Here is a 288,358-nt window from a genome sequence, read left to right on the forward strand (position 1 = left end):
ATATATACATATATATATTTGTATATATATATCCTTCTATATCCACATCAGGCAAAGGATATTTATTTATTTCCTTACCACAAAAGAAATGCTCAAAAGACTTGAGCACATATCAACAACTACTTCAAAGAACAAATACTTAAAACATGAAACAATTAGCTTTCACCTGTTATATTCTCCTGGAGTGTAAAGACAAGTTAAAAGCTTCAGAATAGTTATTTGACTTTCATTTCTGACCTGTGCTGTCTGTGCAACATAAATTTGTCTCCTAGAATGTCAGGGCCTGGTTCATTTTTATTTTAGTTCTTCCTGCTGCAGCATTCTCCTGGCTTCTGAAGTGTGGTTGTGGAAACTACTCCGTGATCAACTGTATCCCAACCACTTTACTCACAAGCTTATTAACAAGTCTAGAAATGTATATTTCTTAGAATTTCTACCTAATGACAAAACTCAAGGAAAGAAACAAAAAAACAGAAGAGGCAGCTAAGGTCTTCAGACTTAGGCAACTACTTGTTCTCATTGCCTTGTATATTCAGTTGGAATTGTTGCTGGGGCATTGGGAGAGACAGAAATCTTCTTTCCCTTTCACTGAAAGTCCTAGGGAAATTGGTTTTATGTCCCAACTAAAGAAAGAGACAGAGAAACAGAGACAGAGAGACAGATATGGGGATGAGGAGAGGGGACAAGGAGAAAATTGTTTCTTCAGTTCTTCTTATAACCTACTGGGTGAATGACTCTCCTTGGTTCAGTTGTCAATCATCTATATCTGGGTCCCCAGTCATAGGATCAAGGAACAAATGAGGGTTCAAATGTCCTTTAATAAGAGTGTGCTGCAAAACAACTGGTAGTTGTAGTTATAATTTAGTTTGGTTCAGATTAGAGAAGAAATGACCAGGAGTCACAAATTATGAAAGTTAAGTTTAATGAATGGATAAAATCATAAGTCTCAGCAAGGTCAAAAGTCTCCATGAAATTTTAAGTCTCAATAAGTTTATTCTATAAAATAACAAATCATAATAAAATCATAAGTCTCAGTGAAGTTATCTTGATCAGTCATCTCAATAAATCAGTCATCTCAAAAAAATCACAAGTCACAATAAGGTTCTCAATAAGACAATTACAAGTCCCTGTAAGACCACAAAACACAATAAAATCATCTTACCACAATCAGTCATCAACTGCACAAGAAAACTATCTTGCCACAATAAGTCATCATCTGTGAGGGATCAGCAACATCTGGGTCACATGGTTGGAGAATCCCAGGAACAGCCCTCTAGAGTCTTTCAAGGACACAAAAAGATCCTGGGCTATGCATCCAGACCACAGGGAGACTCCAAAGAACAGTCCCTGGCCTTCCAGCTTAAATCAGCCTCCAAATAAAGAAGGTTCTGTGCCAGGTCATGTGATCTGCTTGGGTAGGAGGTGTTTTCAGCACCCCAGGAATTGAACATTTGGATTATACCTCAAGAGAATGTTTATACTTTGGGAGAATGGTCAATTTTTCCCAAACCTAATTATTCCCCAATCTGCTTGTGTACTAGGGCTCCAGCTTATCTTGTCAGTTTGAGGTTAAATAATGGACAACTTTTATTGAAGACAATATGATATTTTATATTCTCAATACAGAGAGTCAGAGCATGTGGCTCACCCAAAGGGACCAAAGCATATGTTTTGTCCTATAACCCATGTTATAAAACTATAGAAAGATATTTCTCCTATTCTCATTATTTGTAGGAGGCTAGATACAATTTTTCCTAATAATGCCATAGGAAATTTTGTTCTTTATTTTTGCCTATTTTTGGACACCCATCTCCATGCAAAATACATATTCTTACTTAGATAGGTCCACTTATTCTCTGATGGTAGCTAGAAAAGCAGCATGCTGGAAGCACCACATATTCTGTATCTATGGCGAAGTCTATTTTTATTGCATCATGACCTTGGGGATACAGAAACTGGTAGATTTTAATGAAACAAGAGAAGTCTAAGAGAACACATACAGGCTTCTAGTTAACTTCTCTCCTTCCTTGGAAGTTTTCATAGTTGAAGATTGGTATGGGTTGTATTATTTGTCTACTTCTTGTACTTGATTTTAGAACAGGTTCAATTTCTGTCTTATAGTTAGAAAGATCTCTTTACAGTACTAAGTGCAATTTATAGTCGTGAAAAAAAATGCGCTAAAGCATAATTAATTAGAGAAATACAAATTAAAGCAACTATGAGGTAACACCTCACATTTATCAGATTGGCTGAGATGATAAAGAAGGAAAATGACAATGTTGGAGGGGATATAGGGAAACTGGGACACAAATGCATTGTTAGTAGAGTTGTGAACAGATCCAGCTATTCTGGAGAGCTGAAGCTATGCCCAACGGGCCATAAAGCTAGGTAATTATTAAGTGTCTGAGACCAGATTTGAACCCAGGTACTTCTGACTCCAGGGCTGGTGCTTTATCCACTGTACCACCTAGCCGCCCCTGGGTTATTTCTTGAAAAATGAAGTCTAGGCTCTTTTCTTGGTCATGACTTTCAGGTAGCCAAATAATTTTAAAATTATCTCCCTTGGGAATTTTTTGCAAAAATGCTAGAATGGTTTGCCATTTACTTATTCAGTTCATCTTACAGATGAGAATTGAAGGCAAAGAGGTATGAGTAACTTTCCCAGGGACACTCAGCTAGGACTTATTGGAGACCAGATTTGAACTCATGAAGATGAGTGTTCCTAGTTTCTAAGCACACTTACCTGTTTGCCTGCCAGGTTTGGAGATCTGACTTTTTGACTTGACTTTCAGCATGGGATGAGGACTTTCTTGATCTTCACACAGTATACTCAAGTCAATTTAGTTTGTAATTACTTTGTATATGCCTACATATGTACATGTCTTATTGCTATATAGAATAAAAGTTCCATAAAATTGAGGAATCTTTTACTTTATCTTATGGATACTAAATAAAAGTTTACTCATTGACTCAAAAAAGTTATCTCTTGGGGAGGGGGCAGTTAAGTGGTACAGTGGATAGAACACCGACCCTGGAGTCAGGAGGACCTGAGTTCGAATCTTTTCTCAGATACCCAATAATTACCTATCTGTGTGACCTTGGGTAAGTCACTTAACCCCCACTGCCTTGCAAAAAAAATTATCTCTCTTGGATCTGTTTTCCAGTTCAGTTGTTTTTCCAATGATTATATTTCACATTTTCTTCTAGTTTTTCATTCTTTGGTTTTGTTTTATTGTTTCTTGATTTCTTGTAAAGTCATCTGTTTCCTTTAGCTCCATTCTACATTTGGAGTTCTCTTCTTTTCTTTCTTTCTTTTTTTTACTTTTAGAAAGATTATATTTATTTTGAATTTTCCAATTTTCCCCCAATCTTTCCCTCCCCCCAACCCCCACAGAAGGCAGTCTGTTAATCTTTACATTGTTTCCATGATATACATTGATCTAAGTTGAATGTGATGAGAGAGAAATAATATCTGTAATGAAGAAAAATAAAGTATAAGAGCTAGCAAAATTATATAATAAGATAACGTTTTTTAAAAATTAAAGGTAATAGTCTTTGGTCTTTGTTCAAACTCCACAGTTCTTTCTCTGGATACAGATGGTATTCTCCATTGCAGATAACCCCAAATTGTCTCTGATTGTTACACTGATGGATGGAATGAGCAGGATTTATTTTCTTCAGAAAGCTTTTTTATCTTCTTTTCCAATTGGCCAATTCTGCTGCTTTTTAAGGCATTCTTCCCCTCATCTGTCTTTTGGACTGCTTTTTCCATTTGACCTAAACTGGTTTTTAACATGCCATTTTCTTCATATTTTTTTCATATCTCCTCCCTGCTGTTGACTTGGTTTTCATGATTTTTCTTGTATTGATCTTATTTCTCTTCTCAATTTTTTTCTACCTCTCTTTCCTGCTTTTCAAAGTCTTTTTTTGAGCTCTTCCATATTCTGAGACCATTACCTAGTTTTCTTGGAGGTTTTGGACCTAGAAGTTTTGACTTTGTCATCTTCTGAGTTATATTTTGATCCTCCATGGGACCAAAGTAATTTTCTATGGTCAGAGTCTTCATTTTCTGTTGTTTGCTCATTTCCTCAGTCTTATGACTAATTTACCACACTTTTAAAGCTTTGAGGGATTTTGGGACCCCCATCAGCGATTTTAATTTCTCCAAGGTCTTATGAGAGGCTCTGACCACTCTCTCATCTGTGTTCTGGTCTGTGTCTCTGCAGGTTCCTGCAACTATCCTGAGGCAGGTGTTATCCTGGGCTCTGCACTCGCTCTGCACTCCTACTGACCCTCCAAGCCATCCTCAGGAACTCTGGGCCAAGAGGTCTGGAAACTGCTCTCTCTTCCACAGACCCAGGTTCCCTCGGGACCCAGGCACCCTGGGCTGTTCCTGGAAGGCTGGAGCTGGTTTGCTTCACCCACAGGTATTGCTGTAGTCCATATTTTGCTACAGCTTTTTCTAATACCTGGTCCAGGTGGAATAGAGCTTTTCTGCAGATCTACCAAGCCATTTTGGACTGAAATTGTTTCATTCAGTCTTTCTGTGAATTCTGCCCCTTTAAAATTTGGTTAGAGTCATAATTTTATGGCTTCTGGAAGAAGAGTTTCTAGGATTCCCTATCTTCATGCCATCTTGACTCTGCCTCCTAGCAGTGCTTTTTGTAATGACAAAGAATTGAAAAATTGAGGGGATATCCATCAACTGGGGAATGGTTCACTATGTTTTGGTATATGAATGTAATGGAGTACAATTGTTCTGTAAGAAAGAATGAGAAGTAAAATTTTAGAGCAGCATGGAAAGACTTGCATGAACTGATGATGACTGAAGTGAGCAGAATCAAGAGATTAGCAATCCAGAGATCAAGGACAATCCTGAGAGACCTGCTATGGACAATGCCATCCATATATAGAGGGGAACAAAACCTATATGAAATTGTTCACTGTCATAGAGAGGGTGGTAGAAAAATTTTACTTTTGCATGCAATTGGGGTGGCTAGGTGGCACAATGGATAGAGCACTGGCCCTGGAGTCAGGAGTACCTGAGTTCAAATCTGGCCTCAGACACTTAATAATTACCTAGCTGTGTGGCCTTGGGCAAGCTACTTAACCCCATTTGCCTTGCAAAAATCTAAAAAAAATCCTATGAACCTTTGCATGTAATTGGAAAAATAAAATGAAATTTCAATTAAGTAGAAAAAAATAAAGTACTAATTGCATCTAGCTAATTTTTAAAAGGGGATATATAAAATGTACAGCTGATCCACTTTCTATAGCTTTTGCTCCAGGGGACAATTCAATTTTCCAGTCCTCTATCCCATTCCTTATTTATGGAGCCTCTAGGTTCCTCTTTTATTATTGTCTGTTACCAGGTAAGACTATGTACAGAAAGTTCTTGTGCTCTTCTATGTACAGTTGGCATGTAGGTATTAGTTTTTAAAGTATAACTGTCTACCCTGTGATGGAACATGTCATCCATATCCAGAGAAGGAACTATGGAGTCTGAATGCAGATCAAAGTATACTATTTTCAATTTTTAAAATGTGTTTTATGTTTAATGCTTTCCCCCCCTCATTTTCCCCCTTTTGTTCTGATTCTTCTTTTACAATATGATTATGGAAACATATAATAAACATAGTTGTATATGTATAACTCATATCAGATTATTCACTATCAAGAGGAGCAGAGAGGAAGAAAAATGTAAAGCTCAAAACCTTACAGAAAAATGAATGTTGAAATTTTTCTTTGCATATAGTTGGAAATTAAATATTAGATATAAAATAAAATTTAAATTTTATTAGAATGTGTACCAAAATCAAACAAGTATAAGCAATCTCAATAAAAACCAAAAGAATCATTTCCTTTCATCAAAGAGCAATATAAATATTAAAAAACCAAATAATATTACTTTTTAACTGATTTCTTTGTCTACATGACCTTTTAATGAACTGCTATATATTTTCTATGCAATTTAAAAAGTTATTTAAAAATTTCAAGAATTATTTAAGAAGAGCTATTTGGTACCATTCAGATCCAGAGAAAGGATTATGGAGTCAGAATGCAATCCAAAGCATATTATTTCCACTTTTAAAATTTGTTTTTGTTTTTTATTTCTCATGGACTTTCCCCTATTGGTTCTGATTCTTCTTTTATAACATGACAAATATGGAAATATGTTTAACATGATTGTACATATGTAACCTATATCAGATTTCTTGCTTCCATAGGAAGAGACAGGGGAGGGAATGGGGGGAAATATTTGGAATTCAAAATCTTACAAAACATGAATATTGAAAACTATTCTTATATGTAATTAGAAAAAATAAAATGCAAAAAATGAATAACAAAAAGTATAGCTGTCTATAATATGTCTATAATTTTGAATATCCTCTAATAAAACCTATTCTGATATTTCCTTGAGGAGTAACCTTGGGTCATTGAAGGCTATACCAAGCACAAGTTCTGACAGATTCTCTGGGATGTAATTATTTTTTAATTGCAGAATCAACAACAGATTAAATGCTTCTTCATTTTTTTAGTTTTTTTGCAAGGCAATGGGGTTAAGTGACTTGCCCAAGGTCACACAGCTAGGTAATTATTAAGTGTCTGAGGTCAAATTTGAACTCAGGTCCTCCTGACTCCAGGGCCAATGCTCTAGCCACTGCACCACCTAGCTACCCTTCAGATTAAATGCTTCTTGCCTGGTTAAATTCATCTATAGGTTGAGAGCTAGAAGGGACCTTAGAGGCCATTTATTCTAATCCTAACATTAGGATAGGAAATTAAGTCTGAGAAGGGTGAAGTGATTTACTTAGGGTTATCTAGGTTGCAGAACTGGAACTGTAATATAGTTCCTCTGATTCCAAATCATTATTCTTTTCCATGGTACCTCATTTGGGATAAAGGCAGATGGTTTTTGTGTATATGTGTGTTCTGTTGTCAGAGAATCAGTTACCATAATTATAATTAAAAATTGAAGAAATTTGACATATTGAAACAAGTAATTTTGTTTCTCTTAATTAAAAAAGTAATTTATTTGTTTTATCTTATCAAAGTGTTATAAAGAACAATACTTATCTTCATTAATTTTGGGTAGTATTTCTACAGTGGTAGACAGAAAAATGACCCCCAGATTCTGTCTTCAGATAGTTTGTGGCCTGAATTTTAGAGCAACTGCAATAGCTTAAGGCAAAGGTCAGTTCAGGTTGAGAGCTCAGTATTCATCTCTAGTTAAACCTTTGTGGCCTCAATTCTTTCGAGATGAATGTGCATCTGAAAGACCATGGATTGACCACCAGGGGCAGGAGAGAGAAAAGACACCATATTTTAGTTTTATCCCTGTGTCTCTAAACCAGCATCCTGAAATAACTCAGAAAAACAAATAAACAAACAAAAAACAAAGACCTCTGAAAACAAAGGTGGGAAATATGTAATCTTGGTATATATGGCATTCCTTTGGGGGTGTGGGGAATAGAGGTGGGAGTTGTCATTTGCCTAGGTGCAGGATTGCTTGCAAAGAGAGAAAAAGATAAATTTATTGATCTCTGCCATTCCTCTCTATATTCCATGTCTATGATGTGAACAAACTTTATCAACCTGAAAGGAGGGAAACTTTTCAGAAATTCAGTAGAGGGAGCTAAGTACCTTCTTAAGCTTAAGTTTCTTGCTGATGCTGTTCTTGCTGTGTGTGTGTGTGTGTGTGTGTGTGTGTGTGTGTGTGTGTGTGTGTGTCTGTGTGTGTGTCTATGTGTCTGTGTCTGTGTGTCTCTGTGTGTGTCTCTGTGTGTGTGTTTGTGTGTGTGTGTGTGTGTGTGTGTGTGACATTTTTAGCTGAAAATAACATTCAGTGCACTGCCACTTCACTTTCTGGGAGCAATCAATAAATATAAATAAAAGTAACTGGTTAATGAATAGAACTTCCTCAAATTGCAAGGAGATACAGGGTCCCTGAATATCCCACCCAAACCAGGAGAGAGCTCAGTTACCTTAGTGTCCTGAGAATTTGCCTAGGTGGATCTGGAGACATCAGATTTCTTCCTGGACTCAAAGTCAATATTTTCCGCATCTTTCCATTCTACATTCTGATAAAATCTCTTCCCCTTTTTCTTAGAGCCCTTACTCAGGCCAGGCTTCCTTCCCTTTCCTCTGACAATAGTGGTGGATATGATAATACAGAGTAATTTCCAATTCCCATCATTTGGAAATATACTAGAAAGAGCTCCATCTCCTCCCCCACTAGTTCCCAGGGTCAAACCCCAAGCTCATTCAGAGGCATCCACACCTGAAACTGTTCAATACCTTGTAAGCTTCTTAAGGGCAGCAGGTATTAAATGGGATTGCATATTCTTCCACTGATATGCCCTTCACACTCGACCCTGCCTCGTGTTAATGCTCAGCTGGAAGAAGAAGGGAATGAGAATGGGAGAATTCACTACCAGTCTTCTCCAGCCTCGTTTCTACTCTATGAAGGTGGGAGTCCAGAGAGTTTCCATAACTGAGAAGTTTCCACCAATGGTCCATATTTTCAACTTGGATATCATGGTTTGAAGGTAAATTTGGCAATTTGATAGTATTGGCTCATCTCAAGTTTTGCATAATACAGGTTAAGCCTAAAGTAGAAAGGGAACTGCTATAGCAACCTTTATAATTTTCTTAATGAGATTCAAATCTGGGCTTGCTATAAAGTATAGGTGTAACATTAACAAAAAGACCTGTTAGGTTGCAAGTATCTTTCAAAGGATGATTATATGCAAGAGAATTGAGTAAATTAAAATCATACATTGTCTTGTCTTCTATTGGTTTCTTTTAGCTTTAAAAATTACTTTCATTTCTTTAGAAATAGAAAGAGTGTTGGACTAAAGGTAAGGGAACCTAGGTTCTTGGTTCTGATACTAGCTAGTTGTTTGACCTTGTATGAGTCACTTACTGCTGACATCCACAAAATGAGGGGGTTTGACGTTATGATCCCTAAGGTCATTTCCAACTTTAAATCCTATGATCTTATTGTCCATTTGTCATACTTTTACTTTTATTTTCAGTATTATTATTATTATTATTATTGTTATTAAATGGCCTGACTAGACATGTCTTCTGACATGGTAGGCATAATGGCCAGGTGCTATGGGGAAGCAGACATGTAATCAAGATGATATTTGGTTTCTCATGGCTCAAGTAATATAGCCTCAGTTTTGAATGTTTTATTTAGGTCAGGAAGTGCCCAAAACTTCTTCTTTAACTGAAGTCACCTTTATCAAAGGGCAAGAGAATAGGATTGAAATGGACAAATGGATTGGAGAGGTAATGTGGTGAAGAACTGAGTGTTGGATTTGGAATTGGAAGGCTGGGCTTGAATTTCCATTCCTATTATATACAACCTGAATAGGCAAATCATCTCTCCTGGCCTCAATTTCCATCTCTATAAAATAAGGAAGTTGGATTAGATGAATCCCAGAATCTCAAAATATGAGTGTGGTGAGGGACCTCACTGATCTTCTATTCCAACCTAAATCTTAAAGGAATTCCTATTATAATAAAACTGACAAACCTGAATATCTCCAAGGAAGGGGAACTCATTACTTTTTGAGGCAACCATTCCATTTTTGGACAACCTTAAATGAGCTTTAAGCTCCCTGCCAAATCTATGATCTTAATTGCAAAATCATACTATACTTATCTGGTTAAAATTTTATAATTTTCTAATGGCATAATTAGAGATTTAATATGAATTCTCTTTTTGAAAAATGTTCACAATAGTGTATTTTTCAGTCATTTGGTTGTATCTGACTCTTTGTGATGCCAATGTTTATTTTTTTGGTCAAGATATTGGAGTGATTTGTCATTCTTTCTCCAGTTCATTTTACAGATAAGGAAACCAAGGCAAGCAGGGTTGTGTAACTTGTTCAGAGTCACATAGCTAGTATGTATCGGAGGTCAGATTTAAACTCTAGAAAAATGAGTCTTTTGGTCTCCAGACCTGGAACTCAAGAAGAGCAACTGTTTCCTATTCAAACTCATTGTTGGTTAAATATCTTAGAAAGGTGCTATGAGTTTTAGGTTTAGAGTTAAAGGTCCTGGGTTCAGATTTTGGATCTGCTATTAGTTACCTGTGTGCCTGTTGGTCATTCAAAAGTCTCTGTACCTAAATTTGTTCATCTATAAAATAAGCAAACTGGCCTAGCTGACTTCTAAAGTTTATTCCAGCTACAAATCTACCAAATTCTAAGTTTCAAAGTCAAACCTCTTCATTACTATTGCACTTCAACTTGAAGAACCCCTCAAGCAATTGCTTAGAAAATGTTTATTACCTCTCAATTGTTTCTTTACAGTGATTATTTCTAGAATGGCAAATAGAAACATTCAACTTTCTTAGTCCTGACCTTCCTTTTTTGTTTTCTATCTCAGAATTCCCCTTTTCTACTTCATTCCCACTATTAGTAAATCCCTTCACTATATCTAAGGGGAATATCATCAATGGAATATTGTCAGAGTTGCTGAGCAGACCAGTGCCTTATCCTTCAAGCCTGGTAGAGAAAATGATTGATTAGTGGAGATGGGGAGCAAATAAAAAAAGGCAGAATAGGGATGGAAGGGCACTGAATTTGAGAATAAGGAGGCCAGGGTTTGAGTCTAGGTTCTGTCATTCAGTAGTTATGTGACCTTGGAAAAGTCACTAAATTCTCTGGGGATTACCTTCTCTGGGGATGGCCTTTTCACCTATAAATGAGGGGTTGGACAAATGATATCTGAGGTTCCTTCTGGTTCTAATAATCTTTTGATTGCCCTTCTCAGAACAGTCTGACTCTCTCTCAGAGGTCAACTGGTGGTATCCGTATTATTGGAAGTTATTTTATTGCTGCTCTTCCCATAGTCTTCCCACAGAAAAGATGAACAAGGCAGGTTACTTCTTCCTTTCACTGTCCCATTGCATAAAACTCTTCCTCATTTCAGGGGACTTGTCCTTAAAGACTGTGACATAAATCTTAAGAGTCTCTGAGGCTGGGATTCTCACTTGCATATAATTAGGGTTCCATATACTTTCTTAGAGAAAAATATCTTATTTTTCAGGTTTGCAAACACTTCCTGAGTTTCATGACTTTTGCTAATGACCTCCCAGAATCCTGGAGTCAACTCTGTTTTCCAGTGACTGGACTGAGAATCCTTCTCTAAGAACTATTGGTCACAATGGGGAAGCTGATTCAATTTTGGGGACAAAAGAAACGGTTAGGCCGACATAAGAGGCTTCAGTGGAATAGAGTCTTCTTCCTTTTGGGCATGATAATCATTGGCTCTACTTACCAGTTTTTGAGGAGCCACTCGGCCCTGCCTACTTTATGGACAGCTATGTATTCCCAGCACCCTGTGAAGATGTCCAGTAGGGACCTTCCTAGCAGTGAAACAGTAACATCAATCGGTGACCATCAGAAATTCAGTCTAGAAATGAGAGCAAAGATGCTGGATTCCCAAGTTACAGAAGGCAGAGAAAAGTCAACACCCTCGGCAACTGTGACAAAGAAAAACCTAAATACACCCAGGAGACTAGTGAATAACTCTACCCCAGTGACTCCAGCAACACCTAGGAGAAAGAAGAAAAATTATACCTTAACAACAGGCAAGCAAATGGTGAAGAACTACACTCCAGCCACATTCAGCAGAAATGTCCCGAATTCTACCTCATCTACACCTAAAGGAATGGAGAACTACATGATTATCCCCAAGACAAAAGTGAAGAATAATGACACAATGACAACTAGGAAAACAGTGGAAAAGAAGCTTCTGGCTACCTCCAAAAGGACAGTGGAAAATACCCCAAGGACCCCCAAAGGAATAGTTGAGAACACCTCAACTATTCTAAAAAGAATAATAGAGAACACTGTCTCACCTCCTCCAACAAAAGTAGTAGAAACAACTTCAACTACTCCTAAAAGAATAAAGGAGGATACACCAGCTACCCCCAAAAGAGTGGTGGAGAAGAACACTCCAACTACCTCCAAAAAACTACTGGAGACCACCCCAACTTCCCCTATGAGAGCAGTGGAGAAGAACATCCAAACTCCCTCCAAGAAATTAGAGGAAAAGAAGTCAAATACCACTAAGAGAAGAGAAATGGAAAATGCCCCGACTGTTCACCAAACAATGATGAAGACAAGCACTATGACACCTAGCACAACAGAGGAAAAGAATACTTCTGGATTGGGTATTCTGACTATGCCAACCAGAGCTAGGGGACTGACATCAAGAACTTCCTCAACCAGGATAATGATGAAGAGAACCTTTACAACCACTCTCAGGGAAGGAGTATATAATACAACTTCATCTGCTATGAGCATTGTTGTCCCCACCACCCAGATCCAGTCTTGTGTATTTGCAAAACCTGTCCCAACAGTTCCTGCCAGCCTCTCCCCTTCAATGAACACAACCCCTTTTCTTAATGAAGCTACTCATAGCTCCCCTACAGTTCCTGACCTGTTACACCTTCATCCCAAGGCAGAATACCCTCCAGATCTGTTCAGTGTGGAGGAGCGGAGGCAGGGTTGGGTAGTCCTACATGTCTTTGGAATGATGTATGTATTTGTGGCCTTGGCTATTGTGTGTGATGAATACTTTGTTCCAGCCTTGGGAGTCATTACTGATAAGCTACAGATCTCCGAGGATGTGGCTGGAGCCACCTTCATGGCAGCTGGGGGCTCTGCTCCTGAACTTTTCACCTCACTCATTGGTGTTTTCATCTCCCATAGCAATGTGGGCATTGGCACGATTGTGGGCTCTGCTGTGTTCAATATCCTCTTTGTCATTGGCACTTGTGCCCTATTCTCCAGAGAAATCCTCAACCTCACCTGGTGGCCCCTGTTCCGAGATGTCTCCTTCTATATCTTTGACTTGATGCTGCTTATCCTCTTCTTTTTGGATAGCCTGATCACCTGGTGGGAGAGCTTAATGCTCCTCATGGCCTATGCTTTCTATGTCTTTACCATGAAGCAGAACCAACAACTTGAGGTCTGGGTCAAAGAACAGCTCAACAGGAGGACTGTGGCCAAGATTATGATTGAGGCAGGCCTCAGAAAGGTAAGAGCAGAATCCACAAAAGGTAGGGTGAGAGAGAACATTGTAAAAAGGTTGATTCCTCCTTTTTGATGGCAGAAGAGGAGAATTTGGAAACTGAAAGGGGAGGGATTCTCCAGGTTTGTGAAGAAATCTCACCAACTGTGGGAATCAGGATAGAAAAAAAAGGTTTGGTTAAACACTGCATCTGAAACAAACTCCAATTTGTAAGTATCCCAGTAAGAAAGTGGGAGAGGGAGTGTGAAGTTGAGGGAATGGGGTTTCCTAGGGAAGAAATTTTTTTTTATCTGAGCCTCAGAATACACAGGGAGTGATATGAAGTACTTGAATAGGAAAACATATGGGGATTTTATTATGATACTCAATATCTTGCTTGATGAGTATGCTGATTTGCATTAGTCAAATTCCAAACAACATAGACTTATCTGTTAGCTTTTCTTAGATACCAAGGGAGTTAGATGGGGGAATAAAGAATTTAGCCATTTGAGCCTATTGATCAGTCTATGATATGATCCAGTAGGAAGTCTTCCAATTTTAGCAACTCTCCTTAGGTATCTCGTTTCTGACATGCTATATCATGATGAATCTTTCCAACACTAGGTTAGTGTGAGGTGAGGGGAAGTAGTTATTAAAATGGGAGATTGGGACTTTATTAAGCTGACCATAAAATAAGTAAAGAGTGAAGTCCAATAACCAAATAGGCATCATTTTATGGAAAAGAGCAAGAGCATTCTGAACAACTTCTTAGTTTACAAATTGTCATTAGACTATTGTTTGAAGAAAGAGAAGAAGGAAGAGGGCAAGTCATCTTCTTCACAATTAAGAGTGAGGAGGAATGGCAGGGAGAGAAGTCTCCTGTTGAATATGATTCAAATCCTGCCTGTCACTTACAAGCTCCCTAGCTTTGAACAAGTCACTTAATCTACAGGGACCTCAGTTTCCTCACCTATAAAATGAAGGAGAATAAGCTAGATGACTTCTAAGTTACCTTCCAGTTATAAATTTGTGATTGAGTACCTAATATGATCTAAGATATTAATTCTTGTCCTTCCCTTTGAGATTTTATGATCTACATAGACTAAAACAAAAGATAACACATAGAAGTTTGGAGTATTAGTATCTATCTTTCTCTGGAAGGGGTCCCCAGGGATCATTACTTCATGTTATTTGCTCTCATTCCTTTTTTTAAATTTTTTTATTAGATATTATTTGAGTTTTACAACCCCCCCCATCTTACTTTCCTCCCCCGCCATGGAAAGCAATCTGTCAGTCTTTACTTTGTTTCCATGTTGTACATTGATCCAAATTGAGTGATGAGAGAGAAATCATATCCTTAAGGAAGAGACAAGAAGTCTAAGAGGTAACAAGATCAGAAAATAAGATATCTGTATTTTTTCCTAAATTATAGGGAATAGTCCTTGAATTTTGTTCAAACTCCACAGCTCTTTATCTGGATACACATGGCATTCTCCTTTGCAGACAGCCCAAAATTGTTTCCAATTGTTGCACTGATGGAATGAGCAAGTACTTCAAGGTTGAACATCACCCCTATGTTGCTGTTAGGGTGTGCAGTGTTTTTCTGGTTCTGCTCATCTCACTCAGCATCAATTCATGCAAATCCCTCCAGGCTTCCCTGAAATCCCGTCCCTACTGGTTTCTAATAGAACAATAGTGTTCCATGACATACATATACCACAGTTTGCTAAGCCATTCCCCAATTGAAGGACATTTACTGGATTTCAAATTCTTTACCACCACAAACAGGGCTGCTATAAATATTTTTGTACAAGTGATGTTTTTCCCCTTTTTCATCATCTCTTCGGGGTATAGACCCAGTAGTGGTATTGCTGGATCAAAGGGCATGCACATTTTTTTTGCCCTTTGGGTGTGGTCCCAAATAGCTCTCCAGAAAGGTTGGATGAGTTCACAGCTCCACCAACAGTGTAATAGTGTCCCAGATTTCCCACAACCCTTCCAACAATGATCATTATCCTTTCTGGTCATATTGGCCAATCTGAGAGGTGTGAGGTAGTACCTCAGAGAAGCTTTAATTTGCATTTCTCTAATAATTAATGATTTGGAGCAGTTTTTCATATGGCTATGGATTGCTTTGATCTCCTCATCTGTAAATTGCCTTTGCATATCCTTTGACCATTTGTCAATTGGGGAATGGCTTTTTGTTTTAAAAACATGACTCAGTTCTCTGTATATTTTAGAAATGAGTCCTTTGTCAGAATCATTAGTTGTAAAGATTGTTTCCCAATTTACTACATTTCTTTTGATCTTGGTTACAGTGGTTTTAAATGTGCAAAAGCTTTTTAATTTAATGTAATCAAAATCATCTAGTTGGCTTTTGGTGATGTTCTCCATCTCTTCCTTAGTCATAAACTGCTCCCCTTTCCATAGATCTGACAGGTAAACTAGTCCTTGATCTTCTAATTTGCTTATAGTATCGTTTTTTTTATGTCTAAATCCTGTAACCATTTGGATCTTATCTTGTTAAAGGGTGTTAGGTGTTGGTCTAATCTAAGTTTCTTCCATACTAACTTCCAATTATCCCAGCAGTTTTTATCAAAGAAGGAGTTTTTATCCCAATAGCTGGACTCTTTGGGTTTATCAAACAGCAGATTACTATAATCGTCTCCTGCTTTTGCACCTAGTCTATTCCACTGGTCCACCACTCTATTTCTTAGCCAGTACCGAACAGTTTTGATGACTGATGCTTTATAATATAATTTTAGATCAGGTAGGGCTAAGCCACCTTCTTTTATTTGTTCTCATTTCAACCTTAAAGAGACAGAAGAAGCTGTGGATTGAGTGGGGGAAAATTGTGATTTCTTTATATCAAGAAATTTATTGGGAAAATAAATTTAAAACTGTAGAAATGGACTCAGAGGATTATAAGCAAAAACTTATTTGTATTCTGTTTCTGGAAGATGTGAGCCAAGATGAAGAAAGGCTCACAGCCCACTCATCTCAGGTTTCTAGAGATGGATCTGATACTTTCTCTGAAGTAGCTTTGGTGCTGCACCCAACACAGTCTTGGCAAAATCATGCAGGAGATACTGCCTCTATCATTTCTATAGTGTGGAAGGACACTGGTCTGAAAGAACTGAGTTCTAGTCTCACATTTGCTATCTCTGGGTCAAAGTTTCATCATCTGTAAAATAAGGGGCCTTTCCAAAGCCATTTCCAGATCTAACATTGTATTCTAAATAAGTAATAGAATCAAAATTTCACTAAAGAAGTATCAAGTACTAAAGAAACAAATTGTTTTAAACTACGCAAGTTGCTGTGCAACAGGCTAATGTGCTTATTATCAATGTCTTCTTTGTTTACTAAGGGTTACCAAGATGGAGCTCTGTAAGAATCAAAGGATGCTAGAGCTAGCAGGGGGTCTAGGGACTACCTAGGCTCAAAACTTCTTACAGAATAAGGAAATTTAGTCCAGGGAAGTTAAGTGTGCCTCAAGTTCGCCCCCAGAGAATTGGTAGAAGAGCTGGGACTAGAGGAAGTCTCTTGATTCCCATTACAGTGGTCTTTCTATGATAGCAAATAATTGCTGTCAGTGTGTTGTTAGCAGTTAAGCATTACATTCTGTATTTTATGGAAATGAAACTTCCTTTTTTCTTTTTTCTAATTCTTTAATTAGGAATATTCATTAATTCAGACTAGGGTTAACTCTTAGATCACTCCAACATAGAATCAGCTGTCAGATTTTCAAAACCTTTTTATTTCTAAATAGGTGGATTTTGTCTGTTTAGCTACCATAGATTTTCCCCTCCATTTTCACCAAAAAGTAGAGGAATTATCTGTTTTAGACATCCTTGAAACCTGAATTTTAGTGACCAAGACCTCCTCTGATTTGACTAGTGTAACTATTCACCCAGACTTTTTCAGCTAGTCCAAGGGTGGATTATTTTCTTCTGAATTCATAAAAAGGTTTTGAGGACTTCCTATTTTATCTTAGGTAAACCATGTTTGTAGTGTACAGTCATGGTTTAAAAGAATCTAATGCAAAACTCTAACTCTCACTCCAATAAATTATTTAACTTCCACCATTAAAAATGAACAAATTATTTTTCCAGAATATCCTTTTATCATGGAAGGGTACAAATTTTATTATTGGACTATACTCTTTACTTGGTGCCTTGGTAGATATCTAATGGAACAGCTTCTCTTTCCTCTATCATAAGATGATGGAGAGGAGGACTAAAGGAGAAGGTGACTGACTTTTCTCACTTATTTTAATTAACATTGACTTTAAAAATGAGTAACTAGGAAGAGATTTGAGAGATGGTAGGGAAGGAGGAGAAGACAGCAAGGTCAGGAATAGAGAAACACAGGGAGGAAGATTAGTCTAGGAGTGAAGTTTACAATGGAGAATCCTTGAGAATTTGAAGCATTAGAAAGTCAATTCTAGGTGGCTCTGGAGTTAGGAGGACCTGAGTTCAAATCCAGTCTCCAACACTTGACTAGCTGTGTGATCCTGGGCAAGTCATTTAATCCTAAAAGTTAATGCTAGACTAGGTTCCTTAGAAAGGGCTTTTCTTGAAAGAAAATAAGGATTAGGGGACAAGAGGAAGAATCATGTAATCACCCTGCTTCAATACAAAGAGTATAATGTTAGAAAGGATTTTAGACTTCATATAGTTCCCCTCACTTTTTACAATTGAGAAACCTGATGTCCCATGAATATTTGCACAAAGTTATAGTAGGAAGTGCCAGAGAAAAACCATTGAGCTCCATTGCCTTTTCATCTACCTTTGGGATAGGAGAGAAAGAAACTGGACTCAAGAATACATTGATAGGAAACAGGAGTTAGGGAATGATAAACAAGTGATTCTCATCATTTATAGCCTCCCATCCCATCCCCCACAATGGAAAACAAATGGCTTCTTAAGCATGATTGATAGTTCCACTGAAACAAAAAGGTATGGGAGAGAGGAGTCAGTGTCTTAGTATTTCATTTTTGAGCAAAGAAGTGTCAGTCAATCTCTATTGGGTATAAATGATATACTCTTGGATTTCCTTACTTAGTTTTTGCCAATATTTGGTCAGAGGATAGAAAAGGGTTGCTGAGGTGGCCATGGTAGAGAAAGAAGAGGATGACTGGATGGTCAAGTGTTTCTGTATAAAACTATCCTCTTGTGGATATGTTCCTTTCTAAATGCGTAAGTCAGACCCATCAAAATGTTGATGATGAACTATCCACTGAGATCTCAGTATGCTTCAGATGGGGGTTTTAGGGCTATAATTCTGAGTTATTTTATGTAATGTTTAATTGATGGAACACTGGGCCAAGAGAGACCTCCATGAGATTTGAGTTCTAGCCTCAGTTTTGCTGCCAACAAGTTGAGTAGTTTTATTCAATCACTCAACAAAAACCAATTAAGTACTTACTTTTTGCAGGGTACTCTGTTTTGAACTGGAGGAGATTCTAAGATAATGCTTCAGTTTTTTTTTTTAAATTGAAAATTAATCCAACTCTGGGGGTTAGAAAGACAAGGATGAAAACAAGAGCATGTATAACAAAAGACCAGGTCAGATTTGTGTTGAATTTTTAAAGTTGACTTTAAAAAACTTATTTATTTGAGGTAATGGGGTTAAATGACTTGTCCAAGGTCACACAGCTAAGCAATTATTAAGTGTCTGAGATCACATTTGAACTCAGGTCCTCCTGATTTCAGGGTTGGTGCTCTATCTACTGTGCTACCTAGCTTCCCCAAGACCTTTTTTTAAAGAGCTAATAGTCTCAATTTGAGACAGAATCAAGAGGCCATAGAGGAATAAAGATTCAGGTTGAAGAATTCAATACCAGTCTGGCTCAATCTATCTTTCCAAAGTCTTTTGTAACAGCTTTATAACTGCACATTTATTCCCATCAAGCACAGTGAATCTATTATTGTTACTAGACCTTTGTTCCCAAAGAAGACAATGACATCAGGGAGGTGATACAATGACAAGCATTTGAATTAGATTTAAGTGAGGAGGTGATGTGAAAAGTCACCAGCCTCACTCTTTCCTCTGGAGCCATCTGTGTCCAGTGTACAGATATGTATTAGGATGACTAAAAATGGCTCTCAAACCTATTCAGGGGTATTTTTGAGATACAATCAGGCCTGACTGTTAGGAGCTTACCATATGATTGAGGGTCAATAGTTTTACACATGAAATAATAATGCAGCATCTACCACATGGCAGTATAAGATAAATGCCAATCTGCTAATATTTGTCCGGCATCACATGGCTAGTAAATGTCTGAGGCCAGAGTTGAACTTAGGAAGATGAGTCTTCCTGACTCCAGGCCCAGCACCCTATCCACTGTGCCCACTACCTGTCCCAGGGCAGATGGGAGAAGAAGGGAAGGGAAGGTGAAAGGAAAGGAGGGAGAGTCTACTTTACTATACTATACTATACTATACTATACTATACTATACTATACTATACTATACTATACTATACTATACTATACTATACTCCTTCCAAACTGAACTACTTTTATTGTGAGAATTAAATTTTGGATGATAAAAATCTAGATGAAAGTTCAAAATGCTCAGAACAAGTATTTTGAATTATTATTAATGGGAACAAAAAGTACAATAAAAGAACAATTCACTTAGTAGAAACTACTTTTGAAACTATGTAAACTCTAAGAAGACAGCATTGAAGAGTCAGAAAAGCAGAGTGAATAACAAAGTGACTATCTTAGGCAAAATATTGCTTATTATGTCCATCTGAAGTCAGGAATCATGTGTTCAAAAGTTTTATAGAATGGTCCTACATAATTGTCCATATTTGGGCAGACTCTACTAGATTGGAGATACTTCACCTCCCATCCTCACCTCTGACCCTGAATGAGCTAATAAATTCACTGGTATGCCATGGACTGAAGAAAGCTAGGAAACAATGCTCCGGAAACTCAACTTCAGCTGTTACCCAATTTCCTCAGTTTAGTTACTTTTATGCTGTTTCAACAGAATCTTATTTTAAGACTCCATCAGAAGACAAGGGGGACAAGTCAAGAAACCCCAGGCTAAATATATAGAGTGAACGAGAAACCATTCCATTCAATGTCATGCAGGTGGAAGAGGGAGTATAATGATGATTATAGATAGATTAAAGATATATGATGATTAATTGAGGCACAAACTGGGGCCAACAAGAGAGATCCTTTGACATGCCAATACTGTAGTTAATAGAAGTTGCATTATTTATTTATCAAAAAAATTTCCAAATACTTATTACAATAATGAAAGATATGAAAACATTTTTAAAAGTTCAAACATTCTACAAATATCAGATATTATTGTTAATATTATTATTATCATCATCATTATTTTTTAGGTTTTTTGCAAGGCAATGGGGTTAAGTGGCTTGCCCAAGGCAGGGTACTCTGTTGGATTTGAACTCAGGTACTCCTGACTTCAGGGTTGGTGCTCTATCTACTGCACCACCTAGCTGCCCATCATCATTATTATTAATTCCATCTAATAGGTATCACATAATAATACATGTTACATGAAAAATACAATGAACCTATTAGATGGTATTTTTGATATATGATAATCCCTGATTTCCACAAACTAACAATATGATTAGAAAGCAAAAGTTACCTACATGAAAAATGAAATAACAATATCAGCAGTTATCACAAAGTAGTATAGGATGAATACCAATTGAAGGACACAGTACTTCAGGAAGGTGGGAGTTCTTCCAACTATGTTTCTCACAAGAAAGCTTTGAGTTGGAGATAGGTGCTAGGATTTGGGTAGGTATGACTATGGTATGGTATGACAAAAGACTCAGAGATGAGAAAAAACCATGGTATTCTGAAGATAATGCACTAGAACTGTACAGGTCTAAAGAGCAATATTGGGAAATGAGTAGGATGGTGAGGGGATAAAAGAAAAAAAAGAAACTTTTTTTTTAATTATAAAGATTTTATTTTGAGTTTTAGTTTTTCCCCTAATCTTATTTCCCTCCCCCCCCCAAGAAAGCAATTTGCCACTCTTTACATTGTTTCCATGGTATATATTAATCCAAATTGAATGCAATAAGAAAGAAATCATATCCTTAAGGAAGAAACATAAAGTATAAGAGGTAGCAAGATCAGACAATAAGATTTCAGTTAAAAAAGAAACTTAATCAAAGTTTATTAAATATTTAAAAGGAGTAACAAGTTGTACACTATAGATTTGCAGTTTCATTTGCAATCATCTTTTTATTACATTATTGAAATGCTTTTTATGTTTCAAAAATTGAAAATAAAATAAACAATTTTTTAAAAAAGAAAATAAGTCAATTGGCCCAAATAATGGAAGGGCTTAAATATCAATCTAAGGGAGTTAGATAATTTCTAAAATTGGATTAACTCCTGGATATAGATGAGACATACTTCCAACAGTCAGATAAATAGCATGGCATTGGGTGGTTTTCACTGAACATCCAGAATGCAAGTGGGTATGGTGGCCTGGGGGGCTGTTATTGGTATGACACTCCTGTGACTCCTATCCTTGTTTGTAGACAGGCAATGGGGACATCGCTGTGGATGATCTGGAAGATAGCAATAAACTGAAGGTGGGTGCTATCTGGGATCTAAAATGGTGTGGGAAGCCCAGGGTGGGGGAAGCAGGTACTTTTTTGGGGGGAAGATGAATCTCTTTGGCTTAATAGTTGGGATCCAAGGAGTTAAGAGATCTTCATTCTAGTTCCAGCCCTGAGTTAGACTAGCTGTGTGACTTTGGACAAAAAGGATATATATATATATATATATATATATATATATATATATATATATATATACACACATATATATATGTATATATATATAATATTTATACATTGCTTAAGAATATATATATTTAATATTTATACATTGCTTAAGTTTTTCAAAGCTCTTGATTTACAATATTTCATTTGATCCACACAATAGACCTGCAAAGTAGGTGCTGTTAGCTTCATATCCATTTTATAGAAGAGGAAACTGAGGCTTTGAGAAGTCACTTGATTTGAATAACCATAGTTTCAGAGAGCATCCTGACTTCTAAAGACCCAGGGCTCTTTCTATGACCTTTTGTTGCCTCATGTGGGCAAGTCATTAACATCCTCTCTCAGCTTCGGTTTCTTCTTCCATAAAATGAGGAGGTTGGATTATATGATCTCTGAGGTCCCTTCCAGCTATTACAATATGAGTTAATAGTTTAAAGTGATAGGAAGCATGAAAAGAAGAGACCCATGAGGTCCAAATTAAAAGAAAATACACTTATAATGGAGGTAAGAAGTGTACTCCTGGATGGGTATACAGGATCTCTGAAAACTATCACTGCACTTTAAGATGTCTGAACATCAATTTGTCCTAGGGTTCTCTTTGGAATTTGGGGGTGGGTTATAGGGGGAAAAACTGAATATGGCATCACAGAGATTTTCCAAGAGAGATCCTATAGACTGTACCCATTGATACAGAGTCATCATTTCCTCTTCTCGCTCTCCTTCTCCTTCCCCCAAATCCAGAGACAATCCCCCAACCCCTGCCTCAATGATATATTAACAGCTTGGGTGATCCATACTATAGCTAATAGAGAGCCTCAAATGAAGAATGCTGTATGTTTGTGAGTGTGTTGTATTTGTGTGCTGGCACACTCATGTTATATGCATGTACATGCATATATGTTTATTGCTATGGATGGATATGGTTATGTGAGTGCATCCAACATTGGTGCCTGTGTCTGAGTGTATCTGCAAACACTGAATGATGCGAGTTGCCAAGTCACCTGGAAGATCTTGCAGAGTTACTCTGGTCACCAAAGCAGCCACAGGACAGGAGGGAGTTATGGGATGGGTTTGTGGTTCAGGTGATAATCCAGTCTAGGAACTCAGACCAGAATCCTCCATGATGTCTCCTGATCTGAAGCGGACATAATTCAGACTGAGGCCGCTGTGGTGTCTCCCCTTGCTCAGCTCCCGTCCAGTCTGACCCGAGGAAGCAGTACAGCCTCGCTACACAACAGCACCATTCGCAGCACCATCTACCAGCTGATGCTGCATACCCTGGACCCCCTAGGGGAAGGTAAGTGAAGTTTCTAAAAACCTGCTGGAGGCTGAACCACACAATACTCCTACAACCTCAGAGGCAAGAGACAGAGATGAAAGGAGATGGGGACAGACACAGTGATGGAGGAAGGCAGTGACGAAAGCAGAGGCAAAGGCTCAGAAGAGACAACAGACAGAAGCAGGGAAAGAATATGGACAAAGAGAAAATCAGAGGGCATATAGGGACAGAGACTGAGACCAAATCAGAAGCACAGAGGAATAGAGAGGGGGATGCTTGAGGAGATGAACACAGAGGCACAGTACTGTGCCAAGGACTTGTTGACTGAATGATTTGTCAAATCCCCAGGGATCACAACATCCATAGCCAGTCAAGCCAAAGCACCCAAAGGGCTTAGCTTCTGATAATGTCTGTATTTGCCTCACATTCTTGGGAAGATGGATTGTGACCCAGTTTTCCTGTTTCCCACAAAGGGAAGGAGGTGAAAGTGATAGAATTCTGTTTAATTTTGTATGCCCACCCTAGACCCAGGGCTGATTTGCCCTCTCAAGGGAATGGAAACTGAACTGACCTGGAATGTCAGTGGTTTAGGTCAGACGAGTTCTTTATTATACCAGAGGGGTCTGCACAAAGATCAAACAACCACCTTTGGGGAACATGAAAGTCATGCCCTGAGAAGGGGACTGGACCAGATGACCATGTTTCTTCTAATGCTAGGAATCTATGATTCTATGATTCATAATTTGAGAAATGCATACAGGTTATAGCAGTCAGTCAGAAGTTCTTATTAAAGTGTTAGAATTGTACTAAGTCCTGGGAATACAAAGAAAGGCAAAAACCAATTTGTGTCCTCAAAGGTATTACAGTTTTATGGGGGTGAGGGACAGAGTACAACAACATATGAATCACTAGGCATTGGATGGAAGGCAATCTGACAGGAAGGTATTAGCATCTAGTAGGGAAGGGTGAACTGGAAAAGCCTTCTGTGAAGGGGAGTATCTAAGCTGAGTCTTGAAGGGTAGCAGGTAAATTGAGGTAGAAGTGAGGGGGCAGGGATTCCAGGCATGGAGGACAATTTTGGAGATGGAAGGTGAAAAGTCCTAAGGAACTGCAAGTAGAGCAATGTAGTTGGATCATGGCATGCCAGAAAGGGAAAAGAAGGCTGGCTAGGATTGTAAAAAACTCAACCTGACAAACTGTGGGCTTTTTGTTTGATGCAGAAAGATGATAAAGACTGCAAATTTTTAAAGTCTATATAAGCATTAGGTTCTATTATTATTAATTATTAACAGAGAATCACTGGAACTCAATGACTAGGGAGATCATATCATTTCAGAAAAATTATCTTGGTGGTTGAATGGAGCTTTGATCAGAGTAGAGAGAGATGCTAGGAGACCTGTGGGAGGTTCTAGCAGTAGTTTAGATGAGACGTGATGAGGTACTGTACTAGTATAGCTGTGTGGATTAAGAAAAGGAAATTATATGGTACATGTGAAGGTAAAAATGACAAGACTGGATAATAGAGTGGATATGTAGACAAATGAGAATGAGGAGTCAAGGGTGAAACTGAAGTTGAGAACCTGGGTGAATGCGTGTATAGCGATGTTCTTGAAAGTGATAAAAGTGGGGGAGGTTTGGGAAAAAGAAAATGATTTCTGTTTTGGACATATTGAACTTGCAAGGCCCATAAGATGTCCAAGATGTCTTAAAGGTAGGCCAAGAAGACAGGGTGGGATAGATAGATCACTAAATCATCTATTTAGAGATAATAATTGAGCCATCGGACATAATTAGGTGAGCAAATGAGTCAGTATAGATCAAAAAGAGAGGGAAACTCACCATTAGAGGACATGAGTTATGTAAAGAGCCAGCAAAAACTTTAGAAAGATAGAAGAACCAAAGAAAGAGAGAAAAATGGGGATGAGTGAGTGAGTGAGTGAGAGAGAGAGAGAGAGAGAGAGAGAGAGAGAGAAAGATGAGGATAGAGCAGAGAGAAGATCATACAGAAAAACAAGGTATTAAACAGTCAAACATTAAAGAAAAATCGAGAATTAGGTCAGAGAAAAACTCAATGACTTGTCAATTAGGTAACTTTGGAGAGTTTAGTTTGGGTTGAAAGCTGAGACTGCAAGGAGTTTAGAAAAGAGTGAGGGCATAGAAAATGGAGGCATTGAGATGGCTTTCTCAAATTGTTTAGTTTGGGCTATGGAACAGCAGAGAAAATCTAGCAGGGATGGACAGATCAAGTGAGAATTTTAAAAATGGAAGAAACATATGTATGTTTGTAAGAAATAGAAAAGAAAGTAGTAGATAGGAAAATATTGAAGATAAGAGAAAGAGGGGTGAAGATACTAGAGAAATCAGGGGATAATACAGAAAGAAAGGGCCACTTCTTTATCTGAGATGTGTGGGAATGTAGGACGAGATAGTGGAGGGAGATGTATGAGTGAGGTGCGATAAGGCATTGGGACAAAAGGGGAGTCCCAGTTAACAGATTCAATTTTTTCAGTGGAGTATGGAGCAGTACTTCACTATTCATCTTCAAGCCAGTAATGACTACAGATCTGTAGAGGGAAAGGGATTTTTCGGTCCAACAGGAACCCTCCAACCCTTCCCATGATCACAATTACACCTTTGTTCAAAATCACACTGGATACTTTCTAAACATGTACCAAAGGCCTTCTGATTACAGCAGCAAAAATAGGAAGACCTTTATCAGATTAGAAAATTAAAGGCATTCTTTGAACAAAACAAGACATTCATTTCCCTCTTAATTCTGTTAGTTAAGAGAGAAACTGTTATTTTGCATCCTCACTTTATAAATTAAAAAACTTAATAACCTAGGTTAAATACCTAGAGTCAAAAATCATATCTGATTCCATAGAAATGGGACTAGAACCTTGTCACCCAAGGTCTCACTCCAAAGAGGTCCACCTACAGTAATAAGAACAATAATAGCAGCCAACTATCTGTCACACACTATATTGAGTTTTACAAATACAACTTACAACAACTCAGGGCAGGGGGAGGTTCCCCTTCAACTCATAGAGTTCTAGAACCCACTCCATAAGGTTGTAATATCTCCTTTCTTTTCTTTAAATGGTTTTTGGTTGGTTGGAAGTTCTACCAAGAAATCTGTTTCAGTTATATATTCCATCTTTGCTATATGCTTCACTCCTAATTCAGAGGCAAGGAAGGAGCATCCTGCTCAGAGATGGGGTGGGATGGGAGTGGGAAAGGAAAACTATTTTTTTTTAGTTGAATTAAGCCCTTTATTTAATGCTACAAAAAATATTTAGTCAAACAGACCAAAACCCATGTCATCATCAGACTCCTCGGATTCTTCTTTTTTTGCTTCTTCTTTCTTCTTCTCCTCAGCTGGGGCAGCTGCACTAGCAGGAGCAGCACCTCCGGCAAGGGCAGCACCTCCAGCTGCTGGGGCAGGTCCACCTACTCCTACATTGCAGATGAGATTTCCAATACTGACATTAGACAGAGCCTTTGCAAATAATCCAGGCCAGAATGGTTCAACATTCACACCTGCTGCTTTAATGAGGGCGTTAATTTTATCTTCCGTGACCGTAACTTTGTCGTCGTGAAGGATGAGGGCGGAGTAGATGCAGGCGAGCTCGGAGATGGCCATTTCAGGGGATGGAGGAGACTTGTTTGTAGTGGTGCTAGCTGCCGGCTGAAGTGGAGTCACCTCAACACGGCCTTAGCTTCCGAAGAAGAACCGAACACCTTACAGACAACTGAGGAGAGGGGAGGAAAACTATTTTTGAAAGTGTCCTAACATTCTAAAAGTCAGAAGAAGAAAACCTCTTCTGAGTTTTAAGCAAAAAAGCTTTAATTAAGTTTGTCTTAAGTCCTGTATTAGACCCTGGAGATACAAAGCTGAAAAAAAGTTCCTGCCCTCAGTTTCCCAGTAAGCAAAATCGATCTTCCTTGGCTCCTGAGGTCGGAAGGATATTGTTACAAATCATTTTAAAGGGGGAAACAATAGCCAAGAATAAGTAGTTAGTTTGTGAGGTAGGATGAGGGAAGAAGGAATGGTTTCTGAGGTTTTGATCAGTGCAGAGAGAACAGGAGATGCTTAGAATTTGAGCAAAGTGAAAAGAGCTAGAATGTAATTTCTCTGACTATGATTCTTCAGGTCTAACTGAATTTAGAAGTTTTGGGGGGAGGTAGGGGTGTAGGGGTAGCTGTAATATCTTCTTCAAAGTAGCTATATATATATGTATATATATATATGTATATATATATGTATATATATATACATATATATATATATATATATCTATATCTATATCTATATCTATATCAGGGAAACGTTACAAGGATGACTGGCCTAGCACGCATGGCCTTCACAAGGCGATAGACAGCTCAGGAAAGAAGAGAAGTCCAGGAAATTCACTTTCTCGAGCTCTCTGCAAACAAACTAGCTTGGATTTATGGCCAGGCCTGATTGCCAAGTACCATCAATGCAGTCCCAGTCGACACCCGAATTGAAACTCCCCAGTGAAGTGTTCCAAGTGGAAAACAAAGAAATCGATTGCGGTTGTCGCCTCTCAATGACTGGCGAGAGGAGGCTCACTGTCCATTAGAGAGAATTTTTATAAGCTTTTTAGAATGCTTTTTATAAACACATTTTTCCACTGGGTGTCATCTTGGTGGAGTGCCAACCAGATATTTACTTTCCTTTTTTTTTTGTTGTTTTTGTTTTCAACATTCATCCATATGAATAGGTATATTTTTAAGATACAAAATTTCCTTCCACTCCTCCCCTTTTTATCCCCCTCCCCTTAGCAGGGAACAGTCACATTAATATTGTAAATGCACATTTGTGTTAAACATATTTACAGATTAGTAATTTTCGGTATGAGGAATTAAGATTAAGGGAAAGAAATACACAAGAGATTTTTTTATAAAAAAAAGTTAATGTAGTGTTCATCAGACTGAAGGTTTTTTGTTTGGTTTGGGGGGGTTTTGCTGGGTTTTTTTTGTTGTTGTTTGTTTTTCTTCTTCTGGATGGGGATAGTATTGCCCAAAACCGATCTAAAAGGGTTGCCCTAGTTCTCTGAACTGCTGAGAGGAGATGCATTCATCAAGGTATCATCTCACAATGTTGTTGTTAATGTGTAAATGTTCTCTTGGTTCTGTTCCTTTTGCTCAGCATCAGATTCTGTTATTCATTCCATGCTTCTCTAGAATCCAAACATTTATGGTTCCTTATAGAACAATAGTCATATACCATAACTTGTTCCAACCATTCCCCAATTGATGGGCATCCCCTTAATTTCCAATTCTTTGCCATTACAAAAAGAGCTACTATGAATATTTTGGAACATGTGGAGCTTTTCCCATTTTTTATGATTTCTTCTGGATATAGACTTAGAATTTGAATTACTGGGTCAAAGGATATATGAACAGTTTTATTGTTCTTTGGGCATAGCTCCATATTGCTCTCCACAATGGTTGGATCAGTTTACAACTCCACCAGCAATGCATTAATGTCCCAATTCTCCCATAACCTCTCCAACATTGATCATTGTCGTTTTTTTATCATCTTAGCCAATCTGATGACTGTGAGGTGATGCCTCATAGTTGTTTTAATTTACATTTCTCTAATCTAAAATGATTTGGAGCATTTTTATATGATTATATTTAGCTTTAATTTTTTCATTCTTTATTATGAATTCATTATGAATGTGTATTCATATTCTTTGACATTTATCAATTGGGAATGGCTTGTAACCTAAATTTGATGTAATTCTCTATATATTTTAAAAATGAAATCCTTATCAGAACTCCTAGTTGTGAATATTGTTTCTCTGCTTTCTGCTTTTCTTCTAATTTTGGCAGCATTGATTTTATTAGTACAAAACATTTTTAATTTAATATAGTCAAAATCATTCACTTTGCAGTTTATAATGTACTCTATTTCTTTTTTGGTCATAAATTTGTCCCTTTTCCATAGATCTGATAGACTGAGTATTTCTTGGTCTATTAATTTATCTATGGTATCACCCTTTATGTCTAAATTCTGTACCTACTTTGACCTTATTTTAGTATAGGATGTGAGATGTGGGTTTATGCCTAGTTTTTGTCATACTATTTCCAGTTTTCCCAACAATTTTTGTCTAATAATGAGTTCTTATCCCAGAAACTAATGTCTTTGGGTTTGTCAAACAGTAGATTACTGTAATCATTTACTACTGTTTGTTTTGATTCTATCCTAATCCACTGACCTATTACTTTATTTCTTAACCAGTACCAGGCAGTATTGATGACTGCCATTTTATAGTATAGTTTTATATCTGATAGAGCTAGGCCACCGTCCTTTACAATTTTTTTTCATCAGTTCCCTTGCTATTCTTGACCCTTTGTTGCTCCAGATGAATTTTGTTATTATTTTTTCTAGTTCAGTAAAATAATTATTTGGTAGTTTGATTGATATGGCACTGAAAAAGTAATTTAATTTGGATAGAACTGTCATTTTTATTATATTAGTTCTACCTAACCATGAACAATTGACATTTTTCCAATTATTTAGATCTTACTTTATTTGAGTAGAAAGTACTTTGTAATTGTGTTCATACAGTTTCTGGGTTTGTCTTGGAAAGTTAGAGTCCCAGGTATTTAATGTTGTCTACAGTTATTTTAAATGAAATTTTTCTATTTCTTACTTTTGGGATTTCTTGTTTATATAGAAATGTTGATGATTTATGTAGGTTTATTTTATATCTTGCTGCTTTGCTGAATTTGTTGTTTCTCAGGTTCTCTAAGTACACCATTATATCATCTGAAAAGAGTGAAAGATTTGCTTCCTCACTGTCCATTCTGATTCCTTCAATTTCTTTTTCTTCTCTTATTGCTAACGTTTCTAATACTAGGTTGAATAGCAATGGTAATAATGGGCATCCTTGTTTCACCCTGATCTTATTGGAAATGCTCTGACTTTATCCCCATTACATATAATATTTATTGATGGTTTTAGATAGATACTACTTATTATTTTAAGGAAAATCCATTTATTCCTAAACTTTCTAGTGTTTTTAATGGGAAGATTGTATTTTAATCAAAGGCTTTTTTCAGCATTTATTGCTATATTCATATGATTTCTGTTGGTTTTGGTATTGATATGTTCAATTATGTTGAGTGTTTTCTTATACCTACCTGGTATAAATCCTACCTGATCATGGTATATTATCCTAGTAATAACTTGCTGTAATCTCATTGCTAAAACTTTATTAAGATTTTTACATCAATGTTCATTAGGGAGATTGGTCTATAATTTTCTTTGAGTGGTTTGGTTCTTGCTGGTTTAGGTTTCAGCACCATATTGGTGTCATAAAAAGAATTTGGCAGAATTCCTATTTCTAAAAATAGGTTATGTATAATAGGAATTAATTGTTCCTTAAATGTTTGGTAGAATTCACTTGTAAATCCATCTGAACCTGGAAACTTTTTCTTAGGGAGTTTATGGATGGTTTCTTCAATTTTTTTTTTTCTGAAATGGGGTTAAGTATTTTATTATCTTTTCTGTAAATGTTTTTATTTATTTAGCTATTTCATTCAGGCATACAGTTGGGCAAAGTAGCTCCAAATTATCTCTTTAATTTCCTCCTCATTGGTGGTTAGTTCACCACTTTCATTTTTGAGACTGGTAATTTAGTTATCTTCTTTCTTTTTTTAAAAATTAGATTAACCGGGGCAGCTAGGTGGCGCAGTGGATAGAGCACTGGCCCTGGAGTCAGGAGTACCTGAGTTCAAATTTGACCTCAGACACTTAATAATTACCTAGCTGTGTGGCCTTGGGCGAGCTACTTAACCCCATTGCCTTGGAAAAAAAATTTTTAAAAAATAAAAAAATAAAATCAGATTAACCAAAGGTTTATCTTATTCACTCTTTCATAAAACCAACTCTTAGTCTTATTTATTAGATCAATAGTTTTCTTGCTTTTAATTTTATTAATCTCTCCCTTGATTTTTCAGAATTTCTAATTTGGTAATTAATTGGAGATTTTTAATTTGTTCTTTATCTAACTTTTTTAGTTGCTACCCAATTCATTAATCCCCCCCCCTTTCTCTATTTTACTTATATAAGCATTTAGAGATATAAAATTTCCCCTCAAAACTAACTTGGCTACACCCCATAAATTTTGGTATGATGTCTCATTTTAATCATTTTCTTGGATATAATTATTGATTATTTCTGTGGTTTGCTGTTTGATCCCCTCCTTATTTAAAATTATTTAGTTTCCAATTAGCTTTTGATTTATCTTTCCATGACCCTTTATAACATGTAATATTTTTTTGCGTCATGGTCTGAGAAGAATTCATTTATTATTTCTGCCATTCTATATTTTAGTATAAGGCTTTTATGCCCTAGGGCATGGTCAGTTTTGGTATAGGTGCCATATACTTCAGAGAGAAAGGTGTATTCTTTTCTATCCCCACTAAGTTTTCTCCCAGATGTTTACTTTCTTCTGGGGCCTCTCCGCAACTGTAGTCTAATGTCTGTAGCTAGAAGTTGGGGACCCTTGGGAAAGGAGATATTTAAGTCTTTTTGAGCTTGGAAGACCTGAAAAATCTCTTATTTGGGGTGCTGTGGATAGAAGGATAAACTTAAAGTTACTAGGATTTGAGTTCAAATCCCACCCCTGACCCAAACTGCTTGTGTGACCTTAAGTAAGTCACTTAACATCTCCAGGTCTCAGTTTCTACATCTATAAAATAAGAGGGTTGAACAAAATAACCCCTAAGGTCCTTTCCAGCTCTCCATTCCCATTGTACCTCCTTCCTCATCCATCAATCACAATCTTTTATTATTTATCAGCTAGTATGCCAGAGATAAGACTATAATTGTAGAAATGAAATATTTCTATGGGAAGTAATTACAGATTAATGGATTAAAGGGATTTTATTTTTTTGGACTGGATCTATCACTTCCACCAGTGTAAGGAGTACCCTGTGAAATTCTATTTTATGGCCATATTCTTAGAGAGGGCTCAGAACCCTAAAAGCTTAATTGACTTGTCCAAATCATATAAGCAGCATATATCAGAGGAAGCACTTAAACCTATATCAGCTGGATTCCAGGGTCTAGTGGGTCTTTTTGTTGAAAGGCAATGGGGTTAAGTGACTTGCCCAAGGTCACATATCTAGGTAATTATTAAGTGTCTAAGGTCAAATTTGAACTCAGGTCCTCTTGACTCTAGGGCCCCTGGTTCTATCTAGTATACCACCTAAATGCCCTCAATCAGTGGGTCTTAATCAGGATTCTATGAATTTCTAAAATTTTAACAATCATATCTCAATATAATTGGTTTTCTTTGTAAGTTTGTGTATCTTAATTTATGCATTTAGAAACCTTGTTCTAAGAAGGTGTCCAAAGATTTCATTACCTTCATGGCCTACCAAAGTGGGCCAGGACACAAAAAAGGTTAAGAAAATCACTGGATTTTTACCATGATGCTTTCCAGGAGAGATGTACAAAATAAATATTAATAAAAGAGGTAACAGGAAAGGCTGCTTGAAAGAAAAAGCTCTTGGGATTAGCCTGGAAGAGAGACTGAGGTTCCAAGAGAGAGACCTGAGAAGTGAGAGCACTTAAGGGTTGGAGGACAGCTTGAGCAAAGGCAAAGAAGTAGGAAATGAGATTCAGTAAGTGGGGAATATACCAAAGAAGCCAGTAAGACTGGGTCATTGAACCTCAGATTGGAACATATGAGGAAGAATAGTGTGTAACTAACCAACTGAAGACAGATCAGGAAGTTTTAATGCCAAATTGAGGAGATTACATTTTATCTTACAGGCAATGGGGCATCGCCAAAGATAGATGGGTGAACAAAGAAGTAACCTGTCAGACCTGTGCTTTTGGGAAGATCAGTTTGTCAGCTATGGAGAGCAATGGTGTCAAACTCAAATAGAAATGGGGGCCACCACTTCATACATAAAAATTCTTGTAGGGCCACATATTCACTTAGAAAACCATATATTAACATTATCTATGTTCTATTGTGTTTTTATTTATTTTATCAAATATTTTCTAATTACATTTTAATCTGATTCAGACTTGAAGTGCTGCAGGCCTGTGGGCTGGTATTTGATGGCTGTGATGTAGAAATGGGTTTAAGAGGGGAAAGAGACTGGATAAGCAAGACTTAGGAGACTATTATAATTGTCCGGGAGAGTGATGAGGGCTTGGATTTAGGTGGTTGTGGCATGAGAAGGGAGAGATGTAGTAGAGTCAATAAGACTTGGTATAGATTAGATACAGAGGGAGAGGAAACTGATGAATCAAGGATGATGCCTATGTCAAAAACTTGAGTGTTAGAAAATGGTGTTGTCTCCAAGAGAAATAAGAAAGTTAGGAGATGCAGATTTAGAAAGATCAAGAACTCTGTTTTGGGCAGTAAGTGAAGCTGCCCATGGCACATCCAGGCAGAGCTATCAAACAGGCAATTGTAGATAAGGAACCTGACCCAGGGTAAACAATCAGGATTGAGAATGTAGATTTTGGAATCATTTTATAGAACTGATAGGTGGGAACTGATGAGATCAGTAAGATAAAGAGAACAGAGAAGACTTAAGACAGATAGTATATCCAGGTTCAGCAGGATAGGAACCTACAAAGGAGACTGAAAACATTTAATCTGATAGATAAAAAGAGAACCAGGACAGAGTAATGTCATAAAAACCCAGGCAGGGGAAAGATGATGTCCAGAAGGGGTGTACATTAATTGGTACCAAATACTGCAGAGAGTCAGGAAAAAAGAGAAGTGAGAAAAAGGTCATTTGATTTTGCAATAAAGAAATCATTCCTGATCTTCAAGAAAACCATTTCAATTGAGTGATGGGAGTAGAAGCCAGACTGAAAAAGGTTGAGAAGTGAATGGAGTTGAGAAAGTGGAGGCTAGAAGTTTCTTGGTAAAAAAGAAGTGAGAAACAGGACTATACTTTGAGGAGATGGAAGGGCCAAGCGAAGTTTTATTTTTTAAATAATATTATTTTTAGTAATGGAGGTACCTTAGTGGCTGGGAGAAATAGTGTTCAGCCTGCAGAATTCAGATCCAGTCTGAGACACTTACTAAAAGTGTGATCCTGAGCAAAGCACTTAACTTTTGTTTGCCTTCTTTGTCAAGAAAATCCTACATGGATCTTGAAGAGTCACACATTACTGAATGACTGAAAAACAAAAATTTTAATTAATTTTGAAATTCTGATTAGATAGGGACATATGAGTCCTGGGCTTTTTGTTTTTTTTAAATTTTATTTAAGGCAATGGGGCTAAGTGACTTGTCCAAGGTCACACAGCTAGGCAATTATTAAGTGTCTGAGGTTGGATTTGATCTCAGGTCCTCCTTACTCCAAGGCCAGGGCTCTATCCACTATACACCATCTAGCTGCTCCTCTGGGTTATTAAAAAACACATTGTACTATGGAAAATAAATTGGTTTAAGAAATTAATTGTAATAATTCTTGATTTGATATAGGTCAAAGAAGCAGTAATATTCCTTTTTCAACCAAAAAGGAGTTTGTGAAGAGGTACATATATATTATATATATATATATATATATATATATATATATATATATATATATATATATATATATAAAATGTGGGTTGCTATTCTAATAACTTAGTTTGAGATGCCTTTCTGTTCTCCTAGCTCATAACCCCTCCTTTTGCCTTCATTGAGTGAAGAGTTTTTAAGTATCAGGGATCTGAATTCAATTGTAGGTAGCAAGGAAAGAGCCCATAGTTAAAGGAGAGAATAAAAATTAGGGGAAAAGAAAAGATAATAGAAAGAAACAAATTCCTACAGGAGAAAGGAGTGAGTTCAAGGGCCCAAAGTATTTTTTGCCATACAGGTAGAGTATCTGAACTCCAAACTTTGTAAATGTCAAAGGAAACTGAGCCTCTCAAGTGCTTCCTCAAAGCCTTCTTCTGTCCCTCCCCATTTCCTCAAGGATTTCATTCCCCACTCTACCATCAGAATTTGGGAAAGATACTTAGCATTCTCTCCAAGCAGCTCGGGGGGCTTTCAATCACCTTTCCCCAAGGAACGCCTGATTGATTGATTGCTTGATTTTGTGTGAAATAACTCAGAGGTAGGGGATATAGCATCATGACAATGCTGGGCAGTAGAAGGAGAACTAGATTTCAGAGTCAGAACCAGAAGCCTGCACTCTGTCATGGTGTGTATGACCTTGGTCAAGTTCCTCCTTTACTTCCAATTTTAGTTTTCTCATTTGTAAAATGAAAAGAGACAGAGCAATGGATGCCTTATAGCTCTAAGTCCATGATCATGGGGCAGTGGGATATTGCTTTGGGGGTCTTGTGGATTTCCCCTGAATTGCTCCTGACTTGGGCACCAGATTTCTTCTATTTGATTTAATCTCCATTAATACAGAATTTCATGATTAGATGAGGCTAAAAATGCTAATGAATAAGCTTCTGGAGATGACGAGGTTTTTAAATTTTAGCCAGGCTGTCCTTAAATACTCAGACAACAAACAAAAGGTCATAGTGGTCCTGCATGAGTCATCCCTTCAGTGTAGTATAGTAGGTGGAGTGCCACACATGGCACCCAGACACATCCTAACTGTGCAACCATAGACAAGTCAATTAACCTCTCTGCTTTCTCATTCGTAAAATAGGGTAATGTATATAGTACATATTTTAAACCTTAAAGTCCTCCCTGAATGCCAGTTATTATTTCTATTTTTTTTTGCTTGAACTTGTGCTCTTCTGGCATAGTCTTAAATTCTAGACTATGGTGAGGTCTTGGCTTTAATGATTCATATTTAACATTTGAGATCTCTAAAAAAGAGAAAATGACATAATCAAAATATTTTTGAAAGCAGCTAAAGGCTATGGCACCAATTCTCCCTAGAAAGTCTCCAAGAAAAAAAGCTATATGGGTGGTGAGAAATCCTAGTGTTAGCTTCATTTAAAAAGATCAATTCTCAGTTTTTAAATCCAGAGACAAAGGTATTTGTATATTGGAGAGACAAGGGGGTGAGGAGGGAGATCTGGATTCAGAATCTTGGTCTTTTCATGGGATTCCTGGCAAGTCCATGGCAAATAAAGGCCCTCTGGGATTCTAAGCCAGAAGCATCTAGGGAGATGAAACCCTTGCATAGCCTCACTGGCTAGGGTCACTGACAGGGTCTAGTGAAGAGCTTATTTATCTTAACTGGATTATAGGATCTGCAGGCCAGGAAGAGGTCAGAAGGGATTGAGACTAAGGAGGTGAATCCTCTGGGCTGAGAAAAGGGACTTGTTGAGAAGCGACATCGAATTGACAGAAAGAAGTGAGGTGGAGGCCTCGAAGGGGATTACAACTTAGAAGAGTTAGAGACCCGGTGTTTCGGTGGAGACAGTTCTGAATCTGCCTATAGTGAGGAAGGGGGACACTGGAGGAGGAGAGACAAAGGAGTCTTTGTCCCTTGAAGTCTTACATTATTGCAAAATCTAGAGTTCTGATGTGATTCCTGCCGCCTCTACCCCTTCTTGGATTTTACCTATTAAGAGGAGTTTCTTCATCTGCTTTAGTTCAGAAAAGTTCAATTCAAGAAGATTAGGGAAAACATCTTCCAGATGACTAGATTTTCTTACTACTCCAAATTTTATGAATGAGTAGCAGCCATGATTAGAAGCACTAACCCATAAATATAGCATGTGGAAAGAAGACAAGCAAATCTCTGAATTGTACTCTAAAGCAAGTACAAGCTATCGGCACTCTAAGATCAGTGAAAAAATTCTGAGGTCTCTCCCCTATCCAAAGTTACATTTACCATACTGCTGCCAAAGGAACTTTCCTTTAAGTGCAGATATACCCATGTGGCTCTCCTATTCAAAGAATTCCGTTTTTTGTTGGTTACCATTAATAAAATATAAACTCTTCTGTTTAGTTTTTAAAGTCCTTCATATTATAGCCCTAAATCAATTTTTTTCAACCTCATTGTACATTATTTCCCCTTTCATACTCTGTGATCTAGACAGACTAACCTCTCTGTTCCTCTGTACCAACTCTCATCTCTGTACCTTTGCACTGACTATTCCTCTTGTCTGAAAAGCACTTGTTTCTCACCTCCCTCTTATATAGTCCCTCTCTTTCTTAGAGTCAGATAAAGCATTTTTAAAAGTTAATTTTTATTTTTCCATTAAATATTTCCCAATCACTAATAAATCCCAAGAAAAATAATTTTTTTTAGGTTGTTTTGTTTGCAAGACAATGGGGTTAAGTGGCTTACCCAAGGTCACACAGCTAGGTAATTATTAAGTGTCTGAGGTGGAATTTGAACTCAGGTACTCCTGACTCCAGGGCCGGTGCTCTATTCACTGTGCCACCTAGCTGCTCCTAAAAATAATTTTTAACAATCATTTAAGAAACTTTGAATTTCAAATTCTCTCTCTTCCTTCTGTCCTTCCCCCCTTCTTGAGAACACAAGCAATTTGCTATTATAGTGGTCATCATATTATATGGTCATCAAAACAGATTTCCCTATTAGCCGTGTTACAAAAGAAAACACAAAGGAAAACAAAAATAAAGTATACTTCAGACTGCATTCAGGGTTTATCAGGTCTCTCTCTCTGCAGATAGGTAACATTTTTCATCATTAGTCCTTTGAAATTGTCTTGGATCACTGTCTTGATCAGAGTAGCTAAATCTTTCACAGTTGATCATTCGTATAATATTACTTTTACTGCGTACAATGTTGTTCTGCTCATTTCAATTTGTATGAGTTCACTTGAGGTGAAGCACTACCTTTTGCAGAAATACTTTCTTGACACTTGCAACTTCTATTGAGTATCTTCCTAAATCTTGTGTTTAACTACTTTGCATTTAATAACTTTATATTTATACTATATATTCTTATACATATACTTGATTATTCTTTGTATTTGTGTACCTAGCACCCAACAGTGGTTGATTCATTAATAGCCCTTAATAAATGCTTTTTGTTTGACTAAATTTATTCTTCTGAAAACTGTTTCTTCTTATCCTTTAATCTATTACCTAATGGTGAATGTCACCTGTTCCTATATATTTGCATTGATTTCCAATATATCTTTACAACCAGATATTAATCAAAGACAATTGCTAAAAATTCTCCCCCGCTAAACTACTTCTCTTCTAATTCTAATTACATCAATTTTCTTTATGCAAGATAATTCAGAATTTTATGTAATCAAAATTGTCCAATTTATCTTCTATGATCAGTTTTATCATGTGTTTAGTTAAGAATCCTCTTTCTACTGATAATGGTATAACAGTACCTTCTGTCCTCTATTTTTTGATATGCTATGACATTTTTGATATGAAATTTTTGATATGATATGATAATTTATATTTAGATTATGTATCTTTTTAACACTTATTGTGGTGTGCTTTCCATTTTTCACTAGATTCCTTTCTTAAGATTACCTAACTTTCTGTAAGGTCTTCTATAATTTGAACTCTTGTGTACAAGTTTCATTTCTCTACTAAACTGTACAAACTCTTTAAGAATGGGAACTCTGCCTAGCATGCACACAAGAGGGGTTTAATAAATGTTTGTGGTAGAATTAGAATCACATAAGGAGCAGCCAGAGGAAAGGCAAAGAGGTAGGAGGCTACATGATGTATGTGGGAGACTAAGAGAAAACTAATTTGGGGAGCTTAGAATCTGTGGGGAGCTCGGAGAGGGGATAACATAAGATGAATCTGGAAAGGAGGTATGGTGGTAGATTGTTAAAAATATTAAACAATTGATTTTGTCATTTATGCAGGAGGCAATAGGGGATTGTTGAGGACTTTTGAGCAGAGGAATGAAATGACAAGATCTATGTCTAAGAAAGATTTTTCTGACTGTACAGCATTGCTTTGAAAAGGAGAAAGATTGAAGATAAGTTATGACTGCTGAAATAGTTGGTAATAGGTAAATAATTACAGTTTGTAGCATTTTAATGGCAGTGGGAATAGAGTGGATAGATGGGGATGGATGTTTTGAAGGTAGAATTGATAGGATTTGGTAGTTCCTTGGATAATTTAAAAGAGGAAGATGGAGAAGTCAAAGAGGACTTATTTATGAACATGGGAGACCAGATCAATGATGATATCTAGAGATATAGTGAAATTATGAGAAGTAACAGGTTTAAGTGGATAGAAAATAAAGTAAAGTAAACATATTGCATTTAAGGTGTTGGTAGGACATTCAGGTGGACACATCCTATGGGAAATTGGAAATTTGGGTCAAGAAAAAAAATACATACATATATATATGTATATATATATATATATATATATACATATATATATATATATAAAGAAGTAAACAAGAAGACAGAGAGCCTGGGAAGCAGACAAAGAAGACATGGTTTGAGAAGTAGGAGAGAGCCAAGAGAATCTCTCTGAAGCTGAGAGGAGAGTATCTACAAGGAAGGAGTAGTCAGCAGCAGAAACAACAAGGAGGATGAATACTGAAAAAATACATTTGATTTGGTATTTGGGCCTACATTGATGATCTTTGAAAGAATATGCACATGAGAATCTTAGGTTTGGTTTAGGGAGGAGGCCAATGGGGGTTGAAAAGGGAACAAGGAGGGAAGAAATGGCATTATTGGGGATTCAATCTTCTTTTTAAAGAAATTTGTCAGTGAAGAAGAGAAAATTGGTTATCAGGCTCAAATGATCATTTCTATGTTTTTTACCTCAGGCTTTCTTTGCTGACTGGATCAGGCTATTTGGTTCCCTTTTCCCTAGGAAGTGCTATTCCAGAATCTAATCACTTCAGTTCTGCAAAATCAGAAATATGTAATACATAAGTCTTCTCTGACAATTGGTGGAATTGACCATTTTCTTCCATTGCTTTAAACCTTTTTTTTTTTAACAAGGTTAAGGGAGTTGGAGTAGGGGGTAGTGGTCAGGAAGATTTTTTTTCTGGGACTTTTTACCTATGCTATCCTTGACTGGAAACAGGTTGAAACTACTATAAATAAGGCAGACTGAAGTATGTGGTTTATTAACTCTTCTCTAGGTTGGGGAGATCCAAGAAGGATGATGATTGGTCAGTTCATTTTTTATGGTTTCACTTTCCACATAAGATAGAATCCCCAAGGGAAGCCCTGAAACCTCTAGGCAGTAACTCAGAGACTGCTCTGGGGTGGCCCAAACTCTCCCCATTCTTTCATCTGCTCTGCATCATGCAAACCTGTGTCCTTTCACATTTTATCCTTTAAAGTGGAAGAACCTACAGAGCCCGATGAACTCCCACCAGTCAAAGTTTCTCCAGCCTCTGTTGTGCACGCTGCCAAAGATCATGATGAACCAACCCCTGATGGGAAGGTATGGTTGGGCCCAGACTTAGTTGGGCTAAGGAAGTATAGTTGGACTAGGAAGTATGCCCATAATCATAGAATTTTCAAGCTGGAAGGGATCTTAGAGATGATCAAAGTTCAATGCTCTCATTTTTCAAGTGAGGGAATTTAAGTCCTAGAGGGTTGGTTAAATGATCTGTCCAATAATTATTGAAGAGGTAGGATGCTATTAAGAGATCCCACCTTGAAGCCAGGAAGATGAGAAGGCTCACTTCTGACTCATTCTGGCTGTGTGATCCTGGACAAGTCACTTACCTCTCTCTGTTCTAGGAAATTCTCTAAGACCCTAATTTGCAAAGAAGGTGCCTCTTTGGTAGAGGAGGTTTCCTCATCTTGGGGGTTGGGGGGTCTATATATCAATGACATCACTGATCTGATGCCATTCCTATCTCACAACTAAGAAGGGTAAGAATAATTAGGTTCAATGCTCATGCCATTCTGGAAGGTTGCTTCAATCACTTATGTGATATCATTTGAAGGAATGAAGGCTTCCCTGGACCAACTCTCACCCAATGATGCCTACAATCCTTCTAGGGATTCATTCCTTTGAAAGAAATATTACCGAAGATCAGGAATTCTTTTTTTTTTTTTAGTTTTTTTTTTTTTTTGCAAGGCAAATGGGGTTAAGTGGCTTGCCCAAGGCCACACAGCTAGGTAATTAAGTGTCTGAGACCGGATTTGAACCCAGGTACTCCTGACTCCAAGGCCGGTGCTTTATCCACTACGTCACCTAGCCGTCCCTATCAGGAATTCTTAATCTAAGCTCTAAAACCTTGGTTTAAAAAATTAAGTCTATCTCAATATATATTTATTTTGTAAACCTATGCATTTTATTTTATGCATTGAAAAACATTATTTTGAGAAAGGGGTCTATAGGTTTCACCAGTCTGTCAAAGGGGTCCTTGAGGTACAGAGGGTCCTCCTACCCCCCCAATCCCAAACTGTTTAGAACCTTTGCTATACATTCCCTTTTAAAATTACTTTTACCAGGGGAGAATTAAAATATTAATCCTTAATATTTTAGAGTGAATGAATTGGTTAGATTCTCTCTTCAGGGACAGGACGAACCTGAAGCAATGGGGAAATGCTGAATTCATAGAGAGGGATTTGGAGGAAGAATATCTGGAGATGACATCTTCACCATCTTTGCATGTTGACTCTGTGTATAGAGGCAGAATTACACACTTGTTGCTGGTGGTTATAAACATCAGCCATATGTAATGGATTCAAGGAATCTTAGAGTAGAAAGGAATATTTACAAGGATCAAAGCCCAACCTCTTCATTTTAGAGTTGGCAGAGGGAGAGAAAGGAATATCCTTCTTACTCTATTTTCCTGTTGCTATATGTTGAGACTATAGGAATTAGAATTTGGAAGTTGAAGAGGATGCTTGTAGAAGGTGAAGAATGTATGTGGGCATTGAGGAGGCTGGGAAGGTATTGAGATCAGAATTGACCCAAGGTAATAATGCCATCAGGGAAAGTGTAGTGGGTTTAGCAGGGATAAGATTTGAACCTAGATACCAGATCCCTGACTCCAGATAATGTTTTCTTTGCTTTTTTTTTGTTTTTTTAGATTTTTCAAGGCAATGGGGTTAGGTGGCTTGCCCAAGGCCACACAGCTAGGTAATTATTAAGTGTCTGAGACCGGATTTGAACCCAGGTACTCCTGACTCCAGGGCCGGTGCTTTATCCACTGCACCACCTAGCCACCCCTGATAATGGTTTTTTTTTTTTACCACTGTACTGAAACCTCCCTTGGTGATTCCTCTGGAGACATTTTGTCTTTACATGGAACTGCGAGGATTGTGTTGCTTTATCTTGTCTTCCAAACAGGAAGGAGGACTGTGCTCACTGGTTTGGAGTCATTTTATAGGTTCACACCATTTTTCCTTCCATCCTTAAGTCTCTCCCCTTTCACTGAAGTCTGGCCCCAATAAGTGTTTCATCTTAGTAGGTGATCCTGGGTTTTGAGGGATAAGGAATCAAGTTTAGATTGGTCCTATCAAATTGGAAAAATTTCCAAGCATGGATCCACATCATCCTATTGTTCCCTAAGATCCAGTAGAGCTCTGAAAAGCTCATCATATTTTTTTTTTCACAATAGTTTCTAAAGATCATCTGCTGATCTGATGAGGAATTTTTGATCTACCACTGGTCAAGAGAACACCCATACCCACATCCCCAAAGTCATGGAATCTTGAAGCATTGCTGAAAAGACACAGCATATTGTCCTGCTGCCCTACAGCTCTGTTCTACTACTTCATGCTCCACCTTGACAATACCTTCAGCATATCCTGGGATCTTTCTTAGCTTAACCAGATCAAAGTAATTCCCTTGGTTAAATAGAACAATCATTGTGGGAAAATACCTCAAAAAAAAAAGGAAAGAATTAGTCAACACAGTTAAATTCAGCTTTCTACCTATATGTTTTCACCTCTTGAGGAGTCCTGAGACTGGATATTGGTACTTTGATCACCATTGCCTAGATGAGGAAAAGTTGAAATTTTAAATAATTTTACTAAGAAAAATAAAACAAAAAAGAAAAACAGATTCAATGAAATTATATATGAAGAAATCTTTTCTATGGCTTAGTAACAGATTGAGTGGCTTGCTGGCACAATTATGGGGCACCTAGTCTTTGTTCCCTTTCTATGCTCTCTACCCTGCCTCTCATTAAAGAAAGCAATTACCTATGTAGCTACCCTATTGAATCAACTTTTAAGCTTTCTACAATCAGTGGATTTCTCTGTACTGATGTTTCTGTCTCCACAACCATGTCTTGATATTGGGAACCTTTACATTACTCACTCAGCCATCACCATAATTCAAGTACTCAGCACCTCTTATCTGGATGATTGCAATAGCCTCCCAATAGGTTCCCTCAGTCTCCATTCCCTTCTCTTTCCAATCCATTCTCCATACAACTCCCAGAGTAATCTACCTAATGTACAGTTCTCATTCCATCATCAATCTACTTAAATGCTTTCAAAAGTACCTTATTACTTCTAGGATAAAACATCTGTCATCCTCAAATTGGCATTTAAAGCCTTCGATTTTCTGAGTCCAGAATCCCTCTCCATCTTCAACTCACATTATTTCCCTTCTTAGCCTCTACAATTCTGTGATTTCCAGTTCTCAAGCTCAGCATCCCATCTCCTGCCACCTTTGATTTGTTGAAGTCATCCCCCATGCCTGGAATGCACTCCTCTCATATCTCCCTCTCAAATTTCTTATCTCCCTTCAAATCTCAACTATCAAGGTCTTCTTTGAGAACAAAAGAGGGGGAGGTGGCTAGGTGGCACACTGGCCCTAGAGTCAGGAGTACCTGAGTTCAAATTTGACTTCAGACACTTAATAATTACCTAGCTGTGTGACCTTGGGCAAGTCACTTAACCCCATTGCCTTGCCAAAAAAGAAAATATTTATGAGAACAAAGGACAAACAACAACAATTAGGCAACACAGTGGATAGAACATCAGCTATAGTATCAGAAGACGAGTTCAAATCCAGCATCAGATACTTAACTAGTTTTAGGACCACTGGGAAAGTCTCTTAACCTTGTTTGTCTCGGTTTCCTTAAAAGAGTTGGAGAAGGAAATGGCAAACTAATTCAGTATTTTAGGCAAGAAAATCCCAAATGCAGTTAAAAAGAGTCAGACACTACTGAAAATGACTGGGGAAAAAACTCCCCAAAGTCTTCCTTGATCCTTCTCAGTCATTGGGGATCTCTTCTTTCTCAAATGATCTGGAATTTAGTTATGTGGGCACATATATATTTTTCCTCTCTTCAATAACTTGAGAGTAAGGGATGTTTTTTGTTTTGTTTCTTTTGATATTTGAGTTACTTCCCAGGATCTAGTACCTTGCATATAATGAATGCTTAGTAAATGTTTGTTGAATTGATTGACCCTCAAGATTTCTTCTTTGAGTTTCAAGTTTTCTTAATCTGGTCTCTTCCATTTCTTTTGAAGGAATTTCTTGTCTTGACACCTCAAAGTACTATTATTATTTCTTTGGGTCTTAGTCCATTTTTCAGCAACATTCAACTAGCTTTTAAAAAAACCATTTAGGGGCAGCTAGGCGGTGCAGTAGATAGAGCACTGGCCCAGTAGTCAGGAGGACCTGAGTTCAAATCCGGCCTCAGACACTTAATAATTGCCTGGCTGTGTGACCTTGGGCAAGTCACTTACCCCATTGCCAAAAAATAAAAAAACACATTTAGTTGCTATGCTTTGATTTTTATATTACCTAAATTTTGCCATTTTATTCTTCCATTTCATCCCTTATAACAAAGAATTTAAGAACAAAAATAAATAGTTCAGCAAAACACACCAAAAGAAGGAAGAGAAGTACATTCTCATTATCTGTTCTTTAAAGACAAGCTTGGTCATTGCAATTTCTCAGTATTAATTTTTGACTTTGATTGTTCTATTCACATTGTTATAGTCATTGCGTATATTATTTTCCTAGTTACTCACTTCAATTAGCAGCAGTTCATATAAATCTACCCAAATTTTGCATGTACCATTTCTTTTTTTTTTTTGCAAGGCAATGGGGTTAAGTGGCTTGCCCAAGGCCACACAGCCAGGCAATTATTAAGTGTCTGAGGCCGGATTTGAACTCAGGTACTCCTGACTCCAGGGCCAGTGTTCTATCCACTGCACCGCCTAGCTGCCCCCTACATCCACCATTTCTTATAGTACAATAATATCTCATTATTCTCATATACTACATTAGGTTTAGACATTCCCCAGTTTGATGGACTTTGTTTTTAATGGTTTCCCAATTCAGAAAAGTCATCAGCAAACTCCTAGATGGATTATGCACTTATTATGAAGCTATAATTCCAGGCTAACATTCCACCTTGATAGTGGTCATGTAGTCTCAGGGGCAGATGCTTTCATTTCTGGAGCCTAACTGCATCACAGCAGCTTTTTCTTGTTATCAAAAGTAGATTGTCTTTTCTTCTTCAGAGCTCCTACCTTCATTGGAAGAGCCAAGAGCCTAAGGGGTGCCTCTACTCCTCAGCTCATTTGCAGAGTTGGCATCTAATTCCCACTGAAAAAGAAAAAGATCTCTTTCTCTCAAACTTAGTGGTTGGTGTAGACATACAACTTTCACTTTCCTTCCCATTTATTTAATGGCCCCTCTACTTACCTCTGTTAATATTTTAATATTTAGTGTCCCTTTTAAATACATGTGATCACATCTATTGTTTAATACCAGCACATCAGTCTTAGACTGAGCCACCAGGTGATGGGACCACTCTACTCCACCACAGCAAGATATCTATGCTCAAAATGATGCTTTTAGTATACATTTAGTTTCCAGTAAATTTTTGTTGCTTAAGTATACACCTAGTATGAGATTTAAAAAAATGAGACATGTTAGAATCAAAGAATGTCAGAGCTGGAGGAACCTTAGAGATCATTTAACCCAAACCTTTTATGTAACTTATGAAGAAACAGAAGATGACATGCAGGAAAATACATGGAAAAGAAATCAGGTTGTTTCTGATATTCGGGCTTTAAAATGGCAAGTGAAGTTCCATAAGGCCAGGATCAGTTTGGTAGTTTGAATGTGTTGATTAAGGTCTCTAGCCAATGTCTATGTTGGTTTTGATTTGCAGGAGGGCTCATCTGCTGGATCAGATGACAAAGATGAAGATGAAGGTCAAGGTGAAACCAAAGGTGAAGATGAACCCAAAAGTCAGGACAAAGATGAATCTCAAGGTGAAGGTGAAGGTGAAGGTGAAGGTGAAGGTGAAGGTGAAGGTGATGTTGAGGATGAAACCAGAGTTTTAGATGAAGTTGAAAACCAAGAAGTAGAAAATGGTAAAATTGAAGAAGAAACCAAAGGTGAAGAGGAAACAAACAATTCAGATAAAGATGAAACTCAAGGCAAAGATGAAGGTGAAACCCAAGGGGCCAATGATAATGAAGTTGAAGGGCAAGGTGAAACTCAAGATACAGAAAAAGGTGATGAGAAAGATGAAGAAGACCATGGAGAGGAAGGTTCACAAGAAGGCACAGAAAGAGATGAAGAAGGTGGAGAAGGTGAAAAAGAAAATACGGGGGGAGGGGTAGAGGAAGATGCTGAGGAAGGTGAAGGAGATGGAGAAGGTAGAGAAGATGGGAAAGAAAGCATAAAGGAAGGTGAAGAAAGTGGAGAAGGTGAAGAAGAAGAAGAAGGTGATGATGATAGTGAAGATGAGGATGAGGAAGAAGATGAAGGTGAAGAGGAAGAGGAAGAAGAAAATGAGGAGCCTCTGTCACTAGAATGGCCTGAAACAAGGAGTAAACAGGCCATTTATCTCTTCCTTTTACCCATTGTTTTCCCTCTATGGTTGACAGTTCCAGATGTCAGAAAACCGGTAAGATATCCCTTACTTAAGTGTACTCCTTTCCTTTTGGAAAGTATTATGGAAGTTTTCAGGAATTAAAGACTTCTGATGGGCAGAGAGTAGATGCATCCACTCATGTCTGGACAGAGTATTTCAAATTCTTAAGATGAAATGAAGGTAGAATTCAAAATTTATTGAAATTCAGATTCAGCTTTGGAGGCCCCACCACACAGGGAAAAACATCCCAACTCTTTTAAACAAAAGTCTAGCTGATAATGACTTTATTATGCTTTAGGAAGGAGTTAGGAGATATGGAATGTTGTTCTGGCTCCCAGAATGATAAGATTTGAAAAGCTTTTTCTTTGTTTTCTAATTTGTAAAATGGAAAAAAAATGCCGTTTGTCTCCTTCTAATTCATAGTTACTGAGAGGATAAAATGGGATCATACAGTGATTTGAAAGTGCTTAGAAAATCATAACAATACTATTTTTAGTTATACTAGTAAATACTAGGGCAGCTAGATGGCACAGTGGCTAGAGCACCAGCCCTGGAGTCAGGAGGAAGCTAAGTTCAAATTCAGCCTCCAATACCTAGTAATTGCCTAGCTGTGTGACTTTGGGCAAATCATTTAACCACATTGCCTCAAATAATTAAAAAAATTTAAAAAAACAATAGTAAATATTACTTATAGTTCCAGGTAATGTTGTGGTACAATGAAAAAAGTCCAGGAGTAAAGAAAACCTGAATTCCAGTTTTACTACTGCCACTAGTTATTGTTCTGTGACTTTGGACAAGACACAACTTTTCTGTTTCCTTATGGTTCAAGTGGGGAAAATAATCTTTTCCCTCTTTAACTTATAGAAATATTGTGAAGATCAAAAGAAATAATGTATGTTAATATATTTAAAAGTATCAAGTCTATTATACATTTGGTAATTATTATTGTAACTACCAGATCTTTAAACAAATAACACTTTCAGGGTATATTGCTATCAACGGTCAGAGGTCATGCATATTTTGCAACTTTTGGAGCAATATCTAAAGATTTCACAAATTTCTAGTTCTACTAGCAAATTTATGGAATATATGTTCTTCTACAATCCTACTAAAATGGAGTTTAGTTCCTTTTGACTATATTTACCAGCATGAAATTTTATCTCAAAATTGTTTTAATTTGATTGACTTTGATTATTAGTGAGTCGTATTTTTATATCCTTTGGCTATTTATTCCTTGTGGACTGGGAATTACCACTGTTTCCTTTTAGCAGAATTTTATGCATTTTATCATTTTTTTGTCTTTTATATTTACTCTATTTTTCTTTTAATGCTATTTTTTGTTGTATAGTATTTCTTCTTTTTACATAGTCAAGAACATATACTATCCCCAATAATTCTTTTCATTTGTTGAATTGAAAAAAATCATCTCTCCTTCATAACTGAGAGAAAATTTAGTCTACTTTCATCTTTTTTAAAAGTTTTTAATGTTTAAGTCAGACATGCAAATATAATTCAGTGGGATATATGGTATTAGATTTAGGTATTAATCTTAGAGATATTTTGAGAGAGAATTATTCAAATGGGGGATCAGTAGTGCAGAAAATTTTCTGAAGCTTCCTATGGGATTTGAAAGAATAACTTCTTGGAACCTTATTGAAATAGAGCTTTTTGTCATCTTCTAGATGCTCCAGATTCCCAGGAAGAAATAATATCTTAGTGAAAGTCCAGTTAGACTGTTTCAAACTACTTTGTGGACCCAAAGAGTAGTCATCAGTAGCTCAGTGTTAGATTAGAGGAAAGTCTTCATTGAAGTAATCTATATATCTCTAATTTGCACTATTTAAACATTTTTAACAATAACTTGGCTAAAGGAGTAGATGACATGATCCCTAAATTTGAATATGATAAATTAGAATAGTAACTACAAATTAGGTCCATCTAAGAAGATGAAATTTAATAACAATAAATGACAACTCTTACATTTGGGTTAAAAAACACCTTCAGTTTTATTGGACTATGAGCTCACTATGAGCTCAATAGTAAAATATGGCAACCAAAAGAATGTATGTAATTTTAGCCTCTATTTAGAGAAGCCTGGTATTCTAAATTTGAGAGATGATTGCTTCTGGTTCTGCCTCAGTCGGTTCATAACTGAAGTATTACATTTAGCTTGTGGCCATTGTGATTTAGGGAGGCAGTTGGAGGTTGTTTAGAGGTGGATGACCAAGATGATGAAAGCCTTGAGAACATGCCATGTGAAGCCTGCTTTAAAAGACTGAGCATGCTTATCTGGAGAAGTGAGGACTTAGGGGAGAAATGATAGCTGTCCTCAAGGAAGGGCTGTCATGGTACATATATTAGAGTTGTTCTGCTTAGCCCCAGAGGACCAAATTAGAAGCAAGTGGTAGTAGCCGCAAAGAGGAATACATACATATATATATATATATAAATATATATATATATATATATATATATATATATATATAAATAAATTCAATGTAAGGAAACTTTTTTTTAAAAGATTTTATTTATTTTGAGTTTTACAATTTTCCTTTAATCTTACTTCCCTCCCCCACCCCCCACAGAAGGCAATTTGCCAGTCTTCACATTGTTTCCATGGTATACATTGATCCAAATTGAATGTGATGAGAGAGAAATCATATCCTTAAGGAACATAAAGTATAAGAGATAGCAAGATCAGACAAGAATATATCAGTTTTTTCCTAAATTAAAGGTAATAGTCCTCGGTCTTTGTTCAAACTCCACAGTTGTTTCCTCTGGATACAGATGGTATTCTCCATTGCAGAGAGCAGCAAACTGTCCCTGATTGTTGCACTGATGGAATGAGCAAGTCCATCAAAGTTGATCATTGCCCCCATGTTGCTGTTAGGATGTACAGTGTTTTTCTGGTTCTGCCCATCTCACTCAGCAACAAACACTTTATTTTTTTTTTTAAATATTTTTATTAGGGACGGCTAGGTGGTGCAGTGGATAGAACACCAGCCCTGGAGTCAGGAGTACCTGAGTTCAAATGTGACCTCAGACACTTAATAATGTGTGGCCTTGAGCAAGTCACTTAACCCCATTGCCTTGCCAAAAGAAAAAAAAACTAAAAAGTTTTTTTAATTTCATTAAATATTTCCTAATTACATTAGAAAATTCATTACATTAATTTTTTTTAACAATCATTTTTAAAAATGTTGAGTTCCGGGGCTGCTAGGTGGCACAGTGGATAGAGCACTGGCCCTGGAGTCAGGAGTACCTTAGTTCAAATGTGACCTCAGGCACTTAATAATTACCTAGCTGTGTGGTCTTGGGCCACTTAACCCCATTGCCTTGCAAAAAAAAAAAAACAACTAAAAAAAAGTTGAGTTCCAATATGTGAGGTTATGCAAAACATGTTTCTATATTAAGCACATGGAAAAAGAAAACACAAAACAAAACAATAAAAATAAAGAAAGTTTAAAAGGCATGCTTCAATTTGCATTCAGAATTCATCAGGTCTCTCTTAGGAAGTGGCTAGCATTTTTCACCATGGATCCTGTGGAATTGATTTGGATCACTGACTTGATCAGGGTCCCTAAGTCTTTCACAATTGTTCATTGTTACAATATTACTGTTAAAATGTACATGAGTTCATATGTCTTCTTAGGTTTTTCTGAAATCATCCTGCTCGTTATAGAAATTGCTTCTAACAATTAGAATTGTTCAAAAATGCAGCTGACTGTTTTAGGAGGAAGTAGATTCATTCTTGCTACAGGTCGTCTGGTTGGTTGGTTCTTGTCCTTCTTTATTGAAGAAGACCAAAATGATATCACTATATTTGAGACAATTTATAATGTGTCTGACTGTGACTGATCAGACCAATATAAACTTGGAATGCTCCACTGCAGGTCAGGCACATATAATCTATGTGAACACTTGGGGTCAATATTCTAAACTTATATATCTCATGTTTCCTTTGAGATGCTTTCATTCTGCCTTTCTCATAGAGTGCAGCCCCCTCACTGATGAGGGCATGCCATGCTGGGCGGTCCTGTGCCAGTGTCTCCCAAGCTGTACAATCAATTCTAAAGTTCTTCAATGAGACCTTCAGGGTCTCAGTATTGCTTCTTCTGACCCCCTTGTAAGCACTTGCCCCATGTGAGTTTTCCATAAAATAGTTTTTTTTTTTTTTTTTTTTTTTTGGTAAGCATGTCTGGCATTCTAACAACATGTCCAGCCCATTGTAGTTGTACAGGTCTTCTAACTGAAAGCTGGAGCCTCCTATTTACATTCTCAGTCTCTTAAAACAGTCCTTATAATATGGCATGTTCTCAAGTGAGTTACTTTGTCCACATCTCTCTCTTATAAAGGAAGAGACAACAGGGCTTAGTTTGGAAATGACTGAGGACCACAAGTTTCCATACCAACATGTTTCTAAAGGCAGACCTCCATTCCTCTGAGAAAACTGTGGGATTGAGAAATGGGAATCTTTTCCAAAGTGAATGTAAGACTAGATTGAGCAAGCTCAGTTGAAGCTTCTTTCTTTCTCCCCCTTGGCAACTGCCTAGTGTTCATCCAAATCAATTGTCTCTTCCATGATGATTTGTAGGCTGGCCCCACCAAGAAGATCAGATCAGGAGGTGAGTCCAGTGTGTCCTCTTTGACTCTGAACCTCAAGCAGTTGAACTGGTCAATCCAAAGACCCAAGGCTGCAGCTCTGAATACTGACTGGGTGCATTGGTTTTAGTGGGGAGTGTCAGCATGATAGAGTATGGCAAAACTCATTTCATCAAGCTAATGAGATTTGTTACAGAAAATAATTGTAATAGAAATATTGTGCCATTTGTCTACTCCTACATGAAGCTTTTATGAAGATTAGCTATTTTGGCACTAGAAATTTTTTTTTAACAAGTATCACCTTGCAGGCAGACCCATATCACAGACCCAGTCAAGCTCATGGTCTCTGAGTTAGTAATAATAATGCTACCTTTTCCATCTTTGCCTTTCTTCCTGCCCCCTATTAAGTTAGGAAAATAATTATAGAGATCTGTCAACCATCATAGATAACTTAGCTTGTCTTGGTTATGGAGATTTATCCCACTGGCCCCCAAAGAATCATAAGCTCATAGATTTAGAGGTAAAAGAAACCTCAAAGGTCATCTAGTCATATCCCCTTATTTTACAGGTCCTGACCCTAGATCACACTTGTGAAGGAGCTTTAAAAACAGGATTTAAGAGAGAACATGCTAGATTGGAGTGAGGACCTGAGAGCAAATCCTGGCTCTGCCATTAACTACCTTTGTGACTTAAAAGATTTCCTCATCTTTAAGATGACAGATTGATCTGAATGACCTCTGAAGTCAGCTTCACATTTTTGGTCTTATAATCAGTTATTCTCACAGTTCTAGTATATAACAAAATAATTGTTATAATTTTAGGAAAATGTTGAGAGCAATGTGTAGATATAGTGGTACTGTTGTTAAATAAGAATTTAGATAGACTGATTTGTGCTTTGGAAAACTCATGGAAAGAAGACATTTTCATTGGTAGGAAATATCATCATGTATGACAGGGTTCACATCTCTCTCCCTTGTCTGTGAATAGGGAGTTCTTTGGAATTAGGCATTTCTTTAACACCAGTGAGTTACTTAAGGATTCTGACAAGAAACAGATTGACTGGAAAACCTTGAAAAACATTTAGAAGTGAGTTTGGATGGGTCAGTTTTGATTTTGAAGAAATGACTATTAAGGGATTTGTAGAAGCAAAGGATGAGAAAACAATTATAACTCTACTTTTGCATCAGGTTGCTGTTGAACAATGACAAAACCCAAGTTAGGTCTTAGCTTTTCTGTGGGATGGTGATGATTTTTTTAAGTGGCTTTGTGACAGTTTGCTGTGACATTTCCAAGGACAGAAGATGCAATGACCCCATTATTGTTTTATTCTCCTTATCTCCCATTATAATTTTTTTTAAGGTTTTTTTTTGCAAGGCAAACGGGGTTAAGTGGCTTGCCCAAGGCCACACAGCTAGGTAATTATTAACTGTCTGAGACTGGATTTGAACCCAGGTACTCCTGACTCCAAGGCAGGTGCTTTATATACTACACCACCTAGCCGCCCCTTCTATGCCACCTAGCCACCCCATCTCCCATTATCCTTATGGTTAATGGAAAAATAAGGCTTTTTGGCTTACGTGGCTTAAAAATTTGCTTTATACAGTGGACATTTGCTATTTATTTTACTTTCTTGGGAAGTTTTAGAATGACTTGCATGGTTTAAGCATATTGTATTATTCTGTACTCCCAGAGTTCTCTCTCTAACTTCCCAAAGAATCTACAGGGAAAATAATACATGTAGAAGATGAAGAATATTGTAAAGTTTCAAAGAAGACTTTTGATTCCTAGGTGTTTTGAAATTTAAGGAAAGCTCAAGATTCTTATCAAAGTGAAAATTCAGAAGGAATAATTTCTTTGCTATGATCATGAAGAATTTTAAATGTTTATAGAATTTTATATTTTGTTCAATTAAATTAGAGACATTAATGTGTGTGTGGTTAGGTTATAAGCATTTCAGAACACCAACGAAAGGTTTTTAGGAGAAAAATTGCCTTAAAAGTTTCCTTGTTCTTTTTTCTTTTAAAATTAAAAAAATCAATTTGTGATAGCTTTTGAGCATTCATTGAATATCAGTTTGTGATCTTCCTTTTAAAAATGATAGATTTGTCATGCCATACTATTCTAGGGGATAGTCTTAGAGAAGCTTCCTATTGCAATGTCTGTCCTTGGGTGTTGGCATGGCATAGGTGATAAGAATTTGAGAATCCAGAGAACAAATACAATAGATCTTTCCTTAATAGTTTCAGCTGGGGCTTTTTCAAAACAACACTGAATCTATAACATGAGACATAATTTTATGGGCTATAAAATCAATCATACATTTTTTTTCTGTAATACTGAAGAATTATTTTTTTCTACTTTTATAAATCACTTTTATAATTTTTTTTTAGTTTTTGTTGATTTTTTGTTTTCATTTTTGTTTAAAACTATCACTTGATTATGCTTTTAGATGCTATTTGATTTTAAGTCTCTAGGCTTCACAAGTTTGGTAATAAAAAAAATTAACTTAAAAAAAGCAATCACGAGGCAGCTAGGTGGCGCAATAGATAGAGCACCAGCCCTGGAGTCAGTAGTACCTGAGTTCAAATCCAACCTCAGACACTTAATAATTATCTAGCTGTGTGGCCTTGGGCAAGCAACTTAACCCCCTTGCAAAAACCTAAAAAAAAAAAAAAAGAAGAAGAAAAAAGCAATCACTGTCATTCACTGGGAATATTATAGAAGGTATTCTCAGTCAGGTAAGGTTGGGATCAGATGGTCTAAAGGGTCCTTTCCAGATAAGATTCTGATTCATCTATCATTTGAGTTCTACTAAAAAATACTCCCTTCCTTACCTATCAAGTAACTTTTGGCACAAATTCATGTAACTTTTGATCCAAATGGTTTTAGTCTTCCTACCAAGACTCCAAGACCATTATCTTGTGAAATTGTTTCACTTATTTTCTAAAAAACTTTCCAACAGGACTCTAAGAAGTTCTTTGTGATCACATTTCTGGGCTCCATCTTGTGGATAGCCATGTTCTCATACCTCATGGTATGGTGGGCTCACCAGGTTAGTAAATGGAATCCCTAGTAACATTTTTTTACTGTTCAAACTTTTCTTGTATGTGGTTTTAAGGCCCCAGATGAATTTTCTAAATTCTCATTATTTTCTCGGATGACTTGAAAATAAAATTATCTCCACTGATATCATACTTTCCAGATGAGACAAATGATTTTCTTACCTGGGACATACACAGACTTTTGAGGGAGTGACCCTTTTAGCTAAGTGGTACAGTGGTTATGGTTAAAGCATTGGGCCTGGAGTCAGGAAGACTCATCTGTCTGAGTTCAAATATGGTCTCAGACACTAATTGTGTGACCCTGGGAAAATCACTTAACACTGCCCCAGTTTCCTCATTTATAAATTGAGCTGGAGAAGGAAATGGCAAGTGTCTTTGCCAAGAAAACCCCAAATAGGACCATGAAGAGTCAGATATGACTTGAAAAGACTGAACAGGGTCCTTTCACAGTAGTGTAATAGAGTGGGAAGAACACTGGTTATGTTAGAGGCCCTGGGTTCAAATCCAAGTTATGATGCTTGGTTCATTTGTGTCTTTAGGTAAGTCACTTAATTTACCTAGGCTTGGAGTAGGTGTCCCCTTAAGGTCCCTTCTGAATTTACATCTATGACCCTAAACAGAATAACTTCCTGGTTATTGTGCTGCCTTGATGCTGACCTGTTTGCTATCAGTGGAGATGTAGAGACATTAGGTACAGGTATGATAGCATGAAGAGATCAATCTCAAGAGAAAAGGAGACTTATCTACTGTAATGAACAGACTCCTTCTCTCTCTCTCTCTCTCTCTCTCTCTCTCTCTCTCTCTCTCTCTCTCTCTCTCTGTGATCTGATTGGCAATAAATCATCATTATTTTCTCCCCTGCCTACCTCTATCTCTTACAAATGCTGAGGAAATGAGCTAGAATGCTCTTCTATGTTAGGCTGTAAGGTCCATGAAGGTGTGGATCTTATATTATTTATCTTCAGATCCCCTTAATACGTAGGAAATATCTAAATGTCAATGATAAATGCTTTAAAGATGCTCATCTTTCTTGAGCAAGCTGTAGTTACAGTTTATTTTCAATACTTACTACTCCTTCTTCACTAGGTTGGTGAAACAATTGGGATTTCTGAAGAGATTATGGGTTTGACAATCCTAGCAGCAGGTACTTCAATTCCTGACCTCATTACTAGTGTTATCGTTGCTAGGAAAGGCCTAGGAGACATGGCTGTGTCCAGCTCAGTGGGCAGCAACATATTTGACATCACTGTGGGGTAAGTAGAAATCTTATTTTTCAAATTAGATTGACAGAATAAAAAAAATCTATTTTGATTCTGGCAAATAGGAGTCAGTCCTCTTATTTTCTGCTTTGTTCATTTGGAAAAAAGGAATTTGCATTATTGTATTATACAAGGTAATAAAATAACCTTTACTTTCTTTTGAACACACTAGATTGAAGAACTAAAATGTTGCTTGAAGTAGAATTGATTAGAATTTACAGATGGATTGAAAAGTGAAGTCCATTAAATTCCATTACTGAATATGGTCAAACACTCAGCTCATTGATTCCTGGGTTCAGTGAAGAGCCCTTAATGCAATTTACTAATTCTCCTCTGTATTTGAATTACAGCCAGTTGCAAGGCACCACATTGCATTTCTAGTGAATAATCAGCATTTTCATATCATATGACCATTTCTACAGAGCTACATACCGTTCCCCCTTTTTTATGAAATATAAAGAACAGGGGCAGCATATCATCTGAATTAGCCACATTTGATAGTCTTTGAATAATTGAAGGCTGCCAACAAGTTCTATAAAATGAGAGGAATAAAAGAGGGGGTAAGATCATTGGGTGCCAAAAAATATTTTACTCTGGCTTTCTTTAGAAGGAAATGAAATTCTTACATCAGGTAATTTGATTTGTTTTTGAAATGCCTGTGTGATATAAGGGCAACAGTACTGAACTTAAGGGACAGAATGTGGGTTCAAGACCTGGCTCCCTGTGACCCTGGGAAGTTCTACTTTCTCATATGCCTCAGTTTTCTTCATTTGTAAAAGAGAAAGGTATTGCAATAGAAACACACTAGAAAATGTCTTGTCCCATTCATGTTCCTGGAACATCATCCCATGTAACTCATCCATAAGCCTTTTTTCCCCTTCTTGTCTTTCAGCTTACCAGTTCCTTGGTTTCTCTTCTCTGTCTTCAATGAATTACAGCCTGTTGCCGTGAGCAGCAATGGCTTGTTCTGTGCAATTGTTTTGCTCTTCCTCATGCTCCTGTTTGTGATCTCTTCAATTGCATCTTGTAAATGGAGGATGAACAAAATCCTAGGGTTTACCATGTTTCTCCTTTATTTCATATTCTTGATTGTCAGTGTAATGTTAGAAGATCGAATCATATCCTGTCCCATCTCTATCTGAATTAGTCTTGAGGCTGCTGCCATTGAATGAAGAATAAATGAATATGACATTCCTCTGTGGATCACTGTATTTCCCAAAGGATGAACTCCACCTGTGGGGCTATTACTTTAGAAAGTATTTGGGAGTTTTGACAGTAAGCAATGGCAAGTACTGAAGGTCTGATGGTGACTTGGTTTCATGCTTGGTTGATGGAATATCCTTCCCAGAGGAGCTCAACCCAGACATCAGTGCACAAAGGTTATGCAGGAGTAACCGAAATTAGAGACTTATTATTGAAATGAGGAGCAAGTGAAAGGGGCTATTGAAGATAGCCCTGGTCACATCTGAGGAAACCCTGGAGGCTTGTAATTTCACAGATCTTCTTTAGGCTCTAAACCAGATTGCTCAAGTCAGTAGGCATGGTTTCCATTATCTCCCGCCTTGAGCAAATATCGTGTCCTGCTTTTTTCCTCTCACTGCTTTTTCTTGAGGTGCCCATCAAGTTTATAGTCAAATTATTTTGTGAATTTAGGTAGGGATCATTAGTAGGAAGAAGTATGATGAGAAGCAAACATTGTTCAACAGCATCAATTCATCTTAAATGAGATTGACTTTGAACATTTGAACAGTCTTATTCTAAACAATGAGGATGTGTGAGGTAAAGTTCCTAATATATATCAATAATTTCTAGCTTAGGATAAAAGTTTAAGTTCCTAAGAATATGAGCACTTTAAAAAAGAGAGGAAGAAGTATGACAAATGAAAAGTTATGATTTTTTTCTCATATTAGGGATATGATGGTAGTGAGGCAGATATTGGAGAGGAAGAAAACAAAGATGATGACTTTAAAAGCAAATGTAACAGAATTTATGTATCCAAATGAGTGATATTCTCTCTGAAGTAGTTCATTGGGAAGCAATACATTTATTCTGATTGTTGCCATTTGCAGAAAACAATTCCGGGACTTTTCTTTTGGTATCACCTAGATCCAAGCCTCAACACATCTTTTGAATTTTTTCAGTAGTCACAAATCTTTGTCCTTTGGGGATGGATTTGATTTTTGGAAACAATCAATGGAATCACTTCAGGCAAACTATGAACATAATCAAAAACATTCGAAGTGTGACTATAAGAAATTTTTGATTTGTAAAGTGGTTCTGAAAGGACTCAATAGAAGTCTCTCAAAGTGCTTTGAATAAAGGCAGCATTCTTAGAATAAATATATAGCATATAACCTCACAAGGTCATTATTTTGATAAAGATGGCATTTATTTGGATATATTAAATTCTGATATGACTTGTAAAATGCCATTCTTATGGTTTTATGGTTTTACATTCTGAAAAATGAAAATATTTTCTCAAAAGGTCTGGAAATGATGTTACAAAGGACTACATAGAGATTCTTAGTTTAAACTTCTTCTGTGGAATTTGTTGATATGCTTATATATTACATTTTACTACTTGCTGCTATTACTAGCCCCAAACTATTGATGGGGTGCTTAGGAAAGGCACAGCCCTTTTAAGTAGTGTCACTATTATGATCACAGTTGAAGACAAAAGCAGCCGACAGTGACTCGTTTACAATTATATGGTAAATGAAAATATAAGAAAGGAAAGCCCTGGATTCCCCAAATGCTCCAGACCCAGAGGGAGGAATCCACAAGAAAGACTACAATTAAGGACTCATTCTTCCAATAGTCTCAGTCGAACCCCATCCACCCAGATCCCAGAGCTTTCCTTCCCAATAGTGCAACTTGAGGATCTCTGTCTTTGACTTTGGTTTTGATCAATTTAAGGTCTTACCATTCATTTTGAGCCAGATGATCCTTTATGTGCCAGCTTTCAATAAAAATGTGAGCTCTTTGAGAGCTTTTGTTTTTCTGTGTCCCGGGTGCTTAGCAATATTGGCACAAAATAAATATCAAACAAATTTTCTCATTCCATTGAAGGACACCAGAAATGTGCTTTGAAACAAATGTAAAATGAGGCTACTTAAAACATCCAGATGGTTTGATATAATGAGGCAATAATTTTTCTCTGTCTTCTAGGATCTGTAGGTTATATAATCACCTCCACCAAGGATTCTACTATGCAATTTTTTTAAAAAGTCAAGGAACTGTAAATCTGAATCTAATCATTTCACTAAATACCATATGTCCTCATCTCTAAGTTCATCAGTAGACATAATAGAAAATCATTAAAACTATGTAATTATGCTCACAATGTAATTTCTGCAATATTAGTTGGTATCTGAATATTGAAGGAGTTGAAAATCTAAGCAATTCATTTTACCTTGAAAGCTCTGACAGGAGAACCTGGAGGAGGGGCTGGAAGGAGGGAGTTTGTCCCACCTCAGCTTTTCAACTCAATCTTTATCTTTAGGACATGATTGTTCATAGCTCTCTCACAACTAATCCCTGACTGGTCAATGGACTTTCTTATTTTTCATGCAAGAATCAGAAAATCCCTCAAGGATGTAATGATAGATTATGAAGCATTCTGCAATTAGAAAGTGCCGTATCTTTTTGTTAAGTGATTAAAACCAAATTTTTCATGTGGCTTCCTTTGGCCAGATGATTGGCTTTCTTAGAACTTCTCTTTGTTACCTTAGAAAAGAGATGACCAGTTCTGGTCAGTCTCATACTCCATGCCACAGAAAAAAAGCAAAATGGGATAGACGTTGTGTAGTTAATAAAATTAAAGACTTCTTAAAATCCTATTAAAATATACACAATTTTAAATTGAGCAGTGACTTCAGTGTCAAAACATATTACTCAATTAGGAAGATCATCTTTGTTAACTGAAAAACTGATGGAAGATAAATGAATAAATTATAAGTGAGAAGAAAGCAATAAAATACTGTTTTCTGTTTGCTACATTACAGCACATTAGAAGTGTTTACCTATACGACTTTAAAAATCCTACAAAAATGTACAAAACTGTCTTGTAGTCCCCTGTGAGGAAAATTAAGTGGTGATATTCAGTTATTTTCATAAAATGAACAAAAGTTACACTTTTAAAACTGATTGTAAAAAAATTACTAGTAATATTCTAAGCATCAAATGACTTGGCTTTTAATGCTTACTAATGCTCTTAATGTTCAGTGTAGAGAGGATTCTTAACGCTATGGAAAAAGAATGAAATTTCAGAAAGATGTTTGATGTTTGTCCTTTGTTCTAGAAGACCAGTATATCAAAGAGATGATTCCATGACATGCATGTGAACTGGATTTGAAGAGGAGATGCAGTGCTAAGTCACCAGCCTCAGCTTTTCCTCCTGAGCCGTCTGGATCTAGTAGCCAGATATGCATTAGGATGAATGGAGATGGCCCTGGATGGGAGGCAATCAGGGTTAAGTGACTTGCCCAAGGTTACACATCTAGTTAAGTGTCAATTGTCTGAGGCTAGGCTTGAACTCAGGTCTTCCTGAATCTAGGGCTGGCGCTCTATCCACTGCATCACCTAGATGTTTGAAATAGAAAAGAATAACTATACTGATCTTTTAGCTAAATCTTTTTTTATTTTACATTGTAAAACTGAACAGAATTTCCATTTTTCCAGAGACAAGAGAAAAATGTTTATCATGAACATTGATCAGATATAGTTAAATGAATTACCAAACAAAACAACAAACTTCCTGATGTTCTTTTTGGTAAATAAATTTTCAGTATTACATATTTACAAATCTACAACCACTCATTAAAAAGTGCAGTTTTTTGGAGGTAACACAGTACCATTTAAAAATCCCAAAAGGTAATAACAAGAAATGTTAATCTAACAAACCAAGATGTGCCATTTGGTAAAGATTTGATATGCAAAAGCGATCCATTTCTTTCTCAGGGATAAATTCCTGGCCAGTATCAATATGACATTGGGAATTTTAAGGAATAATTCAAATTAGAGATTTTTTAACTATTGCATTTAGAAATTACTTAGATGGTGATGAGTTCAGGGATAATTTTTGCTTACTTATATTCATCCCACCTATGGTTGTACTTTATTGGTCTTTGTTCTGACCTGTAATGGACTGAACTTTTAGACTATTCAAGACATTGCAGGTATATAGGAAAAATGAACTTCAAGCTAAAAAATATACTTGCTTTATTGCATTAAATAGTTTTGTTACAGTTGTTGAAAAGCACATGGTAGCATTTTTAACATCAAGCAGAGATTTGGAAATATTTATTGGTTCAAACTACAGGAATGACTCTGTGATGTGATCTTCATAGAATTTCTATTCAATACTTACAACAGGATTAACCCAGGAACATATTTGCTTTGTGAGCAAAGGAGGTGGGTATTACAGAATAATCAGAGGACATCATGTGTTGAGGATGCTTAAGGTTACTATTGAAGGGCAACTGCTAAATATGAGAAAAGAAGTATGGGAACTGAAGGCTAGACATGTGTGTAAATAGGAATGGACAGAATCTACTTTGACCTCCAGTACAAATGTCATTGAATCATTCCAGAGAAGCTTCTTTCCCTTCCTGTCTTGAGATAAATTAACTGGATAGAAGCACCCAAGTAAATATTGATGTAAAAATAAAAAATAAAGCTTCATATGTATTGTCTAGTGCATAGACAAAAAAGTATTTCCTTAAATGGGTCACAGGACTACAGGACACTTTATAAATACATTGGTAATCTTTGTAAAAGAAAGAATGGAGCACTTTTTCATTATTCTTGGAATTCATAGTGATTATCAAAACTCTTTGGAAAGAAATATTATTAGTTACATGATACAGGATACTGACTTTTCAGGGATCATTTTTTAGACTGCAACTAAAGAAATAAGAAAATAAAGGGATTTACACAATTCTGCAGTTGAGAAAGTAAAGGAAGACAATTGAAATATGACATGATACTCAAAAATCACTAACAAACATTACTGGATGAGTAATTTTCAGAACATAATGGAAGAAGCATTTACCTTACATCAGCAAGTAGTATGGTTTTATATCTAATTTCAACAATTTCAAAGTCTAAACCAAACTGAGCATCCTAAAATGAGATAGCCAAATGGGATAGGAACTTCAACTATTCATATCTGTCTATATTATTACATAGAGCAAGCACAGTACCCATGACTAAAAGGGTGCTTTCCTCACTGTTATGACTTAATTTCCCATCACTCTATCTGGAAAAGGTAAAACTTCGGAAAATATTTTTTAAAAACTGACTCAACTATTAGACAATAAAATAATTTAAACAATCACTTTCCAAATGAGTCTGGACTGTAAGAATAGGACATTTAGATTTATATAAGAATGTAAAATACATTAGTAGCCAAGAAAAAAAGTAAATAACCATGAAAAAGGTTTTTTACAAGGGAAAAAAAACAGTATTTAAGTACCTCATTACAAAAGTGATGGGGTAAATTAATTACTGATGCTCAATCCCACAGTCATCCAATATATTATCTTCTAAGAAGCTTACTGATAAAAAATTTTCAAATTTATTAGTGAATTAGAGAATTACAATACCAAGTATGAAAAGCTTACAATTAGTTGAGAATAGAAAATGTGGTGGTGAAAAAAGAAGCAGGCAGAATATCACATTATTGAAGTAAACTAATATCAGCATAAGCCTGAGTTAGGAGTATTGATATATTTCATGCTGATCATTTCCTCAAGTGGAAAATTGTAAAATCTTTTAAGATAGTATCATTCACTGGTGGCTCAACTTAACAAAGAAGCCCACTTGTCTTTTAAGTGATTTAGGGAGTAAATGATGGGACTTTTAATTATATTGCAGTGAAGGTATGTCTTGTTGTCTTCTATAAATTGCTTCACACACACACACACACACAAAACATACACACACACACACACACACACACACACACACACACACATACACACACAGTTTGGGATCATTTCCTTGGTCTATCTCAGCACATCATCTGGATAATTTTCCTTTGTTAATGATAATACATGCATACAAATCCAAACAATAAAACCGTTAAAGTAACTAATGATAACAAGCGATACTTTTTTCCCCTTGGAAGAAATATCCTGAAAACCCTCAATAGAGCAGTACAACTAAGTGTTTAAAACAAAACATAACAAAAAACCAAATCAATTTTTGGTATCTCCAAATACTTAACACTAATGCTCGAAACATTCAGCTCATTTGTCTAGTTTTCATAATTTGTAGATCTTGATGATTTATTTCAAGTTACCTTATTAAATATGGGAAATCTATTCTGTAGTGATGAATATTTTGCTCCATATAAAATAAACATTGAATATAATTCTAAATGGAGTACCCTGACTGTGTTCCCTAAAAATGACCATGTAGCACAGCTGATATATCCAATCTCATACATTAAAATTGGAATATATCTGCTATACTTGTCATCTTCCATATTAAAATTAAAATTAGAATAAAACTTTTGGAGTAGTGTTAACCTACTTGGAATGCACACCATTTTCTATGTCAATAAAATTTATGTTTAATTTTGCAACTTTTCCTCCCAACATACTGTATATAAGTGCAATTAGCAACAACAACAAAAAAGTGCTGGATTCTTCACTGTACGCTGAGCCTGAGTTTAAAAGATTCAGGAGAATTAGATTTGGGACTTATACTACTCTCAAGATTGTTAGTGTGCCAATCTTGGTGGTGTATAGGGCATATCACTCTGACATTTACACATACACATACAAACTTATGGCTTCCCAATGTGCAAATGCAAACTGAACCCAATACAACACTGGGGTTAGTGTTGGCATTTTTGGATCAATTGTGTGTCCTTTCCGCCTTCCTACACTCCTTTCTTCCAATTGAAAATAGGTTGGACTATTTGTTCCAAATAGCAGCAGACTTAAGAAGGAAGAGCATGAAATTGCTCATTTAAAGTTTAAATTCATTTTAAGTTTGCTATAGTAATTTTAAAAAATTAAAAAAATATCAACTTACTATAAACAATTTAAAACATGTATAATACAACTTTGTATTCTTTGTAACATCTGAATAATCTATGTAAACAGCAGATCCTTTGATTTTGTTATTTATTAGTATTCATATATAATTTTTATCACTGTTTTCCAAGAGACTGTCTTTTAACTTTTAATTATGGTTTTTCCCCATCATGAAACTCTTTATAGAGGGAAACAACAAAAGGACCAGGAAGTAAAGCAGCATTTAGCCCACTTGTTACTACTCTTTAACTAAAACATTTGTAGTTTATTAGGGTTTTCTGACTCTGCTGCAAATGCATTTTCAAAAAAAAAAATGAAGATAGAAATTTTCTTAGAGACTTAAGTGGTAATTTTTACACAGACTGTACAAAACAGTGCGTATCTATGCATACACACATATTTATGTAAATATATACACATAAATTTATTTTAAAGATAAGGTTCGCCAAATATTTTTCGACATTCCATCACTCCGGTGCTGGGTGGCCTATCACAGTTGTGCGTACTCTTGACTTGATTAGGTGTGAGACGATCATATGCCATCTTGTATTCTCTGTCAAATGCATCTGTAAATAGAAATTTGCATTTAAAGGGTATGTAGGATCAATAACTATGTACTAAATTATTTTAGAAACACAAAATCAAAAATTTGGAAAGATTATCTAGAGGTAATTTTATTCATCTTCTAAACTTAAACTATCCCAAAGTCCACTGTTTGTAACATATTCCAATGTCTTGCAACCCTTAGAATTACACAGTTCTTTCCAAATTAAAATTTACTGAAAACTAACTGGGCAATCTTTTGTAATATCCTAAAACTAGACATTAACCAACTCTAATTTAGCTTCTCTAAAGGTTAATCAAAATTTTATTGCATACTTTGAAAGACTTAAGAACTTTGATCAATACAATGACCAGCTATAATTCTAGATGATTCAGGATAAAACATGCTACCCATTGCTTGACAGAGAGATAAGAGGGTTCTGATCAAGATATATTTTTCTAGACATGGCTAACTGGGAATTTTTTTTGCTTGAATTTGCAAATTTGTGAGAAGGGTTTTTGCTTTTATTTCTTTTTCAACGAAGGGGAAGAGAAAAGAGAAGCTGGATTTTCATTAATTAAATTATAAAAATTCTATTTGCTTTCTAGACCCCTGAATTTTCTAACAATGGAGTTGGAGTTAGAGGCCTATATATTTGAATATCTCCTGAGTAAAGATAGAGGGGTCATTTTGAGGACCACATCCTCTTCTTCAGTTTACATATCCTCCTGTTAATATCAGGTTGGTGTTTTTCCTCTGAAAAAAGGTACTAGGGGCTGATTCATGTTAGATTTGTGATTAACTATAAATTCTAGTCCTCAGATGGCACACAGGAAGGAAAAACAGTTTCCTTCTTCCTTTTTCTATTTGACAATATTTTTTTCTCCTACACCATGTCCCACCCTTGGCCTGGTGTAGCAATGTGCAGATGTTAGGGTTTCATTATTCATAGTACATTAACGAAATTATTGACTAGTATTATCAAATATCACTCAAAATGGCCTGTCAGGTCAATATGGAACTTTTGATATTCTTTTGACATGATCCTTTTAACTAAGGAGGTGATCATATAATAGGAGCACATTCTATGCTATATTTTTTTAATTTATCAGACCAAATCAAGATGGTCCAATCAGTTAAAGCTACCTTTCCTTATAGAATTACAGACTAAAAGGAACCTTAGAGGTCATCCAGGCTAATCCCAATAACAGAAGAAGAAAATAAGGTTCAGGGGAAGGAGAAGGTTTTAGTTTCAATTGGAATCATATCAGTAACTATAACAGGGGTTATCAAATGTGCCACACCCCCAGCCTTAGAAGGTTTTCTGACCATTCACAGTAATTTAAATGGGATGGTCCCAAATCATTTTTCTCTCTAGGTAACAATGACCATTTTTTGCATTTTTTTTCCTGAGGTTTGGAAGAGGCAAATTTAAAGAAGAAAAACATGAGCCAACTAAGCAAGAAAAGTATGAGGACACATGAAAAATATATTTAAAATATGTAATTTAAAATAACCAGTATTTTCATCAAAAATTCTTATTTATCTTTCTTATCTTAAAGGGTTAAATCTTTGGAGAAATATGTTCTGATATGAAAGTTTACATTTATTGTTTGTTTTTAAGTTACTGCATGAAACGGGATGATACTTATTCTTTTTCTTGATAATAACTTGCATTAAAAATCATAGTGCTAAATAAGTACAAAATATTATTAGAATGAATTATACCTATGTCAATGTTGTCTCTTCCTAGTGCCACAAGTGAGAGGAATAATATTTCTCTATATAAACTCCTGAAATAAAAATAGGAGGGGGTTAGAGAAAGGAAAGTGTTAGGTTTCAAATATTAGAGGAAAATATGTATATACTAAAAATAGACAAAACCAGTTTTGACAGTGAATTGCTAGGCAAAGAATTAATAATTTGTTTTGAGGAACCTCATGCTCATTTTTAAATGTTAGATTACTTAAAAGAATGGTTCTTACCGTTGTCGTTTAAGATGAGGCCATTTGTTCAGTATCTCTAAAATCTGACTCATTGGTCCATAGACGTCATTCATTTTAATGCTTTTTACCATGCTTTTTAACAGTTCTTGGTTAAATGAGTTATCGCCTTTTTGCAATAAATGGACCATTGGGTATTTTTGGGCTATAAAAGAACCAAGATAACAAAAAAAAAGAGTTCATTGTCTAGAAAAAAGAAAAAATAATTAAGCAGCAGTTACTGGCTTTTTTTTTCAGATGAACACTTTAAAAAATTTTTAAATTAAAAAAAGCACCAATAAAACAAATTAAGAACAATGATAGGACAAAGAAAGAAATGGTGATAAAAATATGGTAGCAAAAAAGGAAAAGACAAGTATGTCTAATGGGTAACATTTGGGCTTAAAATATAAGTTTTATACAAGTAATAACAAATATTTTGCCCCTCAGAGTACTCCTTAAAAATCTGAGGTGGCAGTCTAAGACTGAAAACTAGTAAATGGGAAGAAAAGGAATCAGGATGAAGCAATCTACTGAAAGCTAAAATATTTTCTGACATGCTCATGCATGTTTATGCATGTACTACCCTACCCCCCTTAAAGAAATCCACACATTAACAACATCAAGCATAGCACTCACTCTCAAATAAAAGAGTACGATTTTGACCTGAAAGACAAAAAGTTGCATTAAAAAATATCATTTGTATGACTATGCTACTTGAAGAAAGTAATTAATTATATATCAACAAAGATTTCTTCTTAGAAAGGCACTTACTTTGTGCATTCCAGAGGATGTATAAGGGTTGTCCTGGATCCTGGTGTAATTTCATGTTGTCCCATAACATCTGAATTAAAACATATTTACTGTCTTCTGACATACAATGACGGGGAATCTAAATAGCAAAAAAAGAGTAAGATAGTATGAGGAGTTTCTTATAAATTATTTCAGACACAAACTGGCAGTCAGAATAAACATGACATAACATATATGTGTTATATAAAAAAATTACATAGTCCCCCCTCACAAACTCCCCCCCCTTCTTGGAACTGGTGGGAGTGGAGTGGGAAGGGGAGAAGAGGTGAGGCTGGAGGAGGGGGGGAGGGAAGGAGGGAGGCAAGCACGCAGGAAAAAGCAATAGGTGGTTTCATGGCTAGTGTGTTTCCTTCTTTTCTCCTGTCTCCAATATTGCGGCCCAGAAAACCCCATGGCAATATGGTAAGGAGGCAGTTAGGTGGCTCAATGGATGAACTGCTGGGTCTGGAGTCAGAAAGACCTGTCTGTAGACATTCAACTACCTAGGTGACCCTGGGCAAGTCACTTAACCTGTTTGCCTAATCCACTGGAAAAGGAAATGGCAAACCACTCCAGTATCTGCCAAGAAAACTTTATATGAAGTGGGTTAGAGTTCACTACTGAACAACAAAAAAGAAATCTTAATGATGCTAAACTCTCTCAAAGTAAATATATCAACATTAAAAATTAAAATACTTTCCACATTAAGGCATAGTACAGGTGGTAAAAATGTTGAAAAGTTAAAATATTAAAAATATTTAAAGCTTGGCAGTTAGTAGTAGTGAAAAATGTGGTTCCTGGTCCTAGTTCTGTCACTAACTAACTGCAAATTGAGGCAAGTCACTCATGGCTCTGAAAATTAGGGGAAGGAGGTATCTGTGATTCTATGATTTAATTAAAACTTTTCCTAACAGTATCTACAATATAGTCATCTCATTTAAAATGCTCATGTTACTTTTATAACATATGTTTCATTTCATTAGATAAGAAGTGGTCCAATATGCCAAAAATGTACTTGTGGGACCTCTGAAGAGGGGGCTGTCATGGGTGCTTAATGAGTTCTGAAGAGGTGGTAATTGCACTAGACCACTTATGGCTCCAATGGATCATTATTTTATTGATGTGAATGCTCTCTTGAATGATAAAGATGGTAGCCTATCTGGTGAGATTCCTGTCTATGCTGTCCCTTCAGAACCCCAAGAAGGTCTAGGTACTAGACTGCTTTCCTTGATCCCATCCAAGGGAAGCCTAGCAGAGGACTTGGGATGTCATCCCTCGTCTTCATCATATTACCATGTTATCTAATTTTCACATCTGATATCTCCCTGATGACAGAATTCACTCCTGTTCTGAGGATAATGATGTACTATTCTACAACATAGGGCATTCAGGATGTTTCTATTCAGGTTATTCAATGTGTCTACTGGTGGCAAAGTGGATAAGAGTGCTGGGCCTGGAGTCAGGAAAACCTGAGTTCAAATCCAGCTTCAGACACTTCCTAGTTGTGTGACTGTGGGTTTGTCACTTCACCTTGTTTACTGAAATGGTAAACTCTATATCTTTGCCAAGAAAACCCTAAGTGGGCTCGTGAAGAGTTGGTCATGATTGAATGACAATGTGGCAATTAAGAACATTAAAATATCTCATTGGTACTGTTGCCAGAACCATAGTATTTGAGAGTTGGAAGGGACCCCTATGGTCATCTAGTCTAATCCATACTCAAAAGGAATTTCTATTTCAAAAGAATCCTTCTTACCTTTCCCCTCAAAGTCATCATTGAGCTTCTACTTAGACTTTTAGTAACCTCAGCCACCAACTGTGGAGGCAACTCCTTCAACCTCTGGGCAATTATAATTTTGCTTTTTGTCTTGACACCAAAATTTCAAATTTCCTTGTCACTTTCATCCATCATTTCTGATTCTGCCCTCCAGGCCACACAGAACAAATCTAGTCCCTCTTCCACATCACAGCCTTCCAAATATATGAAAATGGCAACCATGTATACTCTGTATCTTCTTTTCTCTACTTCTTCACCATCTGGGGTGCCCTTTCCTGGACACTTTCTACCTCAGCAATGTTCTTCTTAAAAGGGTGTCCAGAACTGAACAAAACTGACTAGAGGACATTATGATGAAGACAGAGCACAGAAAGACTCTCCTCTCTTTATATATGACAGCTATACCTCTTACTGAAGCCCAAGGTCAGATGTGGGACAACATCACAAGACTGACTTATGAGGAGTTGCCAATCCACTCTAACCCCTAGGTTTTTTTCAGACAAACTATTGTCTCAAAAAGAAAAGGAAGACAAAAACTATGCCTTCCCCTCCTGTGCCCAGGAAGTTACTTTTTTGTTGCTGTTCCTAAATATAAGACTTCACATTTATTCCTACTTTATTTCATCTTATATTCAGTACAATGCTCCAAGCTGTCAAGATCTTTATAGATCCTGATCATGTTATTCAATGTGTTAGCTATTGCTCTTATTTTAAGAGTCATCTGCAAAATGGATGAACATGTTATGTTTTTATCCATGTCACTGACAAAAGTTATAGCAAATGGAAGGGAAGAAATATAATTAGGAATACATTTTTTAAAAGTTCTATAAATATGACTGTTAAGGTCCTAGAATAAATGAAATATAATGAAAACCAATTTTTTTTAGAATTGAGAATAGGCAAATAATTTTTGAGGCAAAAGAACAATATTTTAATACCATATTTGGTACAGACTTTTCTCTCATACCTTAGAATACTTATTACAATGCTCAGAAGACAAAATCAATCCAGGTAAATTACTGGGTAAGTCCAGACGTCTAAAATACCACACTAGATTCCAAAATACAATTGGGTGATGGTCTACAAAATCTGCCACCGTTATTGCATTATCGCCTTCATTTTCCAACAAACTTTCAAGCTCTTTCCATACCACTAATGGACTCAGATATGGAACAGTAATAGGATCTGGACTTGGAAGGTCCCATTCTAATCCCAGTGAATCCTGTTGCAAAACAACAAAACAGGTATACAAGTATAAAATATTTGAGTGGAATTATACTTTTTAAACAACTGTTATGATATATCACTTAAGTAGAATAGTAATAATTTCCTTATAACATTATTATGGAAGCTAAAATGCTTTACTAGTAATAAGGTTATTTAAATTAAAGCTATCAAGACTACATAGCAAAAGGGAACTAAAATTAAAGCTAAAGGACCACTGTGCAAATTAAAAATACCAATGGGCATACCGCTGCTCCTTGCAAAGATGCTGGGAGGCTGCCTGTAGAAACAATGTGGCTCATCTTTTGTCCTCTTGTTTCTTCCTTGTCTAAGGGGCCAAAGGTACTGATGCTCCTGGCCACTGGAAATATTGGGCATTTTGATGTGCTCAAATTTTGTCTCCTTCCTTCAGGGATCTGAATACTTCGGGCACATGAATTTTCTTGCTCTTTAGATTTTCTGGGGGGGAGGGGAAGAAGAATTGGCAATACTTAATACACATCCAATTTATACAGAGGAATATAATACAATGTACATTTCTATAGTGGTCATGATGGTTTCTCTTCTCCAGGACAAAACTTACTAATAAGTCAATCAATCCTCATGTGCCATTCTCAAGGCCTCTCACCTCTCCCTTCAAATGAATTTTGTTGTTATTTTGCCTAATTCTATAAAGTATCCTCTCTGCAGTTTTATTAGTATAACCCCAATATGTAAACTAATTTTGGTATCCTCATTTTGAGTACATTAGGGAATTCCAACCATGAGCAATGAATATCCCACTAATAATTTAAGTCATATTTAAGTTTATAAAAGAGTATTTTGCAAATATATTTTTATAAGCCTTGAATGAATCTTGATAGATTGACTCAGATTCTTTAGCATTTTGGAATTGTTACAAATAGAATCTCTTTCCTATTCCTTTTTGAAGACTGTTTTTACTATATAGAACCAAATGTTGATTTTTGTTAATTTACTCTGTATTTAGTTATTTACTGATGCTATTGTCTTGATTATTTTTTTTTTCCTTGGGTTCTCTAAGAAAGCCATCTTTCTTTCTTTTTTTTTTCCTTTTGTAAGGCAATGGGGTTAAGTGACTTGCCCAAAGTCACACAGCTAGGAAATTATTAAGTACCTGGGGTCACATCTAAACTCAGGTCTTCCTGACTCCAGGACTAGTGCTCTATCTATTGTACCACCTAGCTGCCCATGAAAGCCATTTTTCACTAGCAAATAGAGATAGTTTTGTCTCTTGTCTTTAACTTCTTTCTCTTATTACTAGTGTGCAAGCATTTCTATCATTTGGTGAAACAGTACTGGGGAAAGAGGACATCTCTGGTTTGTCCTTGTATACTGACAATGTTTCTCCATTGCAAATTGTGCTTTTAATTTTAGCTAATACTTTTTTTCTAATTTCCTTTCTATTGCTGGTACTTTGTAGAGTTTTTAACATAGTGAATATTAGTACCTTGTCAAAAGAATTTTATATTTATTAATACAATCATGTGATTTAGGATACTTTGCTAATATGGCTATTTATATGAATTGTTCTCTCAATGAAGTACCGTACTTGCATCTATTTTGGTTAAGTTGAATACTTTTTTTCATTTAATCATAGTTTTTTAATTAGGATTTTATGCAAAGATTTTGAAATCTACATTCTTTAATGATAAAGGTCTATATAATCCTTTCTTTGCTTTAACCTTTTCTAACTTTTAGGAATCCTTTTTTTCATATACTCCATTATTATCTATATTTTGGATCTGGAAATTCAACAACATAAAAAAACTGTAGCATATCTAGCCTATATCTCCTCATCTTTTCCATTTCTAGGGTAAATTATAGTTTTCACATTCTCTTGATTTACCAAACAGTTCTATCAAAACAAGAAATAAGGTTCATCTGGCATTACTTCTTTTTTGTTTTCAATTAATTTTTTTTTTTTTTTACTGATGTCCTGACATAACATCATTCATTGTTAGGGGGAAAAACCTCCTACCTCCTCAAGAATAAATTATTTCTTGTCTCAAAGGAAATTAATTAAACAGGAAACCCTGATAAAGGGACATCTGACAAGATATATCACATTCTGGCTTCTGCATGATGTGGAATAAATTGTGCCCATAGCCACCAAAAAAAAAATATACCACATTCTGCAGTGCTAGTCCTCTTATCCTCTGGCCTGAGGGAGGTTTCATTTTCTGATCTTCTGGACAGTCAGGGTTTTCCCAAATGCTCAGAATTCAGTTTCCTTTTGAGTTTCTTTTCTTTTTTTAAAAAAATATTTATTTATTTAAGGCAATGGGGTTAAGTGACTTGCCCAAGGCCACACAGCTAGGCAATTATTAAGTGTTTGAAGCTGGATTTGAACTCAGATACTCCTGACTCCAGGGCTGGTGCTCTATCCACTGCATTACCTAGCTGCCACCCTTGAATTTCTTTTTCATACTTGTCTTTTTGGTTCTGCTTATTGCATTTTGTATCTATTTATGTAAATCTTTCCACTGTTTCTCTAGATTCCTTCCCCTGCCTTTTCCAAAACGATGATCATCCCACCCCTTCTATATAATATTAAAGAACTGTAGACAAATGCTGCACTAGTAATATTTTGTATCTAATGTATATGCCTAGTATTGAGGTCATTGGGTCAAAGGGTACCAATAGCATGATCACTTTTGCACAAATTTAAAATGAGAGTCACAATGAATGGATCAATTCAAAAGTTCATTTAACTACGCATTAGTGTGCTTGCCTTCCCATTGTCCCTCCATCATAGACTGGTTTTCTGTTTTTTTGTTTTTCATTTTTGACAATTTTCAGAGTGAAATAAAACCCCAGAGTTTCTACTTGACATAGGTTAGAATTCCTGTCCACCTCTGCATATCCTTTTCCTTTGTTTTCACTTGCAAATCCTTCTTCTATATTTTAAAGGGGCACTGCCTCCTCCTTAAGAGTGAGGAGAGCTCTTTAGCATACTCCTAAGAAAGGCTGACCTTCACTGAGTCCAGGGAGTAAATACCTGGATATGTCCAGGGCATCTCCTAAACTCTGTCTGGTGACCACAGAAATTGTTTTTCATTATTATCTGCAAGGGAGCTCCTCCGTCACTAGTAGTTAATGTGGGTGGCTCATGGTGCCAGTTTCCAGAATGAGCTGCTGTGACAAACTGTCTGGTGAACTGAGCTAATGACGTTGGTGAGAGGCTTTCTTTGGCAGTTCCCACCTCATCTTAATTTTTCTATGTGTATTTTTGTCTTCTCTAAGGACAAATTTTTCCCTTTAGGATAAGTAAAAATAAAATATGCAAATTTTTACTAATATCTTGCAATGATAAAGTAAAAAATAATCTGAAGCTTCAAGTTTCCTATGAACTTTGCCTTGCAAAAAATAGAAAACCATGTTTACAAACTTTATTATCCATTTTGGTGACATTTCAATATATTGAAAAGTTTATGTGATCATGAAGTAACATTTGGTCTACTGATTCATTTTAAAGCTCTTTTAAACAACTGAAGGGAGGTGAAAATTTTTCATAACTTCAGAACAGTTAAACTCCTTTCTCAAATTGTCAACTATTTAATAGTCTATTTGTTTAAGAACCTAAGACTGCACTGTAAAAGATCAGCAAATAAGATTAAAACTGAAAATATATGTATACCTAAACATGTGGAAATATATGACACCATGTAACCATAATTACCTATTTGCATTAAAATTCACTTGAGCAGAAATAGCAACTCCTGAGGCTGATGAAGAAATATATGACTTCCTTGCTTGATTTGAACATGATGATGGAAATTGCATATTCTCAGTTGAGGGACTGGACTTTAAAAAGTACCTACAATGTAAATAACAGATGTTTAGGACTTTTTAAAGAAAATGTATACAAATACGTCTCTTTAAATAACAATAATGTTAATATTACAGATAGCATTTATGTAGTACCAGGCACTGTACTTATTGCTTTAAAAAATTATCTCATTGGACCTTCATGACACATCTGTGAGGTAGGTGCTTTAATTATCTCCAGTTTACAGTTGAGGAAACTAAGGCAAACAGTTTAAAAGATTTGCCCAGAGTCAAACAGTTAGTGAATATAAAGAAAAAGAAGGGTTTTTACCTGCCAGGTCTTCGTAAATCTCTTATTTCAATATTTAGAAATGGTAAGAAAAGATTTCCACAAAAAGGGCATGTAGTATTGAGATTTGAATCATCTGCTGTCCAACCAGCCATGATTTCTTCATCATGTACAAGACAGTCACAAGTTCGACATCTTGAACAGCTTGATATGAGAACCTGTAAGAGAAAACAAAACACTTAAATTTTAGTAATTTATGTATTTTTCGTGGTCAAGTTTCAAACTATTCCTTAAGAGTTATCTATACAAACTGAATTAAAACAAAACCTAATTCAAGAAATAAATGTATCATTAGACTAACATTCAGATTCATCTAAGAGTGGTAGGAAGAATACTTCTGGACTCAGAAGACCTAGTTCTACCATCTATGATCTTCATGGCCTTAGGAAAACTACTGGGTCTCTCTGGACCTTGACGGTTTCATCTGTAATATAAGAACTTTAATTACAGTACTTCAAAGGTTTGTTCTAAGGATGAAATGGAAATATATGGAAAGTGCTTTAAACATCTTATCAAATAAGATAAGTTATTATTATTATTATTATTATTCATAATGATGTTTCAAAGAGAAAGGAAAATTAGTTCACCATCCCATAAATTTCATAAATGATTTCCCTGGGAGTATGGAGTTGATCTGAAAATTGTAAATTTGAAAATGAATTCAAATTCATTAATCTGAAAGCCAAGGCAAGGAATCAGAAAAAAAGATTTTGAATTGGACATTCATACTGATATTTTTATTATAAAATAATATTATATATTGTCTAGAGGTTAATAGTTACTTCAGTTTAGATACAATTGTATAATTTACTGTAATCTTAATAAAAAAGTTACTATCTTAGTGATTTCATTATTACAAATGTTCCATATCCCTAAAATATAAGACATTTGGAATAAGTAAAAAACAAAGCTTGCTATAGTTATTTACTAATATGTACTTTATTCTTTCATTTATTATGAATTTAACTTTAGTATCAAAACCAATTGAACATATTTAAAACTACTTAATTTTAAAATAGAATTTGAACACACTTTTTTCTTTTTTTCAAGGCAATAGGGTTAAATGGCTTGCCCAAGGCCACACAGATAGGTAATGATTAAGTGTCTGAGTCCAGATTTGAACTCGGGTACTCCTGACTCCAGGGCTGGTGCTCTACCCACTGGGCCACCTAACTGCCCCTTGAACATACTTTTAACCAAAACTACTTATTAGTTATTCCCTCTGTACTGCTTTCCAACATTTTGTGATTCATTCATTTGTGCATATATTTTTCTGTTTATATGGTCAAAGATAAAGAATCATTCTTTTAATCTTACTTTTGTAAATTTGCCTTATTGCATATTTTTCTGTTTCTTTATATTTTTATTTACCATTCTTAACTAAATTTTAATATTCCACTATTTTGATGTATATCACAGTTTGTTTAGATATCCTTCTTTTAGACACTTAGTTGGTCTACTTCTTTTCTATTACAAATGATGGAGGCATTAATATTTTACATAGATTAAAATAATGCTCCTATATATATATATATATATATATATATTTATAATAGTGGGACAATTGGGTTTAGGGTACATATATTGTTCAGAAAGATATTATCCTATAGGGAGACATTTAGGTTGTTTCCAGTTTTTTGCTACTATATAATTTGAGAGGAATTTAGACCCATGACTTCCTAGGTATAGAGAATTCATGATGAGCAAATTTCCTCTGAAGGATAATGCAGATGGGCAATTGCTCTGCCCTTCCTAGGCTGACAGAGATGACCAGGGTGCTGCAAGATGCTTTATCCAGGGACATGTGGTCACTCAATACACAAGTGGAACTTGAAGCCATGGCCTTTCTGACTAAAAGGCTGACTTGCTATCTACTATACCATGTTTCTTCTCATTTTATATACAATGGAGCTCTTAATATTTTTGCATAATTTTTAATTCTCTTGGAGTATATCCCAAATAGTGGGAGTATGTGGTCAAAAGTTATGATTAAAAATAAACAACAGTCTGGAAAAGCAGCTTGCTTTCCAGAAAGATTGTATGAATTTGTAGTCTCAGCAGCAATATATGTAGATATTCTTTCCCCAATGGCCTGTGACAATATCTTTTGTTGTTACTGCTTATTTATTTATTTTTGGCATTTTGACAGATGTAAGGTGGCACTTCATCATTATTCCAATTTTCATTCCCTTGAATGAACTTTCTTTTCAGGTGATTATTTTCAATTTTCTTATCTTCTTTTTTATTCATATTCTTTGGCCATTTATCTTGTAGAACCCACAGGGTACCCTTAAATATTGGTATGAATACCATGTAAATTTTTGATGTCAATTTTTTCTCCTGATATAAAGACCATAAATATTTTCCTTTAATGTGTTATTTTTCTTTATATCTTGGTTATGGCATTAATAATAAAAATAGTTAATATTTATATAATGTTTTAAGGTTTGCAAAGCACTTTCATCTTCACAACAAATCTAGGAGGTAGGTGCTCTCATTATCTGTATTTGACAGGAATGAAGAAACCAAGGCAGACTGAGATGAAGTGATTTGCCTAGAGTCACACAGGTATCAAGTGTCTGACATCACATTTGAATTCAGGTCTTTCTGTCTCTAGATCTAGTATGCTATCTATACCACCTATCTCGTGGTGTTTTTCGTTATGTAGAATTTTGTGCAATTTAATCCATCCAACTTTTTAAAAATAATTTCTTTAACAGACAAAAATTTAACCCCTTTCCAAAAATAAGAAAACTTACTTTTTTTCTTATAACCTTTTAGTGCTTTAAAAAAAAATACTTGGTTCCTTGATAAAACTGGTATTGTTAGATTGTGGGTAGAAATTCATTTGTTACGATATTGCCATCCAATTTTTGCAAAGCAATGAGGTTAAGTGACTTGCCCAAGATTGCACAGTTAAGTAAGTATTAAGTGTCTGAGGCCAGATTTGAATTCAGGTCAGCTGACTCCAAGATCAGTGCTCTATCCACTTCACCACCTATCTGTCCTGCCATCCAATTTTTATAGGCAATGTTCTGCAGTAGAATGTAGGTTGAATTTAGAGGTCAGAGGAGGAATCCAGCTTCAATCCCTGACTCTAACATTTACTGTCTGTGTGACAACTGGTAAGTTATTTAGTTTCTCCTGTTCTTAGTTTCTTCATCTGTAAAATAGGCATTTACTTTATAGGTTTCTGTAATGTTACTTTGGGAAACTAATGAAGTGTTTGTAAAGTATTTTGTAAATCTTAAAGTACTATGTAATTTGCAATTATAAGTATCAACACCCTATATTAAATAATAAATCTTTTGTCTAGTTTTAATTTCATAGGTTTAACAATAATAATTATATATTTAAACCTATTCCTAAATTCTTTGGGTTGTCATTGATCTTTATTTCTAATTTTAACTCAATATCACATAATTTTAACAGCTTAGTAACAGTTTAAAATCAGAGGACAAGTTTCCCAACTTCAACATTTTCCTTTCAAACTCTCCCATAATATTCTTGCCCTTTAAATTTCATATACATTCAGGAAAGATTTTATTCAGATCTATTAAAAAACTCACTGATATTTTGATTCTGTAAATTTGAATTTGAATCTGCAAATTAATTTTGGGAGCACTGACATTTATATTAGATTCGTAATGCCGCATCTAGAAACACCATTTGCACTTCCAGTCATTCAGTTCTTCTTGTATTTTGCTCTCTCCTCTGTCATTTCAGCTTCACATTTATAAAGATATTCTTTTGAAAGAATCCTTACCTCCATAGCATAGTTCTGGAAGAGATTTGTACTACTTGTGCTGCAAGAAGAAGCCAATTCTGATTTTCCAGGTAAAACCAACTTTGACAGGGGCCCTGTTCATTGTTAAAAAACAGCAAACAACAGCTTTCAAATTTGAACATAATTATAGTAGATTTAAAAATAACTAAATGCAGTGCATTTTCACAAATGAAATGACAATTTTAGATGTCAGAAATAGTAATTCAAGGAAGGATTCTATGTGTGGATTCTATATGTAGAATAGTAGGATTCTTTATGTAGAAACCTTCAAGGCATAAAATACCCCTAGAACAAAAAAATGCTGAAAATGTGTTTTTAATATGTACATTTTAGTTACCAGGGAAAACAAACTGAAGTTTGATTGATCCAGGTAAATATTAGGTTCACTTACTCAAAAAACATTTCCTGAGAATCTATTGTATAATTAAGAGGCTTTCTAGTTATATGCTGTATATTATAGGTTAAGAGACCTTATAGTTATATGTAGTATAACATAAGTTCCTTAAGGGCAGGGAGTTTTTTTGATATTGTTTTGTCTTTTCACTTCCAGTACCTAGTATTTTGCCATGCATATAGTAGACAATGAATACTTGCTGAATTGGTTTCAATTAATAGTCTGAGGGAATCAAAACTATTGTGCGATCTCTCTCTCTCAATTCACTGCTTTTGCACTAGCTGTTCCTTATGAATAGACTGCTCTCCTTCCTTATTTCTGCTTCTTAGAATCTCTGGTTTTCTTCAAGTCTTTGTACAATGGTCACTGTCTACAGTGGTTCCCCAACCTACTAGTGTTTCCTTCTCCAAGGTCACCTTGTGTTTGCTTTGTGTCTCATTTATAATTACAGATCTAAGTGTTGTCTCCTGTAATAGAGTACAAGGTTCTTTTGAGCAGGGAATACTTTTACTTTTGTCTTTGTATTCTCAGTACTTGGAAGGGTTATAAGCACATAATGATGTTTAATAGATGATGATTGATAGATAAATGAAAAAAAAACGAGTTCAGCTTAAAGATTTTTGAAGTACTAAACACATTAAAATAAAAAAAATAATGAAAGTTGTTTTGTAACTATATCTGACTACAGGCCAAAGGAGTTCAATTTTCCAGTTCACATATATTACTACAGGGTTTAGATATGTATTTAAGGGTCAAGGTAAGGAAGGAAGAAAAACCCTAAGAGAGAAATCTTCATTTTTTTTTTTTTAGGTTTTTGCAAGGCAAATGGGGTTAAGTGGCTTGCCCAATGCCACACAGCTAGGTAATTATTAAGTGTTTGAGACTAGATTTGAACCCAGGTACTCTGACTCCAGGGTCAGTGCTTTATCCATTGCGCCACCTAGCCGCCCCAAGAGAGAAATCTTCAGGAAGTTTATGTAATGGTACAAGAATTAGACCAGAACTTGAAAGATTTAGCTTTTTTAGTTCTGTCAGTCATTCTGCAACACCTGAACAATTTTATTGTTTATTTCAGTCTTCCAATCTGCAAATTAGAAGTATTCATATGCTCCTTCTCTAATTAAAAACTAATTTCTCATTTTGTTTGTGCTCCTTTGTGTTCTTGGGCAAGTAATAGGGTCCTTTGTTGGAACTCAATTTTCCCACCTGTTAAATGGAGGGGCAAGTTAAATGATCTCTAAGAATCTTTCTAAAGGTGAACACTGAGAAGGTGAGCCAGGTAAAAATACAATATTCATGGAAGCATTCTATCATTAGAGTGAGGAATTATTAAGAAAAGAAATCATTAAATTCATAAAAGGGGCAAGAAATGAAATGAATATGCTTATTAACACAGTAATAGAATTGTTAAGACAAACCCTCGCAAGAAGCAGTACTTTCCAGACTTGATCTACTAAGTCCGATTCCCTTTGTCTCTGAAGTGATGTTATTTTCTTGAGGGGAAGGCATTCCTTCAAACTCATTGCAAATATCTTCATCTGTTAGAGAAGTAGATTCAGAATCTAGGGCTCCAACTGAAGAAAGACTAGTTCGGTCTGAACTCTGATCCTAACAAGATAATTAAATTGTTTATTTCTTTTACCTGTAGAGAGTTCACTATTGTAAAGTCAAACAACTAATTTAATATGCCCTTTTACTAACATGTTTAGGTCTATGGACATGTTCAACAGGAGAAAAGATGATTTAACAAAACAATAAGAAATGTATCTTTGATAGTTCAGGGGAAAACACAAGCCTCAAGTCTTGTCTTTTGAGATATATGTCCATCACAAAATGCATTCAGAACTTATAAATTATCCCAATAATAAACCTGAGATCATAAAAAATGATTTTTCTCACTTCTAATGATTTTATTTCATATTAATACCAGTCAAGAAGAAAATAATTACTTCAAATGAACATTTAAAGCTATTTTCTTAGTGACTTTGAGGAAACAATTATGTACTTATTTAAAATGTTTTTGTTTCATTTCATTATATGTTAATATGCTCTGGAAAAAAGTCAGATGGGCAAAAAGAATAAAATAGAGTCCCTAGTTTATGAAAGTTCCTATGTCTATGAGACACAGTCAGAGAATCTTTAGTATTTGATTAAAATTAATACTTTCATTAGCTCTGAGCTTTAAATGGTAGTTAGTGTAAAAGAAAAATCTTCTCTTTTTTTAAGAGGCAATATGGTGTTATGGAGGGAAAGTTGGTTTAAGAAACTAGATGCAAGTTCCACTGACTGTGTGACCTTCGATAAGTCCTTCAATGAGGCAGCTGTGCAGAGGTGCTGATCTGCGTAAGCTTACGTAATTAATACACCTGGGAACTCCCTGTATTAATTATCAAAATGCAGTACCTAGCCTTTTCTTGATTAGAAAGGCATTGCTGTGGGGTTTTATGCTGACCTATGCAGTGTCGTAAGATTTCTTTCCTGTTTCCACTATAGAAAGATTAGGACACTGGACATTGGAAAGTCAAATCAGATCTTTGTCCAGAAAAGTCTGATAGGACAAGTGCCAGGCATGCAGTTAGCATAGTGAGAAAATGAAACAGTAAAGAAAAAGGTATAATGAAGGTCTTTGGAATCCAAGCTACCCTTAAGTTCTGAAGCTCAAGTACTGGAGCCAGACTGAGAGTATAAATTGTGTAGAAATTGCTTTCATTTAAGAAAAGTTCAGTGTGAGTTGAACAGTTTTCTCTACTTAGATGTGGGAGTGATAGAACCAATGTCAAGTGAAGCACTGATCAATACTACTTAAAAACTTTTGAAAAGGCACATCTGATTATACAGGGATATAAATTTCTTCAGAATCTACTCTAAAGTATATGTTTATTATTTATAATTAGTAACTTGTTTATAATGAATGAATCATTATTATTGCAAACATTTTTCTAATATTAAAAAGTACAACTGATTAGGAAGGTATGTGTTCATGTTACCTACAGGAAGCTGAGCTGAGTTAGAAAGCCTTAAGAAGGTACTGTCATTGAGCTATTAGAAATCCCCAAATTGCAAGCAGAGAACATCAAAGGTTTCTGAAGGATTAGTTTTATAAAGCTAAGAGAGGGCTGAACTGCCTACCCATTTGTTAAGGTTAAAGGCTATTTGCCTTTATTTTCACTCTTGGCCAAAAAACACAATTTGAAAGTGTGAGTCTACCAAGCAAATGAGGGTACCCTCTTCCCTTCATTAGAAAAGGAAAAGTAAGAAGAAAAAAATGGCAATGGCAGTATCTATAATGCAACAAGAGTAACAATTTCTGCAATGTTGAAACTGCTGATACTGTGTTCTACTTTTTCATGTGAATAATATATGCCAGCTTTCTCCTCCTTGTTATATTATACATCAACAGGTGTAGCCAGAAAAAAAAAATTTGAAGACTGAGGATCAATAAATAATTTTCCCATGATAGACCCTAATGAAGACTTACTTTTAAGTTAGTAAGTTGTCTTTCTCAGTGAGATTACAGAAAGAAATCTAATTGATAAAATTTCTCCCCTTTAGTGACCTAAATCTTGTTTGTTCTTTTTCCTCTGACATAAACAATCTAAGGGTTTTTTTTCAGTTTCCTTTTTAGTTTTATTTCTTTCATTTTTTTCAGTTTTCTTTGAACTTTTATTATAAACTATTCCAGCAGTCATGTATTTTAAAATTTTCTACTGAGGGAGTGGAAATGACCAGGAAGCCTTACCTTGGAGGGTGTAGTATACATTGTGAATCTCGTATACCATTTGCTTGCCTTCTCTGCAACACCTTTTCCAGCAGAGAACATACTACTCTTTAAAACATCCAATTTAGGTGTTATTAATGTATCCAAATTAAATGAAGGTGATGAAACAAGAGTTAATGTACCAGTCATATCCTGAGATTGTTCCCTAAGAGGACAGGTTGGTGAGAAAGTTGGAGAAGACCAAAGTCTATCTCTGGGTTTGTCTTCATTTTTTATATAATAACTTTTAGATTTGGTAAGTCGCATTGGCCTGGGAGAAATGGGAGGAAGGCTGGACCTTCTACATGGTTTGACTACCGTTGGACTTTTTTTATTTGCTGTTTTGTCCTCATAAGCCCGTTGTAAATCAATGCTCGGTGTACGGCTAGTCAAAGGACTGCTCATATTATTCATGTACATCACAATTTCCTCAGCTAAATCTCTTTTTGCTGACGGTGTGGAAATGCTTTTGTTTTCATCATTATCCTCATCCTCCACCACCTCTTTCTGCTGCTGCTCAGTTTCAGCAGCTAAAAGTGAAAGTGGATCAAACCCAGCTGCAACATCAGTTTTCTCAACAGGTTTTATTGAGAAGCTGCTGTTCATTCTTTCAATCCTTTTGGGGTTTTGTGTAGAGGTGGTCCTTGCTCTTGATGTATCCACTTCATTGTCTAAATCTTCTAAATCAAAAATCACAGGAGAGTCAATTTTATCTGCCAAACAGTTAGTACCATCAAAAGGTGTGTCATCGTCACTAGATTCTTTTTCCAGACTGTCTCTTTTTGATCTCAAAGATGGATTTCCAATATCAAGGGTTTTTGGCCTTGGGTTTTTCTGTATAACATTTGAAAGAATTTTTGCATCAGCTCTTAATTTTTCAACCATTTCTCCAGGGTTTTCTTCCTGGTTAATCCTATTGATCATAAGTCCCATCAATACACCTCCACTAAGATTATGATTTCTGTTTTCCCACGTCATCTGTTGTTGCAAAGCTGGCTCTACATCACTTTTGTGCCTTTTCCTAAAACTTCTTTCAATATTTTCTGTTTCATTTGTTTCTTCAAAAGAAGATATTAATAGCAGCTCAGATGTGTCTTCTGAAAAGCAGGAAAGGTAATTTAGTTATGAAGAATGTAACATGAGAAAATGAATTGCTTTCAATACCCTCTCTGCAGATTAAATCAAACCAACAAATAAGTAAAACTTTTATGTCTTACTATTTTCCAGATGCTGTGCTATGTATTGGAAGATTAAACTTTAATACTTATTTTTGCTATATAACAAGAAAATCCCATATTTTTATAATATTTTATTTATTTTGAGTTTTACAATTTTCCCCCTAATCTTACTTTCCTCCCTGCACCCCCCACAGAAGGCAATTTGTCAATCTTTACATTGTTTCTATAATCCCATAATATTTTTAAACCAATTTTGCTAACTGATTATATGGCAAAGATTACATTTCATTACTTTGGAAAACAGAAAATACTTCACTAAGAAAACAATTAAGAATAAAACAACACACCTTTAGAAATTAGCATTAAAACAAAAGAAATAGTTATACTTTTTAAAACAAAAGAATTCCTTTAAAGACATTAATCATGAAAGCAAATTCAGTTCAATAAACTCAGGTTTCCACTATGTTTGAGGTATTCTGCTTGGTGCTGGGATTGAAAACACAAAACTGACCCAGTGCCTGGTCTTGTGGAGTTTGTAGTTGACTTCTGAGAAATGACAAGCATTCGAATAAATGGAAATTATATTTGAAGTAAGATAAAATATTGAGAGTGTTAACAGCAGGGTAGGGGATAATCAGGGACATTCTTGCAATAGTGGTGACATGTGAATTTTTTTTTGAGGGAAGTTGGTGATTCTACCAATTGTGTGGAGAAGTACATTCCAAATAGAGGAGGCAGAAGGAATAACCTGCATGCATTGTTTAGAATATGAAGGAGAATAATACAAAATAAGAATAAAAAGGGAAGTCATGGAGAATTTATAATACACATTAAAAATTTTACATTTTATCCTTGAGACAATAGGGAGCCAATTAAGATTTCTGAATTGGGGAAATAAGGTCAAATCAGTTGCCAATTCTACTTTGTTCTTACTTCATCCACATCATCTTGGTTCAGGCTCTCTTTAACTCTCACCAAGATTACAGCAAGTCTCCTAATTAGTCTCTCTATGTCAAGTTTGTCACCATTTCAATCTATCCTCCACTCTTCTACCAGAGACATTTTTTAAAGCATCTATCTGATTATTTTACTCATTCGACTCCAGCGACTTCCTATTGCCTCTAGGGTGAAATATATCCTCCTCTCTTTAGCTTTTGAATCCCTCTACAATTTAGTTTCCCACCTAATTGCATACTGCTCTCCCCTTGCTCTTCAACACAGACCAATAATCTCTTTCTCATCTCCATGCCTTCACCCTGAATTTCCTCATACCCGGTCACTTCTTCCGTACCTTCATCTCAGAATTCCTTTTTTCCTTTAAGACACAGCTTAGGTACTATCTTTTACATGAAGCTTTTCCAGATCCCTCCGACCAGTAGAACCTGTCAGTACTACTTTGTACTTAGCTAATTTTTGTGGATATTTTTACATGTGTATGTTTGTATGCACAATATATGTATCTATATATATGTGTCTGTATTTCTTAACTTTATTATTTCTTACTAAATAATATTTGTTTGTCCCTATTCAGAAATTTATTATTTCTTAACTAAATTTATATTTAGATGAACTAGAATTTAAGCTCACTGTGAGTAGAGGCTTCCATTCTTTCTATCTGTATCTCTAATGCCTGGCACAAAAATAGGTATTTAATGAATAATTGTTGATTGATTTAGGGATTGATCTGAATTTTGGGCATATCAGCTTGACAGCTGAGTGGCAGATAGATTGAAGAGAAGATAGACTATTTGGATGGCTATTGCAATATTCCCAGTGTAAAGTGATAAAAGTTTGAATTAGGGTAGACACTGTGTGAAGTGAGAGAAGCAAATGGATATGAGAAATATGGTCAAGGTAAAATGGATAATGCTTAGCAAATGATAGACTATGAGAAGGAAAGAAAAGAAGAAACTAAAGAACTTTCAGTTATCATGGTGCTGTGAACTGAAGATGAATGAGATTAGTTACCAGGTAATATCAAGAAAACATTATGTACATGCAAAAATTCACAAGGTTGAAAAATTGGTCTTTGCTACTGAAAACCAATCAGCTTATAATAAAATAAATGAAAAAAATTAAGAGAGTAAAAATTACAAGTAGGAATCCAATAACATGAATGATCTGAAAGACTTAAGAGTCTCATCACCTCAATGACCAACCAAAATTCCAGAAGACTCATGATGAAACTGGTTATTCACCTCTAGAGATAGAGAAGTGATGGACTCAGAGTACAGATTGAAGTTTATGTTTTGTTATTGTTGTTTGGACATAGTTAATATGGGAATTTGGTTTATGTGACTATACATAATTGAAATACGTTTTGTTTTTCTTGATTTCTTAATGTTTAGTGGGAGGGAAAGGTAGAAGGGAGAGAAATCAAATCTGAAATGAAAATAAAACTGAATAAAAGAAAAAAAATTGAAAAAAGAATATAGAAAGGGAAATTTTTCTTTACATGGGTGGTCTTTATCTCAATAAAAATCTAAAACCTGAAGGAAAAAAAGGACAAGAAACAAGGGTAAAAAGAGATACTCCTTTTGAAGAAAGGTCTTGACCAGATTTGAACCTACCACAGATGATACAATCAGGACCTTGATTAGAACATAAGAACCTGCTGCAAGGGTATACCTTAGTTGAAAGAAACATGACAGAAAGGGGGCAGTGAATATGGAGAAGTATATATTAAGAAGATACATTTATGTAAGAAAATTCAAGAACAAGATGGGAGGGGAGAAGTAAGGTGAAGGAAAAACTGAAGCAGAAACAAAAGCAATATTGTCATGAGACTAGGAGTTGGGGAAACTGTTCACTTCCCAAATCTCTCTCTCATTTCAAAATTCCCTGTCTTTTATCAATTTATTGATAATAACACAATCCTTGTGCCCAACTAAGGTTTTTACTTTTTTCCCAAGACTTCATAATCTTGAACAAGTTCTGATAGGGTCATTTTTCTTTAATGAATCAAAAGAAGTGGATATTGTCAACATTTTGGGGCAATTCTTTGAGGTTGTCACTGATGTTGATAGGAATCAGGAAAAAATTTCTCATAGGAGACAGCATCTGAGATGTGCCTCAGAGGATTTAAAGAAGAAATTAGGTAAGAGCAAAAAGGAGAACTGAGTTTAGAGAACAGAATTCAACAACTGTCTGAAACACAAGGGGTGAAAGAGAGTAATGTGAAATAAGTCTGGAAAGGTAGACTGGAATCAGATGATGAAGGACTTTGAAAGTAAAGAATCTAAATTTTTTCTTAGAGATCCAAGGGAAAAACTGAAAATTTTTGAACTAGAGAATAAAGTGGTCAGATGTCTGCTTCTGACAACTTCTTAGAGGATGGACAGGAAAGGGGAGATATTGGAAGCAAAGAGACCAATTAGGAGGGTATTTTAATAGCCTGAGCAAGAGATGACCTGACCACATCAGTGGAATGAAAGGCATGAATGGAAGAGATACTGTAAAGGTAAAAAAATCAACACAATTTGGTAAGTAATTGAATTTGAGGCAATGAAATAAAGAACTAATGATAACTCAGAGGTTATAAATGGGGATGACTATATGGATAATGATCCCTTCAAAAGAAAAGAGATATTTAGGGAAGGGGAGATTCAAGGGTTGGAAAGGACTTGATGACTTCTCAGTGAAGTAAATTCATGAAGCCAATGCAAAACTTTAATAATGTTAAATAATATAATATTCCCCTAATACTAATAAAATAACCCTATATAGTACCTCTGAGCAGAAGATATCCAATAGTTTTTCAGAAAAAAGATACACAAAATTAGAGCTAGTCTTTATATGATGAAACTTCAATTAAGACAGTTCCCAAATATATAAACATATATATATGTATATGCTTGTGTATAAATAGAAGCAAAACTGAGCTGATTCAAGAAATAAAGATGCATAATCACATTATTCCATCAAAAAAAAACCTTCTGTGTCTACTAAACCCATAAATGATCCGCAGAACAAGGATAGGGATTTGTGGGCTATATTTTGTCAGACTTAATTAACTAACTTCATTAAGTAATTAACTTAATGTCAAACTTCACACTTAATTCACCCCTAAAAAGGTACTAGATTTATTGAATTTCAAGTCTGGCCTGCAGTTGTCTTGGCAACAGCAGACCAATATGGTCACTGGTCAGGGATTCCCCACCCTTGCTGTAGAAGGACTATAGAATCATTAATTTAGGGCCCCATGAGACAGCAAAGGACTAGGACAACCCTCTCCTTTATCGATGAGGTCATGGAGATACAGAGGTTAAGTGATTTGTTTGAAATCACACAGCCAGTTAGAAATGAATTTAGGTTTTTTTCTATTAACCATGCCATGCTGACTCTCTAGGAATCTGAGGTTGGGAGTCAGCAGACTCAGGTTCTACAATCTGACCTTGAGTAGCTCACTAAACTCCTTAATTCAAGTTTCTCCATCTATTAAAAGGTAATAATGCAGGCTTCTTCTGATTATATTATGATATTGCTGTGAGCCTATAATAAAGTTTCAAGGTCCCTAAATGCTACTGATACTAGTATACTCTAAATTGACTCCAATCACAAGCATCCTTATGGCTCAGTGGATAGAAGATCAGCTCTGGAGTCAGGAAGGCCTGAGTTCAAATCCGGCCTCAGACACTTAATAATTACCTAGCTGTGTGGCCTTGGGCAGGTCACTTAACCCCACTGTCTTGCAACCCCCCCCCCCAAAAAAAAAGAAATAATAGGTAGTTTTTAAGAATTGGCCTGCCTAAATAATTAAGTATCTTGTTGCCAACCTGGTGATAATAGGCCTCACTGAACCTGGCTAGGTTGATTTTTGGAAGACATATAAAAACTTTGCTAGGATTACACTTGAAGGTTTTTTTTTTTTTTAATCATGGTGGAACATTAAAGTATAAAATGAGATTATATTGTGTAAAAGCATTTTAAAAAAGTAAAAAGCATCAGATCTTATTACTGTATCTCAACTATAAGATATAGGTTATTGCTGCTGGATGGGTAGACTGAATTTAGGTACAAAACTGAAGATGTGCATTTTTCTAACCAATGAAATTATGCAACTATGCTTAATTTTTAATACAAGATTCAGCTTACTAATTTTTAGAGCTCTCAATGTTTCATCTTAAAAGTAGCAACTAAGTCAATCTTTGGTAGAATTTGGGTGTATAACTGACTAATTAAACAAGAGTTGGTTTGTAATATAGTACAGAGCACAAGTTACTTGGCCATGATGTCAAACATCACATGTAGACATTGATGATGACATCAGTATCATCATCACTAGCATTTATATAGCACTTGCTATGTACCAAGCATTGTGCTAAGCATTTTATAAATATTATTTAATTTAATCATTTAATAAAAAGACCAAAGACCTGTGTCCTCTTCTACTGGGGCTAGCCACGAGAGCATAGTCCCTACAGCCACTATGCTCCAGAGCAGGCCATGCTAAGGCTCTGGGCTGAGGTTCTCAGAGTTGTGCCTTTGGCTTCATGGGCACCACCAACCAAGCACCAATTTTCTGCTACTGAGGATGAGGCTTGGACCTTTGTCTGAAATACTGCAAGCCCTGATCCTTCAACAGAAAAAGAAATGTGACACACAGGACCTCAGAGTGAAGTCAAATAAGAGACCCTGTGAATCATCAGCTGAAGAAGAATCTTGCAAAAAACTTGAAAAATGAAATTCTGACTTAGAACCTTTACTTAGCAAAGAAACATTTTCTTTTATGGGAGATGCATCTGTAGTTTACCCAGACAACTGCTGCTCCAGTAAATGGGAAGAGGAAAGCACAAGCAGGCATTGGTGTTTAATGAGGACCAGGCCATGAAAGACTTCCTGGGCAACAGACAAACCAAAGAACAGAAATACATGCTGCCTGTAAAGCAACTGAATGAGCCAAGAATCAAAACAGTAGTATATAATATGTTTACTATAAAGGAGTTAAAGACTGGAAGAAAAATGGTGGGAAAAAAGTACAGGAAAAGATGTCATTAATGAAGACTTTTGTAAGCTTCATAAACTTATTCAAGGCATAGATATTAAATGGGTGCATAATCCTGGTCATTCAGGGTTTCCAAGCATGGAAGCCACTGATAAATTACAAGAGAAGTAACTAAAATATTCCAAGAATCAACTTAGTATAATTTTTAAAATCTAATTAAAGAGCAAACCAAGGGAAAAAAAGACCATAAAACTGAACCTAATTTTAAATACTGACATTTTGGGTTAATGATAATTTTATATTCTGACATTTTGGGTTAATGATAATTTTATATTCTAGACAGAAATTTGGTTTATCATGCAAGGAACAAGAATGTAATATATAACTTACCTGTGCTTCCACCTGATACTTCATCTGCATGGCTAATCCTACCACTTGGGCGAACTATACTAGATGTAGGCTTTATACTGCCTGTATTTTGATAATTGAGCTTAGGAAGGCAATCAGCACTTCCTTTTGCACTCTCACTCTCAGACACTGTAAAGAGAAAAAAAATTCATTTAAAAAATTTTTGGCATTAAAAACAAGAAAAATGATACCTGAGGAACTATAAAGGTGGTTTATTCTTGTTGTTGTTAAATCTTGCTACTAAATCTCTGTTAATCCTTAAGAAAACTGCTTAATTGTTTCACCATTTCTAGACCTGAAATAATTATTCCACTTTCTCCAGACTTTTAGGAGAAAAGTATGGGTTAATTTACATCATTACATATAATTTACATATATGAAATATAGGACATTTGGCATCTGGGATTCTTATAAGGATACAAGGAAAAACTTGTTAACCAATATTTGCATTACATTATATCCTTTTAAGGAATTTTTCCCCCTCTGTGTGAGCAGCTTGTCTTTTTCTTTCTTCATGGGCCAAAATCCATTTTAAAACATTCTGTAACAAAAAAGTTTTCTATCCCCAGTTGAAGGCTTGGCTATTTCAGAAAATGTTCAATACTACATAATGATATTATATTGGGGTCTCTCAGGGTTCAATTATTTATTTATTTCAGGTTTTTGCAAGGCAAATTGGGTTAAGTGGCTTGCCCAAGGCCACACAGCTAGGTAATTATTAAGTGTCTGAGACCAGATTTGAACCCACGGACTCCTGACTCCAAGGCTTTTGCTTTATCCACTAAGCCACCTAACCGCCCCATCTCAGGGTCCAATTACCAGTATGTGACCACTAACTGCATATTCATGTGGTAAACAGTTTGGTCCTGCCTATGAGGAATCATTATTCAGATTCAGGAAAGCAAGGGTGGAAATAAAACAAAAATTTATTAAAGAAGTTATGACATGGGGCGGGCTAGGTGGCACAGTGGACAGAGCACCGGCCCTGGAGTCAGGAGTACCTGAGTTCAAATCCGGCCTCAGATACTTAATATATTATCTAGCTGTGTGGCCTTGGGCAAGCCACTTAACCCCATTGCCTTGCAAAAAAACCCCCTAAAAAATAAAAAAAAGAAGTTATAACACATAAGAAAATGGTAGGTAAAGAAAGACAGAGACAAAAGAACAGTAAAGCTGAGCTTGACTGGGCCAACAAGTCAAAGAATACTGGCCACCTTAAGCAGAGTTTAACCCAGGTTTTTATGTCTTTGCCCCTCATTCATAGGGGAAAAGGTGGCCTCCCTTCCCATTCTTATCCAACTGGAATTAGGTAGAGGGTAAAGCCTAAGGAGATCAGGATACAAATTTTATATTAAACAATGAAGCAATGGATAGTTGATCTACATTTCAAGAGTAGGGAGATCTAGGAGACCTCTACCCAATTCAACAAGATTTAACAGCCCTTTAAGATTACAGATTTAGTTTCTGCTACATTCATAGTTCTCTATATCTTTTCCATGGTAGTCAATTTACATCTCAAGAGTAGGTGGTAGTCAATTTATATCTCCATCCAATTTCTGCATTCATAATTCTCTATATCTTTTCTCTGCACCAAGGATACACAATAACTTGGGAAGGGATAAGAATAAAATAAGCACACTTTATACCAGAGGTCACATTTCTTTTTCAATGAACATAAAATTACCAGAAGGCACAATATAATTTGCACACCTGCAAATTGGTCTAACTGCATAAACTAGATAATTTTACATGTTGATATTAAAACACCTACAGGAACTACAGTCACTCTCTTTCTTGTCCTCTTTTTCTTCCTGTAAATCTTGAATAGATGTATCACCTCTTCTAACTTCATCTTTAGATAATGAATTATATCCGAGATCTGACTGACCCCCTGGAAAGAGAAATATTTTAAAAGTTAAGAATAATAATTATTTTATATTTTATGAAATCCTTCAAATTGTCAAGTAAAATTATCAATAACATGGAACTTTAATATATTTTAAAATAACTGATTATTAAATTTAAACAAAAACAAAAGCAATTAAGCTTACGTTTTTAACAAAAAAGTCCATATTCAACTATCTATAATTTATCAGTTATTATCTCTTAGTACATCCTTCACTGTCTTTACTTGTTCAATGGCCCCCATATTTGCATATATATATATATATATATATATATATATATATATATATATATATACACACCCACACCTACATTATGTAGCTTATAGTGCTTAGGTTGACTTGCATACAAATTTTGTGATATATTAAATCACTGTACAACCAACATCTTTTTTATTCCTACTAAGGGGAAGGAGTTGAGTGCTTTTTCTTCTTTCATCAACCCCCATCCTTAACAGAATGAAGCCCAATGTGGCAAAATAGAGAAGTCTGCAGATAATACACAAAGTAGAAAATCCCCTTAAAGATAACTAAAAGCTAACAATATATTAGCATAAATATAACATCCAAAACATAAGGAAAATGATTTTGGATTGGTTTTGTGTAACTAATGAGGTGTTGTGTAACTAATTAAGGTTTCAACTAAAAACAAAACAAAACAAAAATCACCAAACCATATATTTAAAAAAAATAATTATATTGGAGTAATACATTGAAATTAAATGCTAGAACATTATCCTATCATAGAATTTATCATTTTAGGTGACTTATTTTCTCATATTGGCATTCTGTTATAATGAAAATATTACTCTAATTCATAAAGTGTTTTTAAAATCTTTAAAACATTAACTGGACCCTTCTCTTTTAAATGATATACTTTTAATTACATTAAAAAATGTGTAACCTAGATTATTCAAGTGCTCACTGAATTATTCAAGAAATAAAACTTGCCAAGAAAAAGGTAAAAAAACATGGATATATTTCATCATAATTTGCCTATAACATAGTTCCTCCTGAAATGAACATTGAAAGAAACAAACAAAGCAAATGTTCTCTGGTGCAAGTAAAGCAGCTTTTAAATTTTGTTTTTTAATAAATTTTGGACCTTTCAATTCATAATTACTGTCTGTTATGGATGGGCTACCATTATGCTATTTCTAAATGTTATATCTTATTTTTAAAAAATTAATATGAAAAGAACAAGTTGATGTACTAAATCATTTACTAGATGCATCCTATCAGTCAACACTACTTAGAGAATATCTTTGTATAAATTTCTTATATTAATAAAGTTAATATAAAGGAGTTCTTCAGTGCTAAGATGCTATAAAATTTTAACCCTATAATTTTTCTAGTAATTAAGATTTTTTTTAAAAGAATGAGCTCAAAGAAGATTATGCCCAAGGGATCTATGTGCTTCTGGAACTAATTATATTTTAATGTACTTAAATGTTTAAATAAGCTGCTTTAGAAGCTCTTCAATCTTTTATCTATTAAAATAATGAATAGAAAAAAAATCAATCAGCTAATGAACTTTGGAATTTAGGTGATGTCAAATAATAAGAGTTTAAAACATATTTTACTAGAACAATATTTGTTTTACAAATCATCTACTTAATATCATATCAAATTAAAAGAGAACATTCAAAACAGGAATACAACAGTCTCTCAAATCCTGTTTAAAATATATGCCGTAATACGTATATACATATACACACACAAACCTGTACTAGATCTATCATCAGTAGAATCTACTTTGATTAACTCAGTGTTGAAGGGTGCCTGCTCCACAGTGTTTGTGTCATTACAACTATCCATGCTGCCATGACTAACAGCATCCAGGTCACTGCCATCTGCTTAAGAACACAATATGATAGCATTTTACCACTCAAGGAGATATACCCCAAAATACCCATTAGCCAGTTGATTTTTATTTGCTTTTGGTGGCAGTCTACTGACTGTTGTATGAAAGAATCTGAAATTTTTTATCCATTCAGCATAAAACAAACACATAAGTTACAAATTTGTCTAAATTAAGTAATCCAAGATTGAAATGTAAACAATGTCAAAAATCAATTAATTACTTATTTTTTTAAGAGGTAGAATATTATATACTAAGATTTTGTATGAGACATCCCAAACCTATCAAAATATTCAGTATTTTGACTTTAAATCATTTGTTAGAATTCAAAATTACAACAAGTCATTTCATGGAAAAAAAAATCTTAAACCACTTTATTTACCTGAGAGAGGAGCATGTGATAATTGAGCATTTTTCCTTAAAGCTTTTTTGAATTGTGCTATTCCTAAAACAACATTTCTTATTTTGGTCCATAGAAAATAACCACTTCGACTGCTTGAAGGCCAGGTACTTTCCAAAACAGCCTATTAATTAAATACAATATAATGATTATCAATTATAATAGCCACACTAGATACACATCGTCCTCCTATTTCCCTTCCTCCGTTCCTTTGCATCTTTCTTTTTCAAAATCCCAAACTAGAAAATGAGGCGATGCTATTTATTTTAAAAGTGCATTTTCAATTAAAATAAGTACTTTAAGAAATCCTTGCAGTTTTATCACTAGCACTTAAATTTAAGCATTATCATTATCAAACATATCATTCTTCCACCACTACAGCAAACCAAGCTAATTACCTTATTATAGTAACCATAAGTAATGGCATTGGGGTGAATACCAGCTTTTTTCATTTCAAAAAGTACTCGTACTGCGAGAACAGGCTGACCATACTGGCCACACAGCTGCATAAGAACCCGATAGCAGACCTGAAACAGTTATGTTGAAAGGTACACAAAATTAGAGGCCTATGTGTAGAATTTTAGAAGGAAGTAATGGATTTTATGAGATTTACCTCATCAGGAGGATCAATTTTTTTAGAATGCATTTTTCGAAGTACATCATATGCTGTTTTCAGAGCTCTGACTTTTGAATGGCACACTTTCACATATGCTGGGAGGCAAATAAACCACAGTCCATAACAGTGACGTAACAGGCATCTGGACCACATCTGAGGGATGGAGGAATACCTCTTTGCTATTTTATGGGCTGACTTTATTTCCTAGGAAACCACAAGTTTTCATTAATGACTATATGTATATGTGTGTGTGTGTGTGTGTATGTGTGTGTGTGTATTTGTTTAAATATCCTTATTCACATGATCAATGTCATAATCATAAATTACAGGTCAAATCCTGTTACAACAAATCCTACTATAATAAAATCTCTGAATAATTAAAACATGTTAAAATAATAATGAATGTATGTACATATATTTCAAACTATATGTTATAATAAAATTATAGTATAATAAAGTAATTGGGTGATCTTTTAGAATGATCTCTAATGGATATGACACTGTTAGGAGTGACAGATTAGACGGTGCAAAAGAAGTAAATTGATGACAATAAAAAATAAAAACTTTTCAAATTACCTGTTTAGTTCTTCTAAACATTGCTGAAGGGCTATTAGGACTATTATTTTTTGAGGCCAGTTTATTATTTTGTGTTTGCAGAAATCCCTCTGGCCTCTCAAATAAATCTATCTTCAGGACAGGAAATCCATTGTAGCTGTTACAAGATAGGGGGAAAAATTCTCTTGTTAAAACTCTTATGTGTGGTCTACTTTGAGCAATATTTAACCCCAATACCCACAAAATAAACCACTAAAAAAACAACCAATACCAAAAAACCCCAAAACATATATGCAGAAGAATATGCTGCCTACAGATTATTATTTATGTGACTACACTCACTGATTAACTCAGAACTGATTTTTGACTTGTATTTAATCAGAGGCAATGGGACATAGTAGACAAGAAGCTAATCTTTAAGTCAGAAAGACTGGGGTTCAAATCCCACATCAGACATAAACAAAACTCCAAGGCAATTAGAGTCTGCCTCAGGCAATGCCCTAGGATCTTTCTATTAAGCCATATTGAAGAAAGCTAAGCATGAAAGCCTCAATTATTCACAAAACAACAGGGAAGCAGAACACTGGGAGAACAAACACTTGGGAAGGAGAAATTAAAAAAAAACATTCTTCACACTGTAGAACACCTTGGCTTCCTTTACAATTTTATCTGATACGTCCCATTTAAAATCTTAGTAAAAATTTTAAATTAGTAAGATTTTTCCCTAAAGTAATTTGTAACCACTGTTAAATACTTAAGGCACAATTCACTTAGCTAAAGAAATATTGGTAAAGAACTAATAGGAAATAGACAAAGAGTAAAGGATTTCAACCAAGTTGTGTACTAATAAAGTATTTAAATCTGATACTCTTTAATTCTGTTCTTTTTTTTAGATTTTTCAAGGCAATGGGGTTAAAGTGGCTTGCCCAAGGCCACACGGCTAGGTAATTATTAAGTGTCTGAGGTCAGATTTGAACCCAGGTACTCCTGACTCCATCCAACCTGCTCTATCCATTGCACCACCTAGCCTCCCCTTAATTCTATATTTCTAATAAAAAATTGGCCTTTTAACTTTTAACTAATAGTTATAAATTTGACTGTGTAAAAATGTCAGTCTGCAGCATACATCTTAAATATTGACTTGGCCTGTGTCAATACTACTTTGAAAGTTCAGTGATAGCACCAATAAATTCCTTAACCTGGATCAACAAACCACAAGATAACAGACATCTTGGATGAGGATAGAGGAAATCCTGTTGTTATTTGTAAACATTTACTCTCCAGCCCAAGTGGTATTCTTGTCAATAGGAATTTGAAGCAAGTATTATAAGATATGAGAGGATCATATTATAAAATCATGTCATCTATATGAAATCTCATTGGTTACCAGACTAAGTTTTAATGATTCTGAGGTCCTTTTTGTATAAAATGCCCCCAAATTTTGTATTGCTGTTGGTGTTTGTAAGGATGTGATTAACAAATGAGTTTTGGTAAAATCTAGAGAATAAAAACTTCATTTATAAAACTAACTTTGTTATTTTATTTTTAACCTAAGAAAATTGCGGTTAATGAAAAGAAAGGTACAAAATGTTCTGATGGTATTAGTATAAAGCAATAAGAGTAATTTTCTTATATTACTGATTAAATAGAAGTCCTCTACCCCTGATGTGAATCATTTTGTTTGTCTTTCTATTACCAACAGTTTGTGCAGATCCTGCACTAAATAAATGTAAGATAAATAAATGTGAGTTGAGTTCTGAATACCTTATAGAGCTAAATCTCTTTATGTTGTAGTCACACTCTGTATGTGCTTATATGCTTCCATGCATTTGTGTATGTACACACACATGAATCTCTATGTAAGTTACCTTCTCTCTGCATATGGACAGGGAAGAATTGATCTCCATTAGCAAGCATGCATCCACTAGTATCTACTATTTGCACAAAACATTTCAGACTTAAGTAAACCACTACCAACAAGAAAAAGGGAAAGACAGATGGACAACTTAACAGGTTACTTCAATAGGTCAAAGATGTTGTGATTTCATTAATGTGGAAACTGTCCACACCATCAAACTGTGCCTCCTCTCTAAGCCTTAATGTAAGTTCTGATCAAAAAAATACTGTCTTGTGACCAACTTGGTAATAAGCTTCTCTGAACTTCACTAGGCTGGTCCTTAAATGACATATGGACAATCTGTTGCTGGCCCTCTTTTTGGACTCCTTAAGGTTGTGGTGAGGGTGACAAGAGATAGTATTTGTAAAGACCTCAACCTGGCCCCTGTTATTATTGTTGGTATTTAGATGATTAGAGTGGCACTATTTCCTTCTCTAATGGATTAGGCAAACATAGGTTAAGTGATCTGCCCAAAGTCTCATAGCTAGTGTCATAGGTCAGATTTGAATTTAGGTGTTCCTCACTCTAGACCCAGAGCTCTGCCCACTGAGCCTAGCTGGCACAGAGTAGATATTTATTTTTCCCCCTTCCTTTCCAGCTTGGTAGCCAGAGCTGACATATCAAAGTTATATTAATATCATACCAGCAACACAAACACAGAGTAGCAGCAGAATCAGATATAACAATAGAAAAAATAAATGACCAAGGTATATTACTTCAAATGAAGAAATCAGAGAATAAAGTTATACTGTTAAATAATACAAAGAACTAGCACTTCTCCACCTACAGAACTGACCTGGAAATCACATCTCAAAAGAAGTAGACCACCCCTAGTTCTGAATTTCCAGGGTCCATACAACCTTATCTTCATCCTGGTCATTTTCCAACCTGCTAATATGCACATACCACAAGGGGAAATCAAAGTGATTTTCCTATGGCTGCACTCATCACCTGTATGTCTTTGTAGAAAAATAGACAAAAGACACTTGCCCCTAGGCACTGTCCCTCCTATTACTTTCTGATTTTTTATTTGTATTCCCTGAATGAAGAAGTGTTTTGCACATAGCATGTACTTAATAAATTCTTCTCATGACTTCATTCAATAGTAGAATAAATGTTCAAGTAGGAAATGAGAGGCATTTTTATGAAGACTCATAATATTATGGAAATGTTTCAACTATCTTTGAAAACTGGAAAAAGAACAATAGGAGGGGGATAGCTAGGTGGTGCAGTGGATAAAGCATGGGCCCAGTAGTCAGGAGGATCTGAGTTCAAATTCAGCTTCAGATATTTAATAATTACATAGCTGTGTGATCTTGGGCAAGTTGCTTAACTCTATTGCTTTGCGAAAAAAAAAAACCAAACAACAGTGGTAGAAATCATAACACTTATAGAGAAATGAAGGTGAATTAAAAGTAGCTAGATAGCCCAGTGTATACAGCTCTAGGACTGAGTCAAGAGGAAGAATCTAAATCCAGTCCTAGATGCTCATTAGCCGGGGGACCCTTCATAAGTCATTTAACCTCAGTTTTCTCATCTGCAAGAATAAAATGAGCTAATATTTATAAAGTGCTTACCACAGGGCCTGGTGCACAGTAAGCCCTATATAAATGCTTGTTCCTTTCTCTTTCCCCTAGACTGGGGATAAGTAAGTCTCTGACTTTTGCAGGTTTTGATGAATACTTCTGTTTTTCCATTTTTTCTCCGCCTAAATAAGGAAATTATTCTATATTCTGCTACCTGGCTTTCAAACAGATTTTATAACAATTAAAGGGAAGATCTTTCCCCCAAAAAGCTCTTTTCAATAGAAAAAAAATATGTAAGACTAATTGAGATAAAAATATAGTGAAATATTTTTGAGCTCTTAAAAAAAGAAAAATATGATGTAAACCTGAAATGGTATTATAAATGGAGAATAAAGGAAAACTAGTAATAGCTGATGACCAGAAAGTTATAACATTTTCTTTCTTTAAAAAGTTTATTATTTTCAGCATATTTTTCTTTAAAATTTTAAAATTACTTTTTCTTTTTAAAATTAAATGCCATATCTTTCTCCCTCCAACTCTTCTTTACCCATTGTGAATACTATGTGTATACACTGTTTATTCACAGTAGATGTGGACTATTGTAGATATGAACTATTGCAAAGCATATTTCCATATCAGGTTATCACAAAACAAAATTTAGAAAAATAAAACAAGAAAATTATGCTTCATTTTGCATTCAAAAGCTTATCAGTTTTCTCTTTGGAGGTGGATAGCATTTTTTTTCATCATGAGTTGTTTGGAACTGTCTTGGATCACTGCACTGATCAGAATAGACAAGTCTTTCATAGTTGATCACAATAACAATGCTCCTGTTACTGTGCTCAATGAGCTCCTCATTCTTCTCATTTTACTCTGCATCAATTCATATATGTCTTGCCACATTTTCCTGAAACCACCCTCTCTCATTATTTTTTACAGCACAATAGTACTCCATCACAACTAATAACACAACTTGTTCAGCCAGGCCCTAAGTGATGAGTATTCCCTCAATTTACAATTCTTTGCTACTACAAATAGAATTGCTTTAAATATTTCTGTACATATAAATTCTTTTCCTTTGATTCTTTTTTGCTGGTACGGTCCTAATAGCAGTATTGCTAGATAAAAGGGGATGTACAGTTTTATAGTCCAATGTGCACAGTTATATGTATCTTCCTATATAGAAATGTAAACAGTTTAACTATAGAGTCCTTTATGATTATGCTTTCATGTTTGTTGCTCGAGTCATGTGTTTGAGTGCCAAATTTTCTTTTCAGTTCTGGTGTTTTCATTAGGAATGTTTTAAAGTGCTATATTTCATTGAATACCTATTTTTTTCCCTTAAAAAATTATAGCTGGGTAGGTGATTCTTGCTTGTAATCCTAATTCCTTTGCTTTCCAGAATATCAAATTCCAAGCCCTCTGATTCTTTAAGGTAAAAATTGCTAAATCTTGTATTATCCTCAAAAAAAAAAAAATCTTGTGTCATCCTGCCTGAATCCATATTTGATTGTTTCTTTCTGACTGCTTCCAATATTTACTTCTTGACCTGGGAGTTCTGGAATTTGGCTACATAATATTCCTGTGAGTTTTCATTTTGGAATTTTTATCAGAAGGTGATTGATGAATCTTGTCAATTTTTATTTTATCCTCTGTATCTATAATATTAGGGCAGTTTTCCTTGCTAATTTCTTGAAATATGATTTTTAGGTTCTCTTTTTGATCTTGACTTTCAGGTACTTCAATAATTATTAAAATTATCTCTCTTGATCTATTTACTCTCCAGGTCAATTGTTTTTCCAATGAGACATTTAATATTTGTGTCTATTTTTTTCCCCATATTTTGTCTTTCTTTTATTGTTTCTTGAAGTCTCATGGACTTATTAGCCCTTGCTCAATTCTAATTTTTAGAATTATTTTCTTCAGTAAATTTTGGATCATCTTTTACCATTTGGTTAATTCTGCTTTTTTAAGTGGTTCTTCAGTGAAGTTTTGTTTCTTTTACCATTATGCTAATTTTTTTAAAGCTGTTATTTTCTTCAGTATTTTACACATTTTTAAAACCAATCTTTTAATTCACTTTTCATCATTTTCTTGTATCACTGTCATTTCTGTTTCCAATTTCCTCTACCACATTTTTTTTCTTTAACACTTCCAGGAATCCTTGCTATTCTTAAGTCCAATAAGCATTTTTGGGGCTTTGCTTGAAGCTGTTTTCACAATGTTGTCTTCTTCTAAGTTTATGTCTTAGTCTTCCTTGCCACTACAGTAGATATTTGTGGTAAAGCTCTTTTTTGTTATTATTGTTTGATTGTTTCCCCAGCCTATTTCTTTACTTTGAATTTTATATTAAAGTTAGGCTCTGTTCACCTTGGGGTGGGAAAGCACCGTTTCAAGTTTTGGGGGTTTTTTGGACTTTGATTTCAGAGCTAATTAAGGGGATCTGCAAGGTGCTTCCAAGGTTTTGTTATTCTGGGAAATATGTGATCACTGCTCTCCTAGTCTTTAACTAGGAAGGGCCCTTACTTTCCTGCAGCTACAAATGCTAGAACTCCTCTTGGCCCTGGAACTGTGACTAACCAACTGTGACACAACTGCTCCCTTGTGCCTGATCATTAATGCTCCTCTCTACACTTGAATTCCAACCAGAATTGCCTGTGGACTATCAAGTTGTCAATCGATGTCAGCTACACCTAAACTATTATGTATACAAAGAGTATTTTTATAATCTTTTTTTTTTTTGAGAGGGGGAGGCAATTGGAGTTAAGCTACTTGCCCAGGGTCACACAAGTAGTAAGTGTCTAAGAATGGATTTGACCTCAGGTCCTCCTATCACAGAGTTGATTTTTTAACCACTGCACCACCAAGCTGCACACCCTGTAATCTCTAATCAGTTATCCTATCCTCTACCCTTACTGTCTCTGGGCTGAGAGCTCATAAAGTTGTGGCCTCCTCCAAGATCCACTGTTGGTAGTCTTGCCGTGTTCTAGATCTGCACCTATGCCAGTTTACAGACTTTCCTGTGGACCTCCCAAATTGTCTTAATCTGAAAAAGAAGTGTCCCTCTGAATTTTTTTTTTTGGCTCTGCCACTCCAAAATTTGGTTTGAGTGTTATTCTAAAGTTTTTTGGATGGGAATATCAGGAGAGTTCAACTGGGTCTTGGCCTGAATTGTACCATTAAAATCTATTACTATTTTTAAAAAATTTCTAAACCAATTAATCAATCAAAAAAAATTTTTCACTTTAAGTTAACTGGGTACTAGAAACTTAGGAATGCATCTAAAGCATTTAGTGAACTTACCAGGGTCAAATTTATCAGCAGAGCTTTTAATTAAAGAAAATTATGGTGTGAAAATTAAAGATATAGAATCAAGCCTACAATCAACATAAAATACTATAAAATCTTTCTGAACACCACAAAATGGATTAATCTTTTAAAAATAACCTTTAGTGAAATAAACAAAAATTTTTAACATGTTCCTGAAATATAATAGAAATATAAATTTTTGTCTTAGAATTCCGTCAACATTTGATTGTATAACTAATTATATGATGAAAGATTTCCCCAAATTTGTGGGTATTATACTAAAAAACCCACAAAATTGTTTGGTTAAGGGTTTAATTTGTTTAATGATTTGCTATAAATTTGCCTACTACTGTAAGTATTAAGATTTATAATTTTTTAGCATTTAAAAATACCATAGTATAAAGGATCAATGATTTTAGAACTCTAATACCATTTAAAGATCAATTCCCATTCCTTTCCATTTTACTTATGTAAATTAGGGAATACAGATAATCATACTGCTCTTTTGAACTCATACATCTTACTTATTGAATACCTGTATTGTAAAGGGTGTTCTTCACCAGTGGGTAGATGTGGGATCTCAGGTGGGGTTACAAAAACAGTATGTTCACTTTTGAAGGATTCATCCAGTTCTATAAGTCGCATTTCGCCATTTTTGTCCATATCTACCTAAAGAAGTTTAAAAAAGAAATATATACCAAAAACATATTTTTCTTGAAGGCAAAGGGTTATAAATATCCTAAAAGGTATCAGGGAGGTGTTTGCTAGACACAATGAGCTGAGGTATATTACTAAAAGCAATTTAAATGCTAGAAGTAGCCTAAAGATATTACCTAGGATGTTTATGATCAGAGGAGTGAGAAATCATGTAAGAGAGAATGAGTGGACAGAAGTCCTGAGGTAATTAGTGCCTCTGAAATTGAGCAAAGTCATTGCAGTACATTGGGAAGCTCCTCAAAAGAGGGCCTATGTGAAAATGAACAAGAAATACTGAATGACTGTATCCTAATGTTCCTTCAAAGCTTAGTTTAGATACGACCTCTTTGAGGGCAGGGGTTATGCTGCCTTTGTGTTTCCAAGATCTAGGACAATGACTTATACACATAAGGAGCCAATATAAGTTTTCTGAATTGAAATGAGTTATCTCCTTGTCTACTTGGTTCCAGAACCAAGATTAAGGGAATTCCCGGACCACAGACCAAAGTCAAAGGCAATCAAACCATTGTTGACCGACTGATTACTTTTCCCTTGAGATAGGTCTAACTCTTGACAACACTTTCTCTTCCAAAACAACATGCTATAATTACTAAGATTTTATACTGTAGGTTTAGGTTCTGCATAATTTTTAAACAAGTACTTGTTTTTCAGATTCTCAACATACCTAATAAAAGTTTGATAACTTATTTCAAAATTACAAAAATAAACATAAACTCTTTCCAAGGCATTTCTGAACATTTCTGTCTTCTGCAAAGTATATCTATCTCTGTCAGAGAAAAAAAGAAAAAATTCCAATGCTCATATCAAGATAAAATTAAAATACTTTTCAAAATCATTTTTTGTGTTTTCATATTTTCCATAAGATTTACATCTGCCTTGAAAATACTATTTGGAAATCTTATGGTACTTAAAAGATAGAAATAAGTATTAAAATTATATTTATATACATAGTAAGAGAAATATTTTTTAAAAAGAGTCCTAAATGAAACTTTATAAAAGTTCTCCAATGAAAATATATGGCTGTGCATTCTTGAAATATTATAATCTATAAAGAATTAAAATTGTAAGTCACCGAAAGGGTGATGAAGGGAGACATGGTGGACAAAAGGTGTTTCAGCATATTACCAGAGGAACTGTATGCAAGAAGTAGCATAAAAATTGTCAAAAAAAGGAAGCATGAATGAAAAAGAAAAAAAGTTGGTTAGGTGGTAGGGAAAAAAGGGCTTGATAACTACTATACTCCATGGATACCCTCACAATGTTAAAAACCTAGAATACTGGGTAGAATCCTTTGACATTCCTCAAAGGGCTGTCACCTTCAAGTATCACAAGATAACAAGGTAATGTTTATGGATTTGACTCTGTTGTACCCTGTTTAAGTTCAGATCTCACCAATAAGTACTAAAGAATCGCTCCTCCTTAATATTTCCAAGGTCCTGCTGTTTTATTGGTCTATGTATGCTCTTGACTGGCATTGACATTAGTTCCTCTAAAACTTAGTAGACTACCTTTAAGAGTTGAAAATTTTACTTTGTGGCAGGTGATTAGCTTCCTTGTCTGTCCCTTCCCCAACAAATCCATTTAAAATTGGTCATTTTCTTTTTATAAAATCAAGAGGCAGTATGAAAAGAGAAAGATTTCCAACTAGAGTCTAGGTATATCACAAAGATCTAGTACTTATTGTTGACAGAGAAAGAAAAAAGAAGAAGGGGAATAACAATGAGATAAGAATTTTGTCCCTTAAATTTCTTTTTAACTCAGCTGACTCAATTGATGAACTACGTTTCTCCCCAAATACCTAAAAATTACAAGATTTAGAATAGGAATGGACATTAGGGATCAACTTGTCCACTCCTCCCATCACATACAGACACACAGACACACAGACACACAGACACACAGACACACACACACACACACACACACACACACACACACACACAGAAACAATGAGGAAATGGAAGTTGAAAAAGATAGTCTTATCAAAGGTTACAGAAATAACAAGCAGTGTCACCTGGGGCCTCTGATTCCCAAATCAGCACAATCAGTTACTTTTTAAAAAGTTTAAAATTATTCAGGACCAATGATAATAAAATACACACATTTCTTAACTCTACTTTATTTGTACCCTACATCCCAATCTCTTCAAGGTACTACTTAAAGCACTGAATACAGAATCCAACACGCAAAGTTAAAACACCTACAGAAACAACACAGTATTATATTTTTATCCTTTTGAGAACACAAATTCTACTTAACTCTAAGCACCAAATTATTTTGTCTTGAAATTACATAGAAGACTATAGAAAGAATAATTACTGAAATATATTCTGGTTTATTGTGGCACGTATGACAGTGAAAAAAATGCCATTTTTAAACAATATAAACAAAACTATTTAGATTTGTAATTAATAAAAAACTTTCTATAACTTGATGAGCTATAATTCTTTTGAAGGAGAGTTATTGAAAAGCTTAAGCATAATTTTGGTTCATATTACATAAGTAATCTTTCTTTTCAGTCTAGAATTAAAATTGTAATTTAAGCCATATTTTAATTTTAAAACTATACAACTAGCAGCATATTTCAAAGAAGAAATTTTTTTGGAGATTTCTGAGGCCTGACAGTCATTAAGCAATCACTCCAATAATCTTCTGCATTAATTTTTGTTGAGTGAACAGCAGGTAACCAACTTTCAGGAAATCCTAGTCAACTAATACACTAATTACATAGTACATTAATGTCCCAGATCAAAATTTCTCAGGTTCTTAGTAAGATGACAAGCCTTGTGTTACCTACAATATTAATTAGAATCATTTTTTAGCCACATGATATCACAATATGGATGAATAATACATCTATTGTTAAGTAGAAACTTAGTATTTGTAACCAAGATATTCACAATGGGCCAAAAACATAATGGGACTATAGACGATTTCTACATATAATATACATGTAGAACTATACATGTAATAGTAAATAGTTTATCTTAGTGCTGCTGCGGCCGCCACCACCACTACAACCCTTACCCCTATCAAGAATGCTATTACTAAGAATTAGAAAAGTCTGTTTTCTCACAAGTTAAAAATGTATATTACAACAACTTTGATAATTACTTTTCTTCTTTGTGAGCTGGTTAGATATAGTCAGAAGAAAATGCTGTTTCAATTAGATTATAGCCATAAACCCAATAATCTGTGTCATGAGTATAATATGCCATGTTTCACAAAAGAGAATAAGGTGAAACTGTATGTAGTTGGTAATATTTAAATCAATTTAAAGTTCATATTCCAATGATAACAGGAATATCATTTCTATATAACCAGAATATATTTGTTTCTATAATAAAGATTCACAGAAAAACACGGTGGTTAGGTTTCTAGGTCAGCAACCAAAATCATTTAACCTATAACATAATACTATTTCAATGATATACTGACTTTGGGAAAACTCACTGAGCTACAACTAGAGATAGTAGAAACATATCTCTCTTATTTGACAATATTTGGGAGGAGAGATATACCTGGGAAATAGTTACTGGAGTTTTTTAAATACCTGCACAAGAGGTGAGACTTCTCTACAATTCTATGGGTAAAAGAAGGTACCTTTCCAGGAATCATACTATATCTAGGTATATCATAGGTAAGTTCAGTGTTCATGAGACTGGAACTGTCTGAAGTAAGACAAATTATTATGCAAAATGAGCTTCAATGTATACTATAGTCTTATATTTGTAGTACAAGATGCTTAAAAAAAAGTACAGGACAGGATGTTTTCAAAAGTATTAGTGCAGTTTAAAGCTAATGAAACCTAAAATTGTACCAAAGCTTTTGATACATTCTGTATTTGCACTTTATGTTTCCAATTCTAACTCTAGAAACATAAACCATTAAAAAATAAAACAAGACTAAAAAAGTTCCCTTTCCTTTCTCCACTATAACACCAATTATAGTTAGTTATAATGAATACCTTGTTTGTGGAAATGAATCTTTAAGGTGATCTTTATAAATGTCTCAGATATATATTGCAATATGTAGGATCAAGTCTACAGAAACACCATTTCTGTAGAAAAAAATCCTTTTATAGTTATACCACAAAATGCATCAAAATATTACAATAATGCTTCATTTCACAGTTATGGAACTAGACCTATAGGCCAAATTTCCAATTTGTCTTACAACTTAATAGAATCAAAAATTTTGTTAAGGGCTTTGGGTATGCATTTCACTACTTCAGTAATCTTTGAATATTAATAAAGCAGCTAAATTCTAAAAAGTATAATCCAACATTACTATTTTTTTTTAGGTTTTTGCAAGGCAAATGGAGTTAAGTGGCTTGCCCAAGGCCACACAGCTAGGTAATTATTAAGTGTCTGAGACCGGATTTGAACCCAGGTACTCCTGACTCCAGGGCCTGTGCTTTATCCACTATGCCACCTAGCCGCCCCAACATTATTTTTTAAGACAATGAATTACCCTTTTATAGATGGGACTTGTTGATTTGGTAAAATAATACAATAGGTGTTCGCTATCTTAAAAGGAATTTCAAATTTAGCATTATCCAAAGCCCTAAGATTACCAATTGTAAAAGAAAGAATAATGGGCAGGGAGTCAGGAACTACCATTATTAGCTTTGCAACCTTGGGTAAACCATTTTTAACACCCTAGGTCTCAGTTTCTTCTTTTGCAAAATGAGGAGTTTGAACTAGACTTCCTAATTCTAACCTATGATGCTTAGAAATTTAAGAAATTTTCAGCTAGAATACAAAACAGAATATATTTCATTACTCAACAAGGAAAGTAAGAGTTGGCATTATAACTTTGTTATTCTTTGCAAATGAAAAGAAAAAAAGGGAAAAGAATAGAAATCTGTGGAAATCTATCAAACACTGCTAGCACACTATCTACTATAACATGCCATGAGGTCATTTACTATTTGAACTATTACTGAGGAAAAGGTTTCAAATCAATTTATTAGTAGACTTTCTTAAAAGAACAATTATTATCATGGAAAGTCAATGACAACATTTGTTTAAAATCATCTTCATTGAAACTTCTTTTCCATAAGCCCAATGATACCTATATTGACCCCACAGAATGACTAATTTATTTCAAACAAAGCAAAGCACAAAACCAAAACCCCAAACCATCTAGTAAATGAAATTCTGGCTGGTTTGTTTACTCATGAAGTTTATAACCCAAAATAAAGCTCCTCTGTAGATGAAAGTTGCCATAATAGTATTACTTACTTTGTCTACACAATCATCAAAAAATGCCAGACTTGCATCTTTGTCACTGACAAAAGAACATTCCTCAATGAATCGAATAAACATTTGTGTTTTGGTCATCATGTTATAGAATTTTTGATGGGAACGATCCCGGCTTTTTAAGAATCCTATTAAGCAAGCACAAAAATTATCAGAATGTAGCACATATAATTCTAATTTGTAAGTATATAAACAATTAAATGTGAAGATACAGAGAACTTATTCCTATAAATTTCTCAAATTATTTTATTTGATTCCTTTATGTTGTTTTTAAAAAGAGAAGTACTATTCCTCTTTAAAATTCATTTTTCACATATATATTTTTAGAGGGAGCAGACAGAAGTCAGTAGATGGTGGAAAGAGAGGGGGCCAAGTCTTCATATCAAGAAGACCTTTGTTCTAGTCTTGCTCCTGTAATGTACTAGCTGTATAAACTTAGAAAAGTAACTAAGTCTCTCAGTATACTCAGGAAACTCTAACAACATAATTTGAAGATAAGTTGTAATAAGTATGGAGGGAGTTTCCACACAGAATGTTCGCTTTGCCAAGGAAATTATAGCTCTATCCAAAAACAGTCTAAATTTTAAAGCAAGCGACTTCTATATTTTTCACAAATTTTCTTTTAAGTACTAAGCACACACAATTATGTACTATTAAGGCTCATTTACTATTTAAACTAATTCTTTTGCTTGTTTTTACCAATTTATGTGCAATCAAACATCTGAGGAAGTTAAATATTAATCTTAAAAAAATGAATTAAATATAGAATGGTTAAAAGTATACACTGAGGGGCAGCTAGGTGGCACAGTGGATAGAGCACTGATCCTGGAGTCAGGAGGACCTGAGTTCAAATCCAACCTCAGACACTTAATAATTTACCTAGCTGTGTGACCTTGGGCACTTAACCCCATTGCCTTGCAAAAACAAAAAACAAAAAGTATACACTGAAAAAGTGAATCATTCATATAACTCACTTGCTAAAGAGCCAAAACTGTAAGATAGTAAAATGGAATCACTCACCTTGTAGCTCAAAAAGGGAACTTGCATCTGTGGCTGTCTCAGATGGGGCTTGTGTTATTGGTCTTAAGTATGTCCTGTAACCTTTTAATATAGAGGCCATGAAACATAAAAATGCCTCCTGGATTTCCATATCAATTAAATGCAATCTCTTTCCTGAGTTAAAATCATAGTCATTCATTGCTAGATCCATTAATTCATCTTCTCTGGGTCTCTGTTGTACTGTGAAAAAATAAAGTACTGGTGTTTTCCTCATGACAGCAAATATTTTTCAGAAAAACAAATAGCAGATAACAGTTCAAAGAGAGTTTCAATTGGCTGAAGAGTCAGTATTATATGTCTAAACCATGAAATTTTTAAGGTGTAATTTTTTTCATTTTTTTATCTCCTAATGAGTATATTTTTACTAATGCTATATGATGAAAATGGCATTTGTTTATCTAAATAACCTTCAGCAATTTTTTCTAGTTTGCTATCTCTGATGATTCTGAAGAACAAGTTCTTGTCTCCTACTATATAATTTATTGACTGCCATACATATTAGACTTTGTATGAATCACAGTATTCTTTTAAAGTTTTTAAAGTAGGCTATCACTGAAAGACTAAGGGACTCAAACAAAACCAAAAAACTCCAAACCAGTTTAATCCCCTTATCACCATCTTTAGAACACTTCCAGGATATATTCTTATTCCTTTTTATAGAAACCTACCATGTACTAAATTAATTTCCATTCTGATTAATGTAATTACACTTTTGGCAAATATCTATTTTCTAAACATTTGAAACTTTGTAGTGCAGCTGTAAGATTCACAGAATTACAAGCATATGGTATAACTCCTACACTTTATACTGCAACTATAATTTCCTAACCTAACTTTAAAATAAAATTTCTCAGATCTCCAAAATTTGTTTTTTAACTATTATTTCTCTACCTCACTATTTTACTCATAAGCAAAGTCTAGAAAGATTAACTCCTGGTTTTTTCCCACAGCCTTTTAGTAAAAGAAAAATAAGGAAGATAATTTTAAAAGATTCCTTCTTGTTTTATCATTCAATAATCCTTTTCAATATAGCAAGAGTGTGAGCAAAAACATTCAATTTATTTCTTGCTTCATTCCATAGCCTAAATTTTGCCTTAGTGACCAAATGCAAAATTAGGGGAAAAGGTTCATTAAAAGGCAAGGTAAGCAAAGTATTTCATATCAACCTCAAGAGATAAAAGAGAAAAGAAAGGGTAACAAATCCATCCCCTCTCTCTTAAATTATCTACTTACATTTTGCTAGCTGCTGGTGCAAATTGTTCAATGTGTTCATCAGATTTTTGCATGGTTTCTTTGGAAGTATTTTCCAGGCTATATTCTTCTTGTCTCCAGTTCTGAGATTTAAAAGTAATAATAATATATTTACTAGGTGGAATTATTTTTATAAAGTAACACTCATGTATGTGTGAAAAATGAAAAAGAGAAAGCACATGATGGCAACAAATAAAATACAAAGTATACAAGTTTTTGGAGGCTAAAGGAAAATATAGAAAATATAAAATCACTATAGTGATGATTTTAGGTATCTGTTATTTTAAAACTAAGTTACTGAACATCAGGGTCTTTATTTTATACACATCTATATTCTAGGATCTTGTATATAATTCCATGACCACAATAAATTTTCAATAGATATTTGTTATTATGCTTTTACTACCAGGCAATAAATAGATACTAATATCTTCAAATTAGTTAAACTGGATGCCTTTTAAAATACTGTAACTCCATTAAAGTGAATTTTATTCATAGAAATAATAAAATGACCTTATTAAAAGTTATTTTTTCCATAAAGTTGCTTAACATAGTATAAACATTATAACTGTTTTAAATATACTTTATATCCTAGCAATTTAAGTCATCAAAATTGTTAGACTCTATGGGTGTGAGGGAAATGATTTACACATGACTGAAAGGTGAAGTTTAAAAAAACAGCCAAGTCAGGTAGTAACACATTGTGATGAGATGAGAAAAACTCTAGGAAAAGATGAGAAAAACTGCTATTGGTAAAGCATTCCCTCAAAAGCCCCCAGGGACTCAATTCCCAGGGCAATAAATAGATCTAGAAAACTGCCTGTTTGTTGTTATCATTTGCTAGGAAATTAGCAATAAAAGTTAATAATCAGAGCAACAAAGAGTAGAGGATCTTTGTTCCTACAAGTAAGGGGAAGAAGAATATTCCATAAACCTACAAGAGCAGTGCCTTTGGCTTAAGTTTTTGTCCCTATTAAAACACATTAACACAATGTGTTTCATGTGTAAATTGTTCTCTCTTATAAGAAGAGAATGGCGAAAGGGGTAAAGAAATATCTCTTCCCTCTCCAATTAACAGGGAGAATTCAAAGGTTCTGAAAGAATGGAAAGAGGGCCTTATAAAGAAAACTGAAAAGAAAATTGAAGGGACAGAAGAATCATAACCTGTACCAGTATTTTAGGGGATGGCAAAGAGAAGAAGGTGGGGGGGGGACCACTGAATTCCTGAACCAATATTTGGATTAAATACAGCTTCTTCCTATAAAGCAAATCCTTTTTGCCTTTCAAGGAAAGATGACGTGGATATTATAGGTGTCATCAGAAAGAACATTCCATAATCATCAAAGGACAAAGTAATGAAGAGGCTCCATGCAAAGCTGATACAAAGACACAATATCTTCCTAGAGAATGCTCAGGCTGAGACCAAAAGTCTCATGAGTCTTGTCCAACTTGTCTAGTTGTCTAAATTCTTCATTTTACAGAGAAGCAAATGGGCTTTGAAAGGAGAAGAGACTTGCTCAAAATTGCCAAAGGGTGACATGTCAGAACAAGTCTTTTTGACTCTAAATCCAGCCTTCTTTCCACACTTGCTGTTTTTTTGTTTTTTTTTTTTGTGCTTCACCAGCTATTGCCAGAAGGAAACTGAAATGATTACTAGTTACAAAAGTCCTGGACAAGGAAAACTGAAATTCTCAGGATTATAGGTAGTGTGTTCCCATCACTTCCAGTGAAATAATCTGGTGATTAAAAGATCTCCAGAATAAATAAAAAACAAATTTTGGGGAGCAGTTAGGTGGCTCAGTGGATAAAGCACTAGCCAGGGAGTCAGGAGGACCCGAGTTCAAATCTTACCTCAGACATACTTACTTAAAATACTTGTTTAGTTACCTTGGGCAAGTCACTTACCACCCCCCACCCCTCTCGCCTTGCCAAAAAAAAAAAAAACAAATTTAGGCAGCAAACAGTTAATTAAGAAGATGGGTGAATAAAGAATTTGGATTTATATATGATATTTTTAAATTTGGGAATAGATTAGGGATGAAATACATTTTTGTGAGGGGTGGTAAAAATAAACTTGACTAGAATGTTGGTTATGTATTATTTCCTCAGTAGAATGTAAGCTCCTTAAAGGCATTTATTTATGTCTATAGTCTCAGTGCAGAGTAATGCTTTGTATATATTGTGAACTCACTGAATTAAAGATCTCATCAACAGCCACAGATTCAATTATGCATCTGACATGTAAGTCTATATGAACTGTAACTGAATTCCATTGGTTAATCACCATCTGTTCTCTCAAATCTCAAATTTAACATGTCAAAAATGGAACTCATTTTTTCCTCTAGGATCCTATCCCTCCTCCAAATTTCCCTGGAAAGGGAATATCAGTTGACTCTCTCATGATTTTACTTACCATCTTTGTGACTTTCCAAAGCAAAATATTTTTAGTTGTCTTTGAGAAGTTCAAGTCACAAGATCCTGGGAGACTATATTCCTTAGTGCCAAAAGAATTAACTGATGTGATTTCAGAACCACTGTAAGTAATCTGAAAAATCACAGGGAGTTGGAAAGGTACCACAAAATTGGAAAACAAGAAATGTGATCCCAAATTTAATAAAAGGGAAGAAAGTGGAATGTTTAAATTACAGGCCTGTGGGTATGACCACAAAAACTGACAAAATTCTCAAACATGCTGTTAAAGAAAAATTTGTGAGCTCTTAAAAAAGAGAAGTAGAGATGCTAAGAGTCAGCATCAATAAAAGCAAATTATGACAGATTAACTTCCTTTTTTTATTAGAGTTACTAGACTATTAGATCAAAGGAATGTCACAATCATAGCTTATCTGATGAAGTTTCTCATGACATCCCTGTGGGTGGAAAGATGTGGGTCAGATGATATCCCAGATGAATTTAGAAATATTTAAATGACTAGACACTGATAGCAGTGATTAATGAACTGAATTAGCTCAAAGACAGGTCTCTAGAGAAGAGATCCAAGTGAGCCACCCCTGCTTCTTTACTGGTTAATATTTTCTTATTAATAACTTGGATGATGTACTTATTAAATTTGTAGATGACACAAAGATTGAGATGGAATGGAGATAGTTCTAGGCAAGAAAAGGTGAAATGTTACCACCTCTCAGAACCCAAGGTGGTTATAGGGGTAGAGTCTAAATTTCTAGTGAAAAGAGAGTGGAGATAATGGCTAGAATACAAGTGAGAAGGTTTGGAAATCCTGGTTAGGAAGTGAAGTAGAAGACTAGTTCTGGGCAAGATAAAGAAGAGAAAGCATGGATATCAGAGAGTCACAGTGGTTTTGATTATTGCCCTTGATGTTCTAGATTAGGAGTTATTAAACCTATTTTGTGCCACTGACCTTCCAAAAAAAGCTTTTAAGTGCATTTAATAAAATCAAAAGAAAGCAAATGAAACTAATTATTTTGAAATAATTGTCAAAATCCTGATGATGATGAAGAAGATGATGCAATTAAATTAACCCTTGATTAAAAACTGTTGTTCTAGACTTTTTTTTCTTTCAAATCAAGGGTGGAGAATCCTTTTTCTGTGAAGGGACATTTGGATATTTATAACATCATACGCCTGCTTTATTTGGTCAAATATTTAATTAATTCAGCCCTAGATTTGTTGAATTTCTTATGCTACTTGCAGTTGCTGTGTCAGTGCCAGACCAAATGACTTGCAGGTCAGATTTCCCTGTCTCTATTTTAAATTAATTTTGTTATTATTTTGTCTAGCTCTGTAAGTATTGTCTTGGTAGTATGATTAACATACTAAAGATGTGAATTAAGATAGTATAATTTTAATTATATTGTAATGGTCCAAGTATGAGTAATATACCTTCAATTATTTAAGTTATTTCTTTAAAGCTTATTCTCTAATTATTTATATATTTTTATTTGTATGGACATACATATATATGTGTGTGTGTGTGTGTGTCTGTGTTTTGAGTGTTCCCTAGATTAAATCTCAGACAGTTTATGCATTTTGTTGTTTTTTGAATGAGATTTCCCTTTCTATTATCTCTTCTGAGATACTATTATTGCTTTACAGGATGTGATGTTGATTCAGATACTTCACGGAAGCTATTAATTGCCTAAGGTTCTTCACTAATTCTCTGGAATTTTCTGAGTAAAACATTTTGTCATCAGCAAATAGGGATTGTTTTATCTCTTCTTTGGCAGTATTTATAGTTTTAACTTTTTTCTATTGTCTTATCACTAATACCAAGCACTTCTAGAATGGCATAAAAATAACACTGAAGAAAAGGAATGTCCTTTTTTTTTGGTCTTTATTAGATAACTACTAGAGTTTTCAACTGCAAGTAATGTTAGCTTAAGGCTTAGATATATACTTTTAACCTTTTTTAAAAGATCCCTCACTTTATAAAGTTTTTCATTTTTGTTTTGCTTCTTTTTTTTGTTTTCTAGCTTAAATAAATGTACTTTGTTAAAATTCTTTTCTGTGTTTATTGGTGTAATATGCAGTATGAGGTTATCTTCATTTTTTTTTTTTAGGTTTTTGCAAGGCAAATGGGGTTAAGTGGCTTGTGCCAGGTCACACAGCTGGGTAATTAAGTGTCTGAGGGTGGATTTGAACTCAGGTCCTCCTGACTCCAGGGCAGGCACTCTATTCACTGTACCACCTAGCTATCCCAGGTATCTTCATTTTTAATGACTAATTGCATTGTTTTTTTTATGTTGAGCTATCTTTGAATCTCTGATATAAATCCAGTTTGGTCACAGTATTTTTTGTATGTACTGTTACAGATTTTTTAAATTGGATTTTATTTTAAAATTTTTAAACAATGTTAATGATAATGGTTTAGAGTTTTCTTTGCTGGCTTACTAGATCTTGGGACATTTATCTCATAAACTGAATTTCATGGCATCTTTTCATTCCAAATTTTTGAGAATAATTCCTATAATATATTAGGTATTAGTGGCTCTTTAAATCCATGAAAGAAATTAATTGTAAATCCATATGGACCAGGATTTTTTCTTTTGATATTTTTTATAGCTATTTCCATTTCATTAACTGAGATTGCACCACTTAGGAACTCTCTTTCATATTGTGTTCATATTTGAGAATCTTACATTTTTTGTAGTTAATCTGCCATTTTAAAAAAATCAGTTTTGTTAGCATACAGTTCTGTATGGTAGCTTCTGATACTTCTTTTGTCCTCTGCTGTGATTTCACCTTGTTTATTTTGGTAATTTGATTTTTCTCTTCTTTTTTATTCAAGTTAGCTAAAGATAATCAATTTTGGTTGTTTTTTTTAAAGAACCAGCATTTAGTTGTATCGATTCCATAATCTTATTGTTATCCATTTCATCTATTTCTTCTCTAATTTTCTAGATTTCCTCTTCTTTTAATACTGTGACTTTTAAAAACTGCATATTTGATTCAATAAGACTCTCCCCCCCCCATTTTGTTACTGTATGCTTTCAGAGAAATAATTCTTCTTTACAGAATGGTTTTAGTTGAAACCTAGAAATTATGTATATTATCTCACTGTTGTCATAATCTTTCACATTATTATTGTTTCTCTCCTTTGACTCCCTCATTATTCTAAACATCATCATTAACTTTCCATTTAGGTTTGCATATTCTGATTTTTTTTTCACTAATCACTATTTTTTATTGTGGTATGATAGTAAAAGGATATGTTTTTATTTATCCTTTTACCTTTTCTTTTGCATTTATTTAGCATTTTCCTGTACTTTCACACATGATTTACTTTTATAAAGGTACTCTATGAGTAAGAAATATGTAGGTAATTAATGTTTAAATATGTAATATTCCTACTCAATAAATGCTGTTGAGGCTTTAAGTTTTTAAATTATTCAAGTTTGCTCAGTTCAATATTTTCCGTTCTGTTTACCATTATATTAGATTTTTCTATCTCTGAGAGAACACTATGGTGAAATCACCTTGATCCAACTGAAAAAAAAACAGTTTGGCAATCAGAAGTCTTAAGTTATAGTTGTAGCAGTTATTAACTAGACAGATAGCCCTGGATATGTCATTTAACCCCCTCACTACTAAAATAAGGTCATTGAAACTAGATGATCTCTTTCCCTACCTAGGACTCCATGAAATATGAAAAAACTTTGAAATAAAAATATAAGAATTATTCTTTTAAAATATGTCCTTCTGGAACAATTCCAGTTCTATTTCCAATTTTCCAGATTATTTTATGTATTTTTTCCTCAAAGATAACTCCCCAAAATTCCAACTCTAGCACTTAGTAAATGGGTAATAATAAACACTTATTAACTTCTTGACTGATTTCCTTTAGATGATTCCTCATAGAGTGGAGGTGATCTAGGATGCAGAAGTATGTGTCAATAGATTACTAGCTGTAATGCAGGATTTAAAAAGAGTCAAAGAGCCAAGGGATAAATATGAGGTTTGGGGATCAAATACTTAAAGATGATAGTTGAATCTATTAAAATTATGATAAACAGAATGTGGAGAGAAGAGGTATGAAGCCCTGGAGTACATCTGCTCACAGGGGATTGAATATGGATGATACTCTTGCAAAAGAGATAAAGAAGGATTGGTCAATCAATCAACAAACATTTATTAAGCTCCTTCTATGTGTTGAGAAGCATGAGCACATCAGAGCAATGTATGACCCATCAGGATGATGTCTTGGGAACTTTCCTCTCACCACAGGGGTTGGGAGTAGAGACTATATTCCATTTGCTTCTAAAGGACCTGCTGTGAAAATCTTATTATAATATTATAATAACATTAGCAAAGTAGCAATGATCGCTACTTCAAGAGGACTTTCCCTTGACAGAGGAAATATTTTCAAATAATCTAAGAAAATGATTTTTATTGAAAAGTAAGCCCTGGAGTCAGGAGATATCAAAGATGCAGCTAAATGAGCAGTATTAAGGGAGAGTGTTGCCTAACTTCTGCTCTCACTCCAATAAGTGAAGAAAAGTTTTCTATTCTTTTAGTTATCCTTGTAAAATAAAAGGTTAAGTCTACTCATAATAAGCCTCTTCTGGAAGAAACAAAAGAATGTTAAAATTGAAAGATAAAAGAGTGAGTAGGAAGGAGAATTACATGGGCAACATTTTTACTTTAAATTTCTTCTCAAAATGTATGAGGGAAAATATATAAAGCAGATAAAGTGTCTAAATACTGTCAACTAAGCAATGATCAAAATATCTTACGAGAAGTAATAAAAGTTAGGATTAAATATAAATATTCATTCCTTTTTGCTTCTGGGAAGTCTTTGAATCAATATTTAACCAAAATATATTTCCATGCTTAAATTTATTTTCTGTTTTCTTAGTTATTCCATGGAGCCAAAGTTTTATGATATTAAGGTTAAATTATTAGTATCAGATTTTTTTTTCTTTTAAGATACCAAAGTCTTAGGGGCATCTAGGTAGCACAGTGGATAGAGCACCAGCCCTGGAGACAGGAGGAGCTGAGTTCAAATCTGTCCTTAAACACTTACCCAGCTGTGTGACTTTCAGCAAATCACTTAACCCTATCACTTGCAAAAAACCAAAAAACAAACAATCGTGATCAAAATTTAAACAAAAGAGTTCTTTAAGAGCAAAAAAAATCTAGAAAATTATAAAGTGATATGAAACTCAATAGCATTAGGAAAAATAATATTCTCACACAGAGGAAACACACACTGTCACTTTCTTTGTAAGAAACTAAATTGTTAAACTGGATGCAAAGGTAAGTTCTAGGTTGTACTTATGAGTTCACCAATAAATTATTTGCTTTGAGTGGAAATTTTTACTTTATTTATCTTAATTCTAACTTTTCTTCTTCCAATTTTCAAAAAATGGATACGGTTAAAATATATTTCTTTATTGAAGAGTTGAAGCAGGGAAAGCCCATTTTCTTTTAAGTAAAGAACTCTCCAGTGTTAGGAATTCAATCTATTGAATATGTAGAAATGTAGATAAAATAGATAATAACATCTTAAAACAGGTAGAAAATGCATCTTAAAGAAACAGAGTTAATGTTAATGAAATAAATACTTACACCTTACAAAGTCAGATTCAGAAGAATTCACTAAAATATACTTACTGAGAAATGGTGTTGGTATCTAGGTCAACACAACTAACATCTGGTGGTGGATCATAGAGATCAAAATATCTTGAATCAATCCCGACTATGAATGGACATGGTGCACTCAAAACATCTGCTAAAGCCAATGGGCAAAGAGGAACATATGGGCATGGCCAATGGAAAGGAAATATCATCTTTGGATAAATAACAAACAAAAGAAAATTTAGCTGTTTACATAAAAACAAATTACAAAAACATAAAACAATATATTTTAAACATACATTTCATTTCCAACATTTGATAAAGGATGACACTTATAACCAGAGCTAACATCTGTTACAATCTTACTTGAATGTCTCAATATAGTACTCCCAAGCAGGAAAGACTTTAAATATGAGTATGGTGTTAGACCTGGTCTCTTCTTGTAATCCAACTTCTAAGTTAGTAAAATCAAAGAGGAGCCTCCTCAGGAGGATGACACCAGGGGATGATTTTTTTTCAGCCACTGAAATCCATGATAATAGCTTATTAAAATATGGATGGATTTTGATCCACATAGTGGAATAAGGACCCACACAGGTAAAAAACTTTCTGAGTCATCTTAGTATAAAACCAATACATTAAAACTTTAAAAAAATAAAACACTAATCAAATTAATTCATTAACTGAATTAAAACAATAAAATTTAAAAAATTATAAACATTCTCCCTGAATTTTCATAGAATGTAAGGGACTTTGGGAGTGAACTGGTTCAGCTTTGCACAAGAATTTCTTCATCTCTAACATCAACAAGTGGCACCAATGGAAAACTTTCAATGAGGTAGAACTTGGTAAACTTCCTTGAAAACTTCCACTGAGCAAGAACTATGAACCTTCTCCAGGAGCTCATTTCAATTTGCAAAAGTTTCCTTATATTTAGCTTAAATTATTTTTTTGTACTTTCTGCTCGATGCTCCTAATTATATCATTTGGAGGAATTTATCCCACATTTTTTCTTACATATAGCTTTTGCATGTTATCATTCTCTTTTCTTTAAATATTTTATTAGTTTTCCAATTATATACAATAGCAGTTTCTACCTATCATTTTTTGTAAGGTTTTGAATTTTGCAATTTTCCCCCCCATCCTCTCTTCCCTCTTCCCATCCCCCCCACAGAAAGCAGTCTGATAATCTTTACATTGTTTCCATGCTATACATTGCTCAAAATTGAATGTGTTGAGAGAGAAATCATATTGGGGCAGCTAGGTGGTGCAGTGGATAGAGTAGTCAGGAGTGCCGAAGTTCAAATCCGGCCTCAGACACTTAATAATTACCTAGCTGTGTGGCCTTGGGGCAAGTCACTTAATCCCACTACCTTAAAATAAAAAAAGGAGAGAAATCATATCCCTGAGGAGAAAATAAAATATTAGAGATAGCAAAATTATGTTGTATAAAAGAAACTTTTAAAAAAATTGAAGTTAATGGACTTTGGTCTTTGTTTAAATTCCACAGTTCTTTCTCTGGATACAGGTGGTATTCTCTATCACAAGTCCTCTAAAATTGTCCCCGATTATTGCATTGATGGAATGAGCAATTCCATTAAGGTTAATCATCACCCCTATGTTGCCTAGGGTGCGCAATGTTCTTCTGGTTCTGCTCATCTCATTCAACATCAGTTCATGCAAATCCTTCCAGGTTTCTCTGAATTCCCATGCCTCTTGGTCTCTAATAGAACAATAGTGTTCTATCACATACATATACCATAATTTATTCAGTCATTCCCCAATTGATGGGCATTTACTCAATTTCTAATTCTTTGCTACCACAAACAGGGCTGCTATGAATATTTTTGTACCAGTGATGTTTGTACACTTTTTCATGATCTCTTCAGGGTATATACCCAGTAGGATCACTCTCTTTTAATAGAATGTATGCTATTTGAGGGTGTAGACCACATTTTTTCATTTTTCTTGTAAGCCTAGTATATATAGAACTTAGCATATGCTTGTTGACTGATTTGAATTTTCCACATGACAGCCCATTCAATGTTCAAGCAATTATCTTGTTCCCTCCTAAGCCCTCTCTTGTCCACGCTAAATAACTGTAATTCTTTCCATCAATCCTAATAATGCATGGTTTTTAGACCCTTTATGATTCTAATCATATTCCTCTGGATCCATTCAATCTTTAAACATTCTGTAATGTAAATAGAATGGAACACAATGGTCCAGAAATAATTATACCAGGGCACATTTGTCTCTATGGATGGCATGCAACCTAGAAGAACAGAAAACTTTTTGACTGCTATATCACATCATTTGACCTTCTTGAGTAAGCAGTGCATCTAGACCCCAAGCTCTTTTCCATTGCTATGTAGCTAGTTCAGGAGAAATAAACTCCCAAATAACTTCAAGTTAAAACATTAAAAGAGTTTAAAATTACCTAAATAGTCATAGTTCTTTTAACCAAAAAAACCAATAAGAAATTAATACTTACAGATACTAAGGCTTCTGTCACACTAGTAAGGACAGAAGGTCGTAGGGAATGGATGAGAATTTTATGTTCTGTTACTGCAAACACAAGCAGTGTTATGGCATTTTCAGGGCCCAGGTTTTGTAGGAGAGTTGAAAACTTGCCTCCACTGTTAACAAAAATATAAACAAGAACCATAAAAAAATTTTAGAAGAAAAAGATCCATAAAATTTGTCTGAAAGATCAGATATGAAAAAATCAGTTGTTTCAATCTGGGCTTCTAATTCTCACAGACTTAAACTTAATGAAGTCATACTAATTTCTTCTATTATGCTTTTAAATTCACAACGAAAACAAATCAGTGGCTTCAAAATCATTAATCTCTTCTGTATTGTTTTTAACTATAGGACAGAGTTGTCCATCTGCTTAATTCATATTAAAATATATTAGCTTTGAAGATCTTGATTAGATAAAGGATCTTGATTTAAAAAGCAAAAAGCACTTTAGTTGGAAGGCAGAGACAGGGCACACGCACATAGGCACACACACACACACACACACACACACACACACACACACATCCCAATTTCAATTTTAATCAAGATATGTATTTCATTTAAAACAAATCTATAAATGAAAATTTGTATTTACCAAAAGATAACTTAGGTGTGATAAATTCTTTTACAAAATCAATTGCTAATTTATTCTTTTGACATCAAGCTCCTCTTCAATTTAAACATGATTTTGAAGCATACATTTATGGCATAAAATGTACACATGCATGGCAATGCAACTGCTAAATTGTTTTCTTATTTTTAAATATGTGTAAAATATTTTACATTTGTAAGATGCTGATTTATACTAGAATGTTTTATTTTGAAAATATTTTTAGTTAATAGTAGCTTCTATCTTAAAATGTGAATGAGGGGCAGCTAGGTGGCATAATGGATAGAGCACTGACCCTGGTGTCAGGAGTATCTCAGTTCAAATCTGGCCTCAGACACTTAATAATTACCTAGCTGTGTGGCCTTGGGCAAATCACTTAACTCCATTGCCTTGCCCCCCCCCACCAAAAATGTGAATGAAATAAGAGCTACAGAGCGAGAGAATAGATATAAAGTAGATACTGTTGAAACCATTTGCAATTTTTAGAAAACTAAGATTAAAAAAAACCCAAGTAACTCTCCTCCCTCAGGGATATATTAGATAGTAGTTTAATTACATCGTGACGACAACTCTATGACTAGAAAATTATGCTGCTCATGATTAATGTGGAAATGTGTTTAACATGACTGTACATGTACAACCAATATCAGATTGCTTTCTAACTAAAAGAAGGGGGAGGAGAAGGAGGGAAGAAGAAAAATGTGGAACTCAGAATCTTATAAAAATGAGTGCTGAAAACTATCTTCACATTTAAGTGCAAAAAACAAAATATTATTGAAAGGGAAAAAAAAGAAAATTATGCTGCTATTAAGATTTCAAGATGCTATACATGACAGGAAAACATTTCATCATTTTTCTTAATTTGTAAACTGATAAAGTATGTTGTCTTGCAGTATTAGAATTGTAATTATTTTTTCTTCTTTCAAATGATATTTAGAATATTTAATATTATGGGAGAAGTGAAAACAAAGCAATATATTTTCCTTAATGTACATATATTTGAACATATGAAGCAAAAAACATTTTAAACTAAAAATACTTCATAATAGACAAATATTCAGTGTTTTCATTATAGTCCTTTTACATAATTTCAAACCTATTAAAGATTAATCCTGGGGCAGTTACATGGCACAGTGGATAGACACTGGTCCTAGAGTCAGGAGTACCTGAGTTCAAATATGACCTCAGACACTTAATAATTGCCTAGCTGTGTGATCTTGGGCACTTAACCCCAATGCCTTAAATAAATAAAATTTTAAAAATACATTAAAAAAGATTAGTCCTAAGGGATTTATATTCAATAAAAATTATAGCAAAATATTTTCATTATTTGAAACTGTAATTTATTCTAGTAGAAAAACAATTGTAAAAAAGATACCTCATTAGATAATAATCATTTAAAATTTCTCTCTCTCTCTCTCTCTCTCTCTCTCTCTCTCTCTCTCTCTCTCTCTCTCGACAATGGGGCTAAGTGACTTGCCCAAAGTCATACTTAGTGAATATCAAGTATCTGGGGCCAGATTTGAACTCCAGTACTCCTAATTCCAGAACTGGTGCTCTATCCAATGCACCACATAGCTGTCCCTAAAATTTCACAAAAAAATTTAAATAAAGTTATACTTACAGGAAAATATAGCTTTACTTACCTCAAAGGAAGAGGTGAGGATACAGGTTGGCTAAGAATAAGATTATCATGTGGTGATAACTGGAAGAGATTAAGAACAACAATATTTTAAATGAATCTTTCATTAATGGCAAAGATGTTATAAGAAATACTTAAATCATTCCAAACTCAAAAACTGATTTTAAAAAATCACATTATAGAGCAAGCATATATAAAATTAATGATGATGCCATTCAAAACTCCGTTCTCCCATTTATCATTATCATAACTAACTGAACAAAGGTTTTGAGGAAAGTATTTTAATCTTCACTTTTTTTCTATCATCCTGTACTCTCTCTCCTTTGTAATCATTTTTCTTTTGCTCCCTAACAATCTTCTTAAATATTATTATAATGAATATTTTATAACATCAAACATAAATTAAGTGATATAATACCTGATTTCCTTTCTAATCTCTTTGTTATCATGATCTAATCTTATAATCAAAACTGAGTTTTAGTTAATTTAGAAGTACAAAAAAGTAATTTGGGCAATTTCAAGCAACATTAGAAATTTAGGCATTTAGTAGTATCCAAACCTCAATCTGAAATTTATTATTCAAAATTTTATAAAACAGAAAAAAATTCACACCAATATCATAAAAATCAAGAAAGGATTACCTGAACTAAAATTCGTGGCCTCTGAGGAGATGGAAATGGAACTTTGTGCATAAAGTGTGAAATATGCCTACAAGAAATAATAGAAAAATGTCAGCCTAAGAAAAAAATTAAGTCTGAAGCATTTTACACTATAAAACACAGAATAATGTCATATGTAAATTTTGTACAGGTTAGTCAAATGTCCTTGTACACCTGTTACATCACATAATATGGCATTACCAAAATCCTTGTTCCATTTTTAATTCTAGTAACACCAAGAGATAAAAATTATTTTTCAGCATATTAACAATAATCTACATAGAATAATTATTTAGAAAAGACCTCAGTTATCTTTGTATTTCTTCCTAGCATCTATTAGAATACATGTAGGAATTTGATAAATATTTAAATCAAGAAATTCTAGGTCAGCATCCTACTGCAAATACTATCTTTCTGACCCTGGGAAAGCCATTTCACTCTTTTTGGTCTCAGTTTCCTTACCTGAAAAGTGAGAAGTGAGATTCAGTGATCTCCAAGCTCCCCTTGGTGAACAAAAGGATTAAGGGTCAGACATACTGCAGTCATCACAGAGGCAGAGAGGTTTGTCATTCACCTCACTTTTGTGAAGCTCAAACAGTGAGTGTATCAGGATGCAGCACACTTTAATTCAAAGTGTCTATTCTCAGACAGGAATCATATATCAAGGAACAAGTTCACCATTTCTCTATTAAAATTCAATCAAACATTTGGGAGTATGACTGAGTAAAAGGGATTTTCCTAAAGAATAAGCAGCTAGTTCAAGCTACAATGCTCAGAGCATTGGGTTTGCAGTCAGAAAGATCTGAGTTCAAATCTGTTCTTTGTAGTTGGGTGACCCTGGGCAGGTCACTCAAACTCTGCTTATCTCAGTTTCCTCCTTCTGTAAAATGGGAATAACAATAGTACCCACTTTCAGGGTTGTGTGAGAATTAAATGAGGTCATCATAGTAAAGCACTTTAATGTAGAGTTTGGTACTAGTAAATAGTAAATAAATGTTTGTTGTGGCTATTCCCTGTACAAATCATATTACTCCAAGATCCTCTATTTAAAAACATACCCAGGCAGGGTCACTGTATCAAATGTTCTTCCTCAGCTCTCTCAAACCTCAGCATCCTGCAAAATTGCATGACCTCCTTCCTCCACAACCTCCCCCCATAGCCCTGCCTGTACACAGTGGTACAGGAACCTCCTTGCTTCCTTCAGGTCCCTCCCTCACTTTTCCTTTCATGTACGATCTCCTCATTAAATTCTGAGCTCCACAAGGGAAAGGACTGTGAAATCTGGCTAACTTGCAAACATAAAAACAGCATGCTAAGTCTAACAAAGAGTTAAAATTGGAACCAAAAATAAAATGAGCAAATTTTAAAGCCCTATATAAATGCTAGCTATTATTATGAATTGGGTTAGGTGCTATGGGGGTATATAAATGTGACTAAGACACTATACTAATTGTCTAGTTGCTTGGGAAAGACAAGTACTCTTGTAATTATACTTCAAAAGTCTATAATTTTGTCTATATGAATACGCTTACCAGAGATACATTTCACCTTTTCTCTATTAAAAATGATCCTGGAAAATGGATATAGATGGCAAATGCATTATCCAGTGATCAACCTGGTGGCAAGCCTGTTCCAACTCCTCCCAGACAATGAAGCCTTGCTGAGAGCACACTCAAGAGTCCCCGTGTCTTAAAAGAGCATGCCCCTCCCAGTGGCAGAACCAATAATGAAGCATCGCATAAAATTGTTAGAATCTACTATTACAATACAAAAAGGGAAACATGAGCCACTGGGCCCTCACTGACTTATGTTATTTGGATGAACTGTTGGGAAAAAATGAAGAAGGGAGACAAAGTGGGGCAAGGCAAAATTGGCAAGAGCAGCTATTGTCAACTCCCACATGACAAGTGGGTTACTGTATAATGACACTGGATCATTCTGGATCCTGCTTCAAATACAATTCATGATAGCCTTGGTGACTGGTGGGAAAATAGCACAATAGACAAATACAGAACAAAAAAATGTAGATTAGTTGTTTGAGATCCTTATGCAAAAAATGTTGGAAGCCAGTCTGAAGTGGCAAGAAGAGCAATGGCCTATGGAGTCAGAATATCTGACCCATAATTCATACCTGTCTCTACCACTTAGCAGCTATGTGTCTTGGTCTGCTTCTCTGTAAAGTGGGGTCAATAATAATGAGGTTTAAATAACAACCTCAAAAGCTTGTTGTGAGAAAAGCACAGACTATATTTAATTTCATCAAATGTAAATTTCACCCAATTCCTTTATTTTTTTTGTGTTATATCTAAAGGCAGAAAGAAAAATTCAAATACAGGTTTAATGTATATTATGTATCACAGGTTCACACAAACAGATTCAGAGCTAGAATGAATCTTAAAGGTTACCTAGTAAAAAAATCAGATTTTTACAAAGAAGGAAATTGAGGCACAGAGATTAATGACTTACGCACATCATTTAGATTTAATGTGACATATGACATCTAAATCCTGGTCCTGACTATGAATCCTTTGATTTTGCCATGGGGTCATGGTACATGCAAAAAATTACAATGTGTTTTAGCTCAGGATATTAAAAAAATCATTGATTATAGAAAAATAAATGGGAAAACATAAATGTTTCATTTTGGAAATAATGAGAAAAGAAATAATCCTGCTACAAAAATAAAACTTAGCAAGGATTCTTGAAATTCTTGTTTAGACCAGACTGTGATTTTATTGATCTAGGGAATTGCAGATGAAGAAACTCCTCTGATTGTTGACTCTACATTTGCTTTTAGAGCCTGCCTAGAGCAGGGATTCATACAGGAGCTCTGAACCAGGATGTTCCAGTGGTGGCTTTGAATCAGGGCTTCATCATGCTGAGTTCACCTCTATCTACTTTCTGTACTACACTGCCTCTCACCTGGAAATGATCCCTTGATATAATCTTCTCCAAACAGATAAGTCTACTATTCAAATTGAAGTATTTAGGTGATAAGACAATAAAATAACTGAGTTACATATTAAGGAATATGTCACACAAGGGACCTATTTGCCACATGAAATTTGGCTAACTTGCAAACACAAAAACTGCATGTTAAATCTAACAAAAGTTAAAATCAGAAACAAAACAATTTACAACTTACTTCTCAATTGGAAGAACATGAGGTCCAGAGATGGAATAACGATACAGAAAAGTTAGAAACTTCTTGAAAGCATCGAAGAAAGGCCAGTGAGAAAGAAGGCAGATACATTTATTAGTGTGAACTGTCTTGGAGCTATCAGATTTCCCCTCCATAGAAGATGTTAATCCCAAATGAAATCTTTGTTTTTCTGTGAGATTCTCCTCAGGATATGATTCATAAAACTGAATAGCAGCACCATAGACCTGCAAAATAGTTAATGTTGGTAATGTTGGTAACATGTTTTCATATTACTTAATGCAAATTAAATATGAAAATAGTCTGGAAATATTAAACCTCTTCCCCTCTTCCCCTTCAATTGAAAATAAAATACTTCTCCAGACTCCTTAGAAAAGTTATATTGTATTTGTTTCCTAAAAGAGTGAAAATTATCCTACCAAAATTTTCACATCATAGGAAGGGAAGTGGAAACAGTAAAATAAAGCTCGAGATTCTGCCAATATTTCTGTGACAATTTATAAGCTATTTTTGAGGAAGCAAATCAATGAAGGATGTGACTTGTATTAGTTGTAGTCTTACTGGAATAACTGTAAAAACTTTTAGCATACTGGTAGAGAAGAACTTAGCAAAACATAGTAAAATGATTTCTTTGCTCTATCTAGAAATGTCTCAGTTGCTTTCTTCACATTTTTTTAGTTCAAACTTGTGATTTCATTGATATAGAGAACTTCCACACAGAAACTCTAACCACACAAATGAGCAATTCACCTACAATTTAATAAACTTAGAGAACTGCTTGGAACACTCAGAATTTATCTTGAATTGCCTTTGATTACACACCTAGTATATGCCACAAGACAAGATCTGAATACAGTTATTCCAGGCTTCTATGCTTACCTTCTAACTATTTAACATTGTTCATTACTATAATGATAACCTATCAATCACAAGTTAATAAAAATAAAATAGGATGATCCATAATAACCTAAATTGCAACATTTGCTTGTTTTGTAAATGTGTTCTGCTAAAGAAGACAACCCAAAGACTTGCACATCCATACAAAATTCATAGTTATAATTTGTTCAATGGCTTAGTACCTTTTCAGCAGAAGCTCCAGTTAACACAAATGTAGAAAATACAGGAAGGGGGTATTTGCTGTTTGATGGCCAACATTCAATAGTTGCTCCCATTGGTAAACAAAAGAGGGGAACCGATTCTGGTAATGGAAAAGATTCATAGTCTTCTTCTGGATATCTACATATTAAACCTAAAAAATAAAAGTTTCAACAGTCATCAAAAACTACCAAACTCATCTCCTTTCTAACTGTTTATAGATGATCAAATATTTAAATGCTTAGATGTTAAGAAGCCAAAGCACTTTAATAATAAAATTCACCCTATGATGCCTTAACAGAATTTTATAAAGTTGAACTCTTATAAAGCCCTACAATTCTTAATATTAATAAGATGCTTATTATTTATCATGTATTATATGAAAAAGATATGGCTCTTTGGTTTGGAGCATATATGTGTCCCTATCTTGGTCTCAGTGTATACTTCTATCTTTAACATATAATTATATTTTCAATTTGGCTAAAAGTTTGTCTTTCACAGTTCATTAGCACCTCCCTTCTAAGGTAATACAGGTCCATGAACAAACATTCATATCATAAAGCAGATAAAGAAAATGTTTTCACAAAAACAGAAGGAAAAAACACTATTACAATTTCGAAAGTAGATTAAAAAATCCATATATTACATATTCTAACATTATATTTAATGAAGGAGTTCAGATGATATAATTTCATGACAGGGTAGATTGGATCATTAGCCTCTAATTTCCTTGGAAAAATTTTATGAAAAAGACATTAAAAGAGAAATTTGAAGAAATTTTTAATAGCCTGGGCAGGAAGTAAAAAGATAAGAAAGCATAAGATTCTTCATACATACACAAACATACAACAGAGTTTAAAATACATTAAGTACAAGAATACAAAAGTACACAGGAGAAAGTATGTAGAGCTGAAGATAGGAAATCAGACTAAGGGCATGACAAGTAGATCAGTCGAACAGAACAGAGAAAGAGGCAGGAAAATTCAGAAAGGTTAATCTGAGCTGGTCAATGAAAAAGTCTCAAAGCTGAAGATAAGAAGCTTAGGTTTAATGATGAAGGTGATAGAAACTGTTCTAGGGTTTTAAAATAGGAGTAACAAGGTAACAACCAGCCAGTCAGAAAGAAGACTTTTGGGAGTTGCTATGGAATCAGAGAAGCCCAGAGGAAATTTTCTAGACCAGAGAAAGGAAAAAATAGGTGCCTCTAAAGAAGATCTTGAAAGGCACAGCAGTAAATCTTGGAGATGGATTAAATGCTATCTTGTCTCTAGTAACCAGGAAAGCAGCTTAAAAAGATTTCTTTCCTTTCTTTAAATAAAGTAGGTTTAAAAAGATTTTCTTTCTTATTTAAATTAAAATTATTTTAAGATTTTAAAAATAAATTTTTATTTTAAACCTCAGCAACATCCCCTTAGTTCTTCCCCTACTGTTGCACCCTGTCTTCAAACAAAGAAAAACATTTAAACAAAATCAATCAGTAAATAGTGATAGTGTTCTGACAGCCTATGGCTTTTTGACAATCACAGTTTCTGCACTGGAAAGGATAAAGGTATTTCAAATATCATTTCTTTAAGACTAAAGTTAGTCATGACAATTAATTGGATTTTGACTGCTTTCTTAGACCTATTTTCATTTACCTTACTTTACTTTCACTTACTTTATCTTATGCTGTTCACTTCACACTTACATCACTTTCTAACCCCCTTATCCCTTATTTTACTAAATGGAAGCTCCATAAGGGCAAGGTTCTGTCTCACTTTCTTATTTATCTTCCCAGCACCTGACACACAGGAAATTTTTAATAAATATCTGTTGATCGATCAGTTCATAAGTCTCTCATTTTCATAAATTATTGACATAATATTTTTGAAGAAGGTTTTTTCAAAAGAAAAGCATTTAAGCCTGCTGAGATTCCAATGAAAATAGAATATGGTTTCAATATGTCTCAATTATATAAAAAAGGCCCTTACAAAGTCTTCTTCTCCAGGGGGTCTGTATTGAGGGATAGAGGTAATCCTGATTCTGAATGTCTAAGATAGTAAGATACAACCTGAAAATTTGAAAACTTTAGAATATAAACCTATCAACAAACTGGTTTTCAGTCCTATGTGGTCCCTTTTCATCACCATACAGAAAGTGGTAAGTGGAAGAAAGAAAGATAGAGGAGGTTAAGAATCACAGTGTTTAAAAGTCATAATATTAATTCAACAGTTCACACTGGTCACTGAATAAAGTTATGAATCAATCAATTATTGGAAGAATCCCTTATGTTGTCAGCATAGAAGCAGAAGGCCTGAAGGATGACTTCTGTCTGCAGAAGTGAATAGAAAGCTGATGGAGTTGATGCTCTCCTAAGCATCATTTCATGGAATGCTTGATCATCTTGCTTTGCAGTGTTAATGCTGAAAACCAGCAAAATAGATCAGCAAGAAGATATTCTGGTTAATGTGTTAATATTCATTATAGGGAAAAGACTAGCAAGGATATAGGACAAAGAAGACTGAATTTAGAATCAAAAGCCTGGATTCAAATCTGAGAATAAAATCTAGTGACCCTGACCAATTTGCTTTTCTCTTCTGGGTTTTGATTTCCTTATTTGTAAAATTAGAAGACTAGACTCACTTAGGGTCACTTCTACCTCAAAAAAATTTCACCTCATATTAAAAGAAAAGAAAATTCAATGAAAAACCCAATAAAATCTTCCAACTAAATCAACATATATTTTAATTCTCTGTGACTTTAACGTGAAACTGGGTAAAAGGCAAGATAGGAAAATTTTTGGAAGAAACAATTTAGGGGTTTAAAGATGAAGGCAAAGGGTGGCCAACTACTAAGAAATTTAATGGCAGTACATAGAAATATTTTCTTTGAGAGTTTCAAGAGAGTAAAGACAATCAAGTATTAGATAACACTACAAAATGAAGTTAACTATATTTTAGCCAAGAAATGACTGATTAGATGTAGAAGTCACTTCAGAATAGGCTTACAATGTACAATCAGACTTTTGACTGGTAACAAAGGTCAAGGTAAATAATAAATTGGAAGGTTTAAGGATAAGCAGACACTCAGTGAGCTTATAGTAACTCCAATGTGATGTGGTTTAAACAACCGATCTACTGTTAAAATGGGATATAGAGAAAAGAATTTTGCTATTTCTCAGAGAGATTTTTACCTAATCCAAAAAAGTCATAATAAAAAGCAAGCTGAAAGCATGTTGAAAAAGCTTGGACACTACCTCAACCAGAAAGTATTTAACATTTTTGACAAGAGGGATGATGTTTGTCCTTCATTCTTGAAGAGGACAATGACATCAGGGAAGTGATGCCATGACAAGCACATGAATGAATGAGGGAAAGTTATGCTATGTCACCAGTCTCACTTTCTCATCCAGAGCCATCTGGACCCAGTGGTCAGATATGAATCACAACAACTGGAGATGGCCCTGGATGTGAAGCAATCAGGGTTAAGTGATTTGCCCAAGTTCCCACAGCTAATTAGTGTCAAGTGTCTGGGACTGGATTTGAACTCCCATCCTCTGACTCCACAGTCAGTGCTCTATTCACTGCATCATCTGGCTACCCTTAGTAAAGAGGAATGAAACTCAGGGAAAGCATCAGCTTAGCATTTAAGTTTATTTGAAAAATGGCATGGAGTGAGGCAATGCAAAAGCATGAGGAGTTATCACCATTCTAGGCACTAAAAAACAGGTGAGGTAAAATTAGCTTGCAGAAATTTGTGTGGGACTTCCCTAGCTAAGATAGATTACACAAAGAACATTTGAGGATCAATCTGAAAGGACCAAAAACACAAAGTAAAACAAATCTACCTCTGGCACAGCATTTTATTCTCATCAGTGACAAGAGTACAATCACCATATCTGGACCACTTTAAAGACCTGTTGCAACTGAGGAAGTTGTAAGAGCAGTTAAGAAGTTGAAGTCAGAAAAGACAGTAAAACTTGACCAAATATATACCAGGAAATCAGTGAAATAGGAGAAATTTTAAAGACTTCAAGGGATCAATTTCCATGGTATTTCAAAGAGAGAAAGATTCCTAAAGAATGGAAGCTTATTGAAAAGATATATCATTTGAAAAGAATATGGGTCAGTCATATGATAATTAAAAAAGACATTAAAAAAGAATAAAAGCAAATATTGCAATGTGTTGAGGGTTTATGAAAAAAACAAAGAAAAGAATCCCACAGCATGACAAGATGTAATTATTCATTGGTAGAAGGAACATAATACACCCTGATATAATCATGGAGATGCTAAAGTACAAAGTACATTTGTCCTTTGGAAAAATATGATACGCAGCCTAATGATGAGTATCCTAATACTTTTAAATTTTAAAGGAATTAAAATATTCTCTTACAAATGTAAAAGCACACATTTAAGTCAAAGCTTTTATGCCACATGACTATCAACCATTTTGATTATAAATTAGATTTCCAATTCATTCTGACATAAGACTTAAATTTTTTTTTAATGTGGGGAAAAGTTTATTGAGTAAGCTTCAAAGTGGATGAATAAAAACTACAAAGAAATTCAACATTTATAAGGTAGGAGATTCATACCAATTTAAGTCAGACAGGAACAATATTCCTGTTTTAAATAAATATTCCATTAATTTCCCAATGAATTCTATAAAATGAAATGTTTTCTAAAAATTTGCAAGGCACTTACCTGCTTTATAGGATATAGTATTAGACTTTGCCACAGACTTCTTATAACATAAGTATACTGCTGATCCCCACTGGAAAAAAAACAAAGAAACTTTATAACTTAATAAAAATAGGATTATCTAAGGAAAATAACATAAATATAATTTTCCAAGTACTCATTATATAAGATGCAAAAATAGTCTTCCATTTACTTGGTCATCTCATTAAATTTATTATATAGGTTAAAATTTGATTTTTGTTGTGATCTTTTGCTTTTAAGTAACCTAGATTTCCCCATACCCCTACTCCTTATAAAAAGGAATTTTTAAAAAAAGAAAGAGGAAGAGCAAAAAATTCAGCAAAAACCAATCACTACATTGAAAAACTCTAATATACTTTTTTAAAAAAAGAAGTACAATTTATCAAAGTCAAGAACACAATCTACACAATGAAAATAATGTAAATAAAAAATAACCAACACAAACAATTAAAAATGAATGTTGCTGAATTATTAAAATAAGTATGGTCTTCAAGAAGAGATAAGAGAACAAATGTCCCCCAACTTCTTTGCAAAGGTCCAAAGATGGGAATCCTTGAGTGTGGATCACTGTATAGATTGTCAGATTTTTTTCAATATATTGACAGATTTTACTAATTTTTCTCACTTTTTATAATTTTGTAAGGTTCTCTGGAAAAGGAAGAGGGGGGAATATAAGGGAAATTTTAGGTAGTGCAGAAACAAAAGATATAAAAATTTACTTCAAAAAAATTAAATAATATTTTCCCTCCATCAATATTATATTTTTACAATAATTTTATGATTCTAATTTAGAAGAATCATGCTCTAAAACAAAAGAACACAAGAAATTTTTATTACAAGTTCAAATTCTAAGAAGGAAAAGTGATTTAATGAGACAAAATTCTTAAGAGTTCCTTTAATAAATAGATATATAATTATAAGTGAGCTGTGCATACTAGTAAGGGAATGTTTGATTATTTAATGATCCTTAAAATAAAATTCAAAACATTAGTTTTAGTAAAGGGTCAAAACACATAAGCAATTTTCTTTTATCTATATTGATTGGGATTCTAGTGAGAATAAATTAAAACAGATAACCCAAAATTAATTCCCAATTAATTTTCATAATATATTATTTATCCATATAGATATATTTTAATATTTAACAGATCTATGATTTGCTGGTGTGGCTACTTATTCCATTGATAGACTGCAATCCTTTCTAAGCCTTAGTAGAATGTCATGAGTTGTTGTAGCCAAAAACAAAAGCAAGAAAAGAACAAAAAATAAACTATATCACTTCATAGGCAATACTATGTTATTAATTTCTCTAAATTTAGCTAAGCTGGAAGAGAACGGCTCGAACGAAGGCAAGTAGTCAAGCTCCCACACAACTACTTTAGCAAAAACCTTAAAACAGTACCATTCTAAATAACTATCAAAAAAGAAACTACAATGACTTCATCCACTTATTTAGAAGCCCATAGACAAGAGGAAGAGAACTGCATGTAAGTAAAGAAGGGTCACCTCTGTGGCCTCCAAGTCTATCCATGTGGGAGTAGCAAAAATGGAGGGTGTCCATTGAAAGAGGTTTCCTCTGATCAGAAACTTACTGATGAACCTTGGAAGAAACTGAAAACATTGATCCAGAGAGACCCAAACCCAGCAGTGCTGTGAACAAACAGACATAGCTCAGGAGGTAAGAGTTCAGAGCTGGCACTGACTTAGGGTGATCAAAGAAGAGACCAAATAAAGTTGACCTCACTACCCACAAAAAGAGCTGGGGGCAGTCCACTCATGGTACAAAGCTACAATTAGGAATTAAAAGTTAGATATTAGTAAAGAAAAGGAGATACTGACCACTATATATTATTGATCCAGAAATATCCAAAATTTAGCCCAGAAGAAGAGAGTAACTTCATACCAACTACAAACAAAATCTTAAAGGAAAAGTTGTATTTCCAAAAAATATTATAAATACTTTTAAGAAATGAAGCAAGAAATATTTTTTAAATGAAATGAAAGCTTCAGAGGGAAAAAAATTGGAAAGTGATTTAGAAACTTAGAACAGAAAGGGACAGACCTTATCCAAGTAATGAACTTACTGAAAATTACAACATACCAAACAGGAATCAATGATCTCAAGATGTAATAAGGAAAATTAAACAAAATTTTTTAAAAATTGGAGGAAAATATAGGACATTTATCAAAAACAAAGAACTTGAAAACAGATGAAAGAAAGAATTTAAGAATCATTGAAAGCCTTCAAAACTATGATTTAAAAGTTGTCTTGGCATGATAATTCAAATCATAACTGAAAACTGACCACATATTATCAGAGAGCAAAATGAAACAAAAAGAATCCATGGAACATCTCCTGAAACAAACTCCAAAAGGAAAAGCTCCAAAAATGTCTTAGCTAATATCTAGAGCCAACCTTTTGACTACAATAGTCATAAATAAATATTAAATTCTATATGCGACCTTTGACAAGTTTTTGGTTGGTTAAGCGGCCCAGAACAACTAAAAGGTTGGATATTCCTGCAACTTCTAGATGGTTGTGGGGGCAGGAGTGGAAAAGGAACACTGCAAACAATCAAAAAACATGAGTTTCAAGAATCAGAGAATCAAAATGAGGATCATACAATACCTGGCAGTTTCTATTATAAATGAAATAAGACCGTGGAGTGAAATATTTAAAAAGGCAAAAGATATAGGCTTACAATTCAGAATAAACTACTTCACCACAGCCTCACACAGAGAGGGTCATACATAGAGTGATCTTGCATTACCCTAAGTGGAACCTTCCATGTTTGTGAACCCTGAAATTCCTTTATCTGCTCATAAGCTTTTATCATTCCATCTTTCCATATGCTTTATAAGCTCTAACCTTGTTTTTCACTGTCACTAGGTCTGCTAACCTCTCCACTTCTCAGTTCTTCCCCAGGTCATTAATGCTGCACTAGCTACACTCCTCTCCCTTTCCAATCTCAAACTCTTAGTGAATCAGTTCAACTCTACACTAATCTCTACATTAGAATCACTTACCCCCCCCTTCCTAGTAAAAAATATACTTTACTACCACTTAACCTAGGGTTACTCCCATTATCTGCATCCTTTGTTCTTATTCACTGCTACAGAATGAGGTTGTAGAAAATAAGAAAACCATTTTGATTGAGTTCATTAAAGTTACTATACAGTCCAATCAGGGTCTCTCTGTATAATGAAATCCTTCTAGACCTCAAAGTTACCGGAACAGCTATTCTAAACCTTTACATCCCTCCTCAAGTCTCCTATGGTATCCTCTCCATCTCATCCTCTCAAAGCTGAGAATATTGTTTCATATTTCATTGAAAAAAATGAAAATGGTGTGGCTAAGCGGCACAGTGGATAGAGCACCGACCCTGGAGTCAAGAGTACCTGAGTTCAAATCTGGCCTTAGACATTTAATAATTACCTAGCCGTGTGGCCTTGGGCAAGCCACTAAACCCCACTGCCTTGAAAAATCTAAAAAAAAAAAAAAAAGGATAAAAGAGTTATGAACTTATGGGTAGACAACAGGAAAGAAAATAGTAGGGTGAAATTAAAGATAGAAAGTAGAGATGAGGGGGCAGCTAGGTGGAGCAGTGGATAAAGCACCAGCCTTGGAGTCAGGAGTACCTGGGTTCAAATCCGGTCTCAGATACTTAATAATTACCTAGCTGTGTGGCCTTGGGCAAGCTACTTAACCCCATTTGCCTTGCAAAAAGCTAAAAAAAAAAAGTAGAGATGATAGTAAGAGTAAGAGTAATATACTGAGGAAGATGGGAGGGGTTGGGATCAAGCATGCATTTTGAAAGTTTTACCATGACAAGGAGCATCATCTCTTTGTGTGAAATGGATAAAGTAGGAAATAGTGGGGTAAGATGTCGGGATAATATGAAATGAAGAAGGGAGAAGAGGAACCTGATGACTTTACAAGAAGCCAAGATGTAATATTTCATCACCAAAAGAATAAAAAATTAGAAGAAAATGTCAAACATCTCACTGAAAAAAACAACTTAGCTGGAAAACAGATTCAGAAAATATAATTTAAAAATTATTGGGATACCTGAAAGTCATGATCAGAAAAAGAGCCTTGAACTCATTTTTAAAGAATTCCTACAGCAAAATTGTCCTGATATCCTAGAAGCAGAGGGCAAAATAGAAATTGAGAGAATCCTCTGATCTCCCCCGTAAATAGATCCGAAAAAAAAAACAACCCCTAGGAATATTATAGCCAAGTTCCAGAATTTCCCAAGTCAAGGAGAAAATACTACAAGCAGCCAGAAGGACACAATTCAAATATTGTGGAGCTGCAGTCAGGATCACACAGGACTTAGCAGCAACTACATTAAGGGCTCACAGGACTTTGGAATATAATATTCTGGAAAGCCAAAGAGCTTGGTTTACAACTGAGAATCAACTACTCAGCAAAACTGAGCATCCTCTTCCAGGGGAAAAGATGGACTTTCAATTAAACAGGAGACTTTCAAATGTTCCTGTTCAAACGAACAGAGCTGAACAGAAAGTTTGACCTTCTAGTACAGGACTCCGGTGAAGCATAGAGAGTGGAGGAGAAGGGTAAAATATGAGGGACTTAATGATGATGAACTGCATATATTCCTGCATAGAAAAATGACACTGATAATACTCATATGAACCTTCTCAGTTAATAGAGCAGGTAGAGGGAGCTTTTATAGTTGAAGCACAGGAGAGAGCTAAATTTGGAGATATAAAATATTGTAAAAATGGAGTCAATGGCTAAAAGGGAAATGTACTGGGAGTAAGAGAAAGGAGAGGTGGAATAGACTAAGATATTTTGTATCAAAGATTTTTTTTTTGCAATGAGCTATTGAAATAATATGGAAGGGGGGAAGGTGAGGGGAATGAGGGAACCTTCACACTCATCAAAAATGGCTCAGAGAGGAAATAGAATACACTCAATAGAGCTATAGACATCTAGAGTAAAAAGGAGAGAAGGGGGAAAGGGGGAAGGGGAGGATTTGGATGATGAGGGGTAGGGTAGATTATAGGAGAGAATAGTCAGATATAACACATTTTCTTTTTTACTTCTTTCAAAGGGCTGGGATTGGGTAGCCTGTTTGGGACCATGGGGCCAGGTGGTTGCTGGGTCTCAGGGGTGGCATGTGAGCTCAGGGTCTCTTGGCCCCAGTGTCGGTGATCCATCTGCTGCACCACTCAGCTACCCTGCAGCATATTTTAGAAAAGGGACAGAGTGAAAGGAGAAAAAATTTCACTTGATTCAGGCATCCCCATAGGCATCTGACCTCCTTGGAAAAGTCCTCTACACTCGGTGCCTCCCATTCCTCTCCTCTCACTCTCTTCTAAATGTTTTGCAGCTCAATCTCCTCATTCAACTCAAACCACTCTCTCCAAAGTTACCAATGAACTTGTAATTGCCAAATCCAGATCATCTTCTTCTACATATATTTTTGTGAGACTGCTCTCTCCTGGTTCTTCTCCTTGCATGATTATTTCTCAGTCTCTTTTACTGAATTTTCATACAAGTCATTGCTCTCTAACTGTGGGTATCATCTAAAGTTCTGTCCTGGTCTTTCTTCTCTTATTTGTTACATTCAATTGGTGACCTCCTTAGGTTCCACATTACTTCTATGAAATGCATACAAATTCTAAATATCCAGCTGTAATTTCTCTCTTAGGTTAGTCATATATCACTACCTGACTTTTGGACATCTCTGACTAGGTATCTTCTAAGTATCTTTAAGCTTAATGAGTCCAAAATAAAACTTCTATTTCCCTCAAATTCTTCTCTATTCTGTGACTGAAAGTACCTTACCCCTAAGTCAAAGTCATCCTTGGATATACACCTTAACTCACCCAAGTTGTCTAATCTGTTGTCAAATCTTGTTATTTATATTTTTGCAGTATTTCTCCTATATGTCACATTTTACAACTTACCTAACCACCAAAAAAATCATTTCTTGCCTAGATTATTTTTAGGGGCTCTGGAGGAGTGAGAGGAAGAATTGTTGTTTTTTAATTTTAATTTTTTAAGATTTTAAAAAATTTAAAATTTAAAACTTTCTCTCTCCCTCTTGCCTCAACACCCTTCTTAGAAGGCAAGCAATTTGATATCTATTATACATGAAAAGTCATACAAAACATATTTCCACTATTAGTAATGTTATAAAAAAATAAAGTAAAAATGTTTCAATTGTCATGGATCATTGTGTTGATCATTATAACTAGGTTTTTCACAATTAATCATCATCAAGATATTGCTGTTAATGTGTATAACATTCTGGTTCTGCTCACTTCACATCAATTCAAAGATTTCCCATGTTTTCTGAAATTGTTCCTTATCATTTTTATTTACAATAGTATTCCATTACAAACATATGCTACAATTCCCCTAATGATTAGACATGCCCTCAATTTCTAATCCTTTGCTACTACAAAAAGAGATACTATAAACATTTTTGTACATATCTTGCCTAGACTATTACTAGACTCCTAACTGGTCTCCTCATCTCAAGTCTCTTCCTACTTGTTCACAGAGTGTCCAAAATGACTTTCTGAAAGCATAGATCAACTTGCATCACCCTCCTACTCAATAAACTCCATTGGCCCCCTATTATGTCAAGAATCAAATATAAAATTCTTCAAATTTAATATAATCAAATATAAAATTCATCAAATATAAACCCCCTTCACAGGGGCAGCTAGGTGGCTCAGTGAATGGATAGAGCACCAATCCTGGAGTCAGGAGGACCTGAGTTCAAATCTGACCTCAGACACTTAATAATTACCTAGCTGTGTGGCCTTGGGCAAGCCACTTAACGCCATTTGCCTTGAAAAAACCTAAAAAACAAACTTCACAATCAGACCCTTTCCTACATTTCTTGGGGGAAAAAAAAATCTTATACTTTACTCTATTCCCTCACAATGTATTAAGTTGTACTGGTTTCCCTGCTGTTCTTCAATTCAACACTCCATCTCCTTCCTCAGTGCCTTCTTAACAGAGCTGTTTCTCATGTCTGAAATGCTTATCCTCCTTATTTCCAACTCATATTTTCTTTGGCCTTCTTCAAGATTCAGCTTGGATGTCATCTATAAGAATCCTTCACTCTTGCTATCCCAATGTGGGTGGTGAGACTTTAGTAGTGGTGTGATCCTACCTCAATTTCTTACAGTCAGTGGTGGGATTCAGTCAGTTCACATGGGTTCAGCAGAACCAAAATCTTATTTTATGTGAGTGGTTGTTAAATAATTTGAAACCCACCACCGATTATAGTTCAAGTAACATGAGGATAATAACAGCATCAACCTCTGAAGATAATGGTGGGGACAAAATGAGACAAAATTTGTAAAGCACTTTACAAAACCTAAAATGCTATGCAATGCTAACTGTTCTTGTTTTTTATTATAGTTACTTTTCTTTTTTAGATTCCTCACTCTAAAAATCACTTTCCATCTACCTTGAATATATGTTATATATGCAGCTATTTGCATGTTGTCTTTCTTATTAGAAAGTGAATTCCTTGAAAGTGAGTCCATGTTTTTACCTTTCTTCATATCCCTGGTACTTAGCACAATAACTGGAACATAGTGAGGAAAAATGAGTGTTCTTTCAGAACTTTCAAGTCTTCAAAGGGCATTGCTGGGGGTTAAATAAGACAAATCTCCCTGGAGGTGGATTAAGTTCTCTTCTACTTGGTTTTAAGATGGAAAAGAAAAAGTAGGGTAGAAGGAAGACACTAGTGTTGAAAAGATAAAGAAGCTGGTGGAACTAGCATGCAAACATATGACAATGTTTGGAGGGAGGGTCCTTAGAGGAACTAAAATTACTCTTATCTGAACCAGACAAAGGAGAACACATGTACACACATGTATGTTCACACATACACACACATACAATCTCTTGCTGTTTTGGGGTCATTTTCGTTATCTCATTATCTGCAGTTAAAATAAGTTCTTCCTCAATTTCCGAAAACAGAATTATAACCCAAAAGCTACTGAACTGTGCATCCCACCAATTTAGCAATACTGCTAACTAAGCTTATACCTCAAAGAAATTTTTTTTTAAAAAAAGGATATATTTGAAGAAAATATATATAACCAACACATTTTTGTTGCAGCAAAGAACTGTCAACTAAGGGAGTCACAATTAATTAAGGAATGACTAAACAAATTATAGTACATAAAGGCCCATGGTGCACAAGGAGTTATACATTTGTGAAGAGACTATTGTGTAGATTATTTTTGTTTAGCTACACTACTTATTCCAAGAATTTTTTTATCTTGTTTTATTTAGAGTAAGGTAATAATAATAATCCTCCAAAAATGTAAGAAAAAAGAAAGAATGGGGCGGCTAGGTGGCACAGTGGATAAAGCACCAGCCTTGGAGTCAGGAGTACCTGGGTTCAAATCCAGTCTCAGACATTTAATAATTACCTAGCTGTGTGGCCTTGGGCAAGCCACTTAACCCCATTTGCCTTGCAAAACCCCCAAAAAAAATTAAAAAAAGAAATGACTGTCAAACTTGATAAAAATGAGAAAAAGAGTTAAGTGGCTTCTCAAATAAGACAGACAGACAGACAGACAGACAGACAGACAGACACACACACACACACATCATCATCATCATCATCATCATCATCATCATCATGAAGTCTGCTCTACGCTTGTCCAGATTTTAGGACCTGTTATACAGCTTGTGAGCTGGCTGCCAGCAGTCTTTGTGGATGCAGAGTCCTGTCTATAAGGCAATGAAGAGGCTCACAGCCCTGACTGAGATCACTAAAAATTTATGTCATCTACTCTCAAATTGTAGGGAAACAGAGTGAAAAGATGGATATGTTGGGAATTCTTTACAATATTCTTTATCACCTTCCTCTCAAAATGGAAAAAAAGGAGTTCTGGGAAAGGGCAATAAAAGATCAAAATAACAATAAAGAGTTGATATAATAAGTAAATAAATAAATGATTCTTTAACAATGGACAAGGTACCATAGAATAGGACTTTCCTGGGAATAACCCACTCAGCTATAGGGGGAAAGACTCAACAGACTGAAATTCAAACAAAATGAATTGATAACTTCCACTTTTTTTTTTGCAATGTGAATCCTCTCTGCCAACAGTAGCTTTGACATTAGCTTTGAGAAAACAAAAAGTACATATGCTCATTTCATAGGATGAGTATTTATTTCAATGTGCTAAATGAATCTAGAATATTTCTGATAAACTGTTGAATACTGACTAGGGAAAGCAGTAAGAGATGTAGTCTACAAAAATTTCTAAAGAAACCAATTCTTTTTAATCTGAGTCAAAGCAGTCACAGAGTAGATATAACTTACAATGAAAAAATATACATTTTGCATGAAGTTACACATTCTGAATAAACATCATTCACAATCTGTTGGTTATGCTAGACAATTTTTGTTGGTGGAGTTTAAATTACCAGTCCTACTACATGCATTTTTAAAACTCTGGGAATTGCAACTGGTCATTCTCCTTTTTTGTTTTTATTTTTTTTTGGCAAGGCAGGGGTTAAAGTGACTTGCCCAGGGTCATACACAGTTAAGTATTAAGTGTCTAAAGTTGGGTTTGAACTCAGGTCCTCTTGACTCCAGGGCTGGTGCTCAACCCACTGAGCTACCTGGCTGCCCATGTTCAGACATCTTCAAAACACACTAACTACCATGATCTCCCTGCTTATTAAGATTTCAAGATTAGTCAAATTCAAATCAGGACAATATGCATACAGCAAAATAGAATGGGGTGTTCTAGGAAAGGAGTGTACTAATGGCAATTGATTTTTAAAAATCATTTGAGTAAATAGTTACTTCCCTTTAGGAGGACAATTCTGAAATTTGTAATTTTTTAGCCCATATATTGGATGGCTAATCATTTTGAGTTATTTTTCCTTAAAATAATTAATACTGGAGGTAACAGTTTTACAAACATTTTATAAAGATGCAAAAGTAGGCATATGGGTCAGTAATTGTTGATATCTTCTTGATCATAATATTTTGTTATTGACATTTGGTATTATTTTAATTGTTTTATTATTCTTTATTATTTTCCCCAAATATATTTACAAAGAGTTTTGAACTCTTAAAACACCTTTCACTTAAATGACAAAATATGTGATAGTTTCAAGGCTACTATTCCAGTCATTTTGCTTAGTTTTAAAAACATGTTTAGGCCCATAAAATTTGCTTTGAAGATTATAAAATTTGTTTGGGGCTCTACGTACTTTTATCATTGCTTTTTATCATTGTTTTCTTTGTCTTCTCTGACAATCCTTCTTCCTGCCACTTATCTTATTAGATACAGAGAAGATAATCATCTGATTGTGGCTGATACTAACACTTCCCTCTCTTTTCCCCTCTCACAATAAACAACTTAATTTTACTGCTACCACCTTTTTTTAAAGAACAAAGGTGACTTTTTTTTAAATATTCAATATTGTTTTAGACTTTGACCTAATGTTAATTTGTATGTCAGTATGTCAGATAATTTAAATATTTAGTTTAGTTGTAGAAAGAAATTTTGAACTTATTTTAGAACAGCTCCTTCTTAGACCACAATTCAATTATTTCTGTAAAATAAAATATTCAAGAAATATTTAACAAAGATAGCATGTAAATGGTCATGTGAAAGTAATGGCTGATTGAAGCAGCAAAACGGAAAGACATTTGTTTTCAGGGTTTCAAAAGATTCATGTTATTATCCAACCACTTCATATCTTAGTGGACAATCTTCAATGAATTATTATGACCAAAATGATTGTTATCTAATGGTCAACATTTGTGAGTTACATAAAGAGATACTTACCATACTATTATTGAGATTCTTGTCAACTTTGCAGAATGTATGTGGTGGACTTTCTCCTTTACTGGGTATAATAATACATATATCTGTGACAGCTAGCATATTTTGTGTCATGCTCTCAGAAGCCCTCCTGTAAGTGACATAAATTCTTTGTGATGAGGTACTGCCACTAATAGTTGCAGGTCGACCATGTGGAGTAGTCTGAATAATTTCACAGCCTTGTTTTATTCTTTCTTTCCAGTCATATAAGACCCTAAAAATTAAACAGAAGCAACTTCCATAAGTAAAAAGAACACCTTGATCCTTCACTGTATGAAACCAGCAAAATTAACAATATTTTATTATTTAATTTTAAAGAAAATTGTAGCAATAAGGATGCTTCCTCACCTATAAAATGAAAATGAAAAGAAAGGAATTATAAGTCAATATATTTTAAGTAATGATTAGGAATCAAAGCATTTGGTTTTAACCCTATATTTATGGAATTAATGAAATGGGTGAGTACATTGTAGAAGATTTATAGGAAAAGATGGGTAAAAATTGTATAGTGTAAGAAAGCATAGCTATATTGTGACTCTACCATTGGAAAGAATATTCACATAAGACGACACAGCCATTAAATTACCAAATAAATATATCATTTTTCTTTGTTAAAGCTAAAAAGTGGCTTTCTTCAGAAGAAATAACTACATCACTGACAAGTTCCAATTCTACAACCCTATTTCACCTTGCCTAGATTTTATAAATATGTCCATCTGCTCATTCACTTGTTTCCATCTAAGTTTGAGTGGCTTTGCTTTATGGTGTTTTTTTCTTTTTCTCACATCTTCAAAAGGCTTTGAAATGAGCAAATAGAACTAGAATGGGAAAGGCAGTCACCATTTCCAGGGTCATTAGAAGAGAATCTGGTAACAACTGACTGCAGATGCCTTCTCAAAGCTACAACAAATAGCTGAAGACTTAAAAATTATGGTACATAGAAAAGAAGAAAAGGCTTAGGAATGCCTTATTCTGAAATCATCTTTCCAAGTCTAAGAAGGTAAACTATGCAAAAAACGAAGATAAAGGAATTTGTGAAGTATGAAATAAAATTTTTGTAAATCTGATATTTAAACATACATAAAAATTTCTAGATTGCTAATAATTGCAGATATTTTTCACTACTACAGAAAAGTTTAAAATATAATAACTAGTCTGCCTTTTAATGTATTTTCAACATAAAGTAAATTTTCATTAACATGGTTTTAAGTTCTCTCTCCTCTAACAAATAAAGTTCTTATTCACAACATTGTGATACAGAGTTTTCAAAATTATCTTATACACTAGACTCTAACTAATATTATTACTAAAAGGTAGTGGTCAAACTAGAACCATGAAATTTTAGGTTTGATAAGGGCGTTAGATATAGGAAATATGCAGGAATTTTGTTCTGAGAGGCATAAATATGGTAATAGAACACAAAATATGAGATTTAATATAAGGAAAGAAACTAATTCCTTCCTCTTTTCATCACTGTCTCACATTGGGTAAACTGTTGATAAACATTAGGAGAGCTAGAGGCATTTTTAATTGGCCCTCTCACTACCCCTACCTAGTCTGATACTGATGGCTCAACTAACTAGTACTAGTTAACATAAGAATATTAGTTAAAGTGAATGAATCTCTTCTTCCTCTCTTCAACTGACACAACATAAGAAAAAGTTCTGGGTAGAGGGAAGGAAGAAGAAAAATTTGGAACTCAAATCTTGCAAAAATGAATGTTGAAAATTATCTTTATATGTAATTAGGAAAAAATAACATACTGCTAAGTGATAAAAAAGAAAGTTCTGGGCTATATAATATAAATATGGAAGCAAACTGTTTAAATCTTTTGGAAATGTCACTTATCCTTTGGCACCCTGAAAATGAGAAGTTAAAGGGATGGGAAAGAGTTTCATCTTGGACCTGAGCATCCAAAATCTTTCTGTGTAATTTTAGCCCTGTCCTGTTACATGAGGGCAAGGATCACCTCGCACAATTTCATTTTATATATAGGGAAACTGAGATTCAGATGGATGAAGTTCCCTAACCTAAGGCTCTTTACACACACACACACACACACACACACACACACACACACACACACACGCCTCTATGAGATATAATACTGAATTGCTGAAAAATCATGTCTGGAGACATCTGAGCTACTGTCTTATAATGTTATTTAATTCTTATGTTGGCACATAACCTTTCCTGTACTCATATCTTGTTTACTCCAACTGGATTTTTTTTTGCAGGGCAATGTGTTTAAGTGACTTGCCCAAGGCCACACAGCTAGGTAATTATTAAGTGTCTGAGGCTGGATTTGAACTCAGGTACTCCTGACTCCAGGGCCAGTGCTCTATCCACTGTGCCACTTAGTTGCCCTCCTATTAGATTTTTAACTGTTTAAAGGCATGAATTGTATTTTATATTTATTTGCATCTACTCTCTCAGAGACCCCAAACAAAGTGCTTTGTGTGTATTTGTCAACTGATTAATTTATTTCCTCTAATTTCACTATCTTTTCATTATATAACTCAAATTAATTCTCCATAGTGGCAAGGAAGTAACTAATTCCTAAAGGAAGAGAGGGTAGTCTTCTCCTCTAAAGATAAATAATAGGGGGAATTGTCACACAAATTGAATTCTTTTGAGGGGACATGATGGAAGCAAGGTCTCATAAGATACTAGGGTCACTTGTCCTTAGTTCTTCAAAACCACAAATATATGAATAATTGACTCATTTCAATATAGACATATTTGCTAAATGAAGACATAAATACTAAATGTTAACATTACATAAAACCAAAGGAGCAATAACTGTTATTTTGAAACTATTTTAAAAGATATAATCAAATCATAAAGTACATAGTAAAAAAGAAAAATAATTGCTTAATTTATTTGTTTTGTCATAAAGAGTATAAAACTAGAGTCATACAGCAAGAATGACCTTAAGGGTGCCTTTAATTTATTCTCATTTCTTCAGAAAATGTTAAATATGTAAATATGCAGGAAAAATATTCACATTCAACTTGAATAACCAAAGAAATTTTTATTTGTATTAGGAGGAAATTCTTTGAGTTCAAGAGACTGAACAAAAGTAGTCAAGAACAAAAGAGAATCTCAGAGTTGGAAGATAACCTATAAAGATTCTCTAGTGCAGCCTATATATCCAGGTCCAGTTCTCAGTACACAAAAAAGTCTCCACTAATAAATCTGTGATGAGAATTCCTAACCTCCCAAGAAGATCCAGCAGATTCCATTACAATTCTAACCACTATGCCCTCACTATGCCCAGAGGTCAAGTAAAATAAGACTAATTACTTACTCACAAACTAGTCGTTATAATACTTAATGATAGCTAATAATCATGCTCCCCTTCACCTCCCATTTAATACAAAATGATCTCAGAGTACTTTCATGTTTACCACTTATTCAAAGCAAAGTTATCACTGAAGCATACCTACTACCTATTTCCCCTTCCTACTCAAATAAACTTCCTCACACCAATAAATTTTCCCCAATGATATCTCAAATTCTATTATTAAACCAAGACCATGCTAAACTGACATGTGAACTCTTTTCAAAATTCAGAAATAGAAGACAATTTAAGTCATTAACACTTTAGGTTTCATTAGCTAATCAAATGCTTTCCCTCTAACCCAGGATTGATAATGAATGACATCAGTGGGTACCTAAAAGTGAAAAAAGCAATGAATGAATAAGGAGAAAATGCTAATTAATGAACAAATGGGATATGAAACAAAGCTTTTCATCAGTTTATTTATCAAAGAATAAAATACTTAAATTCTACAACTTGCATTTTTAAGGCTGCCTACAACACTTAAAAAAAAAAAACATACCCCAGATCAGTGAGTGGAGGTTTATCTCTTCCTCTTCTATAACAAAGGTAGATCTGGGGTCCAACAAGGCTTCCATTATTGAGATCTGCTGACAATCCAGTTGGAGTAACATCTATACATGTAAAACCTTTTGGTACTTCTTCACCAAGAGATTTAATAATAACTGTCACATCTGTGATAGGTTCTTTTGGTTTGGCTATTTTATGACATGCATCGTTGAAGTGAATTTCTTCTTCAAGAGGCTTTGAAATATCAGTCAACCCTGCTACAACAAAATAGTCAGCCACACGAGGCCCCTTGTTTTCAATCATCTTCCATTACAGAAGGATACACCTGAAAAGAAAATAGAAGAGACTAATATTTTTTACAACATCAGATAAATCTAAATGGCTTGTCATTCAGTAAAAAATATTGCTTTATATTTTTATAGAACATCACCTTTAAAAGTCTATCACATATTTATGTTACTAATCATAATTTATCAGTGCTTAAAATAGCAAAATTTTCTTGTGTTTATTGTTGTCATCTAAATTCCCTTTTCTTCAATAAATTACAATAGTCACATTTTCTATATCTTCACTGTACAATATCCCTCCCAGTTATGAGTATAGCATAGGCTTAAGCAGCAAGCTATACTGTGCTGGGGGTGGGTCTCAGATTCAGATTCAGACCCTCCCTCTGACACACACTAGCACTGTGAATCCTGGCAAAGCACATCAGCTCTCAGTGCTCCTGGTAACTCTTTAAGGATAGATTCTGTAGCAAGTGATCTGATCACATTTTCTGTTCCATTTTATCCTCTCTCTTACTAAGGTAACTAAAATCCTTGTTTGGTTTAAAAAAAACTTTATAGTGAATTTTTATACAATATTTTATAATTAATTAATAATCTCATTTATATCAAATCATAAAAGCTTACCTTTGGAACTCATTCTTTTCACACATTCTTAAATAAGGACATGGAAGAGTGCACCTGGCTGTTCTTGATGAGTTCACGTTACCTACCTAAGATGCATTCCAGGGTACTAAAAGAAAAGTTGGCCTGTAATTTTTGAAAGATCATGAAGAACTGCAGAAGTACCACTAAAACAAATAAGGACAATTGTCCCAAGTGTAAAACAGTGGAAGAGAATGGAGTCTGTAAACCATAGACTAGTGAGCTTGACTTTGATTCTAGATCTAGAATCAGGTTATTATAGGTAAATTCAGACAAACCTCTTTTCCTATTTGACAGGGTACTAGACCAATAGAAGAGAGGAATAGAGTAAATATAATTTTAGAAAAACATTTGCCAAGGTACTTCATCTGGTACACAGAACTGACCACAGAACATTAGATATGGTCTGACCAGGGCAGAATATAATGGGACTTTTTGGCCTTGTTTGGGATGTTAAATCATTAAGAAAGGCTGTAGCAGATGACAGAAGTTTGTTTTTTTTTTTTTTTAATGGCTACTATGGCACAGTGATGATTCAAATTGAGTTTGCAGTCCATGAAGACTTCTTATAATTTTTATAGATTTTGTCATCACTCCATAATTTTCCTATCTTGAGGGTAGCTAGGTAGTGTAGTGGATAGAGTACCAGCCCTGAAGTTGAGAGCACCTGAGGTCAAATCTGGCCTTAGACACTTAATAATTGCCTAGCTGTGTGACCTTGGGCATGTCACTTTAATCCCATTGCTTTGCAAAAACAAAACAAAAAACCCCAAAACATAATTCCCCTATCTTGTGCTTGTAAAATTAAATGAATTCATGTGAACTAGATATTTTTCTTTATCAAAATTCATCTTTTTTGATTCAACCAATTGTTATAGCCTAAGTTTTGTTTGAATCCTAACTTTTGCTATAAATTTAATGTTCAAAGAACCGATCTTTGAAGTACTGTACTAAAGATTTTCTTACAAACTGATCTTGATCCATTGGTGACTATTTTGGGTCCAGCTATTCAACCAAGTTCTAAAGTCATTTAATTGTACTATTATCCCATCCACAGATTATCAAATTTATAATAATAGCAGAAAAGACCTTGTCAAATGCTTTGCAAAAATTTTACTTCAAACCTCAATATAGTACAGAGGTGTCAAACTTGAAGTCTGTGAATCAAATCACAAAACTCTAAGTACAGATAGAACCAGATTAAGATATAATGGAGGAAATGAACAAAATTACAAAATAAAAATAGAAAAAATATGGATAATGTTAATTTGTGGTTTTCTAAATCAACATGTGACCAGTAGGAGTTTGATACCATCAATAAAACATGGGGAACCACATTTGGAGTCCTGAAGATCTAAATTCAGCTCTTGACTTAGACATTAACTAGCTCTGTGACTCTAGAAAAAAATCACTTAACCTCTTTGAACCTTAATTTCCTCATCTGAAAAATAAGAGGATTGAACCAGTTGGCCTTCTAATTACTTCCTCATATGCTACAAAAAGCTGGGGAAAAAAAATCACAAAACCATATTGGGTCCACTACAAATTTATGTTACATAATCTTATTATGACAAGAAAATACTTTTATACTTCCCTAACAGATTCACTAATACACCTAGAATAACTGTTTTTCCATACCTTTTCATTCCCCCTTTATCCCCCTTCCCATGCCTCCAGTCTCCCATGATTCCTCCTCCACCACATTCTTGGCTGAGAACTTTTACTCATATTTCACTGAAAAAAAGCGGTCATTTGCTAAAAGTTCCCTCTTCTCCCTTTTTCCTTATCTTATATTATTCATCTATAGTCTGCCACTATCTCCTTCAGGAAACAGACCTTCTCTTTGCCAAAGCAAAGGCGTCTATATACACAATGGTCCAATAATTGTCCTCTCTCTCATTGATCTTCAATATCTCCCTGACTACTTCAAAATCTCCTTCTCTACTACTGACACACATATTCATGTCACCCCATCCTCAAAAAAATCCTCATGCTATTGCTGCTTTTCCTCCCATTCATATCTAAACGCCTTGAGAAGACCACCTGCAGTATCTCTACTTCCTTTCCTCTCATTTTCTTAACTCTCTGCAGTATTCTAAACTCATCATTAACTTAAACTTTCTCTAAAGTTAATACTAATCTATTCATTGCCAAGAAATAATTCAAATCACTGAACAACACACTCATTTCAATGCCAGTGAGGTTATGCTGAAGATTCTACAAGCCAGGATTCAGTACTATGTGAACCAAAAATTACCAATAGAGCAGGATGGTTTTCAAAGAGGCAGAGGAATTAGAGACCAAATTGCCAATATTTGTTGGATTATAAAGAAAGCAAGGGAGTTCTAGAAAAGCGCTTGCTTCTGCTTCATTGACTACACTGAAGTCTATGATTGTGTGGATCACAACAAAATATGGCAAGTCCTTAGACACATCATCTTACTTGTCTCCTTTGGAATCTGTATACAGATCAAGAAGCAACAGTTAGAACCAAATGTGAAACAACTAATTGTTTTAAGATTGATAAAGTTGTCTGACAATGTTATATACCTATCACTTTGTTCATGGAACTTATTAAGCAGAATACATCCTGAGAAATGCCAGGTTAGATAAATCAAAAACTGAAATTAAGGTTGCCAGGAAAAATATCAACAACCTCAGACTATACTTCTCAGATGATACTACCTGATGGCAGAAAGTGAAGAGGAATTAAGAAGTCTCTTAATAAGGAAAAGAGAAGAGTATAAAGGCTGCCTTGAAGTTTTTTTGTTTTTGCTTTTTATTAAGGTTTTTGCAAGGCAATGGGGTCAAGTGACTTGCCTAAGGCTACACAGCTAGGTAATTATTAAGTGTCTGAGGCCAAATTTGGACTGAGGCCCTCCTGACTCTAGGGCCAGTGCTCTATTCACTGTGCCACCTAGCTGCCCCTGTTTTGAAGTTTAACAACAAAAAAAGATCTTGGCAGCTTGTCCTATCATGTTTTGGATAATAGAAGGAGGAAAAATACAGTGTCAGATTTTAGGTTCTTGGGCTCAATGACTATAGCAAATAGCAACTGCAGTCATGAAATTAAAGATACTTGCTCCTTAAAAGGAAAACTAATCAGAACAGCATATTAAAAAGCAGAGATATCTACTTTGCCAAAAAAAGGTCTACAGAAACAATGGAAGGCTAAGAGAGTTAGACTCAGGAAAACTGAGCATCACAGAATTAATATTTTCAAATTAAAAAGACTTCTAAGTCCCCTGGACAGCAAAGAGGTCAAATCAGTCAATACTTAAAAAAATTAATTCAGCCTATCCACTGGAAGGTCAAACAGTGAGGTTGAAGCTTCACTACTTTGGTCAAGTAAAGAGAAGACAAAACATATTGGAAAAGACCCTGATGTTGGGAAAGATTGAAGGCAAAAGCAAAAAAGGATGGCAGAGGATAAGATGGATAAATAGTATCATGGGAAAAATTAACATTAACTTGAACTTGAAGAAATAAGAACCAGCATGCTAAGGTCCATACGGTCATGAAGAATTAAAAAAACCCAACTAAACAACAACAAAATAATGGTCTTTTCTCAATGCTCATTCTTCCTGACTTCTTAGAGACCTGATACTGTCAACTGCACTCTTTCCCTTGATACTTATCTCTAGGTTTTTACCTAGACACCACTCTCTCCTTTTGTCTTTCTACATGTCTGCCTACCACTCCATCTCCTCCTGCTATAGCATCATAAAGGGTCATGCCCACTAACTGTGTGTATTCCCCAACTCTGTCTTTGTCCCTCTTCTTTTTTACCTCTATCTTATTTTGATTGATGAATTTAATTTCTCATGGGGGGGGAGTGAAGATGACAGAGAGAAGGTAGGAAATCCCAGCAGCTCTCCCCCAGACCACTCAAAATGCCTTTAAATAATGATTATAAACAAATTCTAGAGTGGTGGAACAAACAGAAAGATTGAATAAAATAATTTTCCAGCCTGAGATAACTTGGGAGATCCATAGGAAAGATCAGTTACATTAGGGTTGGAAAGGAGCGCAGAACAGTACAGGTGGAGCCAAAGTGAACTAGCTTCAGCCAGTCAGGAAAAGCCTGCGGGACTCCTGGGTCCCTGGGGGCACCTAGGTCAGTGGCAGTGGGGTGGTTTCTAGACCTCTCAGCCCAGGGATTGCCAAGGACAACTTGGAAGGTCAAGTGAAAATTCTGTCACACCAGAGTGCAGAGCCCAGTCCAGAGCAGGTCTCAGTACAGTCTCAGTGCTGGGAGCCAAAAGCAGGTCTGGAGAGCCACCTGGAGGGGAGCAACTCAGCAGCTGCTTCCAGAGCATTTAACCCACTGAGGCAAGACTCTATTGCTTTACCCATACTCAGATTTCAATCTCAGAAAGGGGAGCTTTACTGCCATGGCGAAGCAGGGACACTGCTCACAGTTTCAGGGAAAAGGGGAGTGTAGCTTGTGGTTATCCAAAGTTCAGGAGAGCAGTCAGAACATGAAGGAACTGAAGTCCCTGGGAGGTGTCCCTGAAAACAGCTGCAAAAACCCTCAAAAGTTTGGAAAAGTGTACCATCTACTCCGGAAGCAGAACCCTACCTTGTAAACAACGGAAGAAAATAAACCTGACCACAGACAATTACTTTGATCCCATGGAGGATCAAAATACACACTCAAAAGATAATAAGTCTCCCATATCCAAAGCTTCCAAGAAAAATTTGAATTGGACTCAGGCTATGGAAAAGCTCAAAAAAGATTTTGAAAACCAAGGAAGGGAGGTAGAGGAAAAATCGGGAAGAAAAATGAGAGTGATGTAGGAAAATCAGGAAAACCAAGTCAGCAGTTTGGTGAAGGAGAAACAAAAATACTGAAGAAAATAACACCTTAAAAACCAGTTTAGGTCAAATGGAAAAAGCAGTTTAAAAGGTTGATGAGGAGAAGAAGTTTCAAAAAGCAGAACTGGCCTGATGGAAAAGGAAATACAAAAACTCTCCAAAGCAAAACATTCCTTTAAATGTAGAATGGAGCTAAGGGAAACAGATGATTTTGTGAGAAACAAAGAAGCAATAAAACAAAACCAAAAGAAAGAAAAGCTAAAAGAAAATGTGAAATACCTTATTGGAAAAACAACTGACCTGAAAACAGATCCAAGAGAGATAATTTTATTTTATTTTATTTTTTTAGGTTTTTGCAAGGCAAATGGGGTTAAGTGGCTTGCCCAAGGCCACAAAGCTAGGTAATTATTAAGTGTCTGAGACCAGATTTGAACCCAGGTACTCCTGACTCCAGGGCTGGTGCTTTATCCACTGTGCCACCTAGCCACCCCGAGAGATAATTTTAAAAATTACTGGGCTACCTGAAAGTCATGACCAGGAAAAGAGCAGGGACTTCGTTTTTCAAGAAATTCTCCAGGAAAATTGCCCTGAGATTCTAGAAGCAGAAGCAGAAGGTAAAATAGAAATTGAGAGAATTCACCAAATACTTCCTAAAAGAAATATCAAAATAAAAACTCCCAGGAATATTATAACCAAACTCCAGAACTTCCAAGTCAGGAAGAAAATATTACAAACAGCCAGAAAGAAACAGATATCATGACGCTACTGTCACGATTACACAGGATTCAGCAATATCTACATTAAGGACTCATAGGGCTTGGAATATGATATTTGGTTTACAACCGAGAATCAACTACCCAGCAAAACTGAACATCTTCTTTTGGGGGAAAAGATGGATATTCAATGCAACAGGAGACTTTCAAACTTTTCTGTTGAAATGACCAGAACTGAATAAAAAGTTGATCTCCAAGTACAGGATTCAGGTGAAGCATGGAGATGGTGGATGGGAAGGGTAAATTATGAGGGATTTAATGATGCTGAACCGCATGTATTCCTGCATGGGAAAATGATACTGATAACTCACATGAACCTTTTCATTTATTAGGGTGGTTAGAAGCAGCATATATAAACAAGGCATAGGAGGGAGCTGAATATGAAGATATATTATAAAGATGGAGTTAATGATCGAGAAAGAAATGTACTGGGAGAAAGGGAAAGGAGAAGTAGACTAGGATAAGTTATTTCACATAAAAGAGACAAGAAAGCTTTTACAATGGAGTGGAAGAGGGGTAAGTTGAGAAGAAATGAGTGAGTCTTAATTCTCATTGGAAGTGGCTCAGAGAGGAAATAACATACACACTCAGTAGGGTATAAACATCTTACCCCAGAGGAAAATAAAAGGAATGGGAGAAAGGGGACAGGGTGAGGAAGGGGGGTGTAGGTAATAAAAGAGAGGGAAGATTGTGGGAGAGGGCAGTCAGATACAATACACTTTTGAGGAGGGACAGGGAGAAAGGAGAGAGATAATAGAATAAAAGGGGATGGGAGGAACAGGATGGAAGGAAATACAGCTAGCAATAGCAACTGTGGGGAAAAAAAATATTGAAACAATTTCTCTGGTGGACTTATGTTAAAGAATGCAATCCATCCCAAAGACAGAGCTGAGGGTGTCTGAATACAGACTGAAGCACGCCTTTTTCCCTCTCACTTTAGTCTTCTTGAGGTTTCACTTTCTTTGTGGGGGGGGGGGTTATGTTTACTTTTACAACAAGACTATTGCAGTAATGTGAATAAATAAATATTTCTCATGAATGCAATTATTATGTATATGTAGATGATTTTTATATTGATTTATCTCGGCCTAATCTCTTTCTTGACCTCTAGTTACACATCTATTGAGTTGTTCAAAATGGATATCTTCTGAGCTTCAGACACTTTACAGATGATAAACTGAGGGTACAGGGGGTTAAGTGATTTGCCTACTGTCATTCACCTTGGGAATAGCAAGGATAAGCTTTGAACCAGAGTTTTCCTTGAGAATCAGATGGGAGCTAAAGCCACCTGACAGTGGATAGGGCTGGGCCTGGAGTCAAGAAGACCTGAGTTCAAGCCCTGCCTCATACATTTATTGCTAGATAAGTTATTAAACCTCTGCAAGACTCAGGTTCTGTAAGTGTAAATAGGGATAATAATAGCACCCACGTCCCAGGGTTATTGTGAGGATCAAATGAGATAATAGTTGTAAAGCTCTTAACAATGTCTGGCATGGCACATAGTAGGCTCTTAAGAAATATTTGCTTCCTTCTAAAAACAAAAATTGGATATCTTATGGACACCTTAAATTCAACATGCCCCACACTAAGCTGATTTATCTTCCCTCTTCCTACCTTTCTTATTAAATGAGGACTGCTTCTTGCCTTTCTTTCTGCCTCCAGTGCTAAGCCAGGGTCTAGAGCATCACAAGGCTCATCCTGGCTTCCATTAAACCTTCTCTCCTCCAGGCCAAATGTCCCCATTTCTTTCAACTCCACCATTGTCCTGGTGGTGTTCTACTAGACACTCTGCAGTTTTTCAAAGTCCCTCTTAAATCACAGTTCCCAAAATTTAGCAAAAGACTCCAGAGGAGTCAGGGTACAATAGGACTATCTCCTGTTCCTGGAAACTGCCCCTCTAATTGCAATCCAAGACTGCATTCATTTTTTCTGGCTCTCATATCACACTGCTGACTCATACTGAGCTTGCAGTCACTAAAACCCCATTATCTTTTCTAAAATTACTATTTATCTACTTGTACCTTGAGTTTAGAAACCTGAGTTTAAACCCCAGCTTTAAAATTAACTACTTATATGAGAATAGGCATACAACTGAATGTCTTAAGGTGTCATGTTCCTCATCTGTAAAATTAAGGTGTTGAACTACCCTATCTTCTAGACCTAAATCTTAAGTCAAATGAGTGGTCAGGGGGAATCACATGTATTAGCACAGGAAAATGTTCTTCAGGGCCAGGATAGTTAACTCCAAGATCACAAAAGTTCTGACACATATCTCCTACTAGGTAGCCAAGTACAAAGATGGCTAACTCCAGAGTCCACTGTCCCAAATTCAAGTTCCACCTCTGCTAGATAGCTGTGTGACAAGGGGCAGAGGACTTGACCTCTCAAGTGCTCTAGACAACTCTCAAAGAAGAGAAATGGCCAAAGCTGCTTTGGTAGAGGTGGTTTCCTCACTGGGAGCTCCCTTTACAGATGAAATCACAACTCCAGACCCCTCTTTTCCTGATCCTTAGATCAGTTACTTAGTTCTTCTCCCTCAAATGACCTTGTGTCTATTTTGCATGTGCCTATTGCTTAAAAAAATGAAACTAATGTTTACAAATTAAAGAAAAAAACTTGGTTAGTTGCATTACTCATAAAATGTGTTTACTTCATTGAAATATGGTTGTCAGAAATAGTTAAGTTTGACTTGCTAAAAATCTCTTCAGAAATATATTATTAATTAATTTGTTATCCTATTTTCACTAAAAACAATAAAAATGAACTACAAGTAACATGACAGAATCTTTTTTTTTTTGTTCTATGAATTCTGTATTTTGTTTTTGTTTAATTTTTGCAAGGCAATAGGATTAAGTGACTTGCCCAAGGCCACACAGCTAAGTAAGTATTAAGTTTCTGAGGTCAGATTTGAACTCAAGTCTTCCTGACTCCAGGACTGATGCTCTATCCACTGCGCCACCTAACTGCCCCGTACTATGAATTCTAATGGGACGGTGTAGACAAAGAAAATGGATGATTTTTAGGAATCTAATAAAATTTAAGGAGACTAAAAATAATATTGGCCAATAGGGCCCCAGGTAAAATTGCAAAATAGAAGCTTCCTTGGCATCTTTCACCTGCCCTATGGCTATCTAAAGCTCCTGCTTCAGTGTCATACCCTTGCCAATTCTAACCTCTAACTCCCATTCTGTAAGAGTTATAATATCAGTTTAGGTGTTGAAAAGAAAAGAGCCTGATTACCTAAATAAAGCTATTCAAATTATGATATGGATGACTAAGACTTGATCTTCACTGAGGCTATTCCTATTTTAATGAGAACTTATTAACCCAACAAATCGCTAATTGATGAAGACTGAAAGAGCTATTTGTGCATTTGCCTCTTATTTATGAAAGATTGTATAATCTAGGCGTCTTAGACAAGAGAATTGTAATTTTGAGTTGGAAAGACCTAAGAGAACATCTAGTTCTGGTCCTCTTATTTTACAAATGAAAAAATTTGGAACTCAAGAGACTACACAGACAAATTAATTTTATGTTTACAAAGCCCTTTTGCCACAATAATCCTATGACAGAGACAGTAAAATCTTATTATCCTCATTTTAAAAATAAGAACATATAACATTAAAGTTAAAGGACTTGTTCAAAGTCATCCAGCTATTTAATAGAAGAGATAGAATAGAATTCAGTACTTCTGATTCCCAGCCCAGAGTTTCGTCTTTTAATGAATTTTTAAAAACAATTCTCTTTGGTTAAACTATATAATATAAGCTGATTTTCCATTTAGGATATATGATCATTATAACTATGATGCTTCTGAGAAGTATGATTGACTATATCTTAACCCCAAGTACCTCAGCTATCATTTTTAAATACATCAGTTTATCACTTATTATAAAATGTTATGAAAATATAATGACATATACTTTCCTTTTATAACTATTTGAAATAACTAGTTAATTGAAGTTTCATTATAATTTATTATAAATTCATTATAAATACAAAAGACAGTTAATAGAAACAATCTACAATAAAATTAGGAAAACACTTACATATCACTGAAGGTCTCTGTCTCTGAAGTGGTACTAGATGTTAACTTCACAATGCTATAGCCTCCAGACCTTGAAGAATCTGATATGAAAAGAATAATAAAGTTTAAATATAGTCTTGCCAAGAATTGTTAACATGACTAAAATTACATATTAGAGAGTTTATCAAATTTACAATAACTAATTTCTGTTAATAAATGCAAAGAAAATATTTTTAGTATATAGTGAAGATGTTGACAATAATGATATTTATTTACAGTGACATTTCACTGTAAATATGATTTCAACTAGGGAAGACACATGATAGAATGGAAAGAACAATCCACTTGGAGTCAGAATACCAGTTCCAATTTTGCCATTAAAGCTTGCGATTTGATCTTTTTGTTTTTTTTTTTCCACGAGAAAATGGGTGTAATAATATACCTTCAGACTCAGACCTCAGAAAGTTATTTTTAGAAGAATCCAATGAGATAAAATCTTCCTGAAGTTCAAGTCTTTCCATGCCAATTCCTCCTTTCTCCCCCCTACACCCACTCAGTAAAGTACAATGATTCCCTATTATTTGCAGGATCAAATATAAAATCCTCTGTTTGGCTTTTAAAGTCTTTTACAACCTACGTCCTTCCTACCTTTCTAGTCTTTTTACAATTTATTCCAACATACTCTATGATCCAGGAATACTGGTCTTCTATTCCACTAACAATTTTTGTTCCCTATCTTTACTGTGTCTGCCCCCTATGGTTGCAAGGCTTTCCTCTTCACCTGTCTCTGAGTTTTCCTGTCTTTCAAGAATCGGTTCATGTCTCACCTTCTATACAAGGCTTTCCTGATCCCCTCATCCCATTTCTTCTCTCTAAAGGGCACTTTCCATTTACCTTCAGCTGTATTTTTCTTGTATGTACAACTTTTTACATGTTGTCTCACCTATTAGAATATGATCTCCTTCTCATTAAGGAAAATGCTATCACATCTAGAAAAAAAAAAGAACTGATGGACTCCAAATGCAGAATGAAACATATTTCTTTTATTTATTTCTGATGGTTATTTTTTTCCATTTGATCTGTTTTTTCTTTCACAATTGAGATTCTGTTTTACATCATAGTACATGTATAAATTATATCAAACTACCTACCATTTTCAGAAGAGGGGAAGTAGAAAAATTTGGAACTCAAAAGTCTTATAAAAATGAATACAAAAATTTTCACAATATGTAACTAGGAAAAAATTAGTAATTATCAAAGAATATGATCTCCTCAAGGGCAGGGACCATATTTTTGCCTTCTTAGTATCTCCAGCACTTAAAACAGTGCCTAGCACATAGTTAGCACCTCATAAGGATTTGCTGACTTGACTAGATAATGTAAATGCAAGTAATTTACATCTTAAGACATTATAGAAATGTGTGGTACTATTATTCACACATTTATATTTTGAAAATGAAAACATTTTTCATATAGTATCTCATATAAAACTCAAACTTCAACAAAAGGATAACTTTCACATCCATTAAATATATACTTAAAAAAAGAATTAGTAGGAAGAGGGGAAAGAAGAAAGTAATTTAAGAGATCTCACATTCCCTACAAAAAGGGAAAAAAAGTACTCATGTGAGGACATTTGAGAAAATAAAGTATACATACTTGTGATATATTCAGTATGCGAGGAAGTAAATATATTTAAACATAAAACTGGAATAATAACTGGACTTAACATAACTTTATCAAAGGCAAAGCCTTTAGACACCTGTCACTATTTTCATACAAATGATAAATGAAGTGAATCAAAAACTTTAATGGATTAAACTTTCCATTAAAATCCTACTCACTTGTCTAATTCCAGTGCTGTGATGCTGAATTCTTGATGTCTAATGCCAGTCAAATACAAACTCTGGCAGGTCCTCTTAAACTGGAAGAATAGGCCCAACAAGTTACAAAATCAAATCAACCATCAGGTATTTATTAAGGACCTATTATTTACTAGGTACTGAGCATACTCTGGGGATACAAAGAAAGGAAAAATAATTCCTGCCATTGAAGAGCTCACATTCTAACAGAGGAGATAATAGGTACATTTAAAGCATATACCAAATAAATTCCTATGTAAAGAGGGGGAAGGGGCTGACTGGTCCCATCACCCCATGGGAGATGCCAGGGAGCAGATGGTGTTTTTCCACACTGAGGACACTGGGAAGACAACTTCCAGGAGAACTGTAAAGATATGTAAAATAAGTGTTTTAGAGAGACTGGAACATGCATAGACATGCTGTTACAGTTCCCGTTAGCCAGTTAGGAGAAGCCTTTATCATCATATGTGTTGCTAGGATTGTCACTATCTTCACAAAGATGCAAGTCAGCCTCAGTTCACTGTCTTTAGCTGCATCCTAGTGGGATGGACCATGGGACCTTCCCCCTCTAAATTCATATATATTCCTCTCCCCTCAAAGAAATATAGCTTCCTTCACCCAGTTGTCTGTTTTCTGTTCTGTGATCTGAAATGAAAACATGAACCATAGGAATCAAGATCAGGTATGACCATTAGCCCAACATCAATGCCTGAGAAGCAAAGAACAATCTTTGGGAGTGACCTTCAGAACTCAGAAGGACTCAGCATTCAATAGTAATGTTACCTTTAGACAAGTACTTAGTGGGACCTATACTATGTAGGGTATATAAGCTAAGTTTTGAGTCTAATCTCCCTCTCTCCAGATCTAGGCAATTTGGAAGAGTTATGCTCCCGAGGTGTTGGGGAGAAATGCTTGTACACTTGGGTCTTACTGTAGCATTGCTATATTACCCCTTTATAAAAGTAATTTATTTTAAGTAACTAAATGGAACTGAGATAATATTCATTGGCTCCCTAATTCAATCAGTAAAAGCCTGAGCTAATGGCAGAGGAGTGGTACTCTAACTCTGGGTATCTGAGAACCCTGAGGATAAGATGCATTTACTTTGGTCCTGTGAGAGTAGGGCCAGAGTATACATGGTACACATAAATATATAAGATAATTTGGGGAGGGGAAAGTAGTATAGAGAGAGAAGGTATGAATAAATGAGGGGGAGGGGAAGGAATGGCCTCATCTACCAGTCAAAAATGGCTTCCTGAAGGAAGGCAGATCATCCATTTCCCATACTTACTAGAGTAAAAATCTGAAATTTGCATCAGATAAAATAATGATCAACAAATTCTATGAAAAATTAGAATAAGTGATTTCTTTCACTTTAGAACTACACAAAAAGTCAGGCAGAAATATAGAGCAACAAGAAAGGGAGCCATTAGCAAAACCAGCACCAGCATAAGCAAATAAGCCAGCAGACTCCCAGGAGTATGTGATGCACAAGGTTCTGCATCCAGAGGCAAGAAGAATGGAGGTTTTCCCAAATAAAACCCTAGGTAGGCTGATCAGAAAATGCACAGCATTCTACCATGAGTGGTATAATAGCTCAGTTGAACAACTTGATTGCTCAAGGATCTCCAAGGAAAGTACCTAGCACTCTGTCTTGAGAATACAAAGAAAACCTTGGAAATCCAGTACTGGAGCTCAAATACTCAGGAAGGCCTGATGGGAGTGAGTTGGGAGGGAGAAAAGAATTAGAGATCAGCTCAGGTGTCCCAGGGAAGGGCTAAGTAGGGCTGACCACTATACTCCAAAGCACAGCAAGAGTTCAAATCTTGCCCTGGCACAAACACCCAAATCAGAAACTAAAGCTAGAGATATGAGTAAATCAAAGGCACCAAGCAATATAAAAAATAATTAAAGATTGAGATACCAAAAAAAAAAAATCCCACCTAAAAAGAATGGGTAACTCTACAACAATGCAAGCAGAGATTCAAAGAAAGAAATTTTTTTTTCAAAAAGACTTCATGAAAACCTAGAAGAAATGAAGAGATAAATGCTTTAGGGGAAGTAACTGAAAGGTAAATGAAGCTTAGAGGAAAAATGGTAACCCTTACTCAAGTGATGACCTTCAAAAAAACCTATAAGGGATGAAATAGATATCAATGACTTTATAAAACAGCAATAAAACATTAAAAACAAAATCAAAAGAATAAAAAAGAGAAGAAAATGTAAAATATCTCCCATAAGAAAAAACAATTGTCCTGGAAAACAGGCCAAGGAAAAGCCATTTAAGAATCATTATACTCTTTAATAACCATGACTCATAGAAAGCCTGAATACTATATTATCAAGAAATCATAAATAAAAACTGCTGAGATATTTTGCAACCAGAAGAGGAAGAAAAGTTAGAGAGAATATTATATCAATCACCTGAAAGCAGCCCCAAAGGAAAAGTCCCAGGAATGTCAAAAGAACTCCAGAGTTCTGTCAAAGAAAAAAAACAACAACACTGCAAGCATGTAGAAAGATGCAGTTCAAATATCAAGGATTAAGGTCAAATATTAGGATCACACATGACCAGAATGCTTCTGTTATAAACAAGAGGAGATCTTGAAATAAAGTATTCCAAAAGGTGGGGAACAAAAAGGCTTTTAACAAAAAAAAACACCCTACAAAGCTAAGCATTACCCAGGAGTGGGGTGGGGGGAGGAAGGGGTGGTAGGCAAAAGTGGACTTTTGATGGAATAGAAGAACTGTAAGTATTCCTGTTGAAGAGACTAAGTAGGAACTTGGAAAAAATAAATCAAGAATCCTGAGAAACCTAGAAAGATAAATTTATCTGAACAATTGAAAAGACCTGAATGATGATATATACAATGCTAACATTCAAATACTAGAAGAATAAACAAGTATGCCTGTAGAATCTTCAAGAACCTTTAAAATCTTCAAAGGATATTGAGGGCTGTATAGATGAGTTCTGTTTTGAGAGTTTTAAAAGGAGAAAAGAAAGAAGGGTAAAAGAATGGAATTAGAAGGAGGAACTTGCCACTTCTCTTAACTTGAATTTTTAAAAAGAAAATATCAACTCAGGAGAGACCATGAGTTGAACTTCATTTTTATCTGAAAAAGACATGAAGGCTAAACAGAAATATACAGGATTTAGTGTAGAAATATATCATGCATATTTCTGTACTATCGTGCAGAAAGTGGTGCTTGAGCTGTGAAAGAAACTAGAGAGGTGGAGGCAAGTAGAGTACATCCAATGCATAAAGGGCTATCTATGCAAAGGCACATATGGGAGAAGGAATGTCAAGTGCAAGGGACAGTAAGAAGGCCAGTTGGACTAAACTGCAACATTCATGAATGGAAGTGATGAATGGCTAGGAGGGTAGGCTGGAAGTAGATGGTGAATAGCTCGAAATTTCAAAGAGAAAAATTGTGTATGATCCTGGAAGTACTAGAGCCACAAAAGAGCTTATTGAGTAGGGGAATATGGTAAGATCAGTGTTTTAGAATATCACTTTGGCTGTATAGAACAGGAATTGGAAAGGGAAAAGACAAGGGGCATCAACTACTACAATACTTCATATGAGAAGTCAAGGCTTAAGCTAGGGTACAGGCTATGATTCCAGAAAGCAATGGATAAAAAAGACATTGTAAAGGTTGTTTTGACAAGATGTGACAACTGGTGTGTTTGTGTTTGCATGGGAACAAAGATCCAATGATGACTCCTAGGTTGTGAACTTGTAATCCTGGAAGGATTGAAACACCCTCAACAGAAAAAAAAAAAAAAAGAAAAGTTCAGAAAATGGGTAGGTATAAAGAAAAAGATAAGATCTGCTTTGGAAATTTTGAATTGAGATGTCTACAGAACTTGTAGTACAAAAAGTCTAAATAGGAAATCGATGATGTCTGACTTAGAACTTAGGAGAGAGACTAAGACTGGATCTGGGAGTCATCCATAAATAATAATTAAAACCATGGAACTAATGATATTACCATGCAAGAAGGAGGGCAAAACATTATTACCCCCATTTTAACAGATAAAGTAACTGAGGCAGACAGTAGTTAGGTGAATTGTCCAGCATCACAAAAACCAGTAAGTGTCTGAGTACAAATTTTCTCTCAGATCTTCTTGAAGATCTGCCTTCAGAAATTGTAGCAATAATAGAGCTGGGTCTTGGCTCTTCTGAAAAGAATCCTTGGTGCGGCTTAGTTCCCATGACCATTCTATTTCTGCTCCATGCCCTGGTACTGGCAGGGATCACCAACTGCTGACTTCTTACTTGTAGATTGAGGAGCTGACCATGGTGAGGGCAGTCTGCTGATTTGTCTACTCTCCTCTGTTGCCTTGAGATCACCTTCATTTCTTAGTTGCACTGACTGAGAGGTATGTCATATCCTCCTCTAAGAGATAACTCCATCAATGCTAAGCTCATATGTATAGGGCTCAGTGAAATACATCCAGGTTAGGAAAAAGGTGATATTTCCAGTAGATGGAGGAGCTAGTTCTAATTCAGTAAAGGCCACACACACATACCACATTCCTTAAGATGACTAGCAGTCACCCAGAAAAAGTATACGTCAGAGTAGGTTACCCACTTCCTGAGAACCACAGAGAACTTATTACTTCCCCATACTTCTCAGCAAAGTGAATCACGTAACCGCCAGAATGAGCATGGGACTTTCTAGGGCCTGGTCCTTTTTGGGTGGTGGCTAAAGTTGGTGAGGAGTGAACTTAGAAAGAGGTAGTATGGAGATAGGAAATGAGAATGGAAATAAGCCTATTCTTTCTGGCCCAATATTTTGGAAGGGATAGGCTCCAGTACTAGAGAGGAGATAGGCTACAGACTTTGGAAGAGAATCAAGTTTCCCCTTAGGGCAAGAAAAAAAGATTATTGTAATGAAAAGATTCAATATAAAGGGGGGATTTATTAACATTAAAAGGAAACTACATCTGTATCCCAAAGAGAGCTTAAAAGGGGGGAAAAGACTGATCTGTACAGAAATATTTTTATCAACTTTTTGTAGTAGCAAAAAATTTCCCTGGTATAAGGAAATAACCAGTTAAAATCTTGCGAAAACCTTGTATTAAGACAGAGCAGGTACTTCCAGTCTCTAACTCTTAGAGCCCCAGGATCTCTTATGCTTTTGGGATTCAAGATGAAGAATAAAACAGTAATTAGATACTTAGGGATTAGGCATCCTCTGCCTGGCTTGGAAAACCATACCACACAGGATGCTTGGGATGATGCTGATGGTAATGCAAAAAAAACCTCAAGATCTCTGTCTCCTTACCTTCCCCCAGCTCCAAAAATGAATTTAACCTCAGGGCCAAAATGTCAAGTTACAGTTCCCAATGAATAAAAGACTCATCTCTTTTCCATGAAACAGAAAAAAAAAAAAACAGAAAAAAAGTTTCACAACTGAATTTTCCTTTACTAGGAATGCCTACAAGTTCACTGAGAGGCAGTATCCTCTAGGTCACTTGGACAAGTTCTTAACCTATATCTAAGGCTCAAGTTTATTCATTTGCAAGTAAGAAGTTTGGACTAGCACAATACTTTGCATAAATAAGTCACTCAACCAATGTTTGTTAACTACAGATCATTTAAGGGACTTCTGAGCACTGACATTCTATGCTCACATGGATTACTCTCTGGTTATATTGTCTCTTCTAACATACTTAAAGGCAAATGTTGTGTCTTTATAGGATTAAAGAATTTAATGCTACAAGATACTGTAGAGATAATCTAGTCCAATTTCCTAAACTAAATGAGACCTATTTCTATTTGACCCCCACATACTTAGCAGGAGCGAAAGACTCAAAATAGATACTTAATGTTTGTTGAATGAATATGGACAGAATGTAAGAAAAGAACAAAGAAAAAAATAGAGACCAAGATATCATAAATTCAATTTTTTTCCCTAAAATAGTATAGTATCTAAATTTAACCCCCTATTTCTCTATATGTAGAAACTAACTTTGAAGCTATATGAACTGACCAAAGTTAAATAGTTAGGGAGCAGTAGGAAGAACTAGAACTCAGGGCTGCTGACTCCCTCTCTGTAATACATCATTGCTTCTGGGTGGACTAGAATGAATAATGCATATATTAAGGAGATTCAGAATGTACATAAGAGTGTGGGATTTATTGGATGGAAGATAATGAGTAAAGAAAGGGATGCTGGACAGGAAGCTAGGAAAAAATGAAGCAATTAAGTCCATGATTATATCTATGTATTTGTATGACAGATAAAAATACAGAAACTAGCTAAGGGGGTGGGAAAGACCATGGAGATTAGAAAAAAGAGAAATAGGGGATGGAGGAAGTAGAAAGACTAAATGATATACAGAAGAAAATGTAACTGAAAAAAAGGTGATGAAAGAAAAAAGGAAATTGGGGGAGGGAAGGGAAATGGGAATATTGGTGTATTAGCAATTTCAAGTACCACAAATAACTAGAGATTGTTTATTTAAAACATAGGAACCATCTAATAATAATAATAGTTTCTTTCTAGCAAAAATATTAACAATAATCAAATCAGGTCTCATACAAACACAAAAACTCCTGTTACATTCTGTATTGAATATTAAATGTGAATTTATGGGGTTCTTCATTCTGCACATCAAAAGGAAGTCTTCAGTCTTAAACTTCAACTCTTTCATCATCCTTTACAATGTAATTTCCCATTTTCTGCCACTCCCATTCCGTAAAATTCTTACTTCCTCTTTGATCTTTCATATTTTGTTTTTGGCACATGTATTTTAAATTTCAAATTTCCATTCTTTTGTATTTATATCACATTCATTTATCAACACATCTCTTTTCCTCCCCCTACCCAATAAGCCATTCTACTTAAGGCTTAAAAAGAAGCAGGGGAAAAAAAGTTCAACAAAATTAATCAACCTATCAACAGACTGACATAGTATATAAAGAATATTCCATATTCATAGCCTCCCACCTTTGCAAAGAAGAATCAGCATATATTTTTAAAAAATAAACTGTGCTTTTGTCTTTTGTTTTTACATCATAACAGCATATATTTTTAATAAACTCTTGCCACCAAGGCATCTATTCTTTTGTTAAAAATTTGTTTAAAATTTTGCCACCTATTCTTTTGTTAAAAATAAATTTATTTTAATAGCTCTTGTTTTTATATCATGTAAATTTCCTTCCCCTCAGAGAGAGCAATTCATATATGCTTTTTCTTTCATATAGATTGTTATGTGTGCTAGCTACTTTTAAGAATAAATATTTTGTACATATTAAAACAATTCTGAGGGATCACCTCAAACCTGACAGATTGGCTAATAGGACAGAAGAGGAAAATGATAAATGCTGGAGGGTATGAGGGAAAACTAGGACACTAATGCATTGTTGGTAGAGTTGTAAACTGATTCAACCATTCTGGAGAGCAATTTGGAATTAAGTGCAAAAGGTTAAAAAACTCTTTGATGTAGCAATACCACAATATTGTTCTATATCCCAAAGAGATTATAAAAGAGGAAAAAGAAGCCTTATGTAAAAGTATTTTAGCAGATCTTTTGTGGTGGTAAAGAATTGGAAACTGAGGGGATGCCCATCAGTGAAGAATGGCTGAACAAGTTATGGTGTATGAATGTAATGGAATATTGTTGTTCTACAAGAAATGATGAGCCCATGGATTTCAGAAAATTCTGCTAAGACTTACATGAACTGATGATGAATGAAGGGAGCAGAACCAGAACACTGTACACATTTTACATAGTAATAGCAATATTGTGTGAGGTCAACAATGATAGATGTAGTTCTTCTTCAAAGAAAATTCTTCAAAGAAAAAAATCTTCAAAGAAAATTCTAAAAGACTTTTGATGAAAATCAACATCCAGAGAAAAGACTATGGAGTCTGAATGTAGATCAAAGCATACTAACAAAAATGAATGATGAGGGGTAGCTAGGTAGTGCAATGGATAGAGCACTGGCCCTGGAATCAGGAGGATTTGAGTTCAAATCCAGTCTCAGACACTTAATAATTACTTAGTTGTGCAACCTTGGGCAAGTCACTTAACCCTACTGACTTGCAAAAATAAAAAAAAAAATGATGAAAGCCATGTCTACATGTAATCGGAAAAAATACTGTTAAGATTTTTAAAAAGAATACTTATTTTGGATATGGAAAATATTATCCTCATTTATATGACAAGTCATCTTAGGTTCAAATTTTACAACTATAAATAAACCACTGAGACCAAGGATAAAAAAAGGGTTTATCTTACCCCAAGTATGTATACAATTCTGTTGGCTTAGTTAAGTCCATCAAGCCATCATTTTCATTTCATATTTCATATTAACATCTACTTCTTAAATGCTGTTTGTTTTTTCCCAATTTCCTCTTATTCCCTCCCATCAAACAAATGAAATATAAATTCCCTTATCACCTATTGTAACTTTTTAAAAATGATTGCTGTCTGTTCTTGTATGATATAATATATATACTATTATATATACATACCATAGTATGATATATATAATAAAATATACAGTAAGTAATATAACATGTAGTAATTTATTACTGTATATATGTTAGCATATGTTAATGTATATAATAACAAACAATCCTATATCAAGTCATTTTATATTTGGATTTCAAATTTACTAATGCTTAAAAAATGCTTTCTTTTGAGCCATTAATGTAAGAAATATAACATAACTGAAAGAAAGGAAAATGGGGCGGCTAGGTGGCACAGTGGAGAGAGCACCAGCCTTGGAGTTAGGAGTACCTGGGTTCAAATCCGACCTCAGACACTTAATAATTACCTAGCCATGTGGCCTTAGGCAAGCCACTTAACGTCATTGCCTTGAAAAAAAAATCTAAAAAAAAAAAGAAAGGAAAAGAAGAATTTAGGGTCTAATATGTTCCAGGCATTGTTCTAAACATTTTACAAATATTATCTCTTGATATGACCCTGGGAAAGAAGTGCTATTATATCCCCATTTACAATTAAAGAAACAGAGGCAAACAGAGATTAATTAGATGGCTTGCCCAGGGTCACACAGTTGGTGATTTTCTTAGGGTAATTTAAACTCAGATCTTCCTGACGCTAGGCTCAAACCCCTATTGACTCTTCCACTTAGGTACCTCAGAAAGTTACCTTACAGATAATAATATCACAAATTAAATCCTATTTTAAATATGTTCAAAGAATATAGTACTTTAATGAAGCAAATTATCTGTGTAAAGTTCAGAATTCCTTAAATAAAGAGGCAGCTAATGTCACAGGGTTAGAGTGCGGAATTTGAAGTAAGAAAGACTTGAAAGTTAATCTTATATCAGACATGTCAAGCTGTCAGTCATAGTCTCTTCTGGTCTTACTTTCCTCTTCTTTAAAATGAGGATAATAACAGCTCCTACTTCACACTTCCATGATGGTTGCAAGCTAGCATTTGTAAAGCATTTTGTAAATCCTAAAGAACTAGGTTAAAATTATTATTATTATTATTATTATTAATTATTTAGCCCAAATTGAATGCCTGAATTTTTCTGTATAAACAGCCTCCACACCCTGCTTAATTTATTCCTAGGAACCAAATGATAAGGCGGATCATTGTTTGGGGTGTCATTTTTTTTCTCACAAAAAAATTATAATCAAGGGGCGGCTAGGTGGCGCAGTGAATAGAGCACCAGCCCTGGAGTCAGGAGTACCTGAGTTCAAATCTGGCCTCAGACACTTAATAATTACCTAGCTGTGTGGCTTTGGGCAAGCCACTTAACCCCGTTTGCCTGGCAAAAACTAATATATAATCAAGACTGCAGTCCTGATTAATATATATTAAATATAAACTCAATCACAGAACGATAGTAATTTTATAATTTAATACATTTAATACAAATCTCTGTAGTAATTTCACATACTAAAATTATGCTCCATGTCTTATAAAATGAGCATGGATGTACTACTAAGATAACAAAATATACAGTCAAAAAAATACACATTTTTTTAGTAGCAAGCAGAAGCATTCCAAATCTTTTTGTGATTTCAGAGTCGTTTTGACCAATCTTTTTTCAAAGACAAACAGATATTTGAAGGCTAGAGAACTTAAAACTATGAGAATCTGAAGAGACCTTGAATTTCATCTTCTAGTTTATTCTTTCATTTCTTTGTTCTATCATTCTTTCTTAACTTTCAACAAAATGAAGGGTTGAATTACACCACTGATGAAACTTGGCAACAAAAAATAGAAAAAGAAATTCCAATCAAAACAATTATAGAACCATCCAAAATATCTGAAGTCTACCTATTAAGGTGTACTTAGGTCCTCTATGACCAAAACTACAAAATATTTTTTAAAGAAATGAAAAAAAGAAAAATAATTGGAGAAATGTTAATTGCTAAGTGTGGGCTGTACAAATATAATAAAAATTATAAAACTAAATAGATTAGTGTCAATAACCATCAAACTACCAAGGTGTTATGTCATGACTCTAAATAAAACAATTACAAAATTCATCTAGAGGAATGAAAGAATTGCAAAAGAAAAAATGAAAAAAGAAAGAAGGGTACTTAGCAATAAACCTTATAAATCAGTCATATAAAAACAACTTAGTACCAGTTAAAAATATAGAATTCTAAAGGAAAAAAAGGAAGGGGGTCTAGTAGAACCAGATTTCAGACTATATCATTAATTATGAAAAATTTTTTTTAAAAAGTATGTAAAAAAAAGTGTTACTGTTGGGGCGGCTAGGTGGCATAGTGGATAGAGCACCGACCCTGGAGTCAGGAGTACCTGAGTTCAAATCCGGCCTCAGACACTTAATAATTAATGTGTGACCTTGGGCAAGCCACTTAACCCCACTGCCTTGCAAAACAAACCAAAAAAATGCTTACTGTTGAAGAAAAAACAGAGACATAGATCTCACAAGACTCAGCTCTCACTTGAACTGATGCTGGGCCAGGGGTTAAGCTACCTACTTCTCCCACTTTGGGATCCAGGTTTGTAGGGTAAACCTGAGGGTTGAATAGTTCTCATTCTCTTACAAGCCCCCCACACAATGTGTCCTCCATTGATTACTAGCCAGAATAAGTACAACTATTACATAAAACTTCACTCCAACTGAGGGAAGACTCTTATATTGAAAACACAAGGTCCCTGAGGAGAGTAGACTAATAACACTCCAATGATCAAATGGTAAACTCATTGTGATTGGTTGCTTGAAGGCCTTTTTCTCATTTGTGGAAGGAATCCTTAGGAAGCTCCTCTTAGGGTGTCATTCCTTCTTGAATTTCTTTGCTATAGACAAAGGCATCAACTATTTCTGTAAGCACTTCCTATTTGACAAAAACTGTTAGAATTAAAAAGCAACATGGTAGAAATTAGGCTTAGACCAATAAATTTTTTTTTTGTTATTTTTTTTTAGGTTTTTGCAAGGCAAATGGGGTTAAGTGGCTTGACCAAGGCCACACAGCTAGGTAATTATTAAGTGTCTGAGACCAGATTTGAACCCAGGTACTCCTGACTCCAGGGCCGGTGCTCTATCCACCACGCCACCTAGCCACCCCAGGCTTAGACCAATATATTTTGTCATATTACACAATAAATTCAAAATGAGTACATTACTTAAATGTAAAAGATCAAACTAAAAAGTCAGAGAACAAGTTAGAGATGCCTTTCACAAGTCTATCTCAGGAAAGAATTCTTACCTAAACAAAGGACAGAGATAATCATAAAAGATAAGATGGATAAACTTGATTATTTAAAATAGAAAAGCTACTGCATGAACAAAATAGATAGATGGGATAATGAGGAAAATAACTGGATAAAAATCTCCCAAACAAATTTCTCCTTTATATACATTTAAGAATCTTAAAAATTGATACAAATACCTAAGAACTTATAAGAACCTGAAATCAATAACCTCTAAGATTCCTCCCAAATTTATGATCCATTCCCTAAAAGACAAGAGGGCAAAAAAATAAAAACAGTAAGTTTTAGAAAGAAAGAAATGTAAATTACCAAAAACCATATGAAAAAACTCAAAAATCATAGAGATAAATGAAAATTAAGTCTAAGGCTCTACCTCACAAGATCAAATTGGCAAAAATAATAAAAGAGGAAAGTAATAATTTTGTTAGATAATATGGAAAGACATGCACATACTGTTGAAAGAACTACCAATTAATATTATGCCCCCAAACTCATTTTCATCTCAACTCTGACTGAATAGCAATACGGACATGTGCTGATCACTTGACTTGCTTGAGTCTCAATTTCTTTATCTATAAAATAAAGAAATTTGTCAAGATAATCTTTAAAGTCCTTTCTAGCTGAAAATATTACTTTGACTACAAACTGAAGGATGGATAAGGGCGAAGATATTCTAACACAGGAGAGAAATATTGGGAATTAAGATAACAGAACAGAGAACTATTGTGGATATATCATTCAGTTGTTAAATTAACTTCTGTATGAAAATCATACCACTTGCTAGGACTTGAAGAGCAAATATTCATGGTAACAAAAGCTGGTCATAGGTCATAAAATTTAGAACCTAATAAGTTTAGTTCAAATATACCTTTAAAGTTATGATATAACTTTAAAAAATAGACACAATTTTTAAGTGAAAAAAGAAAAGGAAGGCCCATGATAGATTGTTTAGGGGAAAAAATTGCATGGACCTCAACTGAACAAGCTTCTAGTACCAAAGTCAGACCCTTAAAAAAAATCTGTAAAACAAGTAGTAAAGGGTATCCCAAACTTTTATCAGTTGCTACTCAGTGACTGAAAGGATTATATGTGTAATCCTAGCCTTTAGATTATTCAAAGAATAAGCTCTTAATGTATATAAAACTGTTCTGAAGTGACCTCCACAAAAAAAAATCTAATGGAGATAAATCAGGTGACTGAAAAATCCAAGCAAGACCACTTCTCCTAACGATCCAAATGAGAAAATGTCATCCAGAAACTACAAACACACCAAGTTCCCTTTCTTGTTAAATTTAGAAATTTATTATTCAAAATTCACAAAACTAAATAAGTGTAAAAGAAATTTAAATAATTAAAGTTTCAAATGATCTTTTTTTAAAAAGTGTATTATATTCATGCTTTTTGAAGTTGTAAAACTTAAAACTGTCTCAAGACTTTAGGTAGACCCTGTATAGCCAGGCCATATTATATTATTAGATTTATAGTATTATTATAATAATATCACAAATGATCTTTCTTCTAATCTTTGGTCCTTTCCAATTAATGTTCTACCTAGCAACTAAAATAACCTTTTTAATACATTTCATTCTCTTGCTCAAAAATTTTCAATGGTTTCCAACCATTTATGGAATAAAAACATAAACTTCTCAGTTAGATATTAAAAATTCACAAATTCTATTTTACTAAACATATTTACTAAACCCCTTTGTACATTTTTCATGTGACCTTGAACTTGAAACACTTTGCTCCCCCCATTCCTAGAACCATCTTTAAATCTATCTCTTAAAATTCTCATCTTTCTCACTCCTTTACAGCAGTTAGGCCTTCCAGTGGTTAAGAGTTTTCTTCATTCTCAAATCACTTTATATTCACTGATCTATTAACTAATGGGCAGCTAGATGGCTAAGTGGATAGAGTGCTGGATCTGTAACCAGCAAGACCTTAGACACTTATAAGTGTGACCCTGGACAAGTCATTTAACCCTGTTGGCCTCAGTTTCTTCATCTGGAAAATGATCTGTTAAAGGAAATGGCAAACACTCCAGGATCTAGTCAAATCAACAAGAACTTTCTATTTGCACAGCACCGTTATAAATGCTAAAGTGACCAAGAAGGCAAAAATATCATCCCTGCACTAGATCATATTTGAATGGAGTTACGAAGAGTCAGACATAACAAATAACTGAACAATAATATAAATCTATATTCTACACATTTTATCCCCCCAGTAGAATATAAACCATTGGAAGGGCCTTTGTGCTTTTAACTTTATCTCCATTACCTAGACAACTGTGTGTGCTTGATAAATATTTGTTGAATTAAATCGTTGTTCAGCTAATATCCTCCAGACTAATACATAATGGAATAACTTCTTCTTTGCCGGTATATAAGATTTAATTAAAATTAGCATTCTTTTCTGTTGAAGGAAAGTTTTCCTCTTGAGAAAGAGCTCACCAAAAAAAAAAAAAATATATATATATATATATATAAATCCTTCTAATTTTTAGTAGTAATGACTGCCTTATACAACATGAAGAATGGCTACCAACAAAATTTAGAGCATCCAGATTTTAAAACTAAGAGATTACTTCTACGACTTATCTCTTTAAAACTACAGCAGAAAAATATACAATTCTAGAAAGAATATACTTACATCTCATAAATAAATCTAATTTCTGGTTGATGGAAAGTTTGCTGAGACTTAAATGTTTTATATGATGAAAAATAATAATTAGCATTAAACAGATCTCAAAGGTTATGAGTAGTCTTATATACAGAATATAGCAAAAGCATGGATTGTACCTGAAACTGCAAAAAAAAAAAAAACCCCAACCCCCCCCCAAACTATTATGTACAATTATTTTTCTTTTGAAATATGTAATAAATGAGCTATTCTTGCCTATCCCATGATTCTTTCAGAACTCCTGCTGTCTTCTGTGCATAAAAAAAAGAATACTTTAAAGATCATCTTTTCTTTCTTTCCTTTTTCTTCTATATTTTTGGAGGCCTACTCTATCACTAATTCACTTTCTTTTTCTGACCTCACTATTAATTGCCTCTCTCTGATCATTATATTATTTTTTCCTTCCTTCCTTTGGGGGGGGGGCGGTTTGAAAGGCAATAGGGCTAAGTGACTTGCCCAAAGTCACACAGCTAGTAATTAATAGTTGTCTGAGGCCGGATTTGAACCCTGGTCCCCCGGGTCGGTACTCTATCTACTGTGCCACCTACATGCTCCCTTATTATATTATTTCAAGAAAACTCTAGTTATGTTTCACTTCCTTTGGAGCTCTACTGTCATCTCCAAAACCTGACTAAATAACTTCCCTCTCTTTTTTTTCCAGGTCAGGTCACCTATGACCCCAATCACCATCCTGTTTTTGTTTTTAGGTTTTTGGAGGGCAAATGAGGTTAAGCGGCTTGCCCAAGGCCACACAGCTAGGTAGTTAAGTGTCTGAGGTCGAATTTGAACTCAGGTCCTCCTGACTCCAGGGTCAGTGCTCTATCCACTGCGCCACCTAGTCGCCCCCATCCTGTAACTTTCAATCCCAAGTGTCCCTCTCTGGACATTATTTCTCTGTGGACTACATATACTCTAGGGCTTGGTATATAGAAAGTGTTTGATGTTCCTTGTTTCATTGATTCACATTTGGGTAGCAGAACTCATATCATCTTGATGAGCTAACACTAATGTTCCAAGCATAACAGTAAGTAATATTTTATCAGGTTTTTTTTTTCTCTGACATGGCAATTCCCAATGACCTTAACACTTCACTAAACTGCATTCCTAAATTGTATTTTAAAATTGTACTTAAAAACAGTGTTGAGGGAACCATGGATCTCAGTCAAAAACCATAAGGATGTCTACTTTCAACCAAATGAAGTAATAATATTCTGGCTAAACCCCAGGAAATATCAATTACATTCAGGGACATATGAGAACTCAATTTCTTTCTCTCACAAACGTCAGAAAAATGACATATAAACATAGCTAGCCATCTGTTCTCTATTCTTGGGCAAGGGAAAAATTTGAATAAATATCATGTTCAATTATGTAACAAACAAATTTATAAAAATAAAAATTAATAACATAGGAGTCTGAAGATCTTGAACTACTTTGTATCAAGTTTGGTCTTTTATGATAAATGTATTGATAGAAAAATACATGCAGACATAGGAAACTTGCTCTTAGTCTTTTATTGATGACTTTAGTTTTTACATTATAATCATTTTGAAATATATCTCTTCCCTTCCTTCTCCCCAGCCCAAAATGAGTCTTCCCCAAATTACTTACTCTTCTTTTCTGAGCCTGGTTATTTATGCCTAACTCCCCTAAATCAGAAGTGTAGATGTCACTCAAAACCCAGTCCTAATACCAAATGGTACAGAAGCTCACTGGGGATCACAACATTTGTGCTTGAAGCTAGCAGTTACCAAATTTATTTTAACTAGACTGCAGCTTAGAACACCCAATCTCAAGCAATCCACCAACCTGAGGTTTCCCCTAGAGGTAGGCATTATGGGGATACCCAGCCTCAACCTGATAAACTCTGACTAGTCACTCTGGTATCATGAGTTGTCATAGTCCTATGAACTAAGTTGAAACTATCAAACATATCAATTGATTATTGCAGATATGTTACTTTAAGTCACTTCATAAGTGTATATTTTAATTCCCCAATCAGACTAGAAGGTTAAAATCCTCAATTTGCCACTTATTTGTGTGACCTCAGGTAAATCACTTCACTTCTCATGGCCTCCGTTCATGTTTTTTATTGTAAAAAGAGAGTTGGAGATTATCTCTAGGGTAGTCTAGTCTAATTGCTGGTCTAATGTGCTTTTGAACATTTAATTGCAAGTTCTGCATGGACAAGAAATGTATCTTTTATTTCTTAAGTCTCTGCATACCCTAAAGTTCTGCTTTGACATCTCAATGCATGAAGGTTACTGTGGATTTTCAAAGGGCAGAGGAATGAATGAAAGTTCTATCTGGTTCGACTAAATTAGAAAAACTTCAAGTATGGACTCAGGATAAACTGTTTGACTGTCTAGCTAACCTACAAGTTGGCCATTAAGCTAATAAATTTTGGAATTCTCAGTTCTCACCTTGTACAAGCCATTCAATTTCATCTTTTGTAAAATAAGGATAATACCTATAAAATCTATGTTATACAGTTGTTATGAGGGGGATCAACCATTTAACCCCTATATAACTGTCAGCTGTTTGGAGGAGTTATGATCTGCACTGGTGAAGGAAGTACCGCCAAAGTCACAAATTATTTAAGAAGTACCCCTTCAACAAAGTTTCTTACAGTGCCTCATACAGAGGATATACAGTATATTTTTTCTAATTATAACACAAATGTGGTTTTATTTTTAAAATTTTAAAATAAATTTTATTGATATTTTTCTGTTGTAATAGCACCATAGGATCCCATGCATCTTTCCTCCTCCCCATTCCAGAAAGTCATCCCACAGGATAACTATTTTTAGAAAGAAAAAAAATCAACAAAACTGATTGTTATATTGAAAAATCCAAAAAAATGGGCAATGTATATCACCTGTAGACCTCTTACCTTCCCAAAGGTATTGGTTGGGGGTATCTTCTCATAATTCTTCATTTAAGCTTATTTTATTACAATAACTTTTATATATTTTTAAAGCATCATTGTTCTTTCTATTTATCTATGTTTCTGTGCATTTTTTTGTCTCTAGTTATTTCATTTTGTTTCAATTCACACAGATCTTTTGGGGCTGTTTTTGCATTCATTACAGACATCATTTCCTACAGTACAAGGATATTCCATTATATTTATGTCCTACAGTTTATTTAGCTACTTCCTCAACTGATGAACATCTGTGTTGTTGGTACCTATATTACTGAAATTCTGGGCTGCTTTTGACAACATAAAGTTTGAAAAAAAAAAGGCTTAGGGAACATTTATGGTAATCTTACCTACCTCTCCAAGGATAGACAGAGAGATAAATATAGCATTTACTAAGTGATATGTGCCAAGTATTGTCCTAGGGGCAGAGGAATACTTGTTTCTTTCTTTTAAGGAGGTCTCTGCTTCATTTCTTCCCTACAGAGCTTTCCTTAGTCAAGGAGTGAATACTGACTCAGTCAAACAGAGAGCATCTGCAGTCACTGTGTTTCATATCTGACCCCTGGACCCCAATGGCTCCAGAAGAGAAAGTGAGGCTGGTGACTTAGCATAGCACCCTCTCACTCAAATGCAATTCAAGTGCTTGTCATTACATCATCTTCCTGATGTCATGGTCTTCTTTGAGGATGCAGCACAAACACAACATTTAAAAAAACTCATACTAATAGACCCATCCTGGAAGGTGCTTACATTCTAATGGAGGAAGACAACATATAAAGGGAAGTTGTAAAGATAGGAAGTTAAAAGGGGAAGACTACAGGCAAAAAAGGGAGAGAAGTCCAGAGTCACTGGTGTTGGGAGTGAAGTGAGCATGGCTGGAATATCTCATGAAATGATAATCTGAGCTAAAACTTAACAATCCTGAGAGTAATTCCTATATGGAGAAATCTCTATGGTCAGGAGGCTGGAGAGAAAGTAGAGAAATGAAGAAAATCTGGAAGATTACTGAAAGAATAAATACAATACTGTAGAAATTATTTTATTTTTAGCAAACACTTTTATCAATGCTTGATATAATGTAATATGCTTAATGGGTCCCTTGTACTTGACCTCAGGCAGGGGTTCTGAATTATAAAGAATCAAAAGCTTGAAAATTCATGAATATTCAGATATTAATTAGGATTTTTTGTGGTTTTTTTCATGGAGGAGACAGGGACAGAGCTTAGAAAACTGGGTTGAAATTCAATATTATAAATGTCATTATAAAAATATTCTTTTTATGGTTTCAGATCATTTCAACAATCATAAATATGAAACCTAAGAAACCCTGTAATATGTATAAAAGCCACATTCTCAAAACACTGATAAGTTTCCTCACTGTCTTGGGATATGATGAAATTAATAATCTAACGTTTGAAACAACTCTGCTGAATTCTATACTGGGAAACAATCTTTGTAAGAGCAATCAGTCAACAAACATTTATTCCGAATTTACTATATGCTAGATATTGCTACAAAGAGAGGCAAAAATAGACCCTAACCTCAAGGAGCCTATAGTCTAATGGAGGAGACAAGGTGTAAATAACTAGGCATATAAAATATATATATATATATATATATATATATATATATAGAGAGAGAGAGAGAGAGAGAGAGAGAGAGAGAGAGAGAGAGAGAGAGAGAGTTTAGATATGACAATCTGAGAGGTAAAGGCATTAGCAGCTGGGATACTCAGAAAGGCCTTCTGTAGAAGGTGGGGTTTGAGAGGAATTTCAACAAAGTCAGAGAACCTAGAAGTGAAGTGAGGGGTCAGAGCATCCCAGGAATGGGTCAGTGCAAAGGCCCAGAGACCAGGAGATGGAAAGTCTTGTTTGAAGAACTGCAAGAAGGCCATTGTAGTTGGATCAAAGTGGTAGGGAGGGGACATTAAGATTAGGAAGATTATGAAGAATATTAAATGCCAGAGTTTACATCTGAACCTACAGTAGTAATAGGGAGTCATTGGAGCTCATAGGCAAATTTATCTACACTTTAGGAAAAAAAAAGCATATTGGCTATTGAGTAGATGGACTACCACGAGAAGAGTCTTGAGGCAGGCAGACACCAATTTGAGATTTGGTGATAGATTGGGTATGTGAAGTGAGAGGGAGGATTTAAAGATGACACTGAGATTGTGAGCCTGCGTGTCTTGACAGTCTCAAATTCAGTATAACAGATCTACAATGGATCATATTTAAGTGAGTTTAGAAAAATCTCACAAAAATAGAACTCAAAATCAATCCTGACTTAAAAATTCAGCATTACAATCACCAACCACTCCAGAAACTCGTGATAAAACAGCCTACTTACCCCCTGACAGAAGGTTATGGATTCAGAGTACAGATTGAAACATAATAGTTTTAGACTTGGTCAATACAGGAATTTGTTCTGTTTGAATATACATGTTTGTAATCTATGGTCTCAAAGAAGGAAGAACTGGGAACAGAGTAACAGTAACAGTTCTTGGTATAGACCAAAAGAAACTAAGTCAGAGCAAATTTCTAATCTATGATCAGAGACCTAAATCTTTATATGAAAACCTAAATAAGTGTGTATGTAGCATATGAGTATATAACTCTATATAAATCTAAAATATATTCATACACTGGTCAGAAGGAATGGGTCTATAAAATTGCAAAATACCACAACTGTGATATCCCCTGACTAAATTTTGATCACTCACTCTTTTCATTAATAAATGATGTGTAGTACTAGCAGGAAACTTCCTTTGCTTCTTTTCCATTTTTTTTCTGAGTTGTTTGACTCTTTTCCCCCTTTTGGAATATATCCATATCATTTTAAGATAAGGAGTATTCATGAGGATAAGGTCTGGTGCCAAGTATAAAGTGCAAGAGCATGGATAGGTTTAATGAATATAGGCAGGATCCAAAATGGATTGTATTCCAAAAGTTCATTTTAAAGTTACCCTATTGTAATTTTAGATAGAAATAATGTTGTAAATGTTGTTAAGTTCTCAATCTAGCCTAAAATAGCTAATTTAAAATACCACAAGGGAGCTGGAACAGTATATATTTGCAAAAAGAAAAAGTTGAAAATAACATTATCATAATAGTTGACAATTTAAAAGATCATAAAAAGATAGAATAAAATGGGCCTTTTATTAACATGCTGGATGTTGATCCCTCAGAAAAGGGGCAAAGTTTCATTAGAGATGAGGAAGCAGATGAAGATATTGAATAAAAGTCATTGGGCCCTTTCAAGGTCCTCAGAAGTGAATACAATACTGGTTCTTTTTTCAGTTTGATTTCCTTTCAGACTTATGGCTTTCCCTTCCCTTGATAAAGGTGTGTCACCAGGACTACTTTTTAAACATGGAACAAAGAGAGCCTGGCAGAAAAGAAAGAAGTCTGGAATTGAAGTCTGAGACCTTGGAAATAAATTCTAGGCTCTGCTCTTTAAAGCTGTGAGACCTTGAGCAAGTTACTTACATTGGGGGTCTCAGTTTTCTTCAACTGGAAAAATGAAGGTTTTGTATAATACAATCTCTAAAGTTCCCTCAGCACTAAAATCTAAGAGATGGTCTTGCTTTTACTAGGCAAAAGTAGTAAGGAAAGAAGGAGGAAAGTTATACTTCTGGAAGGTTAAGTCAAAGAAAAATGGAGTATTAAGGAAGGCACTTGACTCCTCAGAGAACAGAAAGGAAACTTGCAACAGAAAGTCCTATGCAATTGTCTAGTATGTGAGGGGGAAAAAGAGGATGTGGGTGCAAGAGAAAGAGTAATGGGCTTGATCGTATATGGTAAATACAATCCTGAGACCAATGCTCTTCATTGTTCAGTGAATAACTTCAATTATTATTGTTCACAAACTTGTAGCTCACAGATAAGCAGCATTTTAAAAAAATTATTTTGGTTACAAAAAATTATAAGTTATCTGAAATTTTTTAGTCTTTCATTCGATGATTCAATGCATTCTTATTCAATTTAATATCAAAAAGGGCTGCATCTGTATCTGTGATTTCATTGGTATGTGAACCCCTTAATGAGGAAACACCCATTTTCAATTGTAGGTCAGCATCTTCTCTGCAAATAATGTTCTTAGAAAATTGCTTGGAGCACTAAGAGGTTAAAGGATTTGTCTATCATCATATAGTCCACAAAAATATTAGCGATAGGACTCTAACCCTGTTCTTTCTGGTTTAAGGCTCTCTCTCTCTCTCTCTGCTCTACTGCACTGTCTCTATATTCAATTAATAAACATGTATTTGGTGCCTAGTGAAAGGCAGCAAGATAAAAGGGAGAGGGCAAACTGTGGGACAGGAAGTCATGGATTTACAAGCCCATCTTTGATACTTATAGGCTCTGTGACCCTGGGCAAGTCATGGAATTTTTCAGTGCCCCAAGCAACTCTCTTAAGAAGATAGTTAAAGAGGAGTAGCTGATTTGCCCTGGTCCTGGGAATTTGCATACTAGAAGAATTCTTGGTCCTTAGCAAAACAAAAACAAAACTAAACTAAACAAAAGCATTTAGTATAAGTAAAAGATTCTGCTAGTTGGTTGAGATATAAAGTCTAGAAGGCATCTAATAGCAGGCTCTGATTCATAAGCTGATATTCACAGTAGTCTTTTAAAAGACAAGAAAACCATTAGAACCGTACAATTATAATATCTTTGTATTTAAAAGCTCTGAGCAGCTTGTATTAAAGGCCTAATAAATAAACCTGTTTTAAGAATCCATGATTTGGGGCACTTTTAAAACTCTCCATGGTACAATCAAAAAAAAAAAAAACACTGGGGTTGGGGGAAGAGAATTTTGTTATACTGATTTCATCCCAGTCTTCTCCAAGCACACACACCGTGTATCACAGAAAAGCTTGGCAAAGACAAGTCCCTTTATGCAAGAAAGGATGACGAAAGTTCTACCAGTGTCATATAATGCCCACCACACATTGTGTACCTGAAAATTCAAAGGCAATTTTTATTTTTCTTTATATGCCAATCTTATCTAAACTTCTATGTAACTTTTATATAGACTCAAGAATCCCATATAATTCAATAACTGTCCTAACAATACTATATATGGGGTAAAAAGTAACACCCAGCTCTCTTTTCTGGGACCATCCCAAAGCTTCAGCACCTAACGGCGGAAAACATTTAAAAGTTTCACATCCGTGCCCTATTTTCCTAAATACTTCTAAAATAAAGCACATCAGAATCTGAATCCTCATTTCCCCCTCCTTCTTTGGTAGGGCTCTTGATCAATTCACTATCCTCTACCAAAACCCACAGAAGTCAAAAACACAGGGTGCCCGGGATAATGGAGATCCACTCCTTGCCATTCAGAAAATTCTGCTGTTTATCATCTTATTGCCAACAGCAATTGGAAAAGGAAACCGAGAAGAAGTTGTCTAAAACGCGGAATTCCTATCCGAGGTAAAAGGGGAGGGGACGGATGTTTGGCGATTTCTTCACATTTTGAGTTACAAAAACTGGATCCCTAAAATGATCTTCGTCACATGGAGGCAAAGTGTTCAGATTCCAATATCTAGGGAGAGTGGCGACAGAAGAAGCGAGGGCTCCCCAGAACGCACTTTTTAACAAATAATCGTAGTATAATAGGCACACTTACGATAGATTAGTGTCACCGGGCTTGCGCTGTTTACAACTGTTTGCCCGTGTGTCAGAGAGAACAATAAGCCGGATAACGCGGTGTGGACGCTTAACAACTTAAGAAAGTCTGCGGGGGCACGAGCGCGCGGGGCCCGGGCCTCGCAGCCTCGGCGGGGAGCAGGCCGGCCGGGCTCCCCCTCGGCGAGGCCCCCGCGGCCGAGGCCGGGCAGCGCGGCCCAGTTCTCTCGGCGCAGGGAGGGCCGGCCGCCGCCGCCCCGGGGGCAGCTGCGAGGGGCTCCGCTGGCCCGCGGGTCTGGCCCCGCCGCGGCGGCCGGGCCCCGCAGCCCCGCGCTCCTGCCGCGCGCCGAGCAGGTGGGATCCCCGGGAGCCTCCCCCGCTGACGTAGGGGAGATGGCGGGGACCCCGCGCGGGAGCCGGCCCCGGCCCCGGCCCCGCCCCTCCCCCACCGGGCGGACTAGGGCGCGAGCGGCCGCCCGCCCTGCGCCGATGCCCCGGCCAGCCGCGGGGCCCACCCTGCCCCGGGGCGGCCCACAAAGGCGGCCGGAGCCCCCCGAGGATCGGGGGTGGGGGGCAGCGGGGGCCGCCCCTCCCCCTCCCCGGGGCGCGCACAGACACACACACACACACACAAACACGCACACGCGCGCAGCCCTCCCCGGCAGTGACAGCTCCACATGTCACCGCTCCCGGCCCGGCACTCACCGCCCGGGGCTCCGCGCGCTCGGGGCCGGTCGCCGAGGCGGCAGAGCCGGGGTCCCCTGCTCCCCGGCGGCTCCGGCCCGGCTGCGATCGTCCCGAGCCCCGGCGCTCCGCCCTGCGCGGAACCCCAGCCCGCCAGCCCGCGGCCCGCTGGCTCAGTCAGGCGGGACGCCCCCCCCCCCTCGCGGCCGCCGCTGCCTCCGCCCCCGCCCCGCCCCCTCCTCCCCTCGCCGCCGCCGCCGCCGCGGCCGCCGCCATCTTGGCAGTGACGCCGCGGGGCGGGGGGGGGAGGGCGCGGGCCAACCGGCGCGCCGGGCCGGGGAGGCGGAGGCGGGGGCGGGCGGGGGAGCGGGCGGGCCGCGGGGGCGGGGGCGGCGGCCGGGTCCTAGCGCCGGGCCCGGCGCGGGGGGGAGGGAGGGGGCGGGGCCGAAGCCGCCCAACTCTCGTCACGGCTGTGCTTGTTTGGGAGCCTAGTCCCGGTCCTCCGCAGGGCGGGAGCGCGGGAGGGCCGGCGACGCTGACCCCCGGGGAGCCGAGGCATCTGCACAAGGTCCTCGGGACGCCCCATCCCCGCTGGCAGCTGCCCGTCCGCCTCCTACCTCCGAGAAGGGGCCGGCCCCGGCCCGAGGCGCCGCTGACGCTCCTCCGCGGAGCTCCCGCTGCGCCGGCACAGGTGCACCCGGGAACCCCCTCGGGGCGCACGGCCCCCCGGGGCTTTCGGTCCCACTATACACAGTCTTGCAGAACGGGGAATCCAGGGACTTTCTCTGGAAACTACACGGGGAGGGAGGAAGCAGCAGCGTTTGGGGGGCGGTTTGTTTCGGTGATTGTTTAGATTTGGAGTTGATGCTGGGGGATTGATTCTGCCTCGCTTCTCCGCTATGACGGACAGGAGATGGGGAAGCATCCACTTCCTTCATCCTCAGTAGGATCCTAAAATTCCTTCCCACGCTTCTTCAGTCACGTCAGTCTTTCGCGTTTCCTTCCAACAAATTCCAAGATTTTGCCAATGGTATTGTCCATACTTCGAGCAACTCATCTTAGATAAGGCGGGCTGAGGTTTTGCCCTGAGCAAAGTAAGCCCAAACTTCAAAACAAAACAAAATTTAGAACAGCAACAACAGTAAACCAACCCAGGCTTGTGATCTGTGCTTTGTCCTGGAAGTGAATATTCGCTCAAAGATTTTTGTCCATGTGTTAAAGCATGGCTAAAAAAAAAAGTAGGCACGTCGTCTTTTTCTCTAAGGACAGAGATAAAAGTCATCCTTCAGTTGTGGTGGCAGCACCTGTTGCCATACCCAAGGGGCTCAGCTACTCCTTTTGAAATAGTAATTTGGGTGTTCAAAATATTGATTAGCAACAAAAATAACACTGCTTCGCTTAACTTTTTAAATCCATTATAGAATTGTATGAGTTGTCGTGGTCAAAGAGCTGATTATCAGAACAGGCTAATGGGGAGTATTTTACACTTAGGCAGGTCGTCGGGAAGCGGATACATTGTTGCCAAACTGTACTCGAGATCTTTAGAGAGGTGGAAATGAGCAGAGCGGGACCTGCGTAGCAGCACCGTGGAGAAGGCAGAGTGACAGCCAGACCAACGTATAGCGTTGCGGGGACGATTGCCCTAAGTGAGCAGTTACATACCTTACAACGTGGAATTCTCCTCGAAAACCTGATGGATCTGTGACATTATAGCTTTAGCTCCTCTTTCCAAACAGACTCATTTTCCAGTGCCATGTTAGCATCCATCATGAGGACCTGACCTCCTTATTCTAGCCTCCTTCTAGTTCTCTTGACATCGCCTGAGTTGAAGTGGAACATACATGCTTGATCTTTGTTCTCACTGTATAGTCAGATCACTTTATCATACATCTCTCCTATGAACCTTACATCGTTTTCCTTGTTTGCTTTTTCTATGATATGTCATAGCCTTTATGTATCTAGCATGAACCAATGCTCCTTTTAGTGATTTTTCAACTATGATATTGCTTCAGAAACAATGATATTCCATTAAAAGATGGGTCTTTGTTTCAGGAAAAATCTTTGGTTCAATAAAACATTATTCAGTTTCCCCAAATCAGTATAAACCTATCTCCCCCTTCTTTTAGATTTGCTCATTGTCTATTCAAGAGATAGATAGATAGATAGATAGATAGATAGATAGATAGATAGATAGATAGATATAGATGAGATAGAAGATACTAAATAGTAGATAGTAGATAGATATGTGTTTATGAACTGGATATTTGGGTTATCCCTCCAAATGCATATCTTAATCAGAACAATATGCCTTATTTATCCACTTGGTTTTTCTAGCATGGAGGTTAACTTTTTTGAATGAATATGGGCTTCATATAAAAGACTGTAATGCTCTGTGCTTGATGCAATAAAGACATCTTTCACATAAAGGATCATCTGTAGTACCATCTGACAGAAGATCTCCTTCCATTTAGATTCTACACTGGACATTATCCAAGACAGAAGCAAACATTGATGACAAGTGGTTTATACATTGGTTTATACATTGCATGATATTATTAAAAGAGACATTGAAAAAAGTTATCTCTTTTACTATATGTCTGAAGACATCTTGGATGACTGACATCCAATGACTTGTTAAAGTCATTAGATGATGTTTTATTCTACTAAACCAAATGCTTTTAGAAATATATATATATATATAAGTAAGGGGCGGCTAGGTGGCAAAGTGGATAGAGCACTGGCCCTGAAGTCAGGAGTACCTGAGTTCAAATCTGACCTCAGACACTTAATAATGACCTAGTTGTGTGGCCTTGGGCAAACCACTTAACCCCATTGCCTTGCAAAAACTAAAAAAAAAAACAAAAAAAAAATAAAAAAAGGGAAATATATAAGTAGGGGCAGCTAGGTGGCCCAGTGGATAGAGCACCAGCTTTGGAGTCAGGAGTACCTGAGTTCAAATTCAGCCTCAGACATTTAATAATTACTTAGCTGTGTGGCCTTGGGCAAGCCACTTAACCCTTGCCAAAAAGGGAAAAAAATACACATGTATACTGAGATATTTTTTCCCTACATGTTTTAATCTATTGTGTTTGAAAAATGGGGTCTACTATGGAATATCACTTTTCAAAGCATTCTTACTCCTTTTTCATACTTTTTTCACAGACACCCTCAATGCATATATGTATGCATATTATTTCCATAGAAATTTTTTGAAGAAATGGAAAGGCACATAGATCAGTGGTTTCTAACATTCTTTTGGACATCTTCCTCAAGTCTTTGATTATTTTCCTTCAGATACCTTGGAAATTTATCTCTCAACACCCTCAAAATTATATCACCTTAAATATAAACTCCTATTCAAATCCAGTTGCCTTTTATAGTTTTGTTAGTGGTTTTCCTATTTCCTCATATAGCTCATCAAGGACCTTAGAGTGCAGATCTGATAGTTCAACTACCATTGATGTAGGAAAAAAATTTGAAAATATATTTATAATCTTTTGCATTTTTGATCTGTTCATTGTCCATTCCAGTTGTTCTTTCTTGGCAAAGAGACCTAGAGTTTATTAGATGAAGAGGTTTCTGAAAAGGTTTTTGTTCTTGTGGTAATTACTATATGTCATATTTCATTAGGAAACCAACAAGCATTTATTGAGCACTTTACAAAGTTCAGGCACTGTGATAATAGTTTAGGATGACATCCATTCTTTTATTTCCTTTCCTTCAGCATCAATAATTTAAGTCAAGTTGCTTGACTTCACATCATATTACCTTCTCATTTTTGTCATTTCTTCTGATTTGTTTTTGATTTAGATCTTTGGGGTTTTTTGTTAGTTTTTGCAAGGCAATGGGGTTAAGTGGCTTGCCCAAGGCCACACAGCTAGGTAATAATTAAGTGTCTGAAACCGAATCTGAACTCAGGTACTCCTGACTCCAGGGCCAGTGCTCTATCCACTGTGCTGCCTAGCCACCCCTAGATCTTTGTTTTAACAAGCTTATTTTCTAATACAAACAGTTGGTTTGGAAATGGCTCACATTGGGAACTATTTACCTTTCCTTTAAATATAATCAATTGTACTCTTTATTATATTATATTGTTTGTGTTGCTTATCATGTCCAGTGTCTCTCAACTCTTTTCAATTAAAAAAAAGGATCCATGAGTATAAGAATGAGGCTTTTGTATAGTTCACAATCTTATTGCTTCTCAATTCTCATTCCTGAATCATGTTTTCTATCATATATCTTGCCATTCTCTCGGATAGTCACATTTGCATTGAAGTCACCAAGCATTAAAGTTTACATTGAATGAATTTGGGAGACTTTACCTCCTTATTCTCTGCTGCAGAAGTAACTGGAATAATAAACAATTGTCTTCATAGTATTTTTTATTTTGTTTTGCAAATGGCTGTCATAAGCTCTGCACTGAAATTCTATTCATTTTAAAATGGTAAAAAGTTTCTAAATAGAAAATAGTGCCTACATGAGCAATATTTTATAAAGTATTAGAAAATAGCTGCTAAGTACTCATGTTTTTAATTTAAGCAGCTAAGAGCATTTATTAACTATCTTATTAGTACTTCAAACAAGCTAGACATTATAATTTGTGATTGGCTTAAGATAGACCAGCAAGTCAAAGGTATATTTATGCCAAGTTTCCTTAATCTTTTTATGTTTGTGGAAATCTGATGAAATAATTTTTTTTGCAAGGCAATGGGGCAAGTGACTTGCCCAAGGCCACACAGCTAGGTAATTTTTAAGTGTCTGAGGCCAGATTTGAACTCAGGTACTCCTGACTCCAAGACCGGCACTCTATCCACTGTGCCACTTAGCCACCCCCTGAAATAAAATTTTTTTTAAATTAAATGCATAAAATAAAATAAAATACATAAAATTACAAAAGAAATATATTATTTTAAATTAATTATAAAAAATTTTAAGCAAATTTATGGATCACTAGATTAATAAACCATGTACTTGCTTTAAATACCACATCTCCAAGCAAATTCAGGACTTGAATTTAACTGTTACTCAATATTTAAGGAATGAATGCTTTGCTGACAGTAGGGGAAGCATAATTTATACTTCATGTGTTTCCTATCATAAATAGAGTCAAATAGTAGTGAAATCATATGTAATAAGAATAGAGATTAAGCAATAACTCAGTAATTAAATGACAATGCAGAAATCTTAAAAGTTTCCTAAGCTTTAACATTTTTCATGAATTATAAAATGACTCCCATTGCCAATCCAAATTTGGGGGGAGACTCACTCTGCCAGTTTAAAATATTCATTATACTGTATTATAATAATTCTTAGAATTTGATGATACCTAAAATGGATTAAAGGAGAGAACTGAAGGGCAAATGAAGCTTTTGACTGGGAGTTTTGATTAATTTGTTTCACAAATTGTCTTGAATTGACAATGAAAAAATTGTACTCATTGATGGATTTAAAACCCAGATTCATACAGTAAATACAATGGTGAGTTTGGGTATACGTGTGTGTTTGTGTGTGTGTGTGTGTGTGTGTGTGAGAGAGAGAGAGAGAGAGAGAGAGAGAGAGAGAGAGAGAGAAATCCCTTACATACCAAAATATTCATAGCCTTCTATGTGATAGCATAAAATAAAGCAAATAAAGTGGGTGCTGGTAAAAAGGGAATGAATGAACAAATTGGCTGAATGTAATAGAAGATTATTGCACCATAAGAAATGACAAACATGGGAAAATAGATAAAATGATTCCAAGCAAAATTGCTGAACAAAGAGAATAATGACTACAGTAATGTAAATTAAAACACTAAAAAGTGACTGAGCTTAGATTAATTGCAGGGAACAATCATTGTCTACACTATTACATTGTTGGTGGAGCTGTGAACTTATCCAATCTTTCTGGAAAGAAATTTGGAACTATGCCCAAAGGGCAACAAACATATGCATAACCTTTGAACCAGCAATACCACTGATGGGTCTATACCCTGAAGAGATGACGAAAAAAGGGTAAAAATATCACTTGTACAAAAATATTCATAGCAGCCCTGTTCGTGGTGGCAAAGAATTGGAAATCAAGTAAATGTCCTTCAATTGGGGAATGACTTAGCAAACTTCAGTATATGCATGTCATGGAACACTGTTGTTCTAATAGAAACCTGGAGGGACGGGAATTCAGGGAATCCTGGAGGGATTTGCATGAACTGATGCTGAGTGAGATGAGCAGAACCAGAAAAACACTGTACACCCTAAGAGCAACATGGGAGTGATGATCAACCTTGAAGGATTTGCTCATTTCATCAGTGCAACAATCAGGGACAATTTGGGGCTGTCTGCAATGGAGAATATCATCTGTATCTGGAGAAAGAACCATGGGATTTGAACAAAGTCCAAGGACAATTCCCTTTAATTTAGAAAAAAAAAGCTGATATCTTATTGTCTGATCTTGTTATCTCTTCTACTTTATGTTTCTTCCTTAAGGATATGATTTCTCTCTCATCACATTCAATTTGGATCAGTGTACAACATGGAAACAATGTAAAGACTGACAAATTGCTTTCTGTGGGGGTGGGGTGGGGTGGGGGGAGGGAAGTAAGATTGGGGGAAAATTGTGAAACTCAAAATAAATAAAATCTTTAATAAAAAATCATTGTCCCAAAGAACAGAAGTTAAAACAAAAATTCCTTCTAAAAAAGGAGAAGACTATAGGTACAGAGTGTTATATACACTTCATCAGTTGGTTTTGCTTAACTATTTTGTTACAAGGAAGGGTTGAGCAGTCAGCAAATGATACATGAAAACAACACACAAAAAGGGAGAAAATTGGAATAAAAATTCCAATTCAACAGTCTTCCTTCTATTACACTTCTAGGAATATTCTTACATTTTATTTTAAAACACTATTTCATTTCTCCAATTAAATATAATTACCTGATAAACGTCCTTGATAACTTTTTAATCATTCATTCATTTTGTAGCACAAGAAAAACAAGCTGAATCTTATCTACCTACTAAATCTAAGCCTTTTAATTGTTATACTAAAAATTTTACACATTTGTGAATAATAATTTAGAGTTTTGTTCTACAACTGATCTTGGTCACTATATCAGAAGAACTGCCTTATGGATCTGACTAGCTTACAAGGAGGATTTTTTTTATTTTTTGGTACTTTGATAACTCAGCTTCTTGTTATTAGAAAACAAGTCAGGCCCAACAGATTTGATGAATACTGTTTCCTTTAAATTTAGTTCTACAAGCTAAAATTGTAATTATTTTAAATAAGGAATAGCTCAATTTTAGACATTACAATAATTTTTTTTAATAAAACATGTCCATCAAGATCAAGAGCTGAAAGGGATCTTAGAGAATATCTACTCTTTTTTTTATTTTACTGATTGGGAAATTGAGGTCCAGAGACATTAAATGACTTACCAAGACCACAAAGATAGGAAGTGGCATAACTAGATTTTGACATTGAAGTCTTCTGACTCTTAAGTTCAGCATTCTTTCTGCTGAACTGTGTTGTCTCAAACACTTTTAAAAAGGCAAGTCAGAAGTTCTCAATATACACCTGACCTAGACATAAAGAGTCATATCATAAATAAATTAGGTCAAGGAACACATTACTTTTAAGATCTATGGATAGGGCAAGAGTTAATGACCAAACAAGGGACACAGAAAACAACATAAACAATTTGATTACATAAAATTTACATAAAATTTAAAAGGCTCTGCACAAACAAAATCAACACAGCTAAAATTAGAAGGAAAACAGGTAACTGGGGGAAAATCTTTGCTGAAGTTTTCTCTAAGGATTTCATTTTCAGCATATATAGAGAACTGCTTAAAATGTATAAGAATAAAAACTATTCCTCAATTAATAGTGAAAAGATATGAACACGGGGTTTCAAAAGACATAATCTAGGCAGTTGCCCTGGATTCTGGAAGATCTGAGTTCAAATGTAGCTTCAGTCACTTAGCATCCCACCCCCCCACCCCATCATTGCTCCCCAAAAGGAAAAAAAGTAAACCATCAATAGTTAGGAAAAGTGTTCCAAATAACTAATAAGAAAAATGCAAATTAAAGCAACTCCGATGTTCTACCTAATACTGATACAAATTAGCAAAATTGACAAAAAAGGAAGATGATCAATATTGGAGGAAAACAGACAGTTAATGGAATTGTAAATTTGTACAGACATTCTAAAAAGCAGTTTAAAACTATACCCTCCAAATTGACTAAATGATGTTTTTCCTTTGTCCCAATGATACCACTACTAGGCCTAACTCCTCAAAGAGAGAGGGAAAGGTAAAAAGATGTAAAAAATATTTTTAGCTGCTCTTTTTGCAGTGTAGAGAGGAAATCGGGGGATATTCATCAGTTGGGGAATGGTTGAATGGATAACATGACATTAGAATGGCATGTAAATTTGCACAGTAAGAAACTACGAAAGGGACAATTTAAGAAAAACCTAAAAAGATGAACTGATACAGAGGAAAGTGAACAGAATCAAGAGAACAATTTTTTGTATTAATAACAGTATCATAAACTTGCAAAGATTTAAAAAACTGATCAAAGAAAGGATGAAACATGATTTAGGATGTAGAATGTTTCACATATATGTGTGTACACACACATATATATATATATATGTATGTATATGACATAGTTGAAGTAGAATTTTTAAAAAATATTTTATTTTATAGAAAAATAATTTTGAACATTCATTTTTCAAAAAGTTTTACTTCCAAATTCTTCCTCTTGCCCTCCCCTCTCTCTGATGCAGTAAAGTAAATTGATATGGGATAGGTTATACTTGTGCAATAAGGCAAAACTTATTTCCATATTAGTCATTTTGTTAAAGAAAATAGACTGGGGATGGAGCCAAGATGGTGACAAGAGCAGATCTTGTCTTAGGTGCTCTCTCATAAATCTTCAAAACTAAGGAACCCACAGAAGGACCCAGTGAGGCAGTTCTCCTACTCAAGGTAACCTGGAAAAGAGCAGAAAGGCTCTGCTCCCCGGGGTGGAGGGGCAGCTGGCCAGACGGGTGGCCCGCCAGAGTGAAAGAAGCCCCAGGGCACTGGGAGCCGTGGCTCACAGCAGTGGGGGAGTCTCCTGAGCTACACCCCAGGGAGCACCGGGCACAAAGTGGGGGAACAACGGGGGACCTCTGCCAGAGCGAGCATGTGGAGCCCAGCCCTCAGGGCACACAGAGAGAAGCCACTGCATTCCAGATGCAGGAAACAGAAGCGGGCGGAGCCAGTAAGCAGGAGCCCCCAGGGCATGAGCCCACTGAGCTGAGGGAGGGGAGTGAAGAGAGACTGCCCAGCTCTGTCCTCTGCCCCTGGAACAGGGGGCTCTGAACACATTCAGACCCTGATCGCAGTCTAGCCCCCCCCCCAATAGAACAGCAGGGGCCCCCTCTGCCTAAGCCTGGTAGTGGGGGGGGGGCGCTTATGGTCATTCACAGACCAGGAGGGAGGACAGAGCCTCACACACTGAGATCCTTGTGAGAGTGTCCGAAAAGCTCAGGAAGCACCCCCCAAACAGGCTCAGGCTGGGAAAATGAGCAAGCAGAGTAAAAAAGAGAAACACCATTGAGAAATACATTATCTATGATTCCAAGAAGGATCAATATACTCAGTCTGAAGATGAGGAAACACAAGCTCCTGCATCTAAAGACTCAAAGAAAAACAGAAATTGGGATCAGGCTATGACAGAGCTCAAAAAAGACTTTGAAAATCAAATGAGGGAGTTAGAAGAAAAACTGGGAAAAGAAATGAGAGAGATGCAGGAAAAACATGAAAATGAAGTCAGCAGCCTAGACAAGGAAATGCAAAAAAATGCTGAAGAAAATAGCATGCTAAAAACCAGCTTAGGTCAAATGTATAAAACAGTTCAAAATTTTATTGAGGAGAAGAATGCTTTAAAAAGCAAAATTGGCCAGATGGAAAAAGAGATAAGAAAACTTTCTGAGGAAAACAAATCCTTCAGACAAAGAATAGAACTCAAGGAGATTGATGAATTTACGAGAAATCAGGACTCATTACTTCAAAACCAAAAAAATGAAAAATTAAGAAGAAAATGTGAAACATCTCATTGAAAAAACAACTGCTATGGAAAACAGATTTAGGAAAGATAATTTAAAAATTATTGGAATACCTGAAAGTCATGATCAGAAAAAGAGCCTTGACATCATTTTCAAAGAATTACTGCAGGAAAATTGCTCTGATATCCTAGAAGCAGAGGGCAAAATAGAAATGGAGAGAATCCACTGATTCCCCCGAGAAAGAGATCCCCAAAAAACTAACCCCTAGGAATATTATAGCCAAGTTCCAGAACTCCCAAGTCAAAGAGAAAATATTACAAGCAGCCAGAAGGACACAGTTCAAATATCATAGAGCTGCAATCAGGATCACACAGGACTTAGCAGCAACTACATTAAAAGCTCGTAGGGCTTGGAATATAATATAAGGGAAGGCAAAAGAGCTTGGAATGCAAGGGAGAATCAACTACCCAGCCAAACTGAATGTCCTCTTCCAGGGAAAAAGATGGATTTTTAATGAACCAGGGGAATTTCAAATGCTCCTGTTGGAATGGCCAGAGCTGAACAGAAGATTTGATCTTCAAATACAGGATTCAGATGAAGCATAGAGATTGGAGAAAAAGGGGAAAATGTTAGGGACTTAATGATGATGAACTGCACGTATTCCTGTATAGAAAAATAACACTGATAATACTCATATGAACCTTCTCAGGTAATAGAGTAGGTAGAAGGAGCTTTTATAGTTGAAGCACAGGAGAAAGCTGAATTTGAAGATAAAATATGGTGTAAAATGGAACCAACAGAAAAAAGGGAAATGTAATGAGAGAAAGAAAAAGGAGAGGGGAAATAGGCCAAGATATTTCATATAATAAGAATTTTCTTTATTACAATGAGCTATTGCAATGATCTGGAAGGGGGGAAGACAAGGGGGAATGAGGGAATCTTTGCTCTCATCAGAGGTGGCTAGGAGAGGAAAACAGCATATATACTCAATGGGGTATAGGCATTTGGAGTAAGAAGGAAGGGGGAGGACAGGGGGAAGGGGGTGATGTGAGTGATGGAGGAGAAGATGGACCATGGGGGGAGAGTGGTCAGATATAACACATTTTCTTTTTTACTTCTTGCAAGGGGCTGGGATTGGATGGCCTGTCCGGGACCATAGGGCCAGGTGGATGCTGGGCCTAAGGGGTGGTAGGGGGGCTTGAGGCCTCTTGGCCCCAGGACCAGGGATCTGTCTGTTGCACCACTCAACTACCCTACAGCAGAGTCAGAGTGAAAGGAGAGAGAAAATATAGTACATGGTAGTGGAAAAATACAAAAGGAGGGAGTTGCGATCAGCAATGGCAACGGTGGAAAAATATGGAAGTAACTTTTGCGATGGACTTATCATAAAGAATGTGATCCACCCACGACAGAGTTGGTGGTGTTGGAACACAGACTGAAGCACATTTAGGGCAAATGGGGCTGGGTGGCCTTCCTGGGGCCACATAGCAGGGTGATTCTTGGGTGTCTGAGGCCAGATTTGGCCCCGGGTGCTCCTGGCTCAAGGGCCAATGCTCTGTCCGCCACCCAGCCACCCCTACTATTATTACTATTTTATTTTATTTTGGGTCATTTTTTTCTTTTTTCTTTTTCTTTTTGGTTTTTGCAGGGCAGTGGGGTTGGGGTGGTTTGCATGTCACATGGCTGGGTGATTGTTGGGTGTATGGGGCTGGATATGGGCTCAGGTGCTCCTGGCTCCAGGGCTGGGGCTCTGTCCATTGCACCACCTGGCCATGCCTACAATTATTACTATTTTTTTAATTTTAATTTTTTTTCTCTCCCCTCTACTTTATCGCTCAAGCTAGTCTATATTTTTTGGGGGAGGGGGTATTTTGTTTACTCTTAAACAAGAATATTTTATTAATATATAAAAAACATTATTTGTACAAAATGAGAATAAATAAATATTAAATAATATTTTAAAAAAAGAAAAAAGAAAATAGACCAAAAAAATACTCAAACCCAAAATAAAGTGAAAAATAGTATGTTCTGATCTGCATCCAGACATTATCAATTCTTTTTCTGGAGGCAGATAGCATTTTTTTCATCATTAATCCTTTGTAATTCTCTTGCTGAGAAGAGCTAAGTCATTCACAGTTGCTCATCATGGAATGTTCCTGTTACTGTACACTGTGAATAATGTTCCCTTGGTTCTACTCACTTTATTTTGCATCAGTTCATGTAAGTCTTTACAGATTTTTTTTCTGAAATCATACTGTTTGTCATTTCTTATAACCCTATAGTCTTTAAATACAATCATACACCACAACTTGTTCAGCTATTCCCAATTGGTAGGCATACCCTCAATTTCCAATTCTTAGACACCACAAAAAGGCTGCTATAAATATTTTTATATGAACAGGTCCTTTCCCCTGCCTCCCTTTTAAAATCTCCTTGGGATACAGATCTACAGTAGTAATGTTGCTGGATCAAAGTTTCTGCACAGTTTTGTAGCCCTTTGGAAATAGTTCCAAATTGCTCTTTAGAATGTTTGGATCATTTTACAATTCCACCAAAAGTGCCTTAGTGTCTCGATTTTCCCATAACCTCTCCATCATTTAGCATTTTCTTTTTGTGTTATATTAGCCAATCTGATAGATGTGATATTGTTCCTTATATTGCATTTCTCTAATCAATAGTTAGACTTTTTTATATGATTATAGATAATCTTGCTTTCTTCATCTGAAAACTGCTGGTCATATCCTTTGATCATTTGTGAATTGGGGAATGACTTGTATTCTTATAAGTTTGTCTCAGTTCTTTATATTTTGAGAAATGAAACCTTTATCAGAGACAATTGCTATAAAATTTTTTTCTCCCAGTTTTCTTCTTTCCTTCCAATCTTGATTATATACATTTTGTTTTGCAAACACCATTATAATTTAATATAATCAATATTATCCATTTTTATCTCATAATGCTTTGCTTCTCTTGTTTGGTCATAAATTCTTCGCACCTCCATAGATCTGACAGGTAAACAACTTCTTGCTCTCCTAATTTGTTTATGGTATCAACTTTTGTGTCTAAATTACATATCCATTTGTGCCTTATCTTGTTTTAAAGTGTAGCTAGATTCTGCCATACTGTTCTCCCATTTCCCCAACAATTTTTAATGAGTTCTTGTCCCAAAAGTTTGGGTCTTTGAGTTTATCAAACACTAGATTACCATGGTTATTTACTATAGTATATAACCCAATATTATGTACCTAATCTATCCCATTATTTCTATTTCTTATCCTGTACTAGATTGTTTTGATGAGTGCTACTTTATAATATAATACAAATATAAATATTTATAAATATAATATAAATCTGGTATGGTTAAGTAACCCTCCTTCATATTTTCTGTTAGTGCCTTGATATTCTTGATCTTTTGTTCTTCCAGATGAATTGATATTTTTTAGCTCTATAAAATAATGGATTTTTTTTGCTTAACTATTCATATATGTTAAAAGGGTTTTGTTTATCTTTTAGGGAGTTGCTTTTTATTATTTGTTTTGTTTTCCTATGTTAGGGAACATAGAAAGGGGGGGGAAATCATTGTTCATTAAAAAATTAAATTTTAAAAATTTAAGTACTTTGTGAGTAGAGATTGTTTCATCCTCTGAACATGTGCTGTAACTCTAGCATGTGACATAATGCCAGGCATACAATTATTAAATACTGCCAATGTTTCAAAAAAAAGACAGATCTACTGAGCAACTTTCAGAGACAAGAAATATTTAAGAGAATGTAATACCTATGTCATTCTAAATCTGACAACTAACTAAACCAAACTTCAGATATAAATAACATTATAGATTGTAGTAAAAGTAGGGGTTCATTATATTTGAAATCCTTCTGTCTCTCTGTCTCTGACCATCTCAGTTGTCATATTTTGGTACAAGTTCCAGTCCTCAAAAACACAGAAATTGTTACTTCAGGATATTTTCGTTTCCAAGTTAGTAGTTTTGCTTTCATTGACATCTCTTTGTAGAATGAATATTTCAAACATTTAATTATCTTTAAAAAGAAAATTATCTTTATATACAATATATTACAAAATGTAAGACCTATGGTATGTAATTTCTAAAGGTAACATATTTTAATTTTTAACCAAGTAAAGATCATTGACATTTTATCAAGATGAAAAATGCCATTATAGAGGTGTTTCATCATTAACTTTGGTTTTGTCTGAAATCTTATAACAGATGTTCTAACGTTGTTCTCAGAAAATAAAACAAATGCTCATAAATTGTTTCAACACTTTGGCCTTCTCTCTGAAATTGTCCAAAGGTTCATACAGTTTGGATGGATATCTGTGCTGACTTGCAGGAAATATGAGTCAGCTTTTCTTATGTACCCAGCCTTGTTGTTTTAACTAGGACATTTGGGAAACATGAAGCTGAGAAAATCAGACACCATTAAGTCTTTTCTTTTTATTGATTTTGGCCCAGACATGAATTCTACTAGGGTAGACCACAGGGATACCCTCTAAATTGTAGAACAGGAAGGAGCCCTGTAGGGGAACACCTGCAATGAGAACAAAATATTTATTGTTTTGTTTTAAACAGATGTCTGCCTTCCCTGGGAAATAGCAGAAAACTTCAAGAGAGAAGAGTGGCAAAGAAATTGAGTGGTTCACATCAAATCAATGTTGTAATGGCTGATATAGAAATTAAATTCAACCTCAAACATTTATTGAATGCCCACTATGTACTATAAATTCTGGGGATAAAAGAAAGAGAAAGGGAAGGGGATCATTCTTACCTTCAAAGAGTTTACAATCTAATATGGAGTGAAATGTGCAGGGGAGGGAAAAAGGAATAAATATTTACATAAACTGATATGATTCAAATCAGAATGTAATAAAGTAAGTAACAATGGATGACTATAAAAACATGAGAATAGTGCCAGCAAGGCTAAAATTCACAATTTGCTAAGGTCGGCATTAAATACTGAGGACAATAGAAAGTTGGATTTGTTTTCTTTTGTTTAGTTTTGTTTTGAAGCTATATTAAGGATCAAAAAAAATCAAAGAGAGTATAGGTCTATTATTTGAAATACATTAGGGGAAAAAAGATGATGGGAAGAAGACACTACTACTTTTTAAAAAATTTTTAAAAACATTTTTATTTAAGGGGGTGGCTAGGCCTTGAGCAAGCCATTTAACTCCATTGCCTTGAAAAAAAGGCAGTGGGATTAAGTGACTTGCCCAAGGCCACAAAGCTAGGCAATTATTAAGTGTCTGAGGCCATATTTGAACTCTGGTCCTCCTTACTCCAAGGCAAGTGCTCTATCCACTGTACCACCTAGCTGCCCCTGCAATTACTTTTTAATTTCTATTTGACAAACAGGATGGCCTTCAGAATGGTAACCTTTCTCCATGCTTGCAATGCATTTCCTCTTCTTCTCTTGAGAATCCTTATTTTCCTTCAGTCTTGGTTCATGTACCACCATGATGTTTTTCCTTATTATCCTAATTTCTCCTCTTACTTGCCTCCTTTCAATTCAAATGCTCCTAGAGCGCTTTACATGATCTATGTGTACCTTGACCCTTTAAAAGTCTATCTTGCATCAAATATTGCTTTTCCCCAGAAGAATGTAAGAACTATAAAGGAAAGAAGTAACTCCTTTGCTTAACACCGTATATCACGGATGTATGCATTTAATTTGTTTCAAATTGTAGGTTAGTAATTTTGATCTGATTTCATGGCAAACTAAAGCATGTTCTTAAAAGGTTTGCTTAAGAGCATTTAGAAAAGGAAATGGTGATCACTAAGAACTTGCATGGCTACATCAAGAATAACTCATGACAGGCTAATCTCATTTCCTTTTTTTGACAGCATTACTAGATAAAGGGAAAACTGGAGACATAGTAATCCTGGATTTCTGCAAAACATCCAACATTTGTCATGCTGTCCTGTGTGTGTATGTGAATATGTGTTTGTGGGAGGGGCAAATTTGTGGGTATCCCAAGAAACTATATTTTTAAAAATGTTTGTTTATTAATGTGAATTTAACAATCATTAACAAACATGAAGAGTTCAATAGATAAAAGAGTGACTTGTATAAGGAATTGTAAATTGTCATATTCAGTCTAAATTTTAAAACTCATAAAAACAAAGTATATATAATAGTTCACAATATCTTATACAAACTTCTTTCTTATATATATGTATATATATATATATATTTAACATATAATTTGGAAAGGTAGTAACAAAACTGTTCTATTGTTTTTGTTCCCATTTATATTTTTTTCTTCTGTGCAGTTAAAAAATATTTTATCTATGGATTTCTTTGTATATCTATTCCTTAACCAACCATCTTTACTGAAGCTTATTCCCAAATAGAAACTCTCCTTTGTAAATTAGATGTTCAGATCAGTGAAATAAATTAATGAATTGTGGACAAGAGGAAAAATGTAGAGTGGACAATAATGCAATTAGGTAGATTTAAGATTGACTGACTAACTGGACTCAAGTAGTTATTAATGGTAGATGGCAGCATAGAGAGATCTCTAGTATAGGTCCCCAGGAATGTGTACTTGGATCTGTGATTAGTAATTGTTTTTATCTATGATATTATTGAAGACATAGATGGAGTGTTCATTACATTTGAAGATGATAGGGAGCTGGGAGGAATAGCTAACACAGTCAATAATAGGATTGATCTAAAAAGATTTTGAAATATTAGAGCAATGGGTTGTTCTAAAAAAATAAATTTTAATGGGAAAAAGTGAAAATGCCAACATTTTGAAAACATAAATATAGTCACACAGGGAGAGTCACTCAGATAATCAGATTTCCCAGACCCAAATTACTCTACCATAAAAAAGTGTTAATTAGTTCTGTTATTCTCTGTCCTTCCAATAATATTAGCTTTATAGCCACAGAATAAGAGCCAGTTCAGAGACTTTGGAGTCTCTCTACTTTAAAAAAATATATTATTAGAAACAACATTAAATAATATATAGCTCTAATTGAATAGTAACCATATTTAAATTAAATAATTTCAATATCATAAACCTCTTTCAATTCTTCCTCCAAAGTTCCTATCAAAATTCTTTGTCCATTCACATTCTATGATTATGAATCCTATTTTTATGGTTATGCTTTTTTGACTTAATATTATTTTATTATCATCTATACAAATTTTTCTGTATTCCACATACTTCCTCATCTAAATCATTTTATAGTATTCCTTTACATTGACATACCACAATTTAACTATCTATTGACCTGCTGTTAGAATTTTTGTAGTTTAAAGCTTTCTCAGAGACAGTCTCAGAAAAGGAGCTGTTTGTTGCCCTTGCAAGGGCTATTATCAAGAATATGATCCTCTTGCTTTAATAGTTCAACTCTCCTGGACACTGATTATGATAATGAACCATAATAGTTTGCTTTTGGCTTGATTTGTATCCTATAGGCAATGGGGAACTACTGAAATGCTTTGAAAAGGGAGAAATAGCAATACTTTGGCAGCAGTGTAAAAGATGGATTGGAAAGATGAAAGAATATAAACACCATTCAGTGTTCTAGGCAAGAGATAATTAGAACCTAATAGGGCAATAGTGGTAAGAATAAAAAAGGGTATGATTGAGCAAAATATTTTGTGAATAGATTTGAAAGAACTTTGTAACCGATTGGATCTGGAAAGTGAGGGAAAGTTAAAGTCTAAGTTGACTCTGAAGTTTTGGGTCTATATAATTTGAAGAAAGATTTTGCTATAAATAGAAAAAAGGAAGTTAAAAGAAGAATAGATTTGGAGGGAAAGATAAGCAGGTTTGGATATGTTAAGTTCAAGGTATTTATAGAATATCTGGGTGGAGAGGTCCATTTGTGATGAAAGAATAATGGGGAGAATTGGGGTATATAATACTGAGGTTGGTGCTTTTTGCAGACTGATAATCACTGAATCCATGTAAGTGGATGAAGTCAGCAGAAGGAAAGAGTATGAGAAAGAAGAGACAGTATGAGAAAGACATGGGAGGAGAGATATAGGAAGATGACAGTGACTTAGTGAAAGAGACAGAAAAAGGTTATCAAAGAGGTAGAACTGGGAGAATATTAGGAAGGTAAATCTGACAGAAGATGAGGAATGGTGGGAATAGAGTGGAGACTAATTCAATCATTCCAGAAGGATGGTAATGGAGTCCTGTTCAAGATGGTGACAGAGGTAATCAAGAAAGCATAAATTTGAGAAACATTGTGGAAATAGAATAAATGGCCAACTTGATTAGATATAGGTAGTGAGTAGAGGTTAAAAAATCAGGAGAGGTGGGCAGCTAAGTGGCACAGTGGATAGAGCACTGGTCTTGGAGTCAGGAGGACCTGAGTTCAAATGTGACCTCAGATACTAATTACCTAGCTGTGTAACCTTGGTTAAATCACTTAACCCTATTGCTTTAAATAAATAAAATTTTTCAAAAACTTTTTAAAAAGTCAGGAGAGCACCAAAGTTTCAGATATCAGACATTGGCTGAAGGTTGGTATCAATGATGGAAATGAAATAGAAAAAAGAACAGGGGAAAAATAATAAATGCTTCTACAATGCCTTATCAATACCTTATTGTGATGGAGAAGTGATCCTGAATTCTTAAAGGTTAATTGCAGTGGAATACAAACTCTGATAGGTCCCAACAAGCAAGAAAGGTTTCAGCTATGCACACAGAAATTGATTTTATATTTGTCAACCAAAGACCAAGTTTAGAGAGGCTCATCACCAAAAATATTAACCATCAGGTAATAATCTTTTTGACCATATAGATCTACCTACCAAAAAGTGAAGGAGTTGTGTTAGCAAAGGGACTAAACATGACCATTAAATCATGGGTTATTTGAAGTATTGATGTATGTTGGTATGTGATATTTAGTCATTCAGAATATACATTTTATGGTGGCTGATCCCTTACCCTCTCCTCTTTATGCTGTTGGAAACAATTTCAGACCAGTCTTGGGGAAAACTAAGAGAAGTATAGTGCTTATATGTTGGGTTCATTTTTCTCCCTCTGAGCAGCTTCATAAAGATAAATGATGATTATCAACTAAGAGAGGTAGTTGTAATGGGGTCTCCATGTTTTATTTAGAGTTGAACCTCCCAGAAGTCTCATTGTGAGTTTTCAAGTCCATGGAAAATATTTTAAAGTATAGGGGTCATCGCTCAGGGGATTAGAGGTGAGATTTGGAGTAATGTGGGGTTTAGTTAAGAAGAAATGGGAAAAAATGGTAGCTATGAATAAAAAAGAAATTATTTTACCTCTAGTAAAAACAGTAGTGGGGAGGCAGTGGCATAGCCTTAGTAGAAATTCAGAGACCAGTCCAACCATGAGTATAATCACACCAAGAGAGAGTACAGTTCAGTTCATGCCATTATAGAGTTGGCAGAAGTGAGGTAGAAAAGGTAGGTCTGGGAATTGAGTGCTGACAAAACCTTGGGGTAGCAGCTGAGTGCAGTGGTGTCAGTGAGGACAACAAAGCATGAAACAGTATTATCTATCTATCTATCTATCTATCTATCTATCTATCTATGAACATCTCAGTTTTTGCACCCCACCAACCCATAAATAACTTAATCAGACATGCAGAAACAGAGTTGAATTGAAGCATTTCTATCATCCATGGACAAAATTAACTCCAGGAGAAAAAATGCAAACAGTTACCCCTTTCAGAATTTAATGATTAATAGAGGTTTCTAAAAGTAAATATAAAAACAAGCCAGCCACAAAGCAGCTAATAGGGTGGTGTTATCTTATTAACTAAATAACCATAGAAGCTATCTTGAAATATCCAGTGCCAGGATCATTTTCCTGTCTCCTAGTAATGGATATTCTTCCTCTCCATTTTGTATTAAAACACCTGAAAGCTCCCCTACAATTTTTTTTTTAAACAGCATCATTCATAAAATGATGTCCTTATTGACTTCACAGAATTCAAATGTTCCTTTTATATGCACTAAATAAGGAAATGAAAGTTTTAAAGAAAAAAGTAGTTCAAGTTGAGATAAGGTCCTGGTCTCCCTCCTCCTCCATTGAAAAGAAATAGATAATTTCAGATCTGGGAAGCAACAGACAGGTTTTTAATAAATAGCAATAGTGAGGGAATGAAACCCAATAAATTATTTTTGTAATACTATGTGGATAATAAGCAGCTCAATAGATAAAGCACTGGAGTCAGCAAAAATGGAACTTAAATATGGCCTTAGTAGTTGTGTGACCCTGGGCAAGTCACTTAACCTCTGTTTGCCTTACTCTGCTAGAGAAGGAAATGGCAAAACACTTCAATGTCTTTGCCAAGAAAACCCCATGGACAGCACTGTAGTGCTATGGTCCACTAAGAATCAGACAGAACCCAACATCAACAACAACAAAAAATGTGGATGATGGACAAGGAGAAAGGAATCCATTTAATCCTTCAAATTTGGTTTGAATTAATTGTGTGAAAAGAAATATATAATAAAATGAATGAGGAGTCAGTAGAGTTAGTGGAAGAACCAAGTGATGAGTTCTTTTTGCTTCATATATTCCAAACAGTATGGAAGTTAGCTGATAGTTGCTAAAATGTGAAGCTGAGACCAAGGGTTCAAATTCTAGCCAAAAGAAGATGAGCAGCCAAAAAAGCAGCCCAATAAAAGTAGAACTCACATACTATGCATGAAGTTTGACAAGCTAAATGGACTATTTTACAAGGTTGTTGAAAAAGGAAATGACCTGATAATTTATCAAAATATAACTGAAAGACTTGCCAATAAACTTTATTATGACAAGTCTGTTTGCAAGTCTTCCCACAGAAGAAATCTGCTTTATCTCTCAAATAAACTTTAATAGAATACTTCAGTGAAAATATCGGCAGAAGCCTATCCAAATGTTATAACTCAGTAGTGATGTCATTCGCAGTGTTTATTCTGAATAACATATCTATGCTATTCATCTGACTCCACATTAAGGTGGTTTTATATGGATGACACTTTCATCATTTGGATTCTCTGACACATAAAACTGGATATTAGATTGGATAGGATATTTAAAATCATCTATTTCTAGGGGGTTCCAAACTTTTCAAGTTGACAAAATTTTACAAATCCTCCTGCCCCACATGATAGTAATTGTTGATTGAGAAAATAATTGAGGACAAAAAAAAAATACTAAGAATTAAGAAATATTTTAAAATGAATAATATGTTTAAAAATAATGACAAAATTTGTACACCCAGGTCTGTTTTTTATTTAGTTGGAAGGTATGCTTATTTGGTATACTGAGACACTTAGCATATTTTGTTGGAACTAAATAGAGATCTAGAAGCAATCTGGGAGAGTTCACAGAGTTCTGGTCTTAAAATCAAAGAGATATGGATTCAGATTCTGCCTCTGACAATGACTGACTACTCCCATGTGACTCTAGGCGAATCATTTACCTTTCAGTGCCTCCAACAACATTCTAAATCTTTAAGTTACAGTTTAGGTATAGATCTGAGCTATTTCAGGGAGTTTCTTTCTCCTGTGAATTCCCTATTGTTCACTGGGAGTCACAGGTTTGGTTATGTGCGCGTGCACACACACACACACACACACACACACACACACACACACACACACGAATATTACATTTATGGATACCTACATATATAGCAATAATGGTGCACATATACATTCGCTGACCTCTTGCAATAACTCTATGGTACTCAACTCAGAGGTTGGGATTCACTGATCTGGTCCAATCTTTTCTTTTTTCAAAAATATTTTTTTTTTTAGATTTTTCAAGGCAATGGGGTTAAGTGGCTTGCCCAAGGCCACATGGCTACATAATTATTAAGTGTCTGAGACCAGATTTGAACCCAGGTACTCCTGACTCCAAGGCCAGTGCTCTATCCACTGCGCCACCTAGCTGCCCCCAAAAGAATTTTATTAGTAGGTTTTTATTTCTACTATTTTCATCAGATTCCTCTTTTCTCCCCTACTTAGCAAGCCCCTTAAATTAAAAAAAAAAAAGGATTAAAAACAGTTCAGTACACTCATCAACAAATTGACTGAATCATATGGAATATTCAGTGTTTCATGCTCCTAGCTCCACTATGCAAAGAAGGGAGGGAAATGTATTTTCTCATCTCTTCCTCAGAGTCAAGATTAATCATTTAAATTATACAGCACTTAGGGTTTTGTTGTTATTGTTCTTTTTAATTATATGGTTTTAGGTCATTGTGTTCCCTAGTTTCCTGGTTCTGTTATCTTCACTATGCATCAGTTTACATATCTTTCCATGATTTTCCAAATTTTCCATATTCATTGTTCTTAAGTCATAATATTTTGTTACATTTGTAGTGGGAACTATCCCATCGAAAACATCTGGAAGTGAACTGAACTTTCCTGGACCACTTCCAGTGAGTCATGTGTCCTAGCTCAATACTAAATGATCTCTTTGCTTTGAAATGACAAAACGATTATCTCTCATTGACTCCTTGTTCAGGTATCTGGATCAAAAAATATTGGCCACTGAGCCAAGAAGAACCTTCCTATTCAGAAAACTTTAGATAGAGAATTTCTACACTCACTGTCTTTTCTTCATCTTTCCAGAACAATACGGTGTGGATCTTTTTGTATGTCTGTCTGTCTTCCTTTGCTACAGGAAAGAGGAATTCTCTTCCCTCTTAAAAGTGGTGTCATCCACTTCTCTAATTTTCTGTGCTTTCCCTATTTTAATCATTTCCTATTTATCATGTGCACGGTTTGCTTTGTGAGTATTTGTTTTTATGTACTTTTCCTCAATAGATTGTAAGTTCCTTGAGGGCATAGATTGTCTTTTGTCTTCCCCCCCCCCCCATCTCTAGCTCCTAGCCCATCCTAGTTAATGTTTATTAAATGAATAAATTTTCTAGTGGCAAAGGTTCAGGGGGTCACTAATTAAGACTTTCTAAAGATTTGCAAATACTATTTTCTGAATCAGTCTTCAGGTCAGATTTCTCCATTTAAAGCCACAGATAGTTAATGGTGAAACCAGGACTAGAGTTTATGTCTTCTTACTCCCTGATCATTGTTCTTTCCATGATATACTAACTCAAATTAGAAGACAATCTTTTTTAAAGTAGCATAAAAATTAATCCTACAATTTGATCACTCATTCAACAAATAGGCTCTATGAAACAGATTATGAAATTAAAAGTATTTTAATTTAATTTTTGATTTGCAAGAATATAAAGCTTGTATTTAAACTTAAATAACGAGTATCTCTTTGGCCTTGTTTTTGGAGAGGTAGGTTTCTTTTTAAGTTTGAGGGATACTCCCAAGTGTCTTTTCTCTATCATTCACTCAACCATCTGAAACTTCATTTTCATTTAACCAATTAACATCAATTAACTTTTACAAAAGGATACTTACTTTGAAGATAAAGTAAGAAAAGAAGTACAAATATTCTCCCTCCAATAGTTTGGAACCACACTTTCCCTTCTACCACCTCAATTTGTGGGGAGATAATGCTGTTTCTACATAGCCTTGGTCCTACCAAGTACTTATTCAAATATAGCATTGATGCATCCTCAATTCAGCTGTCACTGAGATTGAAGACTTCTCTTCTTTCCTTGGTGCAATGATGCTAAGCAGGCTGCCTAATCTGCATGAAATTATCTACTTTACAGGATAGCTCACTTTCCTGACCTTTCAAAATTCATAATCTCTTTTCACCTAAGCTAAAAGAATAAATGCTAAAGCCAAGGAACTAAGCCTCATATTTTTGAAGTCAAATGTCAGTCTTCAGTAGGGAAAAGGCCAAAGGCTTCTTCCTTTAAAAGCACTATCTTTCAATAAATGCTGTTTGATAAGAAGTCACCATTAAAGAAGTCAAACCAGAGGCCAAGGTCTGTTTGGTTAGACTTTTGAAAATACCACCATTCAATCAGAAGGAATCTTCTTTCTCATGTGGTGAGCAGACTGCAGTCATTTGTAGAATGTCTACATATGCTCTGAGTTTTAAGACTTCATCAAAACTCTCTCAGAAGCAGCTTCCCCAACCTCTTGGAGAATTGCATCAGTCAAGCATGATGATATACTCTGCACAGGCTCCTAAAGATTGTGCTTATTGGCTAGTCCCCCACTGCACTTAAATCAGAAAACCATATGCTTAAGGAAAGTATCTTTAGTTTTATATGGTAGTCATAAAGCAGTAAAATGATTGTGAAAAGACTAACAGTCACTTCATATTGTACAGAAAATGTAGTCAAGCTATCATACTTGCTAACCTTTCTTGGGAAAGTTAAAAAAGACAATTCCTTTATAGCAATTTAGGCAATTTATTTCCAGATTATTCATGAGTAAATCACATTTTTTCTAGGAAAAGTATTGCCATTTCTTTATTCATCAGCATCTTTTAGTGTAAACTTTGATGGGTCACCTAATAATTTGAATATAAAAGATGACAAACATCTAAGTATATGAACAAAAGTATTCTAAGTTTACTATAAATTTTCAGTGGCTTTAAAAGGAAAAAAAATTTCTTAAACACAAACAAGATAATAGCTCACTTGGTTAGCTTTTCTTTTTTTGGTGTTTTTTTTCCCAAAATCATCTTTTTTCTTATACAAAAGTGATTAAATAAAGGTTTTCTTAGTTCCTTAGCATTAGGACTACTATACCCACAGAAGCTAACAGGGGAGAATCAAATTAAATATATTGGTATTACCCAATTAATTTGTTTAAGTCTCCTGTGAATAGCTTAGGAACTAACAGATATTGGAACCATGGAAAGGTAAAATTATTGCAAAGGGATAAAAGAGGTTATTACTGCAAGATTTTCCCTTTGGAATTTCTTTTTATTTTATAGTATCTATTTTAAGTTTTATTTCCTTTTTTAATTAGTTTTTTCTATTAGTAAAAATCTTTCCTCTCTCCCTGTCATGTTTTCAGTTGAAAACAAAATTAAAAAAACTCCTGTTACAAACCATATATACCATGCAAAACAAATTTCAGCATTGTCCATATTTAAAAGAATATAAAAATATATGTGAATATTTATGTGTGTATATGCATATGCATGTATGTTTGTATGTATATAGGTATCATTCTTCAGTCTGAATCTTCTACCTTTCTATCAGCAGATGAATAACTTAATTTTTCAATTTGATCAGAATTCCTAAAGTCTTCCAAATTCTCTTTAAGATATTGTTGTTAGTGTATAAATTATTCATCTGTTTCTCTTTACTCTGCATCAATTCATATATGTCTTTCTAGGTCTCTCTGGAACCATCCCCTTCATCATTTCTTAACAGCACAATAAAGTTCCAGTGCATTTATAAAACACAATTTGTTTAGTCACTGTCCAGATGGGAACAGCCTTTCAGATTCCAATTGTTTGTCACTTTAAAAAAAAAGCTAAAATATTTTGGACATCCTTGGTTGGAGTTTGTTTTGCTTAGGACTAATCTCTTCCCTAATCTACTCTCCATCTAATTCCCCCTTCTCACTTCTCCCCCTTCTGTCCTATTTCTCTATGGACTGAATGTAATTTCTGTTTTCAACTCTCAGTATTTGTATTGTTCCCTTCTTTGATCAATTTAAATGCAAAGCAGGTTCAAGTATTAGTTACTCCCTCCTTCTTCTTTATAAAGATTTCTACCTGTGAACACTGATTACAGGAGATAATTTTCTGTAGCTTTTCTTCCCCCCAATATATTCCTCTTTTTTTTCTTTCCATGTTTCTTTTAAGGTAATCAAGACATAACAGACCTATTTCCAGGTCTTCTGTCTTATTAGACTCTATGGTGTCAGACCCTGGTGATAATAGGGTTCAGAGGGGACGTATGTCATCTTTCTACATTAGAATATAAGTAGTTTTGCTTTTTTTTTTTTTCAGTTCTTTGTCATCGTTTCTTTTTAAAATCTCCTTAATCCATGTTTTTGAACTTCAGTATTTCTACAAAGCTCTGGTCTTTTATTAGGAATGCTTTGCTCTCCCCAATTTTATTAAAGATATATTTTCCACCCCCTGGAATTATGTTGAGTTTTGTTAGGGAACTTTTTCTTGGCTGTAAGCCATTCTCTTTTGACTTTTGAAATATCATCTTCCAAGCTCTCCACTCTTCTGTAGTGATGGCTACTAAATTGTGTGTAAATGTGACTAAGGTTTCTTGGTACTTGATTTCTTTCTTTCTGACTGCTTATAGTATTTTTCTCCTTGACCTGAAAGCTCAGGATTTTGACTATAATGCTCTTTGGTGCTAAGAGATTTGATCAGTTTTCTTATAAGATTTCTTGAAAGATGATGTCTGGTCCCTTTTTTTTTTATTATGGATTTCAGGTAGTAAATTGAATAAATTTTTCCTCTTTAATCTGTTTCTAGTCAGTTGTTTTTGCTATGAGATACCCTATATTTTCTAACTTTTTTACTTTGTAAATATTTGTTTTGTGGAGTCATTGCCTGCTATTTAATCCATACTAATTTTCAAGGAGTTTGTTGCTTTGATAAGGTTTCATATATCTTGTTTTAACCTACTTTCTGCTTTCAGATGTTAAGTCAGTGCCTTTATATAAGACTTTGTGCCCTTCTGGAGAGAATGTCTAGACTGGTCTTAATTATCACTTTCTTGAGGGTATTGAGTGTTTTATTATTTTAGGCTCTCAGAGATAGTACACACTAAGGAAAACTATAAGTTTTCTTTAAGAATTTAGATGTTATGCCTTTTGGAGCATGTATGTTTATTATTGATATTACTTCATTGTCTATGATGCCTTTTGGCAAAATATAGTTTCTGTGATTATTTCATTTAATTAAATCTATTTTTTGCTTTTGTTTTGTCTGAGATCATGATGCCTACTCCTGCTTTTTTTTTTAAAAAAAACTTCAGCTGAAGCATAATAGATTCTGTTCTGGTCCCTTATTTTAACTCTATAGCTTTCTGTTTTTAGTGTGTTTCATATAAACAACATATTGTTGGATTCTGGTTTCTAATTCATTCTGTTATCCTCCTCTGTTTCATGACTGTGTATGTCCCATTAACATTCAAGGTTTTGATGATAACTATGTATTTCCCTCCATCCTATTCTCTTGTTCTTCTGTTTTCTGATCACTCTCTCCCTTGATTTACCCTCTCTCTTATCATCCATCTTGATCTACACCTCTTTTCCTCTCATGAGCTTCTTCTTCTTCTAAGATGAGTTTCTATTCCCAGCCATGTGTATTTTTATTCTCTTTCCGTGAACCAGTTCAGATAAGAATGAAATTCAAGTACTACCCACTCCTACTGCTTCTTCTATTGAATAAACTCTTCCTTTTCTGTCCCATTTAGGTAAGATAATTTTTCCCATTCTTCCTCTCCCTTCCTCCCCCCACTCTCAGAGCATTTCTCTTCCCCACCCTTCCATTCTTCTTTTGAGACCATATAATCATAATGGAATCATGCCCAGTCCTCTTCCTAGATAAACTCCCTCTAAGGTCCTGATGATAATAAAGTACTGAAGAGTTGCATAAATCAACTCCCCATTTGAGAATGTAAGCAGTTTAAGTTTGTTTAGGTATCATTAACAGTCTAACATTATGATTTCTTGCTCATATTTCTCTTGAATACAGTATTTAAATGTGAAATTTTCTATTCAGCTTCAGATTTTTCATCAGGAATGTTTGAGAATCTTCTTTTTCACTAAATGTCTATTATTCCCTGTTGGATAATGCTGAGTTTTCTTGAATATGTTACTTTTGGTTGTAATCTTAGATCCCTTGCCTTTTGGAATATCATATTCCAAGTCTTTCTGTCCTTTATTGATTCTAACTATGGCTTCATAGTACTTGAATTCTTTCTTTCTGTCTGCCTACAGAAGTTTTTCCTCGTCCTTAGAAAAACGAATTTTGGCTATTATATTCCTAGGCATTTTCATTTGCAGTTTCTTTCAGAAGGGCCCAGCGGATTCTTTCAATTTTCAGTTTGTCCTTTGATTGTAAGAGATCAGACAATTTTCCTTTATACTTTCTTGAAAAATAATTTCTAGGCTCTTTTTTGTTGTTCTTGTTCATGGGCTTCAGTACTCTACTGATTCTTAAATCAGTAACATTTTGTTTCTCTTTTGCCAAACTTTTATTTTCTTTTTCATATTTTTCTTCCAAAGCCCCTATTTACTTTTAGAAATATTTTTAAGCATTTTCTTTAATGTTTCTTTAATTCATAGAATTTCTTATTCTCTGAGCCTTTGCTTGTAGATATTTTCAAGTCATTTTTTCTCTGGTCTTTGTGCCTTGAGCTTCCCTCTCACCATAATAGCTCTTTATGAATGGGTCTCATTTTTCTGGCCTACTTCTTAATGATGGATTTTGTTAGTGTTGGGTTCTATTCACTTTGAGGGCCAATGTCTGTCTATTTTTGTCTTTTTGCTGCTTTCAGAGCTCATTCTAGAAACCTACAAGTTTTCATTGCTTCTAAAGTGGTATGATCCTGGGAGAGACCTGTTCATTTCCATCCTGGTATGAGCTCTGCAAATTGGGTCTCTTGGCTTGTGGAAAATTGAGTTTAGTAGATTGATACCAGACTCAATCACTGTTAGTCTACTGGGAAGTTCTTTAAGTTCAGAATGATTGATCTGCTGGCTTCCCTATGGTCTTGGTCTCCTTCTCTTGTTATTCTATTGAATGCTTATATGCTAGGTTAGGGGTTAGAACTAAATTGCCAGTCTGCTCCTCTGTTCAGAATCACACAGTCGTACAGTTGTGGGAGGAGTTAAAGCAAAAATGCCTCCTCTCATTCTGACATCCTGACGCCTTCACAACCTGTAAGATTCAGCCAGTTGATAGTTCTGGTCTGGGATTCCTGCCTTGATTACTCTTCTGCAGGCTTCAAATTAGACTAGATGTTAGAACTGAGATCCTGCTTTAGCCCTAGGGACTGAGCCACACTGCTACTACTACTTGCTTCTAAATTTTCTACTTGCTCATTTCAGGCTTGGATGTCCAAGAGTTCCTTTCCTCAGAATACTATTCCTGGTGTTGTTCCCTTCCTTAGCCTGTCCTGGATCTGTGACCCAGAACTTGGCAGTGGGATTTAAAACTGCCATTTGATATCTGTCCCCCCCCACACACACAGGGTCCCTAAATGGGTCTAGGATTTTGTTTTCCTCTTGGGCACAGTCCCTGGGCACTGAAATGCTTCATGCAGTGTGTTCCTGGACATATCCATCCTCTGTGACCACATCCTTCTCTATTTCCCTATCTCATCTGGGTTGGTTAAGTGACTCACTGTGATTATTTTTTTTCTTGAATTTCTCAAGAAATTTGGTTTGCTGCATTTTGCAGATCTATTTGAAGAAACTTTGGGGGTAAGCTTGCTATACTAATTCTGTTACTCCATCTTGTTTCACAGATTGTCCTCAAACAATTCTCTGTTAAGTCAACAAACATTTATAAACCACTTAGTTATTATATGCCGGATGTGATACTAAGTACCAAGGATACAAAGAAAAGCAAAAACAAACACAAAATAGCTCCTGCCTTCAAGGAGTATCCAATCTAATGAAGGAGATAAAATGTAAAGAGCTATGTGAAAACAAGATCTATATACACAGGATAACTCAGAGATGATCTCTGAGTGAAGGCACTAGTGTTAAGTGAAACCAGGAAAGTTTCTTGCAGAAGGAGGGATTTTATCTGAGACTTGAAGGACAAAGGAAGCCAGAATGAAGAAGTGAGGAGAAAGAGCATTATAGGCTTGAAGGATAGTCATTGAGAATGCCAGTATCTGGAGTATCTTGTGCAAGGTACTATAAGGAAGCCATTGCCATTAGATCATTGGGTATGTGGAGGGAAGTAAAATTAACAATGGAAAGATGGAAGGGGTCAGATTATAAATAAAGAGATTTAAAAGTCAGACAGAGGATTTTGTATTGGACCCTGGGTAAACATTGAAGATGATCGATTAGGGGATTGACATAGTTAGACCTGAATTTTGGAAAGATCACTTTGAGTGGAGGGCGGGGATTGGAATGGGGAGAGACTTGAGGCAAGGATATCCATCAGAAGGCAATAATCTAGGCACGACTATACCTATTCATGACACTTATACAATAATGGAGAAAATTCAGAAGAGAAGAAGGACATATATGAATAGTTACAAAGAGAATCAGCAAGGGCCTTGCCAGCATATTAATCATGGGTTAAGGGGTGAGAAAGAGTGAGGTCAAGGATTATATCAGGTTGTGACTGGTTTGTTTGGAAGTGCAGTGGTGCCCTTGACAAATATTAGAAAGATGAGAGGATTTAGGAAATTTAACACAGAAGCTTCCTAATACTCTGCAAATAACATAGAAATTTAAGGTATGGAAGAAGCAGTGTGGCATTAAGCATAGAGAGCTAGTATGGGAGCCAAGAAAGCCTGGGTTCAAGTCCTACTTCTGACAAATATTTGCTGCATGATCCTGGGTAAGTCACTTAACTTTTGAGATTTTAAGTTTCTGGGCAGCTAAGTTGTGCAGAGCACCAGCCCTAGAGTCAAATCCTGAGTTCAGATCTGCCCTCAGACACTTTCTAGGGTAATCATGGACGTCACTTGACCCCAATTACCTCCAAAAAAAAAGAATTATAAGTTGTTGAGAAAGCAAAGACCTATATTTAGAAGGAAATTCCTCAATTGGGAATATTCTCTATCAGTTAAGTACCTATCAATATTTAAGGGAGAACACATAGGGAAAATCACAAATGGGTGCTCAAAATAAGTGTGGTAGGACAATAAGGCCCGACACAGGTTGATTAGGTGGTTCAGATTTGGGACTAGAACAAAATGACATATTTCTAGAACAATTAACTGTAAGCAAGGGAAGCTTGACTTTGTTATAGAAAGGAAAAGATATTCATCAAAAATGCTCATTGATACAGTTAGTTCCAACTTCCCTGTCATGTTAGCTGACCATCCTAATAAAAATGTTTGTCCTTCATTCTGGAAGAGAACCACAACATCAGGAAGGTGTTGCCATGACAAGCACATGAATTGGATTTGAGGGAGGGGATGCTGTGCTAAATCACCAGTCCCACTTTTTATTCTAGAACCATCTAGGTCCAGTGTTCAGATATGAAGCAGAAGATGGCCCTGGATGATCAGGGTTAAGTCTTGCCCAAAGTCACACAGCTAAGTAAGTGCCAGGTGCCTGTGGTGGGACTTGAACTCTCACCATCCTGATTATAAGGTCAGTGCTCTCTACCCACTAGCTTGCCCCATTTAGCTAGCCATCCTAGTGCAAACTTGAGAGGAGCTTCTGACTCCCCAGGCTAGATTTTGTATTTAATCTATTAGAAAACACTAGAAATTAATTGGAGTCTTGTCTACCAGGGTCATTAAGTCTAGAGGTCAGTTTCCATACTTTTATGGAATCTCTTATTGTATGCTAGGGTCTTAAGAAAACCTAGCTCAGGTTATGTGGCAGAGATTTGAGGATAACCATCCTTCCTCTGAAGGCTACTTCAGGTTCAAGGTATTCTATGAGTCCATGACCACAGCTACTAAAAAATAGGAAAGGTTCTTGACCTTGTGTCATTAGATGCCCAGGAAGTCTATGAATAGATTTCAGGGAATTCATGAACTTGAAAAAGGAGAAATTACAATTTTATTTCAATGTTATTGGTTTCCTTTGTAATTCTATGATTTTTTCCCTTAAAAACATTATTCCAATTATGAATCCATAGGCTTCCTCAAAATGGGAAAGGACATATAATATTAAAAAATTAAGAACCTCTGCACTAATACCATAGTTCATGAGCCCTTAGTAAGAAGTTTATTTTTAGTCAACCAGAGGGCACATAGTTCCAAGTAAAGTCATATAATGAGATGTCACAATAAGAAATCCAGTAGTGAAACATTACCCTCAATAATTTAGAGCACACTCTCTCCAAAACACACACACACACACACACACACACACACACAGACACACACACACACACACACACAGACACACACACACCTTGAGTGGGAAAGGTTGACATATTTAAGTAACATACATGGAGAAGCACAAATGTAGGTAACACATGTGGCTAGGGCACACAGTAACTTACCTTCAAAACTACAGGGATGTTGATGTCTTCTGGCAAATGTCATTATGCTGCTTCCACTGGATCTACTCCCCACTTATCTCCCCTAGACATATACTCTGCTGGATGCTGCCCCTACTTGATATGTAGTCTCCATCAGATGATGCTCTAATACTGTTCTATAAGGTACAAAGTCACTACCTATCACTGGCAGATAAGGCCTCAGTGGGTATGTTGCTATGGACCTCTTCCAGCTTCTGGCTGGAATCCTTATCTATAGTCTTATGCTTTCCTTATAAGAAGACTGGGTTCTGTCTACAGGGCAACTAAATTGTGGATACTCTTTGATCCAACAATACCAGTACTAGGTCTATACCCCAAAGAGATCATAAAACAAGGTGAAAGAACTACATGTACAAAAATATTTATAGCAGCTCTTTTCATGGTGGCAAAATTTTGGAAATTGAGGGGATGACCATCAATTGGAGATATGACTGAATAGCTGTGGTATATGAATATATACCATTCTGCAATACTGCATACTATTATGCAATAAGAAATGGTGAAAGGGAGATTTTAGAAAAACCTGGAAACACTTATATGAACTGATTCACTATGAAATGAACAGAACCAGGAAAACCATGTTCACTGTATCAGTGAAATTGTATGATGACCCAGCTCTTAGCAACACAAAGATCCAAGACAAGGACAAAGGACCTACAAAGCTAAATGCTATCCATAAACAGATAAAAGAACTGATGGCCTCTGAATACAAATCGAAGCATATTTTCTTCACATAAACAAGTTTAGAATCTTCAATAAGAAGAGCTAATGGGGTCCTGAAACCAAAATTTTTGACAGTCACTGGACTAGACTATTCTGGCCATCAACTTTGTAAAGCACGCTTTCTTAATAATTGCCAAAAAATACTCTTGCTTTCTCATTCCACCAGTTTTAAAATTCTAAATCTTTGCTTCAACTGGGCAGGGGAAGGGTACATAAATAGGGAAGCTAAAATTGCCTCTGCAATCTACCTTGTCCCATTCTTGGTCTTTCCTAAGTATGACTAGTCAAGGTCTAAAGGGATTTTGAATTTACAAAGAGAAAGGATCTGGGACCTCAAAAAGGTCTTGTGTATAAAAGATATGAAATGCACTTATGATTTGATTGCTATTGTTAGTCATTCGGTCATTAAACAGGTAGCCAATATCTATCATATGGAACTCTGAAAGCAGATCAAAATATATTTTCTTCAATTACTTTATTCTTTCTCCTCTTTTTTTTCTTCTGATCTGTTTCGTCTTCCCCAATCATGGATACATGTTATACATGATAGCACGTGTAAAAATTATATCATTTTATATCATGGGGAAAGTAAAAGAGTTCTACTCTCAAGAAACTCACTGTCTATTGGGAACAAAAAGAAAACAACTATATACAAATAAGATATAAACAGGATAAATTGAAAATGGTGTTTGTCCTTTGTTCTCAAAGACCATGACATTAGGAAGGTGATGCCCTGACAAGCTCATGAATTGAATTTGAGTGATGGAGTGCGGTACTATGTCACCAGCTTCACTTTCTCCTCCAGAGTCATCTGGGTCTGGAGGCCAAATATGAATTAGGACAACTGTTGATGACCCTGGCTGAGTAGCAATCAGGGTTAAGTGACTTGTCCAAGATCACACAACCAGTAAGTATCAAGCATCTGAGGCCAAATTTGAACTCAGGTCCTCCTGATTCCAAGTGTGCTCGATCCACAACACAAAAGGAAGGCACTAGAATTAAGGGGACTGAGAAAGGTTTCTCTAAAATCGTGGAATTTTAGTTAGAACTCGAAGGAAACTAGGAGGCAGAGATAAGGAGGGAGAGCATTCTAGGCATGAGAAACAGCCAGTTAAATGGCCCAGTCTGGAAACAGAGGGTCTTATATAAATAATAAGGAGGTCAGTGTCAGTGAACTGCTCAGTGAGGAACCTTCCCATGTAGATCTTCTCTACAACTTAGTGTTAGACAATCATCAAGATTGAATTTACTCAATCATAATACTTCAGAGGCCCAACTTGACTGGCTTCTGGACTGGCTCTTTATCCACTGTATATGTGGTGTTAAACACGGGGAAGTTGCCAAACAACACCACTAAAAGCAACCAGCAACCAGATTAAAATATAATTGGGAAAAATTAAACAAACTAAATAAAAATATGTTAACATGATTTTCTAACACTAAATACAGGCAGCAGGAATCCTAATGTATGGTTTCCTAGATTGGTTTTCTGTTTGCATTTGATATCACTGGTCTACATGTTACCTCTGACATAAAAGCAAATCTTAGAAACATATTTTTTTGATTCCAAATAATACTAATAAAACTAACAAGCATTTAAGTATTGCTTCACATTTTGCAAAATTAATAAGCATATTACAAGAGGAATTATATTCCTGGGATCTGAATCTTAATGAAAGCATTTGGGGTTGCCAAGGCAACCAAGAAGCTTGAAGACTAGCACATTTTGGGGTAGAATCTATAGAAATAATTCTGAGTGAATATTTCAGGAAAGAATTGAAGATAATACTAAGCTGTCTCCTCAGAATTAAAAAAAAAATGGGATCAGCTGGAAAAGCTGGGTCTGAAGGAAATTTGTAAACAAACAAAATTGTCTAGAGATATATTTCCCTCCTCATTCCAATCTCTTGGTTACCCTGGCTTCCTTTAAGTCTCAGGCAAAAATACCATCTTCTGCAAAAAGCCTTTTCCAATCCCTCTTAATTCTAGTACCTTCACTTGTTTGATTAACACCTCTTTATTCTGTACATAGCTTGTTTGTACATGGTTGTTAGTATGTTGTCTCCCACTTTAGATATAGGTCCCTTGTCTTCTGCATTTCTGTATATCTCCAGTGCCTAGCAGAGAGGTAGCTACAGTGTACAGTGCTTACTGACTGGTTTGATAACTGATCACTGAGTGGGTCATAAAAATATTCCCAGATTAAAATGTATTGTTTTCATCAAAGCAGTTTTTAATGGTGAGAACATGCTTAAGGGAAACAGGACTTTCCAGGTGTGAAGCTGGGCATAGAAAGAGTGACAAACTTTACCATTTTCCCCAGGGTCATTAGTCATTACTTCTCTTCCTGTATTCTACAGTTCAATCTGATTAGCTTTTTTACTGTTCATCACATGTGGCACATTGCTTCTTTTTTTCATGCTTTATACTGGCTGTACCTCCAGACTAGACTGCACTCCTTCCTGTATCCTCCTATAATTCCTCACTTTCTTCAAGACTAAATTGAAGCACCAAGAACCTCCTTGATGCTAACAACCTACCTCCTGAAGAGAGTTCATATTTATTTTGCATTCATTTTGCTTATATTTATCTTTACATGTTGCTTGCCTTAGTAGAAGAGCCTCTTGAGAGGAGAGACTGTTTCATTTTTACTTGACACTATTATACCTAATACATATCAGGTACTTAATAAATGCTCATTTATGGATCAAGTGATAGACAAGTTCTTTCCAGAGCTGAGAAAGGGGTACTCAATTTATAGACTTACAAATGAATTGAAATGACAAAGCATAAATGAGGGTGGTGTGTTGAAAGAAAAATGTGGTAGTACAGAGTAAGGTACAGTTGGAACATTCTAGAAATAAGTAACATAGTAACAGGAAAATTGGTTACAGCACAATGGGGTGGTGCTTTCTATTGTTCTTTCTAAAGGCAGCAAAGTATGCTTTGGGAAAATTAGTTTCCCATAATCCTTTAGGATAGTAATGTCCAGTTTACTCTTAGCCTTTTGAAATTACATCAAACTCTAGTTGTAAATCTGAGGACAGATTGATAATCCTGTTTTCCACATAGGATTTGCTTATCTAGTCTGTTCACTCATCTACTTTACTAGTTTTAGATCAGTGCTATATAGGTTTTTTTTAGGTTTTTGCAAGGCAAATGGGGTTAAGTGGCTTGCCCAAGGCCACACAGCTAGGTAATTATTAAGTGTCTGAGACCGGATTTGAACCCAGGTACTCCCCACTCCAGGGCTGGTGCTTTATCCACTGCACCACCAAGCCACCCCTCGTGCTATATAGTTTTAATGATTACTATTGTATAAAGTAGTTTTGTATTTAGTAATGCCAGTAATACTTTTCTCATTGTTTGCAAAAAACCCCAAAGATTAGGGAAAATGAAGATATATATTTTTTCCCATCCAATCTCATGGTCCCCCTGATCAAGGATATTGTTATTTGGACTTCATATGTATTTGTATCTTTTGTCCATGTTTCCTTAACTGATTATTTTCACTGTTATAGTGTGTATTAAATGTATTTAACAATTCTGCTTTTTACATGTATTTATATCGTTATGCCTTAATCCATGATCAATCTTTGTAAAAGTGCCATTTGATGCCGTTATTCTTTAATATTTCATTGAAATTGGGGTGGCTCGGTGGCACAGTGAATAGAGCATCGACCTTGGAGTCAGGAGTACCTGGGTTCAAATCTGACCTCAGACACTTAATAATTACCGAGCTGTGTGGCCTTGGGCAAGCCACTTAACCCCATTGCCTTGAAAAATCTAAAAAAAAATATTTCATTGAAACTGTGAAAAGTATTTTAAACATATTTTTCCATGAATATGATCACTTCTACATTTTTATCTTTCTCTTAGATTTATTCATCTCTGAAAGATAATTAGATAATTAGTTTGTTTTGTAATAAAGTGTTTTTTTTTCCATTAAGAATTTAGATGCTAGGGACAGCTAGATGATATAGTGGATAAGAGCACTGGCCTTGGAGTCAGGAGGAACTGAGATCAAATTCAGCCTTAGACACTTGAAACTTACTAGCTAAGGGCAAGTCAAGGGCAAGTCCTTTAACCCCATTGCCTGACAAAAAAATTAAAAAAGAATTTAGATGCTATGCCATTTGATGAATATATTTAATAATGATATATTGTTCATTGTCATTTTTAAGTAATTTTGTTCCAGACCTTATTTTGCCTCAGTAGCATGATTACAATTTTTTTCTTGTGTGCAGAAAAAAATTGGGTTTTGTTCTCATTTATTCTTCTATTCTCTTTTTATTATATCTGTTCTCATATAGAGTTATAGCAACTAAATTTTTATTTTCCTTCATTAAATTCTGTTTCTTCTTTTAAATCAAAGCTTGATTTCAGTATTTGTTTTGCTTACATGAAATCCTGTATTCTTCCCATCCCCCTTCCCCTTTATTTTGCTCTCATTCAAATTCCTCAAGTTTAATTTTGGTTTTTCTCTCTATTTTACTTTTCTTTTTTTGCCTTTCCCTTTTTCAGACCAGATAAGAGAGTACAATAAATTTCTTTTCTGCTCCCCCATTCACTTTCTTAATTTGAATAATATTTGTACTGCCCCTTTCCAAGTAATTTAAACTTTTCCTTATACATTTCCTCTTTTAGGATGCTGTAGAAGTGAGGTTAAATTCAAGTTTGATATTTAAAAAAATGGTGAGCAGTTAACTATATAAAGATCCCTGTGGGCCACATATTGACTTAGTTTTAAAGTGCAATACTATCTATACTTTGTTGTATTTTTATTTATTTTTGTTAAATTTTTCTCAATTACATTTTAATCTGATTCAGCTGCATGCAGGAGTGTTGTGGGTTGCTTGTGGCCTAGGGGCTGCATTTTTGATGCCTCTGCTCTAGAATTTCATTTCCCATTCATGGGTTTTAAACTTATATCCTGTTTCTTTTATTCACTCTAAGATCTATTCAGTACACTATTAATATAATTACAGATTATTTTCCAGGTTAATTCTTTTTAGAATATTCCTATGAGGAGTTTTATTCCTAGCCTAATTCATGAAGGACAGTTATTAAAAGAGCTCTGGGTCCAGAGTCAATGGATCTAATCCAACTCCAAGCACTTTCATTAACCATACACCCATTCACAGACCAGTACCTCACCCTACTATATCTACTGGCTTTCAGTGATGCACAGGAATTCAGATTCTGCCTCTTTTGGAGTCAGAAAATTACCTTAAGAAACATACCCACTTATATGAAATCTTCTGAAGTACTCTTGTCACTAAATTGTAACCCATGGTCTATCTCCAGAGATATGCACTAAAATATCACTATAACATTTTCCCTCCAGAAGCTATAGTTGATTGATGCTCTCCTTTCAGGTTTTGCCTCTTCCCCCCCCCCCCCCACTCTTTCCCTGATCTGTCAAAGTCTTTTAGGCAGGATAACAAAACAGTCAGACCCCATCCTACCCTTCTCCTTCTCGAGTTCAGAAAGAGTGTATTTCTACATCCAGCCCCACCTAACCCTTCCCTTCTCCTTATCCCAAAGAATTTTCTCTATGCTTTTCCTCTCCCCTTAAATATTATTTCACTAATGAGTGAATGAGAAATTTAGGTTATGAACTATTAATTCATTGCTACTTTTCTCCACCCTCCTGAGTCTTCTGATGCTCTTTGAAGTTTGCCAATTCATAGTTTTTCTTTCTTGTTTCAATGGTTTTTAAAGAACATAAGTTTAAAAATTAGTCTTGTCTTTCCCTAGGAGCACGAAAACACTGATTTCCTTGTTTATCTTTTCCTTCCAGCTGTACATATTTGTCTTTCTTATGTGTCTTTTGCTTGTTGAGTTTGCAAATACCCTGCTCATCTCCTGCTTCTTTTGAAGGAGCAACTCAAAATTTTCCCTTTGGTTTCAAGTCCATCTTCTTTCACTGATGAATATATATATATATATATATATATATATATATATATATATATATATACACACATATATATTATGGTATTTTTATTTTAGGATTTGTGTGCTTTTACCTAATCTCTATTTCATTTTTTCAATGTACTTCCTTCTTTTCTCCAGAATGTATGTAATGCCAGTCCTAAGCAACTGGGAACCTCATCTGAGAGTGAATGGTTTGGGTTTATTTTTTGTTTTGGCTAATTCACTAGAACTGGACAAATTTTTGGTAATCTTCTTGCTAAGAACGAGATATCTGATTGAATCACTACCAAAGAGAGATTTTGAAAAACGACAAAAAAAAAACAACTGCATAGAACCTGAAGTAGAGCATCTAGAATGCAAAGTGCTTGTGTAGCAAGTATTTGCTATTGGGTGATGTGACTATTATTCTTTCTGTAGTATTTACTTTGTAAGAAATTGTTTCCTTCCTTCTCTCCTAGTTATCTATCCTACTTTATGTGAGGGCATTTCTTGTTCTTTTGAGGTACTGAGGGGAGGGCTGAGCTTGGATAGAACCTCTCATTCTGTCATTTTACCACAAGTCTCTAACTTGAAACTAAGAAATTTTATCTTTGGAAATAGCCTCATTGCAATACCACTCAGTTTTTTCCTTTTGATTTAGCTAAATTAATTTGGAGAACAACAACTTCAACTGAGAAGACAATACATCTGTTTCAAAAACTGCCAAGAAATTAAGAAAAGCAAGGCCTAGAAGGAGATAACTTATGAGACAGAAAATATCTTGTTGGTGGAAGGGGTGTACAGTTCTTCCCATTCAACTAAAAATTTAAGTACCTTATTTGTAAACAGCTACAACAACCACTACTACCACCAAAAAATACTAGATAAGGTAAAACAAAGAAAAAATTAAAATGTCAATCATTTTAGTATATGTATAGTATATTTAATTTAGTATAGTATATTTAATATATATTCTTGATATATTATGATTTTGATACAAATCATTCAGTCCAAGGTAGAATATGAAAATGCAATCAAAGAAGTACAAATTGGTACAAAGATGAGATTAAGGAAAGATTCTCTTTAACTTGAGAATTCACGTTCAGACTTCATGTGAGAGATAGTATGTGAGTTGTTCTTTGAAGGAAAGGTAGGAACTGAATGTCTCTTGTGTGTGATAAGAATCCACTTAAAAAAATATAGACTCCTCTGAGCAAAAAGGAAAGTTTATTTTGGCTTTTCTCGAAAAAAGGGCACCCCCAAGTCTCACATAGGTAGTGAAGATCAAGGAGCTGTCCCGAGGTGACAGTCAAGGAAGAGATTATATGGCCTAGCATGATTCCCCCCTCCCTAGCCCCACTCTTTCAACTTGATTGGTTAAGGTTTTCAGTTACAATCTTTACGTGAAAAATCTACCCAGCACCAAAGAGAAGAATAAAAGGTTTTCATAAAGTATTACATCACCATCCAGATGGTGAGGGTATCAGAAGATTTCTAATGACCTTCTGTTAAATGAATTAATATCTGAGTATGCAAGGTCTTCTTAGTTTAGCACTTATCAAACAGGAAAATGCGGGCTACTGTTCTCACAGTCCATTATCAAATAGGTGGCTAACTAAGATTGCAAGGTCTCTTCTCCGGAAGTATTCCACTATTTCCCTCCCTAACAGAATCAATGCAAGGTCTTTCTGGAAATAGTCCACTGTTTCACTCCCTAGCAGAATCAGGAGGGTGTCTGACTGGGAATGCAAGGCCTCTCTCCCTCTTCTAAGAATAGTCTAAGAGTAATAGTCAGTCTTTGTTTTAATGATTTTAACCCTGAGAGGACTTCACTAAGAATATTAACTCTTAAGAGGGAATATTCCACTCACTCTGCTCTGGAATTTCATGTCCCATTCATGGACTTTGAATTTCTATGCTGTTTCTTCTCTTTATGACTAATTTTAGGTGAAACTTCTGGAAAACCAAAGCTTTGATCCATCTTCTATTCAGCATAACTACTAATGTATTTGCAGATTTTTTCCCAATCTTCCTCTAATTCTTTTTGTGAATGATCTTATGATATTCTTATTTCTAGAAATGCTATAAGATTCATATTTTATGGCAGATATTCCATTATATTCCTATGCCAAAATTTGTTTAGTCATTCCCCAACTGATGGACATCCCCTTGAATTATGAATCTTTGCCATTACAAAAACAAAAGGTTGCTATAAATATATTTATACATTTGGTTCCTTTTTCTTTTCTTTTCTTTTTTTTTTTTCTTTCTTTCTTTCTTTTTTAAATCACTAGTAGAGATCAAAGCCCTAGTAGTGGTATAACTGGAACAAAGGTATTATTCACAGTTTTACAATTTTTTCAGTTCCCAAACTGCTTTCCAGAATGGGTTGTATCAATTCACAACTCCAATGACAGTGGATTAATGTGACTCTCCCTGTAGCCCATTCAACATTTGCCATTTGGAACATCTTCTTTTGAAAATTGCCAATTTCATATCTTTTGACCATTTATCTGCAAATTGCTTTTATCTTTATATATTTTTGTCATTTTCATTTATATTTTTATCAGCACAGTTTGTGAAAATTTTTTCCAATTATCTATTTCTTTTATAATTCCAACTATATTGTTTTGTGTGTGGAAAATTTTTAAATTTTATGTATAAAAATTGTTTATTTTACTACCTGAGAACTTTTCTATCCCTTGTTTAGTCTTCCCAAACTCTTTTCCCATTAATAGATCTGAAAGGTAATTTATTTCTTGTTTTTAACATCATTCTTCATGTCTAAGTAATGTTTTCATTTGGAGCTTATCTTAATATATTGTGTGAGATGATGATATATACCTAATTTCTGTTAAACATCCTTCCAGTTTTCTCAGAAATTTTGTCAAATAGTGAGTTCTTACCTAAGTAGTTTGAATCTTTGGATTTAATCAAACCCCAAACTTCTAGCTTTGTTTGTTTTTGTATGCTGTTTACCTAATCTGTTCCACTGAAATACTCTTCTACTTTTTCATCAGTACCAAATCATTTTGACAATTATTGCTTTGAAATGTAGTTTAGTGCTTGTCCCCCATATTCCCCCTTTTTTCATTATTTTCCTTGAGTGTCTCGACTTTTGTTCCTCCAGTTGAATTTTATTAGTTTTTAAAAATTCTTTAAAGTAATCTTTTGGTAGTTTGATTGATATGACATTGAATAAGTAAATTAATTTAGGTAGTAGTCTCATTTTCATTATATTGGATCATCTTACTCAAGAGTTATTAATATTTCTATAATAATTTAGGTCTGTGTTATTGTAAAGAGTCTTTTGTAATTGTATTCATATAGTTGTATTTATAAGTATAAATATATGCTCTCCTTAACTTCAGACGCAAAAAGTTATTTAATTCAGGAGAGAACAAGAATAAGAAGTGCATATTGCCCTCCTCTAACAATGGGGGGGCGGAAATAGCCCCTTTATTGCTCTTCTGAGAATGATCTCAGACTTAACTGTAGTTTCTCCATAGCAATGGTCCCACCAAGTTGTGTATTGCTACTGGATGAGCCCTTATCTCAGGTACCACTAGACTTGGACTTAAAGGTATCCCCCTTGATCCTTGGGGCCTCAAAGCAGAACCAGCTAGCTATGAATCCTAAACTCCTAGACCTGGTGACTTGTTTTACTGATCTTTCGAAACTCACAAGGTAGTAAGGAAAGAATAAAGACTGAGGCAAAGAACCTGGGCCCATGTTGACCTCACAGGTCATGTGTTGGCCTCAGATGGGTAGGATCTGAGGATTCTCCTCTTATAGCTTTGTCTTCATTTCATGGACAAGAAGGAAAAAATCCAACCAAGAGAGAAATAGCAATAAAAGTCTCATAAAAATCATGCTCTGATGCTCTGCCAAATATCTAGTAGTCAATCTTCAGGTTTGGGGACAGTAATAAATTCTTCCATTTCCCATTTATAAAGCTAAACCTCTTTTTAAAACAGACAAAATGATATATGAAGTACCTACTATGTGAAATGCATTGTGCTCGGAATGCTACATCAAAAGTGAAAAATGAAAACATTTTCAAGAATATTCTACTGGGTTTTCATTCTTTCTCTATGGGTACTCAACAAATACTTCTCAACTGATGTATAATAATTATTAGATCTTTGATATGAATCACTTTTATTATAAAAGTGACAATGATCTAGTTTATAATTGGTCCTTATTCCAGTAACATTTTTTTTTAGTATTTTTGCAAGGCAATGGGGTTAAGTGACTTGCCCAAGGTCACACAGCTAGGTAATTAAGTGTCTGAGGCTGGATTTGAAGACTTTTTAAGAAAAATAAATTTAAATGCAAAAAATATATATATTAAAAAATTACAAAGGAATTAAATTATATTGAAATCAGATATACAAATATTAAAACAAACAAGCTGATAGACCTCAGGTTAAGAATTCTTCAGTACAAGCTGAGTACAGGTTGAGAATCTCTGATTTAGAATACAGGTTAAAAATCTCTGGTTTAGAATATTTACCTTTCCTTTTTTCCCCATTTTTTTCCTTTTTCCTCTCATTTCTAACCCACAGGTTGATTTAACAAGATCTTGGTTTCATTTTGTAACAGCCTGGCCCGGAAAGAGAATGCTGTCTTGCTGAAAGTTTAGGCAAAGTTACCTAAACACTCTCTGCTAGAATTAGTTCACCACTTCCTTCAAGAGAGCCAGCCTTCACTCGTTGAGGGTAAATGTCTATTTGTCGTCCTTAATAGCTCTGCCTATACAGTATGAACCATGCACTGTTTTAAAATCTCTGCCTTTAGGTCATTCTGTTCCCTAGTCTTGTAAAAGAGTAATTAAATGATTACTGCATTCAGTCACTATATCAGCAACCAAAAACACATCTTCCTTGTTTCTTTATAACTACTGCTTTTCTCACAGACATTTAGCTTCTGAGCAAAACCATAACTTGGTGGGGTGCTTTTTTCAAATGATTTTAGTTTTTTTAAAAATCTATTTTATGATAGTAAGAAGGTTAGTATGCACATACCAATATAATATAAACTCATCTGACAGTAGTTGAAGCACAGGCAGATATACTCAAATCTACCATTACTTCTCTGAAACTATAGCCTGTATCTCAAAATCATATTCATTTTTGGTTGCTGTAAGAGAGGACTCACTCCTCACACCACAGATTACGTATTTTCATTTCTTTTTTCTTTCTCTCAAGTCCTGATTCTTGTATGAAACTGAGATGATAAAAAACAACATGTGGGACACCCTGATACACTACAAGTTTTTTCAGCTCAGTCCACACATGGCCCTTGATAACTGTGTAATTCACAGAAGTATAATTTTGTTTATCTGAACTTCTCAAAGTATTTTGTAAACATGATGCTTTCACTAAACATGAACCAAATGGAAGCAAACCAGTCTGATTCTTTCCCTGTTCTTCTCCTACTTCCTTTTTTTGTACCCACTCAGATCTTGGTTTTATGTGAACACTTGAAGTTATGTTTTTTAGTTGGACTACCATTTTTGTGCTCTTGAGCACACAGATCCACTGATTGCTAGAAGTTTGCAAGTTTGCTTCTTAGTTCAGTGGTAAACCAGTATAGGAATATGGTGGCTTGCCCAACCACATGTTGTTCTGGTTAACTCAGTTGACAAAGGAAAAAGGAGTGTGCTGTCCAAGTCAGCAGTGGGGCAGCTCCTGCCACCCACATAGGGTTTTTTTTGTCCTTTCTTCTCGAAGAGGATCATGACATCAGGAATGGGATCCCATGACATGCAAGGGAACTGTGAGGGGGTGCTGGGCAAAGTCACTGGCCTTATTTTCTTCTTCTGAGACATCTGGGTCCAGTGGCCAGATACCGATCAGGATGACTGGAGATGGCTCTGGATGAGGTGGGAAACATTGGTCTTTTTAAACTAAGGTCTTTAAGAAGTTTCAATTTGTGGTAGCCAGGTGGTGCAGTGGTTAGAACACCAGCCCTAGAGTCAAGAATACCTGAGTTCAAATCCAACCTCAGACACCTAGTAATTACCTAGCTGCGGGGCCTTGGGCCCCACATTGCCTTGCTAGAAAAACAAAACAAAACAAAAAAACAACAACAAATTTCAGTTTGACAGAGGCAATGTTTATTTTTAGCTCTTTTACCTATTCAAAAAAAAATCAATCTGGGAGGGGCCGACCCTTAGGGTTTCTGGCCCAAACAGAAACAATTGCTAGTTACATTCATTCTGAGAGAGACAGAGAGAGACAGAGAGGCAAACAGAGACACAAACAGAGAGGGAGAGACAGAGCAAGAGACAGAGAGACAGAGATAGAGACATAGAGAGAAAGAGACAGAAATAAAGAGAGACAGAGAACTAGCTAGAAATAAAAACACCATAACCCAGTGTTCCTGGCAAACATCTGTACCCCATGTTGCTGAGGGTTCTTGTTAGAGAAAGAAAACAATAGAAAACAGCTGCTAACATATTTCAGTAGAGGAAATAATTTGGAGGAGACCTCATAAATGCATGATAAGCATATTTATTCATTATACCTGCAGGAAGCAATTATAGCCTATCACGTATTCTGTTTTCAGCATTATTTATAGTGAATCACTTTACTTATTTTTGCACTTTATTCTGCTTTTTAAGATTCTTTGATGATAAGAAGTTATGAATTATGAAGTTTAATTCCCAGAGAACCTAAATATGATTCAGGAGCTAAAAGCTTCTTGGCTTGGACTTCTGGTTTATATTATTCTCCAGGCTTAATTCAAAGCACTAAGTACCCCAAGTTGATTGGAAAATATACTGTGGGCAGTTAATTTTCCTTGAAATTTATTTAATACCTATGGATCTGGAGGACTATATATAACAAAACCACTTTTTCCAAAACTTCTAAATGAGACCAATATAATCACAATAAACAAAGAAAACTCTTTCAATGTTTCTGATATCCATGTTTCCAAATATCCAAATACCTTGTCATGGTATAGATATATACTCATATATAGATCAAGTATGTTTAACATGAGTAGGCTTTTGATTTCCTGTAACCTAGCAATTAAAAAATGAATGTTCTGAAGCTAATTTGAAATAGTCCATTTCTCATGAACAGAGATTGACTCTTAGACTTGGGGTTTTCTCAGAGCTTCTAAAGAGAGTCAGGAACTCAGTATTCTTTCCTTAAGGATAATTTAACCTTGACCAGCAGGGGACAGAAAAAAAACCCCACTGTTTCAGAAGCAAAAGATTATAGATTCTTTACTTGATGACCTTATTATTTAAGCAACATTGCCTCAAAATGGTACCAGAGAAAGGATTGAATTTACAATTAGAGGACCTAAATCTGAAAGCTGACTCTGTCCTTTGTTACCTCTGTTCATTGGTCAGATCATAGAATCTTTCTGGATATCCATTTCCTCATCTGGAAAATGAAAGAGTTGGCTTGTTGAACACTAAAATCCCTTCCAGCTCTAAATCTCTAATCCTTTAAAATGTTTCTTTGACATCATTTCAATAAAAGTCCTGGGAAGTTGGAGAGAAATCAATTCTACCTATATTTTTTGATCACCTACTATGGACAGGATATATGCTACAAATTTTTTAATGTCTAGTCCCTGATACTCAATCAAATCTTTTTGAATCTTATTGTCTTTGCTAATTTAGCCTCTGATCCAAGTCTTGGGCTAAAATGTTTATGACTGCATGAGACTAGAAGCCCTAGTAATAGTCAAAATATTTTGATAGCTTTTTTTTTAAAGAAAAATTTCTGTGTTAAACCTGAAGCACAAGTATCAGTTTCATAGGCAATTTTGGGTTTCCATAGTTACAGTAAAACATAACAAGGACAAAAGGGAAATGTCTCTTCTGAGGTTGATAAGTTAACAGGAAGTGCTTCTTAGTATATTGGAACATTAGCAATTTTAAAAATGTGACCAAAGACAGGAGTCAGAACTTATTGTTCATTTCTTTCACTGCTCAAATGTAAATGAGAATAGTTTTGGAAAACAAAAACCATATGTTTTAAGTCAGAGTTAGAATCACTGTATCTATCCCTGTCTTGTAAAAAAGACAAGGCTGAGAATTGTTCTGTGGTTCGATTTTTCTTTCTCTGCTATTTATAGTGCTTTCTCTGAAGTGTGACTCAGTAGAGCAGAAACAAAGAATATCTCATAGGTTAGACTAGAGGCGTCCTATTCCTCTGTCAAAGAATGTTATTTTTATAGAGTCAAGCTATCTTAAAGATGGGGAATTCTTTAGGAATTAGTAATAATGTATCTTGATCAATTGTTAAAAAAAATAATCAATGAGTAGCCAAGATTTTACTAGGAGGGAGTCATTGATGATTTTTTTTAAAAAAGCATTTGTTAAACACATAAACAATGTTTTTACAAATATATCACAATATGACCCAGGTCCAGTTCTCAAAGATTTTCTAATGCTCCTTGGCTATTTAGAAATTTGTTGCCTGAATGATCATGTCATCATTCTCTCAGAATTCAGGTATCTCATCTGTAAAATCAGAATAATGATATCTTGACTGTATTCTATGATATACTGAGCATACTATGCTATACTGAAATCAATAACATTATAAAAATTGAGACTTCAGTGATCCTCCCAGAAATCAGTGTTACAAAATCTACAATATAATAGAAAGTCAGATTTTACAATATTAGTTGTGAAGAAGTGAAAGCTATGCTCAGGGAATGAACAAATGCCAAATAAATAATATATAACTGGACTGAGGGAAGCTGAGGCTAGTGGATCTCTTGAACTCAGGAATTCTGAGTTGCAAAAGGGCTGAAACTGATCTATTGTTCACATTATATGGCATCAATATGATAAACCCCAAGAAGGTCACTAAGTTGCTTAAAATGGGACCAAGGTTTGAAATGAATTGGGTCAGAGTTTTCAAGCTGATAGTAGAGGGACTGAGTTCATGAATGGCCACTTTTATCCTGGGTAAATTAGGGAGATGATGAGGAGAAAGAAGAAGGAGAGGAAGGAGAAGGAGGATAAGGAGCATATGCAAGGAGCTCAGTCATCAATGAGAAGAAAATATGAGATTAATTGGAAAGAGGTAGCAACTTTGAGCATAGCATTTTTCAGAAGTGGCCAACCAGGACACATAAAAAGACAACCAAGGGAAGAAAATTATGATGATGCCTGAGGAGACAATCTGTACAAGAGCAAGAGAGCTTTCTCTAATTTTTTTTCCATTTCTGCCTTCTGGAAATTTAAGGGGTTATTTTCTTGACTATGATATTGAAGTGGATACACAGTACCTGGGAACAGTTGGCATATCATGTTCCAGATGGTGAGAGTCCCTCAGGATGTGAGCGAGAGGGTGAAAAGCATTTTTAGAATCCAAAGTAGCCTTGACACATCTAATTGCCCCAACTAACTCAGATGGGAGGCCATGAGTTACACACTGAAGTATATATAACTCATATAGAACAAGGTAATGGCAAGAAACATTGAACATTGGATACCTTCTTCACCTTTTATTTAACTGCCAGACCATAAATTTCCTTGCTTTTCCCATGAAGCATGTAGCCAGATGGCTCTCATAAATAATGTATTCAATCATGACAGGAATAGAAGAATTTGTGATGTGATTAAAAAAATATTCTCCTTCCTTCTCATGATCACATGATCTAATCTTTTTTTGATTTGTCTTGTTTTCCCAAAAAGGCTTGTTGTTGTTTGTCCTTCATTTTTAAAGAAGACTGTACCACCAGGGAGGTGGTGCTATGACATGCAAGTGAATTGGATTTAAATGAGGGAGAAATGAGCAAAGTTCCCAGCCTTGGCTTGTCCTCTAGAGCCATCTGGATTCAGTGACCAGATTTGGATCAGAATGACTGAAACTGTATGATTGTGGAAGAATAGTTCTGAGAGTTGGAAGACCTCGGGTCTATTTCCCCTCTACCACTTAATAGTTGCTCTGTGACTGGGAAAAAAACCATTTCATACCTCTAGATTTCAGGGACCTCCTTTGTCAAATGTGGATACTACCTTATCTACCTTCACAAAACCTCAGAGTTGGGGAAAAAAACTTCATAAATCTTGGGGCAAAACTTGCCTTGCAAAAACCTAAAAAACAAACAAACAAAAAAACTTCATAAATCCTTCAGTCCAATTCTAGAGGAATCTCCAACTTCCCTGGAAAATGATTATGCAGCCTTTGTTCCATCTGAACACTGCAAATGATAGCTCATTACAGCTCAAGGCGGTCTGGACACCAATTTGGGGCAGATTTGAACATTAGACATGCTTTCTCTATACTGGGTTAAAATATCTCTGCAGCTTCTTCTGTTTCTAGTTCTGACGCCTGGGTTAAGATGAATAAAACTAATTCTCCTTCCAGTCATGGTTTGTTGATGACACTAGTTTTCTTGTTTGTTCCTTGTCTAAGACATTTTGTTATCTTGACTCCATGAATTTTCCCTAATGCTTCTCTTACTTTTTTCCTCATGGCTTCTTTGACTTTCTTTGAGACTTAGCTCAAATCCCATCTTCTGGAAGAAACCTTTCCAATCCTCCTTAAAATTAATGCCTTCTCTCTGTGCTTACCTTCATCTACCCAAATATACATTTTATAGATATAGTTGTGTGCATGTTGTTTCCCTCAATAGGATAAAAGTTTCTTGAGAGCAGGACCCAGAAGTCTTGAGTCTCTAATAAGGCCTTTCCCAGGGCCATTTTCTATCAAGGCTGAACATAGGGAATTTAAACAAGGAGAAGAGCTGAACCAGATGATCTCTTGAAGTCTAAATTCTTATTATATCATAAAAGTCAACAACGCAGTCACTCCTGCATTGTTGTCAGTGAGAAGTGAGGAAATGAGGTATTTCCCTTAAGGCAATTAGCAATAAAGGTAACACTAGGATCAGGCCAAGAAACAAGTGTAATCAATATAAATAATATTCTTCTGATACCAGGAGCTCCATTAAATGAATCACCACTGTCCCTAACCTCCTTAGGATAGTGGGGGGGGAGGGCATGCTCAGCGGACTCTTTCTAAAAATTAGAAGAATGACAGTAACACTTTTAGATTTTAAAATTTATCAAGAGAAATATTGAGACAACGACATTATTTCCCTTATTTCCCTTGCGGGATCACCTTAGTGAGAATTAAAGCATTGTAAAATGCCACATTTAGGAAAGTGGCTTACTGATTATAGAAAGGCATAACTAGGAGTTTTTTCCCATGGGGCAAATTTAAAGGGGAAAGGACACAGAAGTTGATCTAACAGTAGTTAGGAGCATGCATGCAAAGAACAGGAGTGGTTCATACTCCAGAGAATTTAACCTTAACCCTCATAGGGACTGGGGAAGATGGGTCCTTGGAGAGGGATACCAAGGCAACAAATCTGATGCCAAGGTTGTGCTGTATGGCAGTGCAAGGACAGTCAAAGCTATAAAGGCAAAGTGTTGGAGTGGTCACTGTGGGAGGAAGTGATCCTAAAGAGCTGCAACTAAGGTGAGGCAATCAGGGTATTACCCTATTGTGTCTCCCTGACAGTCCAATCTGCCATCTCCATTTTTCTTGGCCTTTGGTTAGTCCTCTTCTATGAGATATCATATTAATCTTCACCCCATTATCTTTCATCACTCACCAACTCTTCTGAGTTAAATCTCCTCCTAGGGAACTACCCAGTGTGACTATATTCAAGCAGGATATACTATCTTCTGTCCTCTATGTAACACCATCCCCTCTTCACTCTGTTCCTCCCCTTCGTTCTGCCCCCCTCGCCACCTTGTCCAACTTTGCCCCAGGCATAAGAATTCCAAGTTATTGCTCTGGCTCTGACATTCAGATATTCAAAAATTTAAATTCTAGGCTCAGTGTTTCACTTTACATATTAATGATTGTTGTTGCCCAGATACAGTCTTAATTAATCTCATTCTTCCCCAAAATCTTTAAACTCAAGAAATTTCCTTTATGTACCACACTGATTCTTTTTCCAGTAACCTTCAGCAATTACTAACAAAATGTTAAAGGATAAGAACTGACATAACTGTCTTTACAAATACCTTTAAATTAAAACAACAGAAGTCTGGTCCTACACTTTATTAAGAGCTAAATGTGATTAAATGATATTTGTTCTGATGATATTTGTCCTTCATAATCAAAGAGAACCATATCATCATAAACATGCTGACACGACATACACAATTATGTTTATTATAATGAAGGGTGTTGTGCTAAGACATTCTTTTGTGTCTTTATCAGAACCATTTCACCCCATGACCTGATTTTATAGGATAAAGGACTTTTGGTGATGGTCTGGTGCTGCAGGAGTTCTTAACCCCTGAGTATGATTATTTTCCCCTCCCATATCAATGAGGCCCCAGCAATGCCAGGCAAGGTGTCAGTATGTGATATCTGATGATGAAATGGCAGTTCACAGCATCTGAAGCATCATGAGGCTTCAGCAACGTTGGTTTGTGACAACAAGGTTAATCTAAACTTTTCTCTCCACAACAGGTGAGCATGGGTCATGAGAGTTAGGTGAGCACAGCTCAGCTATGGCCTTTATTGCCTTTGGCCATTAGAACAGGTGTGAGAGTCAGATCTCCAAATGTGGAGTGATAGTCACAGGAACCTAGAGACATCTAGTGCCATAACTTGACTTATCCCAGAAAAGCCACAGGAACCCTGGAGAGAGTTCTTTTTTCTTTGTGAAGGTCAGGGCTGGCGTGGAAATGGATTCACCCAGAAAAGGACCCATATCTTGGAAAGCATTGGTGGTTCCAGAGTCTGGTAAATTCAGCTCTGGTAGAACAGAACAAGCAGAACTGAGCAGCATAGACCTATGAATGAATGGCAAGCTGACATTGTCCTGCTGTTTAAACGTCTGAGAAGACTGTCCTAATGACTCATTCACTGAGAGATATTTGTTCTGATAGATGGTCAAAGGATATTTTTTGGTAAAGGGGCATCAAGTGTTATTACCTGTGATAAAAGGTACTTTACATATCAATGCTAATATTTATAAAGAATTTTTGTGTAATAATCACAAAATGACTTTTGGTGATGATCTGGTGCTGAGGGAGTTCTTAGCCCCTGCATGAGATATACCTGTCTTTCCCAGTTTTTTAAAAAAGACAAAACTAGGAATCTTTTGCTCTTACTACCAGTAAACAGTATATGAAGCAGTGTGTGCAGTAGAAAGTGTAACTCAAAGCAGAATTTATTGTTAAATATGTAGTGTGAATAATTCTACCCCTTGGAAATTAGCAAACACTACAAGTCAGGACTTGATTTATTTGTTCACTGGTTGTTTTACGAGATTATTTTGTTGATTGTCTAGACTTACTAAGGAAACACATGATTTAGGTTTGAGTCTATCTTTTACCACCTACTTATCTGTGATCTTAGTTGTGGACCTGCAATCCAAATATTCAGGCTTGAATTTGGGCTCTGCTTTTTTATATGCTAGGTGAAAAAAATGGAGAAGTCATTTATCACCTATCCATATTCGGATATCTTCTTTATAAAATAAATGGGTTGGACTTTGAGTGTAGTCATGCTGGGAAACCCCCAGAAGAAACCAGAAAAGAAAGGAAGAAGGAAAGACAGATTCAGTAAGGATGCTACATCTCAGTTAGGGTCAGTCATGAAGGACAAACCCTGAAAAAGAAGTGAATAGTAGGAATGAAAGAGGTAATAGATGGGAAGATAGAGTAGAGAAGGGAGAGAGGGTGGGACTCTAATGATGATATATGAAATGGACCAATCTCATTGTCATTCTCAATTCCTAATTTTCCCTCATCCCACATATCATATCAGTAGTCAAACTTAGATATTTTCCTCTGCACATCTCTTCAGTAAATCTCATTCTCTTCATTCACAACTATCCTAGTTCAGACCCTCATTTATCACCTTTCATCTGAGCTGTCACTACTGGATTTAATGATGCAAGAACAGAGAGAGAAGCTGTCAAATTTGTGCAACTCTGCACCATTTAAATTCCATTCACAAGCAAGTCCCTGATGTCATTGGTCTTCTTCAAAAAAGCTAGTTGTTCTTCAGTATCAAAGAAGAACATGACATCAGGGAAGTGATATCTTGCCTTGCAGATAAGATTGATTAAAGCAAGGGGTATTGTGCAAATATGTCATTTTTCATTATCTAACATAGTAAGATCAGAACAGTTGGTTATCAATAGGAGACCTTGACCTTTAGAGTAGGTCTTTCCCATATCACTGAGGCTCTTTGATGGTAAGGTGTTTTCTCTTGATGATCCATTTTTATAGCAGCAAACTTTCTTTTTCTTTTTCTTAAGAAAGATTTTATTTATTTTGAATTTTACAGTTTCTCTTCCATTTTTGCTTCCCTCCCCCCCCACTCCCACAGAAGGCATTCTATTAATCTTTGCATTGTTTACATGGTATACATTGATCTCAGTTGAATGTGATGAGAGAAATCATATCCTTAAGGAAGAAAAATAAAGAGATGGCAAAATTACATAATAAGATAACAGTTTCCCCCCCTAAATTGAAGGTAATAGTCTTTGGTCTTTGTTTAAACTCCACAATTCTTTCTCCGGATACAGATGGTATTCTCCATTGCAGACAACCCAAAATTGTCCCTGATTGTTGCACTGATGGAATGAGCAAGTCCATCAAGGCTGATCATCACCCCATGCTAGCAGCAAACTTTCAACAGTACAACAAAACTAACCTGTCTTTTGACGGTCTATCCTATTCATCTTTACAATCATACTCTCCCCAGAACCCAAAGACTTTGATTTCCCAGAAACTGCCCTGTAGGTCAAGAGAATAATACTGCTGGTTTACTAGTCAGCAAAGTTTATGGTCAGAACTACAACATTATCTGATTGTCTTTGAACCTCTCATTTTCATTTTTGATTAATGAAAACTTGACAAATGCTTTCACTCTGGTCTGTCCCAGTCCAGGAATTTCACCTCTAGTGGCACATTACAAATGCCCCTGGTCATCTCTCTTAACGATGACCCCAATTCTGAATCCTGGATTCTAGTTCTAGTTCATGTTATAGAAGATAGAACCAGAAGTTGAATAACAGTAGCTTCCTAATTGATCTCCCTGCTTCTTCCTTCCCTTAGTTACCAAAAAAGATTTTCGTAAAGAGCTGGTCTGACCATCCTACTCCTCTCCACAAGTTCCAGTTGCCTTTCAGTAACTTTAGGAAATTCCTTTTTCTGGCATTCATAACTTGAACTTATTTTACCTTTCCAGCTTTCATATATATATATATATATATATATATATATATATATATATATACTTCCCTTAGTATACTCCATTGTCCATTCACACTTACTTTCTATTCTTCACACAAGACAATACCTCCCTTTTTTGTGTACCTTTTCATTGACTATCCATGTCTGGAATGATCTTCCTTCTCACCTCTGCTTTTGGAAATCTCTAGTCTCCTTCCAGGCTCTACTGGAGTGACCTCTTCGATGCCAGTGCTGTCCCCCACCATGGTTACCTGGCACCTGCTTTACATAGATGTGTGTGTGTGTGTATGTATAGTCTATACCTTTAAACAATGTGTTCTCTTCCTCCTTAGAATATAACTTTATTGAAATAAGCGACTGTTTTGTTTTTGTCTTTGTGCCTAACATCTAACAAATGCCTAAAGAATTCTTGTTTCATTGACCACAGATTGAGCATGGTAGGCTGAAGAACCATTAAAGGGAGCAGGTCTTCCACTTGATGCTGATGACTGAGGGCCAAAGTACCAATTGCTCCTCTCTAATTACAGTTCTGGTCATGTAGATCAAATCCAAGTTACTCAACTTGAATGTAGTATTTCCCATCTAGATTTCAAATACAAACAGAAAAAGACTAATTTTCTCTATTACTAGTTTTCACTTGAAAGAGTTCTGCAGTCTTATTAACATTGCACATCTGGCAGTTGCTGTTTCAATGAGAACTGCTCTTAAAGGTGGGATTCATTTATAAAAAGGTGTGATTATCCAAGTTGTTGCATTTGGCTTTTCTTTCTAGTTCCTCAGACATAGTTTGCACCAAGGCAAGGAAAACTGTTCAGTGAAAGTACCCCAAAAGAACTTTATTGAGTAAGATCTCAAATTTTGAGTTGAAATCACAAAAGGAAGTCAACAATTGAACTGAATTTGGACATATTTACAAAACACTTTATTTCAGAAATGTGAACAAAAATGACACCAATTTCAAAATGCAGAAACTCCAAATTTAGACATAGTAATGAGGTTATGTAGTAATCCAAACTTGTATGTGTGTATAAAAATATATATTTTTTATGAAAAAGGGTAATTCCCTCATGGAAAGACTCCCTCATTAATATATATCATCTCGACAAGATAAGGTTCTAGATTATGTTCTTTTTTCTTTTTTTAAATTTTTATTTTATTTTCAAAGATCCATCTTCTCTCCCTCCAACTTTCTTCAACCCCACACTACTCACCATTGAGAAACCAAGACAAAACTCCTGTTTACAAATGTGAAGAGTCCAAAAAAAAACCCCCAAATTTCTCATTGGTCATGTTTTGTTATTGTTTGTACTGGGTCCATCACCTCTCTGTCAGGAGGTGGGCAACATGTTTCATCATGAATCCTTAGGAATTGTGATTGGTCATTGGTCATTATATTTTTAAAAGGAATCTTTCTGATCAATGCTATAACTAATAATTCTGTTACCTGGAGCTGTGAGACAAATTCTGTTATAGGGGTAAGAGAAACCTCAAGTTGGGAACTTGGTCTTTTTTGACACAAGACCACAATAGATTTTTTTGAAGAAAGCAGGAGACAGAATCTTTGGAATGTTACTTTTTTGGGGGGAGAACATGAGGGAGAAGATAAAGACAAAGCTTACCTAGATTATGGAGGGATCTCATTATATGGTAACTTTCTATTTTAACTATTCTTGCTACTCAGGTACTTTCTGAATTCTCTAATTTTTGGCACTCTGGAGCAAAAGACTTTTGTCCATACCCTACTTACAGTTTTGCCCTTGACTTCTCCTTTAACAAGCATGACTGAATAGGAAAGCATAAAGTCTACTTATGTACATGTAATATGATAAAATCTGGGCAGATGAGTTGATATAAATGCCAGAACTCAAAGGAAATCTGAAAGGCTACAAAACATTTTTGTTAATTAATCCATCAGTCAATCATTCAAACACTATGCTTACCACATTTCAGGAATGTAAAGAAAAAAAACAAAAAGCAGTCCCTGCCTTCATGATACTTACATTCTAATGGTGAAAATCTTGCTACTTAATTCTTGGATAAATATTATCATTCCAGAACAATATTTGGAAAGAACTCTAGAGGAAGAATCTATCCTGGCATCCATTGCTAGTCTCTGTACTAGCATTGTGACTTTGAGCCTCATATCTCGGAAATTCCTATGTAAAATGAGAAGACTGGGTTATTTGATCCTTAAGATATCTTTTTTAATAATTCTTTCTGAGACCATTAAAACCAATTCAAAATTTGGATGTAAAGAGATTCTAATTTTTAGTTATTATTCTTGATTGGGAGCAGATACTGATCTTTGCCAAGTAGTGCCACCAGTTTGGGCTTGATAGGGTAGATCTGAATTTCTTGGCATATGGATGCCAAGTCAAGGAATGGAGAAAAATCCTGAGCCTGTTAGAAAATTCAAATATCATCTGATGATCCTTATATGACTTTGGAGAAGGTATTTAATTTTCTTAGGCCTCAGTTTCCTCATCTGTAAAACGAAGGATTGATCTAATCTCCCAGGTGTTATTATTTTTAAGAGTAGTACACCTAGTATACATGAGGGGAAGGCATTGTTAAGGAAGAGGCTAAGTATTTGTACCCAGGTGTTGTTTTTCAATAATCCTAATGACCTTGGGAAAGATGATCTAAACTTGGGTAAGAGTTTACCTGGGAGAATTCATGATGAGATTTAAAAAAAGAAAACAACATAATTGTTGTCTTGAGTGATTTCTTACTTTTCCTTGTTGCACTAATTAACCCTTTTTATTTTTATAAGAATGCATGTAAAAGAACTATACCAGTGAGACAAAATACCCACCCAGTCAATATATACAATTCAGGCATGTAAAAATATGTTTTCTCCAGTATGATTCAGGATATTTGCCTGATATAAGAGGCAGGGTAACATGGGTATAGAAAGTTGGTCTACAAGTTGGGAAGACCTGACTTCAAATGCTGCCTCTGGAATAGCTCTGAGCCTGGCCAAGTTACTTAAACATTTAATGTCCCAGCTCTATATGATTATAAATTGCAGAGAAAGTACCTACCTTATCTGCATTGGGAGACGGAATTTCTTAGGTGGCACTCCCTACCTTGTTAAAATCTCAGGTCTGGTGGAGGGGGAGAGAGAGAGACAGACAGAGACAGAGAGATGAAAGAGAAACACAGAGATAAGGACAGAGGAAGAAGGGTGAGAGGTAGGGGGAAAGGGGAAGAGAGGGAGGAAGAAAAGAGGAAAAAAAGAAATACAAATAAAAACTCATTTTCTGTATTACTTGTATTCACTTGAAAGATTATTATTAACATTGCCCACTTGGCAACTGCTAATTCAATTAGATATGTTCTTGAAGGAATACAGAGAGAGAGAGAGAAAGAAAGGAATAAAAAAGGAAGGATTAAAAGAGAGAAAAGACTAAATATAGAACAAGCTGAGTTTTTGAGTTTTTGTTTGTTTATGGACTAGTCTCTTGTCCAAACCAGAAGTTACTGGTATCCAAAAGTGCTGCCTAACTTCCCTCTCAAATGAGGTCTTCAAGAAAATGTAGGTATGTTACTCATTTGCTTGAAGACTCATTTGAGAGGGAAGTTACTACCTCCAAGGAAATGTATGGTATGTTAAGGTCAGTTAGATGGGTCAGTGGATAGAGCACTGGCCTTGGAATCAAGAGGATGGATTTAAGTCCAGTCTCACATACTTTATACTAACTAACTGTGTGACCTTGGGCAGTACTTAACTCTGATTGCCCTGCATCCAAGGCCATCTCCAGTCATCCAGATTCATATCTGGCCATTGGATCCAGATGGCTCCCAAGGAGAAATTGAGGCTGGTGACTTAGCTAGTACAGCACCCCTTACTCAAATCCAATTCATGTGCTTATCATGGCATCATCTCCCTGATGTCATGGTCCTCTTTGAGAATATCAATATATGTTAGAGTGGGGAGAGATTCCTGTTCAGTTCAGATTAAAGTCCCTTCCAAAGCAAACAGTAGTCCATAACATTAAATCTCATTTTCATTCCATTATACTCCAACTCTCTTATTGGTCAGCTTTTATCTTTGCAGAACCTCCAAGCCTTAATAGTTGACACTCCAGCTTCTTCCTCAACCATCCCCTCTCCCATCCACCAATAGAACTTAGACTCTTACTCTGGGGATCCTGGAGCCTCAAAGGGAACTTTTCACTTTATCTTTCCAGATCTAGGACTCACAACCATACAACATGCCCTGTCTTTTTCCATTGTTGCTTCTTATATGTTTTTCTTCTCTAAATAGAGATAAATAAATAAATGTGTCAGTTCCTTGAGGGTAGGGACTATCTTATTTACTTATATTTATGTGTCCCACACTTAGAACCATGACTAGCATATAAATAAATGTTTTAATGTTAACAAATATTTTTTCATTAATTCAATCATTCATTTACAACATTGGAATTGACTTTTAGAGAAAACATCAGATGTAAGAGAATTAAAAAGAATGAAATTACTAACTAGAGTAGAGAGGGGTCATGCACAGATTTAGTCTTGGCTCCTTCTGAAAGGGGAGAAAGCATATGACCCCTCTTACAAACTATGTAGCCAAGGAATGCCAACAGATGGAGTCCATATTTGAGTGGTCAACCTGAGATTCAGGAAAGTGAATTATTGAAGCAACAGTGGAGCCTTGGAGGAATTCTGGAAAACCCAAAGACCAATTTAGTTCAAACTGGAAGATGTAAGATTGTTCCTTTTAAAGGTACTTTGACTCATGTAAATTGTGTGGGTCTAGGAGTGCCTCAATGATCCACTATTGCCTTCTCCTGGGACTATGTGTTTCCCTGGAAGGGCTGCATTTGCCCCTCTCCTGGTAATTGAGACCTTGTCTAAGTCAGTCTCTCTCTCTCTCTCTCTCTCTCTCTCTCTCTCTCTCTCTCTCTCATTCTCTCTCCTATAATCGTATTTATTCTTGGGAGTGTCAGAATTTGACTTAGGTCTCTATAATAAAAGAAAAAGCAGTCCCAATTCTTATATTAAAAATTAGGCTGACAAAATATTAAGGACAGATTTAATTTTACCTAACAGAAAATGTAAGAAACATATCCAAACCTCCCCTTATCTCCAATGGTCTTCCAACTTCCCCAGGTTTTACAGTTCTCTAGTCTCATAATAGTACCTTGAGAAGCTCCCTCACCCCAGCCTGTAGTCCCCAAGAGGAAAGTACCAGGAGTTGTTAGAGAGGGGCCTCTACACAGATACAGACTAGTCCCCAAAGAGAAGGAAGAACTAAGAACAATGAATGAAAGCTGTAGAGAGGAGAATTTTGGCTTGGTTTTTCAAAAAAATAATAGAGCTATCGAAAAGTAGACCAACAAAATAGAATGGGCTGCCATGGGAGTTAGCTAATTCCTTTTCACTTAAGTTCTTTAGGTTAAAATTGGATGACTACATGTTAGAGATTTTCCAGAGTTGATTCTTGAATACAAGCTACATTAGATGACCACTAAAGTGAGGTCCCTTTCAACTTGAGATTCTGTGACTATACAAGTATAATATCCCAGTTTATATTATCTTTTATGCATCCAAATGACTTGGCTTAATATTGCTATTTCCTCTGGTCAAAAGCCAATATAAAAGTTCACCTGCCTAAACAATCCTATTCAGCCTTCTTTTGTCAGTGACTTCCCCAGGGAGCCCTCTGTACAAACAAGGCTTGTTGGCCTAGTTTGAAAGTCTAGAAAATTCTATCATGAGTCACTGGGCTATCAGTTCAAAGAGCCAAACCCTTGGGAAACTTGGAAACCAGGTTTCTAATGTCATTTATCTCCCAGTGGAATGGGCCCAGGAGGGGACTTTCACCTTTCACACATCTGCTTTTCCAAATAATTTAAAAGTACCCTTGTGCTTTATGTTTGGCAACATGTTTCTGTTTCCATTTCTACCAAATAGAATTTCTGTATGACAGTTCATAGAGAGACAGCTTGTTTTTAAGGAACCTAAGTAAACATGGAAGTTTAGGAGGAAAAAAGGGGTAATAAGGTTATTGGATCCAAGCCACAGTCCCTTACTATGGGGTGTGTGTGGGGGAATAGCAAAACAGCTGTAAAAACTAACTCAAGACCAGCAGATCACAGATAGGATTTAGAAATAATTTTGAAAAAGGTAATATGGAACCTCCAGATACTCAACTCCACATGCATCATCAAAAATTTTCTGTTAATACAAAACTGAAAATTTTCACCATTCATGAAAAGTCATAAGAAATGACTTAAAAAAGCATTCTCTACTCTAGGCAGTTTGGCTGGGTGGAGAGGCAGAGCAGGTGCTTACTTTTACTAGAAGGTGTGATTGGAGCAATTATCTCTCGAAGGTCCTACAGCCCTCAGATACTGCTTCCACCCCTGACTGAGGCTGCTAGGGAAGAGTTAAGCCTCTGCCTGTGTTGAGTCCAATGGTAGTAATCACAACTCACATTTATATAATGTATTAATGTTTATAAAATGCTTTCCTCTTACATTCTCTATGCAGTTAGTGATTTGAATATTATACACATTTTAGAGATAAAAGTCTCTGATTTGCCCCTGTTCACATAGTATCTTCCAGAACTGTAATGTGACCCCAAGTGTCCCCATCCTCAAGATCTAATGTCTTTTTTACTACCCCATCTTTCTGCCACCGCAGTGTGAGCTCCTCCTGTCAACCAGTAGCAGCAGCAAGATGATGGGGATGGAACACTGACAGAATTTGCTTGCATAATGAAGAAATAGAAGAGAATTAAAATTTAAAGTGCCTACAATGGATCAGGCATTTTACAAATGTTAGCTCATTTGATCCTTACAACAGTCCTGAAAAGTAGGTATCATTATTATGCCCACGTTATAGTCAAGGAAACTGAGGTAGGCTGAAGTTACGTGACTCATTCAGGGTCACATAGCTAACAAGTGTCAGATTAGGTTTGAACTGTCTTCCTCATTCTAGGTCCAGCATTCTCTCAATACATTGTGCCACCTAGCTGCTTCTTGAAAGAAGTCAAAGTTAATATTTTCCTGTTTCATAAGATAGCATCAAGTCTGTCAGCATGAGTCTGATGTTAATAAGATTCACAGCCATAACTTGGAATTCCAGGAATTGAGGCAAATTCAAAATGGGGGAAACAAAGACTGAGGATTATTAGGGAGATCGAATATACAATACTCTCTTCCATTGCTACAATTTCAGGTGTCCCACATAGTGTATGCTCCCAGACTTGCTGGGGTGATGTAGGCAAACTGCCCTGGGGTGGGAGGGAGAGGAGTTACTAGTAGTATTTTGGAACTAAGTTTGGAGAATAAAAGGAGGGTCTGATGATCAGACACCATACATATTGGGGAAGAAGCTTCCAAAAAAAGTCACCTTTTGCTCAGGTTATGTTTTCATCATTTTAAAATCTTAGAGGGTTAAAATTTTAAAACTTTATCAGCCTGATTCAAGATAATGTAAAATTATATAGTGATATTTGGGTTGGTTTCTAATAAGTCTGGTGCTATTGATTCCCTTCACTGAAAGAACTACAAAAGTTAGAGCTCTGGAGAGTGAGTTATTGCTACCTGAGAATTGTACTTTATTCATTTTCTTTCTCTAGGTTTTTCTGTCTCTCTTTTTCTTGTTTTCTCTGTCAACTCAACTCATTTTCTTTTGTCAAACTCTCTCTCTCTCTCTCTCTCTCTCTCTCTCTCTCTCTGTGTGTGTGTGTGTGTGTGTGTCCCTTTCTCCTTCTTTCATCCCTTCCCTTGGTCTCCCTCTATTTAATTTTCTCCTCTATTGCCTTCCTTGCCCAGTGCTGTCTAGCTGTCTCTGCTTTCTGCTTAGACAAGTAAAATAGCTTATTAGCAAAAACAATGGGTTAACTGGTTGTGTCATTGCAGATTGAATCCAAAAGTATACAATGCCTGTATTAGAAAGGGACTTAGAAGCTTCATTTCACTGAAGGGCCAACTAAGGCCTCAGGAGCAGTGTCTTGCCCAAGGTCATAGACTGGAATTAAGATTGGCCTGAAAATGATGTCAATTCAACTACTATTATTTTTTTAAAGTTTTTATCAAATGCCTAGCCTCCAGAGCTAGAGATTGTGGAGAGCAAGCCAGTCAGTCACAGGACAACTTGCTCTTTGGTAGTATATAGTTAACCTTACTCGTAAGGAGATTTCTGTCCATTGATTCTGTATTTCTTTTTCATAGTTTGTTTGAAGAAAGCATTTTGTAAACTATAAAGCCATTTAAATGTGAATTTAACAAATTCAGTGCAGCATTTATAAGCTCTGGAGAATCTTTTTCCCAACTCCTACTCACTGATGAACCAAGTCACTGAGCAAGACTATCCCTCAGAGTTCTAGAGGGCAACCCATAAAGGAAAGGGTGTACCCTTTTAATGCTATAGCTCATGAGCCCCTATTTGTGCACCTCCTGCCATAACTATCACTTGATTATCAATCACTTGATTATCAATTAGTCAGTAAAACTTAGCTAGTTTTTAGAAAGGAATATTTGTGATAATAGAAGAGTAAAAATAGTTTTTACTAAACATCACAGAAGTCTGTGACACTAATACAGAATCTAATCAAGCATAGAGTAAGCATAACAAAGGGGTAACTCTTGACTCCTGGTTGCTGGAAGTCCTTTTTTCCCCTTTGAAGGGCATTCAACATATTCTCCTTAACTATTTCCCTTAGATGAAAGGTGTTGCTTTTCTGGAGTGCTTTTTGTGGATGCCTTCCTGATTAACATCCAGTCTGTTTTCAGTTCCCAAAGTTATCATTTGTCCTTCATTCTCAAAGAATGACATCAGGGAGGTGAGATGCACATGAACTGGATTTGATCAAAAGGGGTCCTGTGATAAGTCAATAGTCTCACTTTTCCCCCCAGAGTCACGTTCATTGATTAGATATGAATCAGGATGAATGGAGATGGCCCTGAATGTGAGGCAGTCAGGGTTAAGTGACTTGCCCAAGGTCATACAGCTAGTAAGTGATTGAGGCAACATTTGAACTCAGGTCTTCCTTACTTCAGCACCAACACTCTACTCACTATGCCATCTAGCTGCCCTAGAACAGACACTGCCATCAGCCCTGCTTCCTTATGGCAGGGAGAAGGAAGGAACACTGTTAAGACACTAATCAAAAGATGAGTTCAAAATACTTTAGACCTTTCAAAGTTTACCAGATCCTCACCCAGCCAGAGATCCATTCTAAGACAGAAGCCAAAATACTCTACTCCTCTACAAATAATTCCTCCTCGTGGGTTTTGCTGGAACATTTTCTCTTGATTGCTTGCTCATGGACTGGCTTGTTATTTTATAGATGACTCCTACATTATGACCAAGTGTCTTCAGTAAATCTGAAAACTTGAACACATTGTCTATGCAACATGTATTCCAGTTGATCAAGGACTTTCTAAACTTAAAAGTTTTATTGATTTATTGACTTATTGAAACATATTCTCAGCTTGTTAAGGTGTCATTTATTTATATATCATGAAATGATTTGATTGATTTTACTCAATTGAGTCCTACCCTTATATTAATAATATATTAAAAGCCTATGAAATGCAGTGAATTGCATTGGAAGTGGATAGAAAGATGAAAATCATATAGCCCCTGACCTCAAGTATCTAATAGGATAGTCTGCTTGTCTAAGAGGATAGAGAGATAAAATATCCACACAATATGTCATAATTATAACTTCATTCTTTTTGTTTCTCTGAAAACTTTATATTTTTACTTCTCTTGACCTGTTTTCTTATTTGTAAAAATGAGATAATAATGCTTACATTATCTATCTCATATAATTGTTGTAAGAAAACGTTAAAACTTATCTTGTTTTCATCTTTTTAGGTTTAGGTAGAGATGGACTGAGGATCAATTTCTATATTCCTGTTACTCTCATATATTTAATGTTCTGTGGAATATTTCATAAGTATATAAAATGACTGATTTTTTTCAGTTGAATAAGAACATTGGGATATAAGCTCATCTTCTATAGATTCAATGAAAGAATTTTCAACCATTCCAGTATCAGATGATTTGTGTATTTACATATATATATATATATACACACATACATACATATATACATACATACATACAAACATATATTTTATCCTGTCCCCCAAATTCTTGATCTCCTAAGTCTATGTTTTGAAAGTTTTCCATTCTATGTAGCTGAGAGTTTATGAATATTTATTATGGTAACAGTATTAAAAACATCAATTTAAAATTTTTTATTTTTCCCAATCACATGTAGAAACAATTTTTAACATGATTTTTTAAAATTTAAGTTCCAAATTCTTTCCTTTCCTACCTCTCCTCCTACCTCCTTGAGAAGTCAAGCAATTTGATAGAGGTTATACAGTAATTCTAGCCATACTTCCATATTAGTCATGTTGTGAAAGAAAATACAGACCCAAAAACCCAGAACAAAATTAGTTTTTAAAAGTATGTTTCAATCTGCTTTCAGGATCCATTAGTTCTTTCTCTGGAGGTGGATAGCATTTTTTTTTTGTCATAAGGCCTTTGAAATTATCTTGGTTGGTTGCCACCACAAAAAAGAACTGCTATAAATATTTTTGTTCATATAGGTCCTTTGTCTTTTTTATATCTTTGGGATAAAGACCTAGGAGTGGTATTGTTGGACTAAAGGGTTTGCATGATTTTATAACCTCTTGAGCCTAATTCTAAATTGTTCTATCAAATGATTGAATCAGTTCATAATTCCAGCAACATGTATTAGTGTCCCATTTATCCCACATGCCCTTAAGCATTTGTCATTTTCTTTTTTTTTTTTTGTCATATTAGCAAATATGAAAGGTGTGGGATGATACCCCAGCAGTGTTCTAATTCACATTTCTCAGATCAATAGTGATCTAGAGTATTTTTATATGACTCTAGATAGCAGTATTTTTATATGACTCTAGATAGTTTTGATTGCTTTGTCTAAAAACTACCTGTTCATATCATTTGACCATTTATCCACTGGGGAATAACTTGTATTCTTATAAATGATTCAGTTCTCTAAATATCTGATTACTTACTAACAAGTTTTTCAAAGTTATTATTACTGTGTATTTTTCTCCAATCTATTTTTCCCCAACCTATTTTTCCATTTGCTAATCCTTCTTTCTCTCCTTTCATCCTGTCCATCCTCAAAAGTGTTTTACTTCTATCACCTCCCTCAAACTGTTTCCCCTTCTATCATTCTCTAGTGTAGGGTAAGATAGATTCCTATCCTCAATTGAGTTAAATTATTCCCTTTTTGAGCCAATTCCAATGAGAGTAAGGTTCAAGTACTGCCCCCCAATTTCATTATCTTCCCCTCCACAGTAGATGTTCCTTTTTACTTCTTTTATGTGAAATAATTTACCCCATTCTACTGCTCCCTTCCCTCTTTTCCCAATGCATTCTTCTCTCTCACCTCTTCATTTTATTTTTAAGATATCATTCTATCATATTCAGCTCATATCTGTGCCTTCTGTCTATGTATACTCCTTCTAAGTATCCTAATAATGATAAAGTTTTTAGAAGTTACAAGTATCAATTTTCCATGGAGGAGAGGGTAGCTTCAGAGATCTGGTGTATAGTACTGCATTTGCCTATCTGGACCAGAACACTCACTAACACCAAGACTGGTTTGATGAAAATGATGGGGAAATACAGAAGCTGCTAAATGAAAAACAAGAATTCCACAGGTTTACTAGCAAATTAGTTCATTTCTTAAAAGGCAGTTTTTTAATTCCATCAAAAGTACAGTCCAAGTGAAGCTTAAAGAGATGCAGGACTCTTGGCTCAGTAAGAAGGCAGATGAAATCCAATTTTATGCAGAAAGTAACAAACCAAAATGTTTTTATGAAGCCCTGAATGCTATTTATGGGCCAAAGACATATGGTGCATCTCAATGACTTAGTGCTGATGAATCCACATTGATTAATGATAGGGTCATGATCCTAGAGAGATAGGCTAAACACTTCCACAGTGTTCTCTACAGGCCATCATCAATCAATGCAGAAGACTGTTTACCTCCAACTGAAGAAGTAATTTTGAATGTCATTAGACTCCTTTCAAGTGGCAAAGTACCTGGTACTGATTCTATTCCAGCTGGGATCTACAAGGTGGGGGGTTCATTGCTCAATCAAGACCTGACTGAAATTTTCCAGGTTATATGGCATGAAAAGTTGTCCCCCAAGAATTCAAGGATGCCTCCATTGTCCATTTTTATAAAGGTGAAGGGAAAGATTGTCCTGTGATAATCATCAGGATATATTTCTCTTTTAGTCATTGCTGGTAAGATTCTTGCCAAAGTCCTTCTCAATAGGCTGATCCTTCAAATGGAAGATGGTCACCTCTCTGAGAGCCAGTGTCACCTCAGAAAAAAGTCAAGGAACAGTTGATGTGCTGTTTGCTGTCTGACAACTCCAGGAAAAATGCCAGGAACAGAAAAGAGGTCTATATACAACATTTATAGATCTGGCTATGGTTTTTGATATTATCAATCATGAGTGTTTATGGAAAATTATGTCAAAATGTGGTTGCCCAGAGAGGTTCTTCAGTATTGTAAATCAATTCCATGACAGCATGCATGCCCAGGTTCTGGAGAGTGGACGATGTTCTCGGGATTTCCCAGTCACCAATGGAGTAAAACAAGGATATGTCCCTGCTGCCATAATGAGCATGATGTTTTCAGTCATGTTATCAAATGCTTTCACTGATTATGAACATGGCATTAAAGTCAGCCACCACATTGATGGAAAATTCTTCATTTTGAAAAGACTACAAGCCAAGACCAAAATGGAGGGAGTCTTGGTGCATGATCTTCTGTTTGTAAATGATTGTGCACTCAATGTAGCTTCTGAAGCTGAGATACAACAAAGTATGGATCAATTCTCTGCTGCTGGTACAAATTTTGGTCTAACAATTAATACCATTTTACAGGTGCTTCATCAGCCAGCACCATACCATCCATATGTGGATCCATCAGTTACAGCAAATAGAGAAGTTTTGAGGACTGTGGACAAGTTCACTTACCTTGGCAGTCTCCTTTCCAGGGAGGCACACATTGACAATGAGGTTGACACTTGCATTGCCAGAGCTAGTTCAGTGTTTGGGAGGCTCCAGAAGAAAGTGTGGGATAGAAGAGGTTTTAGACTAATAGTCTACTGACTGTAGACTGAAGGTCTAAAGAACTATTGTGCTGACCTCCTTGCTAAATAATTTGCCATCACCATATCAGCAAACTGAATCACTTTCATTTAAATTGTCTTAGGAAGATTGTGAAGATCACCTAGCAGGTGAAGATACCAGACACTGAGGTCCTTTCTCAAGCTAAACTGCCTAACATTCCAGTGTTACTACAGAGAGTGTAACTACAATGGGCTGGATATATTGTTAGAATGTTCAATATATACTTGCCAAAAAATTATTTTATAGAGAACTCACATGGGGCTAGCACTCACAAAGGGGTCAGAAGAAGCAATACCGAGACACCCTGAAGGTTTCATTGATGAACTTTAGAATTAATTGTGTAGCATGGGAGACAGTGGAACAGGACCGCCCAACATGGTGTTGCCCTCATCAGTGAGGGTTCTGTACTCTCTGAGGAAGGCAGAATTAAAACAGTTCAAAGGAAATGTGACATGCATAAGTTTAGAGAACCCACCTCAGGTGTTCACATGGACCATTTGTGAACCTAACCTGTGGTGGAGCATTCTGAGTTCATATTGGTCTGATCAGCCACAGTAAGACATACTGCAATTTGTCTCAAATATATTTATGTCATTTTGGTCTTTTTTTGATAACAAGGGATAAGACCCAACCAATTTTTTTCTTTTCAGTGAATTTTTGGACATCTTTTTTCCATTTACTAATTCATCTTTTTAAGGAATTCTTCTATTCAGTGAATTTTTGTGTCTCTTTTTGTCATTTGACTTAGTTTCTTAAGACATTTTTGTGCCTTCTTGACTGAACTATTGACTTTTTCCTCCTGACTTTCTTACATAGCTCTCATTTCTTTTCCCAGTTTTTCTTCTCTCTCTCTCTCTTATTTGAATTTTAATATCCTTTTTTGAGCTCTTACAGAAATCTTTTTATTTGGTGATGGTGATGGGCTTACACAATTCATATTTTTTTCTTTGAGGCAGTTTGATGTAGCAGTTTTGACTTTGTTGGCTTTATTGACTTTGTTCTAAGTTTATGTTTTGATCTTCCCTGTCACCATAGAAACTTTCTAAGGTCAGGTTATTTTGTTGTTGTTGTTGTTGCTATTTGTTCATTTTTCCAGCCTAATTTTTTGAATTTAACTTTATGTTAAAATTGGGCTCTGTTCCCAGGGTATAAGGGTCACTGTCTTAAGTTTTAGGGTTTTCTTGTGCAGCCATTTTTAGAGCTAGTTCTGGGATCTGTAAGTTTTAATTCTTCTAAAGTAGTATTATACAAGGAGAGGTATATCTACTACTCTCCTGTCCTGAGCTGTTGTCTGTAAGAAACCACAAGCACTCTTTCCCACTCTGGAACTATGAACCCACTTCCCTCTAGCAGTTGGCTCTGGTGTGCTAGTTTTCTTCCTTTCCCTGGGACTACAATCCAGGACTATGAGTCAGATCCATGTGTGGGCTGTGCAACAAAGCTTTGCCCCCAGTGCCAGCAAAGACATCCATATAATCTCCTTCTGACCATTTGTCCATCACCCTTACTCTGAGAGCTCTAGAAACTACTGCTGCTGCTCCATATTCAGTTGCCAGACTATACTCCTCTCTCACAGCCTTGTGCAACAGAACTTTGCTATCAATCTTCAAAGTTGTCTTAGGCTGGAAAATTATTTCCCCCTGTCCTTTTGTAGGTTCCTTGGTTCCAGAATTAGTTTTGAGGAATTATGTTAAAGTTATTAGGAGGGGAATTTAGGAGAACTCAGGCCTTTTCTTTGCTATCTTGGTTCTGCTCCCTATTAATTGCTATTATTTCCTTTCTTCTCTAGATTTCTTGTTGGCTCCAAGCCTTTTAGGCAAAAGGCAGTGCAGAACACTCAATTTCATCACAAAAATAGTATTTCATTTTCTTCTAGATCTTTATATCTTAAACAATTGCACATTTATTTTTTGTGCCTATAATCACTCATTTGGAAATTTAAAAAACATATGCATTAAGGGCTTCATTTGAGAACAAAAATAGCAGTCACATTGTGCAATCATAATGTCAATAATCAAAAAAGAGAAAATCTTCCTTTTTCTTGGTCATTAGTAATAGCTACTTTTCCTGGACAATATCAGGTTAACATCAATTCTAATAAAAGGCATTGTTTTGTTTCATGGCTGGACAATCTTGCTTCTCAAAAATTACTGGTTGATGATCACAAACAGTACAATAAAAACAATAGTATTAGGTAACTCCACCAAATTCATTGTATTAATGTAGATGTCTTCCATGATCTCTGCCACCTATAAACTGAATGACATTTTGGATTTGAGTCAGTCTCCCACAGTTCAGGAAATTTAACTCAACAGATCCTGATTTTAAATCTCATATGTGGAAAGCACTGTGTTAGACCCAGGGACATAACCAGTCCTCCTGACCTATGCCTTGACACTGGATTCTGATGACTCTGGAGGAGAGAATGAAGCTAATGACTTTGCACAGTTTTGTCTCAAAAATCCAATTAACTTATGAGTCAAGACATCACTCTCCTATTGCCACAGGTCTTCTTAGAGAAGGAAGGACAAACAACAATCTATGAGGAACAGTGACTGCCCTGCCCGCCCCCCACCCCCACCCCGGGACCCAACAGGATGTTACTAATTCCTTCTTGTCCTCCTCCTCCCTCTGTCCACAAGAGGAATCCTATCCTTAAATGTGGTTTTGATTACTGATATATAACAAAATATCTTAGAGTCTGGAAGCAAAGATGTTTTTTCTCCCCTATTTATTTATTCTATTATTCCCACTCCTCCAAAAATCTGAGAAAGTTAACTCTTTTCTCATATAGCTTTCATTCATGTTTTCTAGAAATATAGCTCTGATAAACCAGACTTTGATAAAATCAATTGAAATTCAAATGGGACTACTTGACTATGACTTTAAACACAAATCACTGATTGGCCAATAATAGATCCCAGTCCAAGCCTCACTTGCACATTGTTTGGAGTTCAATGTTTCTGTTCAGGCCAGAATCTCTGAGGGTCTTCCCCTCCCAGACTGATTCTTTTGGGAAGTCAAACTAGGCCATCTTTTGCCTCAATTTTGACCTAGCATTTAATGACTGAATGGATATTGCCTCAGACAAACTGGGACCTGGGAAAGACCCTAGTTTAAATAGACCAGGATTCCCCCTACATCTGAGACCATCACCAGTCATCTTGATCTATGTTGTATCACTGGACTCCAACGACTCTGGAGGAGTCAAACTGATGACTGCACAGTCCAGTTTCACTTAAATCCAATTCTCTTGCAAGTCAAGACATCATACTTCTGATGTCTTTGGTCCTATTTAAGAATGAAGGATAAGCAACAAAAACAACTTTGTTAGGCACTGAGGGATCTACAAAGTTAAGATAAAATATAAGTTCTGTTTTTGTAGAGTTTGTTGTCCAATTGTGGGAAATGACACATACATAAAAACAATACACTATGACATGGTAAGTACAAAAGAGAAATTCAAAGAGGTCAAAGGAGTGCTGTGGAGAAAATTGGGAGGTCTCCAGCAACAACTGACTCAATGAAATGGTCCTATTTGGCTGAAGCATAGACTGGCAGTATAGTACAATAAATTTCTTTAAAGCAGATTCCACTTGCCATCAGTGCATGGAATGTGTGCATACTCATAAGACAACACAAGATCCAATAAACCTGAAAGGTGTTCAACTCTTCTTGCAAGAGAATTTATCAGGTATCCTATCCACATGGCATCCCTGAAGGGAACCAAGACTAGCAAATGAAGGCTAACTTACTGAAGTCAGAACTGGATACACATTTTTTCTGGAGTAATTGAAGTGAAGGGGAGCATCATGAAACTGGTGTAGGTTTTGCAATCAAAACTAATTTAGTCATCAAGTTTGAATGACTACCAAAAGCTGTGAATGATAGGTTCATGACAATGAGATTGCCACTTGAAGAAAAATACTTTACCACCACCATCAGTGCCTATGATAAACCCTGATGAAGGCAAAGAAAAATTTTATGAAGACTTGGAGACCATTATCATCAGTGTACCAAAAGAGGACAAGCTTATATATCCAGGTGACTTTAATGCTAGAGTAGGCTTAGACTATCAGACATGGCAGGGTATCCATGGGAGGAATGGAGCTGGCAAAAGCAATAGCAATGATCACTAACTACTGAAGACTTGTGCATCTCAAGACCTTCTTATCACACTGTCTTCTGTTTACCTAAACAATAAAACTTCCTGGATGTAACCTTGCGGCAAACATTGGCATATAATAGACTATGTGACTATAAGGAGAAGAAACAGACAGGATGTGAGAGTGACAAAGTCACTCTGTGTGGTGCAGAATACTGGATTGAACAAAGACTCATCCTCTCCAAAATAAATATTCATATTCAATTGAAGCAGTGTCCCCAAGGCAAAGTGACTACCAGAAGTATTCATGTCAAGAGATTTGAGTTCCTTTCTGAGCAGGAACAGCTTGTTTTTAACTTGGAGGGGAAAGTTGAACCAACACATATGAACATACAGCACTTACTGTGCATTTGCTCATCTGGTCAGAATACTCACAAACATCAAGACTGATTTGATTAAAATAATGGGGAAATACAGAAGCTGCTAAATGAAAAATGAGAACTCCACAGGATTATCAGTAAGATAGTTCATCCTTTTCTAGATGGCAGCATTTAATTCCATCAAAAGTAAAGTGCAAATGAAGCTTAAGAGAGGATTCAGGACTCTAGGCTCATTGAGAAGGCAGATAAAATTCAGTTTTATGCAGATAGTAACAACCCAAAGTGCTATCATGATGCCCTGAAGCATGTTTATGGGTCAAAGTATGGTACATCTCAACTACTTAGTACTGATGGGATCACATTGATTAGTGTTAGAGACTTGATCCTAAAGAGCAGCTGAATACATCCATAGTGTTCTTTGTCCACTTTTTTTTTTTTGGCTTTTTGCAAGGCAATGGAGTTAAGTGACTTGCCTAAGCTCACACAACTAGGTAATTATTAAGTGTCTAAGGTCACATGTGAACCCAGATCCTCCTGACTCCAGGGCTGGTGGTCTATCCATGGTGCCACCTAGCTACCCCCATAATGTTCTTACACAGACCATCATCAATCAATGTAGAAGCCTTTGAGCATTTACCTCAAGTTGAAGTCAATCCATTCCTAGTTGAAGCTCTCACTGAAGAGGCGGTTTTGAAATGCCATTAGGTTCCTTTCATGTGGCAAAGCACCTGGTGCTGATTCTATTCCGGGTTATATGGCATGAAGAGATTATTCCCCCCCCCCCCCCCCAATTCAAAGATGCCTCCATCATTCATCTCTTATAAAGGTGAAGGAAATAGATTGTCCTGAGAAAATCTCAGGGGCATTTCTCTTTTAGTCATTGCTAGTAAGATTCTTGCCAGAATCTTCCAAAATAGACTGATCCTTCACCTGGAAGATGGTCACCTCCTTGAGAGGTGTGTCTGACAACTGCAGGAAAAATGCCAAGAGCAGAACAGAAGTCTGTATACAACAGTTGTAGATCTGACCAAAGCCTTGAATAGTGTCAGTCATGAGGGTTTATGGAAAATTATGTCAAAATGTGGTTGCCTGGAGAAGTTCATCTATATTTATAGATCAGTTTTGTGACAGCAAGCTTGCCCAGGTTCTAGATAGTGGCTGATTTTTCAGTTACCAATGAAGTGAAGCAAAGATGCGTCCTTGCTCCCATGCTTTTAGCATAATGTCTTCTGCCACATTATATGAGTATGGACATGGCATCAAGGTCAGCTACTACACTGTTGGTAAATTCTTCAACTTGAAAAGGCTACAAGTCAAGACTAAAGTGAAGGGAGTGTTGATGCATGATCTGTTTGCAGATGATTATGCACTCAATGTAACCTCTGAAACCAAGATGCAACAAAGTATGAATCGATTCTCTGCTGCTTGTGCTAATTTTGGTTTAACAATTAATACCAAGAAAACTCAGGTACTCCATCAGCCAGCACCATACCATCCATATGTGGAATCATCCACATTACAGCAAATGGAGAAAGTTTGAGGACTGTGGACAAATTCACTTACCTTGGCAGTGTCCTTTTCTGGGAGGTACACACTGACACATTGACAAGGAGGTTGATACTCGCATTGCCAGAGCTAGCTCAGTATCTGGGAGGCTCCAAAAGAAAGGGTGGGAGAGAAGAAATATTACACTGACTACCAAACTGAAGGGCTACAGAGTTGTTATGTTGACCTCATTGCTGTAAGCCTGGGGAAACTGGATAGTTACCAGCGCCATGTCAGAAAACTGAATCACTTCCATTTAAATTGTTTTAGGAATATTCTGAGGTAGGAGAAGATACCAGAAACTGAGGTCCTTTCTCTAGATAAACTGTCAAGCATTCAAACTACAATGGGCTGGCCATGTTGTTTGAATGCCAGGTGTACAGTTGTCAAAAAGACTATCCTATGGAGAACTTACACAGGACAAGTGTTCACAGTGGAGAGGTCAGAAGAAATGATATCAGGAAGGTCCCTGAAGTCCCTCTTAAGAACTTTGGAATTGGTTATCCAGAATGGGAGACACTGTTACAGGACCACATAGCATGGCCCTCATCAGAGAGGGTGCTGTACTCTATGAGCAATGAAGAATTGAAGCAACTCAGAGAAAACATGAGATACATAAGTTTAGATAAGCACCCCAGGTGTTCACCTAGACTATTTGTGCTAGACCTATGGTAGAGCATTCTGTGATCATATTGGTCTGATCAGTCACAGCCGTTTGACCACTGTTATTGTGTCTAACATAGTGATGTAATTTTGGTCTTCTTCAATAACTAAAGATGGGGTGGGGGGGGCAGCTAGGTGGCGCAGTGGATAAAGCACTGGCCCTGGAGTCAGGAGTACCTAGGTTCAAATCCGGTCTCAGACATTTAATAATTACCTAGCTGGGTGGCCTTGGGCAAGCCACTTAACCCCGTTTGCCTTGCAAAAACCAAAAAAAGAAAAAAAATAACTAAAGCCAGGAACCAACTAACAGTACAGCATGAGGGGAACCAGGTAGCACAGTGGAGTCAGGAAGACCTCTTCCTGAGTTGAAATCTGGATTCAGACACTTATTATGTGACCTTGGTCAAGGCCCTTTGCTTCAGTTTTTGCCTATTTGCCTCAGTTTCCTCAATTGTAAAATGAATTGGAGAAGGAAATGGTAGATCATTGCAAAGTCTTTGCTAAGAACACTCCAAATGGGTTCAAAAAGAGTCAGACACAACTGAAAAACTGAACAACACTGTAAAGTACCTGAGAGGAGAGTACTGTAGAGGACAGAGGAACTGAAGAGGAAACAGTAATAAAAGTAAAATGGCTCCAGATTGTGAAGGACTTCAAATGTCAAGCAATGAATTTTGAACTTACTCACTAGATAATTGTGTGTCATTGAAGGGTTTTTAGTCAATAACCAGATCTGTGCTTTGTATTTTCTCTGGGGATCAGTACCTCCTGATAGAAAAATTCTCTGCAATACTACTCTGGGAACTCACTTTTGAGGATCAATGAATGTAATTTTTTATCTTCAGTGATTTCACAACCACTCATCTCTTGGACAAAAAGATGAGAACCTGAAAGGACATAGTTCAGTATAGCAGAAAAGGACTCAGATTTAGAGCCACAGTATCTGTCTTCAAAAACCTTTTTGTGCTACTTATTACTTGGGTGATTGTGGGCAAGTTGTTCCACTTCTTTGAGATTTAGCTCACACATATCATAAAGAGATTGGATGAAATGATGTCTTCTAAGGTTCTTCCTAAGTTTTGCTTTGTTATTCAATCATTCTTCAGTCATGTTTGACTCTTGATAACTCCATTTGGGCTTTTCTTGGCAGAGATTCTAAGATGGTTTGCTATTTCCTTTCCTTGCTCATTTTATAAATGAGGAAACTGAAGCAGAGTGGAGTGACTCACCCAGAGTCACACAGGTAGTAAGTACCTAAAGGAAGGTTTTGAATTTAGGTCTTTCTGATTCCAAGCACAGAATCCTCCTAGTTGTCCCCCTTCAAAAGTTACCCAGAAACAGAGTAAACAATCATACTCATGTGCCTATGGTTTTAACAAACTCTTATTAATTTTTTGTGTGTAATGTGTTATAAAGGTCTAAATTATTCCATGTGATTCCTATCACCTGTTTCGATGTCAGTTTCCCAAGAAAAAGAGTTAGTCTTTCCCTTGATATCCAGCTCTACCTTCCTTTACTTTGCCAGTGCCACTTACAAGGGATCTTTCCTACATGGGTATTTATGCAATTGGTGTTGTTTAAGTAATTGGAAGATAATAAATATAACTATAATATTCACTCCTATCCAGGAAAGTTAGGTGGTTTTTCTGATGTGCAGTCTCATGACCTGCACTATGTTCCTTTAAGAGAATGTGAACTCTGATTGGGAAAAAATTGTGTTCATCTCTGTGTATCTGTAAGAGACTTATTACAGTTGGTTGGAGAGAGACTCCAATAGAAGATTTCTACCTTGACTCATACTAGACAAGGTAGGGACTTTTGGATGAAAGACTAGGTCCTTCACAGTTATATGAAGAAGTTGGTTGCCATCCTGACCCTGGACTTCCAGTGCAAGTACCATCACCCCCACACCAGACATTCCCCATTGTGTTATTTTTTTCTTTTGATTTTGCTTTAGCTGAAACTTTAACTCATCCTCAACTTAAGATCTCTTTCCCCCTCCTAGAAAATTTGTTGTATTTTCTTATTTGTATGATTTTTCCAATTGTCTGCTTTCTTTAATAAAGAGCTTTACTAACAATTCATGATGGACTTTTGTGCAACTAGCATTTGTTGGGAGTGAGTATAAATGAGGGGCTACCTTTCACTAGTGAAAACTAGCAGATAGGGCAGTTTTTATTCTAAACCCAAACTCATAACCCCAAACAATTTGAGTAGTAGCAGATAGCTTGTTGTTTTTCATCCTTCATTTTCCAAGAGGACCAAAGATATCATGAGGGCTTAATACCCCTTTCAAAGATATTTCTCATACTTCTTCTAACTGCCTGTGTTTCTTTGAAATTTAACTTTCCTGGCCCTCAAATTCTTTAACTGTAAAATGACATGGATGGACTAGATTATTTCCAAAGACCCTTCCTATTATCCTATCTTAGAGTCTAAGTTCCCAGATCATGGCTATTAAAACATTTTCCTATAAAGCCTCATGTATATACATGGGGGAAAATCCATTAAAGACTACAAACAAAATTTGCTTTAAGGATAAATCATTTCTTTGAGACAATTTGTTCTTTTAAAAAAATAATATTTATCTACCCAATTACATGTAAAAACCTTTAACATTTGTTATTTTTTTTAAGTTTTAAGTTACAAATGCTATCTCTTTCTTCCCTTCTCTTTTCCCCCTCCCTGAGAGAGTAAGCAATCTGATACATATTATCTGTGTACAATCATGTAAAACACTTCAATATGAGTCATTTTGTATAAGAAGACTCAAACATAAAAAAAGAAAAAAGAGATATAAAGTGAAAGTTGTATGCTTTAGTTTATATTATAATAACACCATTTCTTTCTCTGGAACTGGATGGCATTTTTCAGCATTAATCCTTTGGAATTATTTTAATCATTGTATTGCTGAGAACTAAGTCATTCATAATTGAACATTATGCAATATTACTGTGTACAATGTTCTAGTTCTACTCACTTCACTTTGCATCAGTTCATGTAAATATTCAAGATTCTGAAAGAACCTTGCTCATTGTTTTCTGTAGTAGAATAGTATTTCATCACAATTATATATCACAACTTGTTCAGCCATTTTTGATTAATGGGCATGCTCTCAATTTTCAATTTTTTGCCAACTCAAAAGAAATGCTATAAAAATTTTGGGGCACTTAGATCTTTTTTTTTCCTTTTTTATCTCCTTGGGATCCAGACCTAGCAGTAGTATGTGCAACTTATAGTCCTTTGGGCATAGTTCCAAATTGCTCTCTAGAATGGTTGAATCACATCACAACTCCACCATCAATGCATTAGTTTGACTGCTCTTTTATAAAAAATTCAAAATAGAAAATATAAAGCTCTGTCTCATAGAAAATAAAAATTATGCTTCAATTCTATGTTGTATTCAATTATGGAAGAAAGAGGGGGGAAAGGAATAAGAGAAAAAGGGAAAAGACATTAAAAAGAAACATGAGCAGAAATATATATATATATATATATATATATTAAATGGAAAGATATATAGATGGCATATAGAAAGAAAATATCGTCTAAGTTCTAGTTGAAAAAAGAAATCAGTGGCCATCTAGTCCAACCCATATTTGAAAAAGAATCCCCACTATAATGAACCCAACAAATGGCCTTTGTTTCAAAACTCTCAGAGAAGGCTGTCATTCTATTTTGGGGCAGCTTTTATTCTTTCTCCCCTTCCTCCTCCAGGCAATCAGGGTTAGATGACTTTCATAGATTCACATAGCTGGTAAATGTCTAAGAAGATCAAATTTGAACTCAGGTCCTCCTGGCTCCAGGGCCTATGCTCTCTCCATTATGGCACCTAGCTACTCCAGCAGCTTTCATTCTTAGGAAATTTTTCTTGTCATCAAGCTTAAATTTGCCTCTACATCTTCTACCAGTTGCTCTTAATTGAATCCTTTGAAACCAGGCTGAACAAATCTAATCCCTTTTCCATGGAACAACTTTTCAGTTACTTAAAGAAAGTTTCTCTTCTCTTGGCTAATCATCCCCCAGTTCCTTCAACAGATCTAAATATGACATGGTCAGGAAACTTTGCCTTCCAATTATTCTCCTCTGGACATTCTCTAGATTCTAGTGTCCTTTCTAAAATGTGCCATCCCAAAATCAACTGCAATAATCCAGGTAGAGTCAGACCAGGCAGTGTAGAGGATGACTTATCTCCTTACTCCCCACTTACTCTTTTCAGTGCAGCCCAAGATCACATGAACTTTCTTGGCTGCCATGTCATATTCGCTGACTCATTTTGAACCCTCTAGACTTTCCTAGATGAACAGCAATCTAACCAGACTTCCACTTTCTTGAACTCTGTTTAAGTTTTTATATTTTATCCCTATTAAATTTAATCTTATTAGATTTGACCCAGTTATAGATCCTATCATCTAGAGGGTTAGCTCTATCTCCTAGCTTTGTATCAGAACATAAAGTTAAATATAGCTAAAAGTATATAAATACTGCCTTTTAAAGAAATACCAAGCAGCAGTGGTAAATAAAGACAACTATTGGCATTGGAAACAAGAAAAATACATTGCCAGAATGTATTATTACAAGTATTATAATTTCTACACAAAATTTGGAAATACAAGTGTCCTTGAAATTCTCCTTATTTTATTTTATTTTTTTCAAAACAGAGGTTTATTGATGTCTTTTGTTTTTACATTACCTTAATTACCTCCTCTATCCCTCTTCCTTCCCTTAGTTTATTCTTCATAACAAAAACTTTTCTTGTGGTACAGTGAAGGGAATAGTAGGCCTGGAGTAAGGAAGACCTGGGTTCAGATTGGACCTCAGAGACTTACTAGCTTTGTGACCCTTGGTTGGGTGGGTGGTTGGTTCTTGTCCTTCATTATTGAAGAAGACCAAAATGGCATCACTATGTTAGAAATGAATTACAGTAGGGCTAACTGTGGCTGATTAGACCAATACTAGAACAATGCTTTATCACAGGATAGGCACAAGTAATCCATGTGAACACTTGGGGTGGTTACTCTAAACTTACTCATGTTTCCTTTGAGCTGCTTCCTTTCTGCTTTGCTCATTGAGCACAACACCCTCTCTGATGAGGACCCACTATACTGGGCTGTCCTGTGCCAGTGTCTCCTTTGCCAGTGTCGACATAGTGAATTCCAAAGTTCTTAAGAGAGAACTTTAGGGTGTCTCTGTAATCCTTTCACTGAGCCTCTTTGTCTCAGTTGACTGATAGAAATAATAGTATCTATCTTGCAAGGTTGTTCTGATGGCCAAATATTATTTTTAAAATGATACTGCTGCACAAATAATTATTCCCCCTTTCTTTTCAGGGGAAACCTCACTTCCCCCCACACCTTTTTAGCCTAAAAAAAAGTGAGAGTTTTATAGTCTATTTTCATGGAGCAGTACTACCCCCTTGTGGCACTTTGGGGCATTACAGTAAAAATTTTGAAGCTATGTGTTGGACTTTTGCAACTCTGAGCACAAATGATAATCTATCTGGGGTTTTGCTCCAAAGAATTATAAATTTATTCATATAATATAATAATTAAATGGAAATAAATGAAGTTAAGTCAAAGGCATATAGATGGAAGGATGCTCCCTATCTCTAATCTAGCAGGTGGGGATTATGTCTAGTAGACTTGCTATGCAAAGGCATGTGTGTATGAAAGACTGTAATTATATCTAGACTGAATTCAATGGATTTTTAGTTAGCATGATTGTCTGGATATAAGTTTAGAATAGTGACTGACTAGGAGCTCCTTGGTTGAGGGGCTGGAGATTAGAACCATTCTCTGTCCATCACTTACCAAGATGGATTGCTCTAGGTTCACTGACTTTTTTTTTTTAGGTTTTTGCAAGGCAAACTGGGTTAAGTGGCTTGCTCAAGGCCACATAGCTAGGTAATTATTAAGTGTCTGAGACCGGATTTGAACCCAGGTATTCCTGACTTCAGGGCCAGTGCTTTATCCATTGCGCCACCTAGCTGCCCCTCACTGACTTTTTAATAGGGGAAGTAGATTCAGTAATTCTCACACTGGCTCTTTGTTCACATTCCAGCTACTCTGGAGAAAGTTACTATTTGCAGTCAAAGTTTAAGAAGGTTACCCCAGCAAGGTGAAGGAGATTTCAAATGTAACCAATATATAAATGTTGAGTTCATTCCCACATTAAACAGATGATTAGAACGTAATCTAATAGTTTATTACTTCTAGTATAACCAGTTAGAAGACTGATACTCAGGTCTTAGCAACTAGATCGCCTAGTGGATAGACTATCTGGAGCATGTAGGATAAAAATCCACTTAAAAAATATAGCAAAAAAATGAGCAAAAAGGAAAGTTTATTTTGGCTTTTCTTGAGAAAAGGGCACCCTCCCCCAAGTCTCAAAAAGGAGGTGAAGATCAAGGAGCTGCCCCAAGGTGACAGTCAAGCAAGATTATATGGCCTAGCATGATTTCCCCCTCCCTAGCCCCCTCTCTTCCAACCTGATTGATTAAGTTTTTCAGAGTTACAATCTTTTTTGCAAAAAATCTACCCAGCAATAAAGAGAAAAAGAAAAGGTTTTCACAAAATATTACCTCATCATCCAGTTGGCAAGAATATCAAAAGATTTCTAATGACCTGTTAAATGAATTAATGTCTGAGTATGCAAGGTTTTCTAAGGGACTCTAATACCACTTATCACATAAGAAAAGACAGGTTACTGTTCTCACAGTCCATTATCAAACAGGTGGCTAACTAAGACTGCAAGGTCTCATCTCTGAAAATATTCCACTATTTCCCTCCCTAACAGAATCAGTGCAAGGTCTTTCTGGAAATAGTCTACTGTTTCATTCCCTAGCAGAATCAGGAGGGTGTCTGACTGGGAATGAATGCAATGCCTCTCTCCCTCTCCTAAGAATAGTCTAAAGGTAATAGTCTGTCTTTGTTTTAATGATTTTTAACCCTGAGAGCATTTCACTAAGAATATTAACTCTTAAGAGGTATATTCCACTCAGGAGTCAAAAAGACTCATCTTTGTGAGTTCAAATCTGGTCTCAGATAATTAATAGTTGTGAGACTCTGGGAAAATCACTTAATTCTATTTGCTTCAGTTTCCTCATCTGTAAAATGAGCTAAAAGGAACCGGCCAACCACTCCAGTATCTTTGCCAAGAAAACCCCAAATGGGGTCATGGAGAGTCAAACACAACTGGAAAATGACTGAACAATACTCAAGCTTCATTGGAATATGTTCATTTTTTGAAAAGCTGTAAATTATCCAATTCACATTTTGCTTACACTGAGAACAGTTCAATCGACCATAAGATGGGATCACCCTATCTTGTGCCAACTTTCCTTGTTCCAAATCTGACCCTGCTATTTATGCTGCAACCACAACTACTCCAGCATTTGTTGCCCTTCTCACCAGCTCAAGTAGATCTTTTAGGACCTTTCAGTGTTTCCCAGGTTGATACTAGAGAAAAGGAAATACAAAGGGAGCAACAAGGCAGCTAGGGGCTTCTGGTACAAAAGGGAAGGAAGGCAATGTTGGATCCAAGGTAGGAAGGACCTTTCCCACTCCCACCTCCCAATTAGGATCACATCTTGTCTTGTGGTGGCAGTTTTCCAAGCTTAACAACCAATTCATGTAACTCAACCCAGAGATAAGTCATACATAGTCAAAATCAGACAGTCGATACCTATGCAAAGTCAAATTTTGATGAGGGCCCCTGAAGGTAAGCATAGAATGTCTACACATGCTCAAAGATATATAGAAACAAAGGAACACAGATCGGTTGAAAACGCGATTTGCTCTGGGAGTCCGATGCCTGACTTAATGATATTATTAAAATTGAGATTATAAATCATTGTGATTGTAATTATTATGATTGATATGAGATAATTAATCACGATGATGACAATGAAGATGAATTAGGGAGCTGATAGAATCAGTAAGATCTGGGTTCAAGTTCCACTTCTGATAAATCCTGGATGCAAGACCCCCAGGCAAATCATTTAATCTCCCAATGCCCCCAAGGGAGCTCTCTAAATCTCTTAAATTCATGGACATAATGCTTGAGCAAGTTGTGATGAATTGAACTATTGTTCTATAAGAAATGACTTGCGATGGTTTCAGAAAAATCTGGGAAAACTTATATGACTGATGATGAACTGATCTAGAAGACCATTGTAGGCAGTAAGAGTAATGTTGTGGTTTTCGGTTTCATCTGTCCCTGTGGCCCCACTTGGGATTTTGTTGGCAGAGATTTGGCTTGCCATTTCCTTCTCCAGCTCATTCTACAGATGAGGAAGATGAGGCAAACAGGGTTAAGTGGGTGAGTGTCTGAGCTAGATTTGAACTCAGGAAGATGAGTCTTTCTGACTTTAGGCCTGGCACTCTATGCACTATGGTGCCACCTAGCTACCCAATAGCAATATTGTAATGATGTTCAACTGAAAGACTTAACTTCTCTACTCAATTCAATGATTCAAGGTTATTCCAAAAGACTCACAATGCAATTAGGTGGTACAGTGGACAGAGTACTGTCCTTGAGGTCAGGAAGACAGGTGTTTGAATTTAGCCTCAGACACCTGACTTTTACTAGTTGTGTGACATTGGGCAAGTCACTTCACCCTGATAGCCTCTCATCCAGGGCCATCTCCAGTCAGTCTGATTTATCTCTGGCCACTGGATCCAGATGACTCTGGAGGAGAAAGTGACTTAGCACAGTCCCCCCCTCTACTCCTAAAGTCCATGTCATGGCATCACCTCCCTGATTTCATGGTCTTCTTCAAAAATGAAGGACAAACATTATAAAAGACTCACAAAGCTAAATGCTATCTATATCAAAAAAATTTGATGAACTCATATTGAAGCATATTTTTCCATTCACTTTATTTTTATTGCTTTTTTGCAAATAATTAATCGAAATATATTTTGCATGACTTCACATATATAATTTTCTTGCCTTGTCAGTGGGTGAAGGAGGAACTGGAAGGAGAGAGAATTTGGAACTTAAAATTCTTAAAAGTGCAAATTAAAATAAGTGTACTGTTTGTTATTGTTGTTGTTATTGTTTTTAGGGTTTTTTTGCAAGGCAATGGGGTTAAGTGGCTTGCCCAAGGCCACACAGTTAGGTAATTATTAAGTGTCTGAGATTGGATTTGAACCCAGGTACTCCTGACTCCAAGGCCGCTGCTCTATCCACTGTGCCACCTAGCTGCCCCTATAAGTGTACTTTTTAAAAGCATATCAATAGCAGAGCAATAACTTCAATCCAAAATGAAACCAATGATAACAATAGGTAAAATTTCTATAGCAATTTCTGAGTTTCAGGTGACTCTGGCAGAAGATTGTCAACTGTGATCTCATTCTAGGGGATATTCATGACAGAATGTATAGTAGAGTGCTGAACTCGTCATGATATAACCTTTAAAATGTACAAAGCACTTTACACATGCAAGCTTACCTGATTCTCACAATAATACCATAAGAGAAGTATCATTGCTATTATTATTATCTTACTTTATGGATAAAGAAATTGAGTCAAAAAGAGGTTAAGTGACTTGTAATATAGCTAATAAGTGTCTTAGTCTGATTTGAACTCAGGGTATCTTGACTCAAGCCTATATTTTTTTCATTTAGATACCTAGGGATGATTAGTGGGGTTCTGGGGAGCTTTCAACAGTTCAGCCCAACTAAGATGGTCTGATCCTTCTCATTCTTCTTTTGTTTGTTTCATATAGTGCTGGCTGCTAGAAGAGATGGCCCAAAGTTGACACAACATTTATGTGTTCCCCTATATGTTCACAATATTGATCCAAAGTCATGCACTATTGCACTATACCATTGTGGGGGGAGGTCAGGACATCTGACCTGTAATAAATCCCCTAAATTTTGCTCTAGAGATAAGCAAGCATTTTCAATTCATTTAAACCATCCTCATTTGGCACAAACACAAAACTTTTTATCATCCTGGGGTTTTTTTTCCTCTGAACACTTTAGCTTAACTCTTTTCCATCCTCAAATGTATCCAGTTTTAATCATCATATTTATTCTACGGTTTGACTGGGACAGAGTATGGAACCATCATCTCTCCAGTCCTGGACTCCTTTGTCTGTCTTTCTGTCTGTCTGTCTGTCTCTCTCTCTCACTTTTTTTGCAAGGCAATGAGGTCACATTGAACTCAGGTTCTCCGGACTCCAGGGTCGGTGCTCTATCCACTGCCCCACCTAGCAGCTCCCTCTATGTTTCTTTTAAGGTAGTCTAAGACTACATTAGCTTTTCTGTCTGCCCTATTGTGTTATTGTCTAATACCGAGCTTGAAATCCACTAAATCCACCAGATCTTTTCCACCATTCAGTCACACCTCCCCCCCTCTTCTACTTGTGAAATTGCTTTTTTGAACCATATTCAGTAGAACATTTTAGCCTATTAAGATATTCTTATATCCTGATGTATAATACAACATGTTCCTTATCTCCCTGAATCCCTTAACTATATGTCTTTTGCCTAAGTTGATAAGTGTGTAGTCTATTATCCAAGTCATTGATTAAAAAAAAAAAGGACTAAACAGCCCAGGGTTAAGGGAAGATTCCCAAGGTCAGATCTTTAGACCTCTCCTGCCAAGTTAACAGCAAACTATCTTTTGGGGTCTAGTTAGTTCAATTAGTTTCAAAAGCTCCCAATTATATCACCTAGACAATTTATAATTCTTACCAATCACAAAAAGAGCTACTATAAATATTTTTACACATGTGGTTCTTTCCCCCTTTTTATGATCTCTTTGTTGTATAGATTTAGTAGAGCTATCACTGGATCAAAAGGCATTCACAGCTTGATTGTCCTTTGGGCATACTTCCAAATTGCCCTCCAGAATGGTTAGATCAGTATATAACTTCACTGACAATTTATTAGCATATCAATTTAATAGATGTGAAGTGGACTTTGGAAGACATGAGCTTATATATCCATTGTCAGATTCTTACTCTCTGCATCCTGGGCAAGTCACTTCATTTCTGCCTATTTTAAATGGGGATAATAATTGTGCCCACCTCCCAGGGATGTTGTAAAGATCAAATGAAACAACACTGTGAAATATTTAGCAAAGTGCTTGATAGATATTTTATCAATGTTTATTCCCTTCCTTTCCCACAAGACTATTTTAAGGGACACTGTAAAAGGCTTTTCTGAAATCTAGGCAAACTACATTTATTTGATGGGTTAATCTAGTAATCTTGTCAAAAAGAGCATGAGGGTAGTATGGGTTCTTGATCTGGAGAAAAACCACATAAGTTCTTTACCTTCATCATTTTCTTTTCAAGACATTAACTAGTCTTCCCTTTAATAATATCTGCTAGGCGGAGCCAAGATGGCGACATGAAGGGATCGAGTCTTAGGAGCTCTCTGAAGAAAACTCATAAACTAAGGACTCTAAACTTTCGAGAGACAGAACCCACAAAGGGACCCAGTGAGGCAGTTCTCCTACTCAAGGTAACCTGGAAAAGAGCAGAAAGGCTCTGCTCCCTGGGGTGGGAGGGGAGGCCAGCCGGAGGGGTGGCCCGCCAGAGCCAAAGAACTTCAGCCTCCTGGAGGCAGCCCCAGGGCACTGGGAGCCGCAGCTCACAGCAGCGGGGGAGTCTCCTGAGCTGCACCCTGGGGAGCACTGGGCACAAAGTGGGGGAACAGCGGGGAACCTCAGCCAGAGCGAGCACGTGGAGCCCAGCCCCCAGGGCACACAGCAAGTAGCTTGGTCTTTGTGCAGCCTAGACCCAGAAACAGAAGCAGGCGGAGCTGGTAAGCAGGAGCCTGGTAAGCAGGAGCCCCCAGGGCATGAGCCCATTGAGCTGAGGGAGGGGAGTGAAGAGAGAGAGACTGCAGAGCTCTGTCCTCTGCCCCTGGAACAGGACTCTGGGGCTCTGACCACATTCAGAGCCTGATCCCAGTCTAGGCCTCCCCCATAGAACAACAGGGCCCACCTACCTCGGCCCTGTGGCAGAGGGGGGCACTTATGGTCATTCACAGACCAGGAGAGAGGACAGAACCTCACACACTGAGACCCTTGTGGGAGTGTCCCAAAAGCTCAGGAAGCACCCCCAAACCAGGCTTAGGCTGGGAAAATGAACAAGCAAAGAAACAAGAGGAAGACCATTGAGAAATATTTTGCAAATGAGCCCAAGAAGGATCAAAATACTCAGTCTGAAGATGAGGAAGCACAAGCTCCTGCATCTAAAGACTCCAAGAAAAACAGAAATTGGGCTCAGGCTATGATAGAGCTCAAAAAAGACTTTGAAAATCAAATGAGGGAGTTGGAAGAAAAACTGAGAAAAGAAAGGAGAGAGATGCAGGAAAAACATGAAAATGAAGTCAGCAGCTTAGTCAAGGAAATCCAAAAAAATGCTGAAGAAAATAGCATGTTAAAAAACAGCTTAGGTCAAATGGATAAAAACAGTTCAAAAAGTTATTGAGGAGAAGAATGCTTTAAAAAGCAAAATTGGCCAGATGGAAAAAGAGATAAGAAAACTCTCTGAGGAGAACAAATCCTTCAGACAAAGAATAGAATTCAGGGAGATTGATGAATTTACCAGAAATCAGGAATCAATACTTCAAAACCAAAAAAAATGGAAAATTAGGAGAAAATGTGAAATATCTCATTGAAAAAACAACTGATATGGAAAACAGACTTAGGAAAGATAATTTTAAAATTATTTGAATACCTGAAAGTCATGATCAGGAAGAGCGAGCCTTGACATCATTATCAAAGAATTACTACAGGAAAATTGCCCTAATATTCTAGAAGCAGAGGGCAAGATAGAAATGGAGAGAATCCACCGATCCCCTCGAGAAAGAGATCCCAAAAAACCAACCCCCAGGAATATTATAGCCAAGTTCCAGAACTCCCAAGTCAAAGAGAAAATATTACAAGCAGCCAGAAGGACACAGTTCAAATATTATGGAGCTGCAGTCAGGATCACACAGGACTTAGCAGCAACTACATTGGAAGCTCTTAGGGCTTGGAATACAATACACCGGAAGGCAAAAAAGCTTAGAATGCAGCCAAGAATGAACTACCCAGCAAGGCTGAATGTCCTCTTCCAGGGAAAAAGATGGACTTTCAATGAACCAGGGGAATTTCAAAGGTTCCTTTTGGAATGGCCAGAGCTGAACAGAAGGTTTGATCTTCAGATACAGGACTCAGGTGAAGCATGGAGATTGGAGGAGAGGGGGGAAATATGAGGGACTTAATGAGGATGAACTGCATGTATAGAAAAATGATACTGATAATATTCATATGAACCATCTCAGTTAATAGAGCAGGTAGAGGGAGCTTTTATAGTTGAAGCACAGGAGAATGCTGAATTCGAAGATAAAAATGGTGTAAAAATGGAGTCAATAGGAAAAAAAAGGGAAATGGAATGGGAGAAAGAAAAAGGAGAGGGGGAATAGTCCAAGATATTTCACATAATAAGATTTTTTTATTACGATGAGCTATTGCAATGATATGGAAGGGGGGGCCAAGGGGGAATGAGGGAACCTTTGCTTTCATCAGAGATGGCTAGGAGAGGAAACAGCAAATATACTCAATGGGGTATAGACAACTGGAGTAAGAAGGAGGGGAGAGCAGGGGGAAGGGGTGAGGATGTGAATAAAGGAGGAGAGGATGGACCATGGGGGGACAGTGGTCAGATATAACACATTTTCTTTTTTACTTCTTGCAAGGGGCTGGGATTGGATGGCCTGCCCAGGCCCATAGGGCCAGGTGGATTCTGTGCCTAAGGGGTGGTATGGGGGCTCAGGGCTTCTTGGCCCCAGGACCAGGGATCTGTCTGCTGCACCACTCAGCGACCCTACAGCAGAGTCAGAGTGAAAGGAAAGAGAAAATATAGTACATGGTAGTGGAGAAATACAAAAGGAGGGAGTTGCGATCAGCAATGGCAACGGTGGAAAAATATGGAAGTAACTTTTGTGATGGACTTATAAAGAATGTGATCCACCCATGACAGAGTTGATGGTGTTGGAACAAAGACTGAAGCACATTTTTTGTTATTATTATTATTTGGGGGAGGGTGCAGGGCAAGTGGGGCTGGGTGGCCTGCCTGGGGCCACATAGCAGGGTGATCTTTGGGTGTCTGGGGCCGGATTCGGACCCAGGTGCTCCTGGCTCAAGGGCCAATGCTCTGTTTGCTACCCAGCCACCCCTACTATTATTATTTTATTTTATTTTGGGTCTTTTTTTTCCCTTCTTTTTGGTTTTTGCAGGGCAGTGGGGATCGGGTGGCTTGCATGTCACATGGCTGGGTGATTATTGGGTTTACGAGGCTGGATATGGACTCGGGTGCTCGTGCCTCCAGGGCTGGTGCTTCATCCATTGCGCCACCTGGCCATACCTACAATTATTACTATTATTTTTTTTAATTTTAATTTTTTTTTCTCTCCCCTTTACTTTTTCGCCCAAGCAAGTCTATCTATATTCATGGGGGAGGGGTATTTTGTTTACTTGTAAACAAATATATTTTATTAATGTAAAAAACATTTGTACAAAATGAGAATAAAAAAATAAATTTAAAAAAAAATAATAATATCTGCTAGAATTTTGTTAAGAATGGCAAATGACCAAAGGTGAAACATTGATCCCTTGGGCAGCCAACCAAAACCTCCCTTGTGGTGTCCATCAGTACATTAATGACTTACTTTTGAAGTATAGTCAATCCACCCATTTTGAATCTCCAACCACAATATTATTAGCTGACTAAAATCTTAGTATTTCCACCACAAGACTATCTCTTGATCAACTATTTTGTTGAAATCTAGGTACATTTTTAACTAATATTCCCCTGACATAAGGTTCTAGTTAGCCTGTCAAAGAAAATGAAGTTTATCCAGCATGGTCTATTAGGTTATTTGCTCTTCTTAGATTTTTTTTATCTCAATTACATGTAAACAAAAAATTTAACATTCTTTCAATTTTTTTTAAATTCCCTCTTGTCCCTCCTTTCTTGAGAAGGCAAGCAATTTAATATAGCTTATACAAGCAAAATCAAGGAAAATGTTTCCAAATTAGCCTTGTTGCAAAAGAAAACACATCCAAAAACCCCAAGAATAATAAAGAGATTTTTAAAAGGATATTTCACAGCATGATCTGTTCTTGAAAAAGTCATACTAACTCTTAGTGATCACCATTTTCCTTCGTAGATGATGTTCTCAACCTCTCCCTTTAGTACTGCAGAATGATGTAGGAAAATGAAGTCCAGATCACTTGCTTGTAGTTTCAGATTCCTTTCTCCAGGGATATTTGCCCTTCTCCATTTCTGTAAGTACTTTCTCATTCATTCAGAGATCACTGACAGTGGCTCAGCTATCATGTTTTCCAGTTCTTTCAGGAACTAATATGTTGTTCATTTCTACCAGGTGACTTGAATTCATCAAGGCAATTAGGTGCTCTCTTATCAGCACCTGACTAATTTTGAGTAGTTACTCACTACTTATCTATTTTTGTTCTCTCATTTTCAGTCCAAAGTTCATTCTTACTGGCAGAGAAGACAGGAGCAAAGTAGGAGTTAAGTAGTTTAGTCTTCTTTCTGTCATCAGTTAATCAATCAGTAAGCCAACAAGCATTTATTAAGCACCTACTATGTGTCTGACAGTGTACTAGGTGCTGGGGATATAAATACAACGAATGAAATGATTTTAACTTTCAAGGGATTGTTTACATTCTAAAGGGGGAGACATCAAGTATGTTTATAAGCATATACAGAGTAATTATACTGACTATTCTCATCATTTCATTTACCTTGAGCAATTTTCTTTAATCCTTTTTTTTAAAAAACTTAATCCCTAAAGTAAAATTTTTTGTTTTCTTCAACTTTCCTTGCTGACCTTAGCTCATTGTAAGCTTTGGTATTTCTGACATTATTCTTATAAGACCAAACCATGAGAAGGACAAATGTTTGGAGGAAAAAAAGAGGATAATTAATGTATTATTGGTGAAGTTTTAAAATCATCCAGTCAGTGACCCTTAATCACTAAATTGGGTCTTCCCTTTGACCCAGTGACAAAATTATTAGACTCCTATTCCAAAAATATCAAAAAAGGAGAAGAATGACCTATATCTTCAAAACTGGGTCAGTTGCTGATGCCTGGAGTTAGGAAGATTCATCTTCAGGAGTTCCTTGGTCATGTACTAACAGTGTGACTTTGGGTAAATTATTTAACTCTGCCTTTGTTTCCTCTTCTGTAAAATGAATTGGAGAAGGAAATGGGAAACAACTCCAATATCTTTGCCAATAAAACCTCAAATGGGAGCACAAAGAGTTGGACGTGACTGAAAAAAATGTTCAAAAATACTCATGACAACTATTTTTAAAAACTGGAAGCCAAAGGTGGTGTCCATCAATGCTGAACATACTATGATATATTAATATAATTAATATTAGTATACAGAAATGACAAAAGGGACAGTATCAGAGAAACCTGGGAAGACTTCTAGGAACTGATGCAGAATGGAGTAGAACCATGAGAACAAGTTATACAGTAGCAACAATTGTAAATACAAACAACTTTGAAAGACTTAAGAATATTGATCAACACAATGACTAACCATGATTCTAGAGTATCAATAATGAAACATGCTACCCTCTTCCTACAGAGAGGTGACAGATTCAGGATACAGAATGAGAAAAACATTTTTTTCTTGTTTTTTTTTTTTTGTTTTAGTTTTTCCAAGGCAATGGGGTTAAGTGGCTTGCCCAAGGCCACACAGCTAGGTAATTATTAAGTGTCTGAGGCCAGAGTTGAACTCAGGTACTCCTGACTCCAGGGCCAGTGCTCTGTCCACTGTGCCACCTAGCTGCCCCCCCTTTTTGTTTTAGAAACATTTTTTTTCATACATCCAGTTTGGGAATTTGTTTTGTTTGACTTTACCTATTTGTTACAAGGTCTTCTTACCCTTACCCCTTTTTTATTTTCTTTTGGTATTTAGTATTTATTTTTCCCATTACATGGAAAAATAGTTTTCAATGTTCATTTTTAATAAGATTTTTGAGTTCAAATTTTTTTTCCTTCCCTCCCTTCCATCTCCCTTCTTCAATATAGCAAGTAATCTGATATAGGTTATACACATGCAATCTTACTCCAAATTAGTAATGTTGTAAAAGAAAGAACAAAAAGGGAAAAGGTACAAAACACCTCCCCCTCCTCCCAAAAAAGTGAAAATAGTATGCTTTGATCTGCATTCAGATGCCATGGTTCTTTCTCTGGATGTGGATTGACCATCATACAAAGTTGCTGTTACTCTGTACTGTGTTCTCCTTTTTTCTGCTCACTTCACATAGCATCAAATCATTCTGCACCAGGTTTCTTTAAAATCTACCTGCTCATCATTTCTTATAGAACAATAGTATTCCATTGCATTCATATACCACAGCCATTCCCCAACTGATGGACATTCCCTCAATTTCTAATTCTTAGCAATCACAAAAAGAGCTGCTATAAATATTTTAACACATGTGGCTCCTTTTCCATTTTTATGATTTCTTTGTTGTACAGACTTAGTAGAGATCACTGGATCAAAAGGCATTCACAGCTTGATTTTCCATTGGGCATAGTTTCAAATTGCTCTCTAGAATGTTTATATTAGTTCATAACTTCACCAACAATTTACTAGCATATCAATTTAATAGGTGTGAGGTGATACCTCAGAGTTGTTTTATTTTGTATTTCTTTAATCAATAGTGATTTAGAGTATTTTTTTATTCAATCATAGCTTTAATATCTTCATTTGCAGACTGCCGGTTACTATCCTTTGACCATTTATCAAATTGAATGACTTGTATTATTATAAATTTGACTCAATTCTCTACATTTTTGGGAAACGAAGCATTTATCAGAAACACTGGCTATAAAAAATTGTTTCCCATCTTTCTGCTTTCCTTCTAATGTTGGTTGCATGGCTTTTGTTTGTGCAAAACTTTTTTAATGTAATGTAATAAAAATTATCCATTTTGCATTTCATATTGTTCTCCTTTTCTTGTTTAGTCATAAATTCTTCCCTTCTCATAGATCTGACAGGTAAACTGTGACTAAATCATGTATCCATTTTAACCTTATCTTGATGTGAGACGTTGGTCCTTGCTTAATTTCTACCCTGCTATTTTCCAGTTTGCTCAGCAATTTTGGTAAAATAATGGGTTCTCATCTTATTCCAGTTTGGACTCTTTGAGTTTATCAAATAGTAGATTACTTTAGTCATTCACTTAACCTATTTTACTTAACTTAATGTAGCAATGCTCCACTCTAATTTTTAGACAGTACTAAATTGTTTTGGTGATTACTGCTTTATAATACAGCTTTAGATCTGGTCGACCATCTTCCTTTGTACTTTTTTCATTAATTTCTTTGATATTCTTGATCTTTTATTCTTCCAGATGAATTTTGTTATTATTTTTCTAACTCTATAAAATATTTTTTGGTAGCTTGATTGATATGACACTGAATAAATACATTTGGGTAGAATTGTTTTTTTTTTTTAATTATAAGCTTGACCTACCCATGAGTAATTGATATTTTTCCAGTTGTTTAGATCTGGCTTTATTTGGGTGACAAGTGCTTTGTATTTGTATTCATATAGTTCCTGGGTTTGTCTTGCCAAGCCAACTCCCAAATATTTTAAATAATCTTCTATTACTTTAAATGGAACTTCTCTATCTCTCTTCTTGCTGAGCTTTCTTGGTAATACATAGACATGCTAATGATTTTATGAGTTTATTTTCTATCCTGTAAACTTTGTTAATGTTGTTAATTATTTCAGATAGTTTTTTATTTGATTCTCTAGAATAAGAGTACTATCATATCTTCTGAAAAGAATGATAGCTTTGTTTCTTCAGTGCCTAGTCTAATTTCTTCAATTTTTTCTTCTCTAATTGCTAAATCTTAACACTTTAGTACAATATTGAATAATAGTAATGATAATGGGCATCCTTGTTTCATCCCTGATCTTGTTGGGAGGGCTTCTAAACTTATCCCCATTACATATAATGCTTGTTAATGGTTTTAGAGAGACACAAGTTATCATTTTAAGGAAAGCCTCATTTTTTGATATTTTACATTTTCATCTATTTTTTCTTCTTTTGATTTTATTTGACTGATTCTTACTGTCTCATAGAATCATTGTTTCATTTGCTTGATTCTTATCTTCTTCAGTTAACTTTGAACCTCCTTTTCCTTTTGGACAATTCTACTTTGAAAGGAGTTGTTTCCTTCAATATGTCTTTTTTCCATTTGGCTAATTATATTTTTTAAGGAGTTGTTTGTGCTTCCTTTTCCAAGTCATTGACTCTTTCCCCCCCTAATTCTCTTATACAACTCTCATTTCTTTTCCCAATTTTTCTTCTATATCTTTTATTTGATTTTAAAAATCCTTTTTAAGCTCTTTCTTTTTTTTTTCTTTTTGAGCTCTTTCAAGAGAATTTTTTGAGCTAGAGACCAATTCATATTCCCCTTTGAGGCTCTGCATGTAGGCATTTTGACAGTGTTGTCCTCTTCTGAGTTTGTGTTTTGATCTTCCCTGTCTCCATAATAGCTTTCTATGCACAGGGCTCTGTTTTTCTTTTTTTTTTTTTAACTCATTTTTAAAACTTGAGCTCTTCTCCTGGGATACAGGGGTACTGTCCCAAGCTTCTTGCACTGGGCATTAGAGGCTTGTCACCAGGTTTCTGCATGGGGACCTCTAGGGTTTCCAGGTTTCCCCCTGCACTAGGATGGCTAATCCCAGGAGGTCTGTGGTGCCCTGGGTTCTGTAGTTTGGCTGCTGCACTGGGGTTGGAGGCCTTAAAACTGCCCTGCTGTGCCACTGGCCTGCTGGGCTAGAATCTTCAGGCTTTGGTTCTGATCTGTCTTGTGACTAACAGCCACCCACTGACTTGCTCAGATGCTGCCTGCACTGACTGCACTGTGCTGCCAGTTTACTCAAGTGAGGCTGACCTTTCCTTAAGTCCTTCTAAATTATCCTGGACTGGAAAATTGTTACATTACATCTTTTTGTGAATTCTGTCACTCCAGAATTCTTTTAAAGGCTTTATTTAATGTTGTTTCTAAGGGAAACTTGGGAGAGCTCAGGCAGTTTCTTGGCTTCTCTCCACTATCCTGGCTATGCTCTTCCCTCCCTTTTTCCCCCCCAAAAGGATAAGGGAAGGAAAAGAGAAAATAAATGCTTGGTAACTGAAAAAAAGTTAAATAAATAAATAAAAGTTACATTTAAAAATAACCTAGGAGCCATTGATCTGAAACCATGGTTTTGTATCTATCCTCTATTTACTGGCCTTATTTCTTTATTCTTTGTGTCCTTTTAAAAATATTTGGTTTTATTATTTTTGTTTTATATCACAATTCTTTATATAGTTCACCAACTTCCCTGGTCAGAAAGCTATCCTTTGTACAAAAAAACCCCAACAGAAAATGAAAAAAACATAAATTCAGTAAAAAATAATGTATCAATTGAATTTGAAAATGTATGCCAGGTTCTACAATACAATCCTAGACCTCTACAAAGAAAGGAAGGACTGGATGCTCTTATTTCTTCTTTGGGGCTATTATTGGTGGCTATAATTACAGAGCTATTACACAGCATTATTCATGGCATATACACAGTTAACAAAAAAGAGCTTTAATTGATCATAGCAAGGTAGGGACATTCAGAGCAAAAAAAGACATTTAGTTGAGAACATAATATTGATATAATTGAGGATTCTGAAGTCAAGTCTCTTTCTTGCCCATAATGGTCCACTTGTCAAACCAACTGGTTTTCCTCATGGATTTTTGTACTCAAGTGATTATTAAGCTTTAGTATTCTAAACTAATTAACCTGCAAAGGCAGTTTCAGTATGTACATTTTAAGAAAAAGAAGCAACCTATCTGATGGGAACATTGGTAGATTATTTTCTCTCCTGTTTCAAGAAAAGAAGATTCTTTCTCATATCTCTTTTTTGGGAACCAGGTTTAATTGTTATATTTATGGAGCATTCAGTTTTGATTATTTTTTGTTCTTTCTATTTGCATTATTGTTGTCATATGGTATATATTGATTTCCTGGTTCTACTTTCTACATTTTGCATCAGTCCTCTTTACATTTTTTCCCCATCCTTCTCTCTTACAAATGTCTTTGAAAATCTAAGTTGATTAATCAGTTTCTTTTACATCAACTTTAATCTAGTTAACCAGTTCCCATTTTTCCATCTCACTGGAATTTTTTTTTTTGTGTCCTCAAGAATATAAATCTTTTTTATGTTATTTTATTTTTTCAATTACATGCAAAGATAGTTTTCAACATTCATCTTTTTGTAAGCTTTTGAATTCCACATTTTAATCTCTTCCTCCTTTCCCTCCCCTCCTTCCCAAATGAATAATCTGATAGAGATTTTATATACACAATCATATTTAGGTTAGGAAAGAAGAATCAGACCTAAAGAGGAAAAAAAAACCATGAGAAAGAAAAAATAAAGCAAGTTTTAAAAAGTAAAAATAGCATGCTTTGATCTGTATTCAAATTTCATAGTTTTTTCCTCTGGATGTGTGGACCGAATTTTCACAAATCTAGAATTAACCTTGCTTACTGCTAAATCCAGCATAGTTGGTCATCAAACAATGTTGCTGTTAATATGAACAGTATTCTCCTGGAAGAATGTAAATCTTAAGAGCATCCAGTTCATTCTGGCCTGTTTCCCCATTAAATTTTAATCTATGATTTCCTGCCTATTTTTTTCTCTGAACTCTTTGAAATCTACTGTCCTCAAATCTAGGGTATATATAGAAGTCTTTGCAATCTTTTCCTCTGGGAAGAAGCAAAGCAGAAGCAGATGTCTGGATACCTGAAGTCCCCTTCCCTCTTACTATCATATTGTGCTTTCACATCAAACTTCTGCTCTATTTCCTTAATGCCTTATCAATCTTGGGTCTGAATAGACTATACTATACTCCCATAACAATATCAGTTTTGTTTTGCCTCTTTTGATCCCCCTCAAATGTTATCCAATATGCTTGCCCACTCTGTTCCTGGATTTATTATTTTTAATTCAAGTTTATTTTATTTTCAATTCCAAATCTCTCCCTTTTCATTTCTTTCATCCCTCATTGATAAAACAGGATAAATAGAAGCTGTTTGAAATATGAATAATGAAACAAAATAGATTCCCACATTAGCCACGTGTTTTAAAAAATGCTACAATTTGCACAGTGAGCCCATCACCTCTCTATTTGGAGGTGGATAACAAGTTTCGTAATGAGTTATCTGGAATTGTGTTGGCCCTTGTGTTTGTCAGACTTTCCAAGTCTTTTAAAGTTATTTGTCTTCACAATATCATTGTTATTGTACAAATGGTTTTCCTGATTCTCCTCCCTTCACTCTGCAATTCATATATGTCTTCCCAGGTTTCTTTGAAAACATTCCCTTTATAATTTCTTATGGTAAAATGATGTTTCATTACATCCATATAACAATTTGTTTCGGACTTTCCCCACTTGATGGACATCCTCTAAGTTTTCAATTCTTTCCCTCCAGAACTAACATAAATATTTTGATTTCTTCACATGAGTATTTTTCCTTAATATGCTACTAACCATTCCCCATTCCATCCCATTCTTTATGAATAAGATATAAACTTCCAGATTCATAATCCAGTGAGATCTTTGAGGTCGAATTTGCCTCCTCAAATTCAGATGTGTACTTACTTACAGTTTTGTGTATACTTTTGTATATATTCTTCTGAAACCATAGATTTTTTTATTGATGTTTTCTTTCTTTGATTTTATTTCTCTATTGCTAATCTCTCTACATTGTGGGTATTTTCTGTGGTGTCTACCATAGTTGATAAAGATAAGTTTTTTCCCCTCCCTCTTCCCTTTTAGTTTAAAGTCCATCACATTAGATTTGCAAGACTCCATGTCTTATTAATAACCGGCTCTTATTGGTTACAGTCCATCCCTTGCCAAGAGACATTCTTTTTTTTTTTTATTCAAAGCTATAGAGACCAGGGAGAGGGAAGCATCAGAGAGAACTCTGATTTTCAAACTGTAGGTCAAGCACTTTCAATGTTTAGATAATGTTTTTACAATACAAAGCGGAGAACTGAAATCAATTATTTAGCCAATTTAGTTTTTTTTAAGGACTCATAACTTATTTACCTAGGTCAGGGATTCTTAATTTAGGGTCTGTGAGCTTTAAAAAATCATTTTGATAAATTCTATTTCAATGTAATTGGTTTCTTTTTTTTTTCTTTTTTTCTTTTTCTGCTTGGAGGCAGTTGGTGGTGTAATAGAGTGCTAGCCTTGGAATCAAGAGGATTTGAGTTCAAATCCGACTTCAGACAATTGCCAGCTAAATGAACTTGGGTGGATCACTAAATTTCTGTTTGTCCAAGTTTTCTCAACTGTAAAATTGGGGTAATAATACCACTTACTTCAAATGAGATAGTTGTAAAAAGCATTTAGCATAGTAAGTATCTGACTCATGTTGTACTTGTTCAATTGTGTCCCTCTCTTTTTGATTTCAATTTGGAGTTTTCATGGCAAAGATACTGGAATGGTTTGCTATTTTCTTCTCCAGCTCATTTTACAGATGAGTAAACTGAGGCAAATAGGATTAAGTGACTTGTCTAGGGTCAGTAAGTCTACGGTCAAAGGAAGATAAGTCTTCCTGAATCCAGTCTTGGTGTTCTATGCTCTATGGCACCACCTAAGATGCCTTATATTATGCCACCTTTGTAATACTATATATATTTTGTTTTATGCATTTCAAAAATTTATTCACAGATTGCATTAAAAGCTTCACCAGATAGCCTACACACACACACACACACACGCGCAAGTGCAATCCTGATAGATGATAGAAGCAACAATATGCAATTATGCATTTGAAACTATTTCCTTATGTTATCTGATGTTTAATGTCTTATAGGCTCAGCCTAAGTTGAATATTACTTTGTCTCACTGTTTTGAGTCATATATTTTCAGTTATGTAAAGTGCTAAATTCTCATTTTAATCTCTTCATGTTATTGGAAAAGATAATTTTCTCTATTATCTGAAATTAAGACATCAATTTCATATCCAGGTTTTTTTTTAAAATGCTTTCCTTTAGATGCTGTCAGTTTTCTCCAAGATAATGGAACACTTTGATTCTTGGAAAATCACCTCCTGTATATTTTATAGGCTTGATTGGAAAGTTCAGTGCAAAACTATAATCTTTGCAAAACTATAATGATTCCCTGCTTGTTAGGGAACTGAAAAGTATTGATCGTTGTTTCTCCCTCGAGAGACATTTCTCCTTTGTATCAGACAGGCATTGCAAGGTTTGGTTTTTGTCTCTGTTCCCTGGGGACTCAAAAAACCACAGAATGTTATTTTCATATTTGATCCAGGAAAGTTGAGTCTGGTTAGTTTTGTGACCAACTTTAGGGCTGGATTTCTTAATTTTCCCCTTTTTCTGAGATATTATCCCTATTGGATCTTACCTCAAAGATCATGAATCCTGTTGGCAGCTATGGTCTAGAACAGTGGTGTCAAATTCAAATAAAAATGAGAAGTACTAGATTCACTATGGTTTTTAAATCAACTTAGAAAACCCTATATTATTAGCTAACAAACTCCCTCATATTAGACCTATATCCTTTTCTTTTCCTATATGAAACCAATACATATATATTTAAAAATAATTTTCTATACATAATTTATTTCCCTTTCTCCCCACCTTCCTCGAAGCCCTCAGGAGTTCCCCAAGGACAGATAACTTGGTTTTGTTTTTGTATCTCTCTTACCTGACCCATAATAAGTGCTGAACTGAAATTTCTTAGAGATCTTGAGGCCTAGAAAATCTTCCATACAGGAAGATAGAGCAAGATTGTTAAGCTACAATATCAGTAATGAGATTTCTTCCACTCTCTCTGGTAAACCTCTTGCTAGAGCTTCAGGCTAATGGGCCACTATCTATATATTAAGGCATTTTTTCACCTCTGGTCTTTTCTTTGACCTTTTAGCTTGGAGTTTCAGAAGAGGAGACAGGGAATCTGCAGGGTTGAACAGGAACCAGATGGAAAGACATAGATACCACAACCAGTGCCAGCCAAAAGACGCTAACCATAAGGAGTATTTCTGAGCCTAGAGCAGTCTGCAGCCCAGGGGAAGTCATGTGGAGAAAAAATGCAGAATTGCTGAGAATAACAGCTACTATGAAACCTGCTTGGTGACCTGAGGAAGCTTATTTCCCTTTTTATCCAAGACTGTGAAAAGGGTGTGCCCACCTCTTCCATCCATTCCTTTCCTTAAAAAAAAAATGAATCTTGACAGACATCAGTATAGAGAGAATAGAAAAAGATTGTATATGAATTGAGTTTCCAGTTGGAATAGCATGGTTCAGAATATGTGATACATATGTAATGTGATAAGTAATTTTATATAAATTATATGTATATGCATATGATACAAATGTAATCAAATGTATAATTTAACATGGTAGTAGTAACTCCACCCTACTTTTCCAAGTCCCCTTTTGAACTTCCTTCTGTATTCTTTCACTTATTACAAAATTTTCCATTGATACTTTTTTGTCTTCATTTTTAAAAATCACCGCTCTTACCCTCCAACTCTTTGCCCCTTCCTACCAAAACAAAAGTCTCTTTTATAACACACATAACCATACAAAACAAATTCACATTTTCATTATATCAGAGATCTGTCGTTTTCCCTAAAAGATGGGAAACAGGCTTCATTATCAATCTTATATAACTGAGAGAGATTAGTCATTGCAATGACCAGAGTTCTTGTCTTTCAAAATTTTCTTCTTTTATAATATTATAATCATATTATTTGTTCTGGATATTATTTGTTCTGGACTATGCTATTAAATTTGATTACTTCTGGGTCCTTATGCTTATTCTCACCACTGATTAATTTTTTTTTAACCAATCCAAATTGCTTTTTTTTTTGCTTCATTGTGTAATTGAGACCCAGAACTGCCAGGTTTCCTTCCTTCCTTATGTTTTTTTTTCAGTATTTCTCTTAATATTCTTAACTTTTTGTTAGTTTTGTCCAATGCTATAAAATAACTCCTGGTAGTTGAATTGTTGTGGTATTCTCTGAAAATTAATTTAGATAGTATCACCTTTTTATTATTTTGTTCAATCATGAGCAATTGTTATCTCTCTTATCTTTTTTAAGTTTCCTGATGGAGGACTAGCTCTGACCCTGTGATAATAAGAAGAGAGACATTGGTGTTCTTTTGGACTAAAATTTGTCAAGGGCCATATATAGAATTTAAGATTTATTTATGATTATAATGTAACCCATATTACCAATGAGTATTATAATAATAAAATGTAATAATGCTACTTGAATGGGTTTTTGTAGGCCTCATGCTGCCCATGGGCTGATCCATCTAAAGGGACATTGATGCAATTCACCATGTAGAAGAAAGTCTTATTTCCACATAGTTAGCGGACCAGAACCTTATACAAAATGTCTGTGCATACTCCAAAGTCTCTTCAAGACATTTTCCATCATATGTTATCACAACTCTACCAGAAGCAGGATCTTCAGGATCATCATATCAGTAGCACTTTGTACGTGTTCTTAGGATTGGTTGATCAGTATCCTGTTAGTCTTCTGTGAGAGAGTATTTTATGGTTATATTTTTAAACTTCCTGAGTTTGTTTTGGAAAATGAATTGCCAGATATTATATATTCGGTAATAATTTTGAATGTTTTCATGAATCCTTGCCATACTGTTGAATAAGACAAATTATTAACTGCTCATAGATTTGGTTTAACCATCTATGCAGGAAAATAATGTGATGAAAAATGCTTATTTTCCATGATGGATTTAGACGGACAGTCTATAGAGTATGTGGGACTCCACTTACTTGTCATTCCTTGCTCTTACCACATAACCTGCCCATCTTCTCTATCAGACAATTCTTTGATGATATACTTTACTCCTAATCTCTTTCATAGTTCCACATTGTTTTAATGCTGTATACTCATGCCTTCCATGAACATCTCCATTGCCTTTGTATATTATTCAACTTTAGTTATCAGTAATATTGGAAAGATGTAGAATTGTATTCATAGTACAATTGGGGAAGATAAACTGGTAGAATAAATGGATAAATAGGTAGACAGAGAGATGAACTAATTTTGTTTAGATACTGCAAATTGATCATTTGGGGCCTGAATTTTACAGTAGAAAGAGAGCAAAATTCTTTTAATGGCCTAGAACTTCTTCCTGAAAAAAATGGATTGTATTTTTAATATTAATATTATTTCAATATTCTATCACTGTTGCTTTATGACCACAAGTTAAGGAACACTAAATTTTGCAAACAACTGAAAATGAGTATTGCCCACAGGGAAAAGATGAAATGTATGATAATAAGTTGTATGTTGCAACTTATTACAAATGTGAAATTACAAAGGAGAAGTGAAGTAAAAGAAGTTGTCTCTGGAATGTCTTAAGAAAAAAAAGATGGGTTGGTGAAGTGAGCAGAACAGGAGAACACAGCAATATTATGAAGAACAATTATGAATAATTAATCTATTCTTAGTAATACAATGATCCAAAACAATTCCAAAGGTCTAATTATGAAAAATGCTATCCACATCCCAGGAGACAACTGATAGAATCTGAATGCAGAACAAAGCATACTATTTTCACTTTTTGTGTGTTTTTTTCCTTTTGATCTGCTTCTTCTTTTACTTCATGACTAATATGGAATATGCTTTACATGACTGCATATATATAATCTATATTAAATTGCTTACCATCTGGGGGGGCAGGGGACTTGAGGAAATAAGGGAAGGAGGGAGAAAGAAAATTTGAAACAAAAATATTTTAAATCAGTGTAAATATTTGACTTTATATAAGATTGGAGTAGTATTAAAATATTATTAAATATATGTGTAAAGTATTACTTAATATCTGATTTATAATATTATTAAAATTATTTTAAAATATTATTTTTAAAAAGATGATTTGGTCTCACAATGAAAGTGAGAAATTATCAATATACAGCCTGTTTTCTTGTATTCTTTCACTGTCAAGAGAACATTGCAAGGAAGGTTTCCTTCATAGTTGATGGACTCCCTGTGGGGAAATTTATGAGATAAGATAGAGAACATTAATATAAGATGGGCAGGCACTGCATATATGCTGATGAGATCACTGTTTGAATATTTGAGGATACTGAAGGCACTCTGTTAAAGCACTCTCTTAGAGCACGATGTTACAAAGTCTCTGACAGCAAGTTTATATTCTACTAATTGAATACTCTAAAATGGTGTTAAATTTGAAAAGAAGTCAGGGCCAATGATCCATATTGACTTAGTATTAAGATGTAATATTATCTATGTTTTATAGTATTTTTATTTATTTTTTAAAATATTTCCCAATTGCATGTTAATCTGATAATGTTGTAGACTACATGCTATATGTTTAAAACCTCTGCTCTAAAAGAACTATGATCTTACCTGGGTAGGTACTGTTTCCATTGCTACAAATCACAGCTTTTAGGATCCCTCCATATTTTATTCACTGTTGTGAAAGAAAAATTCACCATCTGGTAATCAACCTAGATGAGAAGCTCTGTTATGAGCCTCTCCACAATTTTTCCAGTTTGTTGGGTAGGTAATGCAATTTTTATTATTTTCATTTTACACATGAGGAACCGGAGGCTCAGACAATTTGGCCAAAATAACAGAACTACAAAGTGACAGAGAAGAGAAAGTCTTCTAACTTTAAATCCATTTTCTTAGCTGCACAGCTGTAGCTGGGCTGCAATTATATCAATCAGTCAGTCAATAAGGACTTATTAGGTCCTTATATGCTAGGCATTGTGATAATTATGGAGGTACAAAGAAAGGCAAAAGACAGTACATATTCTCCAGGAACTAACAGTCCAATAGGACAGAGAGCACATAATTAAGTACAAACAAAATGTGCAGTTTAAATTAGAATGAATCAATAGATAAGAGATCAAACATTAAGGATCTGGAAAAATTTCTAGGAAAAAAGTGAAAATTCTGGCTGAAAGTGGAAGGAAACCAAGGGAGCCAGAAGGTGAAGATGAAGAGGGATAGAATTTTAGGCATGGTGAAAAGCCTGTAAAAATGCCCCAAGTCAGGAGATGGAGAATTTTATTGGCGGAATAGGAAGGAGACCAGTGCCACTGTATCACACAGAGTAAATTAGGGAGGGAGCCAGGTGATGAGGGATTTTGAATATCAAGGAGTTTTAAATTTAATATCAGAGATGATAGGAAGCTTATTAAATAGAGTGGGGACATGATCAGACTTAGCTTTAGGAAGATCATTTTGGCAGTGGAATAGAGGATGGATTGGAGTAGGAAGAGATTAGCGTCAGGGAGACCCACATCCAAGGTATTGTAATAGTTTAGTTATGTGGTGATAAGGGCCTGCAAAGGATAGCAATGTCAGAAGAGAGAAGGAGGCATGGATGAGAGATGAGAAATAATTAGATAATAAATAAATGAATATTAATATGAGTATTAATAGTAATATTAAATAAAGGAATATTAAGGTTTACAAGGCATTTTACATATGTCTTATCATTTGATATAACAACCCTCTGGGGTAAATGATATTATTATCTATGCTTTGTTGTTATTGTTGAGTTGTTTCAGTTGTGTCTTACTTTTTTGTGACTACAATTGGGTTTTCTTGGCAAAGATACTGGAATGGTTTGCCATTTCCTTCTCCAGCTCATTTTACAGATGAGGAAACTGCAGCAAATAGTAACTTACCCAGTGTCATGGAGCTAGTAAGAGTCTGAGTCCAGATTTGAACTCAGGAAGATGAGTCTTCCTAACTCCAGGTCTGGCACTCTAGCCTGAAAACTAAAATTAAGAAAGGTTAAATAAATGACCCAGGATCAGTCACATAGATAGCAAACATTTGAGGCAAATTTTGAATTCAGATCTTTCTGACTCTAAGTCCTGTGCTCTATCCATTGGACCATCTATTTGTCTAAAATAATAGAACATAGTCCTTTATTGGTTTCTTACAATGAATTTTTCCAGTTTGGTTGGGTAAATAGTATAATTGTAATTATCCTCATTTTACACATGAGAAACCTGATGAGATTCAGAGAATTGACCAAAATAACAAGGCTAGTAAGCAATAGAGTTGGGACTCAAGCCCATGTCTTTGGATTTTTAATCCAGCTCGTTAACTGCAAGTATACTATAAAACAGCGTACTGTGAAATAGCCATATGCCCATCAGTGGTCTTGAGGAGATGCTGAATAAATGATGAAAAAAAATCTGTCTCATTCCTGGCTTAATAGAATCTATAGAATCCTAACAGATAGACTCTTACTTGAATTAATTAATTAACCTGCTCTGAAATATAGTATATAATTTGGTGATCATCTGCCATTAAACCTCTGGCTGAGTGGTTTTCTCAGAAGTTATTCAATACTTACATAGTGACGTTCCTGGTCTGCAGTATTTCAACTGTTCACTAGAGAGCACTCTTTATATTCTTCCCCTTTCCCAGTTCCCTAAACTTGTATAGTTCTTGACTCCTGTTTGTTAGCTTGGAGTTCAAATATAGATTTATTTGACTATTACAGCAATAAAAAAGATCTCATTTCTGTTGTCTGCCTTCTATTCTACATTCAGAAAACCTCTTGTTCTTTAATAACCAACTTTTTTCATAGACTTAAATAACTGATATTTTATGGCCAAAGGATTTATTAAGGCACAGTAATATAAATAATTGCTTAAAGGAGTGACCCTTGGTATTTTTCTTGTCTTGGTATATTTCTATTCAGGGTCCTAGAAACAATTATTCTGACTCAGAGTTCTGAGATGGTAGATACTCTTTGAATGTGACATACTGTAGAATACTGGAACACAGTAGGCATCGGTGACTTGTAATATGAAATGCTGAAGAATTTGGAAACTATTAGGAAGAAACAGAAACTAGAACTCTTTTATGACAACCGAAATAATTTACCTGATCCTAAAGAGAAAATGTGAGTATGGGAAGGAGGGAGAGAGAGAGAGAGAGAGAGAGGTGAGAGACCAAGAAAATGGCTACTAATCATAAACTTAGGTAGCGTAGGATTATTCACAAAGAACCTGAACCTAGAAATGAAATAAGAAATGAAAGGACAGATTTTAGAACTGCATTAGGCTAAGTTTGAAGCTAGAAGTGACAGACTCTATAGTTGCTATTAAGAAGTTGATTGAAGGGGTGGCTAGGTGACGCATTGGACAGAGCACCAGTCCTGGGGTCAGGAGTACCA

At 35.7% G+C, this 288,358-nt stretch overlaps 2 protein-coding genes and 2 pseudogenes across 11 annotated transcripts; 2 read left to right on the forward strand and 2 right to left on the reverse strand.

Annotated features, from left to right (window-relative positions):
- The first annotated feature begins 11,181 nt into the window (after positions 1–11,181).
- Positions 11,182–56,887, forward strand: SLC24A1 (solute carrier family 24 member 1). The gene is made up of 10 exons (XM_074236218.1): positions 11,182–13,062; positions 21,586–21,639; positions 23,020–23,128; positions 26,489–26,691; positions 27,553–27,688; positions 40,346–40,449; positions 46,112–46,855; positions 54,387–54,476; positions 55,573–55,739; positions 56,638–56,887. The coding sequence occupies exons 1-10, from the start codon at positions 11,182–11,184 to the stop codon at positions 56,885–56,887; spliced, it is 3,738 nt and encodes a 1,245-aa protein (XP_074092319.1).
- Positions 26,374–26,868, reverse strand: LOC141521652 (large ribosomal subunit protein P1 pseudogene; annotated as a pseudogene).
- A 5,770-nt stretch (positions 56,888–62,657) lies between the features above and the next one.
- Positions 62,658–215,443, reverse strand: DENND4A (DENN domain containing 4A). 10 transcript variants are annotated; one of them, XM_074234430.1, is made up of 35 exons: positions 215,301–215,443; positions 157,801–157,879; positions 148,143–148,248; positions 147,224–147,556; positions 143,343–143,592; positions 132,504–132,573; positions 127,803–127,972; positions 126,709–126,950; positions 123,546–123,612; positions 122,909–122,967; positions 120,621–120,765; positions 118,163–118,338; positions 110,057–110,157; positions 108,785–109,003; positions 107,747–107,892; positions 102,319–102,452; positions 95,073–95,208; positions 94,494–94,700; positions 94,279–94,407; positions 93,863–94,004; positions 93,344–93,475; positions 91,487–91,606; positions 89,698–89,844; positions 82,168–83,282; positions 79,847–80,036; positions 78,014–78,108; positions 74,230–74,405; positions 73,810–73,947; positions 70,358–70,568; positions 69,853–70,107; positions 67,091–67,208; positions 66,956–66,982; positions 66,320–66,482; positions 66,063–66,127; positions 62,658–64,356 (listed from the first exon to the last, which is right to left on the reverse strand). In XM_074234430.1, the coding sequence occupies exons 4-35, from the start codon at positions 147,532–147,534 to the stop codon at positions 64,220–64,222; spliced, it is 5,793 nt and encodes a 1,930-aa protein (XP_074090531.1). In that variant the 5' UTR covers positions 147,535–147,556; positions 148,143–148,248; positions 157,801–157,879; positions 215,301–215,443; the 3' UTR covers positions 62,658–64,219. The 10 variants fall into 10 exon arrangements, with proteins under 10 accessions (XP_074090531.1, XP_074090529.1, XP_074090532.1 ...); XM_074234428.1 differs by lacking the exon at positions 148,143–148,248 and adding an exon at positions 159,623–159,702; XM_074234431.1 differs by lacking the exon at positions 148,143–148,248 and having other exon boundaries at positions 93,344–93,472.
- Positions 88,809–89,478, forward strand: LOC141520472 (ribonuclease H1 pseudogene; annotated as a pseudogene).
- Positions 215,444–288,358: the final 72,915 nt, after the last annotated feature.

The sequence above is a fragment of the Macrotis lagotis genome, chromosome 4, assembly GCF_037893015.1.
Source record: "Macrotis lagotis isolate mMagLag1 chromosome 4, bilby.v1.9.chrom.fasta, whole genome shotgun sequence".
In the NCBI taxonomy this organism is placed as follows: domain Eukaryota; kingdom Metazoa; phylum Chordata; class Mammalia; order Peramelemorphia; family Peramelidae; genus Macrotis; species Macrotis lagotis.

Excerpts from the sequence above, each read along its gene's own strand:
- DENND4A (XM_074234426.1), bottom strand. The coding sequence starts at position 147,534 with ATGATTGAAAACAAGGGGCCTCGTGTGGCTGACTATTTTGTTGTAGCA. Across the intron at positions 102,453-107,746 it reads TTGATGATTGTGTAGACAAA|GTAGATATGGACAAAAATGG; the intron begins GTAAGTAATACT and ends AAACTTCTTTAG. Across the intron at positions 83,283-89,697 it reads AGTATCAGGTGGAAGCACAG|AAGACACATCTGAGCTGCTA; the intron begins GTAAGTTATATA and ends CCTGCTTTTCAG.
- SLC24A1 (XM_074236218.1), top strand. The coding sequence starts at position 11,182 with ATGGGGAAGCTGATTCAATTTTGGGGACAAAAGAAACGGTTAGGCCGA. Across the intron at positions 13,063-21,585 it reads TTGAGGCAGGCCTCAGAAAG|ACAGGCAATGGGGACATCGC; the intron begins GTAAGAGCAGAA and ends CCTTGTTTGTAG. Across the intron at positions 46,856-54,386 it reads TTCCAGATGTCAGAAAACCG|GACTCTAAGAAGTTCTTTGT; the intron begins GTAAGATATCCC and ends ACTTTCCAACAG.